The 288,358-nt window shown below is 43.0% G+C and overlaps 4 protein-coding genes and 1 pseudogene across 18 annotated transcripts in view; 4 read left to right on the top strand and 1 right to left on the bottom strand.

Annotated features, from left to right (window-relative positions):
- Positions 1-31,430, top strand: part of LOC110533632 (cytospin-B) — a 166,525-nt gene extending 135,095 nt beyond the window's left edge. For all 6 annotated transcript variants that reach the window (XM_090186331.1, XM_090186330.1, XM_036990047.2 and 3 more), the window contains 3 exons: positions 10,901-11,017; positions 23,672-23,731; positions 30,331-31,430. In XM_090186331.1, the coding sequence (XP_090042457.1) occupies positions 10,901-11,017; positions 23,672-23,731; positions 30,331-30,420 (267 nt within the window). In that variant the 3' untranslated portion in view covers positions 30,421-31,430. The remainder of the gene's footprint in view (positions 1-10,900; positions 11,018-23,671; positions 23,732-30,330) is intronic.
- An 877-nt stretch (positions 31,431-32,307) lies between these two features.
- Positions 32,308-60,225, top strand: LOC110533633 (adenosine A2b receptor). Its single transcript, XM_021618039.3, has 3 exons — positions 32,308-32,525; positions 32,766-33,224; positions 54,647-60,225. The coding sequence occupies exons 2-3, from the start codon at positions 32,905-32,907 to the stop codon at positions 55,416-55,418; spliced, it is 1,092 nt and encodes a 363-aa protein (XP_021473714.1). The 5' UTR covers positions 32,308-32,525; positions 32,766-32,904; the 3' UTR covers positions 55,419-60,225.
- Positions 60,226-133,513: 73,288 nt separating this feature from the next.
- LOC110533631 (nuclear receptor corepressor 1) lies at positions 133,514-254,566 on the bottom strand. Of its 10 annotated transcripts, none has more exons than XM_090186320.1 (47): positions 254,268-254,566; positions 243,228-243,419; positions 240,269-240,363; positions 235,723-235,942; positions 235,246-235,428; positions 233,993-234,115; positions 231,940-231,996; positions 231,740-231,792; positions 218,917-218,983; positions 217,562-217,734; positions 216,091-216,181; positions 215,571-215,749; positions 213,677-213,731; positions 213,392-213,493; positions 178,951-179,081; positions 177,772-178,070; positions 172,932-173,003; positions 168,056-168,192; positions 167,671-167,761; positions 165,462-165,918; positions 164,909-165,155; positions 164,122-164,326; positions 163,239-163,400; positions 162,171-162,337; positions 160,993-161,110; positions 160,607-160,693; positions 159,751-159,809; positions 159,330-159,495; positions 159,134-159,253; positions 158,963-159,046; positions 158,293-158,549; positions 157,813-158,143; positions 157,312-157,536; positions 154,314-154,520; positions 153,672-153,821; positions 147,342-147,527; positions 146,965-147,103; positions 142,466-142,935; positions 142,006-142,206; positions 141,162-141,310; positions 140,440-140,684; positions 140,056-140,202; positions 138,507-138,649; positions 138,209-138,262; positions 137,805-137,993; positions 137,414-137,584; positions 133,514-135,979 (listed from the first exon to the last, which is right to left on the bottom strand). In XM_090186320.1, exons 2-47 carry the CDS (start codon positions 243,336-243,338, stop codon positions 135,795-135,797), a joined length of 7,560 nt encoding a protein of 2,519 aa, XP_090042446.1. In that variant the 5' UTR covers positions 243,339-243,419; positions 254,268-254,566; the 3' UTR covers positions 133,514-135,794. The 10 variants fall into 10 exon arrangements, with proteins under 10 accessions (XP_090042446.1, XP_090042447.1, XP_090042448.1 ...); XM_090186321.1 differs by having other exon boundaries at positions 141,162-141,307; XM_090186322.1 differs by having other exon boundaries at positions 165,029-165,155.
- A 520-nt stretch (positions 254,567-255,086) lies between these two features.
- LOC149979986 (N-acetylglucosaminyl-phosphatidylinositol de-N-acetylase-like) lies at positions 255,087-276,710 on the top strand (annotated as a pseudogene).
- Positions 276,711-285,274: 8,564 nt separating this feature from the next.
- Positions 285,275-287,589, top strand: LOC110533627 (polyubiquitin-C). The gene is made up of 2 exons (XM_021618029.3): positions 285,275-285,686; positions 286,344-287,589. Exon 2 carries the CDS (start codon positions 286,352-286,354, stop codon positions 287,495-287,497), a length of 1,146 nt encoding a protein of 381 aa, XP_021473704.3. The 5' UTR covers positions 285,275-285,686; positions 286,344-286,351; the 3' UTR covers positions 287,498-287,589.
- Positions 287,590-288,358: the final 769 nt, after the last annotated feature.

Here is a 288,358-nt window from a genome sequence, read left to right as displayed (position 1 = left end):
AAAACGTCAGTACAGAGACAAAGTGAAGTCGCAATTCAACGGCTCAGACACAAGACATATGTGGCAGACAGTCATCGATTACAAAGGGAAAACCAGCCACGTCTAGGACACCGACGTCTTGCTTCCCGCAAGTTAAACACCTTCTTCACCCGCTTTGAGGATAAAACAGTGCCGCTGACGTGGTCCGCTCCCAAGAACTGTGGGCTCTCGTTTTCCGTGGCTGATGTAAGACATTTAAGTGTGTTAACCCTCACAAAGCCACCGGCCCAGACGGTATCCCTAGCCGCGTCCTCAGAAAATGCGCAGATCAGCTGGCTGGAGTGTTTACGGACATATTCAATCTCTCCCTATCCCAGTGTGCTGTCCCTACTTGCTTGTCTACCACTTGCTTGTCCGCCATAGTTCCTGTACCCAAGAAAGCAAAAGTAACTGAACTAAATGACTATCGACCCATAGCACTAACTACAGTCATTTTGAAGTGCTGGTACCGAGACCCTGAAAAACAGCTTCTATCTCAAGGCCATCAGACTGTTAAATAGCCACCACTAGCCGGCTACCACCTGGTTACTAAACCTTGTACCTTATAGGCTGCTGCCCTATGTACATAGACATACAGTGCCTTGCGAAAGTATTCGGCCCCCTTGAACTTTGCAACCTTTTGCCACATTTCAGGCTTCAATCATAAAGATATAAAACTGTATTTTTTTGTGAAGAATCAACAACAAGTGGGACACAATCATGAAGTGGAACGACATTTATTGGATATTTCAAACTTTTTTAACAAATCAAAAACTGAAAATTTGTCTCAATCAGTTTGCACATCGAGAGACTGACATTTTTTCCCATTCCTCCTTGCAAAACAGCTCGAGCTCAGTGAGGTTGGATGGAGAGCATTTGTGAACAGCAGTTTTCAGTTCTTTCCACAGATTCTCGATTGGATTCAGGTCTGGACTTTGACTTGGCCATTCTAACACCTGGATATGTTTATTTTTGAACCATTCCATTGTAGATTTTGCTTTATGTTTTGGATCATTGTCTTGTTGGAAGACAAATCTCCGTCCCAGTCTCAGGTCTTTTGCAGACTCCATCAGGTTTTCTTCCAGAATGGTCCTGTATTTGGCTCCATCCATCTTCCCATCAATTTTAACCATCTTCCCTGTCCCTGCTGAAGAAAAGCAGGCCCAAACCATGATGCTGCCAACACCATGTTTGACAGTGGGGATGGTGTGTTCATGGTGATGAGCTGTGTTGCTTTTACGCCAAACATAACGTTTTGCATTGTTGCCAAAAGGTTCAATTTTGGTTTCATCTGACCAGAGCACCTTCTTCCACATGTTTGGTGTGTCTCCCAGGTGGCTTGTGGCAAACTTTAAACAACACTTTTTATGGATATCTTTAAGAAATGGCTTTCTTCTTGCCACTCTTCCATAAAGGCCAGATTTGTGCAATATACGACTGATTGTTGTCCTATGGACAGAGTCTCCCACCTCAGCTGTAGATCTCTGCAGTTCATCCAGAGTGATCATGGGCCTCTTGGCTGCATCTCTGATCAGTCTTCTCCTTGTATGAGCTGAAAGTTTAGAGGGACGGCCAGGTCTTGGTAGATTTGCAGTGGTCTGATACTCCTTCCATTTCAATATTATCGCTTGCACAGTGCTCCTTGGGATGTTTAAAATTTGGGAAATCTTTTTGTATCCAAATCCGGCTTTAAACTTCTTCACAACAGTATCTCGGACCTGCCTGGTGTGTTCCTTGTTCTTCATGATGATCCCATAAAAGAATACTCACACAGAGTAACCCAGGGCATACCTGGCTAGCACATTTAAAATAATTGGAATTCACCACATCTGACGGTCACTTAGACAAATCACACAGACGCACAGAATGAGGTCCTTCTTCCAATAGGGCTTCACCAAGTGCCGTGTTTCACCTAGAACACACAGTCCCCTGGCTCCTCACCCCGACAGACGACCTCACCAAATCCCCACTGTGATCAATTCAGTGTCAGGAGGGCTTTTGGTCACTGACAACCGGACAGTGCAGAGTATCTTTTGAGTCCACAAAACCCCCAGATTACTCTCCTCTGACTCGGCCCTGCTTACGCCGCCAAGGTGCCTTCCTTACAAAGGAATTCACGCTCAGAGTATACGTAACAGGCATAATTAAAAAACTCGACTTCAAATCTGTGTGCTCACCTTTTTCTTAAAAAAAAAAAAAAAAACTCAGTTTGAGATGTGGTATCCACTCGGCTCGCTTCCTCTTAGATCAAAGGTTGGTCCATCTGCTTCGTTCCCGAAGTGTGGTTCCCCTGAGATCCCAAGTTTAGGGGATCCCTCGTGCACGATTTATTTACCTAGATCGTAGGAACGGTCACCGAGTGAAGATTCACATCCCCTCCTCGTCGCCAAATGTCGTGGAAATTTCCTCTATTTACCAAATCATGAGCGCGAACCAGTTAGTTATCAAAGTCCATCTTTAATTATATGAGCTCTATCACAACCCTGTGACTCTCAGATCAATTCAGTGTCTATCAATGAATTCTCTGAGAGCCCCTCACACATTGTAACTGAGATCCTTTAATAGCAAAAAAACACACATAGCCAGACAGCATAGACATAATTTATCATTCAGCTTTGTCTCCTAAACTATGTTATTTTCTCAAACTCAGAACCATAAACCAATCCTCCATATCAACAGGCATATATCAAATTGTCATTTAGATACAACCAATTCTAAATACAACCAATCCTGGACAAGCTCACGGGGAGCATAGAATGATTCCATCCTCCTCTCCCCGATGGGAAAAGTAGGGAGTGACTGGCACACAGACACAGTGGAGCAAAAGATATGTTTACACATGATGACACCTTGACCTCTCCCCTCTCTGTGGCCCATGCAACTTAGTCTTGACATAACAAATAACTGCCAATGGCCACCACTATAGTACAACAAAATACATTCTTATGAGAAATAACTCATAAGCATATCATGAAAATAAAACATCTTATCTATGTTACCCACCAATTCTGATTATTCCCCTACAATATCCACATAATTTTGCTTCCTCATGATGCCATTTATTTTGTGAAGTGCACCAGTCCCTCCTGCAGCAAAGCACCCCCACAACATGATGCTGCCACCCCTGTGCTTCACTGTTGGGATGGTGTTCTTCGGCTTGCAAGCCTCCCCCTTTTTCCTCCAAACATAACGATGGTCATTATGGCCAAACAGTTATTTTTTGTTTTGTTTCATCAGACCAGAGGAGATTTCTCCAAAAAGTACAATCTTTGTCCCCATGTGCAGTTGCAAACCATAGTCTGTTTCTTTTTATAGCGGTTTTGGAGCTGTGGCTTCTTCCTTGCTGAGTGGCCTTTCAGGTTATATCGATATTGGACTCTTTTTTACTGTGGATATAGATACTTTTGTACCTGTTTCCTCCAGCATCTTCATAAGGTCCTTTGCTGTTGTTCTGGGATTGATTTGCACTTTTCGCACCAAAGTACGTTCATCTCTAGGAGACAGAACGTGTCTCCTTCCTGAGCGGTATGACGGCTAGGTGGTCCCATGGTGTTTATACTTGCGTACTGTTGTTTGTTCAGATGAACGTGGTACTTTCAGGCATTTGGAAAATACTCCCAAGGAAGAACCAGACTTGTGGAGGTCTACAATTTTTTTTCTGAGGTCTTGGCTGATTTCTTTTGATTTTCCCATGATGTCAAGCAAAGAGGCACTGAGTTTGAAGGTAGGCCTTGAAATACATCCACAGGTACACCTCCAATTGACTCAAATGATGTCAGTTAGCCTATCAGCAGCTTCTAAAGCTATGACATCATTTTCTGCAATTTTCCAAGCTGTTTAAAGGCACAGTCAACTTAGTGTATGTAAACTTCTGACCCACTGGAATTGTGATACTGTGAATTATAAGTAAAATAATTTGTCTTTAAACAATTGTTGGAAAAATTATTTGTGTCATGCACAAAGTAGATGTCCTAACCGACTTGCCAAAACTATATTTTGGTAACAATAAATTTGTGGAGTGGTTGAAAAAGGAGTTTTAATGACTCCAACCTTATTGTATGTAAACTTCCGACTTCAACTGTATATATACAGCAATTTGCTGAGGTTACCTTATAAGGTAACCTAGTAACCTAGTACAGTAGCTTCTCTGAATTCATTAGCATTGTCCACAAAATGTCTAAACCTGACAGTGGTTACTTCTCTTTATCTAGTTTAGGTCTGACTCAGACCTAGCCCGCAAGCAAACTCTTGCAACAGCTTCGGGCTTAAGCACAAAGACTAATATAGATGGCTTGTGCAACATATAGTGGCAGAGTTTTTAGGCACATAGCAACAGTATCTATTATAAGGCCTGCAGCAAAACATATTAATCTTACGGTTCTCTTAATCAATAATGGGGAGGGTCTTTGGGACCCTAACCCCTTCATGTGTGTCCCTGTCCGGCACTGGCTGCACCTAACTTTCAGGCTGTCATTGCTCATGATGATGATTCATTGCATGACCCATTACTGCTGCTTCCCTTTTCTTCGTTTTGCCTTTCTTTGTGTTTTTTCTTTGTTCACACACTACTCAAATAGAGACAGACAGAGAGAAAGAGAGAGAGGTGCTCAGGGCTTAATGGTGGTAGTACGGACACTGATGGAGAGTACCTCATCAGTCGTACAACTCTCAGTAAATGTGAATGTGGACTTTCCTGCTTTAGCAGACCAGGCTGATTGGTTTTACCTGTGTGTGTGTGTGTGTGTGTGTGTGTGTGTGTGTGTGTGTGTGTGTGTGTGTGTGTGCACGTTCTCCATCATCAGGCAGTATGAGTGTGTTTTCTCTCATTGGTCATGGAGCCCTCAGAGTGTGAGAGTGTGTGTGCTCCATCATCGGGCAGTGGATTTCCTATCTCCACTTCAGCACCATAATGTGATAATGGCACACTGTCATCTGGGTGTCAAGTGTCATAATAACAGGCTGGCTTTCACCCACTTCATTTAGCTATTATCTACATGTTATCCACTTGCACTCTTTTACTGTCACAGGAAGTTAGATAACACTTGCAGTGAATCCTATTACTCTGTACGGTTTTATTGTGACTCCAATTGTTTCTATGTAAATACATTTTCTTGTGAAAATGGGGCCAGTGTGGTTGATGTGAGAGAGATGACTGTTGGTTTGTGCTGTAGTGTAGAGAGCTTTATTAAAAGTATTGGAATACAGCCTTCTCTGTTATCTCAGCTGCTGGCAATATTGTATTTTGAGGCCTTCTGAATGGCTGGCTGACATGCTGACTGGACCTCTTAATGCAATCATACTGTAGATGTTATTTTAAAGCTGGATTTCTGCCAAAGCAAGTGTTTAGGCTTGCTATCAACCTCATGCTCGCTCAATCCATCTCTCTCTCGCCCACTCCCCCCTCTTCTCGCTCTCCCTTCTTCTCCTTGTCGCCCACTCCCCCGCTCTCGCTTTCCCATTCTCTCTCTCACTCCCACCCCCTCACTCTGTCTCGCTCTCTCTCTCTCTCTCTTTGGTTATTTTAACCGGGCAGCTCAGTATTCTGTGTGGAGCGAGACGTTTCCTGTCGCTTGATGCTGTGTTTGCTTTTCTGAGTCTGGTCCCAGAGTGCTCATCCCGTCTGCTGTTGTTTTAACATTCATGGCGCCCCTCTCTCCCCCTGTCTCTCCCCATCCCCCCTTTCTCTACCCCCGCCCGAGCATGGCCTGGCCAGACCAAGATGTAAGTCTGTGCTCCACACACACAAAGGCACAAACACGCAGAAAGACTCTGGCTGTAAGGCTGTAATCACTGCCAAAGATGCTTCTACAAAGTATTGAATACTTATGTAAATTAGATATTTCTGTATTTCATATTCAATAAATCTGCAGAAGTTTCTAAAAACATGTTTTCACTTTGTCATCATGGGGTATTGTGTGTAGAGGAGTGATAATCAATTTAATAGATTGTGATTTCAGGCTGTAACACAAACAAATGTGACTGACCGGCTCAAATTGGTCTTATGTAGCAAAATTTGTGGAGCAAAATTAGTTTTTTTTACATTGGATTAAAGTACAGACTCAGAGAACATTTTATATAATACACTGCAGTTGAGGAACAATGGGAAAGTAATTATGCTTTGAAAGTTGATACATTTGTAACCTCACTTTGGAGAAAATGGACCTTGAATAATTTGGTAAGCTCTTCTTTGTCTACACCCATTCAGCATCGTTCACACCCTCTTAAGCCTTACCCCAACCCATTTCTTTAAGGATTCACATGTGAGGCCATGCACTAAACAACAAAAGATTTAAAGACTAAAGGCTGGTTTATACTACGTCTATCGACAGTTGTCGCAGTGACATCATGAATATTCTATTGTCGTCCTACATCAAATAAACCCACCCGTTTAAAAAGGAATTTAGTATATGTCAATCTAGCAAACCAGGCAGCTAAAAACAACTTTCTAAACAAAGTTTTGGTTTGTTTCTAGCTTGTTAGCTAACTAGCTAATGTTAAGTTAGCTGGCTGGCCAGTTAAAATAATGACCATATCTTATAGCTGACAACGTCTTCACTTTAGCTCTTTTGTCTTCATTATTACAGGAAAATAAACTCAAAACAAAATCATTATTTGCACATTAATGGCGAGCCAATTACAGAAAATGGCTTAGTGTGATGAAATAAAAGCAGGGCATTCTACCGGAGAATTTTAGAATTTGGACACTGTCTCGTTGGCCTAACGTTATATCCTAATTTTACTTTGGTGCAGGTTATGTTCTTCACATTATCGTCTCTGGTAAGCACATACTATATCAAATACGACCAAAGTTTTGTCACATGCACTGGGTACAGAAGGTGTAATGAAGTGGTTACTTGCATAGTGGAGTCTTTTGTTTAGACATGTAGCTAGCTAGCTAGCTAAACAATTAAACATAATCCCTCATTCATAACATTACTACCCTGAATCTGCAGGTAGCTAACCAACCAGGTTTAATGTTAGCTAGCTAGCTAGCTAATATTAGGCAATAACTAGCAATGCAAATGGCTCTGAGATACAAATAATATTACTACACAGATCATACACTTAAAGTTAGCTAGCGAGCTAACAGTAGGATTTAACTTGAAATGAAAACAACTTTCTGACAAAATTTAAAATAATATAATATCTGAAAATGTAGCTAGCTAGACTATCTTACCCATATACATCGATGGACGCTTGTCCCTCTCTGTCACGGATGCCATGGTTGCCCTTAGATTGAAGATGTAATCCGGAGACAGGTGTTTTATACAACAGCCTTCTGTGCGTTTTCTTTTTGCAATCAAACACCAGCATTTTTCTACATCTCCTTGGCTATCATTTCCACCAGGCATTCCACTGATTTCAAAACGCAGTCCTCCAGAAAATGGAGAGCAACACTTTTGCAGTTTTACTAGGTGATATCGTTAGAAAGGATTACCTACACATAGTGACCAGCTCATGTTAATGGTAGAATGGAGCCAAAGAGGATGGCTGACGTTTTACATGCCCGTAATCAATTGTGCTATTTAAAAAAAAAATGCGTTGTTTGTAAAAATGGTTTACTTATTTTGTACGTAATGTTGCTGCTACTGTCTCTTATGACCAAAAATAACTTCTGGACATCAGAACTGGGATTACTCACCACGGACTGGAAGAAGCTTTTTCCTTTAACAAGTCCGACGAGAAAGATATACTGCTCTCCCGGGAACAGGCCCAGATCCACGTCATTTGCGTGAAGAAAAGACAAAGGAAAAGAGGACGCCGATCAGGCTGCCTTTTGAGAATCTGTAGGTGAGCGAGTAAACTCCCATTGCCATCAATTCTACTTGCTAACATGGAATCATTGGAAAATGAAATGGATGACCCACGATTATGATTATCCTACCAACGGGACATGAAGAACTGTAATTTCCTATGTTTCACCGAGTCGTGGCTGAACGACGACACTAATGATATAGAGCTGGAGGGATTTTCATGCACCGGCAGAACAGAGAAGCTACTTCTGGTAAGACGAGGGGTGGGGGTGTGTGTCTTTTTGTCAATAACAGCTGGTGCGCGATGTCTAATATTAAAGATGTCTCTAGGTATTGCTCGCCTGAGGAAGAGTACCTTATGATAAGCTGTAGACCACACTATCTACCAAGAGAGTTCTCATCTATATTATTCGTAGCCGTCTATTTACCACCACAGACTGATGCTGGCACTAAGTGCGCACTCAACCAACTCTATAAGGCCATAAGCAAACAAATGATCACCCAAAAGCGGCGCTTCTAGTGGCCAGGGATGTTAATGCAGTTTTTTATCCTCAATCATTTTCAATGCATGCAATGTTGTCTCATGCTGGAGCAGCCTACTGCTTTCAGTTATCCAATAAATGAAATCTATCAACCAGCAATAAAAGTAACTCTCCAATTGCACTTAGTAGGAAACTTGACCTAGCATATTGATCAGCTATGGACAGGGTATGTAGATTAAACAACACCATTAGTTTTCATTGGTATGTTGCTCTATATGTTTATGTGCTTGAGTGGGGGGTTTTATGTGCTTCTGCATATCCTAACCATGTTCTAGGGATGTTCTAAGTGGGTTGTTCCACAAAATGAGTGAATGTAGCATTCCTTTGATATTTTAAGTAGAAATTGTGCACCAATATCATATTTTAAAAGCCTGTTATATTCAATAAAGTGCCCTTTAATATTACCCTCATGAAGCCGTCTTATCCCGCGAGCTTACATCTGCAACATTCATACAAGCTCACCAGATCAGGCGGCTTTGTGAGGCTACTTTAATGTGAGAATGCTATGTGAGAATGCTGTTCACTGACTACAGCTCAGCGTTCAACACCATAGTGCCCACAAAGCTCATCACTAAGCTAAGGAACCTAGAACTAAACACCTCCCTCTGCAATTGGATCCTGGACTTCCTGACTGGTCGTCCCCAGGTGGTAAGGGTAGGCAACAACACGTCTGCTACGCTGATCCTCAACACTGGGGCCCCACAGGGGTGTGTGCTTAGTCCCCTCCTGTACTCCCTGTTCACCCACGACTGCGTGAACAAACACGACTCCAACACCATCATTAAGTTTGCAGACGAAACAACAATGGTAGGCCTGATCACCGACAACGATGAGACAGCCTACAGGGAGGAGGTCAAAGACCTGGCAGTGTGATGCCAAGACAACAACCTCTCCTTCAATGTGAGAAAGACAAAGGAGCTGATCGTGGACTACAGGAAAAGGCCCCCATTAACATCGACGGGGCTGTAGGGGAGCGGGTCGAGAGTTTCAACGAACTATCAGGGTCCGAACACACCAAAACAGTTGTAAAGAGGGCACGACAACACCTTTTCCCCCTCAGGAGACTGAAAAGATTTGGCATGGGTCCCCAGATCCTCAAAAAGTTCTACAGCTGCACCATCGAGAGCATCCTGACCGGTTGCATCACCGCCTGGTATGGTAACTGCTCGGCATCTGACCGCAAGGCGCTACAGAAAGTGCTGCCTACGGCCCAGTACATCACTGGGGCCAAGCTTCCTGCCATCCAGGACATTGACCCCCCCCACACATTTGTTTTTTGCACTGCTGCTACTCGCTGTTTATTATCTATGCATAGTCACTTCACCCTACTGTACCTACATGCACAAATTACCTCGACTAACCTGTACCCCCGCACATTGACTTGGTACCGGTACCCCCTTTATATAGCCTCGCTATTGTTATTTTATTGTGTTACTTTTTATTATTTTTCACTTTAGTTCATTTGGTAAATATTTTCTTAACTCTTTCTTGAACTGCACAGTTGGTTAAGGGCTTGGAAGTAAGCATTTCATGTTGTATTCGAAGCATGTGAAAAACAAAGTTTGATTTGATTTAATTTAGACCACATGGAGAATTCAATAAATCAGGTTTTTTATATGAATAAAGACTTGCTAAAGAGCAATAATTTTGCATTTTGACATGTGTGCACCCACTGTGATTTTAACCCACTTAACACCAACATTTCTCCAAGTTTTCACCATCATTATAAAGCCCTAGATATTTTGTGGTTTGACAAAGTCATTTCTGAAGATTATTATTTAGTTCATGTGATTAGTGATTCATTTTAAGGTCAAGAAAACCTATCCATGAAATTAAATGAGCTATTCCTTTTAAAATATTTTTTTCTAAAGAAACATTGAACATCTAATAGTCAAATTATAGTGTAAAAGCTGGTGAGTTGGTTCTACTCTTTTTTACCATTTTCCGGTATTTTGTGGTGGAAAACTGAGTAGGTCGAGCATTACACGTCAACACAGTTACCCATAGATAGACAGGCTAGAAATGTTTAAACAATTGTGTTTTTTTGTGAAGCTTGTATTCAATTGCCCCTCCCTGTTGCACACAACAAGCTTCCATTTCCCCTGTCACAGGGGGATTTATGGCCATCAACCCTGTTACAGTCAACCCTGTTACTTTATTTGGCACTCACTATCGTACATTTTCATTTAATTTTTTTATTTACTTGAGATGAGAAAATATGTTTTTTATTATTAAGTTGAACATGACAGAATATTCTTTATGGCAATGTTAAAATTAGGTAAGATCAAAAGTTTATTTTCACCAAGGTACACATCTCAAAAGGCACTGATTTGGTGGAACGACCCAAGTAGATAATTCCTTGAGGAACGAGCAAGAACTAAATGCAAACTAAAGCTAGTTGTCAGTGTTATATTTGTGGAAAAGGAAGGTTGTTTCCATGCTCTCCGTTATGCATATTTACTGTATGTTAATAAATGCTTAATTTGAGCTCGTTATTGTTGTTTGAAATTCTTATTGAGACATCCACTGTTGGTACTGGAAGAAGAATGACGCCTTCCTCTCTCTCTCCATCTATCTCTCTTGTAGAACATTGATGTGACAAACTTCAGCAGCAGCTGGAGTGATGGCCTTGCATTCTGTGCTCTCCTCCACACCTACCTGCCTGCACATATCCCTTACCAGGAACTCATCAGTCAAGACAAGGTACCCACCTCACACACACACATGCACACATGCAGACAATTGCACGAACACACACACACACTCATTCATCATTCCAATTAAGAGCTCATGAAATGGACACCCACACTGACGTGACATTTCAGATACACGCATGGATACCAGTAACATGATGACCTTCTACGTTCTCAATAAATGTTTTCTTCAAGTACATTCTTCTTCGAGTACCTCCAAAGCACCAATCATAGCGCTACACTTTAATACCTTACACTAAAGGCTATTGTATGGGAAACATAGGCCCAGATTTACTGAAGGTGTGAGGGGGCACACAACATGTTTTGTGTGTAAAGTAGCATTTCACTGTGGTGCGCAAGCGTTTGCAGCATGTAAAACCAATTGTCACGGTTTTCTTCCGTCGAAGGAGAGGAGGACCAAAATGCAGCGTGGTTAGAGTTCATGGTTTTTAATATGAAAACTCAACATGAACACAAAAACAACAAACGTGGCAAAACCCGAAACAGTCCTATCTGGTGCAGAGAACACATAGACAAGAAACAATCACCCACAAAGTACCCACAGAATATGGCTGCCTAAATATGGTTCCCAATCAGAGACAACGATAGACAGCTGCCTATAATTGAGAACCAATCTAGGCAACCATAGACATACAATATACCTAGAAAGGAGACAGCCCCATAAACATACAAAACCCCTAGACAAGACAAAAACACATACATCACCCATGTCACACCCTGACCTAACCAAAATAACAAGGAAAACAAAGAATACTAAGGTCAGGGTGTGACACCAATAAAACATGGTGGAGCATGTACCTTTACATTTGGGAGATCCTCCAAAGCACCAATGATAGCACCACAAGGTAATGTTTCCACGCTCGTATGTCGGCTATTTCCAGAATGAAGTCCAGAATGAATCTAGTCCCAAAGGCTTTTGTATGAGAAACACAGTGCATGTAACTATAAGGATACCCTCTCTCACCTGGTGTTAAAGAGAAACAGCTATATATTAGTTTTGACAGAGACAGTAATGCTGTATGTACAGTACCAGTCAAAAGTTTGGACACACCTACTCTTTCAAGGGTTCTTCTTAATTTTGTATATTCTCTATGTTGTCGAATAGTGAAGACATCAAAACTATGAAATAACACATATGGAATCATGTAGTGACCAAAATAGGCTCCCTTTGCCTTGATGACATCTTTGGCATTCTATTGGCATTCTCCCAACCAGCTTCTTGAGGTAGTCACCAGAATGCATTTCAATTAACAGGTGTGCCTTGTTTAAAGTTAATATGTGGAATTTCTTTCTTTCTTTGAGCCAATCAGTTGTTTTGTGACAAGGTAGGGATGGTATAGTGATGGTATACAGAAGATAGCCCTATTTGGTAAAAGACCAAGTCCATATTATGGCAAGAATATCTCAAATAAGCAAAGATAATAAACAGTCCATCATTACTTTAAGACATAAAGGTCAGTCAATCCGGAAAAAGTTTCCTCAAGTGCAGTTGCAAAAACCATTAAGCGCTATGGTGAAACTAGCTCTCATGAGGACCGCCACAGGAAAGGAAGACCCAGAGTTACCTCTGCTGCAGAGGATATGTTCATTAGAGTTACCCGCCTCAGAAATTGCAGCCCAAATAAATGCTTCACAGAGCTCAAGTAACAGACACATCTCAACATCAACTGTTCAGAGGAGACTGCGTGAATCAGGCCTTCACGGTCGAATTGCTGCAATGAAACCATTGTAAATAAGACTTGCCTAGTTAAATAAAGGTTCAATAAATTAAATAAAAACACTAAAGGACACCAATAAGAAGAAGAGACTTGCTTGGGCCAAGAAACACGAGCAATGGACATTAGACCGGTGGAAATCTGTCCTTTTGGTCTGAGTCCAAATGTTGTGTCTTTAAGACGCAGAGTAGGTGAACGGATGATCTCCCACCAGGAAGCATGGAGAAGGAGGTGTGATGGTGTGGAGTTGCTTTGTTGGTGACACTGTCAGTGATTTATTTAGAATTCAAGGCACACTTCCATCACTCTCCTTCTTGGTCAAAAAGCCCTTTTGCAGCCTGGAGGTGTGTTTGGTCATTGTCCTGTTGAAAAACAAATGATAGTCCCACTAAGCGCAAAACAGATGGGATGGCATATCGCTGCAGAATGTTGTGGTGGAAATCTGTCCTTTGGTCTGATGAGTCCAAATTTGGTGTCTTTGTGAGACACAGAGAAGGTGAACGGATGATCTCCGCATGTGTAGTTCCCACTGTAGTATCTGTGATCTACATCTGTTTATATTAGTTACTATGCTGTTACTAAGCAGTAATGTATTACGGCAGTGTTATGTTACTACACCTAATAGGAAATGCACATGCTCACTATCGGGCCTGGGGCTGTAGAGCACGAGGCGTTTTTGACTAAACAAAACTAACTGTACTCCCGTCTCCTGCCTGGTCATTTCTCCACAACACAAATATTACAGTGGCGATGAGGTGATTAAACTACATAAACGGACATTACTTGAAGGGAAGAATGTTGCGTGAGTAATGAAACTCAAAATAATTATGTAAATCGTCAGTTATTTGTTTATTTTTTTTGCCAGTAGAAAAGGCTAAGCACTGCTAGTAGGTAAAGTGTTCAGGAGCTGCCAAGTAGCAAGCCTATTGGAGTCCAGAATAGAGACACTTCCCTCTGGTGGTTAAATAAATAAACGGTAATTGAACCCATTTGAAATTAGGCGATCTCGGTGGAGAAATATTGTAAAACAAGAAGAAACGTAACACATTATTACAAATGAGTGCAGTGAATTAAGTAATTGCAGAAACTTCTGAAATGAAGAAAGTGAAGAATTAGATGAAAATGAAGGAATACAAGGAATAAGGAAACTGAACAATTAACTGTGAAAATGGCAACCATTTGGTCGAGTACCAGAGTTTGAGGCTGCAAAAGAGGATTTTGATTCCTGTTTAGAGCGTTTTAAGCGTTGGCTGGCTGCAAATGAAATCAAAGATGAAAAGATAGCAGATTTATTTCTCAGTGTTTTGGGTCCAACTGATTATGGATTGCTGAAAGGTCTCATTGAACCAATAAAAGCAGTGGAGTTGAACTATGCAGAACTGACTGAAACTCTTTTAAGCCAATTCTCATTGCAGAACGTTTCAGATTTGACCAACGTCAAGGGGAAACCTTGGCTGACTACATCCTTGCTTTGAAAAGGCTGGCAAGTACATGTGAGTTTGAGTGATTTCTTGATGACTCTCGCCGAGACAAGTTTGTATGTGGTCTCACAGGTGAAGCATATCACAGAAGGCTTCTGTCAGAGAAGGACCTGACCTTTAAGAAAGCCTGTGATATCACACTTGGACTTGAGCTTGTCCACAGGGATACTATTGAGCTATCGGGACGTGCAGAACGTCAGAAAGTTGTTCACAAGGTCATTGACATGTGGAGGAAAAGGTTCACAAATGTCACACTTTTCTCAGTCCTGTCCTCAAGGTTACACAAGAACAAAGCAGTCCACATCACAAAGGTCTAAGCCAAGTTGCTACAGATGTGGGGGAGATAATCATCAGCACAGTGAATGTCGATTCCAAAATGAAAAGTGACACAATTGTGGAAAGGTTGGACTTATACAGAGAGTATCAAAAGCTCCAAAAAGGACAGCAGGAGCGCACAAAGTGTCAGACGCAGCACAAGAAGAGGAAGGTACAACTGAAACCGTATTGGAACTGTTTGCAGTGTACACAGCTCAACAACAAAAAGATGGAATCTATCTCAGCATGGAGTTAGCGGGAAAACCAGTAAACATGCAGCTGGACACACGAGCGTCTGAATCACTTGTTCCAGAAAGACTACAAAGAAAAACTGAAAGACTGCCCTCTTCAGCCAGCGTTCATCTGCCTTTCTTCATACACTGGTGACACTATTCCTGTGTTAGGACAGATCCAGGTACCAGTCCGGTATGAGGGGAAGGAGTGGACGCTACGGTTTGTCATTGTTAAAGGAGAAAAATCAGCCTTGCTAGGCAAAAACTGGCTACAAAAGATCAAGTTGAACTGGGGAGAAATCTTCAGTCTGAGAAATGACACACCAGTGAGTCAGGCTACACTCACTAACATGCTGGAGAAGCACAAATAACTTTTCAAAGATGTCTACGGCGAAATACAAGACTTCACAGCAAAAGTTAGAGTGAAAGAAGGAACCAAGCCTATCTTTCACAAACCATGTCCAGTTCCCTATGCTCTTAAGGAAGCACTAGAGAAGGAACTGTACCACCTCCAGAAGAATAACATCCTCACGAAAGTAGAGAGGAGCGACTGGGCCGCTCCGATCGTTGTAGTCCCAAAGAAAGACAAGACCGTCAGAATGAGAGCTGCATACTACCAGAGGAATATCCACTACCCTACGCTGAAAATCTGTTTGCCACTCTAGCTGGTGGAAAGGTTTTCAGTAAGCTGGACCTGTCATTCGCTTATCAGCAACTGAAGCTGGATCCGGAGTCGGAACAGTATCTGACCATCAATACACACAAGGGGCTATTCAGATTCAATCGCTTGGCCTATGGAATCTCGACAGCTCCAGCGATATTCCAACACACAATGGATCAGATCTTGGACGGTATAGACAATGTTGTGTGCTTCATGGACGACATCCTCATGTCAGCACCAACCATTGGAGAGCACCTTGCTCCTGAACTATTGCGGAAAGTTTGTGGCAAACTTGTCCACATTGTTGCATCCGCTTCACCAACTGCTGCAGGTCGATACAAAGTGGAATTGGTCCCCACAATGCGAAGAAGCATTCAAGACTTGCAAACAGTGTCTGTTAAAGAGCAAGTGGCTTGCCCACTATGACACAGAGATTAAGCTGAGACTCGCGTGTAATGCATCTCCATACAGAGAAGGAGCCGTCATCTCACATGTTATACCTTCAGGTGAAGAACACCCTATTGCATTTGCATCACGGACTCTGTCACTAAGTGAGAAAAATTATGCTCAAATTGAGAAGAAAGCCCTGAGCATAATATTCAGAGTGAAGAAGTTTCACAAATATCTCTACGGAAGGAAGTTCCAACTACTGACAGATCACAAGCCTCTGTTGGCCATCCTTGGACCAGAATCAGCCATACCAACCATTGCTGCACTTCGAATGCAACGTTGGGCTCCGATATTGCTAGCCTACGACTACGAGATCGAGTACAGACGAGCAGTGATCACGCAAATGCAGATGCACTATCAAGACTACCATGCAATAGGGACTCCGACAGTAAAGATGATAGAGCAGTCTTCCAGATCTCTCTCATCAATGAACTTCCCATATCTGCTTCAGACATAGCAGAGGAAACGAGGAAAGACAAAGTCCTTTCCAAAGTCTTGGACTTAAAATTAGGCGGTTGGCCAACCTTCGTAAATGACGATGACCTTCGTCCATTCATCGAAAAGAAAGACCAGTTGTCCACTGATCAAGGATGTGTTCTGTGGGGATCAAGGGTGGTGGTACCTCACACATTTCAGAGGAGACTGCTATCTGACCTGCATGAGGGACATCCAAGGATCACTTGAATGAAAGCACTCACCCGCAGTTATCTGTGGTGGCCTGGACAACAAGCCTGCTGCTGCACCTCTTCATCCATAGTCCTGGGCTGCTACACCATGGGAACGTATCCATGTGAATTACGCCGAGATTGACGAGCATATTTCCTTGTTGTCATCGATGTCCATTCCAAGTGGATGGAAGTGTTCCCTTCTCAACTGACCACAGCTGAGAAGACCATCAATATTCTCAGACACCTGTTCGCAACCTTTGGACTAGTCAAGGAGCTCGTATTGGACAATGGCCCTCCTTTCACCTCAAACGATTTTGAAATGTTTCTCAAGAAAAATGGAGTACGGCACCTGTCACCAACCTTACCATCCGGCATCAAACGGAGCAGTGGAGAGAGCCGTGCAAACCTTTAAGAAGGCCTGGACTGGACTCAAGGTTCAGTCTGTTCTCACCCACCAAAGGCTTCCCCGGTTCCTGTTTATTTAATGTAACACACCACACACAGTAACGGAACGTACACCAGCTGAACTGTTTCTGAAACGCCAACCACGTACCCGCCTGAAATTGTTGAAACCAGACCTGTCAAGCACTGTGGCAAAGCACCAGCTACAGCAGAAGAAAGCTCATGACAGACACTCAGACTGTCAGAGAATTCAAAGAGGGAGAGAGGGTGATGGTACGTGATTTCAGACACCTCAAGCGCCTGTGGAACTCAGGTGTGATCTTGCAACGCAGAGGACCTTTGACTTACCAAGTTCAAATTGGTCATCGCCATGTCAACGTTCATGTGGATCATCTGCTACGGTCCAACGCCCCAGCAGAGACATTCCGAGAGAATAAGAACAATAACGACCCCAGGACTATTCTCTTGACTGTGGACGTACGGGAGAGACAGAGCCTGAACTTCCACCCGAACCTGGCCCACCACCGGAAGCCCAGGAGGAGCGGAGATATCCTATTCGACAGCAAAGGGCACCTCAAAAGCTTGACCTGAGTTGAGCTGTTTCAGGAGGTAACAGACAGTAAAACAAACAAACACTTTAATATGTCCTAGATAAAAGGAAAGAAAAAGGAAATCACCTGGGTTAGTTATTAGGACACAAACTCCATCTTCGGGGAAGAATAATCTCCTAGATTTGTGCTGGGCTCTGAAAAGTCTGTTTCAACCCAGGAGTTGAAAAATGTTTAAGAATGCATTGTTCAGATATTGCATTAGTAGTTCCCTAACATATTGACCTTGTTCTCTGGGAGTTAAACACTATGGGGGACGAGTGTAGTATCTGTGATCTTCATCTGTTTATATTAGTTGCTATGCTGTTACTAAGCAGTAACGTATTACGGCAGTGTTATGTTACTACACCTAACAGGAAATGCACATGCGCACTATCGGGCCTGGGGCTGTAGAGCACGAGGCATTTTTGACTAAACAAAACTTTCTGTACTCCAGTCTCCTGCCTAGTCATTTCTCCACGACACAAATATGACACCCACCAGGAAGAATGGAGGAGGAGGTGTGATGGTGTGGGGTTGTTTTGTTGGTGACACTGTCAGTGATTTATTTAGAATTCAAGGCACACTTGAATTCTAATTGAATGCTTATTTGGCTGTTCTTGCCATAATATGGACTTGGTCTTTTAACAAATAGGGCTATCAGAGTAGGTGATCATCCGTCCACCTACTCTGCATCTCACAAAGACACCAAATTTGGACTCATCAGACCAGAGGACAGATTTCCACCACAACATTCTGCAGCGATATGCCATCTGCGCTTAGTGGGACTATCATTTGTTTTTCAACAGGACAATGACCAATCACACCTCCAGGCTGCATAAGGGCTATTTGACCAAGAAGGAGAGTGATGGAGTGCTGCATCCGATGACCTGACCTCCACAATCACCCGACCTCAACCCAATTGAGATTGTTTGGGATGAGTTGGACCGCAGAGTGAAGGAAAAGCAGCCAACAAGTGCTCAGCATATGTGGGAACTCTTTCAAGACTGTTGGAAAAGCATTCCAGGTGAAGCTGGTTGAGAGAATGCCAAGAGTGTCCTAAGCTGCCATCAAGGCAAATGGTGGCTACTTTGAATAATGTAAAGTATTTTGATTTGATTAACACTTTTTAGGTTACTACATGATTCTATATGTGTTATTTAATATTTTTGATGTCTTCACTATCATTCTACAATTTAGAAAATAGTACAAATAAAGAAACATCCTTGAGTAAGTAGGTGTGTCCAAACTGTTGACTTGTACTGTATATGTAGGTGGCATATGGAAAGGAGAAAGAAGGGCACAAAAATACAGCAAACAGACAACCCATGCCATGCGTTGGGTTTAGCAGCCCTGTATTAATTCAATCAGCTCACCATAAACCATTAAGGACTAAACCTAGGCACAAGCACACACACCTCGATGCCGCATGTTGTACGTGACAAATAAGACAGGTTGATTACTATGGTAACACCCTCACGTGCCATCCTGATGATAGCGACAAGGCTAGCCCATCCCCAGTGGGTCGTTTCATCTCAAAAAGTAAAAGAAACAATCTCAGATTGTTGTGAAATCGTTTCTGTAGTTACAAACAGATAAGATTAGCATTCCTGCAACATTATTTTGTTGAAATATATTTTGATCTCTGAGAAATTAAGCTAATTGATTCCACGCAAATTGGCCATTTTAATTCATAAGATTCATATGATATTCAATAAATATAGTACCGGACATCCAATTTGGAACTAACTTTTTTCTACCAATGAGTAAGACGTGCAAACAAACAAAAATTGTCAAAAGACACCCACACTAATTCCACCTCAACAACCAGTATCGAGTATCAGTTCTCTGTCTGACAAGTAGTATGGAGTATTGTTTCTTCATACTATGTAATGTATTCCCAGCGATTTTGGGGATAGTTATTTTTCCCTGTTCAGAGAAATTAGGCATTGAAGTTGTGAGGTTTATGTCCCGTCATACATTCTGATATAACCAGGTTCTGACCACTAGATGGTGCTGTTCATTCTATTAGGTTTGTTTCCTTACGCTGTTAGCAGTTTATGGGCAAGTTATGACAACAGTCCATGCTTAGTTTTTTTTAAATTGGCCAGTGTTTCAAATGCAAACATTTTAGTATTGTGTCACAAATCCAATGCAAGCCAATGGTACCTATTTGAGCAATTCGAGCTTCATGTCCAACTCATCCTATAGTATCTAAAAATGTATTGTGTAACTCAGTGAAGTTAATTATGATTTGGTCATGAAGTGCAAACATGCTAATATAGGTACCATTTGTACAATAAATGAAAAAAAAGTTAGCATTTGAAACGGGGGACAGGTAAACACACCCAAAGCATGAATTCAAATCAAATCAAACTTTATTTTTCACATGCGCCAAATACAACAAGTGTAGACCTTACAGTGAAATGCTTACTTACAAGCCCTTAACCAACGGTGCAGTTCAAGAAGAGTTAAGAAAATATTTACCAAATAAACTAAAGTAAAAAATAATACTGTACCGAGTCAGTGTGCGGACGTACATGTTAGTTGAGGTAATTTGTACATGTAGGTACAGTAGGGTGAAGTGACTATGCATAGATAATATATAGAGATGACGTGATGTGGACACCAATGAACTTGAAACTCTCGACCCGCTCCACTACAGCCCCATCGATGTTAATGGGGGCCTGTTCGGCCCGCCTTTTCCTGTAGTCCACGATCAGCTCCTTTGTCTTGCTCACATTGAGGGAGAGGATGTTGTCCTGGCACCACATTGCCAGTTTTCTGACCTCCTCCCTATAGGCTGACTCATCGTTATCGGTGATCAGGTCCTACCATTGTTGTGTCGTCTGCAAACTTAATGATGGTATTGGAATCGTGTTTGGCTACGCAGTCATGGGTGAACAGGGAGTACAGGAGGGGACTAAGTACACACCCCTGAGGGGCCCCAGTATTGAGGATCAGCGCGGCAGACGTGTTGTTGCCTACCCTTGCCTCCTGGGGGCGGCCCGTCAGGAAGTCCTGGATCCAGTTGTAGAGGGAGGTGTTTAGTCCCAGAGTACTTAGCTTAGTGATGAGCTTCGTGGGCACTATGGTGTTGAACGCTGAGCTGTAGTCAATGAACAGCATTCTCACATAGGTGTTCCTTTTGTCCTGGTGGGAAAGGGCAGTGTGGAGTGTGATTGAGATTGCGTAATCTGTGGATATGTTGGGGCAGTATGCGAATTGGAGTGGATCTAGGGTATCCGGGAGGATGCTGTTGATGTGAGCCATGACCAGCCTTTCAAAGCACTTCATGGCTACCGACGTGAGTGCTACGGGGCAGTAATTATTTAAGCAGGTTACCTTTGCGTCATTGGGCACAGGGACTATGGTGGTCTGCTTGAAACATATTACAGACTTGGTCAGGGAGAGGTTGAAAATGTCAATGAAGACACTTACCAGTTGGTCCACGCATGCTTTGAGTACACGTCCTGGTAATCTGTCTGGCCCCGTGGCTTTGTGAATGTTGACCTGTTTAAAGGTCTTGCTCACAGCTGATGCTCTCGTGCATGCTTCAGTGTTGCTTGCCCCAAACGAGCATAAAAGGCATTTATGTCATCTGGTAGGCTCGCGTCACTGGACATGCTGGTAAAAATTTGGTGAAACTGATTTAAGTTTGCCCGCATTAAAGTCCGTGGCCACTAGGAGTGCCGCTTTTGGATGAGCATTTTCTTGTTTGCTTATGGCCTTATTGAGTTGGTTGAGTGCGGTCTTAGTGCCAGCATCTGTGGTGGTAAATAGACAGCTACGAATAATATAGATGAGAACTCTCTTGGTAGATAGTGTGGTCTACAGATTATCATAAGGTTCTCTACCTCAGGTGAGCAATACCTCAAGACTTCTTTAATATTAGACATTGCGCACCAACTGTTATTGACAAATAGACACACACCCCTCGTATTACCAGTCAAAGCTTCTCTGTTCTGCTGGTGCATGGAAAATCCCGCCAGCTTTATATTATCCGTGTCGGCGTTCTTCCACGACTCTGTGAAACATAAGAGATTACAATTTTTAATGTCCCGTTGTTAGGATAATCGTAGGTCATCAATTTTATTTTCCAATTCTTGCATGTTAGCCATTAGAACGAATGGCAGTGGAAGTTTACTCGCTTGCATAGCGATTCTCAGCCGGCGGCCCGACCTGCTCCCCCTTTACCTCCGTACTTTCTTCACGCAAATTACGTGGATTTGGGCCTGTTCCCTGGAAAGCAGTATATCCTCGTCGGACTCGTTATAGGCAAAAGCTTCTTCCAGTTCGAGGTGAGCAATGGCTGTTCTGATGTCCAGAAGTTATTTTCGGTCATAAGAGACGGTAGCAGCAACAGTATGTAAAAAAAATAAGTAAAAAATAAGTTACAAACAACGCAAAAAAACTCACATAATTCCATCTTAATTGTACGCCATCGTCAATCGGATTGATGTCCATTGACTGCTTACAGTGTAAGCAAACCAATATGTCATTTTGTAATTCGGGTTATCTATCCCTTTGATATTGAGGAGGGGGGATCACACTTGTTTCCACCTAATAACAGGAACAGAACCATCTAGTGGTCAGAACCTTGTAATTTCAGGATGTATAATGGGGCTCTAGAGAGTTTTTCCTAGCCACCTTGCTTCTACATCAGCATTGCTTGCTCTCTGGGGTTTTAGGTTCGGTTTCTGTATAAGCACTTTATGACAACTGCTGATGTAAAAAGGGCTTTATAAATAAATGTGATAGGTTTATGTCAATCAAACAATTAACTTCAATGACGAACATTTCTCTGAGCAGTGGGAACAGCCATCACCAAATTTGGTGGGAATACATGACATAGTAAGAAAAAAATAATACTCCAAGCCGCAGCACCATATTACTTGTCAGACACGGAGAATTGATTCTGTATACTGGTTGTTGGGTACGATTAGCATGGGGTGTCCGTGGCTTTTGACATTTTTGTTTCCTCATGTCTTACTCATTGGTAGAAAAAAGTTTGGTCCAAACCGGAAGTGGGGTATTGAATATTATATGAATCCTATAAAATAATATGGCCAATTTCGGTGCACTTAGCTTAATTTCTCAGAGATATAATTACGTATATTTCAACAAAATAATGTTGCAGGAATGCTTATCTTATCTGTTTCTAACAGCAAAAAAAAACAATTTCAGAACAATCTGAGATTGGCTTGCTGGCTTGCTGAAGTTGGCTTGCTGAAATTGATATAAGGGTGGCAGATAGCATAGTGGTTAGAGCTTTGGGCCAGTAACCAAAAGGTTGCTGGATCGAATCCCTGAGCTGACAAGGTAAAAATATTTTGTTCTGCCCCTGAACAAGGCAGTTAACCCACTGTTTCCTGGTAGGCTGTCATTGTAAATAAGAATTTGTTCTTAACTGATTTGCCTAGTTAAATAATTAAAATTACATGGAATGACCTCAGTGAATTTTTCAGTGAGGGCTTTATTGCATTCTGCTGAGCCACTTCCTAGTTCCTAGGCCCCCTTTGACAGCAGAAGTTCTCCTTTCCTAGAATGTTACTTCTATCATTGCATTCATCCAAGCTCTCTGTCATGGTTGAAAAGAATGTTATTTATACCAAAATATTTACTGTTGGACTCCCAACACCATGGTGTTCAGCCTCTTCATGCAGCAGATATTATGGGCCGGTCCAAAGCAAACAACCTAGGCTATCTGTTCAAAAATAATATTGAAATAATCATCATCCTGAATGTTTCCTAGTCCCAAAGACAAACACTTTGATGGTCAAAGTAATTCTACGTCTCAGAGAGGTCAGTGACTCTTTGACTCTCCTCCCCCTCTCCTCGTACCACTCCCTCCCCCTCATGCAAACAGTTTGGTGTAGTTTCCAGAAGGAATATGCCCTGTGTGTTTAGAAGTTGTTTTCTTTATAGATGTGTTCTGTTTGTTGCTGTTTGCAGCGCTCTGAGTGATAATGAGTGAGGAAGAAAAGGGGGGGGGGGGGAGGGCCCTGCAGTGTGTTATGAGTAAGGAGGAGGAGGAGGAGGGAGGCTCTGTAGTGTGTTATGAATGACGAAGAGGAAGAATAGGAGGAGTGAGGCCCTCTAAATATCAACCCTGTTTGTTTTTCCTACAGGGACGGAATCTGTCCCTGGCATTTCAGGCTGCAGAAAGCATCGGCATCAAACCCTCCCTGGTGAGTTGAACTGAACAACCAGAGACCAGACAATACACCAACGTAGCATAGACGCTTAAATCTGGTTTATTACTAAACAAATGACCTGATTTGATTAACTACAGAATGACTATGCTGCTTTGATTTATCTACAGAAGCAACATTTGATTAGATTATTGCATTTTATCGAGTGATAGAGTGATCAGCGTTCAATACCATAGTCCCCTCAAAGCTCGGGACCCTGGGATTGAACTCCAACCTATGCAACTTGATCCTGGACTTCCTGACGGGCCGACCCCAGGTGGTGAGGGTAGGCAACAACACCTCCGCCACACTGACCATCAACATGGGGTCCCCCCAGGGGTGTGTGCATGTTCACCCACAACTGCGTGGCCAAGCACGACTCCAACACCATCATTAACTTGGCTGACGACACAATGGTGGTCCCAATAAAGCATCTTACTTTGACCAGATTCGCACAGCAAGAAAATAATACTTCAGCAAGAGGAAATGTGAATTATTATGTGGATTATAATTAATTATCATTTTTGTAGGGGTTGATACCTTTTTTGTTAGGGCAAATCAAGTCTGAAATTACAAACTTTAGAAGCATTTTTAAACCTTGAATACACTAGAAGATTGCATTTCTATGCAGGAAATTTTCTGCAACAACAGTGTGAACAAATTAAGATCCAACATCTGTAGGCCTGATCACCGACAGCGATGAGACAGCCTACAGGGAGAAGGTCAAAGATCTGTCAGCATGGTGCCAGGATAACAACCTCTCCCTCAATGTCAGCAAGACCAGAGAGCTAAATGAGCACTACAGGAAACTGGGGGGGAACAACCACATTCACATTGGCATGGCTGCAGTGGATAGGTTCAAGAGCTTCAAGTTCCTCAAGTGTCGACATCACTTAGGACTTAACATGGTAAAAACACACCGGCACAGTCGTGAAGAGGGCGCCACAGCGCCTCTTCTCCCTCAGGAGGCTGAAGAGATATGGCATGGGACCTCAGCTCCTCAAGAAGTTCTGCAGCTGCACCATCAAGAAATGCTGGACTGGCTGCATCACCACCTGGTATGGCAACTGCAACCGTAAAGCTCTACAGTAAATCATTTGGGCCGAGCTCCCAGCCATCTAGGACATTAATACCAGGCGGTGTCTGAGGAAGACCCGGATAATTGCCAGACTTCAGCCACCCCAGCCATGGACTGTTCTCTCCGCTACCTGCTGGCAAGCGTTACCAGAGCATCAGGTCTTGGACCAACAGGCTCCGAGACAGCTTCTATCACCAAGCAATAAGACTCTTGACCAGCTAACCAATAGCTGCCCACCTTCACCCACAGACTACCTGCACTGACTCTATCTGCACTTACATTGCACACTCACAGGTCTCTATACACACACTCACACATACTTACACTGACATTCTCACAGTGCCTGTACAGTGCCTTGCAAAAGTATTCGGCCCCCTGGAACTTTGCGACCTTTTGCCACATTTCAGGCTTCAAACATAAAGATATAAAACTGTATTTTTTTGTGAAGAATCAACAACAAGTGGGACACAATCATGAAGTGGAACGACATTTATTGGATATTTCAAACTTTTTTAACAAATCAAAAACTGAAAAATTGGGCGTGCAAAATTATTCAGCCCCTTTACTTTCAGTGCAGCAAACTCTCTCCAGAAGTTCAGTGAGGATCTCTGAATGATCCAATGTTGACCTAAATGACTAATGATGATAAATACAATCCACCTGTGTGTAATCAAGTCTCCGTATAAATGCACCTGCACTGTGATAGTCTCAGAGGTCCGTTAAAAGCGCAGAGAGCATCATGAAGAACAAGGAACACACCAGGCAGGTCCGAGATACTGTTGTGAAGAAGTTTAAAGCCGGATTTGGATACAAAAAGATTTCCCAAGTTTTAAACATCCCAAGGAGCACTGTGCAAGCGATAATATTGAAATGGAAGGAGTATCAGACCACTGCAAATCTACCAAGACCTGGACGTCCCTCTAAACTTTCAGCTCATACAAGGAGAAGACTGATCAGAGATGCAGCCAAGAGGGCCATGATCACTCTGGATGAACTGCAGAGATCTACAGCTGAGGTGGGAGACTCTGTCCATAGGACAACAATCAGTTGTATATTGCACAAATCTGGCCTTTATGGAAGAGTGGCAAGAAGAAAGCCATTTCTTAAAGATATCCATAAAAAGTGTTGTTTAAAGTTTGCCACAAGCCACCTGGGAGACACACCAAACATGTGGAAGAAGGTGCTCTGGTCAGATGAAACCAAAATTGAACTTTTTGGCAACAATGCAAAACGTTATGTTTGGCGTAAAAGCAACACAGCTGAACACACCATCCCCACTGTCAAACATGGTGGTGGCAGCATCATGGTTTGGGCCTGCTTTTCTTCAGCAGGGACAGGGAAGATGGTTAAAATTGATGGGAAGATGGATGGAGCCAAATACAGGACCATTCTGGAAGAAAACCTGATGGAGTCTGCAAAAGACCGGAGACTGGGACGGAGATTTGTCTTCCAACAAGACAACGATCCAAAACATAAAGCAAAATCTACAATGGAATGGTTCAAAAATAAACATATCCAGGTGTTAGAATGGCCAAGTCAAAGTCCAGACCTGAATCCAATCGAGAATCTGTGGAAAGAACTGAAAACTGCTGTTCACAAATGCTCTCCATCCAACCTCACTGAGCTCGAGCTGTTTTGCAAGGAGGAATGGGAAAAAATGTCAGTCTCTCGATGTGCAAAACTGATAGAGACATACCCCAAGCGACTTACAGCTGTAATCGCAGCAAAAGGTGGCGCTACAAAGTATTAACTTAAGGGGGCTGAATAATTTTGCACGCCCAATTTTTCAGTTTTTGATTTGTTAAAAAGGTTTGAAATATCCAATAAATGTCGTTCCACTTCATGATTGTGTCCCACTTGTTGTTGATTCTTCACAAAAAAATACAGTTTTATATCTTTCTGTTTGAAGCCTGAAATGTGGCAAAAGGTCGCAAAGTTCAAGGGGGCCGAATACTTTCGCAAGGCACTGTATACTGAGATCATGTGACAGATCATGTGACCCTTAGATTGCACTACCAAAGACTACCAAAGACTTTATTTAACTAATTATGGGGCTTCATAGCAAAGGGGATGAATACATATTCACGCAACACTTTCCTTTTTTTCCACTTCACTTCACTTTTTATTTCACTTCACCAATTTGGACTATTTTGTTTATGTCCATTACATAAAATCCAAATAAAAATCCATTCAAATTACAGGTTGTAATGCAACAAAATAGGAAAAAACGCCAAGGGGGATGAATTATTTTGCAAGGCACTGTATATATATTGCTCGTTCTGATATTTATTTGTATTGTTTTAATATTTTTATTATGTGTGTATTGTTATCGTATTGCTAGGTATAACTGCATTTCGCTGCACCTGCGATAACTTTGATTTGATTCTAATAATATGATTAATGAATAACTAAATGAATGCAAATCCTTCTGAGTCAACACACACATGACTAGTAGTTATTTTAAAATAAATATTTGTACTGTGATTTCCCTGTAAACCTAGTGGAGGGGATAACTGCGTGGATGTATCAGGCTTAGGCATTGGTACACTATGTGTTCTTTATGACAGTGTATGTTAGGTCTAGTGGATGTTAACTTAACTTGACAATGGTGTTTTCCATGTCCTACATTATATGTGACGTTTTGTCCTCAGTGCATGCAAAGAGCAAGCCAGGGCTCACTATGGTAGCTGGGTGTTTGGGAGAGTCAGGCTTGTTACAGTCAGGATGCAAGTTGGGTTAGCTAGCTAGCTAGCTAATAATACATCCTTTTTTTATATTTAAAAAATGTATTTACTTACTTGAATAGGTTCTCCCACTGTCTCCGATTTTTGGATCCTTACACAAACAAAATAATGGGAAATCTTTTAGGTGGTAGCAAAGCCCAGCCAGCAGCCATGTGGACAAATGTGGACAAATGTGGACAAGGGAAAAAGTGTGTTTGTCACCAGACGAGTTTAGAACGTGTTGTGACATTTGACTTTACCAGTGTAATTTCAATAAATATAAATCACAGACTGTCGGTATAAAGTGTACTGTCGGTACACTTTATAACTTGAAAACTGTCTCTTTAAACTAGAATAGACAACAACAACCCAGACGGAAAACAGTGACGCACATAACATACAACACCCCTTCTACGGGCATGTGGGGGAGGGTTTTTGAAATGTAACTGTAACTGATGTGAAATGGCTAGCTAGTTAGCGTGGTGCACGCTAATAATGTTTCAGTCGGTGACGTCACTCGCTCTGAGACCTTGAAGTAGTTGTTCCCCTTGCTTTGCAAGGGCTGCAGTCTTTGTGGAGTGATGTGTAACGATGCTTTGTGGGAGGCAGTTGTTGACGTGTGCAGAGGGTCCCTGGTTCAAGCCCAGGTAGGGGCGAGGAGAGGGATGGAAGCTGTACCGTTACGTAACATCCAATCAAAATCTTGTCGCTGGCAGTCAACAGACGATTCAAACTGTTTTTGGGAAAAAAATCATCTCCAGACCTCCAAGGAATTCATTGCAGCATTGTGATTTTGGAGGTATAGCAACGTGAGACTACCAAAGTCCAACCAACTGGATGTCTGTGTCAAGACATTTGCCAACCAACTAGGTCTTAGGCCTCGAGTCAATCAGATCGAGCGTTAATGGCGTTTGAGGTGTAACTGCGGTATGAAATGACAAATCGGCGAGTGCTGCTCTTGTGTGTCACTAATCAAATCAAATCAAATGTATTTATATAGCCCTTCGTACATCAGCTGATATCTCAAAGTGTTTTACAGAAACCCAGCCTAAAACCCCAAACAGCAAGCAATGCAGGTGTAGAAGCACGGTGGCTAGGAAAAACTCCCTAGAAAGGCCAAAACCTAGGAAGAAACCTAGAGAGGAACCAGGCTATGTGGGGTGGCCAGTCCTCTTCTGGCTGTGCCAGGTGGAGATTATAACAGAACATGGCCAAGATGTTCAAATGTTCATAAATGACCAGCATGGTCAAATAATAATAAGGCAGAACAGTTGAAACTGGAGCAGCAGCACGGCCAGGTGGACTGGGGACAGCAAGGAGTCATCATGTCAGGTAGTCCTGAGGCATGGTCCTAGGGCTCAGGTACTCTGAGAGAGAGAAAGAAAGAGAGAATTAGAGAGAGCACACTTAAATTCACACAGGACACCGAATAGGACAGGAGAAGTACTCCAGATATAACAAACTGACCCTAGCCCCCGACACATAAACTACTGCAGCATAAATATTGGAGGCTGAGACTAATCCCTCCCTTCTTTATCCATACCACATTAGAAGTTGGGGTGGCAGGTAGCCTAGCGTTTAGCGTGTTAGGTCAGTAACCGAAAGGTTGCTAGATCAAATCCTTGAGCTGACAAGGTATAAATCTGTTGCTCTGCCCCTGAACAAGGCAGTTAACTCACTGATCCTAGGCTGTCATTGTAAATAATAATTTGCTCTTAAGCTCTTAACTGACTTGCCTGGTTAAATACATTAAAAAAAATAAGTTCAATAATAACAGGCGACTGCATGTTTTCATGTTCATTTGGATGGGGGGATTCAAATTGCCAACGATACAATGCAATTGTGTTCGTTGTCTGTAGCTTATGCCTGCCCATACCATACCCCACCCCACTATGGGGCACTCTGTTCACAACGTTGGCATCAGCAAACCACTCGCCCACACACACATGGTCTGCTGTTGTGAGGCCGGTTGGAAGTTCTGCCAAATTCTTTAAAACAACGTTGGAGGCTGCTTATGGTAGAGAAATCCACATTCAATTATCTGGCAAAAGCTCTGGTGGACATTCCTGCAGTCAGTATGCCAATTGCACGCTCCCTTAAAACTTTAGACATCTGTGGCATTGTGTTGTGTGACAAAACAGCACATTGTATAGAGGTATTTTATTGTCCCCAGCACAAGGTGTACCTGTGTAATGATCATACTGCTTAATCAGCTTCTTGATATGCCACACCTGTCAGGTGGATAGATTATCTTGGCAAAGGAGAACACTAACAGGGATGTAACAGGGATGTAAACCAATTTGTGCACAAAATTTGAGAGAAATTCGATTTTTGTGCGTATAGAACATTTCTGGGATCTTTTATTTCTGCTCATGAAACATGGGACCAACGCTTTACATGTTGCGTTTATATTTTTGTTCAGTGTACATTGTTTATGGGTTTCCCAGATCTATGCCATTGTCATGAAGCCCAAACGAACGCTTTCAGCCCAGACGACAGACTGATTACGTCAGTCTGATTACAGCCCCAAACCTGGCTAGGGCTGCTTTGAAGGCAGTGTCTCAGTAAAGAACAGGTAGTCTGAGCCTGTATAAACCAGCTTGTTTCTCTAAGGGCTAAGCCTTCGATGTCTGTCTCTCATTATTATTACCTCTGATTTGTGTCAATCTTGTATATTATATAATATATGTAGAATATGCCCATGTTTATATATAGCATCAATGTATGACATGTATTATGCTCCTACATCATACTGTTGAGTGAACTCTATTTTTTCTGTGTGTCTGTCCTTGCAGGACATTGATGAGTTGATGCACACGGACAGACCGGACTGGCAGAGTGTAATGCAGTACGTTTCTCAGATCTACAAGTACTTTGAGACTTGACCAGAGAAGAGGAGAATGAGGATTAGGAGGAGGAGGAAGAAGAAGAGGAAGAATGGAGGCACAGCAGCACTTTTTGTCCGGTCCAAGTCTCCTTCTCTCAACATGGAACCCTAGAACACTGTCTCAACCCCCTCAACACTTGCATCCATCTCAACACTAAATGCACGAAGAACCCTCCTGTTCATTTGAAGTTTGATCTTGCTTACTGTTACTGTTTTGTACATAATGGTACAAATGACGCTGAGTGTCAGAATGCTGAATTCTCTGACTGCATTTAAGAAGACACGCTGCAATTATATTGGATTGTTTATGTTGAAGTCAAATGATTATTTTTAAATTATACTTTAAAGGAAGAGTTTGATTTTACATGAGAAGCATATATCAAATAAAATTGCCTGGTTTCTGATTATCCATAAGAAACCATTGCCTTTGTTTTTGTTTTGAGACCGACCCATGTTGCCATCTATGATGTCATACTAAAATGAATTGACAACACTACATGTAGCTCTGAATAATTAGATTTTACATTCACGTTTATGTTATTATTAATACAGAATGTATTCGCTGTTTGTATGCTGTGGGACTGACTGACTGACTCAATCAAACCATTGTATGATGTGTCCTTTAGCAAGTGTTGTTTCTAGTTCTTGCACAGCAATGTGGTTTTGTCTCCAGCAAGCATCTTTCAGCTGGAGCTATCATACTGGGGATGGTCGAATGAACAAGAACTGCAAAATGTATTCAAACTGACATTTATGAAAATGTCATCCAAATGTACCATGAAGGACACTTTATACTATCTGGAATCAATCAAACAACCTTGAATTTGCAGCTTCAGTTATGGTTTGTCTCTTATAAATAAGGAAGTGCAGTATAGTGTTTATTTATTTACATATGTGCTGGGAAATGTGAGAATGATGCATGAAATGTATGTGAGCATTTTTTATTTACTGAGATTTCAGAGATTTACTCAGAGGTGGAAATTGTTAAATAAAGTATTTTGTCAATCAGCACTGGTCATTCTTACACTTTCTAGTGTGCGTGCGTGCGTACACCTGCATGTGTGTTAGCTGAGATTGGTTGTCATCTGAGTGGGTTACAGTAGGTACCCATATATTAATTTCCCCTCTCCTTTTGTTACAGGCTATAGAGGGAAGTGGGCAAGTGTTTCATGATTGTATGAAAGCTTTTGATATAATCCGGAATACAAGTAGACTAAGTAAATTAGATTACCAATAAATAACACCACATGAGAGGTTATGTTACAGATTTCAACATTGCACAACATTAGTGTTGTCAGTATCTATCTCCTTGACTGGTACCACTTTTAATTGGGTTTACAAAAAGCCTATTAAACCCTCTATGCCAGGGTTGTAAAAGTATTTATGTGTGGGAAAACAGAGTGGAAAATGGAGAGGTATTTTTGTTTTGCCATCAGGGCCATTCTTATATCCTAATGCATTTCTAAAGTTACTCCATAGTGCAGACAGGCTGGTACATGCCATTCAAACAGGTGAGTGTATTCTCTATCCTGCATGCAAACGTCACTTAAAAATAAGTAGAGGATCCTAGACTGACAATGTATATATATATAATATCTTTGATGATTCTGACTGAGGGAGGACAGTTACAAGTGGGTGGAAATGTAAGTGGATGAATCAATCCACCACATATTTTAGACATTCGTGAAGGGATAGCCTTGAAATTAAAGACATATGTAGATGCCTTTGGGTGGGATTTTGCCTGCACAGTAAAAAAAAACTACTACATCAACCTGAAAGCATGTTGGTTCATTGTTTACACCACATTTAATGGGTGCGTAACGGGTGCCTAATTACGCTTTTACACATGATGACTCTTGTCTCAGCTTCATTAAAGAGGAACTGTGGTTTGCAGAATTGCACGTCGTATGTAGACATCGCTGAATTTGAGGCGTGGCTAGCCTACTCTCTGTAATATATATTTTTTCGTTACTTCAAATACCATGTGTTGAACGGAACTAGTGAGTCTCCAAAGTGAGTCTCCAATACCGCCTCGCAACAGATACTTGGAGGAGTGTAGTATATTTTCAAAGGACCGGCAAATAATGCAAAGTTTCAAGAGGGGTAAGCAACCCAAAAAGAAATTCAGAAATTGTTTGCAGATATTAGTTTACATGTTTTTGAAATCTATTGGCTAACATGTGGCTTGGTTAGACTAGTTGTAATAGGTTACCATATCATTTTTGTTAGACGCATGATAACCGATACGAAGCTGCAAATAATTCACATTTCAAACAATTGTAATTACAGGGTTTGCTTTGGAGAACAGTAAAGTATCCTATATGGTCTTTTTTCTTTTCACAGATGGCTGTTTTCGCAAACCATACTTTTGGAATATTCTTGGAATACAGCAAAAACACTATCTCTTTTGGACCCACTAGAACAGTCTGCCTTATGACACTTTTATTTCTGACAGACCTAATGTTCTGAAATATTTGCTGAGATGATTCAGTACTACATTGTATTTGAGATATTTATAGCTATTTTATCCATCTCTGGCAATGTATTGGTTTGCTGGGCTGTCGCCATCAACACCACTCTGAAAACCACTACGAACTACTTTTTAGTTTCTTTGGCTGTGGCAGATATTTTGGTGGGTTGCCTTGCCATCCCCTTTGCCATAACCATAAGCATCGGTATATTTTTGGACTTCTATGGATGTCTTTTCCTTGCCTGTTTTGTTTTGGTACTGACTCAAAGCTCAATTTTTAGCCTCCTTGCAGTTGCAATTGATAGATATTTGGCCGTCAAAATACCCCTCAGGTGAGTACCCTATTATGCATTTTGATAGCTTGACAAACATTGAGCGTCTGTGTTTTGTGATTTAAGTGAATCAATAGCATGTACTTAGGAGTAATTAAGGAAAGATACAAATAATTAACCCGATACAAATGTTTTTCAAGACTGACTTCAATTAGGGCTACTTTACTGACCTTATTGTATCATGTACACGTTTAAAATGGCGTTAAGAAAAAGGACAATAACAATACAGTAGACAACACATTCACAATACAAATTCATAACAGTTAGCCTGCAAACAACATTTAATGAGTTGTTAGGAAAACCCCGGGAACGTCACAAAATGGTTGTCTAAAGTGGTCAGGCCACTGTGTCATTGTCCCCTAGAGGTTTTGTCTAATTCCCGGTTCATCCCAGGGACATTTTTAGGACATTCTTGGGACGTTGTGTCATGGTCTCTTGGAGGTTTTGTCTAGTTCACTGTTTGTCCAGGGGACATCAAAAGGATGTTTTTAGGACGTTATTGGGATGTTGGGTCTTGGTCCCCTGGAGGTTTTGTCTAGTTCTCTGTTTGTTCCGTGTACATCTCTGAAGTCGTTTTCAGGACGTTATGTCATGGTCCACTTGAGATTTTTGGCTAGTTCCCAGGATTGTTCCAGGGACATCCCTTAAAAAGGTTTTTGGGCAGTTCCCAGGACATAATTTTTGCCTGTCATTGGGACGGCTCGTGATGGTCACAGGGGAATGTTCTCGGGACGTCATTGTGAACCACGTCAGAACGTTTTTAGGATGTTGCCAGGATATTCAGTGTACCAGTTGTCAGGACGTTGCCATATGGACCCAAAAGAACGTTGTTTAAGAAATAAATCTTCCTACCGACCTACCTGGGTATGCCCACTCTGATTTCATTACACATCACCATTTGGTACTGTTGCTTAGCCCATTATGTCTGTGATTGGTGAACCACCAATCCATTCAGTGGTCTTTGTCTGTTGGCAAGGTTAGGGACATACACACAAACAACCCGTCTTACAAACAGTGATCACATGAGCATCTTTGACATTCATGATTACATTGTGCATGTTCATACCTGTACAGTAATAATTCTTCACCATGTTGTTACCTGGGATTTTAACTGCATTCTTATCATCCCTCTATGCCACCACATCTGTGTCTATAACTATTGCTACACTTTGGGCTCTATTCAATCTGTATTGCTGAAGCGATAGAAATTTAAAGGTAATTTCCGATTGAGCCGACATATGCAGCGTTTACCGTATCTGCTATTGTGGGAACATTGCCTATACATTTTAATCACCCTGTAATACTGAACTTCCACAATACGGATTGAATAGAGCCCTTTGTTTGAACTTGCTCTCAGCTCTCTTAGACAGACAGTACTAGTCAGAAGTTTGGACACACCTACTCATTCAAGGGTTTTCTACATTGTAGAACAATAGTGAAGACATCCAAACTATGTAATAACATATATGGAATCATGTAGTAACCAAAAAAGTGTTAAACAAATCTACAAATATTTGATATATTTTAGAAATATCACACCTGGCACAAATTATTGTCTTGTACTGTTTTTCCTGCAGACGGGTGCCCTATACCTGCACCCAGATGGGAGTAGAAGTTAGAAGTCCAGGTACAGGGTGTGGCTTGGGTCTTAATGGATTTTGTGAGCCTTGTTGAGGGCCCTAACCTTAAAGATCTCATCCAAGCCTGTCTGTTTGACTCCAAGTAACTTGCTTGCTGTGGTGATAATCCTTCTCAGCATGTTCTTCTGACTGACAGTGACATGACCAAACCAACAAACAATGCAAAAAGTTGAAATATTTGTAAAACAAGAGTCTGTATAGTACAGTCAACATGAAAAGAGACCTGTGTCTCTGCTGACCCTTTTTATAAGGGCACAAGGCAAGACCCAGATGCAGATACGGGAGGCAGATGGTTTGAGTCTTTGATATTTATTCATAATCCAAAGGGGTAGGCAAGAGAATGGTCGTGGACAGGCAAAAGGTCAAAACCGGTTCAGAGTCCAGGAGGTACAGAGTGGCAGGCAGGCTTAAGGTCAGGGCAGGCAGAATGGTCAGGCAGGCTTAAGGTCAGGGCAGGCAGAATTGCCAGGCAGGCTCGATGACCTCGAGCAGGCAGAATAGTCAGGCAGGCGGGTACAGAGTCCAGAAAACAGGCAAGGGTCAAAACCGGGAGGACTAGCAAAAGAGAATAGAAAAGGCAGGCGCACAGAGAAAAACACAGTGGTTGACTTGGAACATACAAGACGAACTGGCACAGACAGACAGAAAACACAGGTTTAAATACCTAGGGGATAATGGGGAAGATAGGTGACACCTGGAAGGTGTGGAGACAAGCACAAGGACAGGTGAAACAGATCAGGATTTGACACTTTTTGTAGATCAGGCCTGCACATTTACTCCACTGAATGTTATTGTCCAAGAGGATGCCCAGATATTTGTATTCAACTACAAACTCTATGTTCTGACCTCTGATAGATGTTGCAGGGGTGGGTGTTGTCAACATTTTTTGTGACAAAACCATCAGTAGAGTTGAACGTGATGGAAACCCATTTAACTTGTATTTTTTATTTGGTGCATGGGAATTTAACCGCAAAAGTGTTTTTATGTGCACTACTTCATTATCTTTACGCAACAAGTATATTTGAGGGAAAGACATATCTAGTGGGAAAATGTGCATATTGTTTTTATGCAGATTTTGGAATATTCACATGAAAATCTGTTGCCAATTGGATGGAAACCTAGCTACTCCACTAGAAATTGTCAATTTGAACCAATTTAGGAGATGCCTTGCCTTCATTTATAATTATAATAATCCATAAATCAAGGTAAACTTTTACTTGTAAAAGTGGTATAGAAGTGATGTCTCTGTTCAAAATAGAAAATATGTTTATGTCTGTACTGATATGGTTTTAGGCCTAATTCAGAAGTCTTGAGAAAATGTGAGAGAAGGACATTGGCGGTTAACATTTTACTTCAGGCCTACAGCCTTGGGGCCAATAAAAGTCTGGGGCACTGAATAAATGTTATAAAAATAAGGCAATGTAAAAATAGGCCTTAGTTGAGACCAGGTATTAAGCCTGCGGTCCGATAATCAAATGACCGTGGCTCATCCGGAGTGTGCCTCCTTATGCTGCCCTAATATTTCCAAAGACAAAGCAACTTAAAAAATCTGCAGTCGAAGTAGATCAAGACAAGTCATTTAGGCGTACAGGCTACAACACACCACACAGACCAATGCATTCCTGGGGGTTTCTTTCGTGACTGTTAATCTTCATTGTGTAGATAACCCTAGGCCTATACTTTCCATAGGCCTATAAAAACCTATGTTATAGTGTCGGGGGCACTGGGCTCTGGCTTGTTTTTTGATAGGCCATGGGTGCCTGAAGAGACATTGGAAAAGCAGCTGTAGATCATTGGAAAAGCAGCTGTAGATATTTTTTGCAAGGTTGTAATGGCATATTGATATACACCTTGAGGCACCTCCCCTGGTACATTTTAAAGGGCGCTAAAGTAGATAATCAGACCTCTCTCACCCTCTCAGAGTCTGAGACAATGGCTGGGCCCACTGGATCGATATCTAGCCGGCTGGCCTCAGAGTGTCATCTTATTGATATAGAGCTGGAGGCGGCAGAGGAGCACACTGGTAGTGGCACACAGTCTGCCAGCCTGGCAGCCGAATGACAGAGGAGACAAATTGGTTCAGATAGAGAAAAAACTCTTTGCACCTTCTGTCTCACAAGACAAGAACTGGGACATCAGCTGGGTATTTATTTTGAAATGGCAGTTTATCAGCATAAAGTATGACTGGAGGTTCTCCTGCTCACAGGAATCCAGAGGCCTGATTGGTCCTGCAGCCAGGAGGAAAACTAAAGGCCCTAACTAGACGTGATCACCTGTATGTGGCCACCTAAAGTAACAGTGAGGCCAGTTTTGCAGAATCAAACCGCACAGATTCATAGACTTTAAGAACTCCACTTGTTATCAAATGATGTAAGAAACACTCTAATAACGGCAAATGCAATAACACCTGTAAATGTAATAACTTTTCTATTTGTAATAACATTAGAATTGTTTTTATAAATCCATTAAATGTAATAACTTGCCGGTAAGTGTAATAAAATGTTTACCGGTAAACGTAATAACTTTTTCTGCTAAATGTAAAAATTATTATGAGTAAAATTATGAGTAACAACGTTTTTATGAATAATGTAATAACTTCAATAACATTCAAAAATCTATGTTTTTATGTACTACTTCCCTCAATTTGATGCACATAACCCCCCTCCCACTGCCAATCACATCACAGACAAACTCATAAACATCATACATTACATACATAGAGACACTCACAAGCACACATTGAAATGTACACACAAGCACTGTCTCACACACACACACACACACACACACACACACACACACACACACACACACACACACACACACACACACACACACACACACACACACACACACACACACACACACACACACACACACACACACACACACATATTCAGGTAACACTTTACTTGATTATTATTAACCAAGCTTATTTTTACGTTATCCGGTGGGTATTACGTTATTAGGTCAGTAGCAACTGTTTTGATGAATAACATAATAACTTCAACCGATCATGTACTAACATACCAAAATCAATGTCTTCATGTATTATTTCCCTTATTTTGATGGACGTGGAATAGTCCCAAAACTGCAAAACCCATCACTCTGGCACTCCAGGCAAGATCAAGCAAACACTAAAAGTATTTGAACGATTTCAAATCTGGATGGCAATTGGTGTCATTTTAACATGTTGAGTGAACTCAACGTGGGGTGTCAGGTAGCCTAGTGGTTAGAGCGTTGGACTAGTAACCGAAAGGTTGCAAGATCGAATTCCTAAGCTGACAAGGAAAATATCTATCGTTCTGCCCCTGAACAAGGCAGTTAACCCACTATTCCTAGGCCATCATTGATCGTTAAATAAAGGAAAAATAAAAACTTGCCTGAAACCTGAAGACTTGCATTAGCTCCACAAGCTCACACCTTGGCTTCAGCTCAACAGAGGCTATCAAAGTCTTGTGCTGCGCAGAACTAAACCAGTCAGTAACACAATCGAGCTCAATTTAAGCAGGTATTTGTAATATAACATAACTTATAATACTGTAATGAAAACGGGACTTTTGTTTTGAAATGACATATGATTGACGTTTAATGTGTTATGAAAGTTAGGGTGAATGATACTGCAACATTCATGAAGGGGTTATGGATGATTTCATAAAGATTTTAATCAATGCATATGTGTACCACCTTTGGTGTACTGGCATATACGCTCACATACAGACTCAACCTGTATTACACACACATGCACAGATACTCACAGGAACAGGAACAAAATAACACACACACATTCAGGCAACATTCTATTTAAAAATAAAAGTCTGTTGTATAATGGAAACATGTATTTTTGTTGTTACTGTGCCCACCAAAGACAGAACAAGGTCAGCCTTTCCCTTGTAGCAGGGGTCAACGTGTCTTACACATGGCCACCAAGGCAGTAGGGGATAGCACCTGAAATGTTACGTAGGTGTAATTAAACTTGTCTGAGACCTAAAGATTTGTGTAAGCTCCCTGCTCTAATGCCTACGTGTAAACTTAGCAGGGTAAAAGTATTGTGGCCTGCAGGAGACCTAGGTAAGATACTAGTCTGTCCCATTGGTGCTGTGACCTGAATAGGTACACTACCGGTCAAAAGTTTTAGAACACTACTCATTCAAGGGTTCTTCTTTATTTTTACTATTTTCTACATTGTAGAATAATACTGAAGACATCAAAACTATGAAATAACACATATGGAATCATGAGGTAGCCAAAAAAGTGTTAAACAAATCTAAATATATTTTATATTTGAGATTCTTCAAAGTAGCCACCCTTTGTCTTTATTACATATTTGCACACTCTTGGCATTCTCTCAACCAGCTTCACCTGGAATGCTTTTCCAATGGTCTTGAATGAGTTCCCACATATGCTGAGCACTTGTTGGCTGCTTTTCCTTCATTCTGCGGTCCAACTCATCCCAAACCATCTCAATTTGGTTGAGGTTGGGGGATTGTGGAGGCCAGGTCATCTGATGCAGCACTCCATCACCCTCCTTCTTGGTAAAATAGCCCTTACACAGCCTGGAGGTGTGTTGGGTCATTGTCCTGTTGAAAAACAAATTATAGTGCCACTAAGCACAAACCAGATGGGATGGCTTATCGCTGCAGAATGCTGTGGTAGCCATGCTGGTTGAGTGTGCCTTGAATTCGAAATAAACCACAGACAATGTCACCAGCAAAGCACCCCCACACCATCACACCTCCTCGTCCATGCTTCACTGTTGGAAATACACTTGCGGAGATCATCATTTCACCAACACTACTCACAAAGACACGGCGGTTGGAACCAAAAATCTCCAATTTGGACTCCAGACCAAAGGACAAATTTCCACCGGTCTAATGTCCATTGCTCGTGTTTTTTGGCCCAAGCAAGTCTCTTCTTCTTATTGGTGTCCAGTAGGAGTGGTTTATTTGCAGCAATTCTACCATGAAGGCCAGATTCACACAGTCACAGTTGATGTGTCTATTACTTGAACTCCGTGAAGCATTTATTTGGGCTGCAATTTCTGAGGCTGGTAACTATAATGAACTTATCCTCTGCAGCAGAGGTAACTCTGGGTCTTCCTTTCCTGTGGCGATCCTCATGAGAGCCAGGTCCATTATAGCGCTTGATAGTTTTTGCGACGGCACTTGAAGAAACTTTCAAAGTTCTTGACATTTTCTGTATTGACGGACCTTCATGTCTTAAAGTAATGATGGAGTGTCTCTTTGCTTATTCGAGCTGTTCTTGCCATAATATGGACTTGGTCTTTTACCAAATAGGGCTATCTTCTGTATACCACCCCTAACTTGTCACAAGTGATTGGCTCAAACGCATTAAGAAGGAAAGAAATTCCACAAATTAACTTTTAACAAGGCACACCTGTTCATTTAAATGCATTCCAGGTGACTACCTCATTAACCTTTGTCCCCAGGGATGTTTTTAGGACACTCTTGGGATGTTGTGTCATGATCCCCTGGAGGTTTTGTCTAGTTACTAGTTGGTCCCGGGACATCACTGAGGACATTTTTAGGACGTTCTTGCAACATTGTGTCATGTTCCCCTGAAGTTCCCCAGGACGTTCTTGACGCCCTTGATGGGCTTGGCAACAGTAACAAGGGGTGAGGTGTAATGAAACTAGGGTCTGTGTGCCCTAGGTACTTTTTCCTAAGGAGGAGGGGTGACATCCCCAACAAACCGGGAACTAGACAAAACCTCCAGGGGAACATGTGGGGCGTCCCCATTGTTGTTTGCAGGGAACTATTGGAGATTGTGTGTGTGTGTGTGTGTGTGTGTGTGTGTGTGTGTGTGTGTGTGTGTGTGTGTGTGTGTGTGTGTGTGTGCGTGTGTGCGTGCGTGCGTGCGTGCGTGTGCGTGTGTGTGTTTACATTTGAGGGCTTGTAGAGTCTCTATGTATGAGTATTCCTGTATGATGTGCATGAGTTTGTTTGTGTTGTAATTGGCAGTGGGTGGTGGTATGTGCATCAAATTGACTGAAGTACTACATTTTTTATTTTATTTTGGTATGTTATTACATGATTGATTGACGTTATTACATTATATATGAAAAGAGATGTTACTCACCAGTTAATGCAATAACCACCGATTAATGTATTAACTTATTACATTTACCAGGAAAAAGTTGACCTTTCAGTATTTTATTACGTTTAGGTTGCTGGTAAACATGATGATTTGTTTCATCCTTTCCAACTACAAGTCCCAGTACGACATTTCACTTTACATTTGTATTTGTATTTATAAGTCATGATGGAAAAGTGACGTAAAGAGGAGCATCACAGAGCAGGAGTGAAGCCACTGTCCACATTAGACCCACATCATATACCTAGTCCTCCTATTGTTTTAGAAAAAAATATTTTGTCACTCTGAAGCCAACCTAAATCGAGGTATAATGGCACACACAAACATTAGCAACCATGATGTCCTGCAAGTTATATCGGCCAATAAAGATCAGACAATTTTGCAAAAATAAAGACATACCTTGAAATAAACAATGACATGAATCAGTATTTGACCATTAATTTCTGCAAAACGTGCCGTATTCTGTTGATGGAGTTGTTGTAGCTTACTTGCTAGCTAACTAGATTATTCCATCCCCAAACACCATGCTAGATCTGTGTGGTGCAAGTGGGCCAGTTCGTTTTGTATGGCCCGGTGCACCTAGATAGCTAACTATCTTTGTTTTTTACCATCTACTAGCAACATAACATGACAAAACTCTTTGGGCACTTTAGTACCAATTTATAATATAATTTTACGTAATTATGACATAACATTGAAGGTTGTGCAATGTAACAAGAATATTTAGACTTATGGATGCCACCCGTTAGATAAAATACCGAACGGTTCCGTATTTCACTGAAATAATAAACGCTTTGTTTTCGAAATGATAGTTTCTGGATTCGACCATATTAATTTCCAAAGGCTCGTATTTCTGTGTGTTATTATGTTATAATTAAGTCTGATTTGATAGAGTAGTCTGACTGAGCAGCAGCAGGCCCGTAATCATTCATTCAAACAGCACTTTTGTGCGTTTTGCCAGCAGCTCTTCACAAGCACAGCGCTGTATATGACTTCAAGCCTATCAGCCTAATGGCTGGTGTAACCAATGTGAAATTGTTAGCTAGTTAGCTGGGTGTGCGCTAATACCGTTTCAAACGTCACTCGCTTTTAGATTTGGAGTAGTTATTCCCCTTGCGCTGCGAGGGCCACGGCTTTGGTGGAGCGATGGGTAACGATGCTTCAAGTGTGGCTGTTGTCGATGTGTTCCTGGTTCGAGCCCAGGTAGGGGCGAGGAGGGGGACGGAAGCTATACTGTTACACTGGCAATACTATAGTGCCTATAAGAACATCCAATAGTCAAAGGTATATGAAATACAAATGGTATAGAGAGAAATAGTCCTATAAATACTATATTAACTACAACCTAAAACCTCTTATCTTGGAATATTGAAGTCTCATGTTAAAAGGAACCACCAACTGTCATATGTTCTCATGTTCTGAGCAAGGAACTTAAACGTTAGCTTTTGTACATGGCACATATTTTACATGGCACACATTTTTACATGGCACATACTGCATATGGGCACATATTACTTTCTTCTCCAACACTTTGTTTTTGCATTATTTAACTTATTGACGCTACCCATCCCGGTACCGGGAAAATTGTCATCAGAAACTGCTGAATAGCATAGCGCCACAGTCAAATAATATTACTAAAAAATATTAATATTCATTAAATCACAAGTGCAATATTGCAAAACACAGCTTAGCCTTTTGTTAATCCACCTGTCGTCTGAGATTTTGAAATTATGCTTTACAGCGAAAGCAATCCAAGCGTTTGTGTAAGATTATTGATAGCATAACATATAATTATGTACACTAAGCATTAAGTAGCTAGGTCACAAAAATCTGAAAAGCAATCGAAACAATAATTTACCTTTGATGATCTTCGGATGTTTTCACTCACGAGACTCCCAGTTACACAACAAATGTTCCTTTTGTTCCATAAAGATGATTTTTATACCCAAAATACTGGCGTTTGTTTGTCTCGTTATGTTCAGAAATACACAGGAAAGAGCGGTCACGACAACACAGACGTATATTCCAAATAATATCCATAATGTCCACAGAAACATGTCAAACGTTTTTTATAATCAATCCTCATGTTGTTTTTAAAATATATATTCGATAATATATCAACCGAGTGTGTAGCTTTTTCAATAACAGTGGGAGAAACAATGGCCTCTTTACTCAGATGCGCAAAACTCACTCTGAGAGCCGCCACCTATCCACTTACGCAATGTGATCGTTCACGCTCATTTTTCAAAATAAAGGTGTGAAACTATGTCTAAAGACTGTTGACACCTTAGGGAAGCCATAGAAAAAGGAATCTGGTTGATATCTCTTTAAATGGAGGATAGGCATGCATAGGAACAGAGAGGTTTCAAAAATAAGAGGCACTTCCTGATTGGATTTCCCTCAGGCTTTCACCAGCAATATCAGTTCTGTTATACTCCCAGACAATATTTTGACAGTTTTGGAAACTTTAGAGTGTTTTCTATCCTAATCTGACAATTATATGCATATTCTAGTTTCTGGGGCTGAGAAATAGGCTGTTTCAAATGGGTATGTTTTTTATCCAAAAATGAAATTGCTGCCCCCTACACGCAAAAGGTTAAACCAAATTGAACATGTTTCATTATTTATTTGAGGCTAAATTGATTTTATTGATGTATTATATTAAGTTAAAATAAGTGTTAATTCAGTATTGTTGTAATTGTCATTATTACAAATAAATAAACACATTTAAAAAGGTACAAAGTAAGACCCGCATATGACTGAAGGGCTTTTTTGATAAATGTAATTTAAATTGTGAAAATAGAAGTGTAAAATGTGTTTATTTTATAAACTTTTGCATAAAGACCGTTTCGAATGAAATATCATCCATCTACGTTGTTAGATTTGTGGAAATATTTTGTGCAACCTGCCCTTTAAGGCAAACTGCTGCTTGTCCATTTACAGATGTTTCCCAAGAATGTCCTCAATCAGTCAAATTGTCTTTTCCCTTCCCAGTATGTAATTCACATTATTCCCTTCATGGGTGAAGAGTCAGACAGACTATTCCTCAGGGGGTGTTAAATAAAAGGACATCTCATCATCATATACAGAACGGTTGCTGCTCAATGCCAGCAAATGCATTATATAGTCTCATAACTACATTCCTTTTTAGAAATCCAGACGGATTTAAACATCCTTTTTTACGGTTTTCCCCTTTACCCCAGACCCACATCACACACGTGGTAATGAGAAAGGTATATGGTCAGCTCAAATTACTCTACTCTAGTAATTATTTTAGTTTGTGTATGTATTTGTGAGTGTGTGACTGTGTGTGTGAGTGTGTGACTGTGTGTGTAACTGTGTTTGTGTGTGTGTGTGTGTGTGTGTGTGTGTGTGTGTGTGTGTGTGTGTGTGTGTGTGTGTGTGTGTGTGTGTGTGTGTGTGTGTGTGTGTGTGACTGTGTGTGTGACTGTGTGTGTAAACTGTGTGACTGTGTTTGTGACTGTGTGACTGTGTTTGTGAGTGTGTGACTGTGTTTGTGAGTGTGTGACTGTGTGTGTGTATGTGCCTGGGCCTTAGTCTTGTGGGACTGTGGTTCCCTCAGATCAGAGTGTTTTCACAGCTGGCTCTGGTGGAAGTGAAAAGGCAGACTCAAATGCTTCAAACCATGAGAGATGGAGCTCTGTTTTGCACCCTCTGACAACACTAATACACACCCATTTTAGGGCCTTTGTTTCCTTTTCATGTTTCCCAGAAAGAGACATCAAACTATTTATGTATTTTCTTCCACCCACACCATACCGTTTGAAGGGAAAGATCCAATAGCATAGCCTCTGGCTATCCATGTTCCAAGAGTTAACAAACCTGCCAGGGCTTTCTTCACCTAGCTGTCTCTCACCAACAGTCTCTTCAGTTCATGTTCTCAGGCCCCACATGTTTCTCTCTAATCAGAAAGAACCAGTGTTGTGTCCTTGAAAAGCTGCTTTCCTCTGCTAATGAGACTAAACTGGTTTTTAGTGGCTTTTTTCAGAAGGATAGTATTGCCAAACTAAGTGTGTGGACTTGCCACTATTGAGCCCCAAACACTGTCAGGCAGTCTCAATAAAGTTAGTCATTTTGGCTTTTGCAGTTGTTTCAGGCAACAGGTCTTTTCTACTACATTAATGTCATCACACATAACAGATGATGTACAGTGGGGCAAAAAAGTATTTAGTCAGCCACCAATTGTGCAAGTTCTCCCACTTAAAAAGATGAGAGAGGCCTGTAATTTTCATCATAGGTACACTTCAACTATGATAGACAAAATGAGAAACAAAATTCCAGAAAATCACATTGTAGGATTTTTAATTTATGGTGAAAAATAAGTATTTGGTCACCTACAAACAAGCAAGATTTCTGGCTCTCACAGACCTGTAACTTCTTCTTTAAGAGGCTCCTCTGTCCTCCACTCGTTACCTGTATTAATGGCACCTGTTTGAACTTGTTATCAGTATAAAAGACACCTGTCCACAACCTCAAACAGTCACACTCCAAACTCCACTATGGCCAAGACCAAAGAGCTGTCAAAGGACACCAGAAACAAAATGGTAGACCTGCACCAGGCTGGGAAGACTGAATCTGCAATAGGTAAGCAGCTTGGTTTGAAGAAATCAACTGTGGGAGCAATTATTAGGAAATGGAAGACATACCAGACCACTGATAATCTCCCTCGATCTGGGGCTCCACGCAAGATCTCACCCCGTGGGGTCAAAATGATCACAAGAACGGTGAGCAAAAATCCCAGAACCACACGGGGGGACCTAGTGAATGACCTGCAGAGAGCTGGGACCAAAGTAACAAAGCCTACCATCAGTAACACACTACGCCACCAGGGACTCAAATCCTGCAGTGCCAGACGTGTCCCCCTGCTTAAGCCAGTACATGTCCAGGCCCGTCTGAAGTTTGCTAGAGAGCATTTGAATGATCCAGAAGAAGATTGGGAGAATGTCATATGGTCAGATGAAAGCAAAATATAACTTTTTGGTAAAAACTCAACTTTGGAGGACAAAGAATGCTGAGTTGCATCCAAAGAACACCATACCTACTGTGAAGCATGGGGGTGGAAACATCATGCTTTGGGGCTGTTTTTCTGCAAGGGACCAGGACGACTGATCCGTGTAACGGAAAGAATGAATGGGGCCATGTATCGTGAGATTTTGAGTCAGCAAGGGCATTGAAGATGAAACGTGGCTGGGTCTTTCAGCATGACAATGATCCCAAGCACACCGCCCGGGCAACGAATGTCCTGAAGTGGCCTAGCCAGTCTCCAGATCTCAACCCCATAGAAAATCTTTGGAGGGAGTTGAAAGTCCGTGTTGCCCAGCAACAGCCCCAAAACATCACTGCTCTAGAGGAGATCTGCATGGAGGAATGGGCCAAAATACCAGCAACAGTGTGTGAAAACCTTGTGAAGACTTAACAGAAAACGTTTGACCTCTGTCATTGCCAACAAAGGGTATTTAACAAAGTATTGAGATAAACTTTTGTTATTGACCAAATACTTATTTTCCACCATAATTTGCAAATAAATTCATAAAAAATCCTACAATGTGATTTTCTGGATTTTTTTCTTCTCATTTTGTCTGTCATAGTTGAAGTGTACCTATGATGAAAATTACAGGCCTCTCTCATCTTTTTAAGTGGGAGAACTTGCACAATTGGTGGCTGAATAAATACTTTTTTGCCCCACTGTATATATGATGTAAATACAGCAACAAAGAGTGTAAATAGTAAGAAGAAACCACTCCTCACCACCTTTATCTATCACAATTCTGCAACACATTGAAGAAAATTCACACATGTTGTTTGTACAAAACCATAAAGCCAAGCCTCATACACACCAGCATTATTCATAGTTTCCATCCCAAGCAATACATTCACTGTATGGCTCTGGGTTGCGTTAAAGTGTTGATGATAATTCCATTCCCCAGACCAGATTCCACCTGAGAGTCTTACTGTTAGGCCTACTCTCATCTATAGTGACAGCAGAATGTGCTCACTTGTGTTCACAAGGTGTGGCACCTCATCGCCATGAATCCGAGCCTCTAAATCCTGGTATGACTATACTAGTTTGGCCTGTGGCTACAGATAATTTCACACATCTCACATAGAGATATCACACCTTCAAATCTCTTGAGCCGATCTATAGGAACTGCTGGTGCTATGCCATGTGAGGGCAGGATATTTACATAATCAAAGTGATATTTGATTTGCATAATCAAAGTGTAGGCTAATGCAAGTAGACTGGGTAGCCATTTGACTAGATGTTCAGGAGTCTTATGGCTTGGGGGTAGAATCATGAGGTTGCCACTGGGTCAAAGAGAAACACCTTTTCCCCTTGAGGCTATACTGTGGACATCTCTGTTTGAGACTATACTGTGGACATCTTTGTTTGATACTATACTGTGGACATCTCTGTTTGAGACTATACTGTGGACATCTCTGTTTGAGACTATACTGTGGACATCTTTGTTTGAGACTATACTGTGGATATCTCTGTTTGAGACTATACTGTGGACATCTCTGTTTGAGACTATACTGTGGACATCTCTGTTTGAGACTATACTGTGGACATCTTTGTTTGAGACTATACTGTGGATATCTCTGTTTGAGACTATACTGTGGACATCTCTGTTTGAGACTATACTGTGGACATCTCTGTTTGAGACTATACTGTGGACATCTTTGTTTGAGACTATACTGTGGATATCTCTGTTTGAGACTATACTGTGGACATCTCTGTTTGAGACTATACTGTGGACATCTCTGTTTGAGACTATACTGTGGACATCTCTGTTTGAGACTATACTGTGGACATCTTTGTTTGAGACTATACTGTGGATATCTCTGTTTGAGACTATACTGTGGACATCTCTGTTTGAGACTATACTGTGGACATCTCTGTTTGAGACTATACTGTGGACATCTCTGTTTGAGACTATACTGTGGACATCTTTGTTTGAGACTATACTGTGGACATCTCTGTTTGAGACTATACTGTGGACATCTCTGTTTGAGACTATACTGTGGACATCTCTGTTTGAGACTATACTGTGGACATCTCTGTCATGTTTAAGCAGATGTGCTTTGTGATTACTGACTCTGTGTACTAGCCTGGCAGAGGTTTGTGGGCTGCAATGTGCACCAGCCCAGGAACCATGGGGTTAGAAAAGGGATGTGTGGGGAGAGAGGGACAGAAAAAGGGAGACAGAGAGAGAGTGAGAGAGATGCCAGCGTGCTGTCGTCATACCAGAACTAATCTGCTCAGCCGCTCATTTACTGGCCCTCACAGTGAGGAATGTCACCAGCCCATCAGAGAGAGCGAGACAGAGATAGGGAGATAATATATAGAGAGTGAGACAGAGATACGGAGATAATATATAGAGAGTGAGAGAGGGCCCGAGGGAAAGTGAGATAGAGAGTAGGAGAAAGAGACAGAGAAGGAGAGAGAGGGAGACAGAAATAGAGAGTGTGTGAGGGGGAGAGAGAGTGAGAGAGCTGTCCAACCCCAGATATTAGTCACTGTCTGGAACACAAACCTTTCTGGGCTTGACTTACAGGTTAGAGGACTAAGACGAGAGAGAGAGACTGAGAAATGCATGGATGATGAGAGAAGAAGAGAGAGGAAGGAGTGATGTGTGTGTCCACCCTATAGCCTTAGGGCCCATCACTTCAGGTCCCTAAACATGGTCATGGCTGTCTGTGGATTATTGATGGCACTGGGGGCACAGCATCCTTCACTGAGGTGATGGGGAAATGGAGAAATAGGGAGAGAGGTAGCATCATTTACTGCTGCATTATTAAAGTCCCAGTCATCTGTTTTGAGGCCTTGGCGTCTGAGGTGCTACAGTACTAATACTGTAGGTAATGATTGAAAGCCACGGTTATCTTGTCAAATGAGCTACTGTTGCCTGTGAAACTTAACTTGTATGAAATTTGTCCTGGCAAATTGTAGCTGTTTCATGAGGAGGGAAGGGAAAAACATTTGCAGCAGAGAACGACCACTTCATCTTTTTGAATAAAACCAAAAAGTATTTTTTTCCATTGCCCTTAACTATTAGTCTGTATAGAAATATCATATGCCTTACCAGAGTGTATGTAGATTACTTTAATAGTCGTTGATATTTGTCGTCCTAGAGGAAATATCATGCGGAAATATCGTTTACATGATTATCGTGGCTAGTGACTCAACTATAATGACATTACATGTCATTATTACATGCTATAATCAGAGCAAAGTGAAGTCACATGAGCAGTGACAACAAATGTTCATGCTTAAACTGTGTACATGACCAATAAACTTTGATTTGATTATCCTATTTCTACTGTATATTTGCTATATGGTTTCATGGTTTGGCGTGAGAACTCAGTGTTATGGCTCTGTTCAATCTGTATCGCTGAAGCATTACACCTTGCGTAATAGAAAATGAAAACTGCAATATGCAACTTTTTGGGTGACCTGACCAAATTCACCTTGAAATGTGAGTTTTAGCAACCACGAAATGGCAGAGCGATTTCTGTATAGTGCACCTTTAAAGGTCATTTTTGATTAAGCCGACATATGCAGCGTTTTTGGCAGTGTAGAACCAGAGGAGGCCTAAGGATTTTTTTATTTTATTATACTGAACAAAAATATAAATGCAACACAACATGCAACAATTACAGTTCATATAAGGAAATCAGTCAATTGAAATGAATTAATTGGGCCCTAATCTATGGATTTCACATGACTGGGCAGGGGCGCAGCAATGGGTGGGCCTGGGAAGGCATAGGCCCACCCACTTGAGAGTCAGGCCCACTCACTGGGGAGCTAGGCTCAGCCAATCAGAATGAGTTGTTCCCACAAAAGTTTTTTTTTTACAGACAGAAATACTTCTCAGCTGAAATACTTTCATCAGCTGTCCGGGTGGCTGGTCTCAGACGATCCCACAGGTGAAGAAGCTGGCGTGGTTACACGTGTCTCTGGTTGTGCGACCGGTTGGACGTACTGACAAAATGACGTTGGAGGCAGTTTGTGGTTGAGAAATGAACATTAAATTCTCTGGCAACAGCTCTGGTAGACATTCCTGCAGTCAGCATGCCCTCAAAACTTGAGACATCTGTGGCATTGTGTTGTGTAACAAAAATGCCCATTTTAGAGTGGCCTTTTATTGGTGCACCTGTAAATGATCATGCTTCTTGATATGCCACACCTGCCAGGTGGATGGATTATCTTGGCAAAGGAGAAATTCTCACTAGCAGGGATGTAAACAAACCAATCACATTTGGACTTGCAATGGGTGGGACCGTTTAAAAAAAGTGACGGGCCTAGACATTTCTCAAGTGAGGGCAAAATAAAATAATCATTGGGTCAAGCAGTAGTTTTCCCACGCTTGGCTCTGCATGGTCAATCTGAAGTCTGCAGTGGCCCGTACAGCATTTACTGTGATACAGGCCTCTGCAGAAGTCAGAGCAATCATGCTTCTAGCGCATCGGGAAGCTCTCACACGCATCCAATAAATTGGTCTGCACCGCGTCACTCATAGTGATTCAAGGCTAATCTCTATAGCCTTCCAGGTAATTACAAGCAACTGACTAAACGAAAAGACCTCACCTCTTCTGAGATGTTGGAATCTGTTTCCCAGTGCTTGACAATAGAAGCTCAGCCAAGACAGCATGAAGTAAAAAGATTGCACCATTTTCCCACTTGCATCTCCATCCCGAATCTCCCCCAAACAAAATGACCCTACATTTAGGCTATTATTTATATGTGTATTTCACACTATGTTGAGGTAAAAACCAGAGTATAACGCTTGTATGGATGTCAACCCCAACACATGTTCATGTCATCGTTACCAATCAACTGCATTACAGTTCAAAACGGATTTCTGTGTGCTAGTTATTCTAAAAGCTTATACAAATGGGAGTTAGCATTTAGCAATCACTTTTTCTAAACCGGAAAAGGGACAACTTCTACATGTTATGCAGCATTAACCACATTGTGGGCCTGTTGCAACACAAATCATGACGGACTTGAGAAATATCCGCTTTCTTAGATCAGATTTGTTGAATGTGCGCCAATCCAGCATCCTTCTATCCCCCACAGAATGAATTCCATTGACCTCTTTACCACATCTATCCCAATTACCTCCCTGATATCTTTCCAGGAGTTCAAACTCATTTCCGTATCTTTAAAATCCCTACATGAGGAATAAATATGTTTTTTATTTGTGAACTTGTTCCGACAGATTTCCTCAAAGTTCTTGTTTGTTGTCAAGGAAGTGAGTTTGTGTTTATACAGGATGATCAAGATGAACTTCTTTCAAACTTCTTTTCCAAATGATCATCACCTGGTGAGTGGTGCTGTTTTGTTGCAGCTTGCTTGCTGTTAGACATCTCTTTGAAAATAATGACTGTGAATCATTGTTGCATTTAAACCTCAGATCACCGGTTAGTGTGATGAACGTGATCAAATATATTTGCAAAGGGAAGTAATATCTGGTTTGTTCATTTCCTTTTGGAAATTAAATGGTTGTGCTTTTGTATTGTTCTGATTTCAAGGGGCCTACTGGAGTGAATGGGATGCTTTATCTTTAACGTTATTTGATGCTGTGTGTGACTGCTGTTGCCTGTCTTATCAGCCGTGTCTATGTGTTTGACCAAACCTGTCTCTCCTTCAGCTCCATGAAGTGCACAGGTATTAGCCTGCGGTCGCTGTCCTTTCAGCACCTTGAGCCTTGAGCCTGTCACTGTTGATGTGACACTGTTGTTATTACTATGGGTGATAGTGTGATAGTGGTGTTAGGCTACCATAGGTTATGTAAACAGTGTGTTTTTTGTTTTGCTAGTTGCATTATTTTATTCTGTGTGTCATGTTGTGTCCATGCTGAACTGTCACTGTGTGTGCGGCATCCTGAAGCACGGACAGGCCTGTTTGATTCATTCATAATGTCATCAAAAAGCATTGCTCCTCCTTCACTACAACTAGAATGGTCTGACTACAACATATACAATGTCGGGTTCATTAAGTGATGCTATGTTTTCAGTTTTTTATTTTATTTCTGAGTTTGATACAACGTAATGGAAGATGTTTGGTTCCTCTGAAGGCCTAGGTCCTATAGTCATGGTTAGCCACTGGTTTACGGGGCATGCTTTCTCCGCTAACGCAGGAACATTGTTTTTCAATTTAAATCCTGCCGTAACGCTGAACTTCCGCCGTAAGGAAATCTCTGAATCAGAGAGGTGCGGGGGGCTGCCTTAATCGACATCCACATCTTCGGCGCCCGGGGAACCCGGAATAGGCTATGTCGTGCTCTCTTCAAGACTGTCTTATTGTGTTTAAGACCATGATAGTTTATTGGTGATGTTGACACCAAGGAACTTGAAGCTCTCAACCTGCTCCACTACAGCCCCGTCGATGAGAATGGGGGCGTGCTCAGTCCACTTGTTCCTGTAGTCCACGATCATCTCCTTTGTCTTGTTCACATTGAGGGAGAGGTTGTTATCCTGGCACCACACGGCCAGGTCTCTGACCTCCTCCCCATAGGCTGTCTCATCTTTGTCTGTGATCAGACCTACCACTTGTGTTGTCGGAAAACTTAATGATGATGTTTGAGTCGTGCCTGGCCATACAGTCAAGAGTGAACAGGGAGTACAGGAGGGGACTGAACACACACCCCTGAGGGGCCCCTGTGTTGAGGATCAGCGTGGTGTATGTGTTGTTACCTAACCTTTCCTCCTGGGGGTGCCCGTCAGGAAGTCCAGGATCCAGTTGCAGAGGGAGGTGTTTAGTCCCAGGGTCCTTAGCTTAGTGATGAGCTTTGAGGGCACTGTGGTGTTGAGCGCTGAGCTGTAGTCAATGAATAGCATTCACACATAGGTGTTCCTTTTGTCCAGGTGGGAAAGGACAGTGTGGAGTGCAATAGAGGTTGCATCATCAGTGGATCTGTTGGGGTGGTATATGCAAATTGGAGTGGGTCTAGTGTTTCTGGGATAATGGTGTTGATGTGAGCCATGACCAGCCTTTCAAAGCACTTCATGGCTACAGACGTGAGTGCTACGGGTAGGTCTGACATGCACTGTCAACTGTGGGACCTTATATAAACGTGTTGTGGGTCTGAATACTTTCCCGAAGGCACTGTATAACTTCTGTGTGTTCATCACTGTATAGATAGACTGTTGTTCTTAGACAGGTGATAAGTTGTACTCTGACGGTTTTTCCTTTCACATGCCTGTCTCTGAGTCAATGTGCTCACTGAAATGTGGTGTAACAGTTAGCCAATATATAAGTAAATTCTTAACTTCTTACTTGCTCAACACATCACAAATTGCCAAATTCTCATTCTTTTTGCACTACTCCTGTTCGCTGCAGCTGATTCAGCTTATTTGCTCTTAGGCAAATTCTTACATTGATTCGATCATAGATTACGTAACGTTCCAATATTAATACTAACATGCCACTTAGAATGCATTCCCTATACAACACATTCCTTAATAAGTGGTAGCCTATGCTATGGATATTGGAACAGAGCATCTGGAGCCCAATGGCATTCATACGCAGACCTCGATCAATAGAAAGGTTGTTCCACAAAATGAGTGTCTTTTATTTTAAGTAGAAATTGTGCACAAATATGTCATTTTAAAAGCCTGTTATTTTAAATAAAGTGCCCTTTAGTGTAGACCACATGGAAAGTTTAATAAATCAGTTTTTTTTTTATATGAATAAAGACTTGCTAAAGAGCAATAAATGGGCATTTTGACATGTCCCTCTGTGCACCCACTGTGATTTTAACCCACTTAACACCAACATTTCTCCAAGTTTTCGCCATCATTATAAAGCCCTAGATATTTTGTGGTTTGACAGTCATTTCTGAAGATTATTATTTATTTCATATGATTTAGTGATTCATAAAAACTGTCCCTTGTTTTAAGATCAACTCTGTTACGTGAACTGAACTTTTGTTTTAATATGGTGAAACTATGCTTTAGAAAAAAATATTATTCTAGGAAACATTGAACATCTAATAGTCAAATCATAGTGTTAAAGTAGGTGAGCTGGTTCTGGCCCTTTTCTTTTTGGGTCGAGCATAACACGCCAATGTTACCCACAGATAGACAGGCTAGAAACGTTTTCACAATTTCAATTGTTTTGTGACGCTTGTATTCCCCCATTCCCCTGTCACAATGGGATTTATAACTGAATTACGATGAAATCGTTAACCCTTTTTGGTATTTAACCTCTTGAGATGGGAAAACATGATTATATATTTTTTTACCAAGTTACACTACTCAAAAGGCACCTAATTGGTGGAACCACCCAGAAGTCTGTTGGAATGATGTCTCGTTATGTTTTGGTAACCTGCTTTAGACAGTAAGATGGAAATTATATATTACTCCTATCACAGGCTCTAATTTAATGTTCAGTTGGAAGAACTTTAAGGACAGCACATTTGCTTCTCTATTGCCCTATTGTCTTTCTGTAATAACTCATTATTATGTTATTTTAATCATGAATAGGTGTGCAGCATAAGCACCATAATGCCTGATAGAGGGCCACTGTGGCCGTTAAGGGCACTCAGTCACAACTCTTAGGGAAAAGAAAATAAGACCCATTTATAACCCCCATGGATATTAACCAGCGTCTTTTTGGTCTTCCCTCATCCTCTTATCCAGGTACAAGGAGCTGGTGACGGGTACGAGGGCCAGACGAATCATCGCCATCTTATGGATCCTGTCTTTCGTCATCGGCCTCATCCCATTCCTGGGTTGGAACCTGAAGGTGACTTCCTGCCGTCAGAATGTCTCCAGTAGCCTGACGAATGGCAAGTTTTTGGGGGACAATGCCAGTACCACCATCCCCCCCCTGGTGGATGATCTGGGCAGTGCAGGTGACTTCCTGAGCAGCTGCAAGCTTACCTGCCTGTTTGAGAGTGTGGTGGACATGCACTACATGGTCTACTTCAACTTCTTCGGCTGCGTCCTGCCTCCTCTGTTTATCATGCTGGGCATCTATGTGAAGATCTTCACCGTGGCCCGCAAGCAGATGCACCAGATTGAACTCAAGTGCTCAGTGAGCAGCAATGGGGACAGCCACCATCACGGGCTCCTGCAACGCGAGATCCGTGCCGCCAAGTCTCTGTCCATCATTGTGGGGCTGTTTGCCCTATGCTGGCTGCCCGTGCACATCCTCAACTGCCTGACCCTGTTTTACAAGGACCTGTGCAAGCCGGCCCCCGTCATGTACATAGCCATCATGCTGTCACATGCCAACTCAGCCGTCAACCCCGTTATCTATGCCTACCGCATCCAGGACTTCAGGAACACATTCCGAAAGATCCTGACGCGTCACGTCCTATGTCAGAAGGAGGAGCCTTACCTCCACTCCTCCAATGGGAGCAGGCGGAACAGAGACCAGATCCACATGACCATTGACCCTTTACTCTGAGGGGTGGGGCTACATGGGGCATGACCCTTTACTGTAAGGGCAGACACCAGTGTTCGTGAGGCGACTAGCCCCGCCTACATAACTTTACTTCAAGGGTGGGGCCACAGGCCGGGGGTATGACTCAAGGAGAGGCCCAACCCCCCAAAATGCCATCTGTGTTCATGTTATTGTTGTATTGTATTCTTCAATGACATTTTAAGTGAGATTATAAATGTTTACAGAACAAAGAGTGTGGGTATGATGAAATGTGAAACTGAATAGATGATCTGCCTTGAATGGGGAGCATTGCTTATGAGTTAACCTGAGTATCAGGGGCCAGGTGATGAAAAGGTAGCCTGGTCTCAGATGTGTTTGTGCTGTCTTGCCCACTCCTATGGTCATTGTCATGGCCATAGGAGTTGGCAAGACACCACAAACACATCTGGGACCAGGCAAGTGAAAAGCAGGCAAGAGTCTTATTTACTTTAAAGCTGGAATCCGTATTAGGTAAAACTGCCACGTCCTTTTGCAATTTATAACAACAAAGAAGTTACTTCAAACAACGAACTTTGAGTTTTTTTCTCCCTCTGATATAATTTCACATGCATTAGAACAGCCACTCTGCTGGATGCTTCTCTCCTCTGTTTCATCAACAAAACAAAAACAATAACAAATGCACTGGGGTGAACAATGGCACAGTTCACCTTATGATTTCAACTGTTAAGGATTTTATTTTTATTTTGTCAAAGCTAACTGGATTTGCAGGACTGTGAAATGAACCCATTACTACAAGATAACACATAATTTACCATTACTACACATTAACCATAACTCAAACATTGCTTTTTCTAAGCCTTAACTTTTCAAAATAATATACATAAATTGTTCAACTTTTATACCAATGTTTGGTATTTTATTTATTGTCATGTAGCAAACATTTATTTAACCTGGTTGAGGTGTGTACTGTATTGTTCATCATGGACTTCCTCAGTACAGGTTGTGTGTAAAAAACAGACATAGGAAAGTCTGCCCAGTGGAAAAATGTACGACTGCAACATCAGCAAAATCTCCAGTGAGAGGGCATAACACACACGCAACACAGCTCGGAGTGGAAAAGTATTTTTAAACATAATATAAACTTGTGGAGTGTTATTGTGCTCTGCTTGAATTTAGCAAATGTCATGGCTTCTTTAGTGTCATGGAGAAAGCTCAGGAATATACAGAATGTGGTGAGGAAGACTGACTGAGTGGTGAAAAAATAAACCTGAAATTCACAGACACAGAGGATATTTGGAGGTTGAGACGTCTGGGAAAAAAAACAATATATAAATCATCACTCACAAATACAGTTGAAGTCATAAGTTTACATACACTGAGGTTGGAGTCATTAAAACTCGTTTTTCAACCACTCCACAAATGTCTTGTTAACAAACTATAGTTTTGGCAAGTCGGTTAGGACATTTACTTTCTGCATGACACAAGCCATTTTTCCAACAATTGTTTACAGATAGATTATTTAACTTATAATTCACTGTATCACAATTCCAGTAGGTCAGAAGTTTACATACACTAAGTTGACTGTGCCTTTAAACAGCTTGGAAAATTCCAGAAAATGATGTCATGGCTTTAGAAGCTTCTGACAGACTAATTGACATCATTTTCATCAATTGGAGGTGTACCTGTGAATGTATTTCAAGGCCTACCTTCAAACTCAGTGCCTCTTTGCTTGTCATGGGAAAATCAAAAGAAATCAGCCAAAGAAATTATAGACCTCCACAAGTCTGGTTCATCCTTGGGAGCAATTTCCAAACGCCTGAAGGTACCATGTTCATCTGTACAAAAAATAGTACACAAGTATAAACACCAGGGGACCACCTAGCCGTCATACCGCTCAGGAAGGAGACGCGTTTTGTCTCCTAGAGATGAACGTACTTTGGTGCGAAAAGTGCAAATCAATCCCAGAACAACAGCAAAGGACCTTGTGAAGATGCTTGGGGAAACAGGTACAAAAGTATATATCCACAGTAGAACGAGTCCTATATCGACATAACCTGAAAGGCCGCTCAGCAAGGAAGAAGCCACCACTCCAAAACTACCATAAAAAAAGCCAGACTACGGTTTGCATCTGCACACGGGGACAAAGATTGTACTTTTTTGAGAAATGTCCTCTGGTCTGATGAAACAAAAATAGAACTGTTTGGCCATAATGACCATCATTATTTTTGGAGGAAAAGGGGGAGGCTTGCAAGTCAACATCATCCCAACCGTGAAACACGGGGGTGGCAGCAACATGTTGTGGGGGTGCTTTGCTGCAGGAGGGACTGGTGCACTTCACAAAATAGATGGCATCATGAGTTAGGAAAAATATGTGGATATATTGAAGCAACATCTCAAGACATCAGTCAGAAAGTTAAAGCTTGGTCGCAAATGGTCTTCCAAATGGACAATGACCCCAAGCATATTTCCAAGTTGTGGCAAAATGGCTTAAGGACAACAAAGTCAAGGTATTGGAGTGGCCATCACAAAGTCCTGACCTCAATCCTATAGAAAATTTGTGGGCAGAACTGAAAAAGCGTGTGCGGGCAAGGAGGCCTACAAACCTGAGTCAGTTATGCCAGCTCTGTCAAGAGGAATGGGCCAAAATTCACCCAACTTATTGTGGGAAGCTTGTGGAAGGCTATCCGAAACGTTTGATCCAAGTTAAACAATTTAAAGGCAATGCTACCAAATACTAATTGAGTGTATGTAAACTTCTGTCCGACTAAGAATGTGATGAAAGAAATGAAAGCTGAAATAAATCCTTCTCTCTACTATTATTCTGACATTTCACATTCTTAAAATAAAGTGATGATCTTAACTGACCTAAGACAGGGAATTTTTACTAGGATTAAATGTCAGGAATTGTCAAAAACTGAGTTTAAATTTATTTGGCTAAGGTGTATGTAAACTTCCGACTTCAACTGTATATGCGTCATTATTTGAAAGTTGATTATTACTTACTCATGACATCCCTTTTTAAAATGAAAGATTTACATGATCAGTTCTGACAAAATTACTTATTTTAGGGTCTTACTGTAGCCTAAATTAAACAAATCTAGGATACCCTCTTCCCTTGGCATCCCTAGAAGGGCCATTATACAACCCTAACATGGACACACACATCCCTCACATAAACACAGCTCTGATTATTTGCCTAAATGTCTCTCTGTAACAAAAGGAGAAGAGAGAGAGGCTGGCGTCTCCACATGGACACTGGGATTTAAGTGTCACCTGAAACAAACCAGGTGGCTTCTAATACTCAATACTGTCAGACTGTAACGACTTCCACTGCATACTGTCTGTCCTTGTCCTCAGCATAGCAGTTAAGGGCCATGTGTTTCCACCCCCCTCACTCAGTCAGAACTCCTAAATTCACCACTCCACCAAGCCAAATCAGTCAACACAATGCTGAGGAGGTCCCTCTTTATTGAACGAATCAAGGATCCAGGGTTCGGGTCCATTCTGAATTGAGTTGCGGAAATAGAAAGTAGGATTAAATTAAATTCAAATGGGTTATTTATTCTGAATTGCTTTGAATTATATTCTACTTCCTTTAATTCAAAGCCAATTCAAAATCATGGTTTGAATTGAAATACATTTAAAAAATCCAAATTGACCCCAACCCTGCTTGGAACACTTAAGCCTAACCAAATTGTAGGGGGCTGACAAGTTCTTGTTCTGTGAAAGACAAAAACATGCTTTGTCAGTGTAAGAGTGTCATTGTGGTATTGTATCTGTGAGTCTGGGACAGATCTGTTAAATAGATTGTGCATCGCTCTTGGTTTGAATTCCAAGATGTCTCTCTCTACTTGACCACCCAACGTATGGTCTTGCACATGTTTCCTGTGTGGAGATAGAAAACCAAACCTCAAAATAATTCCAGTTTAACGAGGCTCCGTTTGGACATAATGGCACACAATTGGTGCTAAAACGAAGGTGGTTTTCCCCTCTGTTATGAGAAGAGCCATCCTTCGTGTGGTCAGATGAGGATTTAAATGCACTGACATTTTAGATAACGCTATTACATTTTTATGCTTTAAGATAAAATGTGTTGTGTAGTGTTTTTCGAGTGTTCACAAGATTAAAGAGATTGAACAGGATCTTAAGCACTTACAAATTCGTAATATATTGTACAAATTGGAGGACAGTATTTCCATTTCCTTGTTTTTTTTTATTTATTCACCACACTCATCAACCTTGACCTCTTCAACTTCAAGGGCTAAACTATAGAAGTGTGTAGAACCTCAAGTACATTCCATTTGAGACTGCACTGCACTGGTATTACTATAATTTGTTCACTCAAATGTGACCGTAGCATCAAGATACCAGGGCTGGGGTCAATTCCATTCCACTTCAGTCAATAAACTGAAATTCCAATTCCCCTAAGTGCTTCTCAATTAGCTAAATGTGGAATTGGAATCTCAGTTTACTTCCAGAGTTGACTGAATTGAAATGGAATTGATCCCAACCCTGCTAGATACTGTGGGTTGTAAAAGCGTTCAACAAGCATGACTTGTGAATGAATGAGAAAAAACATATAAAATCAAGCTTTTCATAGTGATCCTGCCTTCCATTCCAACCTGTGTGTTTGCAAATGTGTTATAGTATTGATGTCACTAATCAGTAGCCTAAACAGTCCACTGTGGTTCACGTCTATGATGTTCAATGTTTAAATAATTATTCTTTCACTCAACTGGCTACAACTGTAAACCAATACTGCTATTTAACATGAGAAGATCTGTATGTATGGCAAATTATTTTGTTAATAAAAGCTATGCTTATATTGTTACAGGTCAGACTTTCATATTCTTACAGGAAGAGTTTACAAACCTATACAACAATTTTCAATTATTTTAGTTCAGAACAAATAATAAAGATACAAAACTGAAACATCTTTGTAGTCTCTGGTCACTGAACCACTGGACTGAGTAAAATGTATCTTACCTTTACAGTTCCCTTTCAGCAGGCAGCACCATAGGGTGACTGACTTGTCTTCAAATAAAAGGAGAGTCTAAGACTAAAGTCAATGAACAGATGCACATTCTCTGGCAACATATTAAGAACACTTACATAGTCACAAACAAATGCAACGTCTGTTAACAGATTTTCAGAAAGAGAACCACACCAAACGTCCAGAAGAACAGCACAACGACCTAAAAGCCATAAAAATCATCTTCACACATGCAGATAGACTGGAGGAGACCATGCAGCAGCAGTAGGCTTTGGCTTTTCAACATCTTTCCCCAGGATGTGCTTTAGCAGCTTGGTCAGAGATGGTGCTGCACGGCTTTGAGTCTGTTTCAGTGACCTGTTGGGCTGTGATCTACGTGTCTGTGCTTTGGGTCTGTCATAGCTGCAGTCTGGTGGTCTATGTATAGGTCTGGATGAGTGTCCAGGGGTCAGGTGGTCTACTTGTAAGTCTGGATAAGTGTCCTGGGGTTAGGTGGTCTACCTAAAGGTCTGGGTGAGTGTCCTGGGGTCAGGTGGTCTACCTGTTCCCATCAAATTGATATGTTGCGGATAAAAGGCTGTGTCTGATGATGAGGTGCACATAAAAATAACTTTTGCTGTTAAATTCACACATACCGAATAAAGAATACAAGTTAAATGGGTTTCCACAGCATTTTCAACTCTACTGATGGTTTTGTAAAACAATATGTATATTGCGATTGTGCGTTCCCACTCTGGTCGTGGCAGGTGTGCTCTAGCCAACAGTTAGCAGATACAGTGCGGGTAGGATAACCTACATGATGAGATTAATATGGGAGAAAAAACAAGATTATTTGTATTTGTCAAACTGCAGACAAGTATCAATCATCATGTCTCCAGAATAAGACCCTCAATATTTATTGGAAAGGAGAACTTTCACTTTCACCACCTTGTGAAGTTCATCATAATATATTTAATCTGTAGCCTAATAAACTGCATTCTTTCCAAAACTAATTTCTCGCAGAATAAATTTTACTGACACAAAAAGATTGAGCATATTTTGTTTTGTCGACATTTGTACATTTTACCGACCGATTTGCTGTTTCCATCAGGCCTGTCATGACATTTTTATCCGACATGTACAGTGCCTTGCGAAAGTATTCGGCCCCCTTGAACTTTGCGACCTTTTGCCACATTTCATGCTTCAAACATAAAGATATAAAACTGTATTTTTTTGTGAAGAATCAACAACAAGTGGGACACAATCATGAAGTGGAACGACATTTATTGGATATTTCAAACTTTTTTAACAAATCAAAAACTGGAAAATTGGGCGTGCAAAATAATTCAGCCCCTTTACTTTCAGTGCAGAAAACTCTCTCCAGAAGTTCAGTGAGGATCTCTGAATGATCCAATGTTGACCTAAATGACTAATGATGATAAATACAATCCACCTGTGTGTAATCAAGTCTCCGTATAAATGCACCTGCACTGTGATCGTCTCAGAGGTCCGTTAAAAGCGCAGAGAGCATCACGAAGAACAAGGAACACACCAGGCAGGTCCGAGTTACTGTTGTGAAGAAGTTTAAAGCCGGATTTTGATACAAAAAGATTTCCCAAGCTTTAAACATCCCAAGGAGCACTGTGCAAGCGATAATATTGAAATGGAAGGAGTATCAGACCACTGCAAATCTACCAAGACCTGGCCGTCCCTCTAAACTTTCAGCTCATACAAGGAGAAGACTGATCAGAGATGCAGCCAAGAGGCCCATAATCACTCTGGATGAACTGCAGAGATCTACAGCTGAGGTGGGAGATTCTGTCCATAGGACAACAATCAGTCGTATATTGCACAAATCTGGCCTTTATGGAAGAGTGGCAAGAAGAAAGCCATTTCTTAAAGATATCCATAAAAAAGTGTTGTTTAAATTTTGCCACAAGCCACCTGGGAGACACACCAAACATGTGGAAGATGGTGCTCTGGTCAGATGAAACCAAAATGGAACTTTTTGGCAACAATGCAAAACGTTATGTTTGGCGTAAAAGCAACACAGCTGAACACACCATCCCCACTGTCAAACATGGTGGTGGCAGCATCATGGTTTGGGCCTGCTTTTCTTCAGCAGGGACAGGGAAGATGGTTAAAGTTGATGGGAAGATGGATGGAGCCAAATACAGGACCATTCTGGAAGAAAACCTGATGGAGTCTGCAAAAGACCTGAGACTGGGACGGAGATTTGTCTTCCAACAAGACAATGATCCAAAACATAAAGCAAAATCTACAATGGAATGGTTCAAAAATAAACATATCCAGGTGTTAGAATGGCCAAGTCAAAGTCCAGACCTGAATCCAATCGAGAATCTGTGGAAAGAACTGAAAACTGCTGTTCACAAATGCTCTCCATCCAACCTCACTGAGCTCGAGCTGTTTTGCAAGGAGGAATGGGAAAAAATGTCAGTCTCTCGATGTGCAAAACTGATAGAGACATACCCCAAGCGAATTACAGCTGTAATCGCAGCAAAAGGTGGCGCTACAAAGTATTAACTTAAGGGGGCTGAATAATTTTGCACGCCCAATTTTTCAGTTTTTGATTTGTTAAAAAAGTTTGAAATATCCAATAAATGTCGTTCCACTTCATGATTGTGTCCCACTTGTTGTTGATTCTTCACAAAAAAATACAGTTTTATATCTTTATGTTTGAAGCCTGAAATGTGGCAAAAGGTCACAAAGTTCAAGGGGGCCGAATACTTTCGCAAGGCACTGTACTTTACTCCCATAAAAGGTTGAATGGAATCATGGTTACTAACCACTTTTCCATCCACAATTTTTATCGCGTAAAGTCATACTGCAAAAAATAATGACAGCTGTGATGGAAACAGCAAATGTGTTGGGAAACTTTACTAATCTCGACAAAACAAAATACGCTCGATGGGTGGGACTTTTTTGTGTCTGTAAAATAAATTATGCGAGAAATGGCAATGGAAATGTCTTTATGTGCAAATATTGATATAATAACCATCATATCGAAGTAAATTTGGAGTCACCGACGATATGGTGTGTGGTCCTCCCACTACGACTTGGGAAACCATGGAGTTTTTTAGATTAAATAAATGATGATGAACTTCCCAGGGTGGTGAAAGTGCATGGTGATGAGCTTGATTATCCTTTCCAATAAATATTGAGGGTCTTATTCTGGTGACATGATGATTGATGCTTGACTGCCATTTGAAAAATATTCTCGCTCTTGTGATGTGGTGAGGTTGGACCCAGGTGCAGAGAAGAGACCAGAAATCAGTGTTTAAGGATAAACATAGTACTGAGAAACAGTAGCCGCAGGATCACAGTACACTTGAAAAACACCAAACACTAAGTGACACAAATGCACACAGTAAACAATTCAGTCCTCGGGACCTGATTGGTGTCACACTTTTGCCCCAGCTAACACACCTGACTCCAATTATCAACTAATCATGATTTTCAGTTAAGAATGCAATTAGTTTAATCAACTGTGTTTGCTAGGGATGGGGAAAAACTGTGAAAAATGTCTGCTTGTTTTGCATGCATGGCTGCAGCAAGATGTTTAGGGGTGGGGGGTGCTGTCATTTTTTTGTTGATGGCTGATGGCTATTTTGGTCTGCACATACAGGAGTAATAAAGGCCCAGTAGACTACCTTTGTGGGAAAATATATTTTTCCAAAAAAAAAGGATACACACTGAACAAGAATAGAAATGCAATATGTAAAGCGTTGGTCCCATGTTTCATGAGCTGAAATAAAATATCCAAGAAATGTTCCATGTGCACAAAAAGCTAATTTCTCAAAAATGTTGTCCACAAATTTGTTTACATCCCTGTTAGTGAGCATTTTACCTTTTCCAAGTGTGGCATATCAAGAAGCTGATTAAACAGTATGATCATTACACAGGTACACCTTGTGCTGGGGACAATATAAGGCCACTATAAAATGTGTAGTTTTGTCACACAACAAAATGCAACAGACGTCTCAGATTTTGAGGGAGCGTGCAATTGGCATGCAGACCGCAGGAATGTCCACCAGAGCTGTTGCCAGACAATTGAATGTTAATTTCTCTACCATAATCCGCCTCCAACGTCGTTTTAGAGAATTTGGCAGTACATCCAACCCGCCTCACAACCGCAGACCACGTGTATGGCATTGTGTGGGCGAGCGGTTTTGCTGATGTCAATTTTGTGAACAGAGTGCCCCATGGTGGCAGTGGGGTTATGGTATGGGCAGGCAAAAACTACGGACAACGAACGCAATTATATTTTATCGTTGGCAATTTGAATGCACAGACATACCGTGATGAGATCCTGAGGCCCATTGTCGTGCCATTCATCTGCCGCCCTCACCTCATGTTTCAGCATGATAGCCACGACCCCATGTTGCAAGGATCTGTACACAATTCATGAAAGCTGAAAATGTCCCAGTTCTTCCATGTCCTGCAAAACTCACCCATTGAGCATGTTTGGGATGGTCTGGATCGATGTGTATGACAGCGTGTTCCAGTTCCCGCCTATATCCAGCAACTTGGCACAGCCATTGAAGAGGAGTGGGACAAGATTCCACAGGCCACAGTCCACAGGCCACAGTCCACAGTCCACAGGCCACAGTCCTCAGTCCACAGTCCACAGTCCACAGTCCACAGGCCACAAGCCACAGTCCACAGGCCACAGTCCACAGGCCACAGGCCACAGGCCACAGTCAACAGACCACAGGCCACAGTCCACAGTCCACAGGCCACAGTCCACAGGCCACAGGCCACAGTCTGTGGTCTGGATCGATGTGTATGACAGCGTGTTCCAGTTCCCGCCTATATCCAGCAACTTGGCACAGCCATTGAAGAGGAGTGGGACAAGATTCCACAGGCCACAGTCCACAGGCCACAGGCCACAGGCCACAGGCCACAGTCCACAGTCCACAGGCCACAGTCCTCAGTCCACAGGCCACAGTCCACAGTCCACAGTCCACAGTCCACAGGCCACAAGCCACAGTCCACAGGCCACAGTCCACAGGCCACAGGCCACAGGCCACAGTCCACAGGCCACAGGCCACAGTCCACAGTCCACAGGCCACAGTCCACAGGCCACAGGCCACAGTCCACAGGCCACAGGCCACAGGCCACAGTCCACAGGCCACAGTCCACAGTCCACAAGCCACAGGCCACAGTCCACAGTCCACAGTCCACAGGCCACAGTCCACAGTCCACAGTCCACAGGCCACAGTCCACAGTCCACAGGCCACAGTCCACAGTCCACAGTCCACAGTCCACAGGCCACAAGCCACAGTCCACAGGCCACAGGCCACAGTCCACAGGCCACAGGCCACAGTCCACAGGCCACAGGCCACAGTCCACAGTCCACAGGCCACAGGCCACAGGCCACAGGCCACAGTCCACAGTCCACAGGCCACAGGCCACAGGCCACAGGCCACAGTCCACAGGCCACAGGCCACAGGCCACAGTCCACAGTCCACAGGCCACAGGCCACAGGCCACAGTCCACAGGCCACAGTCCACAGTCCACAGGCCACAGGCCACAGTCCACAGGCCACAGTCCACAGGCAAAATCTTTGAAATTGTTGCATGTTGCATTTATATATATTTTTCTGTATTTATGTTTTATATTTTTTCAGATTTATCAGGGGATGCTGCAGCACCCTCAGCACTGCCTGCCGCAGTATAAATTCATAGACCAATAACAAAGACAGTTTCAAACCTCTCTACCAATAACAGGTAGTTTTCAGGTGACATATCCCTCCCATTAGGCTCATCCTGTCATGTACTGTCATGTTGTGTCTTGTCTCTGTCCTTTCCCTTCACCCTGTCTCCCTCTGCTGGTCGTTGTTAGGTTACCTTTTCTCCCCCTCTTTCCCCCAGCTGTGCCTTGTCTCCTCCTAACCACCTCGTCACCCCTTTTCCCACCTGTTCCCTTTTTCCCTCTGATTAGGTCCCTATATCTCTCTCTGTTTCTGCTCCTGTCCTTGTCGGATTCTTGTTTGTTGTGTATCATGCCTGAACCAGACTGTCGTCATGTTTGCTGTAACCTTGTCTTGTCCTGTCGGAATCTGCCGGTCCGTCTGAGCCTACTTATGTTTGGTAATTAAAGAAGCTCTGTTTAAGTTAATTCGCTTTTGGGTCCTCATTCACGCACCGTAACAGAAGAATCCGACCAAGAATGGACCCAGCGACTTCGGATCCTCTCCACTCAGCCGTCGGGATCCAGGGAGCGATGCTAGGCAGACACGATCAGGAATTGTCTGCTGCTCGACATGCCGTTGAGACCCTGGCCACCCAAGTCTCCAACCTCACAGAACAGGTTCACCATCTCCGCCTCGATCCACCGGCCACTTCCAGGGCTTTCGAATCTCCGGAGCCCAGAATCAATAACCCGCCGTGTTACTCTGGGGAGCCCACTGAATGCCGCTCGTTCCTCACCCAGTGTGATATTGTGTTTTCTCTCCAGCCCTACACTTTCTCCAGGAGCACTGCTCGTGTCGCCTACGTCATATCTCTCCTTATTGGACGGGCTCGTGAGTGGGGCACGGCAATCTGGGAGGCAAGGGCTGAGTGTACTAACCAGTATCAGGACTTTAAGGAGGAGATGATACGGGTTTTTGATCGATCTGTTTTTGGGGAGGAGGCTTCCAGGGCCCTGTCTTCCCTATGTCAAGGTAATCGATCCATAACAGACTACTCTATTGAGTTTCGCACTCTTGCTGCCTCCAGTGGCTGGAACGAGCCGGCTTTGCTCGCTCGTTTTCTGGAGGGTCTCCGCGCAGAGGTAAAGGATGAGATTCTCTCCCGGGAGGTTCCTTCCAGCGTGGATTCCTTGATTGAACTCGCTATTCGCATTGAGCGACGGGTTGATCTTCGTCACCGAGCTCGTGGAAAGGAGCTCGCGTTCTCCGTTGCCCCCCTCTCCGCATCACTACCATCTTCCTCTGCCGGCTCGGGTGCTGAGCCCATGCAGCTGGGAGGTATCCGCATCTCGACTAAGGAGAGGGAACGGAGAATCACCAACCGCCTCTGTCTCTATTGCGGTTCCGCTGGTCATTTTGTCACTTCATGTCCAGTAAAAGGCCAGAGCTCATCAGTAAGCGGAGGGCTACTGGTGAGCGCTACTACTCCTGTCTCTCCTTCAAGATCCTGCACTACCTTGTCGGTCCATCTACGCTGGACCGGTTCATCAGCTTCCTGCAGTGCCTTAATAGACTCTGGGGCGGAGGGCTGTTTTATGGACGAGACCTGGGCTCGGGAACATGACATTCCTCTCAGACAGTTAAAGGAGCCCACGGCCTTGTTCGCCCTGGATGGTAGTCCTCTCCCCAGGATTCAGCGTGAGACGCTACCTTTAACCCTCACTGTTTCTGGTAATCATAGTGAAACCATTTCTTTTTTAATTTTTCGTTCACCTTTTACACCTGTTGTTTTGGGCCATCCCTGGCTGGTTTGTCATAATCCTTCCATTAATTGGTCTAGTAATTCTATCCTCTCCTGGAACGTCTCTTGTCATGTGAAATGTTTAATGTCTGCTATCCCTCCTGTTTCCTCTGTCTCTTCTTCACAGGAGGAGCCTGGTGATTTGACAGGGGTGCCGGAGGAATATCACGATCTGCGCACGGTGTTCAGTCGGTCCAGGGCCACCTCTCTTCCTCCACACCGGTCGTATGATTGTAGTATTGATCTCCTTCCGGGAACCACCCCCCCCCGGGGTAGACTATACTCTCTGTCGGCTCCCGAACGTAAGGCTCTCGAAGATTATTTGTCTGTAGCTCTTGACGCCGGTACCATAGTCCCCTCCTCCTCTCCCGCCGGAGCGGGGTTTTTTTTTGTCAAGAAGAAGGACGGGTCTCTGCGCCCCTGCATAGATTATCGAGGGCTGAATGACATAACAGTGAAGAATCGTTATCCGCTTCCTCTTATGTCTTCAGCCTTCGAGATCCTGCAGGGAGCCAGGTTTTTCACTAAGTTGGACCTTCGTAACGCTTACCATCTCGTGCGCATCAGGGAGGGGGACGAGTGGAAGACGGCGTTTAACACTCCGTTAGGGCACTTTGAATACCGGGTTCTTCCTTTCGGCCTCGCTAACGCTCCAGCTGTCTTTCAGGCATTAGTCAATGATGTCCTGAGAGACATGCTGAACATCTTTGTTTTCGTTTACCTTGACGATATCCTGATTTTTTCACCGTCACTCCAGATTCATGTTCAGCACGTTCGACGTGTCCTCCAGCGCCTTTTAGAGAATTGTCTTTTTGTGAAGGCTGAGAAGTGCACTTTTCATGCCTCCTCCGTCACATTTCTCGGTTCTGTTATTTCCGCTGAAGGCATTAAGATGGATCCCGCTAAGGTCAAAGCTGTCATTGATTGGCCCGTCCCTAAGTCACGCGTCGAGCTGCAGCGCTTTCTCGGCTTCGCGAACTTCTATCGTCGTTTCATCCGTACTTTCGGTCAGGTGGCAGCTCCTCTCACAGCCCTTACTTCTGTCAAGACGTGCTTTAAGTGGTCCATTTCCGCCCAGGGAGCTTTTGATCTCCTCAAGAATCGTTTTACATCCGCTCCTATCCTTGTTACACCTGACGTCTCTAGACAGTTCGTTGTCGAGGTTGACGCGTCAGAGGTGGGCGTGGGAGCCATTCTTTCTCAGCGCTCCCTCTCTGACGACAAGGTCCACCCATGCGCGTATTTTTCTCATCGCCTGTCGCCGTCGGAACGTAACTATGATGTGGGTAACCGCGAACTGCTCGCCATCCGGTTAGCCCTAGGCGAATGGCGACAGTGGTTGGAGGGGGCGACCGTTCCTTTTGTCGTTTGGACTGACCATAGGAACCTTGAGTACATCCGTTCTGCCAAACGACTTAATGCGCGTCAGGCGCGTTGGGCGCTGTTTTTCGCTCGTTTCGAGTTCGTGATTTCTTATCGTCCGGGCTCTAAGAACACCAAGCCTGATGCTTTGTCTCGTCTCTTCAGTTCTTCAGTAGCCTCCACTGACCCCGAGGGGATTCTCCCTGAGGGGCGTGTTGTCGGGTTGACTGTCTGGGGAATTGAGAGGCAGGTAAAGCAAGCGCTCACTCACACTCCGTCGCCGCGCGCTTGTCCTAGGAACCTTCTTTTCGTTCCCGTTCCTACTCGTCTGGCCGTTCTTCAGTGGGCTCACTCTGCCAAGTTAGCCGGCCACCCTGGCGTTCGGGGTACGCTTGCTTCCATTCGCCAGCGTTTTTGGTGGCCCACCCGGGAGCATGACACGCGTCGTTTCGTGGCTGCTTGTTCGGTCTGCGCGCAGACTAAGTCCGGTAACTCTCCTCCTGCCGGCCGTCTCAGGCCGCTTCCTATTCCCTCTCAACCGTGGTCTCACATCGCCTTAGATTTTGTCACCGGACTGCCTTCGTCAGCGGGGAAGACTGTTATTCTTACGGTTGTCGATAGGTTCTCTAAGGCGGCTCATTTCATTCCCCTTGCTAAGCTTCCTTCTGCTAAAGAGACGGCACAAATCATCATCGAGAATGTTTTCAGAATTCATGGCCTTCCGTCAGACGTCGTTTCGGACAGAGGTCCGCAATTCACGTCTCAATTTTGGAGGGAGTTTTGCCGTTTGATTGGGGCTTCCGTCAGTCTCTCTTCCGGCTTTCACCCCCAGTCTAACGGTCAAGCAGAACGGGCCAATCAGACTATTGGTCGCATCTTACGCAGTCTTTCTTTTCGCAACCCTGCGTCTTGGTCAGAACAGCTCCCCTGGGCAGAATACGCCCACAACTCGCTTCCTTCGTCTGCGACCGGGCTATCTCCTTTTCAGAGTAGCCTCGGGTACCAGCCTCCGCTGTTCTCATCTCAGTTCGCCGAGTCCAGCGTCCCCTCCGCTCAGGCTTTTGTCCAACGTTGCGAGCGCACCTGGAAGAGGGTCAGGTCTGCACTTTGCCGTTATAGGACGCAGACTGTGAGGGCTGCTAATAAGCGTAGAACTAAGAGTCCTAGATATTGTCGCGGTCAGAGAGTTTGGCTCTCCACTCAGAACCTTCCCCTTAAGACGGCTTCTCGCAAGTTGACCCCGCGGTTCATTGGTCCGTTCCGTATTTCTCGGGTCATTAATCCTGTCGCAGTTCGACTTCTTCTTCCGCGATACCTTCGTCGCGTCCACCCGGTCTTCCATGTCTCCTGCATCAAGCCCGTCCTTCGCGCCCCCGCTCGTCTTCCCCCCCCCCCCCCCATCCTTGTCGAGGGCGCACCCATCTACAGGGTCCGTAGAATTTTGGACATGCGTCCTCGGGGCCGTGGTCACCAGTACCTCGTAGATTGGGAGGGGTACGGTCCTGAGGAGAGGAGTTGGGTTCCCTCTCGGGACGTGCTGGACCGTGCGCTGATCGAGGATTTCCTCCGTTGCCGCCAGGTTTCCTCCTCGAGTGCGCCAGGAGGCGCTCGGTGAGTGGGGGGGTACTGTCATGTACTGTCATGTTGTGTCTTGTCTCTGTCCTTTCCCTTCACCCTGTCTCCCTCTGCTGGTCGTTGTTAGGTTACCTTTTCTCCCCCTCTTTCCCCCAGCTGTGCCTTGTCTCCTCCTAACCACCTCGTCACCCCTTTTCCCACCTGTTCCCTTTTTCCCTCTGATTAGGTCCCTATATCTCTCTCTGTTTCTGCTCCTGTCCTTGTCGGATTCTTGTTTGTGTATCATGCCTGAACCAGACTGTCGTCATGTTTGCTGTAACCTTGTCTTGTCCTGTCGGAATCTGCCGGTCCGTCTGAGCCTACTTATGTTTGGTAATTAAAGAAGCTCTGTTTAAGTTAATTCGCTTTTGGGTCCTCATTCACGCACCGTAACACATCCAACTAGGCCCCTTACTCAGACCACTCCCAGACAGTCCTAGCTAAATTCTAGCTTTTCTAAGAAGCTATTTTTGTTTATTTTTGACAATTTTAATTGAAAACAATCACTGTAAGGTACTCGTTAACCAGAAATGATTTGATATTGTGATACAAATGGTTGCATCCTGTAAAACAACACAGACAGCTCTGGCTCTATGTGGGAGAGTGGGGAGAAGTGTGGTCAACCTCACTGTGAGGTATGGATATACAGTATTCTGTTTTCAGGGATATATTCAGAGGCAGCTGAGGGTTGATGGGATTTTGGGGTCTTTTTGGTTTTGTGCTCCTGGGTGTCATATGGGATGGACAGGTTTAAATGAGATGTAAAAAGACCCCTAGTGCCAGTGTCCAATAAGGATCTCTTTTGTCTCATGGACATCAATGGTAGAAGCAGACTTTAAGAATATACAGTACATGGTGAACCCTTTAGTGTCTTGCTGCTTTCTGATTCTCAGGCTGATTTTTAGCTCTGCCTCTCTAGGGACTGGAGTTGTCCTTATGCAAGGGGTAGCTAGGGGCCCAGGTTGTTTTGTAGAAAAAAACGGATGTTTACAATCCAAATAGAAACATTCAATCAAAGATGAGACCTGACCAAAATATCCCCTGTCTGCTCAGTGCAACTGCTATATATATCAGTCTGCTACTGATGGCTATATCGGTCCGCTAATACAGGACTAATAAAGGCCCAGTGCACTACTTTTGTGAATTTCTTTAATGTTTACAGAACAAACAGGGAGTGGTATGATGATATGTGAAGCTGAATAGATTAATCAGTCAAATGCGCCTTGAATGGGGAGCATTACTTATGAGTTAATCTGAGTATCAGGGGCCAGTTGATGAAAAGCTAGCCTGTTCCCAGATCTGTTTGTGCTGTCTTGGCCATCGGAGTTGGCCAGACTGCTCAAACACATCTGGGACCAGGCTTGTGAAAAGCAGTCTTATTTAAAAAAAAGAAACCCCACTCTGCTGGATGCTCCTCTGTTTCATCAACAAAACAAAAACAATAACAAATGCACTGGGGTGAACAATGGCACAGTTCACCTTATGATTCCAGCTTTAACGGTTAAGGATTTGATTTTTATTTTGTCAAAGCTAACTGGATTTGCAGGACGGTGAAATGAATCCATTACTACAAGATAACACATAATTTATCATTCCTTACCATTCCTGCAAATTCCTACAAAACGTTGCTTTTTCTAAGCCTTAACTTTTCAAAATAATGTTTTTTTTACCAATGTTTGGTATTTTATATATTGTCACTAAGCTAAGAAACCTGGCTGAGGTGTGTACTGTATTGTTCATCATGGACTTCCTCAGTACAGGTTGTGTGTAAAAAGACATAGGAAAGTCTGGACAGTGGAACAATTTACGACTGCAACATCAGCAAAATCTCCAGTGAGAGGGCATAACACACACGCAACACAGCTGTGGGAAAGTATTTTTACACATAATATGAACTTGTGGAGTGTTATTGTGCTCTGCTTAAATTTAGCAAATGTCATGGAGAAAGCTCAGGAATATACAGAAAAGATGGCGCCGGAGAAGAAGGCAGACGTTTTACGTACCCCCAGCCAATTGTGTTTTTTTGTTTGTTTATTTACGTTGTTTGTGACTTATTTTTTTACTTATTTTGTACATAATGTTGCCGCTACCATCTCTTATGACCGAAAATAACTTCTAGACATCAGGACTGCGATACTCACCAAGGACCTTCAGAATCCTTATTTTTTTTCACGACTCTGACGAGCCCGATGTGAAGGATATACTGCTTCCTCAGGAACAGGCCCCGATCCCCCTGATATGCGTGAAGAGGAGGTGGAGAAAGAGGGGCCGAAGGGTGGGCTGCCTTCTGAGAATTCGTAGGCGATCGAATAAACCCCCACTTCCCTCCATTCTGCTAGCAAACGTGCAATCATTGGAGAATAAAATCGCAGAGTTACGCGGAAGATTAAACTACCAACGGGACATTAAAAACGGTAACATCTTATGCTTCATGGAGTCATGGCTGAACGACGACAATATCAACATACAGCTGGCTGGTTATACGATGTCCCGGAAGGTTAGAACAACAGCGTCTGGTAAGACAAGGGGCGGCGGACTATGTATTTTTGAAAATAACAGCTGGTTCACGATATCTAAGGAAGTCTCGAGCTATTGCTCGCCTGAGGTAGAGTATCTCATGATAAGCTGTAGACCACACTACCTACCAGGAGAGTTTTCATCTGTGTTCTTCGTAGCTGTTTACATATCACCACAGTCAGAGGCTGGCACTAAGACAGCATTGAATGAGCTGTATTCCTCCATAAGCAAACAATAAAACGCGCACCCAGAGGCGGCGCTCCTACTAGCCGGGGACTTTAATACAGGGAAACTTAAATCCGTTTTACCAAATTCTATCAGCATGTCACATGTGCAACCAGAGGAAATTAACTCTGGACCACCTATATTCCACACACAGAGACGCATACAAAGCTCTCCCTCGCCCTCCATTTGGCAAATCTGACCATAATTCTATCCTCCTGATTCCTGCTTACAAACAAAAAATAAAGCAGGAAGCACAAGTGACAAGATCAATAGAAAAGTGGTCAGATGAAGCAGATGCTATACTACAGGACTGTTTTGCTAGGATAGACTGGAATATGTTCTGGGATTCCTCCGATGGCATTGAGGAGTACACCACATCAGTCATTGGCTTCATAAATAAGTGCATCGATGACGTCGTCCCCACAGTGACTGTACGTACATACCCCAACCAGAAGCCATGGATTACAGGCAGCATTCGCACTGAGCTAAAGGCTAGAGCTGCCACTTTCAAGGAGCGTGACTAACCCGGAAGCTTATAAGAAATCCCGCTATGCCCTCCAACAAACCATCAAACAGGCAAAGCGTCAATACGTCAATTTGTACTCCACCGGCTCTGATGCTCGTCGGATGTGGCAGAGTTTGCAAACCATTACAGACTACGAAGGGAAGCACAGCCGAGAGCTGCCCAGTGACATGAGCCTACCAGACGAGCTAAACTACTTCTATGCTAGCTTCGAGGCAAATAGCACTGAAACATGCATGAGAGCACCAGCTGTTCATGAAGACTGTGTGATCACGCTCTCCGAAGCCGATGTGAGTAAGACCTTTAAACAGGTCAACATTCGCAAGGCCGCAGAGCCAGTCGGATTACCAGGACGTATATTGCGAGCATGTGCTGACCAACTGGAAAGTGTCTTCCCTGACATTTTCAACCTCTCCCTGTCCGAGTGTGTAATACCAACATGTTTTAGGCCGACCACCATAGTGCCTATGCCCAAGAACACTAAGGTAACCTGCCTAAATTATTACCGACCCGTAGCACTCACGTCTGTAGTCATGAATGGGGATTTTAACAAGGCTAATCTGAAAACAAGACTCCCTAAATTTTATCAGCATATCGATTGCGCAACCAGGGGTGGAAAGACCTTGGATCATAGTTACTCTAACTTCCGTGACGCATATAAGGCCCTGCCCCGCCCCCCTTTCGGAAAAGCTGACCACGACTCCATTTTGTTGATCCCTGCCTACAGACAGAAACTAAAACAAGAGGCTCCCACGCTGAGGTCTGTCCAACGCTGGTCCGACCAAGCTGACTCCACACTCCAAGACTGCTTCCACCACGTGGACTGGGACATGTTTCGTATTGCGTCAGACAACAACATTGACGAATACGCTGATTCGGTGTGTGAGTTCATTAGAACGTGCGTTGAAGATGTCGTTCCCATAGCAACGATTAAAACATTCCCTAACCAGAAACCGTGGATTGATGGCAGTATTCGCGTGAAACTGAAAGCGCGAACCACTGCTTTTAATCAGGGCAAGGTGTCTGGTAACATGACCGAATACAAACAGTGCAGCTATTCCCTCCGCAAGGCTATCAAACAAGCTAAGCGTCAGTACAGAGACAAAATAGAATCTCAATTCAACGGCTCAGACACAAGAGGCATGTGGCAGGGTCTACAGTCAATCACGGACTACAGGAAGAAATCCAGCCCAGTCACGGACCAGGATGTCCTGCTCCCAGGCAGACTAAATAACTTTTTTGCCCGCTTTGAGGACAATACAGTGCCACTGACACGGCCTGCAACGAAAACATGCGGTCTCTCCTTCACTGCAGCCGAGGTGAGTAAGACATTTGAACGTGTTAACCCTCGCAAGGCTGCAGGCCCAGACGGCATCCCCAGCCGCGCCCTCAGAGCATGCGCAGACCAGCTGGCCGGTGTGTTTACGGACATATTCAATCAATCCCTATACCAGTCTGCTGTTCCCACATGCTTCAAGAGGGCCACCATTGTTCCTGTTCCCAAGAAAGCTAAGGTAACTGAGCTAAACGACTACCGCCCCGTAGCACTCACTTCCGTCATCATGAAGTGCTTTGAGAGACTAGTCAAGGACCATATCACCTCCACCCTACCTGACACCCTAGACCCACTCCAATTTGCTTACCGCCCAAATAGGTCCACAGACGATGCAATCTCAACCACACTGCACACCGCCCTAACCCATCTGGACAAGAGGAATACCTATGTGAGAATGCTGTTCATTGACTACAGCTCGGCATTCAACACCATAGTACCCTCCAAGCTCGTCATCAAGCTCGAGACCCTGGGTCTCGACCCCGCCCTGTGCAACTGGGTACTGGACTTCCTGACGGGCCGCCCCCAGGTGGTGAGGGTAGGCAACAACATCTCCTCCCCGCTGATCCTCAACACTGGGGCCCCACAAGGGTGCCTTCTGAGCCCTCTCCTGTACTCCCTGTTCACCCACGACTGCGTGGCCACGCACGCCTCCAACTCAATCATCAAGTTTGCGGACGACACAACAGTGGTAGGCTTGATTACCAACAACGACGAGACGGCCTACAGGGAGGAGGTGAGGGCCCTCGGAGTGTGGTGTCAGGAAAATAACCTCACACTCAACGTCAACAAAACTAAGGAGATGATTGTGGACTTCAGGAAACAGCAGAGGGAACACCCCCCTATCCACATCGATGGAACAGTAGTGGAGAGGGTAGCAAGTTTTAAGTTCCTCGGCATACACATCACAGACAAACTGAATTGGACCACTCACACAGACAGCATTGTGAAGAAGGCGCAGCAGCGCCTCTTCAACCTCAGGAGGCTGAAGAAATTCGGCTTGTCACCAAAAGCACTCACAAACTTCTACAGATGCACAATCGAGAGCATCCTGGCGGGCTGTATCACCGCCTGGTACGGCAACTGCTCCGCCCTCAACCGTAAGGCTCTCCAGAGGGTGGTGAGGTCTGCACAACGCATCACCGGGGGCAAACTACCTGCCCTCCAGGACACCTACACCACCCGATGTCACAGGAAGGCCATAAAGATCATCAAGGACATCAACCACCCGAGCCACTGCCTGTTCACCCCGCTATCATCCAGAAGGCGAGGTCAGTACAGGTGCATCAAAGCTGGGACCGAGAGACTGAAAAACAGCTTCTATCTCAAGGCCATCAGACTGTTAAACAGCCACCACTAACATTGAGTGGCTGCTGCCAACACACTGACACTGACTCAACTCCAGCCACTTTAATAATGGGAATTGATGGGAAATGATGTAAATATATCACTAGCCACTTTAAACAATGCTACCTTATATAATGTTACTTACCCTACATTATTCATCTCATATGCATACGTATATACTGTACTCTATATCATCGACTGTATCCTTATGTAATACATGTATCACTAGCCACTTTAAACTATGCCACTTTGTTTACATACTCATCTCATTTGTACATACTGTACTCGATACCATCTACTGTATCTTGCCTATGCTGCTCTGTACCATCACTCATTCATATATCCTTATGTACATATTCTTTATCCCCTTACACTGTGTACAAGACAGTAGTTTTGGAATTGTTAGTTAGATTACTTGTTGGTTATTACTGCATTGTCGGAACTAGAAGCACAAGCATTTCGCTACACTCGCATTAACATCTGCTAACCATGTGTATGTGACAAATAAAATTTTATTTGATTTGATTTGATGAAGTGCTCTGAAAGACTGGTCATGGCTCACATCAACACCATTATCCCAGGAACCCTAGACCCACTCCAATTTGCATACCACCCCAACAGATCCACAGATGATGCAATTTCTATTGCACTCCACACTTCCTTTTCCCACCTGGACAAAAGGAACATCTATGTGAGAATTAATTGACTACAGCTCAGCGTTCAACACCATAGTGCCCTCAAAGCTCATCACTAAGCTAAGGACCCTGGGACTTAACACCTCCCTCTGCAACTGGATCCTGGACTTCCTGATGGGCCACCTCCAGGTGGTAAGGGTGGGTAACAACACATCTGCCACGCTGATCCTCAACACAGAGGCCCCACAGGGGTGCATGCTCAGTCCCCTCCTGTACTCCCTGTTCACTTATGACTGCACGGCCAGGCATGACTCCAACATCATTATTCAATTTGCCAATGACACCGACAAAGGCGACACAGCCTATAAGGGAGGAGATCAGAGACCTGACCGTGTGGTACCAGGACAACAAGCTCTCCCTCAACTTGATCAAGACATAGGAGATGATTGTGGACAACAGGAAAAAGACGACAGAGCACGCCCCCATTCTCTTCGACGGGGCTGCAATGGAGCAGGTTGAGAGTTTCAAGTTCCTTGGTGTCCACATCACCAACAAACTATCATGGTCCAAGAATACCAAGACAGTCATGTGAAGAGGGCACGACAAAACCTATTCCCCCTCAGGAGACTGAAAAGATTTGGCATTTGTCCTCAGATCCTCAAAAGGTTCTACAGCTGCACCATCAATAGCTCAGCCTCTGACCGCAAGGCACTACAGAGGGGCCAAGCTTCCCACCATCCAGGCGGTGTCAGAGGAAGGCCCTAAAAATTGTCAAAGTCTCCAGCCACCCTAGTCATAGACAGTTCTCTCTGCTACCGTACGGCAAGCGGTACCGGAGCGTCAAGTCTAGGTCCAAGAGGCTTCTAAACAGCTTCTAGCCCCAAGCTATAAGACTCCTGAACATCTAGTCAAATGGCTACCCAGACTATTTGCACCCCCCCGCCCTCTCTTTACACCACTGCTACTCTCTGTTGTCATCTATGCATAGTCACTTTAATAACTCTACCTACATGCAAATACTACCTCAACTAACCGGTGCCCCCGCACATTGACTCTGTATCGGTACCCCTCTGTATATAGTCTTGCTATTGTTATTTTACTGCTGCTCTTTAATTACTTGTTACTTTTGTATCTTATTCTTATCCATATTTTTTTTTAACTGCATTGTTGGTTAGGGGCTCGTAAGTAAGCATCTCACTGTAAGGTCTTCTACACCTGTTGTATTCAGCGCATGTGACTAATACAATTGTATTTCATTTTATTTTATTGAATGTAGTGAGGAAGACTGACTGATTCATGTGAAAAAAATACATCTGAAATGCACAGACACAGAGGATATTTAGAGGTTGAGACCTTTGGCAAGAAAACCATGTAAATCATTACTAACAAATACATGCCTCATTATTTGATACATTATTATTCCTGACAAAATGCAGACATATTTTAGGGTCTTGTTCAACATAGCCTAAATCATATGGGAAAAACAAATCTAGGATATGATGTCACCCTCTTTTCTTGGCATCCCTAAAAGGCATATTATACAACCCTCACATGGACACATATACACAAACACAGACTCGCACACACAGACACACACACAGACACCTACACACCCTTCACATGGACACAGCTGTGATCATTTGCCCAACTGGCACATTCCATTCCACCACAGGCCACCATCGTCATAGAGTGGCAACTGTGACTAACTGCCTCTGTAATAAAAGAGAAAAGAAAGAGGCTGGCGTCTCCACAAGGACAAGCTTTTAACACTCAATATTGTCAAACTGCATACTGTCTGTCCTTGTCCTAGCAGTGAAGTGCTATGTGGCTCTAGTTTTTAATTTCTTCACCATACATACATCAACCTTGACCTCTACAACTTCAAGGGCTAAACTATAGGAGTGTGTATAACCTCAAGTACATTCCATTTGAGACTGCACTGCACTGGTATTACTATAATTTGTTCACTCAAATGTGACCTTAGCATCAAGATACCAGGGCTGGGTTCAATTCCATTCCACTTCAGTCAATAAACTGAAATTCCAATTTCCCTAAGTGCTTCTCAATTAGCTAAATGTGGAATTGGAATCTCAGTTTACTTCCAGAGTTGACTGAATTGAAATGGAATTGATCCCAACCCTGCTAGATACTGTGGGTTGTAAAAGCGTTCAACAAGCATGACTTGTGAATGAATGAGAAAAAACATATAAAATCAAGCTTTTCATAGTGATCCTGCCTTCCATTCCAACCTGTGTGTTTGTAAATGTGTTATAGTATTGATGTCACTAATCAGTAGCCTAAACAGTCCACTGTGGTTCACGTCTATGATGTTCAATGTTTAAATAATTATTCTTTCACTCAACTGGCTACAACTGTAAACCAATACTGCTATTTAACATGAGAAGATCTGTATGTACTGTGGCGACCTGTCATTCAAGGCTGTTTTGAGCCCCACCTGTTTAGGAAAAAAAGTCAATAAAAAATATTTTTTTGCGTGTTATTTTGGCATTAGTAAGTGTCACATATCAGTTTGCAAACAATGTAAATCAAATAAAGAATCATTGAGTTAATAAAGACGCATACAAACATGGTCTCTTTTTGCTTTCTTGAATAAGGCAGCTTCGAAATGCAGGTGTTTCATCATCCTAGTGCTTTCTGTGGTGGTTGTGGGGCAGCCAGCGAAAAATAAGAAGCGTAGGGTTGGTAATGTTCTCTAGTTGCACCGTAGATTGGTTCAGTGTTCTGTCACTCATGCGGACACTACGTCACCGCAAAATCTATGTGGAGAGCTCGAAAATTCAAGCCCCTTGGGTGCTACCATAGAGTTGCATTAGAAGTGCCCATTCAAGAAGGCTCAAGGTCATTGGCCACAGATAAAAGGACGTCAAATCACGTTATATCTACCATAGTGTTGATTGGACTGATCATGTCAACATCATACTTTCAACATATTAGCTATCAAGCTAGCATTCATCATCATATATCAAGTCGATTATCTACTGGCAAATCCTTTACAATCCTTGTCATATGAAGAGAAATTATAGATAAAATGTATCGGTGCTCATCGGCCATTGGACATAAACATTACACAATAAGTTTGAAATTGCAAATTCCACAATGAGTGGTTTGGAAGGAATCCGTAGCTAACTGCAAGCATTGCAAAGCAATCACTAGCCTGCTATTCAGTAGAGTGGGTGTGTGGTCCAAGTCTGGGTTTAAGGGTCTCTTTTCCAAGCTTAAAATGATAAACATTCAACATTGGCCATGCTGTCAATCCAGCATGACTTCTGCCTCGTTCAAAACAACTGGAAACTCGGAACTGGGAAATCTTAGAATTCAGTGAGTTCAAGACAACTGGGAACTCAGAAAAAACGAGCTCCAACTGGGAAAATATGTTTTGAATGGTCATCCAACTCTGAATTTCTAGTCGGGAACTCAGACCTATTTCTAGAGCTCTGACCTGTCATCATGATTCAACCTTGTTTTTTCCGAGTTCCCAGTTGTCTTGGAAGCACCATCAATCTAGAGAATACCAGACTTTGATGACAAAATTTGCACACCAAGGACCGTTGCACCATCTTCCTGTTCACATGAGCACAACAAGGTGAGTCCAAAAATGTATTGTATGCTGCTGCATAAGTGATGCAATATGCCAGGGAGATACTAAGAAAGTAATACTAAGTGTATGTTGTGTAGTAAGATGTTAGTAGCCCATGTGCCTCACCCTAATCATTTGGTCCCTTTTCCCCTCATAACTTAGCCTACTGTTCTGACTTGGTGGTACACATTTAGCCTATAGCCTGTTTTAGAGAAATGTAATCATTGAATATTGTAAGAGCTTTCATTGTCTGCATATATGCCCCCTTTATTTATCCTACGGTTCAGACTTGGTGTACAGGGAGAATACCATAAGAATTGCCCATGTTCTGAATTCAAAAGTGCTGAACAAATAGTTATATTGACTACATCCGTCCTAGCTCGCTCATTAATGTCTTAATTTGTAATGCTCTGATCTGTTTCACCTGTCTTTGTGATTGTCTCCACCAATCTCCTGGTGTCACCTGTTTTCCCAATTAGTCCCTGGGTAATTACTCCTGTGTTCTCTGTTTGTCTGTTGCCAGTTCATCTTGTCTTGTCAAGTCAACCGGCGTGTTTTTTTTCAGTGCTCCTGATTTTTTCCTTATCTCCGTTTTTGTAGTCCTCCCGGTTTTGACCCTTGCCTGCCCTGACTCTGAGCCCGCCTGCCACTCTGTACCTCCTGGACTCTGACCTGGTTTATAATATTTTGCCTGTACATGACCTGTCTCGTCTGCCCCTTGGATTATAATAAATATCAGAGACTCAAACCATCTGCCGCCCGTGTCTGCATCTGGTTCTCGCCCTGTATCGTTATATAATCGAAATTACGGATTGCCTCTTATTCGCTCGAAGTCCCCTTATGCCATAGTTTGTACATCTCAGTTGTCAGTAGAAACCACATTTGTTTAAGCAAGTCAGCAATATCAGCTATGTTTTTTTTAAAGGCAGTAAATGAGGCTGAATTAACTGTTTCGCTGACAGACAAGGCTCCACTGATAGCCAGGAGTAACAGTGGTAAGGTGTTGGGACTGCTGTTGGGACAGCTTTATGTAGGCCCTAACAGTTTCTGGGCAACCTTTGTCACCGTTATAGTGCAATTAATGTGTTGTTTGGTGTTGTGTTGTGTAGTGGCTTTGCTGGCATGCATCTAAAACATGTTTTGGGAGTTTTCCCCACCAAGATTTACATGCTAAAATTGCCAATGTGTATGTATGGTGAATTATTTTGTTAATAAAAGTAATAATAATATTACTATAATAATACTACTATAATAATAAAAAAAACAATAATATTGTTACAGGTCAAATTGTCCTATTCTTACAGGAAGAGTTTACAAACCCACATATAACAATGTTCAATGTTTTAAATTCAGAACAAATAATAAAGATACAAAGCATTCTGAAAAACTGAAACATCTTTGTCGTCTCTGGTCACTGAACCACTGGACTGAGTAAAATGTATCTTACCTTTACAGTTCCCTTTCAGCAGGCAGCACCATAGGGTGACTGACTTGTCTTCAAATAAAAGGAGAGTCTAAGACTAAAGTCAATGAACAGATGCACATTCTCTGGCAACATATTAAGAACACTTACACAGTCACAAACAAATGCAACGTCTGTTAACAGATTTTCTGAAAGAGAACCACACCAGATGTCCAGAAGAACAGCACAACGACCTAAAAGCCATAAAAATCATCTTCACACATGCAGATAGACTGGAGGGGACCATGCAGCAGCAGTAGGCTTTGGCTTTTCAACATCTTTCCCCAGGATGTGCTTTAGCAGCTTGGTCAGAGATGGTGCTGCACGGCTTTGAGTGACCTGTTGGATTGAGCTCTACGTGTCTGTTTTGGGATTGGTATAGCTGTCCTGCTGGGACAGTCCCATGGCATGACTGAGGTAAGCCACCAGGATATGCTTACACTGACACAGGAGGAGGAATTTTAGGAATTTTAGCTAGCTTATTAAATCTAATGCGTTGGAGCCATGAGAGTGTGCAGCTTTTCTTTTCTGTGTGTGTGTGTGTGTGTGTGTGTGTGTGTGTGTGTGTGTGTGTGTGTGTGTGTGTGTGTGTGTGTGTCACAAACAGAATTCAACTTCAGGCAAGTTTGCAGATACGCTTATCATCATCATGATTAATATATGTATGACTCATTTGTTTTTAACTTATATATATATATAACTTATATATAAAAAATGTAATAACCACAACGTCAGTATTTGTCATAGCAATGTAATAAGGTAGGAAGAATGTATTATATTCCCCAAAAACATTTGGCAAAAATAAGTTCCATCATCTCAGGGATATTTTTCAGAGTAACAGTTCAGTACACAGTGGTCTCTCTCATGCTGGTCTGCGGTCCTGGAGCCGGGAGCCTGGGCTTTCAAGGTCTGTAGACTGTCCAGGCAGTACGCTCCATGTGAAACCCCCAGTGGCCCACTAGGGTGACCTAGTTCTGTTTGATAGACGTAGACCAATGATGCGGGTGATGACGCGGTCTACAGTGAGACTGTGGCCCTGCCCCTGGTCTGGCCCTGATTTGCTCTAACTGACCCATGAAGGGGTCACAATGACGATGACATGGTCTGCAGTGTCCTTAAAACAACACAGACAGCTCTGGCTCTATGTGGGAGAGTGGGGAGAAGTGTGGTCAACCTCACTGTGAGGTATGGATATACAGTATTCTGTTTTCAGGGATATATTCAGAGGCAGCTGAGGGTTGATGGGATTTTGGGGTCTTTTTGGTTTTGGGCTCCTGGGTGTCATATGGGATGGACAGGTTTAAATGAGATGTAAAAAGACCACTTGTGCCAGTGTCCAATAAAGATCTCTTTTATCTCATGAACATCAGTCTAAGAATATAAGACTATGATTGACCCTTTAGTCTCTTGCTGCTTTCTGTTTCTCAGGTTGATTTTAGCATTGTCACTCTAGGGACTGGAGTTGTCCTTATTCAAGGTGTAGCTAGTAGCCCACATGGTTTTGTAGCAAGTAGAAACCCTAAATCAAAGATGAAACTTGACCAAAATATCCCCTGTCTGCTCAGTGCTACTGTTATACAGATTAACATGTGAGCACTTTCTGGGAGGGAGTAACCCTGAAAGGTTGAATTCCGCATCTTGTCTTGCTCAGGATCTATTACCCAATACATAGAGCATGATCCGACGAGGTGGTGTGTGTGTGTGTGTTTGTGTTTGTTTGTGTGTGTGAGTGTGCTTGCGTGCATAGGTTTTGTATGATGTCTTTGTGGTATATGGCTGTATGTTCTATTAATATATGAATACGTTATTATTGCTCTGTGCTCACCAGCAGGCTCTCGTTCTTCCTGAGCATGGTCTAAGTGAAGGCTGGGCAGGGACAGTAGTGACAGGAGGTGTAGCAGGTGCACCACTGAGAGCATCTTTACTGGCTGCATCAGTGCTTTGTATGGTAACTGCTTGTCATCCAATCGCATGGACAAGTACATCACTGTGACTGAGCTCCCTGACATCCAGGACCTCCATACCAGGCGGTGTCAGAGGAAGGTCCTAAAAATGGTCAAAGACACCAGCCACCTAAGTCATAGACTGTTCTATCTGCTACCGCATGACAAGCGGTGCTGATGAACCAAGTCTGGAACCAACAGGATCCTGAACAGCTTCTACCCCCAAACCATAATACTGCTAAATAGTTAACCAAATAGCTACCCAGATGATCTGAATTGACCCCCCCCCCCCCTAACTCTTTTGACCCATCTGCTTATTATTTATCCTGTTGCCTAGTCACTTCACCCCTTCCCATACGTACATACAGTATCTGAATTACCTCGTACTCCTGCACATTGACTCGGTACTGGTACCCCGGGAATATAGCCAAGTTATCATTACTCATTGTGTATTTATTCCTCGTTTTATTATGTTTCTATTATTTTTCTATGTTTCTCTCTGCATTGTTGGGAAGGGCCCGTAAAGTAAGCATTTCACTGTTAGTCTACACCTGTTGTTTACAAAGCATATGACAAATACAGTTTGTGTAACGGTTTTCTTGAGGTGAAGGAGAGGCGGACCAAAACGCAGCGTGGTGGTTATTCATGGTTCTTTAATATAGACACTATACATGAATACACTAACAAAACAAGAAATGTGAAAAAACCAAAACAGCCCTATCTTGTGCAAACACAGAGACAGGAACAATCACCCACAAAACCCAACACCAAACAGGCTACCTAAATATGGTTTCCAATCAGCGACAATGACTAACACCTGCCTCTGATTGAGAACCATATCAGGCCAAACATAGAAATAGACAAACTAGACACACAACATAGAATGCCCACTCAGATCACACCCTGACCAAACAAAACATAGAAACATACAAAGCAAACTATGGTCAGGGTGTGACAATTTGATTTGATTTAAAGTGTACAACAGCCCTGACCCGACCATCACAGTCAACAAAACAATAAAAAAACAATAAAAAAAAAATGTAACCTTTATTTAACTAGGCAAGTCAGTTAATAACAAATTCTTATTTACAATGATGACCTACACCGGCCAAACCCGGACGACGCTGGGCCAATTGTGAGCCGCTTTATGGGACACCCAATAACGGCCGGTTGTGATACAGACTGGATTCGAACCAGGGTGTCCGTATTGACGCCTCAAGCACGGAGTTGGAGTGCCTTAGACCGCTACAGACACAGTAACAAAAACAACAAGTAGGAGTCAAAGACAAAGGCAGAGCTGGACAAAAACACAGGTGTCCTGGACTGTGGATTTATGCAAACAAGGAAATAAACAACCATGGAAAGATTCTCTGAATCATCACAGTGTTGTAGAAGAGAGAGAATGTCTTGTGTCTCTAACAAGTACTTGATCGAACAAAGTTTTCCAAAAATTATGTGAATTCTGTTCGTACTTATACTGCCTTTGTCTGCCAGTGATAACAGCTTGAGTCAATTCCACACATGTTCACAACAGCTGAGGAAGGAGCTCTGAAAACGGTTGATCAGTAGAACAGGTTGAGGAATGAGGTGAAACAAGCTCCCACTGACCTCATCTCATCCTTATCTCACCAATCCCTGAGCTCCTCCCAAAGAGCCCTAACACATCCTGCTAACTTCACCCCAAGTGGTGAGGGTAGGCAACATCACCCCCGCCGCGCTGACCCTCAACACGAGGGCCCCACAGGGATGTGTGCTTAGTTCCCTCCTGTACTTCCTGTTCATCCACTACCGCGTGGTCATGCACGACTCCAACACCATCATTAAGTTTGCTGATGACACAACGGTAGTAGGCCTGATCACCGGCGGCGATGAGACAGCCTACAGGAAGGAGGTCAGTAACCTGGCATTGTGGGGCCGAAACAACCACCTCTCCCTTAACGGAGCTGATCGTGGACTACAGGAAACGGGAGGGCAAGCACACCCCCAGCCACATCGACGGGGCTGTAGTGGGGCAGGTCGAGAGCTTCAAGTTCCTCGGTGTCGACAGCACCTCTTCCCCATCAGGAGGTTGAAAATGTTTGGCATGGACCCTCAAATCCTCAAAATGTTCTACAGCTGTACAATTAAGAGCATATTGACTGGCTTCATCACTGCTTGGTATGGCAATAGCACTGCCTCGAGCACTACCTTGATCGCTACAGAGGGTGGTCAGGACAGCCCAGCACATCACTGGATCTGAGCTCCCTGCCATCCTGGACCTCTATATCAGGCGGTGTGAAAGGATGGACCGGAAAATAGTTCAAGACTCCAACCACCCAAGCCATGGACTGTTCTCTCTGCTTCCGCACAGCAAGCGGTACCAGTGCATTTAGTCTGACACCAACAGGCTCCTGAACAGCTTCTATCCCCATGCCATAAGACTGCTAAATAGCAGAACTAAATAGTAAACAAAATGGCTACACGGACAATCTGTGTTGACTTTTGTATTTTATTCTTATTCCATTCATACTCACAGGGCCCTACACACTATGCACACTGACACTCCAACACACATACAAACACTCAATCCATTATTTGCTCACACACACACATACATTTATACTGACTCTACACACACACACCCACAAACAATCATCATACACGCTGCTGCTACTCTGTTTATCATATATCCTGATGCCGAGTCACCTTACCCCTACACATTTCTACCTCTATAGATCCAGTATCCCTGCACATTGTAAATATGGTACTGGAACTGACCTTGTATATAGTATGCTTACTTACTTTATCGTGTTCTTCTTATTTCTTGTTTGTATATATTGTGTGTTTTTGTTCTACCTTGTTATTTGTATTATTACATTGATATAGATTACTGCATTGTCGGGGTTAGAGCTTGCAAGAAAGGCATTTCACTGTACTTGTCCATGTGTCATTAAACCTTGAGGCTTATTCAGGATGATGCTGTGTTACAGAACATTCAGATAGGAATAAATGTATGGTGTAGAGCAAATATGATTGTCCGTCAGATAGAATATGGAATTGTGTCAGGTCTGTTCATTCTATTTTTACCTGAAACATCCACAATGTTTTACATCACTAAATACACCCCTGGTGTCTGGAAGAGGGAACTTGTTAAACATCTATTGGATTTAAAAGTGGTAGACAGTAATCTCATAAAGCTAGCCAGGTTTCTCCAAATATTCCATATACTCCTACAAATACTGTAGCTGTAAAGTATACCTAAACTCGCATGCCAGACAACAACTCCTGGCTATACCAGACACTTAGTCCATACTCAGTGGTGGAAAAAGTACCCAATGTCATACTTGAGTAAAAGTGTATATACCTTAATAGAAAGTAACTCAAGTAAAAGTAAAAGTTACCAAGTAAAATACTACTTGAGTAAAAGTCTAAAAGTATTTGGTTCTAAATATATTTAAGTGTCAAAAGTAGAATATATAAATATATAAATCATGTCAAAGTCCTTATATTAAGTCCTTATATTAAGCAAAGCAGACGGCATCATTTTCAGGTTTTTAAATGTATGGATAGCCTGGTGCACACTCCAACACTCAGACATAATTTACAAATGATGCATTAATGTTTAGTGAGCCCGCCAGATCAGAGGCAATAGAGATGACCACGTATTCTCTTGATATGTGTGTGAATCGGACCATTTTCCTGCCCTGCTAAGCATTCAAAATGTAACGAGTACTTGTGGGTGTCAAGGAAAATGTAAGGAGTAAAAAGTACATTATTTTCTTTAGGAATGTAGTGAAGTAAAAGTTGTCAGAAATATAAATAGTATAGTACAGATACCCCAAAGTACAAAGTATTTCTACTTAAGTACTTTATGCCACTGTCCATACTTTGTGACGGACTCAGCTCCAGCCCCATTCTGAAGATGACGCATGAGGGCATTCATTCAGAAGATTACACAGCCTCGTCACCACAACTAATGACTCTCAACATGGCAGAAACAGGCTCCATTATTCACAGTTGTGTAGTCCCTTCCTAGTGACCTACAAAATAAAACACCTCATTCATTGAAATGTTACATTATAAACGAGTTACTCCACAGGGACAATTTCATGGAGTCGATTTAAAAAGTGACAAAAGCAGAGTAACGAGACTGAAAACCACCCAGCTGAGAGCACTGGAGGGAGACTGTAACCGTGGTGTGTATTCGTTCACTCCCCCTCAATTATTTAAGAGCATTAAATTGATATAACAATGCCGGTATGGTAGACAATCCATCTACAAACCAACTCAATGCTTTTACAGTAGTTGAGGGGGAGTGAACAAGTGCACACTTCAAGGTGAGGGGAAAAATGGGAAATTTGGCCTGACATATTGTTAGGTTCTAATTCTCAGTGTAAAAAACTCAACGGACATTATGAAAGCTTAACCAAGTTTATTCTTCCCAGAGGTTCAATACAGCTGCATTAGACAAAAACATTTCCACACAACCACTGATATTTAACCCTTCCTCCTAGGCTGAGTCTCCTCCTACTCATCTGTACAACCACTGATATTTAACCCTTCCTCCTAGGCTGATTCTCCTCCTACACATCTGAACAACCACTGATATTTAACCCTTCCTCCTAGGCTGAGTCTCCTCCTACACATCTGAACAACCACTGATATTTAACCCTTCCTCCTAGGCTGAGTCTCCTCCTACACATCTGAACAACCACTGATATTTAACCCTTCCTCCTAGGCTGAGTCTCCTCCTACACATCTGAACAACCACTGATATTTAACCCTTCCTCCTAGGCTGAGTCTCCTCCTACACATCTGAACAACCACTGATATTTAACCCTTCCTCCTAGGCTGAGTCTCCTCCTACACATCTGAACAACCACTTATATTTAACCCTTCCTCCTAGGCTGAGTCTCCTCCTACACATCTGAACAAACATTGTGTCTTTACTGCTAGGCAGGACACAAAGTGATACGGGCCATAAACTTTTATTTCTCCCTTAACGTTACCTGACCTGATCTCGACCCCCTTCATCAGTAATACATGGCTCTCTCCCCTTATCAATGCCTGCCATGTGACCTGATATAATGTAAACGTTATACATTACCCTCTCTCCCTCAGTGACATGAATAAGTATATTTCATATTCTCAGAACCCAGCAGTATGAAGGACTGGCCATACAAGATACCTTGGCAAACAAAACTACCATCTGTGTAACTGAAACCAGGGAAATGAAAAGAAAGGATAGCAGATGAAAAAAAGAGGAGAAGGGAGTCTCATTTATCAACCTCCTGTTCATGTAAAACAAACTCATGAGAGAGGCAACATGGCTACTCTCAGTTAGTGTCCCACACTAGAACTAAGGGAGCCTCTAGCCAGGGCTAACAAGGTAATACAGACACTGGACTGTAGGCTACTGTCTGACTAGGGATTTTGCAGCGAGGCATTTTAAAGAAGAACATAAAACACACACTGTCAATAGCCCTGGTTTTCATTTGGAGGGTTGCCAAATATAAGAAAAATAGGATGCAGGTGCTGTGGCAATCCTCCACCACCATGAACAACACCATGACATTCAACGTTGTGCCACTTGGACAGCAGTGTTAATTTCGTCAACAAAACCCATTGTTTAAAACCTGTTAAGTCTACCCTCTCCTTTTTCGAACATTCTGTTAAAAATCGCGCAACATTTCAGCGTCCTGCTACTCATGCCAGGAATATAGTATATGCATATGATTAGTATGTGTGGATAGAAAACACTCTGAAGTTTCTAAAACTGGTTAAATCACGGCTGTGACTATAACAGAGCGTGTGTTTCATCGAAAAGCGCAAGAAAAACTGGTCACTGAAAACTGAAAAATATATCCATGCGCCACTTGCATGTATTATTTAAGGGGCACCAAAATTAATAGGGCCAGCTTCCACACGATGTAGCCAAAAACGTCATTTTCATTGACAAAAATCCTATGTGCCATGACAAATAGATCCGTCATTCCATCCAGCCTACAGCAATCGATTTTGGAAGAGAGAAAAATGGACATTGTTTTCTTGAGTAGCTGCTATTGAATACAGATCGCCCAGTGATCAATTTGATCGCTTATTAACGTTTACAAATACCTAAAGTTGGGTTACAAAAATAGGTTGAAGTGTTTTGTCAAAGAATATAGGCAACTTATATAATTTTTAAAAATTACGTTGCGTGTTGGAAGAGAGCTTTTTTCCTGAACCAGACAGGCTATACAAATGGATATTTTGGGCATACATGGACGGATTTAATCGGGAAAAAGACCCAATTGTGATGTTTATGGAACATATAGGAGTGCCAACAATGAATATCATCAAAGGTAATGAATGTTTTATATTTCATTTCTGCATTTTTGTGTAGCGCCGGCTACGCTAATTATTTTGTTTACGTCCCCTTCAGGTATATTGGGGTGTTGCATGCTATCAGATAATAGCTTCTCATGCTTTCGCCGAAAAGCATTTTAAAAATCTGACTTGTTGGCTAGATTCACAACGAGTGTAGCTTTAATTCAATACCCTGTATGTGTGTTTTAATGAACGTTTGAGTTTTAACGAGTACATTTAGCATTTAGCGTAGTGCATTTGCATTTCCAGGTGCCTACTTGAGACGTCTGCGTCTCAAGTAGGATCAACAGGTTAACACCTATTTTTCAGAGACACTGACTAAATTGCCCCAGAAAAAACTATAACTAAACAAAAACTATTTGTGACTAAAATCTGACTACTAAGTGGACTGCACCGGGCACACACAGCCTCCATCAGCTGGTGAACTACGGGGGAGCAAGCGATGAGTGTGGGCAGACAGGCTCCGCTCCAGCTCCGCCTCCGATTGTACACATGCGACTCTCTTGCTTCCCCATAGCTAACCAGTTACCACCATCATTCTAGTTAGCTACTCTTTGCTTGGTTAAGAAACCCAAGCTGCTTTATGAAATAAAAAAACAATAGCAACATTAAGTTTAATAGTAAAAACAGTCTAGTTATGTTTTTCTCTACCTTGAGTATAGAAAATGTGTCTGTCTTTGAATTTGTAGTCTCGCTCAACCCTACCATTTTCCCCACTGAATTTCATAGCCAGGTTCTGTAGCCAATGTACAAGTCAAGTCTCCTACTTTTCCTCAGATTAAACAGCTTGAGAGATTACCGTTCAGAAGATATGACCCATAATACGGGCGCAAATTTTTTTTATTTCTATCATGCATTGGTGGGCCGCATTTTACATTAAAAAAGCATATCGCGGGCTTTTCTAAAACTAGGCTACTTGTGGACCAGACAGTTAATCACTTGTTTAGGTTACACCTTGTTCAGTCAAGTTACCTCGTTAGCTAGCTATAGGCCTAGCTAACAACCTGGGGCGCGTTCAGTAGAACGCAACGTTTTGGAACGTTCAGAAAGAAATATACTATGTAGAACAAACATGCCTCTCTGACATGTTGAATAAGAAATAACCTTGGCTCTATTCATGGAATGCAATGTTTGAGAACATTTTGCAACTGAACGTGGCCCTGGTAATATTACCAGTGGCCTATATGCAAACATTTGGTGGCACAGAAAGAAAGAGAAGGCAAACAATTTATTGACTAAATTCTTCTTGCCACTACACTATATCTAACTGGTTGAGAGAATGCCAAGAGTGTGCAAAGCTGTCATCAAGGCAAAGTGTGGCTACTTTGAAAAATCTAAAATATGTTTTGTTGAACACTTTTTTGGTCACTACAAGATTCCGTATGTGTTTTTTAATAGTTTTGATGTCTTCACTATTATTATGCCATGTAGAAAATAGTACAAATAAAGAAAAACCCTTGAATGAGTAGGTGTGTCCAAACTTTTGACTGGTACTGTATATTTGTCATATTTATACTTTTGGGAAGAGAATAGGATGTTATGATGAAAAATATGTTAGTAGGACAAGGCTATGTATGTTTGTGCACATGGAAATCAGGGATTTATATTTACTATGGGTTAATGAACCAATACAAATGTGATGTGACTAAACTTTGACTAAAATGAAAGGGCATTTAGTTGACTAAAATGAAAGGGCATTTAGTTGACTAAAATGAAAGGGCATTTAGTTGACTAAAATGTCCCACTGTTTTTGTCATTTTGACAGTAACTAAACTAAATAATTATTCAAATGACTAGGCTTACGATTTTTTTAAAGACTGACAAAATGAACACCGTGACAATTAACCCAGGTTGCGTTGTTGTATTGCCCATTATAATTGACATGTTGATTAAAATCCCCCAGAGATCAAAGTTCAATTCAAATAAAGGACAAAGTATTCCTTCCTGGCTAAGAACTCAGTGGAGAAGAGAAATAAAAGGTATTTCACTAATGAATCAGAGGAAACCTTGAATCTCAACCGCCCAAATATGGTCTGCCCTCCCCCTCAGACCACAAAACAAGGCACCCTAACCTAAATGAAGACCAGGTTATCCCAAACACAAACACCCACACACTTTTGCACTCAGGGGCAGCAGGTAGTCTAGCGGTTAAGAGCATTGGGCTAGTATCTGAAAGGTCGCTGGTTCAATTCCCCGAGCTGACTAGGTGAGCAATGTCTTAAATGTAAAAAATATAATGTATTTTATTTCCATGGGACCGGCCTAGGCCAATCAGAGATGCTGAAGCTTCTAAAGCATTAGAGTAATTGAAAACCAGCTCACATTTGGGTATTTTTTGTCCTCTGTTGGCATTTCAGAATGTACTACTGTTAAGCTCTGGCCACAAAGCCAACGGGTAGGCCCAACATAAAACCACACTTAAACGCTCCCTGGTATTCTCCTTCCACTGTTTGGCAGGTGTACAAGCTATCCTAACAGGGGACTCCACAGTCAGCTAGACTGCAAATCAAGCACGAGCTACTTCAATCTCAGCAAATGACATGAACATGAGATTCAGCTCCAGTGTGATTGGAGTTGGCTTCTCTATTTTTATGGTAGAAATGCCGGGTTCTCGCGGCACTACTTAGAGGGAAGCCATCATGTGCCAGAGAGCTCAGAGGTTTGGAGTGACGGCTTTGTCATCAGTCCATCAGTGCCAGCCCCAATTATCAGTTACAACCCGTCAGGGAGGACTATAGAGGACTGTAGTTGTTTGTGGGAAGTCACGACAGGCACAGGGCCAATGATGCATCTTACTCAAGGCTTCAGACTGCATCATAACTCTGGATTGTTTGGCTAGATTTGTCATAAAAGGGTGAAATGTCTGCCTTTGAGCGTTAACTCAGTCATATTTCAACCAAACGTGGTAAATATTTAACCACATTTAAGGCCTCAAACTATAACCACATGGCAGAGATCCATGCAAAACTTTATTGCAGGAAGGAAAGAGGAAAAGTGACAAAAACACAAGTCAGCAGATTCAACACGTGTATGAATCTACAAACGGTTAACTTTTCCTTTTAAAGCAATAAACTGACTTTTTAAAAGTCACTGAGGGCGACACTGATTACATTTCAACAGGAAGGATGGTTTGGAAAAGCAAAGGCTGAGTGGGTGAAATGATAACACAATTGGAGAGCTGCTGCTACTGCCTGGGGTTTACACAGAGTCAATATCCAGGGGCTAAGATTTGGTGAGGACTCATCAGCAACACCCCCAACCCCCCTCAACCCCCCTCTCTACCCTGTGGCCCCATAGACTAATATACATTAATGGGGAGACAGAAACATAATTAGAGACATAGTGGCCTGAGCAAAGGTGCAAACAGAGCAGCTGCACCCCCACTTTCAAAGTAGTCTCCTCCCCCTTCATCTACACTGTTTGAAGTGGTTTGAACAACTGACATCAATAAGGGATCATAGCTTTCACATGGATTCATCTGGTCAGTCTACATCATGGAAAAGGCAGGAATTCGTAACGTTTTGTATACTCAGTGTTTACAATAATTATCAGATTGCATTTTGCACCCCCTTACCCCGTTGCTCCCAAGCCACTGTCTTGGTTCAGTGCAGTTAGAAAGCACTAGTGGCACCACTGGTGTTTAAATTAAAAGGCACCTGCAAAGTAAAATTGGTTAACTATAGTTGAAGTCGGAAGTTTACATACACCTTAGCCAAATACATTTAAACTCAGTTTTTCACAATTCCTGACATTTAATCCTAGTAAAAATTCTGTGTCTTAGGTCAGTTAGGATCACCGCTTTATTTTAAGAATGTGAAACGTCAGAATAATATTAGAGAGAATGATTTATTTCAGCTTTAATTTCTTTCATCACATTCCCAGTGAGTCAGAAGTTTACATACACTTAATTAGTATTTGGTAGCATTGCCTTCAAATTGTTTAACTTGGGTCAAACGTTTTGGGTAGCCTTCCACAAGCTTCCCACAATAAGTTGGGTGATTTTTGGCCCATTCCTCCTGATAGAGCTGGTGCAACTGAGTCAGGTTTGTCGGCCTCCTTGCTCACACACGCTTTTTCAGTTCTGCCCACAAATGTTCTATGGGAATGAGGTCAGGGCTTTGTGATGGCCACTCCAATGCCTTGACTTTGTTGTCCTTAAGCCATTTTGCCACAACTTTGGAAGTATGCTTGGGGTCATTGTCCATTTGGAAGACCCATTTGCGACCAAGCTTTAACTTCCTGACTGATGTCTTGAGATGTTGCTTCAATATATCCACATCATTTTGCTTCCTCATGATGCCATCTATTTTGTGAAGTGCACCAGTCCCTCCTGCAGCAAAGCACCCCCACAACATGATGCTGCCACACCCGTGCTTCATGGTTGGAATTGTGTTCTTCGGCTTGCAAGTGTACCCCTTTCTCCTCCCAACATAACGATGGTCATTATGGCCAAATAGTTCCATTTTTGTTTCATCAGACCAGAGGACATTTCCCCAAATATAACTATCTTCGTCCCCATGTGCAGTTGCAAACCGTATTCTGTTTTTTTTTATGGCGGTTTTGGAGCAGTGGCTCCTTCCTTGCTGAGCGGCCTTTCAGGTTATGTCGATATAGGACTCGTTTTACTGTGGATACAGGTCCTTCACAAGGTCCTTTGCTGTTGTTCTGGGATTGATTTGCACTTTTCGCACCAAAGTACGTTCATCTCTAGGAGACAGAACATGTCTCCTCCTTGAGCGGTATGACGGCTGCATGGTCCCATGGTGTTTATACTTGCATACTATTGTTTGTGCAGATGAACGTGGTACCTTCAGGCATTTGGAAATTGCTCGGGTGAACCAGACTTGTGGAGGTCTACAATTTTTTCTGGGGTCTTGGCTGATTTATTTTGATTTTCCCATGATGTCAAGTTTGACGGTAGGCCTTGAAATACATCCACAGGTACACCTCCAATTGACTCAAATTATGTCAGTTAACCTATCTGAAGCTTCTAAAGCCATAATTTTCTGGAATTTTCCAAGCTGTTTAAAGGCACAGTCAACTTAGTGTATGTAAACTTCTGACCCACTGGAATTGTGATACAATGAATTATAAGTGAAATGATCTGTCTGTAAACAATTGTTTGAAAAATTACTTGTGTCATGCAAAAAGTAGATGTCCTAAACAACTTGTCAAAACTATAGTTTGTTAACAAGAAATTTGTGGAGGGGTTGAAAAACGAGTTTTAAAAACTCCAACCTAAGTGTATATAAACTTCCGACTTCAACTGTATTTTGTTGTGCTACAGTATTGTTACATTTAGAAAACAATTATTATGTTCGATGGTGTTGCTACATACAGTACCAGTCAAAAGGTTGGACTCATTCAAGGGTTTTTCTTTATTTTTAGTATTATCGACATTGATAGTGAAAACTTATTGATAGTGAAAACATTGATAGTGAAAACATCAAAACTTTGAAATAACACATATGGAATAATGTAGTAACCAAAAAAGTGTTAAACAAATCATATTTGAGATTCTTCAAAGTAGCCACCCTTTGCCTTGATGACAGCTTTGCACACTCGTGGCATTCTCTCAACCAGCTTCATGAGGTGGTCACCTGAAATGCATTTAAATTAACAGGTGTGCCTTGTTAAAAGACCAAGTCCATATTATACAAGAACAGCTCAAATATACAAAGAGAAACAACAGTCCATAATTTCTTTAACCTCTAGGCTAGGGGGCAGTATTTTCACTTCCGGATGAAAAGTGTGCCCAAAGTAAACTGCCTGCTACTCAGGCCCAGAATAGGATATGTATATTATTAGTAGACTTAGATAGAAACACTCTGGCGTTTCTACAACTGTTTGAATGATGTCTGTGAGTATAACAGAACTTATTTGGCAGGAAAAACCCAGAGGACAAACCATCCAGGAAAAAACATTTTTGAGGTCACTCTTTTTTCAATGGGTTTTCTTTGTGGATCTAGATTTGCTTGCAGTACAAGCACTTGCTTGCAGTTCCTATCGCTTCCACTAGATGTCAACAGTCTTTAGAAATTGGTTGATGTTTTTAATTTGAGAAGTGAAGAAGTAGGTCTGTTCAGAATGAGGGTTGAGTCTAGTGTACTGTTGTGGTTGGGGTGCGCGACCTGAAAGCTCGCTCCACAATGTTTTTATCCGCTATTGAACGCAGTTTATCCCGTCTTAAATTGTATCGATTATATGCGTAAAAAATACCTTAAGTTGTATTAGGAAAGTTGTTTGAAATGTTTGGACAAAGATTAGATATTTTGTAGTCATGTTGCGCGAGTTGGAACCGGTGTTTTCTGGATCAAACGCGCCAAATAAATGGACATTTTGGAGATATAACGACAGAATTAATCGAAAAAAAAGGACCATTTGTGATGTTTATGGAACATATTGGAGTGCCAACAGAAGAAGCTCTTCAAAGGTAGGGCATGAATTATATCGATAGTTCTGAGTTTTGTGTCGCGCCTGGCGTGATGAAATATGTCTGTGTTTGTTTGATGGGGTGTTGTTCTCAGATAATCACATGGTTTATTTTCGCCGTAAAGCCTTTTTGAAATCTGACACCGTGGCTGGATTAACAAGAAGTTAAGCTTTATTTTGACATATTGCATGTGTATTTTCAAGAATGTTAAATATTTACAAGTTTAGTTTGAATTTGGCGCCTTGCACTTTCACTGGACGTTGGTCAGGTGGGACGGTAGCGTCCCATCTAGCCTAGAGAGGTTTTAAGACATGAAGGTCAGTCAATGCGTGGCTACTTTGAAGAATCTCAAATATAAAATAGATTTTGATTTGTTTAACACTTTTTTGGTTACTACATGATTCAATATGTGTTATTTCATAGTTTAGATGTCTTCACTGTTATTTTTAAATATAAAAATAAAGAAAAACCCTGGAATGAGAGGGTCTGTCCAAACTTTTGACTGGTACTGTATAATTTGAGCTGCGCGCACCATGAGCAAATTCACTGTATCATTTCACATTCCCTGCTCTAAAAATTAGGGGTTCAATGAGGGTTCTAAGATCCTCAAAGTTCCTCGAAGAACCTTAGGCTTCTTGGCACTGAAAAATGCCCCCAAAAGGTTCTTCCAATAACCCCATAGGTGGTGGGGTTAATTGAGGAACCTATTTAGTTATTGGGGGTTCTTGCAGAAACCTAACAGCCCAACCAAAATGTTTTGATTTGAATTTAGCACTTAACTGAAAAATGTAAAGATCTCAATTTAAGGTAAAGTTTCTCCATTTATGATCTAAATTAAAATTGTCTTTATGATGACACCATTGATGAGATCTGACTCTAAACATGAAATATTGTTAATTATCAGGTATCCTATTGAAATATTGAGTGCCATAGTCTGATTTCTACACCAGAAGTGAATTGTTATCTGTAGGAGGAATGTATATGGTGGAGACAATTAAGCTTGGAATGTACTGAGTAAAGGAAAGGCAATCACATGTTGGCAGGCACTGATAAGGGTGGAGAGATGTGGTTTGAAGAATGGGGGGCCTAGATCAGGTCACATTAAAGGAGAAGGAACAGTTTATTATGCACATCACTTGATTTCCTGACTAGCAATAAAGATGTAATGCTTAGAGAGAAGGAAAACGTCACCCAAATTGGGGTTTATATACTACCACTGGTGGAACCATGTCTTTGTCTTATGCAGCTGTATGACCCAATGGGTCAATAAACTTAGTTTAAGTTTTACTAGTCGTCCGTGAGTTTTACTCACATGTGTAACGGTTGTCGTCTTCCTCTTCTGAGGAGGAGTAGGAAATATCGGACCAATATGCAGCGTGGTAAGTCTTCGTCATATTTATGTCATTTTTGTCATTATTTAGTATGGTCAGGGCGTGAGTTGGGTGATTGTCTATGTTAGTGGCTTGTGTCAGCACAGGTCTAATTTGTAGCTTCACGGTCGTCATTTGTTTATTGTTTTGTATGCAGTGTCAGTACTTTCTTTATTAAAGATTTACCATGGACACTTACCACGCCGCATATTGGTCCTCTGATCCGTTTCGCCTTTCCTCTTCAGATGAAGAGGAGGACGACCGTGACAGAATCACCCACCACAACAGGACCAAGCGGCGTGGTAAACAGCAGCTGCTGCAAAAGCAGCAGCAGGAGAAGGAACAGAGGCAGCAGCAGCAGCAGCAGCAGCAGTGGGAGAGGCTGCACTACTTGGAGAAATGGACTTGGGAGGAGATTCTAGACGGGAAAGGACCCTGGGCAGAGCCAGGGGAATATTGCCGCCCCAAACCCGAGCTGGAGGCAGCAAAAGCAGAGAGGCGACATTATGAGGAGCTAGCACGGCAGAGCGGATGGAAGCCCGAGAGTCAGCCCCCCAAATTTTTTGGGGGGGGCACACAGGAAGTGTGGCGAAGCAAGGTAGGAGACCTGCGCCAACTTCCTATGCTTACCGGGGGGGGCGAGAGAGACCGGGCAGGCACCGTGTTATGCTGTGGAGCGCACGGTGTCCCCAGTGCGGGTGCATAGCCCGGTGCGGAAACCTACCAGCTCCGCGTATCGGCCGGGCTAGAGTGGGCATTGAGCCAAGTGCCATGAAGCCGGCTCTACGCATCTGGTCCCCAGTGCGTCTCCTTGGGCCGGCTTACATGGCACCAGCCTTGCGCACGGTGTCCCCGGTTCGCCTGCATAGCCCAGTGCGGGCTATTCCACCTCGCCGCACTGGCAGGGCGACCGGGACCATTCAACCGGGTAAGGTTGGGCAGGCTCGGTGCTCAAGAGCTCCAGTGCGCCTGCACGGCCCAGTCTATCCGATTCCACCTCCACGCACCAGCCCTCCGGTGGCAGCCCCCCCGCACCAGGCTGTCTCTCCGTCTCATCCTTACAGGTGCTCCCTCCTCTCCAGCGCAGCCGGAGTCTCCCGCCAGTCCGGCGCTGCTGCCGGAGTCTCCCGCCTGTCCGGCGCTGCTGCTGGAGTCTCCCGCCTGTCCGGCGCTGCTGCCGGAGCCTCCCGCCTGTCCGGCGCTGCTGCCGGAGCCCCTCAGCCCAGAGGCGCCGGAGCGCCTCAGCCCAGAGGCGCCAGAGCCCTGCCCCTCTGTCCCGAGCTGCCCCCCCTCTGTCCAGAGCTTCCACCCCTCTGTCCAGAGATGTTGTTCCGAGTGCGTTTGTCAACCTTGCAGCTGAAACAGATGTTGTTCTGAGTGCGTCTGCCAACCTTGTAGCTGAAACAGATGTTGTTCTGAGTGCGTCTGCCAACCTTGCAGCTGAAACAGATGTTGTTCCGAGTGCGTCTGCCAACCTTGCAGCTGAAACAGATGTTGTTCTGAGTGCGTCTGCCAACCTTGTAGCTGAAACAGATGTTGTTCTGAGTGCGTCTGCCAACCTTGTAGCTGAAACAGATGTTGTTCTGAGTGCGTCTGCCAACCTTGTAGCTGAAACAGATGTTGTTCTGAGTGCGTCTGCCAACCTTGCAGCTGAAACAGATGTTGTTCCGAGTGCGTCTGCCAACCTTGCAGCTGAAACAGATGTTGTTCCGAGTGCCTCTGCCAACCTTGCAGCTGAAACAGATGTTGTTCCGAGTGCGTCTGCCAACCTTGCAGCTTTTCTTCCCCGGGGTGTGTGCAATTTTGCTGCTGCCTTGGCCTTCATACAGTGCCTTGCGAAAGTATTCGGCCCCCTTGAACTTTGCGACCTTTTGCCACATTTCAGGCTTCAAACATAAAGATATAAGACTGTATTTTTTTGTGAAGAATCAACAACAAGTGGGACACAATCATTAAGTGGAACGACATTTATTGGATATTTCAAACTTTTTTAACAAATCAAAAACTGAAAAATTGGGCGTGCAAAATTATTCAGCCCCTTTACTTTCAGTGCAGCAAACTCTCTCCAGAAGTTCAGTGAGGATCTCTGAATGATCCAATGTTGACCTAAATGACTAATGATGATAAATACAATCCACCTGTGTGTAATCAAGTCTCCGTATAAATGCACCTGCACTGTGATAGTCTCAGAGGTCCGTTAAAAGCGCAGAAAGCATCATGAAGAACAAGGAACACACCAGGCAGGTCCGAGATACTGTTGTGAAGAAGTTTAAAGCCGGATTTGGTGTCATGTATTGTCATGTTGTGTCTTGTTCCTGTTCTTTCTCTTCACCCTGTCTCCCTCTGCTGGTCGTTATTAGGTTACCTTTCCTCCCCCTCTTTCCCCCAGCTGTTCCTTGTCTCCTCCTAACTACCTCGTCACCCCTTTTCCCACCTGTTCCCTTTTTCCCTCTGATTAGTCCTCTATATCTCTCTCTGTTCCTGCTTCTGTCTTTGTCGGATTCTTGTTTGTGTTATTCATGCCTGAACCAGACTATCGTCATGTTTGCTGCAACCTTGTCCTGTCCTGTCGGAATCTGCCGGTCCATCTGAGCCTACGTATGTTTTGTTATTAAAGAAGCTCTGTTTACGTTAATTCGCTTTTGGGTCCTCATTCACGCACCGTAACAGAAGAATCCGACCAAGAATGGACCCAGCGACTTTGGATCCTCTCCACTCAGCCGTCGAGATCCAGGGAGCGATGCTAGGCAGACACGAGCAGGAATTGTCTGCTGCTCGACATGCCGTTGAGACCCTGGCCACCCAAGTCTCCAACCTCACAGAACAGGTTCACCATCTCCGCCTCGATCCACCGGCCACTTCCAGGGCTTTCGAATCTCCGGAGCCCAGAATCAATAACCCGCCGTGTTACTCTGGGGAGCCCACTGAATGCCGCTCGTTCCTCACCCAGTGTGATATTGTGTTTTCTCTCCAGCCCAACACTTACTCCAGGAGCACTGCTCGTATCGCCTACGTCATATCTCTCCTTACTGGACGGGCTCGTGAGTGGGGCACGGCAATCTGGGAGGCAAGGGCTGAGTGTACTAACCAGTATCAGGACTTTAAGGAGGAGATGATACGGGTTTTTGATCGATCTGTTTTTGGGGAGGAGGCTTCCAGGGCCCTGTCTTCCCTATGTCAAGGTAATCGATCCATAACAGACTACTCTATTGAGTTTCGCACTCTTGCTGCCTCCAGTGGCTGGAACGAGCCGGCTTTGCTCGCTCGTTTTCTGGAGGGTCTCCGCGCAGAGGTAAAGGATGAGATTCTCTCCCGGGAGGTTCCTTCCAGCGTGGATTCCTTGATTGAACTCGCTATTCGCATTGAGCGACGGGTTGATCTTCGTCACCGAGCTCGTGGAAAGGAGCTCGCGTTCTCCGTTGCCCCCCTCTCCGCATCGCTACCATCTTCCTCTGCCGGCTCGGGTGCTGAGCCTATGCAGCTAGGAGGTATCCGCATCTCGACTAAAGAGAGGGAACGGAGAATCACCAACCGCCTCTGTCTCTATTGCGGTTCCGCTGGTCATTTTGTCACTTCATGTCCAGTAAAAGCCAGAGCTCATCAGTAAGCGGAGGGCTACTGGTGAGCGCTACTACTCCTGTCTCTCCTTCAAGATCCTGCACTACCTTGTCGGTCCATCTACGCTGGACCGGTTCGTCAGCTTCCTGCAGTGCCTTAATAGACTCTGGGGCGGAGGGCTGTTTTATGGACGAGACCTGGGCTCGGGAACATGACATTCCTCTCAGACAGTTAAGGGAGCCCACGGCCTTGTTCGCCTTGGATGGTAGTCCTCTCCCCAGGATTCAGCGCGAGACGCTACCTTTAACCCTCACTGTCTCTGGTAATCATAGCGAAACCATTTCTTTTTTAATTTTTCGTTCACCTTTTACACCTGTTGTTTTGGGCCATCCCTGGCTAGTTTGTCATAATCCTTCTATTAATTGGTCTAGTAATTCTATCCTCTCCTGGAACGTCTCTTGTCATGTGAAATGTTTAATGTCTGCTATCCCTCCTGTTTCCTCTGTCTCTTCTTCACAGGAGGAGCCTGGTGATTTGACAGGGGTGCCGGAGGAATATCACGATCTGCGCACGGTGTTCAGTCGGTCCAGGGCCACCTCTCTTCCTCCACACCGGTCGTATGATTGTAGTATTGATCTCCTTCCGGGAACCACTCCTCCCCGGGGTAGACTATACTCTCTGTCGGCTCCCGAACGTAAGGCTCTCGAAGATTATTTGTCTGTAGCTCTTGACGCCGGTACCATAGTCCCCTCCTCCTCTCCCGCCGGAGCGGGGTTCTTTTTTGTCAAAAAGAAGGACGGGTCTCTGCGCCCCTGCATAGATTATCGAGGGCTGAATGACATAACAGTGAAGAATCGTTATCCGCTTCCTCTTATGTCTTCAGCCTTCGAGATCCTGCAGGGAGCCAGGTTTTTCACTAAGTTGGACCTTCGTAACGCTTACCATCTCGTGCGCATCAGGGAGGGGGACGAGTGGAAGACGGCGTTTAACACTCCGTTAGGGCACTTTGAATACCGGGTTCTTCCTTTCGGCCTCGCTAACGCTCCAGCTGTCTTTCAGGCGTTAGTCAATGACGTCCTGAGAGACATGCTGAACATCTTTGTTTTCGTTTACCTTGACGATATCCTGATTTTTTCACCGTCACTCCAGATTCATGTTCAGCACGTTCGACGTGTCCTCCAGCGCCTTTTAGAGAATTGTCTTTTTGTGAAGGCTGAGAAGTGCACTTTTCATGCCTCCTCCGTCACATTTCTCGGTTCTGTTATTTCCGCTGAAGGCATTAAGATGGATCCCGCTAAGGTCCAGGCTGTCATTGATTGGCCCGTCCCTAAGTCACGCGTCGAGCTGCAGCGCTTTCTCGGCTTCGCGAACTTCTATCGTCGTTTCATCCGTAATTTCGGTCAGGTGGCAGCTCCTCTCACAGCCCTTACTTCTGTCAAGACGTGCTTTAAGTGGTCCGTTTCCGCCCAGGGAGCTTTTGATCTCCTCAAGAATCGTTTTACATCCGCTCCTATCCTTGTTACACCTGACGTCTCTAGACAGTTCGTGGTCGAGGTTGACGCGTCAGAGGTGGGCGTGGGAGCCATTCTTTCTCAGCGCTCCCTCTCTGACGACAAGGTCCACCCTTGCGCGTATTTTTCTCATCGCCTGTCGCCGTCGGAACGTAACTATGATGTGGGAAACCGCGAACTGCTCGCCATCCGCTTAGCCCTAGGCGAATGGCGACAGTGGTTGGAGGGGGCGACCGTTCCTTTTGTCGTTTGGACTGACCATAGGAACCTTGAGTACATCCGTTCTGCCAAACGACTTAATGCGCGTCAGGCGCGCTGGGCGCTGTTTTTCGCTCGTTTCGAGTTCGTGATTTCTTATCGTCCGGGCTCTAAGAACACCAAGCCTGATGCTTTATCTCGTCTCTTCAGTTCTTCAGTAGCCTCCACTGACCCCGAGGGGATTCTCCCTGAGGGGCGTGTTGTCGGGTTGACTGTCTGGGGAATTGAGAGGCAGGTAAAGCAAGCACTCACTCAAACTCCGTCGCCGCGCGCTTGTCCCAGGAACCTTCTTTTCGTTCCCGTTCCTACTCGTCTGGCCGTTCTTCAGTGGGCTCACTCTGCCAAGTTAGCCGGCCACCCTGGCGTTCGGGGTACGCTTGCTTCCATTCGCCAGCGTTTTTGGTGGCCCACCCGGGAGCATGACACGCGTCGCTTCGTGGCTGCTTGTTCAGTCTGCGCGCAGACTAAGTCCGGTAACTCCCCTCCTGCCGGCCGTCTCAGGCCGCTTCCCATTCCCTCTCGACCGTGGTCTCACATCGCCTTAGATTTTGTCACCGGACTGCCTTCGTCAGCGGGGAAGACTGTTATTCTTACGGTTGTCGACAGGTTCTCTAAGGCGGCTCATTTTATTCCCCTTGCTAAGCTTCCTTCTGCTAAAGAGACGGCACAAATCATCATCGAGAATGTTTTCAGAATTCATGGCCTTCCGTCAGACGTCGTTTCGGACAGAGGTCCGCAATTCACGTCTCAATTTTGGAGGGAGTTTTGCCGTTTGATTGGGGCTTCCGTCAGTCTCTCTTCCGGCTTTCACCCCCAGTCTAACGGTCAAGCAGAACGGGCCAATCAGACTATTGGTCGCATCTTACGCAGTCTTTCTTTTCGCAACCCTGCGTCTTGGTCAGAACAGCTCCCCTGGGCAGAATACGCCCACAACTCGCTTCCTTCGTCTGCGACCGGGCTATCTCCTTTTCAGAGTAGCCTCGGGTACCAGCCTCCGCTGTTCTCATCTCAGTTCGCCGAGTCCAGCGTCCCCTCTGCTCAGGCTTTTGTCCAACGTTGCGAGCGCACCTGGAAGAGGGTCAGGTCTGCACTTTGCCGTTATAGGGCGCAGACTGTGAGGGCTGCTAATAAGCGTAGAACTAAGAGTCCTAGATATTGTCGCGGTCAGAGAGTTTGGCTCTCCACTCAGAACCTTCCCCTTAAGACCGCTTCTCGCAAGTTGACCCCGCGGTTCATTGGTCCGTTCCGTATTTCCCAGATCATTAATCCTGTCGCAGTTCGACTTCTTCTTCCGCGATATCTTCGTCGCGTCCACCCGGTCTTCCATGTCTCCTGTGTCAAGCCCGTTCTTCGCGCCCCCGCTCGTCTTCCCCCCCCCCCCCCATCCTTGTCGAGGGCGCACCCATCTACAGGGTCCGTAGGATTTTGGACATGCGTCCTCGGGGCCGTGGTCATCAGTACCTAGTAGATTGGGAGGGGTACGGTCCTGAGGAGAGGAGTTGGGTTCCCTCTCGGGACGTGCTGGACCGTGCGCTGATCGATGATTTCCTCCGTTGCCGCCAGGTTTCCTCCTCGAGTGCGCCAGGAGGCGCTCGGTGAGTGGGGGGGTACTGTCATGTATTGTCATGTTGTGTATTGTTCCTGTTCTTTCTCTTCACCCTGTCTCCCTCTGCTGGTCGTTATTAGGTTACCTTTCCTCCCCCTCTTTCCCCCAGCTGTTCCTTGTCTCCTCCTAACTACCTCGTCACCCCTTTTCCCACCTGTTCCCTTTTTCCCTCTGATTAGTCCTCTATATCTCTCTCTGTTCCTGCTTCTGTCTTTGTCGGATTCTTGTTTGTGTTATTCATGCCTGAACCAGACTATCGTCATGTTTGCTGCAACCTTGTCCTGTCCTGTCGGAATCTGCCGGTCCATCTGAGCCTACGTATGTTTTGTTATTAAAGAAGCTCTGTTTACGTTAATTCGCTTTTGGGTCCTCATTCACGCACCGTAACATTTGGATACAAAAAGATTTCCCAAGCTTTAAACATCCCAAGGAGCACTGTGCAAGCGATAATATTGAAATGGAAGGAGTATCAGACCACTGCAAATCTACCAAGACCTGGCCGTCCCTCTAAACTTTCAGCTCATACAAGGAGAAGACTGATCAGAGATGCAGCCAAGAGGCCCATGATCACTCTGGATGAACTGCAGAGATCTACAGCTGAGGTGGGAGACTCTGTCCATAGGACAACAATCAGTCGTATATTGCACAAATCTGGCCTTTATGGAAGAGTGGCAAGAAGAAAGCCATTTCTTAAAGATATCCATAAAAAGTGTTGTTTAAAGTTTGCCACAAGCCACCTGGGAGACACACCAAACATGTGGAAGAAGGTGCTCTGAACTTTTTGGCAACAATGCAAAACGTTATGTTTGGCGTAAAAGCAACACAGCTGAAGACACCATCCCCACTGTCAAACATGGTGGTGGCAGCATCATGGTTTGGGCCTGCTTTTTTTCAGCAGGGACAGGGAAGATGGTTAAAATTGATGGGAAGATGGATGGAGCCAAATACAGGACCATTCTGGAAGAAAACCTGATGGAGTCTGCAAAAGACCTGAGACTGGGACGGAGATTTGTCTTCCAACAAGACAATGATCCAAAACATAAAGCAAAATCTACAATGGAATGGTTCAAAAATAAACATATCCAGGTGTTAGAATGGCCAAGTCAAAGTCCAGACCTGAATCCAATCGAGAATCTGTGGAAAGAACTGAAAACTGCTGTTCACAAATGCTCTCCATCCAACCTCACTGAGCTCGAGCTGTTTTGCAAGGAGGAATGGGAAAAAATGTCAGTCTCTCGATGTGCAAAACTGATAGAGACATACCCCAAGCGACTTACAGCTGTAATCGCAGCAAAAGGTGGCACTACAAAGTATTAACTTAAGGGGGCTGAATAATTTTGCACGCCCAATTTTTCAGTTTTTGATTTGTTAAAAAAGTTTGAAATATCCAATAAATGTCGTTCCACTTCATGATTGTGTCCCACTTGTTGTCGATTCTTCACAAAAAAATACAGTTTTATATCTTTATGTTTGAAGCCTGAAATGTGGCAAAAGGTCGCAAAGTTCAAGGGGGCCGAATACTTTCGCAAGGCACTGTATATAGGGCCTCGTTTTTTTTTTTACTGCAGCCACCAACCACAGGAAGACTCAGGAGCCAGCTCTCAATGAGTGTAGACAGCCTGCTGCTGCCTGCTGCCACTCTGTTAATCATCAGATGGGGGAGGACAGGAGGTAGGGGGGCCACGTGGGTAACTGGGGGGACCTGCCTTGATTGGGTAACTGTTTAATAAAAAGATGTATAAACTGCATAATAAATACATGTGACTGGTCAATTGTGTAAGTCAGGGGCTGGGCCTCAGCCTGTAGGTTGCGCATGTTTTTTGTTGTTGTTATTATAATAATGTTTTATCCAAACACAAGAGCACGCTCTCAATGTTCAAAATTAATGAGAGAGCATAATTTAGCCACAGTGGATCAATAATGTACAAAAAAATAACTGTGGATTAAGTTTGCCAAAATAAAGGGTGTTGGGCCATAATGAGCTACCATAACAGCTTCAATGCGCCATGGCATAGATTCTATAAGTGTACCTAAACCATGCCAGGAAAATGCACCCCACACCATAATATATACTTTGTAACCCTTATTAACTTAAGTGTTTCCTTTATTTTGGCAGTTAACGCAGTTTGGGCAGCATACACTCCAAATATGTCACACCCTGATCTGTTTCACCTGTCTTTGTGATTGTCTCCACCCCCCTCCAGGTGTCGCCCATCTTCCCCATTATCCCCTGTGTATTTATACCTGTGTTCTTTGTTTGTTTGGTGCCAGTTTGTCTTGTTTGTCAAGTTAACCAGCATTTTTTGTTCTCAGCGCCTGCTTTTCCCAGTCAATCTTTTTCCTCGCCCTCCTGGTTTTGACCCTTGCCTGTCCTGACTCTGAGCTGGCCTGCCTGACCACTCTGCCTGACCCTGCCTGCTTACCTGTACATTTGCCCCACCTCTGGGATTATTGACCTCTGCCTGCTTTGACTTGTCTATTGCCTAACCCCTGTTGGATTATTAAACCATTGTTAATTCAACGTTGTCTGCATCTGGGTCTTAACTTCATACCTGATAAATATGCAGGTTGTTGCATTGTGGCCATGGACATATAATCCATAGAAAGGTTTTGTAACCTCTTACCCTGGCAATTTGACTGTGAAACTCATGGGTACACAAGCAATGGTTGTCAGTCCTGGGAACTGCCATCTATGGATTATATTTCCATGGTTGGTTGCGGCTGTCGGTTTGCCTTTTGCAGATTTCAAAATACAATTGCGGGAAAAACATACTGCTGATTAGAGGAGACTAATCTGTCCGTAGAACCAATTTTATTATTTTTCTTAACAACTCCTAATGTTTTTGCTAACAACAGCATTGTTTTCAAAGTATTTCATCTGGAGATAGGCTATTGGCATGACAAGCTCACCGGCCATCACCATGAGAAGCCTATGGCTTCATCTTCATCATTAGGTAAGTTAGTGTGCCACTGGAAATTATATTTAGTAGCCTGTTGTAGCCTGTTGTAGCCTATAATAAACAGTACCAGTCAAGTTTCTTTATTTTATAAACAGTACCAGTTTCTTTATTTTTACTATTTTCTACATTGTAGAATAATAGTGAAGACATTAAAACTATGAAATAACACATATGGAATCATGTAGTAACCAAAGGTGTTAAACAAATCAAAATATATTTGAGATTCTTCAAAGTAGCCACCCTTTGCCTTAATGACAGCTTTGCACACACTGCACTTTTTTTGGTTACTACATGATTTCATATGTGTTATTTCATAGTTTTGACATCTTCACTATTATTCTATATTGTAGAGAATAGTAAAAATAAAGAACAACCCTGTCACGGCTTCTATAAGTAGTGGGTAGAGGAGTCAGGCGCAGAGAGCAGGGTAGTTCAAAAGATGTGGATCTTTACTTTCCAAAAAACCCGAGAGACGGTCACGCCACACACACAAGGGTGCGTAAAGATCCAGTCCAAACAAACAGGACAAAACTGATCGGAAAAATGAATACCACAAAATAATCACACACCACACCCCCCCCCTGACTCGCGGCTCCCGCAGCGCGCCGACCCCGGCCTCGAGGGCGATCCGGAGGGCGAGGCGCAGGTTGATCCGGTGTGGAGGCGGTGGAAGTCCTTCAAGAGGGAAGGATCCAAAATGTCCCCCACCGGTACCCAGCACCTCTCCTCCGGACCGTACCCCTCCTAGTCCACGAGGTACTGCAGGCCCCTGACCCGGCGTCTCGAGTCCAGAATAGCTCATACCGTGAACGTCGGGGACCCCTCGATGTCCCGAGGGGGCGGAGGGACCTCCGGCACCTCACCTTCTTGTAGAGGACCAGCTACAATCGGCCTGAGGAGAGACACATGAAACGAAAGGATAATACGATAGTCAGAGGGAAGTTGCAATCTATAACACACCTCGTTTATCCTCCTCAGGACTTTAAATGGCCCCACACACTGCGGACCCAGCTTCCGGCAGGGCAGGCGGAGGGGCAGGTTTCGGGTAAAGAGCGAGACCCTGTCCCCTGGTGCGAACACAGGGGCCTCACTGCGGTGGCGGTCAGCGCTATTCTTCTGCCGTCCACCGGCCTGCTTGAGAGCGTCCTGGACTGCCGGCCAGGTCTCTCAAGAGCGCTGTACCCACTCCTCCACCGCAGGAGCTTCGGTCTGACTCTGATGCCACGGAGCCAGGACCGGCTGGTAGCCCAGCACGCATTGGAATGGCGACATGTTCATGGAGGAGTGACGGAGTGAGTTCTGGGCCAACTCCGCCCATGGGACGTACCTCGCCCATTCTCCTGGCCGGTCCTGGCAATACAACCACAGAAACCTACCCACTTCTTGGTTCACTCTCTCCACCTGCCCATTACTCTCGGGGTGATAACCAGAGGACAGGCTGACCGAGACCCCCAGACGCTCCATAAACGCCCTCCAAACATGGGACGTGAACTGGGGACCCCAATCAGATACGATGTCCTCCGGCACCCCGTAGTGCAGGAAGACATGGGTAAATAGAGCCTCCGCAGTCTGTAGGGCCGTAGGGAGACCAGGCAATGGGAGGAGACGGCAGGACTTAGAGAACCGATCCACAACGACCAGAATGGTAGTGTTCCCCTGAGATGGGGGAAGATCAGTAAGAAAGTCCACCGGTAGATGAGACCAGGGCCGTTGTGGAACCGGGAGGGGCTGTAACTTCCCTCTAGGCAGGTGCCTAGGAGCCTTACTCTGGGCGCACACCGAACAGGAGGAGACATAGAGCCTCACGTCCTTGGCTAAGGTGGGCCACCAGTATTTCCCCCTAAGAGCCCGCACCGTCCTCGCAATCCCCGAATGACCTGAAGAAGGTAGTGTGTGAGCCCACCGAATCAATTGATCATGGACACCAAGCGGCACGTATCTGAGACCGGTCGGACACTGTGAAGGCGCAGGTTCCAACCGCAACGCCCACTCGATGTCCGCGTCCACCTCCCATACCACCGGAGCCACCAGCCTAGAAGCTGGAAGGATGGGAGTAGGATCGATGGACCGGTCCTCAGTGTCATAGAGACGGGACAGCGCGTCGACCTTAGTGTTGAGGGAACCTGGTCTATAAGAGATCTTAAATCTAAATCGGGTAAAGAACATGGCCCATCTAGCCTGACGCGGATTCAGTCTCCTCGCCGCCCGGATATACTCCAGATTGCGGTGGTCAGTCCAGATGAGGAAAGGGTGCTTAGCCCCCTCAAGCCAGTGTCTCCACACCTTCAGGGCTTTTACCATAGCTAACAACTCCCGGTCCCCCACATCATAGTTCCTCTCCGCCGGATCCAGCTTTTAAGAAATGAAAGTGCAGGGACGGAGCTTCGGTGGCGTGCCCGAGCACTGTGACAGCACGGCTCCAACCCCAGCCTCGGACCCATCCACTTCCACTATGAATGCTAACGAAGGGTCCGGATGCGCCAACACGGGCGCGTCAGTAAACAGCGCCTTCAACTGGTTGAAAGCTCCATCTGCCTCGGCTGACCACCGTAAACGCACCGGTCCCCCTTCAGCAGTGAAGTAATAGGCGCCGCAACATGGCCAAAACCCCGGATAAACCTCCGGTAGTAATTGGCAAACCCTTGAAACCACTGCACCTCCTTTACCGTGGTCGGAGTCGGCCAATTACGCACGGCGTTAACGCGGTCACACTCCATCACCACCCCCGAGGTGGAAATGCGATAACCCAGGAAGGAAACGGCTTGTTTGGAGAACACACATTTCTCAGCCTTGACGTATAGGTCATGCTCCAGCAGTCGCCAAAGTACCTAGGGTACCAGGGAGACATGCGCGGTGCATGTGGCAGAATAGATCAAGATATCATCAATGTATACCACCACACCCTGCCCGTGCAGGTCCCTGAGAATCTCATCTACAAAGGATTGAAAGATGGCTGGAGCATTCTTTAATCCATACGGCATGACGAGGTACTCATAGTGGCCTGATGTGGTACTAAACACTGTTTTCCACTCGTCTCCCTCCCGAATACGCACCAGATTGATTATACGCGCTCCTGAGGTTCAGTTTCGTGAAAAAACGCGCTCCGTGGAATGATTCCACCACCGAAAAGCTGTCTGTCTCATCCCGACTCCTGACACGTTCATTACTATGGGACAGCTGGAGATGGAATTTCAAAAGCCGGTGGGCCAACTGGGTTTAAATAGCCCACAACCAAAACCTAAACACGAAACAGGTGCAACTAATCAGACACAACTAAATGAAACAGAAAAGGGGATCGGTGGCAGCTAGTAGGCCGGCGACAACGACCGCCGCCCAAACAGGAAGAGGCACCATCTTCAGCGGGATTCGTGACAAACCCTTGAATGAGTATGTGTCTAAACTTTTGACTGCTACTGTGTATACTGTATATGTATTTCCTGTTAATATTGTACAATCTGTGTGTTGCTTCAATGGCCTGGGCTACTGTTGGTTTGAATTCAAGACCAGATTGATCTCAGTTTGTCAGTCAGAGTAGCCACTCATTTCAGTCATTTGTGTGGTAATAAAAAGATTCAGCATCATACGGCTATGTAAATGCACCATACGGCCATATTTCTGTATTTCAAAAGTTACATATGTTAAACTTGATTGCTGACATGGAAAGCATGTGGGTCTATAACAACAATGGACTAATGAAACAAATACCAAAATAGATTTTGAGTTTTCTTTTAATCCGGCCCTGACTACTCCAAGTAGGTGTAGTGTAGACTATTCTGACATTTCTTTGTCCATAAAAATGATGCCAGCTGATTCATAATTTCAACTGGCTGAGAAAAGCTGTTTGCCTGTCTGTCTCGTCCCGACTCCTGACACGTTCATTACTATGGGACAGCTGGAGATGGAATTTCAATATTGAAACAAAGTTGCAAATGTCGGAGAAACAGACACCAAGGTTTATACAAATCTCTGCTATTGAAAACCAAATCCTAGTTTTAAAAGAAATGGAAGATAATGTATAGATGCTTTTTATAGTAGAGATACATTTTATAAATTGCCTGCATGGGCTGATTTTTATTTATTTATTTTATTTCACCTTTATTCAACCAGGTAGGCTAGTTGAGAACAAGTTCTCATTTGCAACTGCGACCTGGCCAAGATAAAGCATAGCAGTGTGAACAGACAACACAGAGTTACACATGGAGTAAACAATTAACAAGTCAATAACACAGTAGAAAAAAAAGAGTCTATATACATTGTGTGCAAAAGGCATGAGGAGGTAGGCGAATAATTACAATTTTGCAGATTAACACTAGAGTGATAAATGATCAGATGGTCATGTACAGGTAGAGATATTGGTGTGCAAAAGAGCAGAAAAGTAAATAAATATAAACAGTATGGGGAAGAGACAGTGGATTGCACAGTGAGATGGAACAGAGTAAATAGGCATTAACCAATCAGCATCCAGGATTAGATCGACCCATCGCATAATTGACAATTGATATTATTGTCAGCCATTAGACTATTGTCAATTTAATCTTATCTTTAGGCCACATCTTTTATTATATGTGTGAAATTAGTTTCAATATAGTTTAGGTGTAGTTTGGACAGGCAAACTGAGCAGGCAACTGTTGTCTTTTAGTCAGAAAATACACTATAATTATTTTAGTATTTACATTTACATTCAATCAATACATTTTCCGACTGATTCAATTTGCATTTGGTGTCCTGAGGTTTCTTATGACCTATTTTAACATAATAAACTACTCTCACTGTCAACTGCGTTTCTTTTCAGCAAACTTAACGTGTAAATATTTGCATGAACATAACAAGATTCAACAACTGAGACGTACACTGAACAAGTTCCACAGACATGTGACTAACAGAAATGGAATAATGCGTCCCTGAACAAAGGGAGGGTCCAAATCAAAAGTATCAGTCGGTATCTGGTGTGGCCACCAGCTGCATTGAGTACTGCAGTACATCTCCTCCTCATGGACTGCACGAGATTTGCCAGTTATTGCTGTGAGATGTTACTCCACTCTTCCACCAAGGCACCTGCAAGCTCCCGGACATTTCTGGGGGGAATGGCCCTAGCCCTCACCCTCCGATCCAACAGGTCCCAGACGTGCTCAATGGGATTGAGATCCGGGCTCTTCTCTGGCCATGGCAGAACACTGACATTCCTGTCTTGCAGGAAATCACACACAGAACGGGCAGCATGGCTGGTGGCATTGTCATGCTGGAGGGTCATGTCAGGATGAGCCTGCAGGAAGGGTACCACATGAGGGAGGAGGATGTCTTCCCTGTAATGCACAGATTGCCTGCAATGACAACAAGCTCAGTCCGATGATGCTGTGACACACCGCCCCAGACCATGACGGACCCTCCACCTCCAAATCGATCCAACTCAAGAGTACAGGCCTTGGTGTAACGGTCATTCCTTCGACGATAAGCGCAAATCCGACCATCACCCCTGGTGAGACAAAACCTTGACTCGTCAGTGAAGAACACTTTTTGCCAGTCCTGTCTGGCACAGCGACGGTCGGTTTGTGCCCATAGGCGACATTGTTGCCGGTGATGTCTGGTGAGGACCTGCCTTACAACAGGCCTACAAGCCCTCAGTCTAGCCTCTCTCAGCCTATTGCAGACAGTCTGAGCACTGATGGAGCGATTGTGCGTTTTGGTTTTAGCCCTAGAATTATACAGCTGATTCAATTAATCAACTAATCATCAAACCCCAAAACCAAAAAGTGCACCCCTTGGGGTCCCAAGTACCGAGTTTGGGAAACGCTGAGTTATGGAATTCCGGTGCTCTGAGTGTTAAAACACTTCTTCAATATAATTTACTGTAGCAAAACCTAAGAAATGGTTGTGTTATGGTCATAAATATGGATTCCCCTTGTTAAGAAACAGTGTAGTCTTGGCTTAGTTACAGTAGATAAGTCAATCTCACTCACCAAAACAGGGTTGGTGTTGCTACACATATCAGGTCTAATCCTTACAAAGAGAAGGCAACTGCAGAGAGCTAAACATATATGTTTAATTGTTCCTAATATTCCAAATATTAGCCAGTACCCAATGCTGTGGCCAAATGGTCACCTAAAGTTATGGATGAGCCAATGTGGCAAACAAAGAGTAGCAACCTACGAGCAGGGGAAAGGCCAGCTTATTCATTAGTTCCACAGCAGACATAAAAATAAATCAAAGACCAGAGCAACAAGTCCCCGAGTGGCTCCTCTCCCTAGCCCAGAGCTACAAAGTAGCATTAGGCTAAGCTCCTCAGACGGAGTAAGGTAGGTGTTATTGCAAGCTTCTTCTCTGAAGTGACATCCAAGTGGCTGTGTCATGGTTCCAGACACTAAATCCAGGGTCTGAAGTTTCTGACCTCATAAAAGCATTGAGCTGCTGGACAGAGTCAGGGGTGTGGGTTGGTGAGATGACAGTGGCCAGACATGACGCTACTGACGTATCTGACCTTGTCACACCCTGATCTGTTTCACCAGTCTTTGTGATTTTCTCCATCCCCCTCCAGCTGTTGCCCATCTTCCCCATTTTTTAAATTTAAATTTTACATTTTTTAATTTCACCTTTATTTAACCAGGTAGGCTAGTTGAGAACAAGTTCTCATATACAACTGCGACCTGGCCAAGATAAAGCAAAGCAGTGCAACACAAACAACAACACAGAGTTACACATGAAATAAACAAGAGTACAGTCAATAACACAATAGAAAAAAAGAAAGTCTATATACAGTGTGTGGAAATGGCGTGAGGAGGTAAGGCAATAAATAGGCCATAGTAGCAAGTGATTATAATTTAGCAAATTAACACTGGAGTAGGTCTCCCCAGCCTGGTGGGCCCTGTGGCAGCCCCACGCACCAGGCTATCTCTGTGTCTTCTCCCTCCAGAGTCTCCCTCCAGTCCGGACCGCCCGTCTGTCCGGAGCTGCCAGAGCCGCCCATCAGTCGGGAGCTGCCAGAGCCGCCCGTCAGTCCGGAGCTGCCAGAGCCGCCCGTCAGTCCGTAGCTGCCAGAGTCACCCTTCACTCCGGAGCTGCCAGAGTCGCCCTTCACTCCGGAGCTGCCTGAGTCACCCTTCCCTCCGGCGCTGCCAGAGTCTCCCACCTGTCCGGCGCTGCCAGAGTCTCCCACCTGTCCGGCGCTGCCAGAGTCTCCCTCCTGTCCGGCGCTGCCAGAGTCTCCCATCTATTCGGGGCTCGCTGCAAGGGGCCCCAGTCCGGGGTCGGCGGCGAGGGTCGCCGCTCCAAAGGCACCACCTAAGTGGGCCAAGACTAAGGTGGAGTGGGGTTCACCGCGGACAGATGCCCACCCAGACCCCCCCTATGGGTTTAGGTTTTGCGGCCGGAGTCCGCACCTTTGGGGGGAGGTACTGTCACGTCCTGACCTTAGTTCCTTTTTTATGTCTCTATTTTAGTTTGGTCAGGGCGTGAGTTGGGGTGGGCATTCTATGTTTTGGTTCTGTGTGTTATATTTCTAGGTGTTTGACCAGGTATGGTTCCCAGTCAGAGGCAGCTGTCAATCGTTGTCTCTGATTGAGAACCATACTTAGGCAGCCTGTTTTCCCGCTATGGGTTGTGGGTAGTTGTTTCAGTGTTTGCACCATATGGGACTGTTTCGGATTTCATTTATTCTCTTGTTCTTTTGTATTTAGTGTTCAGTTAATTAAAGGAAATATGAACAGGTACCACGCTGCGCTTTGGTCTACTCCTTCTTCCTCCGACGAACATCGTTACAAAGGATGGCACTCTGATAGACTGCATCCAGTTTTCTGAGTAGTGTGTTGGAGGCTATTTTGTAAATGACATCAGCGAAGTTGAGGATCGGTAAGATAGTCAGTTCTACTAGGGTATGTTTGGCGGCATGAGTGAACGAGGCTTTGTTGCAAAATAGAAAGCAGATTCTAGATTTAATTTTAGATTGGAGATGTTTAATATGAGTCTGGAAGGAAAGTTTACAGTCTAGCCAGACACCTAGGTATTTGTAGATGTCCACATATTCTATGTCCGTAGTGATGCTAGTCGGGCAGGCAGGTGCGGGCAGCGAACGGTTGAAAAGCATGCATTTCATTTTACTAGCGTTTAAGAGCAGTTGGAGGCCACGGAAGGAGTGTTGTATGGCATTGAAGCTCGTTTGGAGGTTTCTTAACACAGTTTCCAAAGAAGGGTCAGATGTATACAGAACGGTGTCGCCTGCGTAGAGGTGGATCAGGGAATCACCCGCAGCAAGAGCGACATCGGTGATATATACAGAGAAAAGATTCGGCCCGAGAATTGAACCCTGTGGTACCCCCATAAAGACTGCCAGAGGTCCGGACAACAGGCCCTCCGATTTGACACACTGAACTCTGTCTGAGAAGTAGTTGGTGAACCAGATGAGGCAATCATTTGAGAAACCAAGGCTGTTGAGTCTGCCGATAAGAATACGGTGATTGACAGAGTCGAAAGCCTTGGCCAGGTCGATGAAGACGGCTGCACAGTACAATCTTTTATCTATGGTGGTTATGATATCGTTTAGTACCTTGAGCGTGGCTGAGATGCACCCGTGCGTGACCAGCTCAGAAACCGGATTGCACAGCGGAGAAGGTACGGTGGGATTCTAAATGGTCAGTGATCTGTTTATTAACTTGGCTTTCGAAGACTTTAGAATGGATATAGGTCTATAACAGTTTGGGTCTAGAGTGTCACCCCCTTTGAAGAGGGGGATGACTGCGACAGGTTTCCAATCTTTAGGGATCCCATTATCCCCTGTGTATTTATACCTGTGGTTTCTGTTTGTCTGTTGCCAGTTCGTCTTGTTTGTTTACGTCAACCAGCAGTTTTGTGTCTCAGCTCCTGCATTTTCCCAAACTCTCTTTTCTTGTCCTCCCGGTTTTGACCCTTGCCTGTCCAGGCTCTGAGTCCGCCTGCCTGACCACTCTGCCTGTCCCTGAGCCCACCTGCCTGACCACTCTGCCTGTCCCTGAGCCTGCATGGCGATCGGTACCTCTGCTCCCCTCTGGATTACCGACCTCTGCCTATCCTGAGCCTGCTGGCCGTCCTGTACCTTTGCTCTTACACTGGATTATCGACCCCTGCCTGCCTTGACCTGTCTTTGCCTGCCCCTGTTGCTACAATAAACATTGTTACTTCGACAGTCTGCATCTGGGTCTTACCTTGATACCTGATACCTACAAGGTCGGATACTTAATGTAAAAAAAAAAAATGTTGCAGCATGAAAAAGTTGCTTTCCAAGAATTATGCCCTTTGAAAAGCTGCTTCAAAAGAACATGTTGCTATTCCGCCAAAAACTTTCCCCTGATTCTCTGTGCCCTGTCACAACCAATGGGTCACAACTGTCAACCAGTGCACAACCTCATATCCTCACGGAAAAGGTCACCTAAAGTTATGGATGAGCCAATGTGGCAAACAAACAGAAGCAAGCTATGAGCAGGGGAAAGGCCAGCTTATTCATTAGTTTCACAGCAGGCACAATAATAAAACAAAGACCAGAGCAACAAGTCCCAGAGCGGCTCCTCTCCCTAGCCCAGAGCTACAAAGTACATAGGAAAAGGGGGTACATAAGGTCCCCTAGCCTATTTTTCAATGATTTGGACAGAAATACTCACACTTGTCTCACAAATGTATTCTTGAGTTAATGTCTTCGATAAGTGGTGCTAAATGCCATAATATTGTAAATCAATCCAACACTGTGGAAGCAATGTGTAATCAATCAAACAGATTCATTCATCATGTGTCCTCGGGTACTGGGGTGAGGAGCGTATTGTGTCCTTCACAGGCAGAAAGGTGATATTTGTAGTCATGATACAGAACAATCAGGTAGAGATAATTATCTGTAACTCCATGGGTTACATCCTGGTTATGAGCGTGGAACACAGAGAGTAGGGCAGGTTTTTAACAATGATTTACAATTATAGATAAAACTATAGACCAGGGTAGCCTAGTGGTTAGTGGTTAGAGCGTTGGACTAGTAACCGGAAGGTTGCAAGTTCAAACCCCCGAGCTGACAAGGTACAAATCTGTCGTTCTGCCCCTGAACAGGCAGTTAACCCACTGTTCCTAGGCCGTCATTGAAAATAAGAATTTGTTCTTAAATGACTTGCCTGGTTATATAAAGGTAAAATAAAAACAAGATATCTTGGCAAGCATAACTAACTACCATCCGTGTAACTGAACACTGGGAAATGAGAAGGGATAGCAGAAGAGGAGAAGGGAAAGCAGGAGTCACATTTATCAACCTCTTGTTCATGTAAAACAAACTCATGAGAGAGGCAACATGGCTACTATCAGTTAGTATCCCACACTAGAACTATAGGAGCCTCTAGCCAGGGCTGACATTATCACGACTTAGGATATGTCCCAGATGCAGACACGGGAGGCAGATAGTACAGTTCTATATTTATTAGACACAAGGGGCAGACAAAGGGCAAGTCAAGGTTTGTGATCAGGTCATAGTTAGGCAGGGACAGGACAGCAGGCAGGATCAGGGTCATGGCAGGCAGAGGTTCGTAATCAGATCAGAGTCAGGCAGGTACAGGACGGCAGACAGGCACGGGGTCAGGACAGGCAGAATGGTCAGGCAGAATGGTCAGAACCGGGAAAAACTAGGAAACAGAACTAGAGTAACAGGAAGGTGGGAAAGTCTGCTGGTAAGACCTAACAAGACAATATGAACTGACAACCGACAAACAGAGAACACAGGTATGAATACATGGGATAATGGGAAGATGGGCAACACCTGGAGGGGGGTGGAGACTAGCACAAAGACAGGTGAAACAGATCAGGGTGTGACAGACAAGGTAATACAGACACTGGACTGTAGGCTACTGTCTGACTAGGGATACTGCAGCAAGGCATTTTAAAGAGAGAACATAAAACACACACTGTCAATAGCCTGGTTTTCATTTGGAGGGTTGCCAAATGGAAGAAAAATAGGATGCAGGTGCTGTGGCAATCCTCCACCACCATGAACAACACCATGACATTCAACGTTGTGCCACTTGGACAGTTGCCCCAGGTTACATTGTTGTATTGCCCATTATAATGTAATTGACATGTTGATTAAAATCCCCTGGAGACCAAAGTTCAATTAAATTCAGAGAAGGACAAACTATTTCCTCCTGACTAAGAATTCAGGGGAGGAGAGAAACAAAAGGTCTTCCAATACTGAATCAGAGGAAACCTTGAATCTCAACTGCCCAAATATGGTGTACCCTCCCCCTCAGACCACAAAACAAGGCATCCTAACCTAAATGAAGATCAGGTTAACACAAACACCCACACATTTACGCACTTCCTCCCTCGGGATGTGTCCCAAAACTTCTGAATGACCTCCTTTCCTCCATGGACAGAAAGGTCCAGGGGAGGGGTAGATTGAAAACAATAGCTAGGTGACATTTGCTCTCAAATCACATCCTCCCTAAAGATTAGTGGTCAAAAGTAAAAGACAGGAGGAGAAAAAAGTTATCTAAGAGAAATGACATAGCTAGCAATTCATGATTTTGGGGGTTTATGTTTTTAAAGAACAACAAAGCCACGGTAATGAGTTACTCCAAATATATTGGAAGATAGCACAGCTCACTGATGCTGTACAGAATCTTTCCAGATCCTCAATTCAAACCACAGGTTTTCAATGGGGTTCAACCAGTAGAAGCAAAATAGCCCCTTAACATCTGACCATAGATCCGCCTACAATGGCACTTGGATTGAACCGGTGCTTATGGTCATATGACACAAAAATAGAGGTCTTTGGCCAAGCACACCAGCGGTGTAGCGCAGATGAAGGATATCAAGGATCTGGAAAGATTCTGTATGGAGGAATGTTCTGAGATCTCTCCCAACGTGTTCTCCAATCTCATAACACATTTTAGAATGTGTCTTAAGTAATGAAAAAGTAATGAAAATAGGGGATTTTCAATAGGGGATTTTCATTTATACAGTCTTTTGGCTCATCTCTATCAAGGAATCAAATAACTTTGGACCTGACTATATGTTGTAAATGGTATGATTGGAAGACTTATCGTCTTGTTTCTTTTAAGGCTTTCCAACACTTTATCTGCGTGGTAGGATTTGTGCTTTCTTTTCACTCACACATATGTTTTAATCACATCATTAAAAATATTGACATTTCTTTTTAAATGTAGAACTGAATTTGTGCCCGGAACCACATCATATTATAGCTTAATCATTTTGAATAAAGATCCCATCATTTGACCACATAGGTCACCAAAACCTTGAGGGAAAGGGGATAAAACAATTTCTCCTAAAAAAACAGAAACCACTGTCTGTATTTAGCCTCATTGTGTTTTTTCTGTCCCATTATATAAAAGCAGTCGAAGGCATTTACAGGAAACTTAAGTCACAATGACCACAAACTGAACTACACTGACTGGACTGGACAGGCCCTGCTATCAGCCAAGACAACATGACCTACAGGGAGTCTGGGACTGGTACTGTAGGGAACGGTTATGGATTCTGGTGCTTTTCCATGAGAATAAACACAGCAATATATGTTAAGAACTTTTTTGAAAGAGCACAGTTTGAAAGATATGGCAAATAGAACCGGGTGGACATCATAAATATATAGGAGAGGTTGAGGGTAGAGGAAGGACAATAATTAAAAACAAACAAATTAAACCTATTGTAAAATAGACTGTGTCCATAAAATGTATATAGTACAGTGTGTATAGTACAGTATGTATAAGCTGGAAATACAGGCCTAAGCGTTGTTGTTCACTAGTTTGCTCCAACTGGGGGAGGGGTGGTAGGGTTGGAGGGTAATAAAGGAAATATATATATATAAAAGATATGTGTATATACAGTGGGGCAAAAAAGTATTTAGTCAGCCACCAATTGTGCAAGTTCTCCCACTTAAAAAGATGAGAGAGGCCTGTAATTTTCATCATAGGTACACTTCAACTATGACAGACAAAATGAGGACAAAAATCCAGAAAATCACATTGTAGGATTTTTTATGAATTTATTTGCAGGTAATGAGTGGAGGACAGAGGAGCCTCTTAAAGAAGGTCTGTGAGAGCCAGAAATCTTGCTTGTTTGTAGGTGACCAAATACTTATTTTCCACCATAATTTGCAAATAAATTCATAAAACATCATACAATGTGATTTTCTGGATTTTTTTTCCTCATTTTGTCTGTCATAATTGAAGTGTACCTATGATGAAAATTACAGGCCTCTCTCATCTTTTTAAGTGGAAGAACTTGCACAATTGGTGGCTGACTAAATACTTTTTGCCCCACTGTATGTATGTATATGTGTATGTATGTATATATTTGCCAAAAAATATATGGGGAATTTGAAATGATGCAGGCTACAATCTATCTGCAATATTAAATCTGATCTATCCCCTAAAGAAATAAAAAAATCTATGAAATAACCCATATGGTATCATGTAGTAACCAAAAGATAAAACAAATCAAAATATATTTTAGATTTTAGATTCTTCAAAGTAGCCACCCTTTGCCTTGATGACAACTTTGCACACTCTTGGCATTCTCTCAACCAGCTTCATGAGGTAGTCACCTGGAATGCAATTAACATGTGTGCCTTATTAAAAGTTAATTTGGGGGATTTCTTTCCTTCTTAATGTGTGTGAGCCAATCAGTTGTGTTGTGACAAGGTAGAGTTGGTATACAGAAGATAGCCCTATTTGGTAAAACACCAAGTCCATATTATGGCAAGAACAGCTAAAATAAACAAAGAGAAACGACGGTCTGTCATTACTTTAAGACATGAAAGTCAGTCAATCCGGAAAATTTCAAGACCTTTGAAAGTTTCTTCAAGTGCAGTCTCAAAAACCATCAAGCACTATGATGAAGCTGGCTCTCATGAGGACCACCACAGGAAAGGAAGACCCAGAGTTACCTCTGCTGCAGAGGATAAGTTCATTAGAGTTACAAGCCTCAGAAATTGCTGCCCAAATAAATGCTTCACAGAGTTCAAGTAATGGACACATCTCAGCATAAACTGTTCAGAGGAGACTATGTGAATCAGGCCATCATGGTTGAATTGCTGCAAAGAAACCACTACTAAAGTGAAGCATGGAGGAGGAGGTGTGATGGTGCTTTACTGGTGACACTGTCTGTGATTTATTTAGAATTCAAGGCACACTTTACCAGCATGGCTACCACAGCATTCTACAGCGATACTCCATCCCATCTGGTTTGTGCTTAGTGGGACTATTATTTGATTTTCAACAGGACAATGACCCAACACACATCCAGGCTGTGTATATTTACTTTTTTAGCTATTGTTTTGTAAACATTGCCTGATTTAAGGTCAACAACCATTTGTCTATTTCTATTTGTGAGTTCTTTGCCTTTTACCATGGGGATAAATAAAAAATGTATTTTACATACGTGTTGCCTCATTTTTATACATCAGTGACACAGGACGCAATGGAAGGCCACAATACAGTTTCTTAAAATTAGATGAATTTATAAATGCAATTTTATTTGTAAGAATCTTTATGGATGACAATAATTTTGTACTTGTTCAACAAAATCTCTTTCTCTGAGCAACTGTATCGGTATAAAATAATATAATTGTCCTTTTTCTGCATACAATATAGTTGAGTTTGTATTATTTATTTCATACAGTATTTTATGTTTGTCTTTATCAAGGGTGCTAAAAATTTTGGAGCTGACTGTAAGTCCACGGTAACTGTCGGGATATCTCGGGATACCGGTCACCAGTATTAAACCCTAGTACAAAGTGGGTAGCAGATGTTCACCTGATATGTTGTCCATCCACTGGAGGATGAGACACAGGTGACAGAGCGCTGGTCCACCAGGTCCAGGGCCTGCAGGGCACAGGAGCCAAACACAAATCTTATCCTGGGAGAGAGACAGGGACAGGGGACAGGCAGGGAGAGGGACCCATATTAAGGCTAGCTCTTTTAATGGAGAAAATACTAAACCAGGCAAATTACCCTTCAGGATTAACAAAACACAGGACAGGATGTGACCCAGCCACAGCTATGGCCACAGCACCCACTACATCAGGAAATGCCTCACCAACCAGCCAACCAATAAGGGAAGGTATGTCTGTTTAGGTGACAGTGACGGCATCTCCACCTCACTGTGGCCACAAAAGGCCACAAAAGGCCATTCACTCATCCACCAGTTTCCCCAATAAAACACACTCACTCAGTATCAGTAACGTGAGACCGTTTTTAGAAGGATCACCCCTACAAGAAGCTATGACTATTGTGTTGTGGTGTATTTTGATTGTCGTGGAGTGTTCCAAACTATTTTTAGTGACCTTAAATGTGACGTGTGTAGGACTGGCAAAAAAAGATGTCCGGAATGGTAAATGTGATTATTGGTAAAACAAGGTGTGTCCATGATGAGAAAGGGTCTGGTGCAACACCATGAGAAGAATCCCAGGTCAAATAGAGGTGAAAGGTACAGTAACACTCACGCAATGAGCAGATCATCAGCAACTGCAAAGAAAACACAAAAAAACAGTGATGGAGTTAGAATCATTTCTTTATCTGGTTTTAAATAAGCTATAGACCTAAAATAGGATCTTATTTTTTTTAAATGTAACCTTTATTTAAACTAGGCAAGTCAGTTAAAAACAAATTCTTATTTACAATGATGGCCTACCCCGGACGACGCTGGGCCAATTGTGCGCCGCCCTATGGGACTCCCAATCACAGCCGGATGTAATGCAGCCTGGATCTGAACCAGGTACTGCAATGACCCCTCTTGCACTGAGATGCAGTGCCTTAGACCGCTACACCACACGGGAGCCCTTATTGCTAATAATTCCACAGAGCCAGTATAATGAAAAGTGAATTCGCAATTTGCTTTTATATCCTTAATTATCATGAAGACAGTAAGAGAGGAGTAGGCTGACAGCTTCTGGAGAAAGTAAGGGCTTGACCTCAATGAAGAGGAGTGTAGCTACTGACATCATGAAGGGCATAGAATAGCCTAGGCATACCATCTCTCCCTAGCCCACATCATGCAATGCCTTCTGCAGTCCTCCCTCTGGTGCAATAGCATGCCAGGATTTTTTCTATTTTTAAATCTCAGGAAGCCTGCTATAGGGTATACTATATTCACAGGAAAGATTCCGGTTATAAATCAGCACTTGGTCATCTTTTCTTGAAATATGTTTTCAAAGACGTTCAACATTTGGTTTGGACTGGAGGAGTTCATTTTGATCTCTTTGATCCAGAGGCCATTATTCAAAGTCTGGCCTATGATACAAACATAGTCTACTGGTGATGACTAAACCAGTGTGTGTTAATCTCAGGGGGCGAGAGAGGAAATATCAGTGGTGCAAAGTAAAGAGAGAAATTACAAAAAATAGTTTAGAATTAAATCCATGTCCAAAATGGTGAAGGGAGAATATGGCTGGCTGATACAATCAATGGAACAGTCTTCAGTCCAATGAGAGTTGTCTTCAGACAAACATCTGTGTTGTCTCAACAGATGTGATAAAAACAGGAAACTCAGACAAAATGGTCAGTCATAACAAAGCCATAACAACAGTGCCATCTGCTGGCTAGCACACCGGACTAGAGATGTGTTTGCATGACATTCACAGATGAGATAACTAGTGGGTTTTATTCAAGCTATAACTCACTTAGAGTTTTCTCTTCTGTCTTCTGTATGTCTTTGAAGATTTGTTCGGACACCGCAGGTACAAAAGAAAGGCATCTCAGAACCTGCAAATGTGCCAGAGAAAAGTTTATGGGCAAAGCGCAACATTAAAGCACGAGATACAAAATGTATGATACAAAATGAATCAGAGGTCTACCTGTAATCCATTAGAAGCTCGCAATATTTATAGTGCATATTGGGATTGGGATATATGTTGGTCAAAGTACTAAGTTGTTTACATTATATTTAGCCAATAGTAAAATAATAGCTACAGTAATTTGTATCTCTCATTTACTCAATTGTTTCCTTTATTTTGGCAGTTACCTGTAATTCATTCAGTGCCTATAGAAAGTCTACAGCCCTTTGGATATCTTCACATTTTGTTGTGTAACAAAGTGGGATTCAAATGGATTTAATTATCATTTTTTTGTCAACGATCTACACAAAATACTCTTTAAAAAATCTATAATTTTTGAAAGATGAATAGAAATAAACAACACTAAAATACCTTGATTAGATATGGATTCACATGTTAGAAACACCTTTGGCAGTGATTAAAGCTGTGAGTCTTCTTGGCTAAGTCTCGTAAGAGCTTTGCAAACCTTTATTGTGCAATATTTGCCCATTATTCTTTTCATGGCTAGACAGCAATTTGTATGTCTTGCTATAGATTTTCATGTGGACTTAAATCAAAACTGTTATTTGACCACTAAGGAACATTCACTGTCTGCTTGGTAAGAAACTCCAGTGTAGATTTGGCCTTGTGTTGTAGGTTATTGTATTGCTAAAAGGTACATTCGTCTCCCAGTGTCTGATGTAAAGCAGACTGAAGCAGGTTTTCCTTTAGGATTTTTCCTGTGCTTAGCTCCATCATGTTTTTTTTCATCCTGAAAAACTCCCCAGTCTTTGCCAATGTCAACCATACCCATACCATGATGCAGCCACCACCATGCTTGACAATAGGGAGGCAGTTACTCAGCGATGTGTTGGATTTGCCCAAAATTAAGTCTTTGCATTTAGGCCAAAACGTGTATTCCTTTGCAGTGTTTTTTTTCTTACAGTATACTTTAGTATACTTTAGTGCCTTACAGTACATATGCATGTTTTGGAATATAATTCTTAATATTTGTGTTCTTCTTTTCACTCTGTCATTTAGGTCATTATTGTGGAGTCACTACAAAGGACGACTGCATCTTTGATGTGTCAGGGTGGTTTAATACATGATCCACAGCATAATTATTAACTTGAACATGCGTAAAGATACAGTATATTCAGTGTCTGTTTTATTGTTGTTACTCATCTACCAATCACAGCCCTTCTTTGAGGCTTTTGAAAAGCTCTCTGGTCTTTGTAGTTGAATCTGTGCTTGAAATTCAACACTTGACTGAGAGACCTTACAGATCTATGTTTGGGGGACAGAGGACTGGGTAGTCATTCAAAAATGATGTCAACCCTATTATGTATTTATGCAATGACTACATTTTAGTTATGTAATTTGTATTAATCTGTCAAAATTCATATATAAAAAAAAATCACTTCGAAATTGAGTATTTTGTGTAAATCAATGAAAGAAAAAGTACAATTAAATAATTTTCAATCCTCCCCAAGTTTCTAACAATTGAGAAAGAGGGTGTTTAAAATATAAACTCTGTAGGCCTACAAGAAATCAGAGACAGGGAATTCTCCATGTCAGCCATTTTCCCCACTTTTCTTCAATCACATAATCTACATCAGCCATACTGAACAGGCAGACCGTAGTCCGGATCCGGACACAGAACGGGGTCAAATAAGGACCGCGAGTCCCAACTTCATTGTTTTTATTTTTAAGAACTCAGTCAGGTTTTTAATTTAATGCTGTTGGGAGTTGTAATAGTAGAATGCACAAGATGAAATTTTGACATGTGGTAGTGCATGGGCAGTTTTCCTCTTGTTAAGTCCTTCACTGACAGGTCTCAGAGAGCTATTTATCACCTGACAAAAATGTCCAGTTGACCAACTAGCCCATGTTTGCTAAGTAAATTAGGCTAACCAGCTATCTAAATCTTGTAGTTATCATGGCCGGATTACGTGACCAGTGACCTCGACTCCCATTGATTTTGTTGAGTCACTCAGGTATCATATGAACACACATAAGACATGCCAAAATGAGTAGAATTACAGGAAATTAGCCTTAAAACTGTAAAAATGTATCTCCACCCCATGGCAAAATGTGTTGAATTGCAGGAAATTAGCTTACAAACTGCAACATTTTCTTTCTGCCAACAAGAGGTTTGTGAACAGTTTGGGGTCACATGGGTCGCGAGGTGAGGGTTTGTTACTACAAGATAAATTACATATCCATCTGGACCTTTTGCCACCTAGGAAATGTGTGGCCTTCCCAAATGGTAGTTGAGTACTCCTGATCTACATCCATCCTTGACACTGAGGCCTGCATACACACTATATGTTAGTAAAACATTTCCTAAATAACACATCTTGCCATATGGAGAATTATACACTGCTCAAAAAAATAAAGGGAACACTAAAATAACACATCCTAGATCTGAATGAATGAAATATTCTTATTAAATACTTTTTTCTTTACATAGTTGAATGTGCTGACAACAAAATCACACAAAATTGATCAATGGAAATCAAATTTATCAACCCATGGAGGTCTGGATTTGGAGTCACACTCAAAATTAAAGTGGAAAACCACACTACAGGCTGATCCAACTTTGATGTAATGTCCTTATAACAAGTCAAAATGAGGCTCAGTAGTGTGTGTGGCCTCCACGTGCCTGTATGACCTCCCTACAATGCCTGGGCATGCTCCTGATGAGGTGGCGGATGGTCTCCTGAGGGATCTCCTCCCAAACCTGGACTAAAGCATCCGCCAACTCCTGGACAGTCTGTGGTGGATGGAGCGAGACATGATGTCCCAGATGTGCTCAATTGGATTCAGGTCTGGGGAACGGGCGGGCCAGTCCATAGCATCAATGCCTTCCTCTTGCAGGAACTGCTGACACACTCCAGCCACATGAGGTCTAGCATTGTCTTGCATTAGGAGGAACCCAGGGCCAACCGCACCAGCATATGGTCTCACAAGGGGTCTGAGGATCTCATCTCGGTACCTAATGGCAGTCAGGCTACCACTGGCGAGCACATGGAGGGCTGTGCAGCCCCCCAAAGAAATGCCACCCCACACCATGACTGACCCACTGCCAAACCGGTCATGCTGGACGATGTTGCAGGCAGCAGAACGTTCTCCACGGCATCTCCAGACTCTGTCACGTCTGTCATGTGCTCAGTGTGAACCTGCTTTCATCTGTGAAGAGCACAGGGCGCCAGTGGCGAATTTGCCAATCTTGGTGTTCTCCGGCAAATGCCAAACGTCCTGTACGGTGTTGGGCTGTAAGCCCAACCCCCACCTGTGGACGTCAGGCCCTCATACCACCCTCATGGAGTCTGTTTCTGACCGTTTGAGCAGACACATGCACATTTGTGGCCTGCTGGAGGTCATTTTGCAGGGCTCTGGCAGTGCTCCCCCTGCTCCTCCTTGCACAAAGGCGGAGGTAGCGGTCCTGCTGCTGGGTTGTTGCCCTCCTACGGCCTCCTCCACATCTCCTGATGTACTGGCCTGTCTCCTGGTAGCGCCTCCATGCTCTGGACACTACGCTGTCAGACACAGCAAACCTACTTGCCACAGCTCGCATTGATGTGTCATCCTGGATGAGCTGCACTACCTGAGCCACTTGTGTGGGTTGTAGACTCTGTCTCATGCTACCACTAGAGTGAAAGCACCGCCAGCATTCAAAAGTGACCAAAACATCAGCCAGGAAGCATAGAAACTGAGAAGTGGTCTGTAGTCACCACCTGCAGAACCACTCCTTTATTGGGGGTGTCTTGCTAATTGCCTATAATTTCCACCTGTTGTCTATTCCATTTGCACAATAGCATGTGAAATTTATTGCCAATCAGTGTTGCTTCCTAAGTGGACAGTTTGATTTCACTGGAGTGTGATTGACTTGGAGTTACATTGTGTTGTTTAAGTGTTCCCTTTACTTTTTTGAGCAGTGTATGAGAACTACCCTACTTTAAAAAAACAGGATAGACCAGCCTACATTTTCAAGCTGGTCCATGCTGGTTTACGCTGATCCATGCTATTCTATGCTGGTCTGACCAGCATGGTCTAGCTAGCTGTTCAAGCTGGTGATGCTGGTGACCAGCTCATGCTTGTATGCTGGTGACTAGCTAATACTAGTAGGGTATGCTGGTGATGCTGGTGACCAAGCTGGTCTATACTGGCCTATGCTGGTCCTACATAGTCTAACTCCCTCAAACTCAACTCTGGTTTCATTGTTCCACACTAATCAGGGACTTAGACCTGGGACACCAGGTGGGTGCAATTAATCTTCAGGTAAAACAGAAAACCAGTAGGCTCCGGATCTTGTTGTTTAAGAGTTGAATACCCCTGGTCTAGCTGGTCAAGCTAGACTGGCAAAACCACAGCCATCATTATCACATTTACCAGCATGCTCTATTGCAGTTAGATTTTTATATATTTTCAATATATTTTTAGTTTGTTGTGTTTTGCATTGATTGATTTATAAATGTTATGCACAAAGATAAATAACATACACGTTTCTAAACTAATGGAATATGTTAGTTGGATTTATTGCACCCGTTACTGAAATGGTTGTTCCAGTTTAAATGGTTTGTTAGTCTCGCTTATACTGTATATTTGTCTTTCTAACCTTGACAGTCATTCTGAATGCAGATTTGGGGTATATAAAGTTTCTTGGATATCACCAGTATTGCTGGATTCCAATAGGAATCAAATATCACTTTGCAAGCTGGCATAATATGACTTGCAGGTCTGATATGGCCACTGTATATTAGAGACAAACTTAGCTGAGGAACGCTCAACTCAGTAGAGGACAGGGCTACTGCACACAGGGTTATTGCAGACAACCCTGAGGCGACGACTGAGGAGAGAAACAAGTACAGGAAGTCCCTCTATGATCTTTGCAGAGTCATCTAACGAGTTAAAGGACAATATAGGAATAAGGTGGACCGATCCAACGCATGTGGCAGGGGCTACAGTCCATTATGGATTACAAGCGAAGACCTAGCCCTGATCTGCCCAATGATGCCTCTCTTCCAGACGAACTCAATGCGTTTTATGCACGCTTCCACAATAACAACATCGTACCATGCGTGAGGGCCCCCACTGACCCAGAGAACTGGGTGATCTCTCTTTCCCAGGCCGAAGTGAGTAAGGTCTTTAATCAGGTCAGAACTAGCAGCAGGTGTGGACGGTATTCCAGGGCGCGTTCTCAGAGCATGTGCAGATCAGGTGGCAGGCATATTCATGGTCATATTCAACCGTAATTTTCAGTCTGTAATCCCCACGTCTTAAAATGGCTACCATCATTCCTATTGGAATGAACTCTAAAGCTTCATGCCACAATTACTACCACCCTGTAGCACTCACATCTGTAATCATGAAGTGCTTTGAAAGGCTGGTATGGAACACAACTCCATCATCCCAGACACCCTAGGCCTAGACCCACTCCAATTTGCATATTGCCCTAACAGATCCATAGACAACGCAATCTTAATTGCACTCCACACTGCCCTCACCCACTTAGATAAGAGGAATACCTATGTGAGAATGCTACAGCTCAGCGTGCAACACCATTGTTCCCTCCAAGCTCGTCACCAAACTTAGGACTCAGGGACAGCTGCATCATTGAGAGCATCTTGACTGGCTGCATCACTGATTCGCAACAGCACCTCCCTCGATTGCATGGCGGTACAGAGGGTGGTGCAGACAGCCAGGTACATGTCTGGGGCTGAGCTCCCTGCCATCCAGGACCTCTATATCAGGCAGTTTGAAAGGAAGGCCCGGGAAAATCGTTAGACTTCAGTCACCCAAGCCATAGACTGTTCTCTCTGCTTCCGCACGGCAAGCGGTACCGGTGAATCAAGTCTAACACCAACAGGCTTCTGAACAGCTTCTATCCCGAAGCCATCAGACTGCCAAATATCTAACAGAATGGCTACACGGACTATCTGAGGTGACCCTTGTATTTTTATTTTTGTACTGTCTCTATGCACACTCAAAGGACTCTACACACACTGACACTCCAACACACACATTTATACTGACTCTACACCTGCACGCACACTCACTCACATACAATCGGAATTTACGCTGCTGCTACTCTATCATATACCCTGACACCTAATCACCTTACCCCTACACATATCTAAAAGAGTAGGCTGGTGGGAGGAGCTATAGGAGGATGGGCTCGTTGTAATAGCTGGAATGGAATCCTTGGAATGGTACCAACCACATCAAACATGGAAAGGTGTTTGACTCTGTTCCAAATTCCATTCCAGCCATTACAATGAGCCTGTTCTCCTATAGCTCCTCCCAACAAGCTCTGATATCTACAGCTATCACTCCAGTGTCCCTGCAAAATATGGTATTGGAACTGGTTCTGTATATAGCTTCTTACTTTCTCGTGTTATTTCATATTTCTTGTGTGGTTTTGTTCTACCTTATGTTATTTTTAGCTCTACATTGATATAGATTACTGCATTGTTGGGTTTGAAGCTTGCAAGAAAGGCATTTCATTGTACTTGTGCACGTGACATTTAAACTTGAAACTTGAGTTGAGCGTTCCTCAGCTACATTTCTAGTTGAACAAGCAAGGCATATTGTTTTGTTTTCACACGGTTGACTGGCCTGCCCTGCTGATCCTGAGAAATATGTGTGGTTGTTGATAGATTATTGAGTTTACAACGCCAGGTTTGTGGGTTCAAAGACCAGTACGAAAAAGTATGAAAATGTATGCACTCACTACTGTAAGTCGCTCTGAATAAGTGTCTGCTAAATTACTAAAATGTCAATGTAAAATATGTTCAGGAGAGTAATAGTTCTCTCTAGCTGCTTTATTTATATTTCTTTGAGCATGTTTAGGTTGTATTTATCCCATACAATTACTGGGATGAATTTGACTCCAATGGAAAGGTGGTATGATATGTTTAATGCAAGATGAAATGGGTGTTTCTATAAATGTAGACTGTTGAGTGTATTTCGTTATACCAAGCTGCAATCCTATACCTGGGCAATTACATTAGTTTATCAAATGACATGTTCTGAATTGAAGACCACCGGACTGCTTTAAGCGATACATTTCCTATTTTTCAGGAACTTGGACAGGATGAGGGAAGGAGCTGTTGAGATCTCAGGTCTCTACGGCACCTGTGGTGTGTCATTGCAGAAGGATGGACAAGGGTGCCTGCCCCTATCCAGGATCCTCATGATGGACTTAAGAGGGGCCAGCCATCAGGCTTAAAAAGCCTGAGTCTGTCATGGGCAGTGAGGTATTCAGGTGGGACTGCCCAAATAAGGAGGCCCTAAGCACACATTGACCAAATGTATGCTAACTGACTGTCTTGGCTTCTACAACAAATAGGCTATCAACCTTTTGTTGTGATCAGCTTATATTACACAGTTTTCATTCTGTATTTTTGTCTATAGACCAGGTAGAGTACTCATCTAACTTTACCTGTTCCCTATGTCTCTCTGGCTGGGAAGGTTCAGGATGTATTTCCTGCTATTTTCCCTGGGCCAGCCACTGGTCATGGTCTGAATGGCCACCGGCCCTGATCCGCCAGGACCCTTCCCACCACCTGCTGTGGGCCTGAAGAGACCGGGCAGCGGAGGACATATGGTGAGAGACCAGGTCCGTCAAACAACAATGGGAAACAGCATAGACTAGAACTTTTACCTCAATCATTCATGTCTGTTCTCTAAAAAAGTTTCAGGCGTACCTCATGGCAGGTTCCCACATTCCAGACCAAAGATTGCATTTCTTGTCCAAGTGTAGCAAAGGGATCAGGGCATCTGCGACCTTGCTCTCTTCGCCACACCAAAACAACTTGCACTCGCAGAGTTACCACCACTCTGTAGCTGCTCTGCTGGCTTTTGCCTACCATCTGTTAGACTTCAGCAGGAATGTGAAAAGGCTGTTCCATTGAGGGTTCTTCGGCATACCAAAAACATTTTAGCAATGAAAATGGATTGTTTTGTTAGTCATTTCACCACACTGATATATTTTTATTTATTTAACCTTAACTGACTTGCCTAGTTAAATAAAGAACAAATTCTTATTTACAATGACGGCCTACCCCAGCCAAACCCAGACGACGCTGGACCAATTGTGCGCCCCCTTATGGGACTCCCAATCACTGCCAGATGTGATGCAGCCTGGATTCAAACCAGGGACTGCAGTGACACCTCTTGCACTGAGATGCTGCACCACTTATAGATGAGCCTTGCCTTGATGGAGCAGTTAGTCTCTTGGCCTAGCCCTAGACTAAGTAATGGAGGTCTCAGAACTTTTAAGCCAATGACCAATCAGAGAAGGAAACAAAGATGCAAACGTTTGAGGTGGAGAACTGATCCACTTTATTGATTGGTCTGAACTCTTGTAATAGACTATTAAGAGACATTGTGCGATACAAACATTGCATTTCAACATCATGGGATACATGGGTTTAAGTCTCAAATTTTAAACAGCCAAAAAAAAATTGCATCCAGGTTGGATATCACCCAAAAAAGTAGTACACTATATAGGGAATAGGTTGCCATTTTGGACTCCATTGAGCTGAAAAGATGCACTAATTATTTTCTGTCTTCATTTCGATTTTCTTTAAGATTCAAGTGTTGTAAACTTTTTGTCATTGCCATTGTAAACACTTGACATCCCATCAAAAATAGGATGTTGAATAACTGATGTTGAAAATGATAGCAAAAATCTGAGCTCTAGGACTTAAAACAAATCTAAATATTTTTTGGGGAAAATAAATCTAGTTTAGAGCAGATTGGGATTGTTATTTAAGCAAAGCAAAAGCTGAGAGAACCAAAATGGAACATTACTGTCAATATCAATGTTGACCTTGTCAAAATTCAAAATGTAAAGAAGCTACATGTCTGTTGACAAAAAAACAGCTGATATTAATCTAGAATATTGAGAATAGATTAAGAGGCCATGGATTTGAATAGTCACCATGACAGCAAAAAAGCAACTCTTCCTTAACATCTTGACTGTACCCCAAACAAAAGTAAAACTGCAATGCATGTCACACTACAAAACCATGTACCAGCTACAAGAGAAGACAGGAACTCGGTCATAAACATCCAGGTTTCCATGAGTGATGGGCAAAGTCAAAGTCAAGCACATCTCAGTACAATCCTCTGCAGGAGCGTGAATAAGTTATACAACAGGTAGAAAGTATGCTTTTGTTGTCAAAGGTTACAAAGCAAAAAGTGCAACAATGGTGCAGACCATTTATGTTTGGTTAGTTGTCTTTTTTTGTCTAAAACATAAGACAAATCACACAAATCGGTTTTCTGTCTGAACAGTATACAAAAAAAAAAAGGACTAAGGATACAAAACAAAAACATTAAAAACACCAACTTATATCTCTGAGAAAATGTGTTTAAAGCTGCCTTATTTTTCTCCAGCCACAAGGCATGGGCGAACCTCTAGAAAAGGTTCCCGATGTACTTTAGTTACCATGACAACATGGGTTGCAGAGTACTGTAAGTAGAACATTCAGCACTTGTTGGAAACCCTAGAGGGATAGCTACGGGTCAGACTGTGTGCCATACAATACACCCACCGTAGTGGTGGTCAGCTTAATCCAAAAACTATTGGCTCAATGACAGAGTTCAGATCAACATGGGGGCCCAGAAGTAGTCATGAGGAGAAGAAACAACTTGGGACAACATCAAGCTTATTAATTAGTCTTCTTTCACCTTTCTGCTTGCTCCTACACCAGTGTTCTCAACTTGTACCAAATACATTAGTTTTGTCTCAAGGGTGTGGTGACTGACTGACAAAAGCTTTCTTTAAGTTCTAGATCAGGGGGAATATTGTTACATCCATGCATCATCTTTCTCCACAGTGTTGCAAAGACAGGCATCAAATTACAAAGCCGCAATTGAAATGTTAACATGTGTTTGTTTCATTCACTTATGTCCACAACAGGCTTTGGTGGTGCTTGGTGGTCAGGGCTTCTCCTACAGTTCTCCCCTCATTATCAAGTACAACCCACAGGTTCTGTCTCTCAGCTTCACTGTGGTGCTAGATAGGTGGGGGGTAAGAGATGGACAGGGAGAGACCGACTGATATTCAAGATTAACCCCCCCCCATTCATTCAAAAACAAAGTGGATCCATTTAAAAGCATCACTAAAAGTTCAGAAAAAAACCCACTGCAAAAGGTTACTCTATTTACATACAATTATTTTTCTTAAAGACAAAAGCATTTCTTTACAGAAATCAACCACAAAAAAAGTGTTTGTTTTTTTCATCTTTTTACATACAAGTTCTTCATCTTTCATCATATCTTCCACTCAGGCGTTCTCCGTCCTGGCAGGCTGTGTCTATCAAAGCTTCTGGACGTAAAGGGAGTCAGTCAGTCCATCCTGAAGATTCCAGCCCGTCAGAAGTCACTCGCTGCCTTTCTTCCTGCTGGCAGCTAGAGGGCGCACTTGAACCAAAAGGGATACCGCCACACCCCCCTGTTCTCCCCACACTCGATCAGCACCAGTGAGTGAGGATAGGTTTTTTTTGTGAGGGGGGGCATGCAGGCCTGTACTGAGAGGCCTGCCCTTCCTCTGGGGTGGGATGGGGGGCAGGTAGGATTCTTGTGGCAGGGATCAGTCGTCACTGTCTGACAGGGTCTCATACTGCTCCGACAGTAGGGGCTCTCGCTCCCATACACGCTGTTGCTGCTGGGGCCCCAGAGGGCCTCCAGGTGGGGGCTGCTGGGTCTGTATGGAGGTGGGGGGGGTGCTGCTCAGCATGCGCATGGTCAAGGGGTTATAGGGGAATTGCATGGAGCCTGGAGAGTAAAGTGAGACAGGATAGTCATTAGAGGGATTCAGACTGTTTTGTGTCTAATATGTCAGGCTGAAAATCTATTTTTGAGATACAAGAAAATAAAATCCAGATTTCTGAATACCTGTGTGGCTGTTAATGTGGAATGATGGCCAGATAGTCAAGGTTTATATGGGCTAAGGGCCTTAACCTGTTTGGGCTAGGGGGAAGCATTTTCACTTTTGGATGAAAAGTGTGCCCAGAGTAAACTGCCTCCTATATGCATATTATTAGTAGTATTGGATATTAAACACTCTGAAGTTTCTAAAACTGTTTGAATGATGTCTGTGAGTAAAACAAAACTCATATGGCAGGCAAAAACCAGAGAAAAAAATCCAAACAGGAAGTGGGAAATCTGAGACTTGTAGTTTTTCAACTCATCCCCTATTGAAGATAGTGGGATATTGGTCATCGTGCACTTCCTAAGGCTTCCACTAAATATCAACAGTCTTTAGAATGTTGTTTGATGCTTCTACTATGAAGGGGGGCTGAATGAGAAGGGAATGAGTCAGAGGTCTGGCAGAGAGCCACGGGCTCGTGACGCGAGGTCATGAGAAAGTTACCTCTCGTTCCATTGCTTTTCTACAGACAATGGAATTCTCCGGTTGAGACATTATTGAACATTTATGATAAAAACATCCTAAAGATTGATTCTATACATCGTTTGATAGGTTTCTATGACCAGTAATATAACTTCATCAAAGGTAAGTGAATATTTTTAATGCTATTTCTGACCAATGTTGACTCCAACATGGCGGATATCTGTTTGTCTTGATTTGTCGTCCGAGCGCCGTACTCATATTATGCTTAAAAAAAAAGAAAAAAGAAGTGAAATCTGACACAGCGGTTGCATTAAGGAGAAGTTTATCTAAAGTTCCATGTGTAATAGTTGTATCTGTTATCAATGTTTATTATGAGTATTTATGTGAATTGATGTGGCTCTGCAAAATCACAGCATGTTTTGGAACTACTGAACATAACACGCCAATGTAAAATGAGATTTTTGGATATAAATATTCACTTTATCAAACAAAACATACATGTATTGTGTAACATGAAGTCCTATGAGTGTTATCTGATGAAGATCAAAGGTTAGTGATTCATTTTATCTATATTTGCAGCCAACTCTCTTTGGCTGGAAAAATCGCTGTTTTTCTGTGACTTGGTGGTGACCTAACAATCGTTTGTGGAGCTTTCGCTGTAAAGCCTTCTTGAAATCAGACACTGTGGCTGAATTAACGAGAATTGTATCTTTAAAATGGTGCTTAATACTTGTATGTTTGAGAAATTGGATTTATGAGATTTCTGTTGATTGAATTTGGCGCCCTGCAATTTCATTGGCTGTTGGCGAGGGGTTCCGCTAGCGGAACGGGGTTCTGTTCCCAGACAGGTTAGGTACCTGTGGACGAGGGCCGGTCCTCCCAGGACCAGGCTGGGGGCTGCTGGTGGTAGTCTCCCTCTGAGTGGACGGAAGAGACTGACGAGGGCCGCTCTGCTGCTGTGTATGCCTGGCCTGGGTTGGGCGACTTTGACTTTCGGCTGTTGGCTTTGCTCTGCAGTTTCTGTTTGCCTGTTGGACAATCAGACAAATACAAGAGTGTTAGCAATAATGCAATAGAGTTAGCAAAAGCTTAGGACTAGTCTGGTGAGTTTGTTGTAAATATCAGAATTTCTAAGAATTTGATTCCCACAATGGGCCTATAGAGACAGTAATTTCCTTGTGTGTGCATGTGAATGTGTCTATTCCTATATGTTTTAGTTGGCTGTATGTGTGCTTGTGTGCCACTGACCCATGCTAGGTGAAGGGTTGGCCTCCTGGCGGGCCTCGTTACTGGTGGTGTTAGAGCTGGGCTGAGGCCCTCCCTGGTGCTCCTCTGGCCTTTCTTCCAGGTTCCCCATCAAGGCCTTGCGAATTATGTCCTCCAGGCCCAGGTTACTGGCCGGGTCGCTGAAGGAGTGGTTCCTGGGGTTCACGCTACCTGGAGGGCCAAACACACGACGGACGATTAGACAGGGAAGATATGGAGCAGCCAGCACGGTCGTGTTCTTTAGGGTATGCAAACAGAAAACATTTAGAAAAATGTTTGTTTAAATTTATTTTATTCCATTTTGGTGCTTACTGAACACTACCCACAAGTTGCTGGTTTAAATTATTCTAGTTTGTTTGAATGGTGATAGAAATATCTAAACGCACTTGAGCTGGTCACAGCAGGCAAGTTGAAGATCTCTGTGCCTGGTTGTGCATTTCCTGAAAGAAGAAATGATAGCACAGTAAACAAAATGTCTGAAACTAAAAAATGGTGCTAAAGACAGAGTTCATTGTTATTTACAATATTTCACTTGTGAAAATGAGAAATGAGTGCAATGCATCCCATTATATGTTCATATAATACTGTATAAATTGAGTTCCATCAAATGTCACATTATTTCCATTTTGGAAAGCTTTGTTCAATGACGTTAGTACAAGGTAGATAAGAAGAGAGCACACTTACCAACATCAGAATCACTGACACCAGAGGAGTTCAACTTACGAATGATCTCCTGCTTCTTGGATTTCACCATAGGGGAGGTGTTCTCCAGCCTGGTGAAGAAGGAGGGCAGGTAGCTGACACTGCCAGGGGAGCGAGAGTCACCCCTGTAACCAGAGAAAGGCCACCACAGGGGTTAAGAGTCAGGCAGCAGATGGCTGAGTAGGCTAGCGTGCAACTGGCACCTCTCCACCCAGTTTCCACTCCGTTGGCATGCCAAATGGGTCACAGCTGCCCACAAGACACATTCCGCCCATGGGCACTGAATCCATGTGTCCTTGTGCCAGGGGAAGGTATTCAGAATCCACCACACACACACACACAAATGCATGTAGACATACAAAAAAAATCTGTCATGCTTTTTAGTTTGTCACTTAACTTCTTGGTGACAGGGGGCAGTATTTTCACATCCAGATGAAATGCATGCCCAAATTCAACTGCCTGCTACTCATCCCCAGAAGATAACATATGCATATTATTAGTACATTTGGATAGAAAACACTGAAGTTTCTAAAACTGTTTGAATCATGTCTGTGAGTATAACATAACTTATTTAGCAGGCGAAACCCAGAGGACAAACCATTCAGATTATTATTTTTTTGAGGTCACTCTCTTTTCAATGGGTTTTCATTGAGAATCCAGATTTCTTAAGGGACCTTCTTGCAGTTCCTATCGCTTCGACTGGATGTCTTTAGAAATTGGTTGAGGTTATTCCTTTGTGTAATGAAGAAGTACGGCCATCTTGAACGAGGGTCACTTGAAGTGTACTGTTAGATAGAGGCGCGTGACCAGAACGCATGCTTCAGTTTGTTTTCTTCCGGTATTGAACACAGATCATCCAGTCTTAAATTTGATCGATTAAGTATTTTTTAACGTAAATAAAGTTGTATTATAAAAGTCGTTTTAAATGTTTTGGCAAAGTTTACAGGTAACTTTTGAGATATTTTGTAGTCACGTTGAGCAAGTTGGAACCAGTGTTTTTCTGGATCACATGCACCAAATAAATGGACATTTTGGATATATATCGACGGAATTAATCGAACAAAAGGACCATTTGTGATGTTTATGGGACATATTGGGGTGCCAACAAAAGAAGCTCGTCAAAGGTAAGGCATGAATTATATTTTTTATTTCTGCATTTTATGTCGAGCCTGCAGGGTTGAAATATGGTTTCTCTCTTTGTTTACAGAGGTGCTATCCTCAGCTAATAGCACCGTTTGATTTGGCCGAAAAGCCTTTTTTGAAATCTGACATGTTGGCTGGATTCACAACAAGTGTAGCTTTAATTTTGTGATTTAATGAAAGTTAGATTTTTATTAGTAATTTATTTGAATTTGGCGCTCTGCATTTTCCCTGGCTTTTGGCCAGGTACCACATATCCTAGAGAGGTTAAACCTTAAAGACACCAAAACATACAAATATGCCTAGTTATAACATTGAAAGACAATGTAAGGTGAATATAAACAAATGGGAGTACCCCCACTTCTTATGAAGATATGCCAGTCCTACACACCTCATCTCAGGCTGGTCAGCCTCTCGCCTCTGTGGTTGCTGCTGCTCTCTGGCCTCTTGTTGTTTATCCTGGTAGCTCTGGGGAGGGGAGATGGGCTCATAGCTCTCTATCGCCCCCCTGCCACCCCGATCAGGGGATTTACCAGGTCTGGGGGAGGCACAGAGGAAAAGAGCAAAAAGTGAGAATCTGATGGAGTGGTCAGAGGTGTACCACCAGGGTTATGTTCAGTAGGGAGAAAACATTTTGCATGGAGGTACTACCTGAACACAAGTTTTTGTTTTTCGTTGCAAAACATTTTGCTATGGTGTACACCCTAATGACCATGTCTCAGGCTGGCTTGGTGAAGAGGCTGTGTTGGGCTACCGCCGGGTGCTGTTACTGTACCTGGCTCTGGGCTTGTCAGGGGCATTATCGGGAGACACTCTGCTGGGTGTGGGTCTCTGGTGGTGTGATGGGGCCTGGGCCTGGTTTTCTGGGCTGTAGCGGCTGGGGACCTTGGCACGACCCCCGGGGCCCAAGATAGACACGGGCAGCTGGGCACTCTGGAATGTGGTGGTGGCAGAGGAGGAGATGGTAGCGGAGGACTGAGGAGGGTCCTGGTTCCTGGCAAAGTCCTGGGTGATGATATGCTATAAAGGAGAAAGAGGAGAGGACAAGGGGACAGACAGATCAGGGAGATGTTAGTACTTGGAGGCACACATACATTTTCACTACTCTTAAAAGTATTTATCTTAAGATGTCTAGTAGAGGCTGTTGTCAGAGTTGTTGAGATCATCATTTGCAGTTCAGTCGATGGATCACTCAAGATATCATCACTCAACAAAAAGTGGTATAGGAGGCATACTGTACATACATTTTTGGTAAAGTAAATTGTATTGGTTACACAGAATGTGGATACTTTGCCTCAGGATTCAGGAACCCAGCTGAAAAGGGTTATGAATGAATGAGTCATTGGATGTGTTCCAGGCTGACTACATTGCAGTTGCCTGATAGATCTCTGATTAGTTTTAACATATTAGATAACCACAACGATATATCAATCTGATGGCCGACTGCGCAGGCAATTACATGGCATGCAACTGTGGAAAGCTACCAGTGTGTCTTACCGAGATGTGGTCAGCCAGGGTCATGACCCGGTGGGTCTTGGGGACCTGCTGGGACTGGGAGTACCCTCCGTCAGCCTGGGAGGAGGGGGGCTGCTGTGACTCTGCTGACTGGCGGTAGCGGATCATGTCAAAGGGACGCATGCCAGCTGCTGAGTGAGAATATTCCACACACACACACACACACACACACACACACACAGAGAGAGTTGCGGGAGGGGAGATGAGGGGGAGGAGGGGTAGCACTGTATTGCATGCCAGCACCAACTGATATACATTTGCCTACAGCAGACAGAAATAGCTTGTGCAGCGGTCTGGTGACCAGACGGGGGCTAGTGGGGAATGGAATGGTGTCGTCTGCTATATCTGTTGTACTCAGATGACTCGGGTGGAGTCATTCGGGTTGTAGTATGTTTACACCATATCATCACTATAAGATACAGTATGCCTCTGCAGTAACCTGAATTCAATACAGCTTGTAGAGCTGAGTTGGTTAAATTTTGTATTGAAGTCAGTTGAGTACAGATATTGTACTGTACTCATGTAGGACATGGTAGGTAACTTAAACCTTGGAAAAGGAAAACAGTACTTGAGAAAGAGTGATTCAGAGCGCCAAGAGAATACTTCAAGTCTCCATATATGGCATCTATAGAGCTTTACCGGTCAGTCAGGGCCAGTTTCCCAGACACATTAAGCCTAGCCCTTGACTGAAATGCACTTTCAATAGATATTCACTATTGAGCAAGCCTTTTTGTTGTTGTCCAGATGCAGGCTTAATCTGTGTCAGGGAAACCAGCACTGACAACACATATTCATGTTTTTTTCACAGTATATAGTGCCATCTCACCTTGTGCTGCTGCCTGTGCGGCCCGGTCCCTGTCGGCTCGGTCCCTGTCGGCCCTCTCCCTGTCGGCCCGGTCCCTGTCGGCCCGGTCCCTGTCGGCCCGGTCCCTGTCGTCCTGCTGCTGCTGGGACTGGGCTGGTGAGTTGGCTGGGCTGATCACATCGATGGCTCCTCCACTGGGGATCTCATACCTACTGGACGACACTGCAGGGCCAGGCACAGACACACACACTTATAAAACAACCCTCTCACTAACATATGAGATATTATTATAATTTGTATTTATTTTATTTGCTATGTTATTAAGTCTTATATGTTAGAAATGTTGGGAATTAAACCGCAAACCAAATCTATATCCAGGTCTCTAACCACCACAGCAGTGTTCCGTACTGCCTTCCATCCCATCTGTCCCATTGTGTCTACGTTCTATACTGTTCTCTGTTGTTCTATGTGGAAGACTCACAGCTGCTGGAGGAGTCGGAGCTCTGGGAGCCTCTCTCCCGGGAGTCCTTGTCCGAGGCGATCTGGCTCGTAATGATGACGTCAATGAAGTTGGCGGCCGTGATGGTGGTCTTTCCTCTGGTCCTCAGCTCTTCCTCGATGCGTGACTTGCTGGGAGGACCCTTGTCCTTACTCCCCTGGGGACCACTGGGCCCCTCAGCGTATCCTGGGTGGAGTTTCCCCCCTGGCAGAGACATTGGGCCGTAGGGAGACTGCATGGAGCGCCTGTCTGCCTCCTGCTGCTGCTGCTCGTGCTGCCGCCTGGCCACCGAGGATGATAAAGACATGTCGTCGTCTCGGTCATGCTTGGAAGAGTCCTTGCCTTTGTTGACGTCCATTTGAGGGGCGGAGGCGGCGGCGTCCACCAGGGCAGCCAGGGCGTCGGCTGCAGTGCTGTAACGGGCTCCTGCCTGGGCTGCTGCCGCTGCCGGCCTGGAGGGGGAAGAGAGAGGCAGAGGGTTATGCGTCATCATGCAAAATGGTATGCATGCAACACAAGTTAAACATTCACCTTCTGTCAAGCTGGCTACGCATGGTTTCATGCATACGCTCGATAAATCCAACGTATGCACCACGGCAAAGGCAGCGTTCCATTGGAAATTAATGCACTTCTGGTGTACCGCAATGACGCTATCGGTGATGGAGGTGTTAACATGGTATTGGTATACACACACACCAAAAATATAAACGCAACATGCAACAATTTCAAACATTTTACTGAGTTACATTTAATTTAAAGAAATCAGTCAATTGAAATACTCATAATCTTTAATGATAATCTATGGATTTCACATGACTGGGAATAAAGATATGCCTATGTTGGTCACCTTAAAGTCAGTATCTTGTGACCACCAGAGTATGTGAACGGAACGAAGAGCAGTGTGACTAGAGCGCAGAGTTAGATTCCCAAAGGCTGGTGCGTCGGCCTTCTTGCACGCTACCAATTTCGCTCCAGTGGCACTCACTTCATGACCTCAGGGCATGCCCGCTCCAGCATGCATTTGTAGTCTACTTATGTGCTGCTATAGTCCCCTGCTTTAGCTACTGTCATGGAGTTCACTAAATATTGATGGTATACTTACTATGTGCACATGCTAAATGAAAGGAATGAGATGGGTAGCAAAGTATTTATAAACTAAAACTCAGATCTCTTAAAAGTTTCATTCATTTTTCTCCACGACACACACACGACCATAATATGATTTTGTCTCAATAGGCCTGGCATATTCTCACTTTCAAGGAGCTTTCAATTTTGAATGAACCAAATGCCTACCTATAAGAAGAAAAGAAAAAACTCTGCATCTATGCCCAGCCTGGCAAGAGTGGCCAAAAGGGTGTTTAGCATCTCCAGTGGGCTCTGCAAGCACGGTAAGGATATTCTCCATTCTCCATCGTATGAGCCTGAAGCCACACTCTCACCAAACTCCTGTTTTTTTTATTATTTCAAAAAAGGCAATGCAGATTGAGCCTAACATTGCATTTTTTGTTTAATTTGTATTTAATTGTAAGTAAGTCACAGCCTATATGCGCAATTTATAGACTAATGATTTAATACAACAAAATGTTGTTTAAATGCTGAGCACTTTATGTTCCTACCAGCCAATTGTGTCGCACTCGCAAATGCATTTCTTTGTAGGCTACAGCCTTGAAATAATATATCCTAAATAATACATTTTCTTTCCGTGTTTGGCTCCTGACCTATTTAGAGTGTTTACATGCTGTATGACATGTAGCCTATTTGAAATGATGAGCACTTCTTACATTGAACTTTGTTTATTAAAATACTTGTCATTCAAATCATATGGTTTGGTTTAAATACTTCAAAACCAAATAGTAGGTCCAGGCAGTCAGAAAAATAGATGGGTGTTGGTTAAATTGTGCTTTTAATGAATGGAGTGACCGTTTTTCCCCCTGTGAGCACAGGATGGTTTTTAGTGGAGCGGTTGGAAAGGACGTTGAGTGCCAGAACAGTGTGCAAGCATTTGCCTCATTCAGCGCAACACATCTCCTTCGTATAGGGTTGATCAGGCTGTTGATTGTAGCCTGTGGAATGTTGTCCCACTCCACTTCAATGGCTGTGCGAAGTTGCTGGATATTGGCGGGAACTGGAACACGCTGTCATACACATCGATCCAGACCATCCCAAACATGCTCAATGGGTGAGTTTTGCAGGCCATGGAAGAACTGGGACATTTTCAGCTTTCAGGAATTGTGTAAAGATACTTTATAAAAATGTATTTTACTTTTATTTAAGTCAGTTAAGAACAAATTCTTATTTTCAATGACGGCCTAGGAACAGTGGGTTAACTGCCTTGTTTAGGGGCAGAACAACAGATTTTTACCTTGTCAGCTTGGGGATTCGAACTTGCAACCTTTCGGTTACTAGCCCAACGCTCTAACCACTAACCCTTGCGATGTGGGGTCGTGCATTATCATGCTGAAACATGAGGTGATGGCGGTGGATGAATGGCTGGACAATGGGCCTCATCACGATATCTTTGTGCATTCAAATTGTGATCGATAAAATACAACTGTGTTCTTTGTCTGTAGCTTATGCCTGCCCATACCATAACCCCACCATGGGGTAAACCGCTCCCGCACGAAGATATACACATTGTCTGCGGTTGAGAGGCCGGTTGGAGGTACTGCCAAATTAACATGAAATTCTCTGGCAACAGCTCTGGTGAGCATTCTTGCAGTCAGCATGCCAACTCCTTCTAGACTGCAAACTCTCCTTCCAGACTCATATCAAACATCTCCATTCGAAAATCAAATCTAGAGTCAGCTTTCTATTCCGCAACAAAGCCTCCTTCACTCACGCCGCTAAACTTCCCCTAGTAAAACTGACTATCCTACCGATCCTCGACTTCGGCGATGTCATCTACAAAATTGCTTCCAACACTCTACTCAGCAAACTGGTTGCAGTTTATCACAGTGCCATCCGTTTTGTCACTAAAACACCTTATACCACCCACCACTGCGACCTGTATGCTCTAGTCGGCTGGCCCTCGCTACATATCCGTCGCCAGACCCACTGGCTCCAGGTCATCTACAAGTCCATGCTAGGTAAAGCTCCGCCTTATCTCAGTTCACTGGTCACGATGGCAACACCCACCCGTAACACGCGCTCCAGCAGGTGTATCTCACTGATCATCCCTAAAGCCAACACCTCATTTGGCCGCCTTTCGTTCCAGTTCTCTGCTGCCTGTGACTGGAATGAATTGCAAAAATCGCTGAAGTTGGAGACTTTTATCTCCCTCACCAACTTCAAACATCTGCTATCTGAGCAGCTAACCGATCGCTGCAACTGTACATAGTCTATCGGTAAATAGCCCACCCATTTTTACCTACCTCATCCCCATACTGTTTTTATTTATTTTCTTTTCTGCTCTTTTGCACACCAATATCTCTACCTGTACATGACCATCTGATCATTTATCACTCCAGTCTTAATCTGCAAAATTGTAATTATTCGCCTACCTCCTCATGCCTTTTGCACACAATGTATATAGACTCCTTTTTTTCTACTGTATTATTGACTTGTTAATTGTTTACTCCATGTGTAACTCTGTGTTGTCTGTTCACACTGCTATGCTTTATCTTAGCCAGGTCGCAGTTGCAAATGAGAACTTGTTCTCAACTAGCCTACCTGGTTAAATAAAGGTAAAAAAAATTATAATAAATAAATAAATAAATAAATTGCACACTCCCTCAAAACTTGAGACATCTGTGGCATTGTGTTGTATGACAAAACCACACATTTTAGAGTAGCCTTGTATTGTCCCCAGCACAAGGTGCACATGTGTAATGACCATGCTGTTTAATCAGCTTCTTGATATGCCAGAGGTGGATGGATTATCTTGGCAAAGGAGAAACGCTCATGAAACATGGGCCCAACACTTTACATAATGCGTTTATATTTTTGTCTAGCACATACGCACTTGGTCAAAAGTTTAAGAACACCTACTCATGCAAGGGTTTTTCTTTATTTTTACTATTTTCTACATTGTAGTTGGTTGGTTGAGAGAATGCCAAGAGTGTGCAAAACTGTCATCAAGACAAAGGTTACTTTTTTGGTTACTACATGATTCCTTCCATGTGTTATTTCATAGTTCTGATGTCTTCACTATTATTCTATAATGTAGAAAATAGTAAAAATAAAGAAAACCCCTTGAATGAGTAGGTGTGTCCAAACTTTTGACTGGTACTGTAAATATATAGAACCAGGGAGAGGGTAAAGAGTAGAAGGGCTGTTATGTTCTGTGAGCATGTACAGGGTTTTCATTGCAAATGGCATAACATTTAGTGCAGGCAGGTATGCTCCTGACGTGTTGCGATGTGCAAATGAAAGTATGCCCATAAGAATGGATTAACAGTACACACACACACACAAGACTCAGAGTGTACATGAGGTGAGGTCAGGGCTTACCAGGCCAGAGCGGAGAAGGCTTAGAGACTCACATGAGAGGGGTGATGACGCCCTTGCTGTTGGCTCCCTGGAAGATGCTGGGCCGCTGCTGCTGGGCTTCCTGTGACCTCATAGAGGGGGAGGGGCTACGCAGGTATCCACGGCTACCTGGTCTGTCTGGCTGCCCAGGACCTGGGGACAAATAAGAGGGGACTTCAATAACAGAGAAGAGCAATTCAAAGTTGGAAGCATATAATGGTTTTTCCAACACTGTGCAAAAGACAGGCTACATAAATCCTTAACTCTGTGAGAGCATCTGTCCAGCCAGGTCCAATCGAAATAAACTACTATTATATAGCTCACATTCACATGCATTTCTGTATTATTGATGACACAGTACAGCACTATACAATATAATGATGAGTCTTACCTCCACGCATGTAGTCATTGGCAACCGCTGCAGCCACTGCTCGCTCACGCTCTCGTTGTCTTTGCTCCTGTTCCCGCTCCCTGTGCTCCCTTTCTCTCTCTTTTTCTCGTTGCTCCCGATCACGCTCCCTCTCTCGTTCTCGCTCCTGGTTGGCCGCTGCAGTAGCTGCGAGGTGGGCTTGGTGGCCTGTAGACACAAAGAAACAAACAACACACAGCAGGGTTACACACCATTAGGGCTGCAAAGGGTCGGGAAATTTCCATGGGAAGTAAAGCCCGGGAATTTGGGGGATTTTGTTTAAATTCATCAAAAAATGTTAGCTTATAACAGTGAACCTTTTCTGTGGGATACACAAGGCAATTCTAGGTCTTGTGGAATATTTTGGTTAAACTATCCTAAATTCAATGGAATTGCACCCTCTGCATGCACAGTCCGGTCACAACTTGCAGACTTGTTTACGTGTTGCTGTGCGTTGTTGCCAACCTTACTTTGCTACCTGACAACTTTACGGTTTTTACTTTTACCGTTTATATTTTTGGTTTTTCCCTCAACTTTTTTTTTTCTTATTCAACTTTTTCACTCCGGACGCTTTATCTGGACATGGTTCGTCAGGACCTCCACCAGCCGAAGCTAAGTAGTAACATTAACATGATGCCTTCTAATTGCAGTCGCTGTACTCATAATATACAGGAGATAGATCGCCTTACGGCAAGGATAGCTGTGCTACAGGCCCAGCTTCAGACGCAATCGTTAGGCAAGGGTAATTTCAGTGTAGGAAAGGATGAAACAGCGTCTGTGCCACCAGTAAGTACAGATAGTAGTATAAATCCCCTCGCACGGTCCCCGCAGCCGGACAACTTTCTCACGGTTTCTGGAGGGAAATGCTGTAGGAATGCTCAACCGGTGTCGGTCATTCAGCCGACAGAAACTTTCAACCGGTTTTCCCCATTAAGCAACGAGTCGGAGTCAGAGGCCGAGCCTTCTCTTGTCTCTACTCCTCCCGTTACGGGGTCTGAGACGCCAAAGCTTCCCACCATTAGCTCTGACAAATTGAAAACTCTAGTCATTGGCGACTCCATTACCCGCAGTATTAGACTTAAAACGAATCATCCAGCGATCATACACTGTTTACCAGGGGGCAGGGCTACCGATGTTAAGGCTAATCTGAAGATGATGCTGGCTAAAGCTAAAACTGGCGAGTGTAGAGACTATAGAGATATTGTTATCCACGTCGGCACCAACGATGTTAGGATGAAACAGTCAGAGATCACCAAGCGTAACATAGCTTCAGCGTGTAAATCAGCTAGAAAGATGTGTTGGCATCGAGTAATTGTCTCTGGCCCCCTCCCAGTTAGGGGGAGTGATGAGCTCTACAGCAGTCTCACAACTCAATCGCTGGTTGAAAACGGTTTTCTGCCCCTCCCAAAAGATAGAATTTGTAGATAATTGGCCCTCTTTCTGGGACTCACCCACAAACAGGACTAGCCCTGACCTGCTGAGGAGTGACGGACTCCATCCTAGCTGGTGGGGTGCTCTCATCTTATCTACCAACATAGACAGGGCTCTAACTCCTCTAGCTCCACAATGAAATAGGGTGCAGGCCAGGCAGCAGGCTGTTAGCCAGCCTGTCAGCATAGTGGAGTCTGCCACTAGCACAGTCAGTGTAGTCAGCTCAGCTATCCCCATTGTGACCGTTTCTGTGCCTCGACCTAGGTTAGGCAAAACTAAACATGGCGGTGTTCGCCTTAGCAATCTCACTAGGATAAAGACCTCCTCCATTCCTGTCATTATTGAAAGAGATTATGATACCTCACATCTCAAAATAGGGCTACTTAATGTTAGATCCCTTACTTCAAAGGCAATTATAGTCAATGAACTAATCACTGATCATAATCTTGATGTGATTGGCCTGACTGAAACATGGCTTAAGCCTGATGAATTTACTGTGTTAAATGAGGCCTCGCCTCCTGGCTACAGGATCAAGAGAGACGCTCAAGTGTTTTAGTAATATATCTCTTGACACAATGATGAAAATAATCATGGCCTCTAAACCGTCAAGCTGCATACTGGACCCTATTCCAACTAAACTACTGAAAGAGCTGCTTCCTGTGCTTGGCCCTCCTATGTTGAACATAATAAACGGCTCTCTATCCACCGGATGTGTACCAAACTCACTAAAAGTGGCAGTAATAAAGCCTCTCTTGAAAAAGCCAAACCTTGACCCAGAAAATATTTAAAAAACTAAAAATCGGCCTATATCGAATCTTCCATTCCTCTCCAAAATTTTTGAAAAGGCTGTTGCGCAGCAACTCAATGCCTTCCTGAAGACAAACAATGTATACGAAATGCTTCAGTCTAGTTTTAGACCCCATCATAACACTGAGACTGCACTTGTGAAGGTGGTAAATTACCTTTTAATGGCATCAGACCAAGGCTCTGCATCTGTCCTCATGCTCCTAGACCTTAGTGCTGCTTTTGATACCATCGATCACCACATTCTTTGAGAGATTGGAAACCCAAATTGGTCTACACGGACAAGTTCTGGCCTGGTTTAGATCTTATCTGTCGGAAAGATATCAGTTTGTCTCTGTGAATGGTTTGTCCTCTGACAAATCAACTGTAAATTTCGGTGTTCCTCAAGGTTCCGTTTTAGGACCACTATTGTTTTCACTATATATTTTACCTCTTGGGGATGTCATTTGAAAACATAATGTTAACTTTCACTGCTATGCGGATGACACACAGCTGTACATTTCAATGAAACATGGTGAAGCCCCAAAATTGCCCTCGCTAGAAGCATGTGTTTCAGACATAAGGAAGTGGATGGCTGCAAACGTTCTACTTTTAAACTCGGACAAAACAGAGATGCTAGTTCTAGGTCCCAAGAAACAAAGAGATCTTCTGTTGAATCTGACAATTAATCTTAATGGTTGTTGTACTGTCGTCTCAAATAAAACTGAAGGACCTCTACGTTACTCTGGACCCTGATCTCTCTTTTGAAGAACATATCAAGACTGTTTCAAGGACAGCTTTTTTCTCATCTACGTAACATTGCAAAAATCAGAAACTTTCTGTCCAAAAATTATGCAGAAAAATGAATCCATGCTTTTGTCACTTCTAGGTTAAACTACTGCAATGCTCTAAGTTAGGCTTGCTCCTACCTATCTCTCTGACTTGGTCCTGCCGTACATACCTACACGTACGCTACGGTCACAAGACGCAGGCCTCCTAATTGTCCCTAGAATTTCTAAGCAAACAGTTGGAGGCAGGGCTTTCTCCTATAGAGCTCCATTTTTATGGAATGGTCTGCCTACCCATGTGAGAGACGCAAACTCGGTCTCAACCTTTAAGTCTTTACTGAAGACTCATCTCTTCAGTGGGTCATATGATTGAGTGTAGTCTGGCCCAGGAGTGTGAAGGTGAACGGAAAGGCTCTGGAGCAACGAACCGCCCTTGCTGTCTCTGCCTGGCCGGTTCCCCTCTTTCCACTGGGATTCTCTGCCTCACTGGCTTACTAGGGCTCTTTCATACCGTCCCTAGGAGGGGTGCGTCACTTGAGTGGGTTGAGTCACTGATGTGATCTTCCTGTCTGGGTTGGCGCCCCCCCTTGGGTTGTGCCGTGGCGGAGATCTTTGTGAGCTATACTCGGCCTTGTCTCAGGTGGAAAGGACTGTGTGGATCTGATGCTCTTTCCCCTGCTGACTCAATCATCCTCCAAATCCCACCAACATCAGCCACCTCAGAGCGCAACTGGTCCTTGTTTGGGAACACACACACACACACACCAAATCTCGCAACAGGCTGACCAATATAAGAGTGAAAAATTGGTGGCCATCTGGGCAAATTTGAGGCTTTTTGAGCCTGACAGCAAGCCATCCTCAACAAGGTTGGAAAGTGACAGTGAAGATGAGGCCTCAGAGTCTGATGTTCAAGAGGTGGACATTGAGGAGGTCCAGGGAGAAGACATAGAAGACGGGGGAAGACAAACAAAGCTTAAGTTTAGACTATCACCATGATGTTGACCAGACAGTCTTTCAACAACGGTCGCATCTCAAATAGAGGTCGACCGATTATGATTTTTCAACGCCGATGCCGATTATTGGAGGACCAAAAAAGCCGATACCGATTAAATCGGCCGATTTTTATTTATAATAATGACTATTACAACAATACTGAATGAACACTTATTTTAATTTAATATAATACATCAATGAAATCAATTTAGCCTCAAGTAAATAATGAAACATGTTCAATTTGGTTTAAATAATGCAAAAACAAAGTGTTGGAAAAGAAAGTAAAAAAGCAATATGTGCCATGTAAGAAAGCTCACGTTTCAGTTCCTTGCTCAGAACATGAGAACATATGAAAGCTGGTGGTTCCTTTTAACATGAGTCTTCAATATTCCCAGGTAAGTTTTAGATTGTAGTTATTATAGGAATTACAGGACTATTTTACAGGACTATTTCCTTCTATACCATTGGTATTTCATTAACCTTTGACTATTGGATGTTCTTATAGGCACTTTAGTATTGCCAGTGTAACAGTATAGCTTCCGTCCCTCTCCTCGCTCCTCCCTGGGCTCGAAACAGCAACACAATGACAACAGTCACCATCGAAGCAGCGTTACCCATGCAGAGCAAGGGAAACAACCACAGGCTCAGAGAGAGTGACGTTTGAAACGCTATTAGCGCACGCTAACTAGCTAGCCAAGTCATAAACAGCGCAATGCTTGACACACAATGAAGAGCTGCTGGCAAAACACACGAAAGTGCTGTTTGAATGAATGTTTACACGCCTGCTTTTTTATTTTACCTTTATTTAACTAGGCAAGTCAGTTAAAACCTGTTGCGACTCTAGGGGCAGTATTTTTATTTTTGGAAAAAAAACGTTCCCATTTTAAACGGGATATTTTGTCAGGACAAGATGCTAGAATATGCATATAATTGACAGCTTTGGATAGAAAATACTCTAACGTTTCCAAAACTGTAAAGATATTGTCTGTGAGTATAACAGAACTGATGTTGCAGGCGAAAGCCTGAAATAAATCCAATCCGGAAGTGCCCCAGGTTTTGAAAGCGCTGCGTTCCAATGAGTCCCTATTGAGCAGTGAATGTGCCATCAACGAGCTTACGCTTTCTACGTATTCCCCAAGGTGTCTACAGCATTGTGACGTAGTTTTATGCATTTATGTTGAAGAATAGCCGTAGGTCGGCCACATTGCGTAAGTGGTCACATGGTGGCTCCGAGAGAGATTCTCGCGTAAAATACAGAGGTAGCCATTACTCCAATCGAATAGATATAGATATATTATCGAATAGATATTAGAAAAACACCTTGAGGATTGATTATAAACAACGTTTGCCATGTTTCTGTCGATATTATGGAGCTAATTTTGAATATTTTTCGCCGTTTTCGTGACTGCAATTTCCGGGCGATTTCTCAGCCAAACGTGAAGAACAAACTGAGCTTTTTCGCCTACAAAAATAATATTTTGGGAAAAAATGAACTTTGGCTATCTACCTGGGAGTCTCGTGAGTGAAAACATCCGAAGTTCATCAAAGGTAAACTATTTAATTTGATTGCTTTTCTGATTCGTGACAAGGTTGCCTGCTGCTAGCAAGGCATAATGCTATGCTAGTCTATGATAAACTTACACAAATGCTTGTCTAGCTTTGGCTGTAAAGCATATTTTGAAAATCTGAGATGACAGGGTGATTAACAAAAGGCTAAGCTGTGTTCCAATATATTTCACTTGTGATTTTCATGAATAGGAAGATTTTCTAGGAAGATTTATGTCCGTTGCGTTATGCTAATTAGTATCAGGCGATGATTACGCTCCCGGACCCGGGTTTGAGAGTCACAAGAAGTTAAGAACAAATTCTGATTTTCAATGACGGCCTAGGAACAGTGGGTTAACTGCCTGTTCAGGGGCAGAACAACAGATTTGTACCTTGTCAGCTCGGGGATTTGAATTTCCAACCTTCTGGTTACTAGTCCAACGCTCTAAACATTTTATTTTTAAAAATCGGCGCCCAAAAATACAGTTTTCCGATTGTTATGAAAACTTGAAATCGGCCCTAATTAAATCGGCCATTCCGATTGATTGGTCGACCTCTAATCTCAAATTGAACTTTTAACAAAGCGCGTGTCTGATTTTGAGAAGAGAAGTTACTGAACTATGTGTTCATTTAGATCTGGTCCATAGAGGTGCGTAGAGGTTTGTTCAGATTCTCAGAACTCGGGAGTGTAGCAGGGCAGTGAGGTTAGGAGGAGGGTACAAAGGAACAAAAAGGGTGTCAGGTTGGGGTTGGGGCAGGATGGGGTCCTCACCTGCAGATATGGAGGCTTGGTTGAAAGGCCTAGGAGGGAAAGGGGGTTGAGCTCCAGGGATGTAGGTGATGCGGTCCAAAGTGGGAGTACCTGTTCCCCCAGGGTGAGGCAACAGGATAGTTGGAGGCATCTGGGCTAGATCAATAATCCCTTTTACAGACAGAAGCAAAGGGCCAACAGTGAGCAACATGAACCAAATCCATAGGATCAATTTCAAGAGTTATGAATGAACACTGCGTACAGTAGCCTTGGTTTTACCGGTCACCTTACTCTGAACAGTGCTCAAAAATAATAATTGTATTTGTTTAAGGGCTGCTTTAAAAAAATATATGTTAAGGTGTGTGGAGTGATAGTCACCTTGTAACCACTGGACAAATGAAAATTGGAAGTTTGTCAATACCCAATTTATAAAATTAAGTATTAGCTGTAGTCAGCTGCAGCCCTAAAATTAACATAAACAAATCAGCTATAGTAAATTAAATAAAATTCTAAATCAATATGAGGCAATTTGTGAGGGTCATTTGCTTCTGGGTGTCTGGAAAAAGGTAGCCACTAATTCACAAGCACAGTCTGCTTACTATCCCCCCACCTCCCTCCCGTGAGAGAGGGACACACAGACAGCCAGCCGCCAGAGTACAGTACCTCGCGCTCCGGGAGGGTAAGACAGAGCTATCGGTTGGTGTTCCCGTGGCGACAGGCCCCTGGCGACGTCGGGCCGTGGGATAACCTGCATCTGCTGGGAGGTGATATAATCATTGAGGATGGTCTGCCTTGTGTTCTCCATGGTGTACAGCTGGTAGGTGTTGTGGTAGCCCGTTGGGGACGGCTGCCTCGGGAACATGTACGCAGCTGCAGGGGGAAAGAGGAGGATAGACAAGGAGCCAATAATATGAACAACAGGCTCCTTACTAGTGATGCACCGATATAACATCTAAAATAATCCTATTTTATAAGACAGTTCTTATTTGATTAATTGTGGTCGGACCCATCTATGTGAAGCAAGCCACAATAAGGATTAGCCTTCAAAATAAAAGTATGGCATAATTCTACTATTTGTATTCATTTGCATCACTGTCAATGACATACTTTTATTTTGAAGGCAACCCGCAAATCCCACTATTGTGCCTAATCCTTATTGTGGCTAGCTTCAGAACACATGAGCCTCACTAGCCAGATGAAGCCAGCTGGCTGCTTATAACGTTAGCTTTGGGCAACAGAGTTAAGTAGCTGGCTAGCTATTTATTTTCATGAACTGGAGTTCAATTTCAATAGCCGAACAGCAAGTGGCAACCTTGCTAATACTTATAAGGATTCCTAAATCATTCCTGAAAATGACTGCAGTTTCTACTGGTCATTGTTTTCCAGCTGGTTGTATTGGTGCTAGCTTGGTACCAAGCTAAAGCTAGCTACCCCAGAAGTTGCCGTCGAACAAAATCGTTCGTGGCTGGTGTTTGCAGACGTTTTTTTGTACAGCTTTGACAGTGCTACTGTATCTTTTTTGACACGCTAAGACCCAAACAGCGTTCCATAGTATGTATGTCGTGAAGCTAATAGCAGTGACGCTATTACTGTGTAACTCCGGTAAGGCAACATCTGAAAAATAGAGCACTTGGTTGTGTGTACCGGTGCTCAACCAGTTGGCGAAAGCCAACATCACCCACGACAGAGAACGGTTGATTGTCAAGGGCAATGAATTACATTTTCTTGGCTTTAATGGATTTCGCCTTTGAGTTGTCTCGCAGACATTTTCTTACTCTTTCAAAAGACTGCTCGATCCACACAGCAGACATTGTGGGCTAGGTTAGGAATGCTGTGTTGCATGTGTAGCGCAACATTTTACGTGGCGTCATTATACCATGTACCAACGTTATATAGGTATGCACGGTAGCTTTGACATCGGTTTTTAACATCGGCATTAAACTAGACATCGGGCCGTTACCGATGTTGGGTTTTTAGTAATATCGTCCGATTCCGATATTTTCACCGATATATCGTGCATCCCTACTGACGTCAACCTGAGACTGGACATTCAGTGCCTATGAATGAGAGACACCAAAGATAACCTTCATCAGTTTACCCAGAATCCTTCTATCATTCCAGGATGCAGGTCTATTACTGTGTCATTTAACCTGTTAGAGCTCTAGGGGCGCTATTTCATTTTTGGATAAAAAACGTTCCCGTTTTAAGCGCGATATTTTGTCACGAAAAGATGCTCGACTATGCATATTCTTGTTTTGGAAAGAAAACACTCTGAAGTTTCAGAATCTGCAAAGATTTTGTCTGTAAGTGCCCCAGAACTCATTCTACAGGCGAAACCAAGATGATGCATCACCCAGGAATTAGCAGAATTTCTGAAGCTCTGTTTTCCATTCTCTCCTTATATGGCTGTGATTGCGCAACGAATGAGCCTACACTTTCTGTCGTTCGCCCAAGGTCTTAGCAGCATTGTGACGTATTTGTAGGCATATCATTGGAAGATTGACCATAAGAGACTACATTTTCCAAGTGTCCGCCTGGTGTCCTGCGTCGAATTCGGTGCGCAATTGCCAGCTGCTTCTACTTTACGATTTGATTCAGGGGAGAAAGCATGTGTCCAAGAACGATGTATCAATGAAGAGATATGTGAAAAACACCTTGATGATTGATTCTAAACAACGTTTGCCATGTTTTCAGTCGATATTATGGAGTTAATTTGGAAAAAAGTTCGCGTTTTGAGGACTGAATTTTCGGATTTTTTTTGGTAGCCAAATGTGATGTATAAAACGGAGCTATTTCTAATACACAAGGAATCTTTTTGGAAAAACTGAGCATCTGCTATCTAACTGAGAGTATCCTCATTGAAAACATCAGAAGTTCTTCAAAGTTAAATGATTTTATTTGAAGGCTTTTATGTTTTTGTTAATGTTGCGTGCTGGATGCTAACGCTAATGCTAACGCTAAATGCTAACGCGAAATGCTAACGCTAGCTAGCTACTTTTACACAAATGATTGTTTTCCTATGGTTGAGAAGCATATTTTCAAAATCTGAGATGACAGTGTTGTTTACAAAAGGCTAAGCTTGAGAGATGGCATTTTTATTTCATTTCATTTGCGATTTTCATAAATAGTTAACGTTGTGTTATGCTAATGAGCTTGCTGATAGATTTACACAATCCTGGATACAGGGGTTTTTTCATAGCTAAACGTGACGCAGAAAACGGAGCGATTTGTCCTAAACAAATAATCTTTCAGGAAAAACTGAACATTTGCTATCTGAGTCTCCTCATTGAAAACATCTGAAGTTCTTCAAAGGTAAATGATTTTATTTGAATGCTTTTCTGTTTTTTTGTGTAAATGTTGCCAGCTGAATGCTAATGCTAAATGCTACGTTAGCCTACAATACTGTTACACAAATGCTTGTTTTGCAATGGTTGAGAAGCATATTTTGAAAATCTGAGATGACAGTGTTGTTAACAAAAGGCTAAGCTTGAGAGCTAGCATATTTATTTCATTTCATTTGCGATTTTCATGAATAGTTAACGTTGCGTTATGGTAATGAGCTTGAGTCTGTATTCACGATCCCGGATCCGGGATGGGGAGATCAGAAAGGTTAATAGAGGTTGGCTTAGGTTCATTGAAGTGGCTGTGTAGCATATCCTACCTGGGTCCAGGACGGCCCTGTGGAAGAGGGCAGGGTCTAGGTGTGGAGGTAGGTGGAACCTGGGCTCTCCGGGGGCCATGGGGCGGTGGTGGGGGTCGAAGGGGCTGTGGGAGGCCATAGGGTGGTTGGGGTCACCCCCTGACACAGGAGACTTGGCTGGAACACTGTCCCTCTGAGTGGGGGTCATGGTACTCTTCCGGTCATGGGACGCAGGCTTCCCAGAGCCTGGATAGGGGAGAGATGATCACAATTACAAATGGGTTTCATCAATACAAAATCACAAAGTCAGTTTACATATAGTACTGTAAACATAACTAATATAAAAATGTGTTCACACTTTCAACGTCGGAAAATTGTAATGATGTAAAGACCCATAGCAACACATCATTGCTTGTGAACTGATTGCTGTACAGCGAAACTACATGGTGCAGTCAGATACAGCTGACAGGATACATCTGCATTGAAAGTGAAGACTAAGAGGGATGGTCAGACAAGACGTACCCTCCTGTCCTCGGCCCAGCATTGGTGAGCCTCTGGACATGGAGCTAGTGCTGTAGTTGACCGGGGTCCTGCGGGCGTCGGCATCTTGGTACATGCCCGGGCTGAGCTGGGACTTTCCTTGCTCTTGGTGGGTGGAACGCAGGACGGAGGTTGCCGAGTTGACCACAGAGGTGTGGCGCGCTCGCTGCTCCGCTGCCGCCTTGCTCTCCTCATACTTGGCCCGCTCCATGGCCTCCAGCGGGGGCATGGTGTGACCATGGGGCAGCCTACTGGGACTGGTGATCAGGGACTTGACGTTGTGCTTGATGGCCGACTGGCTCAGAGGATGGCCCTGGTAGAGAGAGGAGAGGAGGGATTAGAGTCTGCTGGTGACAACAGACAGACCGACACGATGCACTCAGTAAAATCAGGCTAATAAAAACACACTGTCTCACACGCCTACACACACACAAATGTGTTCACTCTCTCTCAAACACGCACCTGGGATATAGAGCCCTCCATGGAGGCTCGGATGTTGGCAGCCATGTCGGGGGTCTTGCGGGGGTCCTGTCCAGGCTGCTCCTGGCGGGGGATCTCGTGGATGGAGCGGCCCATCTCCTTAATGGTGTTCACCCCCTCGTAGGGCTTACCCTTACCTATCCCCCCCTCAAAGGAGCGGATGGGTGGACTCTCCCTCTTTATCTGCTTGCCGTACTTCATGCTCTCCTCATAGGCCTCTGCAGAGGTTCTGGGTGTACCTGGAGTGGGAAGAGAAAAACACAAAGCTGGAATCTGTACATGGTGAAAATGACAAGATATTACAACAACAAAGAAGTTCCTTCAAACAACAAAACACATTTTCTTTCCCTTGGACATCATTGCACATGAGATTGAACAGCATTGTTCCTCTGTTTCATCAACAAAACAAAAACAATAACAAATGCGTTGGGGGGGGCGGTGAACAGTGGTGTCATTGCAGATTTCAGCTTTAATGTGGGTTACATTTACATAGTAAAAATCATATCTGATTAATTTAATTGATTTAGCTGTTTTTAATTGCCTGATTTACATACGGTTGTCTTCGTTATAATTATCTGATCTGCCAGGTTCTCGCTCATGCCCCAGTACATCTGAGTTTTGGAGCTGTGATGACACCTGATTGCTTAATTACCTTGCATGATGGATCCAGTCATCATGGGCCTCTCCTTAGACTCCCCGTGGGGACTGTCTCTGGGCAGGGCTCGGCTGATCAACCCTGACAAACACACACACAGTCAGTCACTCTCACACAGTGGCCTGAATATAGGGTAGAAGGAAAAAAAAAAAAAAACACACGCCTTACCTTCGAAGGGGGCTCCCTCTCTCCCGGGGTGGCCTCTGGCGACCTCCATCATATCGTAGGAGCGTTTGAGCTCATGGCCTGTCCTGGGGCTACGCGTGGCCTCTCTTGGGTTTTTAATGGCTACGGAGACAGGAGCTGATTTACAGATATACAAAAGGATCAAGTCAGAGTGACCACTAACAGGCCTTAGCCTTACCGTCGTAGGAGAGGATGTGTCCACTCTTGCCTTCGTAGATGACGTGTCCCTTGGCCAGCTGTTCCCGAGCCTTTTCTGGGCTGCTCAGGTCCTCCGTGGGCAGCTTGGTGATGGTGCCCTTCAGCAGGTCAGCCGCAATGCTGGACCCGGACAGGGCTGGCGTACCCTGGTCACACGGAAGAGAGCGAAAGGGAGAGAGAGAAATAGGTCCAGAGAGAGGGAGAAGATCAGCAACCAGAAACTGTTTAATACATTTTACATTTTTCATTTCAAAGAAATTTGCTCCAAGAATATTAGACTACTTCATAGAATATACACGGATTTACATAATCATAAACTAAATTGTTCTATATGACATCCATAGACAGGGTGGTGCTTGGACACACATACTGATTTAGCAATGTTAGTGACATTCTAATACCTGTGTGATTGATCCTCTGGCTAGGTTTCCCCTGCTGATACCCCCATCCATTGGGCCTCCTAGAAGGAAGACAACAGAGAGACAGGTTGGTATGCATGGATACATGAGGGCTGTACAGTTGGCATTTTATTCCTGCTCAGAATCACTCACGTTCAATTCCAATTTTCCCCTCATTCTCCCCGAAATGTGCACTTGTTGACTCCAAGGATGTAAAATATCATTTGTGTAAGAAATATGTACACTCTGGCTACACTAATGTAATGCTTCTAAATCTTTGAAGGGGAGTGAACAAATGCACACTTCAGGGTGAAGTGTGGAGCAATGGCCTGAAGTACACACTACACCCCCATGTCACCTCAGAGGTCAGTTGTAGAAGAAGTTGTGAGGAGGACTGCTGGTGAGAGGAGATGCTCGTTGAACTTGGGCTTGTAAAGGCCCACTCCCCCCCCCCCCCTCCCTCCATCCCTAGCATGCCACATTCTGTCAGGTCTGTGCAAACAGAGGGCTGGAGGGAGGTAGGGTGGAAGTCGGTGCCAGACTCCTTCATTTCATTCTTCTCTTTTCTCCCTCAGCCTGCGATAATGCTCTTTTTCTCTTAAATCTCTCAGACCTGGGTTCAAATAGTATTTGAAATATTTTGCCCCAGAAATGCAAATCCCAACAATCTGCCACTACAAGCAGGCAAACACTGAGTATTTGAACACAGGTGTGGTTTCTGAGTATTCACTGTTGGAATCTGCATCGTTTGGTGAGTGACACTCACACACTTTACCACGGTGAAAGGGGAAACACACCGAAGGATAGACAGGTTGACAAACAGATTGAAAGGTTGTGAGATGGACAGACAAACACGCACCTCTGACTACCCCCTCATACTGCGTGCGAGAGAGGAGTCCCTCAGACTGGCCACGCGGAGAACACTGCTCCTGCTTAATGTAGGACACTAGGGAGAGGGAGAGAATGAACAGGGGACAATTAGGGAAGGGAAGTGGGATATTAGGGACTGTCACATCAGGTCTGAATGCGATTACACTTTAACAAAATGCCACCTCTCTCATGCAAATCTAATAGCAGTGAGAGGACAGGAGTTGATGATAGCCCTGCTGTCTATGTTCCAATATCCACACTAGCATACCACTTAGTAAGAAGACATGTATTGGGCATTTATTGTAAGTAGTATTATAGTTTAGTCATTGGAAATGTGGGTCGGGTGTGTGTGTTGTCCAGACTGGCTTGTCATACCAGGCTTGGTGGGGTCCTGCTGCCTGGGCAGGCCCAGGGATATGGAGCCCACAGAACTCTTTGCCCCCTCTGGGCCACCGTAGACAGCATGAGATGGTAGGTATGTACCAGGAGTCCCCTGAAATGGCCGGAACAGACAGGTCAGAATCAGGTCAGGATTGCAAAATTCCAGTTGGTTAACCAAGATTTCTGAAAAACCTTGAAACTTTTCTGGAAATATACAGCAGGGAAATACAAGGAAGGTGCAGTGTACACAAATAAAGGTGGATCCAAGTGACATGTACCAAAGTTTCCCCTTTGGCATATTGGCTAGTAACCGTTACTAAATACAGACTACCGTGTGCTACAAGGGCAAATACCCTTATCAGTTTCTTAGTAAATCATTATCACACAAATACTGCTATATTATGACTGAATGAGAAAGAGAGAATGGTGCCGAATAGAACATACCAAAAACTCCAGCTACAGTGCCGTTTCTAGGCACAAGGGCAGGGGTTGACAAACTTTTTTGGCCTGTGACCCCACCATGTAAAAAAGTGATGTCATCAATAGCAAATGCCTACTTTTTTTTAATTGGGGCTATGACATTCTATTACAAATCAGTCTGACAGTAGATTTGGCAGTATTTCAATCTGAAATAAGTATGGTTTCAAGTGACTGAAACGCATGTAGAAAGGCATTGGGAAGTTCAGAAGATCATCAGGCAATAATTTTGTATGATCTTCTGTGTAGAAAAGATCATCATTGATGATATAATTTTTCCCAGTCTGATTTAGTGCCTGCTCATATCGTTCAGTGATGGGGTCATGACATTTTGTAGCATAAACCATCAAATGATAGAGCCACATCAGTAGGAAGAAAACAGAAACCACTGTTTATTACAACCGCATCTAGTGGCTGCCGGAGGTTACTGACGTAACACTAGTTCTCAGACCCCAGCACATTTAAAATGTATTTCAGAGTTTCTCGCATAACCCCATTTTGAAATCAGGCGACCCCACATCACATCGCAATTCCTAGTTTGGGAAACGCTGCACAAGGGACATAAGCGCTTAGAGGCCCCACAACCGCTAAGGCACTCAAAATGCTAGAAACGGCCCTGTCCAGCTACACCTGTGTCGGTCTTTACCAGGGGGCTGGCTGGATCTGAGCCCTCACCTGATGGATAGGGGTCTTACCTGGGAGATGGAGCCACCCTGGATAAAGGAGGGCTTGTCTGTGGGTTTGGAGGTTGGAATTAATGGAGGAGGAGATGGAATGTTGGCGGGTCGGCTGTGTCTGGAGAAAGTCACACGGACTCCATCAGGCAGGCTCTGGACCACCTGGTTGGGAGCTGGCTGGAGCACTGGGAGAGGAGAGAAAACAGTAAAAGTTAGAAAGTGACACACTCGATAATATGGTCACTTAGCGTATGGAAAGGGAAAAAACACACAAAAGAACGTGTGGCAAGAATAGAGAATTCAGAGGCACTGAAAAGTATCTGCACGATTGCACCAAAAACACTTCAGGATTTTTTTTCCAATTGATGTCGAGTATGGACAATTTTTTCTTTGGGTGCCATTCCTTCAATTTGCTACTAAATTCAGCTCAAATTGTTTCTCATTCTCAGCCAGTGAATCATTCATTAGTCTTGTCAACAGGCTCCACCCACATACCATCTCCCATCTATGAGTGCATTATGATCAAACATTGATTTGCCCTAATGCTGCTCCCCCAGATGTTTAAGCCTGCCGCCACAGATTTCCCAGACTGCAGTGTTCTAACATGTTAGTGAGTCACAGTGACCGGGAGTGACCTGCCTTGAGGAAGCAACGCCTGCTCCTTTCCTCCCCACCACACACCCGTCCTCCATGCCCCTGCACTACTAAATCAGAAATGGTATATTTGTCTGGGAGAGTTCCTACAGAAGGCACAGATGTCAGCACCCTGGCAGCTCACACGGGAGATAAGAAAACAAGGTACTCCATAATGAAATACTGATAAAGCCTTACTGCAGCCAGGCTGTGTGTGTAATGTTAATTCATGATAGGGACAGATAGATGCTCAAGGCCAGCTACACTACAGCTGAATCTACTCAGAGACAAAGGGGAAAGAGTATGGGGGTGGAGTGCGAAAAGAATAAGGCCAACTGTACGAGCTTAAGCCAATGGAACAAGAGTTGGCTACGGCACAAACAGTATGGGACCAGGCTAGGTGAATGGTAGAGAGGAGGTCAGATGGGGAAGGACAGAGCAGAGGGCGGTTACCTGGAGGCACGCTGTAGCGGGAGGCGTTGGGGTCATTGGGCTGAGGAGAGGCCTTGCTCATCTCCCTGGGAGAGAGCCCGTAGGGAGAGCCTGGCCGACCAGACTGGGCCTCCTGCTCCAGAGCCATCTTCATATCATAAGGCATGTAGGGGAAGGGCTTACCTGGAGAACACAACACAGAACAGAGACACATGAATGAAAACACTGCCACAACAAATTACATACACACAAATAGACAAAGAATCATAAGATGAAACACAATTTAAGGAAATTCAGTTCTGAGGACACATGCTGTTGATTTTGATTATTCATTCCAAATCAACTAAAAATGATTGAGAAGCATCTTGACATGGATTCGCAGTTCACAAAAAAATGGAAGGCTGCTGTAATGCACGAACATGAACTTCAATTTTGCAGGCTTCTTCAAACATGGTATTGCGAGACTACCCGAAAACCTTTGAGGCTGAATGACTCTTCTACCGTTCAAAATAGGACCCGCTTCTCTGTCTGTCTGCCTGGGAGGCACTGACTGTGTCCTGCTCTGACACACTCAAGTCACACGCCTTCAAAAGTTGACTGCAGAATCCCTCTCTTCCCCAGAGGCATTTCAGGAAAAACAAGCCTTCCCCATCAGAGGCTTCATGGTGGCATCAGAGGTGAAATGGGGTCAGCTAACATCTTGTTCTGGCTCAGAAATACATTTTAGAGTGGCAGTCTGAACCTGCTCTCTCTCTCCTCTCATATTTCCTTTTTTGACGGTGAACTACAGCGAACGTGACAGAAAAATGCATTGGCTACAAATAGGCTGCTGTTGGTTGAGAGGCTCAGGTAGGTAGGGGCTCAGAGGGAGGATATCGGTGTGTTTGTATGTACTCTCTCTTACCCTCCCTGTCCACTATGGTGGGGCTGTGGTTGGTGAAGCCAGGGCAGTTGGTGGGTTGTCTGCTGCGCTCGGGGTCAGCCTGGTCCTGCCTCTGTTTCTCCTCGGCGTGGGCCGACTCGTGCACAGCCGTGATCTGGTGCTGGAACATGGCAAAACCGCTGAGGGGGGCTCCTATGGAAATTCCACCAGGACCAAAAGGAACCACCTACAGGAAGGGGGCGAGGAGAGATCCCCATGTGAGGAAGACTGGGCGGGACACAAGCTCTGTACAAGTGAAGCGAGCGGCTGATGCGTTGCCCACTAACACTGAAGTTTCTCGATCTACATTTGTAAGAGTACAGGAAAAGTAGATGTTGGTTGGACTTCAGGGTCAGAATTAAACGCAAAGTACTAAGGCATGACTTGAAACCATCCCAGAGAAAAGATAATGGACATTATTGGATGACAAATGTAAAACATCAGCTAAACAGTTGTCAGATTTGATAGTGTTCGTGTTTTGCACATAGTGCTTAAACAATCCAGTTTGTCTGATTTCATTCCATAAGAAATGAAGAGACAGAAGCACCATAGAAAAGGCCATTGGAGGGAAAGAAATTTACATCAGAAAACAATTTGACAGTGTCAGTACATTAGCACGATTGATTACACAAAAGATGGGCACAATTTGATTGATTTAAATCCATGCTGACACATTGCTCAACTGATTGAATGACAGAAGATTAATGATTGGTAACAAATTGATTGATTGACAGGTTGGTTGGAAAAATGCTGGGGATGATGGACTCACTTGACAGGGAGGTTGGTCTAAACAAGACATGCTTTCACCCTGCTGCCTGCCTCCGTGTGCCTGCCTCGCCGAATGGGCATATCTGATCATAGAAAAGTGTGGGTTGCTATAGTGACTGACCATGGGCGGGATGGTAGCGGCGCGCTGCTGGAGCTGCTGCATGTTGAGGTGGGCCTGCTTGGCCGTGGACATCAGCACTGAGCCGGGAGGGCTGAGCAACGAAGGCTTGTCCATACTAGAGAAAATCCTGAGGTCACAGGAGATAGGGGTAGAGAGGAGAGGAACGATGAGACACACCGTTCAGAAAGAGTTGAGGTAATGGTCAAAGGAGTTACAATAAAGGAGTCCTGTATGGAACGATTCAATTACCACTAATAATATCAACCATTTACCACCTTAATAATTAATCTAGGTACATTTTGCCCTCATCTGATCCCCTATACTGATAGTATCAACAGCTGAGTGATCATTAGCTTCACCCAAATAGCTTTGTTTTTTAAGTCCAAATGTGTTTTTTAAGTCCATCACTGTGATCATCACCTTCCTGACCCACCTCTGTCTCTCGGGCTCAGCGTCTACATCTTCGTCGGCGCTGCAGGTGGCACTGGAGTCATTGTCTGAGTGGTGCCCCTCCCTCTGCTTCTCTGGCTCCCCCTTCTCCTTGGCAGAGTCAGGCTCCACCTTCACCTGCACCTCCCCGGCCCCCCCAGGCTTCATGTCCACATCCTGGGGCTCGCTCTTGGGGTGCCCATGGCCCTCGTAGGCCACCCGGGCCCTCTCCCCATCCTCCTGAGAGCCAGGCTCTCTGGCCTCTCCCTCTGGGCTCTTCTCCAACTTGACCCTCAGCTCCCCGTAGGAGGGCTCCTGGACCCTCACATTGCTAGCCTGGCCCTTGTTGGACCACTGGTTCTCTGACCCTCCAACTCCGTCTCCCCTCTGGGAATCCCCTCCGGCCTTGGAGGGGTCCGACGGGGACGGGGCGCTCTCTGTGTCTGAGCTGTTATCTCCACCTTTATGGGCACACAGAACAGGAAAAGACATGGGTGAGACACACTTAAATCACTCTGTATGGCATACATAGAAAGTGACCCTGAGGAGAGGGACACATATAATGATCCAAGCAGATAGAAATGTTATGGATAAAAATATGCAGTATAGATAAAAACACAGACGATGCATAAATATTCTGCAAACCAATGATGCATGCAATGTTGCCTGTGTCTGGCACTATTGCCATGGAAAGAAGAAACCTGAACATTGAATCAAAAAACCATGTGTCGATGCCAAGATAAATCTCTAACACAGGTCAAACTGAATCAAATCAAACAAGAGTTTGTCCAAATAATGTGACCAAAAACAAATAATCTAAATGTGTCCCCTCTGACAGAAGCAGGGTTTTAGAACACTGAACACTCCCCTCCCAGCAGCATTACTGCCTTTGCTCAACCACGTGACACTCAATCAGCAGGCAGTTACACCAACCAACCAAGACCTTGAGGACAGTTTGAGTTTCCTTGGGAGTCAATGAGAGCTTCAAAAACAACATAATATAGTGAATGACCTTCTGTAGTCCAGACACAACTTCACAAATATCTGATTGTAGTTGGTTGTCATCAGGAGGGGCAGCAAGGCAGCAGGAGGGATAGAGAGAGACAGAGACTAGCAGGCTACAAGGGTAGGGGGAAGCCTCTACTACCTCCCTCCTCCCAGTCAGGTGAGAGGCTCAACCCTAAACCAATTTGCTTCACCTCAGCCACTTTGCTTAACCACAACCAAAAGCTGGAGGGAGATGGGCTCCTCGCCAAAAGAGAAAGAAAGAGAGATAGAAGGGGAGAAGAAAGAGGGAGAGAGAAAGAGATGGCCAAGAGCAACAGTCGGTGAGTGATCGGTTTGTGACAAACCCAAGGGAGACATTGAATTCATGAGGACACATAGGGACAGGATGAAATGGAAAGGTACCAGACTTAATCTGGACTCACACGCATTAACGTATCCCCATACATGGCAGAGCATTGCAGGGCAAGGGATTTAAATATTCAAAACAGGCCCTGTTACGACAACATTTTAGAACTTTAAGAGTGGAGAGAGAGAGAGAGAGAGCAAGACCGAGAGAGATAGAAGACTGCAAGTGGAGAGGGAGAGAGAGGGGGGAGAGAAGAGACACAGAGAAGGAGAAAGAGAAAGAGACCAGGTGATGGGGAAAAGAGCAGAGAGTTGGGGAGAGAGTGGGAGAGGGGTAGAGAGAAAGAAACCAGGGGAGGCCCGGTGGATCAAAAGAGTGGAGCAGCACTCCGCGTTCCATGCAGCACGCTTTCTTCAAAGCCAAGGAACAGTTACATAACCCAGACCCAGCAGTCAGAATTAGTTCACATCTTTTATCTCTCGCTTTTCCCTCCTTCTCCCTTTCTATTTGATCCCTTTTTTCTCTCTCATTAAAACTACAGACAGTATAGAGAAAATACCGGGGCTCTTTCGCCATAATTCAAATCAAATTCTCAGAAGACAGACAGTTCAAGAGGCTCTTTCTGAAGTGGACTCACTCTTTTAGACTTCGCTTCACTCTTCCATAGAGGCGTTTCTCTAAATCTCTCATTCACACACAACTACATCGTTTATTCACTCAGATCAAATGTAAGTAAATAATCATCAAAATCAATTCTTAACAATGGTTGTGTTTGTGTATTTGTGCTGTGCAGACAGTGTAAGTGTGTCTGAATGCGAGGATATACAGATGGATGGTGTGCGACATCTCTCTGACTGACCATCACTATCCTCTGGGTTTTGGTCGTCGTCAGCTGAAGCCATGCTCTCGCTCTGAGACGGGTCTCGATCTCCCCGTGCCCGCCGTGTGTCCTGAAGAAACACAGGTTATAGAACAAACATCAACTTCACTGCTCCTCTGATTATTACAGAAAATCGATTAAAGATAGTGACAGACATACAAGTTCTAATAGACGTTAAAGAAAATAAAACTCTTCACATTGTACCTGAACAATGTTATTAAGCACTAAACTGAGAAAATTAACTGAAACTGGTAGGGACTGCCTGGATGATAAGGTATACTCTTTTATTGCCATTATATTTACATTTTTTATGTGCTCATATGAACACAACCCTGGTAATTAATTGTATTGAGCGTTGCCGTACCTGCTTGTGCTGCTGGAGCAAGTTGTCCAGGTTGTGCCGTCTCTTGTAGTTGAAGTAGAAGTTCTTGCACTGAGCCTCGCTCTTGGTGCCCACCATCTTGGCAATGGCTGGCCAGTTGCGCCCGTGCTCGACAAGCCCTGGCAGAGGAGAGAGAGGGAGACTGGGTTGGGATCTGAACCTAAAACAGGCCCAGATCAAGCATATTCATTGAATATTAACGTACTACAGATTGACACCATCTCACCTGGTAAAACCCTGCAGGCCAAAAGCACTCATCTAATCCAACAATTAGCTTTAATGGAGTCTCAAACTGTTTACGACAGACTACGCTTACAGAGAGGTGCAGTGGACTGGAAGATCGACAGCCGATTGATTACCTTTGACATTAGGGTCTCTCTCCAACCTCCCTCCCCCTTCATCCACTGCATTTCTGAGCTAAAGGACACCGGCACTTTGACAAATCACCTCAGACTGGAACCCAGAAAAGGACAAAGGTCCATTACAACGCCATCTGAACTAATAAGACAGAAGACACCGGACAGAACATTTAGCGTCGGGTTTGAGTCACTTGTAAATAGTCTTATGATTAGATATTTTTTTTGTAGTAGTAATCACTTCAAAATGATAATGGTGGTCTAGTTGCCCTATTTAGTGTTGGCCAGAAAACCGCTGAAAACACCTACAGTATATAACATGGACATTATCCATTCTCCCCCCCAAATTATCAAAGACACCAGCCACCAAAGTCAAACTATTCTCTGTGCTACCACAAGGCAATCGGTACCGATGCACCAAATCTGGAACCAACAGGACCCTGAAGATCTTCTACCCACAAGCTATAAGGCTGCTAAAATGGTTAGTTAAATAGTTAACCAATAGCTACTCGGAATACCTGCAATGACCCTTTTTGCACTAATCTCTTTTGACTCATCACATACGCTGCTGTTACAGTTTATCTATCCCGTTTAGACCCCTTGACTTTTTCAAAGGTGTTATAACATTACAGCCTTATTCTAAAATCGAATCCATTGTTTTTCCCCTTCAATAATCTACACACAATACCCCATAATGACAAAGCAAAAACAGATTTTTTAAATTATTTGCAAATTTAATTATAAAATATCACATTAACATAAGCATTCACATTCTTTACGCACTACTTTGTTGAAGTACCTTCGGTAGCAATTACAGCCTCAAGTCTTCTTGTTATGACGCTACAAGCTTGGCACACCTGTATTTGGGAATTTTCTTCCATTCCTTTCTGCAGATCCTCTTAAGATCTTTCAGGTTAGATGGAGAGTGTCGCTGCACAACTATTTTCAGGTCTCTCCAGAGATGTTAGATTGGGTTCAATTACGGGCTCTGGCTGGGTTACTCAAGGACATTCAGAGACATGTCCCAAAGCCACTCCTGTGTTGTCTTGGCTGTGTGCTTATGGTTATTGTCCTGTTGGAAGGTGAACCTTCACCTCAGTCTGAGGTCCTGAGCTCTGGAGCAGATTTTCATCAAGGATCTCTGTTCATCTTTCCCTCGATCCTGACTTAGACTCCCAGTCCCTGCCGCTGAAAAACATCCCCACAGCCTAATGCTGCCACCACGCTTCACCGTAGGGATGGTCCCAGGTTTCCTCCAGACGTGACGCTTGGCATTCAAGCCAAAAAGTTCAATCTTGGTTTAATCAGACCAGAGATTCTTGTTTCTCATGGTCTGAGTCCTTTAGGTGCCTTTCGGCAAACTCCAAGCGGTCGATCATGTGCCTATTACTGAAGAGTGGCTTCCGTCTGGTGGAGTGCTGCAGAGATGGTTTTCCTTCTGGTAGGTTCTCCCATCTCCACAGAGGAACTCTACAGCTCTGTCAGAGTGACCATTGGGTTCTTGGTCATCTCCCTGACCAAGGACCTTCTCCCCCGACTGCACAGTTTGGCCGAGTAGCTAGCTCTAGGAAGAGTCTCTGGCTGCTTCCAAACTTCTTCCATTTAGGAATGATGGCGGCCACTGTGTTCTTGGGGACCTTCAATGCAGCAAACATTTAAAATTTACCACAGGTGGACTCCAATCAAGTTGTAGAAACATTTCAAGGATGATCAATGGAAACAGGATGCACTTGAGCTCAATTTAGAGTCTCATAGCAAAGGGTCTGAATACTTATGTATCTGTTTTTCATTATTAATAAATGTGCAAACATTTCTAAAAACCTGTTTTAGCTTTGTCATTATGGGGTATTGTGTGTAGATTGATGAGGAATAGTTTTTATTTAATGCATTTTAGAATAAGGCAGTAACGTAACAAAATGTGGAAATTGTCAAAGGGTCTGAATACTTTCCGGATGCACTGTACATGTACATAACTACCTCGTAACCCTGCACTTCGACTTGGTACGCCGTGTATATAGCCAAGTTATCGTTACTCATAGTTACATTTATTCCTTGTGTTATTATTTTTCTTTTTGTTCCTTAAGTTGTTATTTTTCAATGTTCTTTGCTATTCTTTCTACTGTGTCTCCCCCCCCCCCCCCCCTGCATTGCTGGGAAGGGCCCGTAAGTAAGCATGTCAGTGTTAGTCTACACCTGTTGTTTACGTAGCATGTGATACATGTTGATTTGAAAATGTGTGAATACTGTGAATTCTATATTCACCCATCTCTTAGATTAATAGAAGTAATCATATCAGCGTCTTTCCTAAAAGTTTTTGTTGTTGATATGCATTAAATTGTGTAGGACTTAATGCTGCTTTCAGACGGACTGATCCCTAATATTCGTCATGAGGCCTACGACCAGTACAGCACTACCACCTATCCTCCTTCTCACATGTACAAGCCCTGTTACATACAGCTTACATGAAGATAGGGAGAATGTGAGAAAAAAAGACAAGGGGGGGAACTCTGACCCATCCAGCAGTGGGCAAAACATAAAAAGGCTGTTGTGAAACTACGCAGAACACTGTGCCAGCATCTAATGTACACTATTGTTAGGCAGCCCAATGAATGAAAGTGCTCCTTTCAAACATGTCAGCTTTTAAAAACTCCCCCTCTGTACTGTCTGGTCTGGAGGAGCTTCAGATTTAAGACCTTGGGTATCAGTGGCATCTCTGCTAGACCCTGTTAATTCAATCAGACTACTCTAAATTAACAGCCCTAGTCACTGTATGATTACAGTGATTCACTTTTGGCTGTGAATGTATGACCAACCAAATGATACCAATGGCAAAACAGAATACTGTATCTGGCATCAGCATTCTGCAATACAGAAAATACAGAAATGCACAGCAGAGGTAGTAACTCCCTGGGATATATAGGCTAGGTTTGTCGACTGAAGTCTATGTACGGGAAAATGTACATGGGTTGGGGGAGGCATGACCAAATCATTTCCAAACCCGCAAACCCACCCAAGACAGCCTTAATTAATTCCCATTAATCCTTCTATTTACTCTTCCGTCCAATGTGCTTAGCCCCATTGGCACTCTCATGCTGCACTTCCACCGAAGACTTACCCCACACCAAAGTAATGCCAGTCTATTAAAGTAAGCTCTAGTGTTATTGTTTCTCCATCAGGAGTGTGACACTAAAAACTTTGGGCGAGCAGAATCAACAACCTCTGAATTATCAAGAACGTTACTTTGTGAGAAGGTGCTAAAGTTCACAGTTAGCCATTATTATGGAAATGACAGCTGAAAAGTACCAGTGGCCTGGCATTGGCCCCAAGGAGGAGCAGGTCCACCGGCGCCATGGCCCAGTGAGACACGGGTGCTGGTACACGTAAATGGAAACAGAAAAGTCTGAGCCTTTTAGGTAAAACACCAGGATAAAAAATGGAAACCCGACATGTCTCGCCCTCTCCCTTTTTCTCCCATTGTCCACCAGAGTCTACACTGACAAAGATGGAGGAGTACTGGCCTGGCCGGAAGGTAACTATGGGTCGATGGGGTCAATCTCCCATGGACTGAGTGATGCAACTGGCGAAGGCAGAAACGCTGTTGTGTCCACTGTCAGTAACTGCATGAAATGAAAGACTCACCTCTCAAAAGTTTTGGAGATAATTTTTTGGGGGGTAAAGTCCTAAAAGATCCAGAGATCTGGCAAATTGTTTTTGTGAATAATAGATATGATCTTTAGGGGAAACTCAAACTGTCACGCTCTGTTACTTCATACTTTGGCCTAATAGATCAGTTTTGAGCGGCACGCAGAACAGAGCCACTGCAGTTAGCTACCAGAAAAAGTATCCTCGCTCAAACCACTCCGTCTTGCTTCGCCCTAAAAGCCTCCACCAGTTATGCACCCAGCCAGGCGAGTGTCAGAGTGATAGTTTATGTTGGAGCAAACTTGTATTTGTGAGAGGTATTGACATGTTGAATGCACTGAGCTGTCTGTTTGAACTACTGGCACACAGCTCGGACACCCATGCATACCCCACAAGACATTCCACCAGAGGCCTCTTCACAAGCCCCAAGTCCAGAACAGACTATGGGAGGTGCACAGTACTACATAGAGCCAGAAATACTTGGAACTCTATTCCACATCAAGTAACTCATGCAAGCAGTAGAATCAGTATTAAACAGATAAAAATACACCTTATGGAACAGCGGGGACTGTGAAGAGACAAGCACAAACACATGCATAAGATAACATACACACACGTACACATGGATTTTGTGTCGTAGATATGTGGTAGTAGAGTAGTGGCCTGAGGGCACACACTTAATGTGTTGCGAATATATTGTAATGTTTTTAAAATTGTATAACTGCCTTAATTTTGCTGGACCCCAGGAAGAGTAGCTGCTGCCTTGGCAGGAAGTAATGGGGATCAATAATAAATACACATTTCGAGTAGAGAGAGGGGTGAGAGAAACAGTAGATAGAGAAATAAAACAAAAACACTACCTTTTTTGGCAACCTCCATCTCCTCCTCGGTCCAGCGAGAAGTCTCTCCGGTTTCTCCGTTCGCAGCAGAAGCTTAAGTCACAGAGAGAGAACAGAAACCTTCATAATCAGCCCACAGAGAGAGAAAGTACAGTACCAAGCTCGTTCCGCTTCTCAGCCGTCTTGCTTCTCATGGCTGCTAATCTAATAATCAGTTTACATTCTGTGGCTCGCTGCCGAGACCTACCCCTCACGCTCTCTCTTACACTCCCTTTCTCTCGTGCTCTCTCATGCTCCCTCCTTCTATTTCCCTTCGCTCGCTCTCTCTCTCTCCCTCCCAACCCCCTCCTCCCTCTCCCTCCCCAAGGGGAGGGTCCGTGTCACCTGATCTGGCTCTAAACAGCGGAGTAGAGACGGGCCTCCCAACATCCCCCTCTTTGGGAAACGGCCTTGGACAGAGACAAAACAGACAGAGAGAACAGCCAACAGATTTACCACTCATATCGCTGCTACAATGCAACAACCATTAACCACACACACACACACACACACACACATGCTGATGGAGGCTGGGGCTGAGAGAGAGTGAACCCTGGCCCACCCTATTCCACTGGACCCATAGAGATTGTGTAAACATTTGGACCAATATAGCTGCAGTACGAACCCGACATTTACACAAAACATTTTTACTGAGGAGATACATTCTTACGGTTTAGACGGCTCCTAGCGAACGGTCTAGGACCACACAGACTTAAATCTACTCAAATGTTTACTGAATCACTGCTCCTGTCCCGTTCAATATGTTTGCCTAATCTGAATGCCATTCCCTCATGACCCCACCATGGCTTTTAAGATCCAGGGAGGTGGGCAGGTCATTAATCTCGGCTGGCTCTTTGAAGAGATAGGGGGCCATTTTGGACTGACCCTATACAATGGACTGCTTTTGACCCGGCCCATAGGACTGGTGAGACTCTGAATGAGATCAAACTGGGTTTTAAAACACAAACACTAGGCTTGGGCAGTATACCGTACAGTGCTGCTTGAAAGTATGTGAACCCCTTGAGCAATTACAGATTAGTTTTTTTACCATGAAATCTTGATTTAATCAGAACCAGTCTTTGTGATCTGACATTGCAGGTTTATATTTACCAATACCACGTTTGTGTAGAGGAAATCATGCATGTAGCAGAAAAACAAAATTAAAAGGAATTAGTGCAGGTGCAAAAATAAGTGAACCCCAAGTTGCATTGGTTAAATCAAGTAGGTAAGTAAAATCGGGTGGGTAAATAATTGGGTACCAAATGAACCAATCAAAGGATAGATCGTTAGGAATGAGTTTGGGCAGGACTCTGATAAATACAGATCAGAAACCTGGTCAGTTTGGTGTTACCCATCCAGGTGAATACAAACCACACCATGCAGAGAGGATAGGAGATCTCAGAGGACATCAGGACGAGGGTACTGAGAGCACATCAGTCTGGGGAAGGCTATAAAATAATTTACAAATGGAGAGCATATAACATGACAGCAACTCGGCCTAGAAGTGGACACCTTCCCAAAATATCCCCAAGAGCCAAAAGAAAATAAATAAAATCAGGCAAACCCAAACATAACATCTAGAGATTTGCAGGCCTCTTGCTGCAGCTAATCCAAGTTTACCATTTTAAAAGACTAATTGGTCATTAGAAAACGCTTTTGCAATTATGTTAGCACAGCTGAAAACTGTTGTTCTGATTAAAGAAGCAATAAAACTGTCCTTCTTTAGTGTAGTTGAGTATCTGGAGCGTCAGCATTTGTGGGTTCGATTACAGGCTCAAAATGTCCAGAAACAAAGACCTTCTGAAACAGTCTATTCTTGTTCTGGGAAATAAAGGATAGTCCATGCGAGAAAATGCCCAAAAACTGAAGATCTCGTACTACTACCTTCACAGAACAGCGCAAACTGGCTCTAACCAGAATAGAAAGTGTGGGAGGCCCCGGTGCACAACTGAGAAAGAGGACAAGTACATTAGAGTGCCTAGTTTGAGAAACAGACGCCTCACAAGTCCTCAACTGGGAGCGTCATTAAATAGTACCTGCAAAACACCAGTCTCAACGTCAACAGTGGTGCAAGGTCAACAACCTCGCCCTCAACGTGATCAAGTCAAAAGGAGATGATTGTGGACTACAGGAAAAGAAGGACTGAGTACGCCCTCATTCTCATCGACGGGGCTGGAGTGGAGCAGATTGAGAGCTTCAAGTTCCTTGGCGTCTAATTCACCAACAAACTAACATGGTCCAAGCACACCAAGACAGTCGTGAAGAGGACACGACAAAATCTATTCGCCCTCAGGAGACTGAAAACATTTGGCATGGGTCCTCAGATCCTCAAAAAGTTCTACAGCTGCACCATCGAGAGCATCCTGACGAGTTGCATCACTGCCTGGTATGGCAACTGCTCGGACTCCGAACGCAAGGCACTACAGAGGGTAGTGCGCACGGCCCAGTACATCACTGGGGCCAAGCTTCCTGCCATCCAGGACCTCTATACCAGACGGTGTCAGAGGAAGGCCCTAAAAATTGTCAAAGACTCCAGCCACGCTAGTCATAGAGTGTTCTCTCTGCTACCGCAAGGCAAGTGGTACCGGAGCGCCGAGTCTAGGTCCAAGAGGCTTCTAAACAGCTTCTACCCCCAAGCCATAAGACTCCTGAACAGCTAATCAAATGGCTATCGAGACTATTTACATTGTCTCTTCCCCCCCCACCACACAAACACGATGCTGCTACTCTGTTATTATCTATGCATAGCCACTTTAATAACTCCACCTACATGTACATAATTACCTCAATTACCTCGACACCGGTGTCCCCGCTCATTGACTCTGTACCGGTACCCCCTGTATATAGCCCGCTATTGTTATTTACTGCTGCTCTTTAATTATTTGATATTCTTATCTTACTTATTTTTAAAGGTATTTTCTTAACTGCTTTGTTGGTTAAGGGCTTTTTCCTTCATCTTGTTCAACTGTTACCATGCACCTGCAAAAAAGATTGCTCGCATGTGCAAGTGCCTTTTGAATTTTGGTTAAGGGCTTGTCTACTACACCTGTTGTATTTGGCGCATGTGAAAAATAAAATTAGATTTGAACCGAAATGCAATTCATGGGAGGGTTGCTAGGAAGAAGCCTCTGCTGTCAAAAAAATAATCAAAATGACCATCTTAACTTTGCCAGAGACCACCTGGACAAACCTGAAGGTTTCTGGAAGTCCATTCTCTGAACCAATGAGTCCAAAATTAACCTTTTTGGTCACAATCATCCCCTCCTGGATTCTAGAGCCTTGCTGTCTAATATTTGTTTTGTGCCTGCAGCAAACTATGAGTAACATTTTTTTGTTACTTGTATAACTTTGAGCTGGGATGTCTGTCCTGCAAATAATTTCAGTCAGAAACCATATAAAATGTTTGCAATATGCTCGTTAGCATTCTCTATGGGATTTTACATGTACTTGTTAAAGGCTAACCTTTGGATTTCAAAGGCTCAGTGGGGTTTGAAAATAGCACTCCTTTGTGTTCAGTGGTGGTATTACCAAATATCCCGGGATGGCAAAAGATAAAGGTATGACTATCTGGATACCGCCCAAGCCTAACACACACAAAACCAGCATGGAGGCTGTGAATCAGCAGAGGAGAAGAGAGGAGACAAGCAGTCTGCTCAGCAGTCAGTCATTTCAGAAGATTGAACTTAAAATGGTCATATGCAAATCCCTGACGCACCAGGGCCAAGAGGGGACAAGGGGTTGACAAACTGCACCTTATTTCCCAGTCTGACTTAAAAAAGGACAGCACAACATGTAGGTTTTGGTCAATACAGAAATTAGCCATAAAGACAAAATTACTTAAAATAATACATCTTGATTTTACATCCTTGGATGGATATTCACCTTTCTGAGATGGATAATCAATTATTCCATTCAAATCTTTACAAGGATGTAGCTTAAATTCACCTTTCTAAAACACTTTTGTGTTTGCTTGAATGCTCTGGTCAGAGACCTGAGCCTGCACTGTCTTGACGTTCCTCACACAAACATCAAAAGAAGCTCTCAGAGCAGCACAAGGACAAATTAAGTGGTTCGGCTGAGGTACAGCTGTGAGGAGCCATGACAACAGGTCCACCCCAGACACCACACTATCGCCATTGTGATGATGGCTAGGGTATAGGCTAGACAGACTGAACCCCTGGCTAGGTTACAGAAGTGAGACAGTCTGTTATGGCATTGTGTTGAGGAGCAAAACATCAAAAAGAAAATCAACCTGAACCTGGTGAACCAGGGACCTATTCAGTGCGGTGACATGATAGAAATATAGCTAATGAATAGAACTGACTCCAGTTGTTAACTGCCCACCCTGTCACGTGTGTGTAAAGGTACCCGGGGTTAATGATATAGTATGTGGTGTTTTTCTTGAAGCAAGAGGTGTTTCAGCTCAGCTGTATGACCATTGGGACTTATTTAGGCAAGTTGTGCCATCCTCTTCTATAGCTGGGACCTATAAAAGCATCCTCACAATGCTATTATATTTCAGGGCCTTTCCAGGAAAAAAACAGTTGATCTCTCACATAAGATAATTATGAAGCCACAGTTCACTCCCCACACACTTGTTCAAACCTCCATAGCTGAGGAGCAATACCGCGAGTTGACAGGAGTTGAGACTTATTATCTACTCAGTCCCAGTGTCACAAATACAACATAACCACAAAACTAGTAAACCACCTTAGTAAGCATAAAAGTCTATTTTTTTTTATGCATCTTGGTAAACATTTTTCTTCTTCTTCCAGGGGATGGTAGTGGGCTACTAAAAGCATAGAATAGCTGAGGTGCTTACCTCCTCTGTTAGGGTCCATGGGGGGCTCACCCGGTGCAGATTTGGTGGGCTCTCTCACAGCCTTCTGGGTAGTAGGCTCAGGTTTGGAAGGCTGAGGGGGCTCGGAGGGCAAGAGAGGCTCGGGTGGCGGTGGCTCCTCGGCAGCCACAGAGGCAGCCTCATTGGCCATAGAGCGCGTGGTGATCCTTCCCTTGCGTCGGCCCTGGCTGTTGGCGGTCTTCCTGCCACGTGGCGTGCTCTGCTCCTTACCGTCCTCGTCCTCCCCGCCGTCACACTTGTCTTTGTCTTTTCCGATGTCCCTGGAGGACACAAGAGAAGGGATTGTTTTATTTTATTCAACTCAACTCTTTATTCAACTCCAATTAATTTTGAGATGGAGAAGGGATTAGAAGAATTGAGGAAAAGCGAAATGAAAAAGAGCTACTGACTCTTAAAGAGGAGAGCCCGGCAGACATCTTGACCCCAGGACTCTGATCCATTAGCCAGATAACTCCCTGCCTTTTTACCCAGCTGGATCAGTGGGCAGCAGTTGACTCATATGTCCTAACCAACCATCAAATGAGAAATGCAAGTGCCTGTAAAAAAATTAATGTTTTTTTGTTGTTGTAATTATTATTATTATTATTATTTAGATTGGACTATTATTTAGATTTTCCTAAGCATTTAGCTATGCAAATAATAGGCTTGTACAGTTTATGAAAATGTCCATTGTGGAATTGACAGGCACTTGCATTTCTCATTTGATGGTTGGTTAGGACACGAGTCATGACTAACTGCTGCCCACTGATCCAGCTGACTCTTAAGAGTCAGTAGCTCTTTTTCATTTAGCTTTTCCTCAATTCTTCTAAACCCTTGATCTCAAAATTAACTAGAGTAGAACATCCGAAGGAGAGAGGACAGGAGTAATCGATGGAACATTGAAAGCAGTCGGGTGGTGAGGTCAGCCTGGCCATCACCCCAGAGAAGGGCAGTGGTTCTCTGCCACTATGGCCTGATTTACAACACATCTATGAGGGCTCCAGAATTCCTGTCACCTCAACTGAAGGTAAACATTTACTGGGAGGTTCAGATTCTCAGAGGTGGATCGGGCCAGAGGGTGACTATATCCAGGACTAAAAGCTGTACCTGTGGGAAACCCATGCAAAAGTGTATACGCACACAGAGCTATTCAAAACTCACCTGGAGTCCTCCTTTTCATCTTTCTCTTCCTCTTCCTTATTCTGCTCGTCCTCTTTTTTCTCTGACTTCTCCAACTTGTCCTCTTCAGGTTTATCGTCTGACTTTTCTTCTTGTGAGGATCGTGTTATTTGCTAGAGAAAAAATACATTTTTTAAATTACTATTTTTAAAATGTATACATGGCAACTCTTCACCAGAGTCATCAAATAGGGAGATTCTCTAATCTCTCATGATGCCAGACAGAGAGCACTCTCGTCTATTCAAGTTCATCATGATGACGCAGTTCAATCTGGGCCAGAAAGTTTACAAAAAGGCAGCCCACTGCTCATTAATGTCTAGTTTTAAAAGTCTGGCCATGTTTGAATTCCTATTTAGTGACCGAGTGAGTGAGGTTAATGAGGCACACAGCTAAAACAGCTCGCCATGACCCACTTTCCTTTTAAGGCAACATAATAGTGGTGCGCTAGAACAACACCCTTTAGGAAAGAAAAGGATTCAGGATGAAAAATAAGTAACACCGTAAAAAATACCAAATGATGGGAACTGATTATGTTTCAATACATGTGTATTTCTGTAACATGGCTAAAACACCTTTCTCCTACACATTGCCTGTGTGACTAGTTAACTTCTCGGGAAGGTATGGTCCGCTTTGCACGTCTCACAGAGAACTAAGAAGATCAGATGTACCAATGCATACACAATATTCAGTATTATCTAGAAGCCATATGTTGCCATGTTGACCAGTGTTAAATGTAAATGACCAATGAGTCGGTATAGGTGTTTTTGCACTTGACCAATGAGAATGAGACCAATGAACACGTGCAAGTTGACAGTAGGAGGTGTAAAACTTGTCTGGCATAGTGTTTCAGCTGAGCACAATCCTTCCATTGGGATGTAAATTAAAGACTTGAATTGGATTCAAGCATTTGTTCTCAATATCTTCATTACCATTCACAAAGCAATAAACTGACGGACCTACAAATCACAGCATGAATCTTAGAACGACCTACGGTTTATTTCAGATATGATATACCATGTCATGGCCTATTAATGCACTCTCCAGCCAAGCGAAGCCACAAATCAAACTGCAGTTAAATCTCTTTACTGTTGCAGCAATCACCCAAACTCAATGTCTGACCCCTTACACATTCAGAAGCCTGCTAAAAGTTCACTGAGTGGTCTGCTGCTTAATTCTTCAGACTAAAGAGAGAACAGACAGACTGTCCCACAAACTGAACAACAGTACTATGTCATAATGTGACGAGCTAGCCTAACAGCCCTAGGGTTATTCCCCCATTTACCAGGCAGTCCAATATCCTCAAAGCTAACCAAATAAGAAAAGAAAGGGAACCAGGAGTGGAGTTTAACAGCCTGGTCATGCACCCAGTGTCAATAAGATGACTATGGCTTCCTTTGATGATCTTCACATGGAGAGGGTGTCCACAGGATCATGCCACACACACACAGACCATAAGTACAATACATGTGATTGTTCCCCCTGGATTCAGCTGGTGTAGAAAATCAAAAGGCCTCACATGACAACTAAATGAAGAGAATTACAGTGAAAGATGGGGGTGAGTGATAGGGTGTCCTGAACCCACAACCACCCCAACCCATCTTAGAAAAATCAGAGTTCATATACGCAATCATTCAAGTCATTATGATTGCCCATGACAATTAGTAATCACATTAGCTTACAGCAAGAATGCAGATACTATACAAACCAAGATTTACTTTTGCAGCCACCAATCAATATAAAGCTTTTGGCGGATCCACCAATGATGAAAAGGATCTTAATGTTGCATTTTGTATAAAAATATTAAGTACACAATTATATACAGGATCAGTCAAAAGTTACTCATTCACCTACTCGTTCAAAGGGTTTTCGTTATTTATTTATTTTTTTTACAATTTTGTACATTGTAGAATTATAGTGAAGACATCAAAACTACAAAATAACAGATATGGAATCATGTAGTAAACAAAAAAAGTGTTAAATCAAAATTATGTAATATTTTTGATTCTTCAAAGTAGCAACCCTTTGCCTTGATGACAGCTTTGTACATTCGTTGCATTCTCTCAAGTAGCTTCACCTGGAATGCTTTTCCAACAGTCTTGAAGGAGTTCCAATTTAAGCAGAGCACTTGTTGGTTGCTTTTCCTTCACTCTGCGGTCCAACTCATCCCAAACCATCTCAATTGGGTTGAGGTCATCTGATGCAGAATTCCATCACTCTTCTTGGTCAAATAGCCTTTACACATCCTGGAGGTGTGTTGGGTCATTGTCCTGTTGAAAAACAAATGATAGTTGGACGAAGCGCACACCACATGGGATGGCGTTTTCTGCAGAATGCTGTGGTAGCCATGCTGGTTAAGCGTGCCTTGAATTCTGAATAAATCACTGAGTGTCGCCGGCAAAGCACCCCCACACCACCTCCATGCTTCATGGTGGGAACCACACATGCAAAGAGCATCCGTTCACCTACTTTGCATCTCACAAAGACTCAGCAGTTGAACGCAAACACCTCACATTTGGACTAATCAGGCCAAAGGACAGATTTCCACCAGTCTAATGTCCATTGCTAGTGTTTCTTGGCCCAAGCAAGTCTTTTCTTCTTCTTACTGGTGTTTTTTAGTAGTGTTTTCTTTGCAGCAATTTGACCATGAAGGCCTGATTCACACAGTCTCCTCTGAACAGTTGATGTGTTTGTTACCTGAACTCTGTGAGCTGCAATCTGAGGTGCAGTTACTTGCCAATTTCTGAGGCTGGTAACTCTAATGAACTTCTCCTCTGCAGCAGAAGTAACGCTGGGTCTTCCTTTCCTGTGGCGGTCCTCATGAGAGACAGTTTGATGGTTTTTGCGACTGATCTTGAAGATTTGTTCAAAGTTCTTGACATTTTCCAGATTGACTGAACTTCATGCCTTAAGTAATGGACTATCATTTCTCTTTGCTTATTTGAGCTGTTCTTGTCATAATAAGAACTTGGTATTGTACCAAATAGGGTTATATTGTCTGTATACCAACCATACCTTGTCACAACACAACTGAATGGCTCAAATGCATTAAGGAAAGAAATTCCACAAATTAACTTTAAATAAGGCACACTTGTTAATTGAAATGCAATTTTTTGGTTAATACATGATTCAATATGTGTTTTTTCATAGTTTTGATGTCTTCAATATTATTCTACAATGTAGAAAATAGTCAAACAAAAAAAAAATCCTAGAATGACTAGGTGTGTCCAAACTTGACTGGTAAAGTATATCCACATAGTGAATGTTCTTAACACATAAGCATACATTACATACATATTTACCAGTAATAGTTTAGAATTTATTCACTAAAAGCAGTAGATACTAGATAGCAGAACCCCTAGGTCAGATACAGGTCTGAAGACAAGTCCCACAGAGTGATTGAGAATAGAGCAACATTCTTTATTATCATTGCTGGCGCAGAACACCACAGACTACCTCCCTCCTCTGCCTGTTCCACGAAAGTACTGTGCTGGAACAAGTCTGGCTATGCCAAGCCAAACATCCCATGCTGGTACTGGATGGGGCCAAGGAATTTCAAAACTCAGTGGTGAGGCAGAGGGGGAATGAGGCAGAGAAGATAAAAGGAGAGCGAGCAAGAGTGAACGAGAACAAGAGAGAAATAGTAGAAACAGGGAGAAAGGCAGAGAAGATAAGTAGATTATTTAAAAAGCATGAAGAGGGACAAGGATGAATTTGAATGCATGAAGACAGACATTAGTGGTGAGCTCGATCTACAGACAGATCAGAGAGACCATTTGGCCAAGTAGACATGGGTCATGTTCAGCAAAAAAACAGAAAACATTTAGCAACAACACAAATCTGTGTTCCTTTTGGAGACATTCAGGTAATACCACTTGTGAAACTCCATTTAAAAAGGTTTCTGTACCACAGTTATTCCTCCACACTAGAGCAGTCCTGGTGGGGTCAGGGATCACGTGTGTTTATTTTGGAGGCCATCTGGGCACCATGATGGCATTCCTGTCTTCTCTCCCCATTCTGTTCAAGTGCTTCCAGTGCTGCTTCCACACCACTGATGTTCTCCAAATCTTAATGGAGCCCTGTTTGCCAGTTTTTTTAGACTGTGTTTTCCCCCCCTGACCTGGTCTGAGTTTTAATTTCTCCCCTCTCTCGCCTTCTTTTCACTGGTTCCCTAGTGCTGTTTGAGTAAGGAAATGACAACCACAAGATCATCTTTTCCTTTTCCTAACCTGGAGTTTAAATGGGGCATCAGAGAGATCTTTGAAACACACACACTGTTAACTTCTCTAGGGTAGGGGACAGCATTTGGAATTTTGGATGAAAAGAGTGCCCAAATTAAATTGCCTTCTACTCAGGCCCAGAAGATAGGATACGCATATAATTAGTAGATTTGGATAGAAAACATTCTAAAGTTTCCAAAACTGCTAAAATAATGTCTGAGTATAAGAGAACTGATTTGGCAGGCGAAAACCTGAGAAAAATCCATTCAGGAAGCTGGATTATATATTTGTTTTTATTTTTCTATTCAATGCCATTACAGTATCCATTGATTTAGGACTCAAATTGCAGTTCCTATGCCTTCCACTAGATGTAAACAGTCTCTAGAAATTGTTTCAGGCTTGTATTCTGAAAAATTAGGGAGTAAGAGTAGTCTGAATGAGTGGAACCTGGCGTGTCACAGAGATTTTTCATGCGTGAGACCGAGAGTGTGCCTTTCTTGTTTACCTTTTATATTGACAACGTTATTGTCCGGTTGAAATATTAGCGATTATTTTGGCTAAAAACAACCTGAGGATTGAATATAAACATCGTTTGACATGTTTCTATGAACTTTACGGATACAATTTGGATTTTTTGTCTGCCTGTTGTGACTGCGTTGGAGCCTGTGGATTACTGAAGAAAACGATCAAACAAAGGGGAGGTTTTCAGATATAAAGCGAGAATTTATCGAACAAAAGGAACATTTATTGAATAAATTAATGTCTTCTGAGTGCAATCATATGAAGATCATCAAAGGTAAGTGATTACTTTTATCTCTATTTTTGACTTGTGTAACTCTTCTACTTGGCTGGTTACTGTTTGTAATGATTTGTCTGCTGGGCTATGGTATGCTTTCGCCGTAAAGTATTTTTTTTAATCTGACACCGTGGTTGGATTCACAAGAAGTTCGTCTTTAAACCTATGTAAAATAGTTGTATATTTTCTGAATTTTTGTAATGAGTATTTCTGTATTTGAATTTGGTGCTCTGCATTCTCACTGGATATTGGCCAGGTGGGACGCTAGCGTCCCACATAACCTAGAGAGGTTAACAACCTTCAACGAGAAAAGGGAGTAGAATAGACCGTTTGAAAATACCCAACTACTATCTACCGCTAGCTATTCAACCTACCCATCTACCTACAATTCAGTTTGGTATGACCTTCAACTCAAATGAGGGGGGGGGGGGACTTAACCCTTTCAGAAAACACTCTTGTACAATTAAGTCAGAATTGGTTTCCTCTCCAAGAGAGCAAAGAAAAACAGAACAAACTTTACAGAAAATACTTATCTACCGCAAGCCATCTAACCCACCTACCTACAGTTCAGTTTGACCTTTTACAATCCAATGATCCAATAGGCTAATCCAATTAGATAACAAACTTACTAGAATTTCTGTCCTCCACTGGACTCCAGACCTGGGTTCAAATACTCTGTGCTTTATTGAGCTTGCAAAACAGCAAAACCCATCCACATGGCACTACAGGTGGGCTAGATCAAACAAGTATTTGAAAGACTCAAATAGCATTTGAACACCGGTCTAACTCAAAACCAGTGGATCGTCCACTCTCCCCCTGCATGTCATGATCCAGGTCACTGTGCCAAGTAGGCACCTGGTGAGGCGCTGAAGGCAAGGTTTGGCTCTCTTGGCGTCGCTACAGAAAGCTAATGGGTTCTGCTTGACTGCTGCTAGATAAATATTCACTGCCAAGTGATTACAAAGAAGAAAAGAAGAAGGGAGGGAAACCACTTCTTGCCATTGCATGTCCAACAGAAGCAGGCATTATTGAGAGTAGTGTAAAAAAAAAAAAAGACGTGGCAATAGCGCTGACTGATTTCCCTACAATTACATTCCTTAATTTCTTCTCCTGCCGTCTGTGTGAAAGTCTGCCACCTGCTGTAGACTAGAGTAACATCTGTGTGGCTTATAGTGTGGGTAGTAATTCCCATGTAACCTGCATGTGGACTTGGTTACAGCCCAGTTAACTGAACTCCTCTAGGTCACCTTTGACTCCATGACACACACGCCCTTTGGCCCTGGAGGCCATGGCTGGAGGAGAAGGTCAGCAGGCTCTGTCACCTCATAAAATAACAGCTATTCCAGTCCGGATCCATTTCAACATCCCGCATGGCAATGCAAGCAGCCAAGCAGAGGAATACACAACGGGTTTGGTGGATAGAAAGACATTTTGGAAATACAGGTGTAATGGTGTATACTTTTTGTGAATGCTTTTCTTCAGTGTTCAATTTGTTGTTTTAATGCAATCACTTGTAATGCAATAACTATGAGGTGCTAACTACTAACACAGGTCAATATAAAATATATAAAACAGATCCATGCGACATCCATATAGCAGAGTATGAGGAAAATATTAGATTTCACAACAAAAAAGTCCATTGCAGGGGTATTTAAGAGTAGAGAGTTAACTAAGTGTGGGGGCATGCCATCCTTGTGCCCTTCATTTCAGCTGGTTTCTAGGTCAGCCCTGAACATGATGAATGATTTATTTTTAATTTGCACAATTTTTATTTTTTAACTATTTTTGCTTTGTCATTATTGGGTGTTGTGTAGATTGACAAGGATTATTATTTTTATTTTTTGAATAAGGCTGTAACATAACAAAATGTGGAAAAAGTCAAGGGGTCTGAATACTTTCTGAATGCACTGTATATATATATATTTTTCTCTCTCGAATGTCAGATGATCTGGGCCAAAATACAGTTTTTTATATATTGTTTTAAAGAGAACACACCTGTGTCTCGTTACAGAAGCCCAAATTTGATATTCTCTCCATTTGATATACAACTTGGCCTATTAAGCCACTCTTTCAGTTGAATGCATGCTACATTTCTGCTGCCGCGATATTTCTTGATCAAACTAATGAATCTAACAGAGTTCTAGGTTCAGAAAGTTAAGTTGTTTTTGAATAACCCCAAAACATGGGAGGCCTAAGGTAATGAGAGAGAGATTTTATATCTTGCTATTGTTTCTTCTAATGAGAAATTTGAACAAACCTTACAGCTGAGCAAAGCGTTGTAAGACTGAAAGGACGCATGCATAAGTGGCCAGAAAAGAAGTCCCCCTTGCTGTTGCGAACCAAACTAGTAAAAACCTAATACTACTAACTGAAATATCATTAAATCAAAGTTAAATTAAGACAATTTAAAGTTATGAACAGTTGTGGAAAAAGTACCCAATTGTCATACTTAAAAAAGTAAAGATATCTTTAACCTCTTGGTGTTAGGGGGCAGTATTTTCATTTTTGGAAGAAAAAAACGTTTCCGTTTTAAACGGGATATTTAGTCAGGAAAAGATGCTAGACTATGCATATAATTGACAGCTTTGGATAGAAAACACTCCAACGTTTCCAAAACTGTAAAGATATTGTCTGTGAGTATAACAGAACTGATGTTGCAGGCAAAAGCCTGAGAAAAATCCAATCCGGAAGTGCCCCAGGTTTTGAAAGCGCTGCGTTCCAATGACTCCCTATTCAGCGGTGAATGTACCATCAACGAGCTTACGCTTTCTACGTATTCCCCAAGGTGTCTACAGCATTGTGACGTAGTTTTACGCATTTCTGTTGAAGAATAGCCATAGGCGGCCACATTGCGTTATGCTAATTGGTGTCAGATGATGACAACGGTCCCGTTCACGGGATGGGGTGTCACTACAGGTTAATAGAAAATGACTCAAGTAAAAGTCACCCAGTAAAATCCTACTTGAGTAAAAGTCTTTGGTTTTAAATATACTGAAGTATCAAAAGTAAACCTAATTGCTAAAATACACTTAAGTATGAAAAGTATAAATCATGTCAAATTCCTTATATTAAGCACACCAGACAGCACCTTTTTATTTATTTTTACAAATAGCCAGGGGCACGCACCACATGAAAGATGGCGCCAAAAGAGATGGTCGCTTCGAGTCCTGAAGAAACTATGCTGTATTTTGTTTTTTATGTATTATTTTCTTACCTTGTTACCCCAGGAAATCTTAAGTCTCATTACATACAGCCGGGATTACCTATTGGATATAAGAATGACGTTAACTTACCAACACAACGACCAGGAATTACGACTTTCCCGAAGTGGATCCCGTTTGGACCACCACCCAGGACAATGGATCTAATCCCAGAAGCCGACCCAAAACAACGGTGCCGCAGAAGGGGCAGATGGAGCGGCCTCCTGGTTAGGCTCCATAGACGTGCACATCTCCCACCACTCCAGAGTATACTACACACCAATGTCCAATCTCTTGACAACAAGGTAGACGAAATTAGAGCAAGGGTTGCCATCCAGAGAAACAGAGATTGAAATATGGCTCTCTCAGGATATGTTGTCAGAATCGGTTCAGCCACCAGACTTATCCATGCATTGCACCAACAGAGACACACACCTCTCTGGGAAGAGGAAGGGCAGGGGTGTATGCCTCATGATTAATGACTCATGGTGTAATCATATCAACATACAGAAACTCAAGTCCTTCTGCTCACTCAACCTAGAATTCCTTACAATCAAATGCCAGCCATATTACCTCCCAAGAGAATTCTCGTCAGTAATCATCACAGATGTGTACATTCCTCCTCAAGCAGACGCCAAAACGGCCCTCAAGAAACTTCACTGGACTCTGTAAAATGGAAACCATATATCCTGAGGCTGCATTTGTTGTAGCTGGGGATTTTAACAAAGCAAATTTGAAAACAAGGCTACCTAAATTCTAATCAGCATACTGATTGCAGTATTCGCGGGAGTAACACTCAATCACTGCTATTCTAACTTCCGCGATGCATACAAAGCCCTAACCCACCCACCCTTCGGTAAATCCGACCACGACACCATCTTGCGCCTACCGTCTTATAGGCAGAAACTCAAACAGGATGTACCAGTGACAAGAACTATTCAACGCTGGTTTGACTAATCGAAATCCACGCTTCAAGATTGTTTTGATCATGCGGACTGGGATATGCTCCGGTCAGCCTCAGAGAACAACATCGATCTATACGCTGACTCAGTGAGTCAGTTTATAAGGAAGTGCATTGGGGATGTTGTACCCACTGTGACTATTAAAACCTACCCTAACCAGAAACCGTGGATGGATGCCGGCATTCGCGCAATAATGAAAGCGTGAACCACCACATTTAACCATGGAAAGAGGTCTGGGAACATGGCTGAATATAAACAGTGTAGTTATTCCCTCTGCAAGGCAATCAAACAAACGAAATGCAGGTACAGGGACAAAATGGGGTCGCAATTCAGACACAAGACATATGTGGCAGGGTCTACAGGAAATCACGGACTACAAAAAGAAAACCAGCCACGTCACGGACACAGATGTCATGCTTCCAAACAAACTAAACGCCCTCTTTGAGGATAATACAGTGCCACCGTCGCGGCCCCGCTAACAAGGATTGCTCCCCTCCCTCCTCCGGGGCCTCCGTGAGTAAAACGTTTAAAAGTGTCAACCCTCGCAAGGCTGCTGGCCCAGACGGCATCCCTAGCCGCGTCCTCAGAACATGCACAGACCATGGCTGGTGTGTTTACGGACATATTCAGGCACTCCCTATCCCAGTCTGCTGTCCCCACATTTCAAGATGGCCACCATTGTTCCTGTACCCAAGAAGGCAAAGATAACTGAACTAAACGATGCAAATCGCCATCACACTGCACTATCCCATCTGGACAAGAGGAATACCTATGTAAGAATGCTGTTCATCGACTACAGCTCAGCATTTAACACGATAGTGCCCTCTAAGTTCGTCATCAAGCTGGAGGCCCTGGGTCTCAACCCCGCCCTGCGCAATTGGGTCCTGGACTTTGGCGGGCTGTCCCCAGGTGGTGATGGTAGGAAACAACATCTGCACATCGCTGACCCTCAACTTTGGGGCCTCACAAGAGTGCGTGCTCAGCCCCCTCCTGTACTCCCAGTTCACCCACGACTGCATGGCCATGAACACCTCCAACTCAATCATCAAGTTTGCAGACAACAGTAGAGGGCTTGATTAGCAACAATGAGACAGCCTACAGACAGGAGATGAGGGCACACGGAGTGTGGTGTCAGGAAAACAACCTCTCACTCAACGTCAAGAAAACAAAAGGAGATGATAGTGGACTTCAGGAAAGAGCAGAGGGAGCACCCCCCTATTCACACCCGAGGGACAGCAGTGTTGAAGGTGGATAGTTAAGTTCCTCTGTGTACACATCACGGACAAACTGAAATTGTCCACCCACACATACAGTGTGGTGAAGGCGCAACAGCGCCTCTTCAACCTCAGGAGGCTGAAGAAATTTGGATTGTCACCTAAAACACTCAAACTTTTACAGATGCACAAATCGAGAGCATCCTGTCGGGCTGCTTCACAGCCTGGTACGACAACTGCGCCGCCCTCAACCGCAAGGCTCTTGTGCGGTCTGCACAAAGCATCACCGTGGGCAAATTATCTGCCCTCCATCCAGAAGGCGAGGTCAGTACAGGTGCATCAAAGCTGGGACTGAGAGACTGAAAAACAGCTTCTATCTCAAGGCCATCAGACCTTGCAGCAGTCACTAACTCAGAGGCTGCTGCCTACATTGAGACCCAATCACTGGCCACCTTAAATGGATCACTAGTCACTTTAAACAATGCCATTTTATATAAAGCCACTTTAATAATGTTTACATATCATACATTCGTGATATGCATATAACACCATTATTTCACCTTGCCTATGCTGCTCGGCCATCCACATATTTATATTCTCATTCACCCCTTTAGACTTGTGAGTACTATGTAGTTGTTGGGAAATTGTTAGATATTACTGCACTGCCGGAACTAGAAGCACAAGCATTTTGCTACACTTGCATTAACCTCTCTGCGCACGGAACCCGCTAGCGGGCTGAAATTCCATAACATATGGTGATCGCTACATAAAAAGTCAAACTGCAAATCACAAACTGCAATAAAATAAATAGTTTACCTTTGACGATCTTCATCTGTTTGCAATTCCAATGCTCATTGTTACACAATGAATGATCTTTTGTTTGATAAAATCAGTTTTTATAGCCTAACACGAAGCATTTTGTGAACCGCTTGTGTAGTGAATTCCGTCTCATTCCATTTTCAATGACTCATTCCATCGTAAATCACCCATACAGAACGTGACTTCTCCAGTCATGTTTGGTTTCACTGCAATCAACTGGTTTGTTAATAACACAATCAAACCTGATGGGCCATTTCGCGGGACGTATTGACTGAAAGAAACCGATTTGAAGACAAGTAATGACATCATTGTGCACCAATGATTTGCCCGATGTTTCGTTGATTGACTGTCTTTTAACCCAATGACCACTGATCGTCTTGAAATCTAGCTGGGTAGATAGCCAATGAGCTGAGCTAAACGGCAATACGCCATGTTTATGTGTTGCAAGACCAACCCATGTAGTAAGCTCCAACGTAACGAGAGTCATGCGCTATTGCATTTTCTTACCGGAAGGAGAAACACATTACGCATTGCATTGTTTGGTGAACGCGCAGATTCAGCTGTTTATATATATCAATCATTATGGTGACTAAGTCAAGTCTAGATATACAGACAACTTTAGAATAAATTGATTGGGAAGGTGAGACAGAGATTGTTGTAGGACGCTTCATTTAGCGATTGTGGAAGAATATTTTTTGAACGGGAGAGGACATCGTTTTGGACTGGTAAGTTCTTATCAAGCTAATGCCCTTGTTTGAAATTAATAATGTAAAATATTGTGATTTATTTATTTATTTTAGAAGCAATATATAAACATTTAATGTCATGAAATGTGAGATGCTTGTGTCTGCCGCCCCACCCCCCAACCCATATGAAATAGCCTATTTGAGGCTGTTGAGCAGAGGGCAGGACCACATCAATGGCCAAAGTGAAATGGAGACAGTAGATCTAGCTGGTCTGTCATAATATAGAGACAGTAGATCTAGCTGAAATGTCATAATATAAAATAAACAGTAGATCTAGCAGGTAATAATAATATAATATATTCAACCTTCAACTCTCTATACATATATCTGTTTATTATACCTGTTGATACAGGGCTCCTATGTGAAACTATTCTAACTGAACATTTTCTTTCACAGTGACACTGACTCCGAATGGGAGTCTTATCCGGTGTCCTGTGTGAATTTAAGTATGCTCTCTAATTCTCTCTTTCTCTCGGAGGACCTGAGCCCTAGGACCATGCGTCAGGACTACCTGGCATGATGACTCCTTGCTGTCCCCAGTCCACCTGGCCTTGCCGCTGTTCCAGTTTCAACTATTCTGCCTGCGGCTATGGAACCCTAAACTGTTCATTTTTACTCTTGAGGTGCTGTCCTGTTGCACCCTCTACAACCACTGATCTCCACCTGGCACAGCCAGAAGAGGACTGGCCACCCCTCATAGCCTGGTTCCTCTAGGTTTCTTCCTAGGTTGTTGCCCCTCTAGGGAGTTTTTCCTAGCCACCGTGCTTCTACACCTGCATTGCTTGCTGTTTGTGGTTTTAGGCTGGGGCTATATAAATAGATTTGATTTGATAGAGGACTGAGGGTCTTCCAAATATTGAAAGTGTGTAAATAGTTACCCATGTTATTTTGTAAATGTATATATTTTTTTTCTTCATATTTTTTAATCAATAATTATTATTTTTATATATATATTATTTTTTACATTTATTTTTCTAAAAAAACAAATTTTGGGAGGGGGTGTGTGTGTTAGAATACCATTGTGGTATTTTGTATATAGTTATTTGTTTCAAAATGTATATCTTCACCAATTTGGCCACTTGGGTACATTTGGGCGACTTGTGTGGGACACCTGGGTGACTTCATGATAAATGTCATGTAGCACACTCATTTTGGAAATTATCATTCTGAAACTTTGCACAAGTACTGTTGCCCTCTTATATTTTTCACTGAAATTGTCCATCATCCTATCTGAATGTTTGTTTTATCTTGTTCATTTTAAAGATGATACAAAAATAAAAAACTTATGTTAATTTTTATTGTTTTATCTAAACCAGATCTATTGTGTGTTATTCTCCTACATTCAATTCACATTTACACAAACGTCAGAGTGTTTTCTTTCAATTGCATATCCTTGGTTCTGTGCCTGAGCTACAGGCTGTTAGATTTGGGTATGTCTTCAGGCGGAAATTGCACAAAGTTGGGGGGGAGCTGCAAGAGGTTACATCTGCCAACCATGTGTATGTGACCAATAAAATTTGATTTGATACCGTTTAGTGAGTCCGCCAGATCAGAGGCAGTAGGGTTGACCAGGGATGTTCTCTTAAGAAGTGTGTGAATTAGACAATTTTCCTGTCCTACGAAGCATTTAAAATGTAACAAGTACTTTTGGGTGTCAGGGAAAATGGAGTAAAAAATACATAATTTTCTTTAGGAATGTAGTGAAGTAAAAGTTAAAAATGGTAAAGTAAAGTACAGATACCCCAAAAAACTACTTTAGTAGTATTTTATACCACTGGTTATGAGTAGAGTATTTTCCAAACTATTCTAATAAAGTGTTTGTCCTAAAGTTGCAGCTTTTAAATGGGAATAATTATCAAAGTCTATGCTATTCTCAATCAAATATTTATTTTAAATTACAAATATTTTAGGCTACAAGCTGTGAAAGTGAGCAAACAATACCAAGATGGAAAAATCTAAGGAAAAGTCAAAAGAAAAATAACTTTCCACAGCTGTGGCATAAATGTGTAGTTGGCCTAGGCCTATTTCCATATTATTCTAGCAATGTTCAACCTAACTAAAATGCATATAGAGCCTAGGCCAGTAAGAGAGGAGGATGAGGAAAATGCAAATCAGTTTATAATTATCCAGTTCTGAGGACAGCAGTTGCTCTGCAGCCATGAAGATTTACAACCCATCACAAGACGCACAGCCAGCGAGGCTCGAAGACGGTCACTCTCGCCATCTACGCGCTTCGGCACACAGACACAGTTAGTAGCCTTAGCTACTACATATCTCTTTCATTCCCCAGCTCCACCAGAGTGGAATAGACTATTCGAAAAGATTTGGCCCCACTAAATATATTTTGTCAATGTAATTTTTAAAATGTTTGTTTTACATGTTTTGGACGGCCGCGAATGAGCAATAACATTGTCTATGGGCAAGCGCAGATAATTATTTCCGACCCCTATGTACTTCACTCATTTTCAGTCACCCTGGGAGAGAAAAGGGAGAGGGGGGACAAGTGACTTCAACTTTCAGACAAGTACACAATCCGTACAAAATGTAACACGTGGTTAAAAAAGTTAAATGTTAGAGTGTAGCCTATTTATATATTTATAGATAGTGGGCACATACGCGCAAGCAACTAGCCTAGCGTACATCATCAAGAACAAAAACCAGGCACTGTAGCTATGCAACTGTGATTGTACAAGAGTACAGAAAAAAACTAACTGTACTCAAATCCAGTGTTCCCCATTGTAAACTTTAAATGGGTGTTAAGGTTAGTACGCAGAGAGTTTAAAAAAAATGCAAGCAACTGTGGCTGTCCCAAGAAACTGAAAGAGGGAGAGAGAGAGAGCGAAAAAGCACAATAGAGGAGATGGGGGCGGGGGGGTGGGGGTAAAGCAAGGGGGAGAGAGACAGAGCCAACACACCACAGTACTGGTTTCAAAGCCAGACGCCACATACCTGCAAATTCATTTGTCGGTCATAAAAGCCCTTTGCCCCTGAGCAAGCCACAGCCTATGGGTGTAGCAGGCGTGAGTTTGGCCAGACCCCCAGTAGCAGTACCTCCATAGCAGCGGTAACGGTAGCAGCACTACAGATACTGCAGGACAGGATAGCAGCATCATAACAGAGCTCCTTAGAAGGGCTGCCTGGCCCCGGCACTGCTCCACATATTCCAGGAAAGCATGTCATCAAGCCGCTTAAACCGCTTGAAGAATCGTCCATCTCACATGCACATTTTAATCTATGCGGGGTCACTCAAGGTAATCCCCGTCGAGCGCTCGTCTTTGATTGGCACTCGCAGCAGCACATCAAGTTTTTTGGGCCTGTCAGATCGCTGGGGCATACCACTCTGCTTTTACTGAGGGGGGTTATCGGTTGTCTCTCGCTTACAGTGAACCAGAGCAAACCACAGAGTAGACTGTCAGTGTTTTTTTTCCTCTCTCCCTCACTCACTCTTTTTCCATTGCTCTCTCTCCCTCTCGCAAATCACTCGACCCAGTCTCTGAGGAAGTTCAGATAATTTACACAGTAATTTACAGGTTGAGCTGCTTTCCACCATATGACAAGGCCTTGGCGTTTTCACTTCACTGACAATGGGCATTTTAAATGCATACCGTAATACATGACAATATTAACTTAATCAAACTTTCATGACGAGTCAGTTAAGAACTAACTCCTATATATAATGACAGCCTTTCAATAATGTATACAAACAAATTTTTTCCACACTGTTACATAACCCTTTACAGCAGAAGAGATGACTGGCTGATAAATTTGCATGTGAGGTCAGTGGCTGTGTGCTCTGGCTGAACAAGGCTAATAGTTGTGATTATTGGACTGATGATGCGGAGGGCTGCTGGCCACATCATGCCTCCCAGAACCAAACTTGTGATATACAGATCTGGAGACTGGCTAGGCCACTCCAGGACCTTGAAATACTTCTAACGAAACCACTCCTTCGTTGCCCGGGCAGTGTGTTTGGGATCATTGTCATGCTGAAAGACCCAGCCACGTTTCATCTTCAATGCCCTTGCTGACGGAAGGAGGTTTACACTCAAAATCTCACGATTTTGACCCCACGGGGTGAGATCTTGCATGGAGCCCCAGATCGAGGGAGATTATCAGTGGTCTTGTATGTCTTCCATTTCCTAATATTTTCTCCCACAGTTGATTTCTTCAAACCAAGCTGCTTTCCTTTTGCAGATTCAGTCTTCCCCAGCCTGGTGCAGGTCTACAATTTTGTTTCTGGTGTCCTTTGACAGCTCTTTGGTCTTGGCCATAGTGGAGTTTGGAGTGTGACTGTTTGAGGTTGTGGACAGGTGTCTTTTATACTGACAACAAGTTCAAACAGGTGCCATTAATACAGGTAACGAGTGGAGGACAGAGGAGCCTCTTAAAGAAGAAGTTACAGGTCTGTGAGAGCCAGAAATGTTGCTTGTTTGTAGGTGACCAAATACTTAATTTCCACCATAATTTGCAAATAAATTCATTAAAAATCCTACAATGTGATTTTCTGGATTTCTTTTCTCATTTTGTCTGTCATAGTTGAAGTGTACCTATGATGAAAATTACAGGCCTCTCATCTTTTTAAGTGGGAGAACTTGCACAATTGGTGGCTGACTAAATACTTTTTTGCCCCACTGGATGTCCTCCTGTCTCCGAGGCAAACAGAGCCTTACCTTTTTGTTTCTGCTTGTATAGACTGACATATAGTAACAGAGTCGCTTCCTCTAACTACACTGAACAAAAATAAACAAAAACATGTAGTGTTGGTGCCATGTTTCATGAGCAGAAAAAAAAGTATCCCCGACTTTTTTCATAAACACAAAACGCTTATTTCACTCAAATGTTTTACATCCCTGTTAGTGAGCATTTCTCCTTTGCCAAGATAATCCATCCACCTGACAGGTGTGGCATATCAAGAAGATGATTAAACATCATGATCATTACACAGGTGCACCTTGTGCTGGGGACAATAAAAGGCCACTTTTTGGTGCAGTTTTGTCACACAACACAATGCCACAGATCTCAAGTGTTCACGGAGTGTGCAATTGTCATGCTGACTGCAGGAATGTCCACCAGAGCTGTTGCCAGAGAATTTAATGTTCATTTCTCTATCATAAACTGCCTCCAACGTCATTTTAGAGGTTTTGGCAGTATGTCCAACTGGCATCACAACGTGTAACCACGCCAGCTCTGAAACCAGCCACCTGATGAAACTGAGGAGTAGTTCTGTCTGTAATAAAGCCCTTTTGTGGGGAAACCCCCCCATTCTGATTGGCTGTGTCTGGCACCCCAGCCAGGGTGGGCTAAGGCCCATCCACTTGAGAACAAGGCCCACCCATGGCTGCACCACTGCCTAGTCATGTGAAATCCATAGATTAGGGCCTAATTAATTTATTTCAATTGACTGGTTCGCTTATATGAACAGTAACCCAGTAACATTTTTGAAATTGCTACATGTTGAGTTTATATTTTGTTTAATATATGTAAAAGCCATTGTCAGAAGCCAGGCAATCCTTTAAATGAGCTCAAGTAGTAGTAGCAGGAATGTTGTGTCTTAACACACAAACTAGTCTATTCTCTCATCAAGTATGAGTACAACACACACATGATTCTTACGATTTGACTGTTGGAATTAATCTATAGTGGTTCAGAAGTAGAGAAGTCCACTCGGGCCTCTACTCTGCAGTTATACCCTGCTACTCTGCCAAGTGAGATAAGACTGAAGGTCACCAGGCAGTGGGAGAAACAATAGTGAGAGGAACACAATGTTACATCGTGAAAAAATATGATGTACTATTAAGATACTGTTAATAGAACTGCACCACACCAACACTTTCTCATCAATTATACCCACTTATCACACCTGTATTTCATTGTACATATTTTCCATAGAGAGTGGTATGTTAGAGGGAGAAGATGAGACAGACCAGTGAATCAAACCTCGGTCTCCAGGGGGTGTGCAACATTTGGTCTGGAGGCAGCAGGCAGCACTATTGCTAGACTAATCGATTATTAATTATCTGACATGGTGCCTCTTGGTGCTCTGCCCTTTCTGTGCTCTGCCCTTAATACATACATGGACAGAATGTTCTATAAGTACAGGGTCCACAGGGATCATGTACAGTGGGATCTGGAATTACTAATAAATAGCCTAGTACAAATACCGAGTTATATTGTATGGTCATATGACACAAAAATAGAAGTCTGACCATGCACACCAGCGGTGGGTAAAAAAATGCATGTGAAGAAAATACCTCATCCATACAGTAAATATGGTGGTACTTTTGGTGTTATGTGGCTATTTTGTTTCCACTGATCCTGTTAAGATCAACAGCATCATGAACTTTACCCAGTACCTGGAGATTCCCTCCCAATGTGTGCTCCAATCTCATAACACTTACCCTTTTTTCTAAAAATGTTTTATCCTCACAATGGGAGGGTGCTGGAGTATTGAAAACAGGGAACATCTTTCTCTGAGCAATTGTATTAGTAATATATATATATATTTTATGTGCATACAATAAAGCTCAGTTTATTTATTTATTTTATGCAGTCTTTTTTACTCATCTTTATCAAGGAAGCCAATAATTCCAAACCCCACTGTATGTTCTGCAGATAGAGGGGCAAGGGACATGAATGAATTACACATACATGGGCCAGAGGAAGCACCAAAGGCACCAATGAGCTAGAAAAGCCCAAGAGGGAACGCCAAGGCAGTCCATCGTCCTGGGATACAGGCATTAGAGGAGCTCAGACAACACGAGATGATATGAATTATGAAATCAGCTGTTAAAGCTATGCTGGGGATTTCAGAACAGGTTTAAATGTTTGTCGCCCAGAAAAAGTCACAGGTGAGTCATGGAGGTGATCATCAACTCAGACACAGCTTTTAGCGTACAACAATTCACATTTGTCTGCATTTGGTTTATATTACCATAACCTTGCAAACATAAACAATGTGTACCAATGAATACAAATCCTGTATGCCAGTTAATAGATGGGACTTGGTGTACTGTCCTCAGACACAAGACACACTAGTCCCGCTCTCACCCGCACACAACTCTTATCTAGGCGTAAAGCCAACCTGTGTGCAATCCCTTACCCTGCCCTAGGCTGCCATGGGCCTGCCTGACCTCTGCTCACCTGGGGCTGGAACCGCATATACCATATTTTACTATATACCTGTATTGGTGCACGGACCGGTTTGAGTTCTCAGTTTACTTTCTATAAATGGTATTTCAGTGCTTGGTTTGTTAAGTGTGATACGCAACTCCGGCGTGTAGAATGTCCATTTTTATAGTTGAATTGAGTGGAGAAAGCCCCATTGAAATAAATTATAATTTATGTGTTGCCATCCTAGGGTCATGAATTACTCAAAGCATATATCTAACTAATTCAAAAACATAAAATAAGTTAAAAAATGTGAAAATTTTTGTGATATATTTTGTAAATATCGCCCAGCCCTAAAGTGAGTGCAGGCTGGCTGCCTGTTTCAACAGCAGCCCCAGGGCATACCACTACCACTTACAGTACATTTGGAAAGTATTCAGACCCCTTCACTTTTTCACCATTTGTTAAGTTACAGCCATATTCTAAAACGTATTAAATAATTTCCCCCTCTCAATCTACACACAATCCCCCATAATGACAAAGCAAAAACAGCCCTATACTCAGTACTATATTGAAGCACCTTCAGCAGCGATTACAGCCTTGAGTCTTCTTGGGTATGACGCTACAAGCTTGGCACACCTGTATTTGGGGAGTTTCTCCTATTCTTCTCTGCAGATCCTCTCAAGCTCTGTCAGGTTGGATGGGGAGCGTCGCTGCACAGCTATTATTATGTCTCTCCAGAGATGTTCGATCGGGTTCAAGTCCGGGCTCTGGCTGGTAATCAAGGACAGTCAGATACTTGTCCCGAAGCCACTCCTGTGTTGTCTTGGCTGTGTGCTTAGGGTCGTTTCCTTGTTGGGAGGTGAATCTTCGCCCCAGTCTGAGGTCCTGAGCAGGTTTTTATCAGGGATCTCTGCACTTGCTCCGTTCATCTCTGCCTTGATCCTGACATGTCTCCCAGTCCCTGCTGCTGAAAAATATCCCCACAGCATAACACTGCCACCACCATGCGTCACCGTGGGGGACCTTCAATGCTGCAGAAATGTTTTGGTACCCATATCTGTGCTTTGACACAATCCTGTCTCTGAGCTCTACGGACAATTCCTTCGACCTCATGGCTTGTAGAAACATCAAGGATTATCAATAGAAACTGGATGCACCTGAGCTCAATTACAAGTCTCACAGCAAAGGGTGTGAATACTTATGTAAATAAGGGATCTGTTTATTTTTTTGAAATTTGGGGGGGTGAAAAACCCGTTTAGACTTTCTAAAATGTAAAATGCTGTAACGTAACAAAATGTGGAAAAAGTGAAGGGGTCTGAGTACTTTCCGAATACACAGTATGTAACGCTAACCCACATTCAGACCACTGCTCAAATCCAATGGAAAACACTCAATCATCAACTCAACTGCAGCCTCCAACTATGTTTTATTTTTTTCTACTCTCCAAACAGAGAGCCTTGTTGGATTTGAATGAGGGAAAACAGAGTCTCAGGGCTGACTAGGTGATTACGAAACAAAAATGACAAAATGTGCATAAACCTCATTGATTAAAACTCCTCCAGTGTTCTTGTGAGAGAGGGAAACAATATAAAACACGTCTGAAGTAAAACAGCACGGGCACGCCGTTGGTAAGCAGAGCTCCAAGGCACAGATAACCTTTTTGAGTGAAGTGAAGTCTGCATCTCACCCAATGTAAAAGCAATTGCTGCTCTCTCACTCCCTCTGCAGAAATAAAGGTTCTGACAAGTTTCTCACCATAACCAAATTGAGGAAATTACCTTAAACCCTCCAAAAAAGTTAAACAAGAGAGCCTACTGATGCGCATCAACATATTTTAGCAGTTAGGATGGACGGAGACTAGAATTGAGGATGACTGGGTGAGTTCACAGAGAGGGAGTCTGACTTTCCTTTTTGACCTCCGTCTCGCTTTCTCTTCCCTCAGGCTCTGGAAAGCAACACGGAGCCTTCCGACTATGGCAACCAGATTAAAAAGATTCCTGGGAACGTTTGCTGCTCCCCAGCCCTTCCATAAATCAGTCTCAGCAAGCCAGCCCAGACCTAGCTCCACTCTATTCTGCTTCTATGCCTGGGGCCTGGTTCTTATTTACCCACACAACACATCAAGAGCCTTCGCTCACTCAGCTCCCAAACCTCACACTCCTCACAAGCCTCTGTGATTCTACTGCTAGCCTGATACACAGAGAGAGGGAGGGAGGGAGAGCTGAGGAGGCACTGTGGGCTAAAGGTCACTACAAGCGCCACTCTGTTGATCTATGTGCATGCATGCACCTTTTTGGTAACATTATATCCTTGCCGATCCCACTCCCATTCACAAGGGGGCAAAAGCAAAGTATTTAATTTGTGTTTATTCATTTTGAGTCGCCTTCCCTTGCAAGTAGGGGCGGCAGGTAGACTAGTGGTTAGAGCGTTGGGCCAGTAACCGAAAGGTTGCTAGATTGAATCCCCAAGCTAACAAGGTAAAAATATGTCATTCTGCCCCTGAAGAAGGCAGTTAACCCACTGTTCCTAGGCCATCATTGTAAATAATAATTTCTTCTTAACTGACTTGCCTAGTTAAATAAAAAATAAATAGTAGGTAGTTGGCAGCCTGGCTAGCTGGCTTTAGCTTGGCTAAAAGTACAGTACAGTACCTTTTTAGCTTCTCACATCTCCATGTGAAATAATCAGATTCATAAAAATTAATAAAATATGCCAGGCAAATATTATACTTGCCTGTGTAATATATTCCCATATCAGCAAAAAAAATAGAATGTCATGTTTTGGTCATGGAGGGGGAAAAAAAGCACATGGCTAGCTACAGCAGGGTCCACCATTTCACAATAGCCTGGAATCATTACTTCTAAACAAAATACTTGTAGTCTTCTCATTTGTTGTGAAAGAAAAAAAACTGACAATTGTCTTCCCTTGCTAGCAAGTTGGCTAAAACACTGAAAGCTAGCTAACCTTTAAGCTTCTCACATCTTCATATGAAATAATATGCCCTGGCAAACATTCTTATACTTGCCAGTGTAATCTACAACATTATCCTAATTTGATATGCTGCTTCAATTTATTCGCTCCCATATTAGCCAAAAATTGACATTCTATTTATGTCATCATGAAGAAGGAAAAAAACATAGCTTGTTGTTTTAGCCTAGAATAATGTGATCCCATCTGAACAATTGGGGGGGGGGGGGGTAATAAGGCTACAATGTTTTTTTGGTTTACTGCTTGAACAGTCGCTGAGATTATATTTGCTTATCAATGCAAAATAGGCTACTTTGATGCATAGCCAATAGCATATACAGTGGGGAGAACAAGTATTTGATAACCTGCTAAATTGGCAGTGTTTCCTACTTACAAAGCATGTAGAGGTCTGTAATTGTTACCATAGGTATACTTCAACTGTGAGAGACGGAATCTAAAACAAAAATCCAGAAAAATCACATTGTATGATTTTTAAGTAATTAATTTTCATTTTATTGCATGACATACTTACGGTCCATCTTGGACCGACTCTCTTCTCTGTATACATCAATGAGGTCGCTCTTGCTGCTGGTGAGTCTCTGATCCACCTCTACGCAGACGACACCATTCTGTATACTTCCGGCCCTTCTTTGGACACTGTGTTAACAACCCTCCAGGCAAGCTTCAATGCCATACAACTCTCCTTCCGTGGCCTCCAATTGCTCTTAAATACAAGTAAAACTAAATGCATGCTCTTTAACTGATCGCTACCTGCACCTACCCGCCTGTCCAACATCACTACTCTGGACGGCTCTGACTTAGAATACGTGGACAACTACAAATACTTAGGTGTCTGGTTAGACTGTAAACTCTCCTTCCAGACCCATATCAAACATCTCCAATCCAAAGTTAAATCTAGAATTGGCTTCCTATTTCGCAACAAAGCATCCTTCACTCATGCTGCCAAACATACCCTTGTAAAACTGACCATCCTACCAATCCTCGACTTTGGCGATGTAATTTACAAAATAGCCTCCAATACCCTACTCAACAAATTGGATGCAGTCTATCACAGTGCAATCCGTTTTGTCACCAAAGCCCCATATACTACCCACCATTGCGACCTGTACGCTCTCGTTGGCTGGCCCTCGCTTCATACTCGTCGCCAAACCCACTGGCTCCATGTCATCTACAAGACCCTGCTAGGTAAAGTCCCCCCTTATCTCAGCTCGCTGGTCACCATAGCATCTCCCACCTGTAGCACACGCTCCAGCAGGTATATCTCTCTAGTCACCCCCAAAACCAATTCTTTCTTTGGCCGCCTCTCTTTCCAGTTCTCTGCTGCCAATGACTGGAACGAACTACAAAAATCTCTGAAACTGGAAACACTTATCTCCCTCACTAGCTTTAAGCACCAACTGTCAGAGCAGCTCACAGATTACTGCACCTGTACATAGCCCACCTATAATTTAGCCCTATCAACTACCTCTTTCCCAACTGTATTTAATTTATTTATTTATTTTGCTCCTTTGCACCCCATGATTTTTATTTCTACTTTGCACATTCTTCCATTGCAAAACTACCATTCCAGTGTTTTACTTGCTATATTGTATTTACCTTGCCACCAAGGCCTTTTTTGCCTTTACCTCCCTTCTCACCTCATTTGCTCACATTGTATATAGTCTTGTTTATACTTTATTATTGACTGTATGTTTGTTTTACTCCATGTGTAACTCTGTGTTGTTGTATCTGTCGAACTGCTTTGCTTTATCTTGGCCAGGTCGCAATTGTAAATGAGAACTTGTTCTCAACTTGCCTACCTGGTTAAATAAAGGTAAAATAAAAATAAATAAAATAAAATAAAATACGACAGAGCCTGGGCGCGAACCCAGAGTCTCTGGTGGCACAGCTGGCGCTGCAGTACAGCGCCCTTAACCACTGTGCCACCCGGGAGGCCCTAAGGAGCAGACTTTCTATCAAGTGTTTCCCAAAACTCCCATGAAGCTCTGCGACAACACTGGAGAGATGCTTCAAGAATAATGTCTGACAAAAATACTAGGACCTAAACAAATGTAAGTAATTATAACTTCACAACAAATCATGTAAAACATTTACAATTAAGAGGAATATGTTAGTTAATGTGGAGACAAACAATCATGTATATTTTTCTTAAAAGTTAATTTAAGCAAATCATTAATTAATAAGCTGACTAGCTAACATAGCCAGCTAGATATACAGTGCCTTGCGAAAGTATTCGGCCCCCTTGAACTTTGTGACCTTTTGCCACATTTCAGGCTTCAAATATAAAGATATAAAACTGTATTTTTTTGTGAAGAATCAACAACAAGTGGGACACAATCATGAAGTGGAATGACATGTATTGGATATTTCAAACTTTTTTAACAAATCAAAAACGGAAAAATTGGCCGTGCAAAAGTATTCAGCCCCCTTAAGTTAATACTTTGTAGCGCCACCTTTTGCTGCGATCACAGCTGTAAGTCGCTTGGGGTATGTCTCTATCAGTTTTTTTATTTTTTTTTATTTTATTTCACCTTTATTTAACCAGGTAGGCTAGTTGAGAACAAGTTCTCATTTGCAACTGCGACCTGGCCAAGATAAGGCATAGCAGTGTGAACAGACAACACAGAGTTACACATGGAGTAAACAATTAACAAGTCAATAACACAGTAGAAAAAAGGGGAGTCTATATATACATTGTGTGCAAAAGGCATGAGAAGGTAGGCAAATAATTACAATTATGCAGATTAACACTGGAGTGATAAATGATCAGATGGTTATGTACAGGTAGAGATATTGGTGTGCAAAAGAGCAGAAAAATAAAAATAAATAAATAAAAACAGTATGGGGATGAGGTAGGTGAAAATGGGTGGGCTATTTACCAATAGACTATGTACAGCTGCAGCGATCGGTTAGCTGCTCAGATAGCAGATGTTTGAAGTTGGTGAGGGAGATAAAAGTCTCCAACTTCAGCGATTTTTGCAATTCGTTCCAGTCACAGGCAGCAGAGAACTGGAACGAAAGGCGGCCAAAGGAGGTGTTGGCTTTAGGGATGATCAGTGAGATACACCTGCTGGAGCGCGTGCTACGGATGGGTGTTGCCATCGTAACCAGTGAACTGAGATAAGGCGGAGCTTTACCTAGCATGGACTTGTAGATGACCTGGAGCCAGTGGGTCTGGCGACGAATATGTAGCGAGGGCCAGCCGACTAGAGCATACAAGTCGCAGTGGTGGGTGGTATAAGGTGCTTTAGTGACAAAACGGATGGCACTGTGATAAACTGCATCCAGTTTGCTGAGTAGAGTGTTGGAAGCAATTTTGTAGATGACGTCGCCGAAGTCGAGGATCGGTAGGATAGTCAGTTTTACTAGGGTAAGTTTGGCGGCGTGAGTGAAGGAGGCTTTGTTGCGGAATAGAAAGCCGACTCTTGATTTGATTTTCGATTGGAGATGTTTGATATGGGTCTGGAAGGAGAGTTTAGAGTCTAGCCAGACACCTAGGTACTTATAGATGTCCACATATTCAAGGTCGGAACCATCCAGGGTGGTGATGCTGGTCAGGCGTGCGGGTGCAGGCAGCGAACGGTTGAAAAGCATGCATTTGGTTTTACTAGCGTTTAAGAGCAGTTGGAGGCCACGGAAGGAGTGCTGTATGGCATTGAAGCTCGTTTGGAGGTTAGATAGCACAGTGTCCAAGGACGGGCCGGAAGTATATAGAATGGTGTCGTCTGCGTAGAGGTGGATCAGGGAATCGCCCGCAGCATGAGAAACATCATTGATATATACAGAGAAAAGAGTCGGCCCGAGAATTGAACCCTGTGGCACCCCCATAGAGACTGCCAGAGGACCGGACAGCATGCCCTCCGATTTGACACACTGAACTCTGTCTGCAAAGTAATTGGTGAACCAGGCAAGGCAGTCATCCGAAAAACCGAGGCTACTGAGTCTGCCGATAAGAATACGGTGATTGACAGAGTCGAAAGCCTTGGCAAGGTCTATGAAGACGGCTGCACAGTACTGTCTTTTATCGATGGCGGTTATGATATCGTTTAGTACCTTGAGCGTGGCTGAGGTACACCCGTGACCGGCTCGGAAACCAGATTGCACAGCGGAGAAGGTACGGTGGGATTCAAGATGGTCAGTGACCTGTTTGTTGACTTGGCTTTCGAAGACCTTAGATAGGCAGGGCAGGATGGATATAGGTCTGTAACAGTTTGGGTCCAGGGTGTCGCCCCCTTTGAAGAGGGGGATGACTGCGGCAGCTTTCCAATCCTTGAGGATTTGCACATCGGCTTTTGCACATCGAGAGACTGACATTTTTTTCCCATTCCTCCAAAACAGCTCGAGCTCAGTGAAGTTGGATGGAGAGCATTTGTGAACAGCAGTTTTCAGTTCTTTCCACAGATTCTCGATTGGATTCAGGTCTGGACTTTGACTTGGCCATTCTAACACCTGGATATGTTTATTTTTGAACCATTCCATTGTAGATTTTGCTTTATGTTTTGATTCATTGTCTTGTTGGAAGACAAATCTCCGTCCCAGTCTCAGGTCTTTTGCAGACTCCATCAGGTTTTCTTCCAGAATGGTCCTGTATTTGGCTCCATCCAGCTTCCCATCAATTTTAACCATCTTCCCTGTCCCTGCTGAAGAAAAGCAGGCCCAAACCATGATGCTGCCACCACCATGTTTGACAGTGGGGATGGTGTGTTCAGCTGTGTTGCTTTTACGCCAAACATAACGTTTTGCATTGTTGCCAAAAAGTTCAATTTTGGTTTCATCTGACCAGAGCACCTTCTTCCACATGTTTGGTGTGTCTCCCAGGTGGCTTGTGGCAAACTTTAAACGACACTTTTTTATGGATATCTTTAAGAAATGGCTTTCTTCTTGCCACTCTTCCATAAAGGCCAAATTTGTGCAATATACGACTGATTGTTGTCCTATGGACAGAGTCTCCCACCTCGGCTGTAGATCTCTGCAGTTCATCCAGAGTGATCATGGGCCTCTTGGCTGCATCTCTGATCAGTCTTCTCCTTGTATGAGCTGAAAGTTTAGAGGGACGGCCAGGTCTTGGTAGATTTGCAGTGGTCTGATACTCCTTCCATTTCAATATTATCGCTTGCACAGTGCTCCTTGGGATGTTTAAAGCTTGGGAAATCTTTTTGTATCCAAATCCGGATTTAAACTTCTTCACAACAGTATCTCGGACCTGCCTGGTGTGTTCCTTGTTCTTCATGATGCTCTCTGTGCTTTTAACGGACCTCTGAGACTATCACAGTGCAGGTGCATTTATACGGAGACTTGATTACACACAGGTGGATTGTATTTATCATCATTAGTCTTTTAGGTCAACATTGGATCATTCAGAGATCCTCACTGAACTTCTGGAGAGAGTTTGCTGCACTGAAAGTAAAGGGGCACGCCCAATTTTTCAGTTTTTGATTTGTTAAAAAAGTTTGAAATATCCAATAAATGTCGTTCCACTTCATGAGTGTGTCCCACTTGTTGATTCTTCACAAAAAAATACAGTTTTATATCTTTATGTTTGAAGCCTGAAATGTGGCAAAAGGTCGCAAAGTTCAAGGGGGCCGAATACTTTCGCAAGGCACTGTACATTTAGCTGGCTTTATGTGCATTTGAAATTTGTATGAATTGTAATTCTTGTTATTTAATGCAGGGATGCAATCTGGTGAGAGCCCAAAAAGGTGAAACGGAAACGCATCAATACTGTGTAAACTGCAAAACAATTGCCTCATTTTCAGAGTAGGGTTGTCAAGATACCAACATTTTACTACCGATGTGATGCCAAGTCAAGTGTCAAGATACCATTTTCTATAAGTTCTGCACGTGTGCGACACAAAAACACAAACAGATCCACCTCCTTCCTATGATTATATTGGTTTAGGGCTGTCCACGACAAAAACATTTTTTTTTCTTGGTCTGTTCTTTTGACCAATCAAAATTTGTAAATGTGTATGTAACACCCTATATGTTTTAATAAAATCAACCGTATGTAGGCAACTGAGCTTGTCTGATGCTTTAAGTACATTAATTAAATAATTTAGACACAAATGACTAGAGGGGGCCTGAGATCCAGATTGCCTAACCAGAAAAAATGAACACATTTGTTTTTCCCCAACCCTCTTCCTCCCGCTGCTGCTGGCCTTTGCAGATTCTGATTTTACGCTCCTAATAGGCTACACCAGGGGTCAGCAACCTTTTTCATTTGGAGTGCCAGTTATGATTTTCATATGCACATTTTCATGGAACAGTTTCATTCCATTTATAATAAAGTCTTCGTATCTCAAAATCATTGTCATGTGTTTAATCAAAATTCTATCCAAATCTAAATGAAAATGATGAACCTAAAAAGTTACTTCTATTACCATTCTATTACCATTCTACCAACTATGTAAAAATAACCTACATAAAGCCAACAAATAAAAATATTGCAGCCTGCAGGTAGAAAATATCCCGATAAAAACAAATATCCTATAAATCACATTGGCTACACATGACCTGTCTGCAAAGAACGTGATACAATGTTTCAACTATTAACTTGGGTCAGGCCTGAAGCTTATGCTAGAAAACTTGCACCATTGTATAAAATATTCTGGGCCCTCAGAGTTTCCTGCTCCAGTGAGCTCCGGACAGACATAGCTATAGGCTTTATGCGCAATGGATAAGAAGAAAATTAGGTAGGCCTATTGTATGACGTTTCCACCGGAACAGAGCATGTAATTTATTTCCCCCTTTCACGCTGAGTGGTTATCGAAAGAGAGCTGGAAAGAGTTTTCAAATAGGCTACGCTGAGGAACAATTGTCACTCTCAATGGATGTAAAAAAACAACTTTGTTTACTTGCTGTTTGAGGTGAAAGAGAAATTACTTTGAAAAGTTCCACAGTGGTGGCGAGCTCGATCCCCAAATGGCCACATTTATAGGCTTACATTTGCACACAGGCCAAGTAGCCTAAGCCGTCTTCTACGTATAATTAGGTGTCCTTTGTCAACATTGACAGGAGCGCTACAAACAAAAGACAAAGAATAAAATTGACCACTCCTAAATGAAATAAACCAAAACGTGTTCCTCACAAGTGTAGCTGAGGTTGTGCACTCCGCAAACAACGTCACTGACAATGAGAACGGTAAAAGACAAATAACAGTAAATTGAATGCATTTTCAGAAATTACTGTAACCAAACATTGTAGATTCAAATTTATGGGAATTAATGGTAAAATGTACTACTGGTACTGGTGTGCCATCCCCACGGCCTATCGTGGGGATGACCAGCAGCCTATCGTCCTAACAATTGACTAAATGGGGTCAGCCCTACATGCAAGGGATGTTTTGTTTAGCTTTTTTTATTTCGCTTATATTGCATTGGACATATACAGTTCCTTAAGTGATTACACTTGGATGTTTGCGTACGTTTTTTTTAAGCATGATAAAAAAGGCAAAAAAATATTATTTTGCAGAAAATTGTACTTATTATTTTATAGCTGATTTGCTCATATCCAAATTGATATTTTTTTGCCATCCAAGTTACCATGTTAGCTAGCTAACATTACTAAACAAGGTAATTTGTTATCAAACAAAATATTAGCGGCCCACAAGTAGTTTAAAATGGCCCATGACCTGATTTATTGAATCATATAAAACGTGCGATTCGTGGTAGAAAGGGGAGAAGATTTAGCTCTGATAATATAGGGCATAACTTTTGAGTTGTTTGGTCTATAGACACGCGGTTTTCAGCGATGTAAAGCCGCAATGTGGTCGCTGTGCTCTGTTTTTCCCTCTATGACAGTGGCACTCGGAGACGGTGATGACAGTGAAGCCTAGTCAGACCGTAATGTGCACTTGTTCTTACAGCCGAAGTTCAAATATACAATGTATCCACCTTTCTCGTGCTCGAGCCGCTCCAATAATTAAACAAATGTAACAGAAGCCTCACTGTCAGCACACCCCAGATCGCCATCACAGCTAAATAACATTTTAAAACTGATGGAGATGCGCAGAAAGAGGGAACGGAGGGAAGCAGCTGAGTAGGCTAATGTAGGCCTAATGCTAATGGCTGGTTAGGTGATGCGGCTGACTGACGACAGCTGTCACACGTGATATTGGATATGACACATCTGACATCACACTCTGAAATGTGTTTGATATTCTCATTGTACGAAGCGCAGGGATGCATTCTGTGCTCAGTCAATTTCGATATGAGAAACATGCGGGTGAAAGATTCAGCAGACTGCTGGTGTTACACATCTGGCTAAAAGACTACTGTAGCTGTGCTGGAGCCACTTTTATTGATAACTTTGACACCTTCTGGAAACAGAAGATACTCTACAGGAATGACGGAGTCCATCCAAATCATCTTGGCTCCTGGACTATGTCCCCGCATTTCAAGGCTGCGTTGAAAGAAATGACTGGTAAATGATCCAAGACCAGCTCAGCTAATCCCTACCATTGTGACAATGAGTCGTCATAATGCTGCATCAAATGTACATGATCATTGGCAAACACAATGTAAGAAATGTAATTGATGTACCCCTATGTACCCCTGAATACATATGTTTATCCCACAGCTATTGTAAGCAGAAATCATGAGCCTATAAACCAGAGTTACACTGTTAGCACCGAGGCGGTGTGCAATAGTAGGAAGATCACTTTATGCAGCTCACCCTGCACTGTCAATGTAAATAAAATGAGTAAGTCTACTTCTGATAAGCTTCCCAGTAAAGCATGAAAAACAATCCAGCAACCCAGAAAAGTGCTAAAAATAGCCCATATTAACATATGTAGCCTAAGAAACAAGGTTCATGAAGTCAATAACATGCTTGTAACAGATGACATTGATATTCTGACTCTGAAACTCACTTAGATAACACCTTTGATGATTCAGTAGTAGCAAAACATGGTTATAACATCTACCAAAAAGCCAATGGAGGCGGTGTTGCGGTCTATATTGAGGACCACATTCCTGTAAAGCTTAGAGACAATCTAATGTTAAATACTGTTGAAGTAATATGGCTACAGGTTCATCTGCCTCACCTGAAGCCCATTCTTGTGGGAAGCTGCTATAGACCACCAAGTGCTAACAGTCAGTATCTGGATAATGTGTGAGAAATGCTTGATAATGTATGTGATATCAACAGAGAAGTCTATTTTAGCTATAATCAAGCTGCCCACTCAGGAAAAAACTTCAAACTCTAACCAGTGCCTGCAACCTGGATCAGGTCGTCAGTCAACCTACCAGGGTAGATATAAACAGCACAGGAATTAAATCATCATGTATTGATCACATCTTTACTAATGCAGCAGATATTTGCTTTAAAGCAGTATCCAAATCCATAGGATGTAGTGATCACAATTATAATAGCCATATCTAGGAAAACCAAAGTTCCAAAGGTTGGGCCTAATATAGTGTATATGAGGTCATACAACAAGTTTTGTAGTGATTCATATGAAGTAAAGAATATTTGCTGGTCTGTGGTGTGTAGTGAGGAGCACTTGACGCATTTATGAAACTACTTATTCCAGTTACTAATAAGCACACACCCATTAAGAAAACGACTAAAAACTGTTAAATCCCCTTGGATTGATGAAGAATTGAAAAATTGTATGGTTGAGAGGTATGGCAATTAAGTCTGGCAGCCCAACTAATTGGCAAACGTACTGCAAATTAAGAAATAATGTGAGTGAAGAAAACTACACTATGAAACAAAGACAAATTATATAAAACATGATATTAAAAAGCTTTGGGACACCTTAAATTACATTTTGGGTAAAAAAGCCAACTCGGCTCCTTCATTCATTGAATCAGATGGCTCATTCATCAAAGACCACTGATAATGCAAACTTCTTTAATTACTTTTTCATTGGCAAGATTAGCAAACTTGGGGATGACATGCCAGCAACAAACATTCACACTACACATCCAAGTATATCAGACCAAATTATGAAAAGACAAGAATTGCACTTTTGAATTCCGTAAAGTCAGTGTGGAAGAGGCGAAAAAAGTATTGTTGTCTATCAACAATGACAAGCCACCAGGGTCTGACAATCTAGATGGAAAATGACTGAGGATAATAGCAGACGATATTGCCACTCCTATTTGCCACATAGTCAATTTAAGCCTACTAGAGAGCGTGTGCCCTGAGGCCTAGAGGGAAGCTCAAGTCATTCTGCTACCCAAGAAGAGCAAAGCCCCCTTTACTGGCTCAAATAGCCGACCAATCAGCTTGTTACCAATCCTTAGTAAACTTCTAGAAAAAAATTGTGTCTGACCAAATACATGGCTATTTCACAGTAAAAAGAAATTGACAACAGAATTTCAGCATGCTTATGGGGAAGGACACTTACACAAATGACTGATGATAAAATTATTGTGGGGGCTGCCTTGTTAGACTTTGGTGCAGCTTTTGACATTATCGATCATAGTCTGCTGCTGTGTGTTTTGCCTTTACTATATATATATATATATATATAGATATATATATATATATATATATATATCTATGACCGTTTACAATCTAGGGTTACTCCAAATTGTTTACTCATCTCAATATACATACATACACATATATGTATATATACACATATACATATTAATATGTGTGTGTGTATATTATATATATATATATATATATATATATATATATATATATATATATATATATATATATATATATATAACTGCTATATTGTTGATAAAGAGTTAATTGTCTAACAGAACAGAGGACATTATTTAAATGGAAGCCTCTCAAATATAATCCAGTTAGAATCAGAAATTCCCCAGGGAAGCTGGTAAGGCCCCTTGCTTTTTTCAATTTTTAATAATGATATGCCACTGGCTTTGGATAAAGCCAGAATGTCTATGTATGCGGATGACTCAACACTAAACATGTCAGCTACTACAGCGACTGAAATGACTGCAACACTCAAAAAGCTTCAGTCAGTTTCAGAGTGGGTGGCAAGGAATAAGTTAGCCCTAAAACTAAAATCATTGTATTTGGAACAAAACACTCACTAAACCCTAAACCTCAACTAAATATTGTAATAAATCATGTGGAAAATGAGCAAATTGAGATGAGTAAACAGTTTGGAGTAACCCTAGATTGTAAACGGTCATGGTCAAAACATATTGACGCAGTAGTAGCTAAGATGGGGAGAAGGCTGTCTATAATAAAGCAACGCCCTGCCTTCTTAACAACACTATCAACCAGGCAGGTTCTACAGACCCTAGTTTTGTCGCACCTTGACTACTGTTCAGTCGTGTGGTCAGGTGCCACAAAGTAGGACTTGGCCCTTGGATGACTGGCCCTTGGATGTACACAGAGAGCTAATAATAATAATAATATGCATGTCAATCTCTCCTGGCTGAAAGTGGAGAGATTGACTTCATCACTTCTTTAATTTATGAGAGGTATTGACATGTTGAATGCACCGAGCTGTCTGTCTAAACTACTGGCACACAGCTCGGACACCCATGCATACCCCACAAGACATTCCACAAGAGGTCTCTTCATAGTCCCCAAGAAGCAACACAAACATTGGTGCATACACACACGATAACAAAAGCACTATACATACACATGGATTTAGTACTGTAGATATGTGGTAGTGGTGGAGTCGGGGCCTGGGGGCACACTGTGTTGTGAAATCTGTGAATGTATTGTAATGTTTTTAAAACTGTATAAAACTGCCTTAATTTTGCTGGACCCCAGGAAGAGTAGCTAATGGGGATCCATAATAAATACAAATACGTAGTAGCTGATCTGTGTATGGACCCTAAAACATTTGGTATTAATATTAGTTCAGAACAGTGGTTTTAATGTTTAATTGCTTCCACTGGTTCAGTAATTGTAGAAAATGACTGAGCAAAGGAAACGCAACTGTTAAAATGTTAAACTGCTATTATGGAATGTCATGCTTCAGTACTACTCCACATTGAACTACAGGTACATTACGGGCATATTGTTCTTTTGCAGTTCTCATACTGTATGTTACTCATATGGTAAGTACGTATTTCTTGCATGAGAAATATAAGGAAAGCTATTAATGCCACCAGTACAGGTATTGTGAAAAACACAAGTCTCGTCATCAATTAATTGCGTGGTAGGCTATCCTTTGGCTGCTTCTTTTGTTCGCGAGTGATGCAGTAAAATGTTCCATTCCATAGGGTTCTCTCTCCGTACAACTAGTTGCTCCATTTCAGGGACACTCGAGGGGGGGGGGCATTGGCATACCAGTCCCTGACACAAGCATTATTTACTGGTTAAATCCCACCCAGACAGCCTCTCAGTAATTTCCAAAGCCCATTCATTAACACATAAATACATTTAGCCATTCCCTAGTGAAGATGCTCTCTAGAACTCACGTGGTTTCTCCCTCGCCGTCTGCCGTAGTTGCGTCTCACCAGTGTCTTGTAGTTCTGGTTCTTCTTGGTCAAGTAGTAGTACAGGACACAATCGGACACACACTGCAGAGAGAGAGATGACAGAGGGACATATGAGCCCATGAAACATTTAAATAACAGACAAATGCAAACCATGTGCTTTTGGGTTTGTTGGATTAACTTCATAAACATATGGGGGAGAGTGGAGAATAGGCTTTACTACAGAGTAAAATCACCAGAGAATGAATTCAATCCACTGTAGCTCACCTTTCTCTCTAGATAAGAAGCAATGAGGCCAAAATTTTTTGGGTGCTGAACAAACCTGTGAGAAAAACAAGGGAAAATAGTCACGGTTAAAGCTACATTTTGGGATTCAAAAAATAAAACGGCAGCCCCGCCACTTGTTTTGGTATACAGCTGAGGGATGGTTGCATGGCTACTCAGACTCCTTGCTCCGGCCAAAGGCTACACTACACCCACAGACTTAAGTTTCTTCTCTGGAAAAGTCTGGATCGAATTACCTGCCCGACACCTCACCAAATGCTTCAGGGTCGTCTGATTGGTCCAGAAACCGATGGGTTGGGCCAGAGCCAGAAAACTGTTAGTTTTTCTTTAAGAATCCCTCCTGTTCTCCACTCATTACCTGTATTAACTGCACCTGTTTGAACTCGTTACCTGTATAAAAACACACCTGTCCACACACTCAATCAAACATACTCCAACCTCTCCACAATGGCCAAGACCAGAGAGCTGTATAAGGACATCAGGGATAAAATTGTAGACCTGCACAAGGTTGGGATGGGCTACAGGACAATAGGCAAGCAGCTTGGTGAGAATGCAACAACTGTTGGTGCATTTATTAGAAAATGGAAGAAGTTCAAGATGACGGTCAATCACCCTCGGTCTGGGGCTCCATGCAAGATCTCACCTTGTGGGGCATCAATGATCATGAGGAAGGTGAGGGATCAGCCGAGAACTACACAGCAGGATTTGGTCGATGACCGGAAGAGAGCTGGGACCACAGTCTCAAAGAAAACCATCAGTAACACATTACGCCGTCATGGATTAAAATCCTGCAGTGCACGCAAGGTCCCCCTGCTCAAGCCAGCACATGTCCAGGCCCGTCTGAAGTTTGCCAATAACCATCTGGATGATCCAGAGGAGGAATGGGAGAAGGTCATGTGGTCTGATGAGACAAAAATAGAGCTTTTTGGTCTAAACTCCACTCGCCGTGTTTGGAGGAAGAAAAAGGAAGAGTACAACCCCAAGAACACCATCCCAACCGTGAAGCATGGAGGTGGAAACATCATTGTTTGGGGATGCTTTTCTGCAAAGGGGACAGGACGACTGCACCGTATTGAGGGGAGGATGGATGGGGCCATGTATCGCGAGATCTTGACCAACAACCTCCTTCTCTCAGTAAGAGCATTGAAGATGGAACGTGGCTGGGTCTTCCAGCATGACAACGACCCGAAACACACAGCCAGGAGTGGCTCCGTAAGAAGCATCTCAAGGTCCTGGAGTGGCCTAGCCAGTCTCCAGACCTGAACCCAATAGAAAATCTTTGGAGGGAGCTGAAAGTCCGTATTGCCCAGCGACAGCCCTGAAACCTGAAGGATCTGGAGAAGGTCTGTATGGAGGAGTGGGCCAAAATCCCGGCTGCAGTGTGTGCAAACCTGGTCAAGAACTACAGGAAACGTATGATCTCTGTAATTGCAAACAAAGGTTTCTGTACAAAATATTAAGTTCTGCTTTTCTGATGTATCAAATACTTATGTCATGCAATAAAATGCAAATTAATTACTTAATCATACAATGTGATTTTCTGGATTTTTGTTTTAGATTCCGTCTCTCACAGTTGAAGTGTACCTATGATAAGAATTAGACCTCTATATGCTTTGTAAGTAGGAAAACCTGCAAAATCGGCAGTGTATCAAATACTTGTTCTCCCCACTGTATGTGATCGTAGACAAATGTAAGCAAGGACTGAAATTGTTTAAATCAAATACTGTATGTTGGGCTTCTTGTGGTCAATTTGCAGTCTACAAATTTGTAATTATGTTCCAGCCCCCTGACCATCTGCTCAAGAAGAAATCGTCCCACAGCTGAATCTAGTTGATGATCCCTGACATAAGGACAACAAAAAATAACTGGTACTCACTTTTCTTTGAAGATCTCCTTCTCGTGTTCGGTCCACACATTCATGAACTGCCGAGCCTTGTACACCTTCATGGGGTCATCCGTCAGGCCGTTCATGTTGATGAACCTGACTCGCCTCTGCTCGGTGTCGTACATCATGGGTGGGATGACGGACAGCTGTCTCATCTGCTTCTCGTTATTCTATTGGACGAGAGGAGGGGTTAAGCTATTTAAATTTTTGTTAACCTTGTTTCAACTTGAACTTGACTCTGATGATGATTGAACGGCTGCATCCAGATTCAACACCGTTCTTCCTAAGTATGTACTTGCATACTTAGTCATTAATTTAAAAGCATGGGATTGATGCAAGCATTGGCTGGAGGGAGTTTCAACCACTGTGAAATCCATGACAGGAAGTGCACAGAGAGAAGGGTGGACAATCGAGATGTAGCCAATGACACGCCTACAATTCTTGAGAACTAGAGGAAGTGGTAATGGACGATGACCTTTAACTGAGATGTTTCAAAGTTGACAGCGCTCACCTCCTGTTCAGAAAGGCCATCGATGATTTCAGAAATCTCATGCTCGCTTCTGGCAATGGTCGCAGACATTCCAGTTCCTCTCTGACCAACCCTAAATTGGAGAACAAACACAGATATTAAGAAACATAATGACCTTTTAAAAATACCAAATGTGCATCCTCCATATAACAATACTGGGTAGGTGCCATCACATCAGTGTGCCCCTCCTTCCCACATGACCCTTCCATTACCTCTTCACTTGAGGTTTAAAAAAAAGAAAAAAAAAAAAAAAAAAGAAAAAAGGAGGCTAAATCAAGCTGTAACAAACAGGTTTTCTGAGAAATCTTCAAACAAAGCAGGGAGAACATTGTCTGCTAACAAGGCTGTTTAAGCATACAGGAATAAGTTTACCTCCTTCACCACTCCTTTAATCCTTAAGATTTGATTGATGCAACCTTCAAAATCTGTCTGTTTAAACTAGCAATGTTTTTTGTATGGGCTACGTCTCAATCCACCGCATTCGCCTAGGTCGGCCTTCCACATCTCTAGTGGAAAGTGGCAGAGCTACAGCGCCATTTGACATGCCAAAAATCGGTCATCTCACAAAAACATAGGTAGCGTCTGAACAGTTTGGCCCATAAACTATTATGACCACTACCTCGAAAGATGACTCTCACGAACATTATGGTATTCTCTGTTTTGCTCAACGACCCCTACAAGTGTCATGTGACTCTTCCGAAGGTAACCCGGGACCGGTTAAAAAAAATGTAAATGGTTGTGCCCCCCCCCCCGAAAATATTGTTAATTATATGTCCACATTTGTTTTTTTTTAATATAATCCGAGGTCTAATATCTTCTAGATATAGGACAGACACTTGAAAACCTTTTTCCTTATGATACATTTTTTTATTTTACCTTTATTTAACTAGGCAAGTCAGTTAAGAACAAATTCTTATTTTCAATTACTTTTTCGAGGCTAATCACTGCTTGCGCTCTCTCTCTGCCTGGTCTAGTACTACCAGTCTGAACAAACAGCCCTGACCTGCCTCTTAACAGCCTTGCTCTGAGATTTCAGCGAAAGACCCATGCCTGTGTGCCAGGAACAGCCAGACACTGGCTGGACTCTGTCCCCTGACACAGCCAGCTGATAAGCCCACTGCAGACTGCCTTCAGCGCACCACCTAGGATGCATCTGAATAGTGTGAAGAGGCCTCCTCCCTCTCCTTGTTTCATCTCCATCATTATGCACTGACCTGAAAGAAACTGGACAGGTGATAGCAATTTCTTATTATATGAGGCACTGATTGTATTGCTTTCACCTTTGTTGTGTCAAAACAGTGGGAAGAGGGGAGGAACCTTGTCAATGCATTTTGAGGCGGCGGCGAGAGGACGCAACCAATCAATGGAAGACTTTAGATTAATCTGCTACATCGTAGCCGCCAAGAAGAACAAGAGAAAAGTATAATTCCAGTTCACTGTTCCCTCAGTTTACCTCTGGAAGCGCTCCTGCTGTTCTCTCTGCTTGCGTATCTCGGGGAACTGTCTCTCATAGTACTCTCTGGTGCGGCTATCTTTGGCCTTGCGACGCGGGTTGTTCTCCATCCGCTCCACCTTCTTCTCCCAGGCCTCCATTAGCTGGTCGTAGCGCTGGCAGATGTTCTGTTCCTGAACCACACAATAATACACATTTATAAAAAGGGGATTTGAATGTTGAGGTACAACATGATGACGATGACCTAAAGCAAACCGTAGCCATTTGCTTTCAGAGGTAAGTCAAGATAGCCATGGCTAAGTAGAATATGTCCAAAAATCACATTTTCTGCTGATGATACCCTGCCCTATTGGTCATATTTCGCCTCTCAAAACATAATGCTGGCCACAACTGTCAAATCCAGAAAGTTCCATTTGCCATCTTGGACTTGAAATGTGAGGTGTTTGATGTGGAACATTACAGCTTTTACAAATGATGTCCATTAACCAAGAGTTTACTGTTACAAAAGAGATAATTTTTTATTGAAGAGAGAGTCCCATACACGGAGGACAATACAGCCTTGTTTCCACTCTCAACCAGCAAGGGCCAAACAATCCACCTTCCTCTTGGCAGGTGGCCAAGCTGCACACTGTGCTGCCATTGGCCTGACCCTGCCTGGAAGCAGCCAGCTAAAAGTCACACTCAGTTAACCATAGCTAACTACCTTCATCATTTAAAAAAGGAAAACGTTTACAATGGGGGTGATCATTAGCTAAAAATAGTTTTTACTATGGGCTGACTAACTGATAAGAGTAATTTCACTAGTGCTGTTTTGGTCTGAGGTCTGTCCCTTTGATGACATTGGTTACTTAATCCATTGACTAAGGGAAAGCCACTGATTGGACTTGCAGTACCATACTAGTAGGGATGCAAGGAGATACCCTGTTCAAACTGAATTTGTGTTATAAACATGTCAACCATGAAATTCTAAAACCAATAAGAGGGCATGTAAGCTAAAGCTAGCGTGCGTGACTGCCACCTATTAATTTAAAATTCAATTGGCGTCAAAGACCTGCAGCGGACAATAAAACGCCACCAAATTGAGAAATGCAATGCAGTTTAACATACTGTGTATGCATACAGTTAGAGAGCTTACAAATGGGGTAAACAATCAAAGTATTATTGTCCATGGTCCGTTTGGGTCATCTCTATGAGAGCACAGCTTGTGTGGTGGAGATTTCCAACCATGTCAGTCAGGCTGTCCAAGTGTGTTTGGGTTCAATTGTTTGTATCAGTCTGTTTTGTTCAAAGCATTCAACACATTTCCTTGAAGTTTCCTTCCCTTGAATCCCTCCCTCAAAAGCAGGGAGACTTACCCTTTGTTTACGAGCATGGTTCCTTCTCTTGAAAAACAGAATCAGTTTCTTCCTCATCACTTGATTACTGGGAGAGAGAGAAAAATTGTTTGGTCAGTGAGGTGTGCACTGATCTAGGGTCCATAGGGACACTACTGTTACTGTAAACAATACAACAAAATTATCCTGTAGGAAATAGTAAACAGGTACACAATATTATATGTGCACAAAACATGCCTATTTAATTGCACTAAAATAATCAACCTAACTATCTGCCTTTCACCTCTCCATGGATATAAAGAAATCAATAAGGAGAGGATCCTGTATCAACAACACAACCGCTGTCTATCATTGGTCAACAAGAGCTGGGCAAACAACATCACTACTTCCTTCCTACAACACAGCAGCAGAGTGCAGAGTCATTACTTTAGAGGGGCACCAAACCATAGAGGGGAGAAAACATCTGTGGTGTAGTAAAAAGCATTACCTCCAAAAGCAACATGCAGTGCATGAGGTATTTCACACAGAGATTGCAGACACAGTAAACAATCCTGAAGAAACAACAGGGTCACTTTAGATGTTATGTACTTGCCATCTGATCTGTGTGTAACAAGTACTTTACACAAACAGGCCATGGGAGGTGCTCTCATGACCTTAACTAGGGTTGCAAAGCGTCGGGAACTTTCCGGTAAATTTCAGGATTTTTCCCGGAAATTTTCCATGGGAAGTTAAGCCAGGAAATTTTGCTTAAATTCGTCACAAAAAAAGTTAGCTTATAAACGTGAACCTTTTCTGTGGGATACAGAAAGCAATTCTAGGTCTTGTGGAATATTTTGGTGAAACTGTCCCCAATTCAATGGAATTGCACCTTGTGCATGTACAGTGCACTCTTCCATCACATGTACAGTTATGGCCAAAAGTTATGAGAATGACACAATTATTAATTTTCACAAAGTCTGCTACCTCAGTTTGTACGGTGGCAATTTGCATATACTCCAGAATGTTATGAAGAGTGATCAGATGAAATGCAAATTCCCTCTTTGCCATGCAAATTAATAGAATCCCCCAAAAACATGTCCACTGCATTTCAGCCATGCCACAAAAGGACCAGCTGACATCATGTCAGTGATTCTTTCGTAAACGCAGGTGTGAGTGTTGACGAGGACAAGGCTGGAGATCACTATGTCATGCTGATTGAGGTGCTTGGAATCATTGTTCTTCCTCTGTCAACCATGGTTACCTGCAAGGAAACACGTGCCGCTTCACAGGCAAGGATATTGTTGCCAGTGCACATAAATCAACCACTTATCGGATCATCAAGAACTTCCAAGGAGAGCGGTTCAATTGTTGTGAAGGCTTCAGGGCGCCCAAGAAAGTCCAGCAAGCGCCAGGACCTAAAGTTGATTCAGCTGCGGGATCGGGGCACCACCAGTACAGAGCTTGCTCAGGAATGGCAGCAGGCAGGTGTGAGAGCATCTGCATGCACAGTGAGGCGAAGACTTTTGGAGAATGGCCTGGTGTCAAGAAGGGCAGCAAAGAAGCCACTTCTCTCCAGGGAAAACATCAGGGACAGACTGATATTCTGCAAAAGGTACAGGGATTGGACTGCTGAGGACTGGGCTAAAGTCATTTTCTCTGATGAATCCCCTTTCCGATTGTTTGGGGCATCCGTAAAAAAGATTGTCCGGAGAAGACAAGGTGAGCGCTACCATCAGTCCTGTGGCATGCCAACAGTAAAGCATCCTGAGACAATTCATGTGTGGGGTTGTTCCTCAGCCAAGGGAGTGGGCTCACTCACAATTCTGCCTAAGAACACAGCCATGAATAAAGAACGGTACCAACACATCCTCAGAGAGCAACTTCTCCCAACCATCCAGGAACAGTTTGGTGACAAACAATGCCTTTTCCAGCATGATGAAGCACCTTGCCATAAGGCAAAAGTGATAACTAAGTGGCTCGGGGAACAAAACATCAATATTTTGGGTCCATGGCCAGGAAACTCCCCAGACCTTAATCCCATTGAGAACTTGTGGTCAATCCTCAAGAGGCGGGTGGACAAACTAATACCCACAAATTCTGACAAACTCCAAGCATTGATTATGCAAGAATGGGCTGCTATCAGTCAGGATGTGGCCCAGAAGTTAATTGACAGCATGCCAGGGCAGATGGCAGAGGTTTTGAAAAAGAAGGGTCAAAACTGCAAATATGGACTCTTCGCATCAACGTCATGTAATTGTCAATAAAAGCCTTTGACACTTATGAAATTCTAGTAATTATACTTCCGGATTCCATAGTAATATCTGACAACAACAACAAATCTAAAGGACACTGAGGCAGCAGACTGTGAAAATTAATATTTGTGTAATTCTCAAAACTTTTGGCCACGACTGTACAGCTGATTCTCAAGATCTTGCACACTAAATGAGATGATATAGAGCCCACACTACTACACTGTCTGAGTCAAGGACTACATGCTTTCTGGTAAATTTTGATTATAATACTGGGTGGGGTGAATATATTGCATGTTACATTTTTTTGATAACTAGTAAATAGTAATCACTTCAGCTAATGTAGAAGGAAAAGCTGTGTACATTGGAAAATACTGTGCCAAATCATGTGTGAAGGCAACAAAGATGCAGAATCATCTGGCCAAGTGCATGAAGTTCCCCCAGCGCACACAACAAGCAACCTCTGACGAAAGTCCATCAACTTCTATTCGAGGTGAAAATGATGAATCAGATACCTCATCAATAGCAACAGCTCACGGTCCTCCTGAATCAGAAGTTTTTCTTGAGTCAGTGGAGGAAGGTAGTCGGAGAAAGGCTGATAAATGTCTTGCTCGAGCTGTGTTTGCAACTGGTTCACCTCTGATGCTCACAGGCAACGTGTATTGGAAGAGATTTCTGAATGTTCTTCGCCCAGCATACACACCTCCAACCAGACATGCTTTATCTACCCATTTGCTGGATGCAGAGTTCAACAGAGTTCAAGGTCGAGCAAATCATAGAGAAAGCAGACAGTAATAGAATCATCTCTGATGGGTGGTCGAATGTTTGTGGGCAAGGAATAATTAACTACATCATCTCCACCCCTCAACCAGTATTCCACAAGAACACAGACACAAGGGACAACAGACACACCAGTCTCTACTTTACAGATGAGCTGAAGGCAGTAATCAATGACCTTGGACCACAGAAGGTATTTGCACTGGTGAAAGACAACCGTGTGAACATGAAGGGTGCTTGGTCTGAAGTGGAGGAGTCCTACCCTCACATCACACCCATTGGCTGTGCTGCTCATGCATTAACTCTGATCCCCAAGGACATCATGGCACTGAAAACAATGGATACACTCCACAAGAGAGCCAAGGAAATGGTTAGGTATGTGAAGGGTCATCAAGTTATAGCAGCAATCTACCTCACCAAGCAAAGTGAGAGGAATAACAGCACCACATTGAAGCTGCCCAGCAATACCCATTGAGGTGGTGTAGTCATTATGTTTGACAGTCTCCTGGAGGGGAAGGAGTCTCTCCAAGAAATGGCCATATCACTGTCTGCCAATATGGACAGCCCCATCAAGAGGATCCTCCTGGATTATGTATTTTGGGAGAGAGTGGTAAGCAGCCTGAAACCTATAGCAGTAGCCATTGCACAGATTAAGGTAGACAATGCCATTCTGTCTGACGTTGACACTGCTTGCAGATGTAAGAGAAGAAATCCGTACTGCCCTACCCAACTCAATGTTGCGCCAAGCAGAGGAAACTGCAGTTTTGAAAGACATCAAAAAGTGAAGACTTCTGCCTGAAGCCCATACACGCCGTAGCGTACATGTTGGACCCCAAGTATGCTGGCAAGAGCATCCTATCTGGTGCAGAGATCAACCAAGACTATGGTATGATCACTGCCGTGTCTTGCCACCTTGGCTTGGATGAGGGCAAGGTTCTTGGAAGTACACTTCCAAGCAAGGGCTTTGGGAAGGAGATGCAATATGGCAGTCATGCCAACATATCTCATCAGCCACCTGGTGGAAAGGACTTTGTGGATCTGAAGCTCTATCCCCTGTTGACTCAATCATCCTCCAAATCACACCAACATCAGCCACCTCCGAGTGCAACTGGTCCTTGTGTGGGAACACACACACACACACACACACACACCAAAGCCTTTTTGAGCCTGACAACGAGCCATCCGCAACAAGGTTGGAAAGGGACAGTGAAGATGAGGCCTCAGAGTCTGATGTTCAAGAGGTGGACATTGAGGAGGTCCAGGGAGAAGACATGGAAGCCTGAGAGGAAGACAACTAAAGCTTTAGTTTAGACTATCATTTTACAGATGTACAGTGGGGCAAAAACATATTTAGTCAGCCACCAATTGTGCAAGTTCTCCCACTTAAAAAGATGAGAGGCCTGTAATTTTCATCATAGGTACACTTCAACTATGACAGACAAATGAGATTTTTTTTGCCCCACTGTATGTTGAAAATGTTTTGGGGAGATTTTATTTAAAAAAAAATGTATTTCACCTTTATTTAACCAGGTAGGTAAGTTGAGAACAAGTTCTCATTTACAATTACGACCGGGCGAAGATAAAGCAGAGCAGTTTGAAACATATAACAACACAGAGTTGTTATATGGAGTAAAACAAACATACAGTCAATAATACAGTAGAAACAAAACAATATACGATGTGAGCAAATGAGGTGAGATAAGGGAGGTAAAGGCAAAAAAATGCCATGGTGGCAAAGTAAATACACTGCTCAAAAAAATAAAGGGAACACTAAAATAACACATCCTAGATCTGAATGAATGAAATATTCTTATTAAATACTTTTTTCTTTACATAGTTGAATGTGCTGACAACAAAATCACACAACATTTGGAAATCAAATTTATCAACCCATGGAGGTCTGGATTTGAAGTCACACTCAAAATTAAAGTGGAAAAACCACACTACAGGCTGATCCAATTTTGATGTAATGTCCTTAAAACAAGTCAAAATGAGGCTCAGTAGTGTGTGGCCTCCACGTGCCTGTATGACCTCCCTACAACGCCTGGGCATGCTCCTGATGAGGTGGCGGATGGTCTCCTGAGGGATCTCCTCCCAGACCTGGACTAAAGCATCCGCCAACTCCTGGACAGTCTGTGGTGCAATGTGGCGTTGGTGGATGGAGCGAGACATGATGTCCCAGATGTGCTCAATTGGATTCAGGTCTGGGGAACGGGCAGGCCAGTCCATAGCATCAATGCCTTCCTATTGCAGGAACTTCTGACACACTCCAGCCACATGAGGTCTAGCATTGTCTTGCATTAGGAGGAACCCAGGAAGAACCCAGGGCCAACCGCACCAGCATATGGTCTCACAAGGGGTCTAAGGATCTCATCTCGGTACCTAACCGTCAAACCGGTCATGCTGGAGGATGGTGCAGGCAGCAGAAACTTCTCCACGGCGCCTCCAGACTCTGTCACGTGCTCAGTGTGAACCTGCTTTCATCTGTGAAGAGCACAGGGCGCCAGTGGCGAATTTGCCAATCTTGGTGTTCTCTGGCAAATGCCAAACGTCCTGTACGGTGTTGGGCTGTAAGCACAACCCCCACCTGTGGACGTCGGGCCCTCATACCACCCTCATGGAGTCTGTTTCTGACCGTTTGAGCAGACACATGCACATTTGTGACCTGCTAGAGGTCATTTTGTAGGGCTCTGGCAGTGCTCCTCCTGCTCCTCCTTGCACAAAGGCGGAGGTAGCGGTCCTGCTGCTGGGTTGTTGCCCTCCTACGGCCTCCTCCACATCTCCTGATGTACTGGCCTGTCTCCTGGTAGCGCCTCCATGCTCTGGACACTACGCTGACAGACACAGCAAACCTTCTTGCCACAGCTCGCATTGATGTGCCATCCTGGATGAACTGCACTACCTGAGCCACTTGTGTGGGTTGTAGACTCCGTCTCATGCTACCACTAGAGTGAAAGCACTGCCAGCATTCAAAAGTGACCAAAACATCAGCCAGGAAGCATAGGAACTGAGAAGTGGTCTGTGGTCCCCACCTGCAGAAACACTCCTTTATTGGGGGTGTCTTGCTAATTGCCTATAATTTCCACCTGTTGTCTATTTCATTTGCACAACAGCATGTGAAGTTTGTCAATCCTAAGTGGACAGTTTGATTTCACAGAAGTGTGATTGACTTGGAGTTACATTGTGTTGTTTAAGTGTTCCCTTTATTTTTTTGAGCAGTGTACAATATAGCAAGTAAAACACTGGAATGGTAGATCTGCAGTGGAAAAATGTGCAAAGTAGAAATAAAAATAATGGGGTACAAAGGAGCAAAATAAATAAATAAAATAAATACAGCAGGGAAAGAGGTAGTTGTTGGGGCTAAATTATAGGTGGGCTATGTACAGGTGCAGTAATCTGTGAGCTGCTCTGACAGCTGGTGCTTAAAGCTAGCGAGGGAGATAAGTGTTTCCAGTTTCAGAGATTTTTGTAGTTCGTTCCAGTCATTGGCAGCAGAGAACTGGAAGGAGAGGCGGCCAAAGAACGAATTGGTTTTGGGGGTGACCAGAGAGATATACCTGCTGGAGCGTGTGCTACAGGTGGGTGATGCTATGGTGACCAGCGAGCTGAGATAAGGGGGGACTTTACCTAGCAGGGTCTTGTAGATGACATCGCCGAAGTCGAGGATCAGTAGGATGGTCAGTTTTACAAGGGTATGTTTGGCAGCATGAGCTTTGTTGCGAAATAGGAAGCCAATTCTAGATTTAACTTTGGATTGGAGATGTTTGATGTGGGTCTGGAAGGAGAGTTTACAGTCTAACCAGACACCTAGGTATTTGTAGTTGTCCACATATTCTAAGTCAGAGACATCCAGAGTAGTGATGTTGGACAGGTGGGCAGGTGCAGGCAGCGATCGGTTGAAGAGCATGCATTTAGTTTTACTTGTATTTATGAGCAATTGGAGGCCACGGAAGGAGAGTTGTATGGCATTGAAGCTTGCCTGGAGGGTTGTTAACACAGTGTCCAAAGAAGGGCCAGAAGTATACAGAATGGTGTCGTCTGCGTAGAGGTGGATCAGAGACTCACCAGCAGCAAGAGCGACATCATTGATGTATACAGAGAAGAGAGTCGGTCCAAGAATTGAACCCTGTGGCACCCCCATAGAGACTGCCAGAGGTCCGGACAACAGACCCTCCGATTTGACACACTGAACTCTATCAGAGAAGTAGTTAGTGAACCAGGCGAGGCAATCATTTGAGAAACCAAGGCTGTCAAGTCTACCGATGAGGATGTGGTGATTGACAGAGTCGAAAGCCTTGGCCAGATCAATGAATACGGCTGCAAAGTAATGTTTCTTATCGATGGCGGTTAAGATATCGTTTAGGACCTTGAGCGTGGCTGAGGTGCACCCATTCACCAGCTCTGAAACCAGATTGCATAGCAGAGAAGGTATGGTGAGATTCGAAATGGTCGGTAATCTGTTTGTTGACTTGGCTTTCGAAGACCTTAGAAAGGCAGGGTAGGATTGATATAGGTCTGTAGCAGTTTGGGTCAACAGTGTCCCCCCCCCCCCCCCTTTGAAGAGGGGGGTGACCGCAGCTGCTTTCCAATCTTTGGGAATCTCAGACGACACGAAATAGGTTGAACAGGCTAGTAATAGGGGTGGCAACAATTTCGGCAGATAATTTTTAGAAAGAAAGGGTCCAGATTGTCTAGCTCGGCTGATTTGTAGGGGTCCAGATTTTGCAGCCCTTTCAGAACATCAGCTGACTGGATTTGGGAGAAGGAGAAATGGGGAAGGTTTGGGCGAGTTGCTGTGGGGGGTGCAGTGCTGTTGACCGGGGTAGGGGTAGCCAGGTGGAAAGCATGGCCAGCTGTAGAAAAATGCTTATTGAAATTCTCAATTATAGTGGATTTATCAGTGGTGACAGTGTTTCCTGTCTTCAGTGCAGTGGGCAACTGGGAGGAGGTGTTCTTATTCTCCATGGACTTTACAGTGTCCCAGAACTTTTTTGAGTTAGTGTTGCAGGAAGCAAATTTCTGCTTGAAAAAGCTAGCCTTGGCTTTTCTAACTGCCGGTGTATAATTGTTTCTAGCTTCCCTGAACAGCTGCATATCACGGGGGCTGTTCGATGCTAATGCAGAACGCCATAGGATGTTTTTGTGTTGGTTAATGGCAGTCAGGTCTGGGGAGAACCAAGAGCTATATCTGTTCCTGGTTCTACATTTCTTGAATGGGGCATGCTTATTTAAGATGCTTAGGAAGGCATTTAAAAAAAAAAAAACAGGCATCCTCTACTGACGGGATGAGATCAATATCCTTCCAGGATACCCCGGCCAGGTCTATTAGAAAGGCCTGCTCGCTGAAGTGTTTCAGGGAGCGTTTTACAGTGATGAGTGGAGGTCGTTTGACCGCTGACCCATTACGGATGCAGGCAATGATCTCTGAGATCTTGGTTGAAGACAGCAGAGGTGTATTTAGAGGGCAAGTTGGTTAGGATGATATCTATGAGGGTGCCCGTGATTACGGCTTTGGGGAGGTACCTGGTAGGTTCATTGATCATTTGTGTGAGATTGAGGGCATCAAGCTTAGATTGTAGGATGGCGGGGGTGTTAAGCATGTTCCATTTTAGGTCGCCTAGCAGCACGAACTCTGAAGATAGATCGGGGGCAATCAGTTCACATATGGTGTCCAGAGCACAGCTGGGGGCAGAGGGTGGTCTATAGCAGGCGGCAACGGTGAGAGACTTGTTTTTAGAGAGGTGGATTTTTAAAAGTAGAAATTAAAATTGTTTGGGTACAGACCTGGATAGTAGGACAGAACTCTGCAGGCTATCTTTGCAGTAGATTGCAACACCGCCCACTTTGGCAGTTCTATCTTTGTCTGAAAATGTTGTAGTTAGGGATGAACATTTCAGAATTTTTTGGTGGTCTTCCTAAGCCAGGATTCAGACACAGCTAGAACATCCGGGTTGGCAGAGTGTGCTAAAGCAGTGGATGAAACAAACCTAGGGAGGAGGCTTCAAATATTGTTGGTACTAGGGGGCAGTATTTTCATTTTTGGGAAAAAAACGTTCCCGTTTTAAACAGGATATTTTGTCAGGACAAGATGCTAGAATATGCATATAATTGACAGCTTTGGATAGAAAACACTAACGTTTCCAAAACTGTAAAGATATTGTCTGTGAGTATAACAGAACTGATGTTGCAGGCGAAAGCCTGAGAAGAATCCAATCCGGAAGTGCCCCAGGTGTTGAAAGCGCTGCGTTCCAATGAGTCCCTATTGAGCTGTGAATGTGTCATCAACGAGCTTACGCTTTCTACGTATTCCCCAAGGTGTCTACAGCATTGTGACGTAGTTTTATGCATTTATGTTGAAGAATAGCCGTAGGCAGCTACATTGCGTAAGTGGTCACATGGTGGCTCCGAGAGAGATTCTCGCGTAAAATACAGAGGTAGCCATTACTCCAATCGGTCCTACTGAAAAACGAATTGTCCCAACGGATATATTATCGAATAGATATTAGAGGATTGATAATAAACAACGTTTGTCATGTTTCTGTCGATATTATGTTGCTAATATGAAATATTTTTCGGCGTTGTCGTGATCGCAATTTCCGGGTGATTTCTCAGCCAAACGTGAAGAACAAACGGAGCTATTTCGCCTACAAAAATAATATTTTGGGAAAAAATTTACTTTGGCTATCTACCTGGGAGTCTCGTGAGTGAAAACATCCGAAGTTCAAAGGTAAACGATTTAATTTGATTGCTTTTCAGATTTTCGTGACAAGGTTGCCTGCTGCTAGCAAGGCATAATGCTATGCTAGTCTATGATAAACTTACACAAATGCTTATCTAGCTTTGGCTGTAAAGCATATTTTGAAAATCTGAGATGAAAGGATGATTAACAAAAGGCTGTGTTCCAATATATTTCACTTGTGATTTTCATGAATAGGAAGATTTTCTAGGAAGATTTATGTCCGTTGCGTTATGCTAATTAGTTCCAGGCGATGATTACGCTCCCGGTTTGAGAGTCACAAGCAGTTAACATGCATGAAACCAAGGCTATTACGGTTACAGAAGTCATCAAAAGAGAGCGCCTGGGGAATAGGAGTGGAGCTAGGCACTGCAGGGCCTGGATTCACCTCTACATCACCAGAGGAAAAGAGGAGGAGTAGGATAAGGGTACGGCTAAAAGCAATGGGGGCGATGAAATAGCTTCAAGGTATAATGTACAGACAAAGGTATGGTAGGATGTGAATACAGTGGAGGTAAGCATAGGTATTGAGTGATGATGAGAGAGATATTGTCTCTAGAAACATCATTGAAACCAAGAGATGTCATCGCATGTGTGGGTGGTGGAACTAATAGGTTGGATAAGGTATGGTGAGCAGGACTAGAGGTTCTACAGTGAAATAAGCCAATAAACACTAATCAGAACAGCAATGGACAAGGCATATTGACATTAAGGAGAGGCATGCTTAGTCGAGTTATCAAAAGGGTCCAGTGAGTAGTGAGGTTGGTTGGGGTGGAAGGATCATTGGGGATCATTCAATATTCCCTTTTGTTGTTCAGTGAAATCATTCCATGTGAAGAGTCAACTCAATTAAAGTTCAATATGTAACTAAATGTTTTTTTCTATTGGAAGGATGTAATCATTTGCAATTATGTCTACTTATGATAAGGTAAAAGGTTTATGTTCGTCTCCATATGATATGGTAAATATATCCAAAGCAAAAAACATCTATATTTAAGTGGTATGAATATTAATTTGCATATATTTCCGTTAATTCCCATATATTCCTGCTAATTCCCACCACTGAATATTCCCAAAATGCGCAACCCTACATACCATCTCTCCTTAGGACACCATCACTGAGGGGTAAGAACAGTGGTTGGGCCACCTTAAGCGCACACAAGTAAAGTCCTTGATTAAAAGGCCTCAACCATAGGCCAGTTTCTCATGGTTAGACCCAGACATCCTGGCCTTCAACCCTACCATCTACACCCCTACATTAACCTAGCTATATGTTTCCTTCACTTTACACCGACGGATCCTCTTTTTCAATCTTTCTCACTTGTGTCAATGGAGCAAACAGAGAATTCATGACCCGGCTGACAGTGCAGACAAAACTCAACCATTAATTATCAAAATAGAGTTTAAAATATTCTATATATATATATATATATATATATATATATATATATATATATATATATATATATATATATATATATATATATATATTTTTTTTCCCACACACACAGTGGGGCAAAAAGGTATTTAGTCAGCCACCAATTGTGCAAGTTCTCCCACTTAAAAAGATGAGGCCTGTAATTTTCATCATAGGTACACTTCAACTATGACAGACAAAACAAACAAAAAAATCCAGAAAATCACATTGTAGGATTTTTTATGAATTTATTGGCAAATTATGGTGGAAAATAAGTATTTGGTCACCTACAAACAAGCAAGATTTCTGGCTCTCACAGACCTGTAACTTATTCTTTAAGAGGCTCATCTGTCCTCCACTCATTACCTGTATTAATGGCACCTGTTTGAACTAGTTATCAGTATAAAAGACACCTGTCCACAACCTCAAACAGTCACACTCCAAACTCCACTATGGCCAAGACCAAAGCGCTGTCAAAGGACACCAGGAACAAAATTGTAGACCTGCACCAGGCTGGGAAGACTGAATCTGCAATAGGTAAGCAGCGTGGTTTGAAGAAATCAACTGTGGGAGCAATTATTAGGAAATGGAAGACATACAAGACCACTGATAATCTCCCTCGATCTGGGGCTCCACGCAAGAGCTCACCCCGTGGGGTCAAAATTATCACAGAGAGCTGGGACCAAAATAACAAAGCCTACCATCAGTAACACACTACGCCGCCAGGGACTCAAATCCTGCAGTGCCAGACGTGACGTGACGAGACGTGTTAAGCCAGTACATGTCCAGGCCCGTCTGAAGTTTGCTAGAGAGCATTTGGATGATCCAGAAGAAGACTGGGAGAATGTCATATGGTCAAATGAAACCAAAATATAACTTTTTGGTAAAAACTCAACTTGTCGTGTTTGAAGGACAATTAATGCTGAGTTGCATCCAAAGAACACCATACCTACTATGAAGCATGGGGGTGGAAACATCATGATTTGGGGCTGTTTTTCTGCAAAGGGACCAGGATGACTGATCCGTGTAAAGGAAAGAATGAAAAGAGGCCATGTATCGTGAGATTTTGAGTGAAAACCTCCTTCCATCAGCAAGGGCATTGAAGATGAAACGTGGCTGGGTCTTTCAGCATGACAATGATCCCAAACACACCGCCCGGGCAACGAAGGAGTGGCTTCGTAAGAAGCATTTCAAGGTCCTGGAGTGGCCTAGCCAGTCTCCAGATCTCAACCCCATAGAAAATCTTTGGAGGGAGTTGAAAGTCCGTGTTGCCCAGCAACAGCCCCAAAACATCACCGCTCTAGAGGAGATCTGCATGGAGGAATGGGCCAAAATACCAGCAACAGTGTGTGAAAACCTTGTGAAGACTTAACAGAAAACGTTTGACCTCTGTCATTGCCAACAAAGGGTATATAACAAAGTATTGAGATAAACTTTTGTTATTGACCAAATACTTATTTTCCACCATAATTTGCAAATAAATTAATTTAAAAATCCTACAATGTGATTTTCTGGATTTAAAAAAAAAATTGTCTGTCATAGTTGAAGTGTACCTATGATGACAATTACAGGCCTCTCATCTTTTTAAGTGGGAGAACTTGCACAATTGGTGGCTGACTAAATACTTTTTTGCCCCACTGTATATACATACACACCGTACATGCAAGAAACAAAGTGCATACTCACGTCTTTATGTTGTCATGGTAAACTTTTGTATCCGATGGCTGATTATAGAGGGGCTAAGAAAAAGAAATCAGTGTAAGTAATGACCATCATTAGCTACTAGTATTATAATAACTCAAATCATTGCTACCATATGCAGTTTTTCAAAGAACCTTATCTAGGAAACAATCATTCAACCATTGAAAAACCCCTCAACCACCTACCAGTTCAACCTTAGGACCAAGACCTTCGAATATCTTATGGGCCTCTTCAGCTTTTTTCTGAAATGTAATAAAATACACAATATGATGATAGTTAGTAGGTCTCAAAATAATAGAGTCCCTTCACTCAAAGTAGTAGTCCTTTGTGATTGAACACACAATGTGGCCTGCAGGCTCTGCGGTTCCGTGTGTTTAATTACAGCTGCATAGACTCTTGCCAGCATAGGACAATAACTATTTGGACACATTAATTTGCTAAAATATCTTCCCTTTCCCCCCCCACCAACTAGGTACAATTATATAAAAGAAACGCTCCAATATTTTAGAACTCCCAAGCGTCTGAACTCTAAAAATATGTATTTTTTCCCAGGCAGCACTGTGCGGCGAATCTCCCTGCCAAAAAGAGGAAAGCCAAGAGAGATTGTCGGGCCAGGTTATAAAACGAGTTTCAATAAGAAGCTCAATCAGCTGAGCGAGTGACCAAATAAATTCTCCAAAGCATGTGATCTCCATGTACTGTATTTCCAAACTAATTTACATAAGTAATAGGAATGTGTCCATCTCTGAATTCTTTTTGCATATTGTTTGCTTGTGATTTTTTGTGGTTTCTAAGCTTTTGTCCAAATGACGCATAAAGAATTGAGAAGCTACAGTTGTTTGAAAAGCAGACACACAAGACAAAGACAGAGAAAATAGTGTTCCGGTAGAGCATAATTAATAGACCTTGGCAATAGTTACAAATCACGTATCACACAAGACTGTCAACTGTAAAAAAAAAACAACCTAAAAACACATTTTTAAAAAACAACAATATTTTCATAAAAACTCTGCCCAGATACTGCTGTGGCAGATAACCAAGACCACAAAGGGAATGTTCTACGTGGCCCGTAGCTCTGCTCTCACAGTCTTGGCTGAGGAGAAGCTTTCCTGGTAAAAGGGTTAATGGCTGCCTGAAAAGGATGCAGTGCAGACACGACCAACAGTAACCTCCACACACAGTCCCTCCCTCCCTTCTCCTTCTGCTAAAAAACACAAGATACACGCAGTCGGGGGATTGCGCAGGAGCAGTTGGCACTCCCTCGCATGCTACCTGCCTCACCTGGGACCACTTTAGAGATTTTTTTCTACAGTAAAAAGACTACAGTAGCCACTAGGATGTAGACAAACAAGGCAACCATGACTGCAGATGTATAACATAGCAGTAATCCCATTTACTGTAGTCTCAAAATGATTAAACATTTATATTATGTAATAAAGTTTATTTATTTTCATTTCTATTTCAAAATGGAGCACACTGTTAGTAGCATGTATTAAATAATATGAAATAAAGTCATTCAAATAATTTGACTCACCCACATCATTATACCTGGATGCAAAAGTATCAACTCTGAAACGTATTTTTATTAATTTGGGCTAATGGCTAATAGCTTCTACCTGAGCACATGGTACGTGGTAATTGCATGCAATTCACATTTTCTGTGTAGATGGCGATAATTAGCATAACACTCTGTACTCATTCCCACTTCCCCATTTGCTCACTGAGCAGCATTGCTGCATGAGCCAGGCGGGGGAGAGCTACTATAGCGCTGCGCAATTCACGGCCATGTCGCGTACGCAGGCGGTGAACACACCTCCAGCAGCGTAATTTTTGGGGAGAGCTGGGACACTCTATCCTGTTTAATACGCACCCTTTCTCTCTCAATATGTCTCGCTCTCTGACAGAAATACACACGAGCAAAACACACACATATAATTCACACAACTCCAAAGGGACTGTCTTGAAAAAATATCCATGACACATGAACAAAAAGACTTAACGGAATCCTGGATGACATTCAAGCCTTTCTAGCCCTAGAAACTTATACACAAGCATTGTAAGATTTAAGTATTGTTATGCATTGCCCCTCCAGATTCATAACTTTTATCAAGTATGAAGTAGATAACAGTACAGCGTGGTAAAACCACCAGACACATGGAGTTGTCTGTGTAGTCACAGCTATAGTAAAGGTGGAGTGCAGCATGTGTACAGTAGCGGACGATTCCCCATTAAACCCACCCTGTTCTCGTCATAGATGATCTGGACAATGCTGCGGTGCTTGTTGTGTTCCTGTGGTATGGGGGGAGGGGTCACTGGCTTTTCTGGCTCCACTGGCTTCGCCGCTTCCTCCTCCAGTTGTTGCTAAGAGACATCAACACATTACCTCTGTCAATAAATGAATGTGCGCAGACAAACACACACAGGAAAATATTATATGGTAAACTTCCTCTCCTCCATAAATCATACAATTATAAAATTAGGCATGGGTTTCATGCTGCATATTCACGTTTTCTAAATCCACCTCGATTCAGCTAATGGTGGTGGCTGGACAGGAAGACAAGGCTCAATGTTAATCTGATTCCAGTCTCTGATATGTGAGGCTCATGCCGGATTATTCCCCACCCACTTGTTTTAGGGCATTTATTTTAAGAGCTCTGTAATGTAACTGATAATGGCTGATCTATGCACCATCTAAGACTATTGACTGATAGTTGAACTTGTAGTGTGTGTCCAATAGTTGAACTGGTGTGTCTGTGTGCGTTTACATGCTTAAGGTTAAGTAAACAACCTGGTTATAGAAAGCCGCCTGAGATTAGGGGTTCCTGGAATACCTTGAATAAATAAATCCCAGAAAATCTTGGGAAAAGCTTCAGGAAAACATAAACATTTACTTTCTCCCAAAGCCAAGCTCAGTTTACCTTCCTTTCTAATGAGTAGGGATTCCAAAAATATGTGTTTTTTTCTATCCAACTACAAACATTTTTATGAAGCAAGTTAATGCTCACTTCACCAGGTCAGGAAGAGCGATTGACATAGCAAATAATCCCACAGGCGGGGGGGGGGGGGGGGGGCAACCTGTAGCTCTGCCTGGAGATAAGTGGCCCTCCCTGAGACTACCTAGCTAACCTGTGGGGCTTAATTAAGGCCCTTTAACCATGTCTGGCTCACTTCCAACAGAGACAGGTTCATTTCCACCTCCTTGTTACTGAGACGAGGCTTTTCACTCAGTTATAATATCTTGTGAAATATTTGTATTAGTGGGCATGTATGCATGACAAAAATACATTTGTTTTAGTTCAATCAACAATTCCATCAGATGTAATTTTGATGCATTTGGTTTATGGGCACTGTTTAAATCAACTCCAATATTTATGCCATTGGCTAGAGCTCCAAGACAGGAAATCTTTTTTTATCGACACAAATCACAGAATAATTTCAACAGGTCTGGGGCAGGCTATTAAAGTGTGTCACGTAACAGTGGCCTAAACAACCTGCTTCTTCTTCAGCTTGAAGATCTGCTGCTCCACTTTAGCGATCTCTCTGTCCACACGGTCCATGCTCTGGATCAGCTCCTCCTTGGACAATCTGGAGGGCGAGCTGTCAGGCACCTCCCCCACGTGGTGCAGCCCTCCTGGAGCCTGGGACTCGGCTTTCATGCCACTGAACTGGGTCTCCTGGAACACAGACAGAGAACGTGAGTCCACTGCAGTGAACAAGGATTCAATACATTGTGCATGTTTGAGATTGACTACAATGTAGTCAGAGTCACTGACAGACTGTACAGAATCTACAACTCAACTTGTATCCCAAATAAATTATCATTATGTGATCAAAATGAGCCATGCTGCACCTCACCTTGCTGAAATCAATATCCTCAAACATATTTAAAGTCATTGAGGGTTTAATACATTGCTTTAGCCATCGTTTTCTATGTCTTTATTAGAACTAGGTAGATCGGCGACGTGCACCTTATTGACCTCCCCTACGTTGGCTCTGAGGCTGTCCTGAACCTGGTGGGACTGCAGGGGTAAAATGATTCCCCCGGGCAGGGCACCACGGGCGAAGTGGGCCTCCGAGACAGTCTCCATGCGGGGCCGCTTGGCCTCCAGAGCCTCGTGGCCGTCAGCCTGCTGCTGGGAGGTGACACTGTGGAACTGCTGCTCGTAGCCATGACGTCTCTCTGGAGGCCTGGAGGAGGAAGGTAAACATCAGATCACACACATTCCTCATGATACAGGAATAACATCTATAGTGACTACATAGTGACGACATTCTCCCAGTCTTCTTCTGGATCATCCAAATGCTCTCTAGCAAACTTCAGACGGGCCTGGACATGTACTGGCTTAAGCAGGGGGACACGTCTGGCACTGCAGGATTTAAGTCCCTGGCGGCGTAGTGTGTTACTGATGGTAGGCTTTGTTACTTTGGTCCCAGCTCTCTGCAGGTCATTCACTAGGTCCCCCCGTGTGGTTCTGGGATTTTTGCTCACCGTTCTTGTGATCATTTTGGACCCCACAGGGTGAGATCTTGCGTGGAGCCCCAGATCGAGGGAGATTATCAGTGGTCTTGTATGTCTTCCATTTCCTAATAATTGCTCCCACAGTTGATTTCTTCAAACCAAGCTGCTTACCTATTGCAGATTCAGTCTTCCCAGCCTGGTGCAGGTCTACAATTTTGTTCCTGGTGTCCTTTGATAGCTCTTTGGTCTTGGCCATAGTGGAGTTTGGTGTGTGACTGTTTGAGGTTGTGGACAGGTGTCTTTTATACTGATAACAAGTTCAAACAGGTGCCATTAATACAGGTAACGAGTGGAGGACAGAGGGGCCTCTTAAAGAAGAAGTTACAGGTCTGTGAGAGCCAGAAATCTTGCTTGTTTGTTGGTGAGCAAATACTTATTTTCCACCATAATTTGCAAATAAATTCATTAAAAAAATCCTACAATGTGATTTTCTGGATTTTTTCCCCCTCATTTTGTCTGTCATAGTTGAAGTGTACCTATGATGAAAATTACAGGCCTCTCATCTTTTTAAGTGGGAGAACTTGCACAATTGGTGGCTGACTAAATACTTTTTTGCCCCACTGTACAGTGCCTTCAGCCCCCTTGACTTATTGATACGTTACAAAATGTATTTTAAAAAAAAGTATAAATCCTTAGCAATCGACCTACACACAATACCCCATAATGATAAAGAAATAACAGGTTAAACATTTTTGCAAATGTATTAAAAATACCTTATTTACATAAGTATTCATACCCTTTGCTAGGAGACTCGAAATTGAGCTTAAATCAAATTTTATTTGTCACATGCGCCGAATACAACAGGTATTCCTTAGTGAAATGCTTACTTACAAGCCCTTAATCAACAATGTAGTTATGAAAATACCTTAAAAAAAAGGTAACAGATAAAAGTAACAAATAATTAAAGCGCAGCAGTAAATAACAATAGTGAGGCTATATACAGGGGGATACTGGTACAGAGTGTCAATGTGCGGGGGCACCGGTGTCGAGGTAATATGTACATGTAGGTAGAGTTATTAAAATGATAATAGATCACAACAGAGTGTAGCAGCAGCATAGAAGAGGGGGGAGGGGCAATGCAAATAGTCTGGGTAGCCATTTTATTATGTGTTCAGGAGTCTTACGGCTTGGGGGTAGAAGCTGTTTAGAAGCCTCTTGAACCTCAACTTGGCGCTCCAGTACAGCTTGCTGTGAGGTAGCAGAGAGAACAATCTATGACTAGGGTGGCTGGATTCTATGACAACTTTTAGGGCCTTCCTCTGACACCACCTGGAATAGAGGTCCTGGATGGCAGGAAGCTTGGCCCCAGTGATGTCGTAGGCTGTGTGCACTACCCTCTGTAGCGCCTTGCGGTCAGAGGTCGAGCAGTTGCCATACCAGGCAGAGATGAAACCCGTCAGGCTGGATGCAAGTGCATCCTGTTCCCATTGATCCTCCTTGAGATGTTTCTACAACTTGGAGTCCATCTGTGGTAAATTCAATCGATTGGACATGATTAGGAAAGGAACACACCTGTCTTGATAAGGTCCCACAGTTGACAGTGCATGTCAGAGCAAAAACCAAGCCAAGAGGTCTAAGGAATTGTCTGTAGAGCGCCGAGACAGGGTTGTGTCAAGGCACAGACCTGGGGAATGGTACTGCAGCATTGAAGGCCGCCAAGAACATAGTGGCCTCCATCGATCTGAAATGGAATATTGGACCCACCAAGACTCTTCCTTGAGCTGAATGCCAGGCCAAACTGAGCAATCAGGATGAGAAGGCCCTGGTCATGGAGGTGACCAAGAATCCAAGGGTCACTGACAGAGCTCCAGAGTTTATCTGTAAAGATGGGAGAACCTTCCAGAAGGACAACCATCTCCGCAGCACAAAATCACGCCTTTATGGTAGTGGCCAGACAGAAGCCACTCCTCAGTAAAAGGCATGACAGCACGCTTACGGTTTGCCAAAATGGCACCTAAAGACTCTCAGACCATGAGAAACAAGATTTTCTGGTCTGATGAAACCAAGATTGAACTCTTTGGCCTGAATGCCAAGCGTCACGTCTGGAAGAAACCTGGCACCATTCCTACGGTGAAGAAAGGTGGCAGCAACATGCTGTGGGGGTGTTTTTCAGCGACAGGTACTGGGAGACTAGATCGAGGCAAAGATGAACGGAGCAAAGTACAGAGAGATCCTTGATGAAAACCTGCTCAGGACCTCAGACTGAGGTGAAGGTTCACCTTCCAACAGGACAACGACCCTAAGTACACAGCCAAGACAAATCAGGAGTGGCTTCAAGACAAGTCTCTGAATGTCATTGAGTGGCTCAGCCAGAGCTGGACTTGAACCCGATCAAACATCTCTGGAGACCTGAAAATAGCTGAGCAGCAATGCTCCCCATCCAACCTGACAGAGCTTGAGAGGATCTGCAGAGAAGAATAGGAGAAACTCCCCAAATACAGGCATGCCAAGCTTGTTGCGTCATACCCAAGAAGACTCGAGGCTGTAATTGCTTCCAAAGGAGCTTCAACAAAGTACTGATTAAAGGATCTGAATACTTATGTAAATGTGATGTTTTTTATTTTTAAGAAATTATCAAACATTACTAAAAATCTGTTTTTGCTTTGTCATTATGGGGTATTGTGTTTAGATTGATGAGGGGGGAAAAAACAAATTTCATACATTTTAGAATAAGGCTATAACCTAACAAAATGTGGAAAAAGTCATGGTCTGAATACTTTTCCAACGGCACTGTATATGGATAATTTATAAAGCCAGGCACATTTAACAGTTAGACTATTGATTATAGACCTAATTAATTTGGGGTTTCCCCATCTTCTCACTTTTCTTTCGGTACATTTTACCCCTTTTTCTTGTGATATCCAAACTGGTAGTTACAGTCTTGTCCGTACGGCAGTTGCGGCAATGGGACTCGGGAGAGGCGGAGGTCGAGAGCCACGCATCCCCCGAAACACGACCTGGAAGCCAGCCGCACCAATGTGTAGGAGAAAACACAGTCCAAATGATGAATTCAGCGTGCATGCGCCTGGCCCTCCACAAGGAGTTGCTAGGGCGCGATGGGACAAGGACATCCCGGCTCACTAAACCCTCCCCTAACCCCTAAAACGCTGCCCCACTCAGGAGTGCCCCTCCTCACTTTCCGTAGACAATTAAGGCAAATGCTGTTTTTTCATCTCCTAACGCTGCTGCTGCATCCGCCGCATTGTTCTATTATGCATATAGCAACACGGTCTAGGAAAAGGCGCCAATTCAACAGCGCATTGATGTTTCAGAACCGCGGACAGCGACCGCTATCCAACACAGGAAAAAGGGCATTTGTTATAAAATAATATTTTTATTAGTGTGGTACCATTGTTCTTAGGTAATATAGCCATATACAATTGCAGTAGCATGTCTCGGTGATGGACCGCACCATCCCCACAATGGACAGGCGAAAGTCAGACCGGTGTCTTAAACACCATAAAATAGAATTTTTGCTACTGCTCGACTAAATTAATCTCGGGCGACCAACAGCCTATCGACCAATTGACAAAATGGGGTGAGCCCTAGAAGCCGCATTCCGTATTGACCCTGGTTTGAGTCAGGATCCGGAACTCAGAACAGGGTTTTATGCACTAGTACATTCTATAGCAGGGATGTTCAATGTCGGTCCTATAGGGCCGAAACACTTCTGGTTTTCATCCTTACCTTCAAAAACGTGGGACACCAGGTGAGTGCAAATAAAAAACAGAACTGGAATTGAACAGTGCTACTCTATAGGATGGTTTCCCAGACACCAGATAACGGCCAGTACTAACCTAAAAGGCATGTGGAGACTCTCGATTGAAAGTACTTCTTAGTCCAAGACTAGGCTTAATATGGGTCAGGGAAACTGGCCATATGAGTAGACCTTTTCTTTTGTGCTACTTTTAGGATAACTGAAAAATCATCATCCCCCCAACAGACTATAATAACAGGCTTTTGAAGCTGAGGTGGCCGTTGGTATCGTTAAGTACCTCTCAGTTCCAGGGTGGAATTCCGAAAGCAAGGAAGGCCTTCGTCGACCTTGCTGGTCCTGCAGGTGACCTCGGTAGTCCGGGACGGTGAACTCCTACACACACACACACACACACACACACATTAAGCAAACAATAATAACATGCTGGTTTAGACTAGAGCCAGTTGCACAGTGAATAGGGCAGGTCTGCACAGCCACGAGACACAGCCTGTTGATAACACATGGCATGTCAGAGCAACAACACATTTCACCAAAACAGCGCTATTGCCCAAACCAATCAATAACAATTCAAAACAAAACATGTTTAAGATAATAACATTACATGTAGGGCCCTAATGCATTCAGATTGCAAAAAAAAAAAAAAAAAAGCCCAGCATTGCAGAATCCCTCATGTTGGATTGCAAGGGAGGCAGAGACATTTATGCCTATGATACACTATCAAAAGGGAAACCTCTCTACTTGATGATTATTAACGGTTTACACAAAAGTCTTTGAACAGCCACCGCAGAGAAGCAACAAGACACTACATCATTGCCCACATCCTCGAGCACCTTTTTACCTCGACAAACTAGAAATCTAAATCGGTTTCATTGCTTTCAAGTGAGGGCAGTGAATTGATTTAAACCTGGGTTTTTTTGGGGGGGGGGGGGTGAAAAGGTTAAATGCACCCGTTTTTATCTAAATATCAAATAATTTCTAGGTAACAATTAAGTACCTTGCTGTGATCGTTCTCAGCAAAGAATTTCTCAAGCAATAATTTAGCTAGGACTGTGAGAGTGATATTAGTGGGGAGGGGAAAACTGTTGGCAGCGAGGTTTGGAACTTTATTGATCTGTTAACTCATCTATGATGACACCATGCAGGCAAACTGTATCCCACCACAACAGGCTGACATTTAAGGGGGTCTTTTCAAACAGCTCTTACACTAAAAGGGCACTATCATAATTTTCACATTATTCCAACCTCATAGTATAATACACAGGAAATCACATTTGACTGCACTGGGCCTTTAATGGCTTCTATCAGGGAGTAATTAGCATTTCATGCCCTTTGCTATCAGCACACTGTGACCTACAAACAAACCTGAGCATGTCAATGCACTTAACAGAAAGTTCAGCCCTACCTAGACCAAACATTTCCTAAAACAACCATTATTTTTTCCACATAGACAGTTTGTAAAAACAGAAATGTACCATTGACCACTAATCAAATCAACCTAACAAACATGAAACAACCTTTGCGATCATGTTGCAATAACTGCAAGGAAAGCCTACTGAATCTCTCAACTTTGTCAGACCAAATGCTAACTAATTAATCGCATAATAGTTAGTGTCTGCACAAAAAAAAAAAAAGATAGGCATTTTAATGTATTCTCCAATTACCCAACAAGTGGTCTTACACACATGCAGAAAGTTCATTTCCATGTAAAAATATCAGACATTGATGATTATGTTGCAGTAAATGTGAAACCAGAGTGAAAGCAGCAATACTATAGGTGAACAGTTGGCCTCTGTGTGAATCAGTTCATCAAGCCCTGAGGAATGCACAACACTGAGCAGAGATAACCAAATTGATTTATAGTCATGGAAATCCAGCGCGTTCTGGAGTCTCATCTGACCAGGGGGAAGTGGTGGAGAGAAAAACACTCCACACTACATAGCTCTGGTCTGGCTAGAACCATGCTAAACTTAGCTAGAACAGTGGGTTCTGGCATATTCTAAGAGAGATAAAAACAGTGAAGTGTTCAGAAACACAGACACACCTCTTTATAGGCTGCAGCTTTTTGTAGCTCTTTGCCTATCCATGCAACTGTTAACATCCCTAATGTGAACAACAAAGTTAAAAGTGCACTACGCAGAATTTGCTCCGCAATTTCCCAGTTGCTAAAATTCTAAACAGTTCCCCTAATTTAAGGTAGTGACAAAACAAGCAAATATAGTGTAGAGAATCACAATGGGGTTTAGGTCAGGGCTCTGTGCAGGCCAGCAACCGAGGACAGACGATTTCTACGCGCTTCAGCACTCAGCGGTCCCGTTCCGTTGAGCTTGTGTGGCCTACCACTTCCCGGCTGAGCCGTTTCCACTTCACAATAACAGCACTTACTTGACCGGGGCAGCTCTAGCAGAGCAGAAATTTGACAAACTGTCTTGTGGGAAAGGTGGCATTCTATGACGGTGCCACATTGAAAGTCACTGAGCACTTCAGTAAGGCCCTTATACTGCCAATGTTCGTCTATGGAGATTGCATGGCTGTGGACTCAATTTTAAACACCTGTCAACAACGGGAGTGGCTGAAATAGCAGAATCAACTAATTAGAAAGGTTGTCCACATAGTTTTGTATAAATAGTGTATTTCAGTACACTCGTAACAACTTAAGCATTACAAAACATATATTCGATAAAATAACCTTGTGTAACAAATAACCCTTTCATTTTTCTGTTGACCAAATTCGTCACACTCTCACTGACCTCCGTACAAAAACTCCTTGCTTGGTGAGCAAAAATACACCGCCTGCTGAAGAGTTGGCCTCTCTCTTCTTCTCTGATTATAGTGATCATTTCAGCATTAGGCGATAAATCGGTTGATCATTATAACCACAAGTGCACTGTAATAATACTAAAGCAGCCAAAGTAATAAAAAAAAACTGACTTGAGAATAACTCAATTGTTGTACCTTTAGACTGTTCAAGCCAGTGGATACTCTCATGCTTTCACTTAAACACAAGAGAAGTCTGCATGATTCTAGAGCACATCCCGAGGCATGTCATCTTGAAATCTATTTTCCATTATATTATGGATTCAGCATTAACATGCAATAGTGAATAATTTGCATGGAGAGGAATTCTTGCTAGTAGGTGTGTAAAAAAACTAATAAAAAAAGTTGTAAAAGATACAGTGCAGTGCCACCATTAAGAGGTTTGAGAGAGTAATGACATTTCTCTGAGCTCAGTTTCTTACCTGTTGGTGGCGTGTGGTGCTGAAGGTGTACTGGACAGAGTGTGATGGGTAGCGACTCTGCTCACTGCTGAAGCTGCCCTGGGTAGGGGGATAGCCCGAGCTACTGGACATCTTGGCTCCGGGTTAAGCTGGGCAGGCTGTTGCTGCACTGATCAGGGGCTCAGCTGGAGCATGGCTGGAGACCCAAAACACCTGACGTAGGACAGATAGAGGGACACTGGTGTTGCATGGTATACCGATGTAATGTCGATACATTTTCAATACTAGTACATGAAAAACGGTTTGGTACTAGAATATTACTTCTGTCAAATGTGTCTATCAGTGCAGCCGACCCCTTATTATAGTGCACATCGTGCCTGCCTACTTACTCATTGCTAGCCTACACAGAAAGTCTGGGCTGGTGCCTGTTAGCTCCCCACACATGCTGTACAGTAGTTAACACACTTGAATAATATGACACTGCATGTAGAAATGTTGAACCTATTAATTACTGTTCATAAAACAATGTCCATACAGGCAGAACACTTTATAATGGAAGATGATACTGGTAGCTTCCACCTTAGCAGGCTAACTTTCCTTGCTAGCTGACAGCTAAAGCCAACATCAATTCACTACCCTAGTACCTTGTTTGTGATACCATAATGCAAGTCATAATGCTAAAAACACAGATTTCAAAGCTGATTTCGACCAAACACTTCATTCATTAACTTAATGCGTCTATCACCCAAAGATGACCTATTGCCTCAGCACAATGAATGCCTCGTGAATGACGTAACTATTGGTTAAAAAAATTCAATGAGATACCTCTATGCAATGCTGTTGATCCGTACAATGCCACCACTATACTTCACTGTAGGGATGGTGCCAGGTTTTCTCCAGGCGTGATGCTTGGCATTCAGGCCAAAATGTTCAATCTTGGTTTCATCTGACCAGAGAATCTTGTTTCTCATGATTTGATAGTCTTCAGGTGAGATTTGGCTAACTCCAAGTGAGATGGTTGTCCTTCTGGAAGGTTCTCCCATCTTTAGAGGAACTCGGGAGCTCTGCCAGAGTAATCATCAGGTTCTTGGTCGCCTCCCTGACCAAAACCCTTCTCCCCTGATTGCTCAGCATGGCCGGGTGGCCAACTCTAGTAACAGTCTTGGTGGTTCCAAACTTCGATTTAAGAATAATGGATGCCACTGTGTTCTTGGGGACCTTAAATGCTGCAGACATTTTTTGGTACCCTTCCCCAGATCTGTGACGACACAATCCTGTCTCAGAGCTCTACAGTCAATTCCTTCAATAACCACTCAGCGTGAAAGGGAAAAATGTGATGCTCTGATCCAGAGGCAACTTCATAAAATAGGAAGAGATGAATACTTCTCATCAGTGCTTGACGTGGACAAAAATGGGTTCCGGGACTTATTGTGGGTGCTGGTACTGTTTATATTTACAGTTGAAGTCGGAAGTTCACATACACCTTAACCAAATACATTTAAACTCAATTTTCACAATTCCTGACATTTAATCCTAGTAAAAATTCTGTCTTGGGATCACCACTTTATTTTAAGAATGTGAGAGAAATCATTCTCTCTACAATTATTTCAACTTATATTTCTTTCATCACATTCCCAGTGGGTCAGAAGTTTACATACACTCAATTAGTATTTGGTAGCATTGCCATTAAATTGTTTAAATTTGGGTAAAATGTTTTGGAAAGCTTGTGGAAGGCTACCCACAATAAGTTGGGTGATCCCCGAATGGCCCATTCCTCCTGACAGAGCTGGTGTAACTGAGGCAGGTTTGTAGGCCTCCTTGCTTGCACACGCTTTTTCAGTTCTGCCCACAAATTTTCTATGGGATTGAGGTCAGAGCTTTGTGATGGCCACTCCAATACCTTGACTTTGTTGTCCTCAAGCCATTTTGCCACAACTTTGGAAGTATGCTTGGAGTCATTGTCCATTTGGAAGACCCATTTGTGACCAAGCTTTAACTTTCTGACTGATGTCTTGAGATGTTGCTTCAATATAGCCACATATTTTTCCTGCCTCATGATGCCATCTAATTTCTGAAGCGCACAAGCCCATCCTGCAGCAAAGCACCCCCACAACATGGGACGGTGTTCTTCGGCTTGCAAGCCTCACCGTTTTTCCTCCAAACATAATGGTCATTATGGCCAAACAGTTCTACTTATTTTTAGTTCTATCAGATCAGAGGACATTTCTCAAAAAAGTACAATCTTTGTCCCCATGTGCAGATGCAAATAGGAGTCTGACGTTTTTATTGCGGTTTTGGAGCAGTGGCTTCTTCCTTGCTGAGCGACCATTCAGGTTATGTGAATATAGGTCTAATTTTACTGTGGATATAGATACTTTGTACCCGGTTCCTCCAGCATCTTCACAAGGTCCTTTGTTGTTGTTCTGGGACTGATTTGCACTTTTCGCACCAAAGTACATTCATTTCTAGGAGTCAGAACGCATCTCTCCTGAGCGGTTTGAGGCTGCGTGGTCCCATGGTGTTTATACTTGCGTACTGATGTTTGTACAAATTAACGTGGTACCTTCAGGCATTTGGAAATTGCTCCCAAGGATGAACCAGACATGTGGTCTACAATTGTTTTCTAAGGTCTTGGCTGATTTCTTTTGATTTTCCCATGATGTCAAGCAAAGAAGCACTGAGTTTGAAGGTTGGCCTTGAAATACATTCACAGGTACACCTACAATTGACTCAAATGATGCCAATTAGCCTATCAGAAGCTTCTAAACCAATGACAATTTTCTGGAATTTTCCATGTTGTTTAAAGGCACAGTTAACTTAGTGTATGTAAACTTCTGACCCACTGGAATTGTGATACAGTCAATTATAAGTGAAATAATCTGTCTGTAAACAATTGTTGGAAAAATGTATTGTGTCATGCACAAAGTAGATGTCCTAACCGACTTGCCAAAACTATAGTTTGTTAAGAAATGTGTGGAGTGGTTGAAAAACGAGATTTAATGACTCCAACCTAAGTGTATGTAAACTTATGACTTCAACTGTAGGTGCAGGAGCTCCACAATACTTTTGAGCTAATATTCTATAAGAGTAACAGCAGCTCAAACAGTACAACATTTGAGGAGCCGGTACTCATCTCCGGTGAACTCCTACCTAAGTTAAGCACTGCTTCTAATCCCTTGCGCAAATACCCTACAGCTGTCTCTGTCTGCAAGTTTGCTAGTGCAAGCATCGGGTCGGACCAAAGTTAATACGTTTCAAGTTTGTTGCAGACAGGCAATGTGATTTATAGAATCCCCCCCCTTAAAATAAATAAATTATATATATAATTTATTTAACAATAATTTTAAAAAATCTGGATATTTTCTGCCTGCAATGTTTTAATTTGTTGGCATTATATAGGCAATGGCAATAATAGTTACTTTTTAGGTTATCATTTTAGATTTGTATAGAATTTTTGTTAACGACTTGACAATGATTGAGATATGAAGACGTTACTATAAATTAAACTGTTTCACAAAGATTTGCATATGAAAACCATAGCTGACACACAGATCGGTAGAAATTAGAAGTTAAAATTGGCATTCCACATGAGAAAGGTTGCCGGCTCTTCGTATAACCTATTACCGGCAACTTCAGGAGAGTAATGGCATAATTTGCGAACGCCACCAGGAGGAGAAGAGTTGGGTTAGGTTAAGTTTTTTTCTCTTCATGTTATCTGGTGCCCTCGAGGCATTTGTCAAATTACATCAAACCATAAAGCTTAAAGCATGAGACAAGCTCAATGCATATAGTAGATTTTATTACACCCTATGTGTATTTTTCCATATATAGACAAATTTTGATTGGTCGAAAGAACAGACGACTTTCAGTCGACCAAGATCATTTTTAGTGAAGACAGCCCTATACAGGACGCACCTGAGCTCAATTTCAAGTCTCAATGCAAAGGGTCTGGATACTTATGTAAATAAGGTATCCGTTTATTTTTAATACATTTGCAAAAAAATTTAATTGATCACTAAAATTGAAGCTGAACCATCCTTGTGCTCTGCTGCGCAGTAAAGTCATATCTGACTAAGATCATAACATAGGGTCAGAAGTGCTTCAACCTCAAATATATTTTCTTACTTCACAGAAAATGTTCCTTGAGTTGACTGAGTTGAGTGATGAAAAGTAGCTAACTGCTCTCATGTCTCTTCATTGAGCAGAGCAGCCCAAGCAGAGACGTTGCTATGGTTACTCAGATCCGCTATGAGCAGAGCGCATGCAGAGTTTGCAGGCAGCGAGTGAGCGATTTAGAGGTGCTAATGAAATGTAAAAAATAATGTTGTTACATGCGCCGAATACAACAGGTGTAGATCTTACAGTGAAATGCTTAACTACAAGCCCTTAAAAAACTTCTTGACGCTACCCATCCCTGTCGCAGGATCATTTTCGGCAGCAACCGCTGAATAGCATAGCGCAACAGTCAAATAATATTACTAAACAAATATTCATATTCATGAAATCACAAGTGTAATATTGCAAAACACAGCTTAGCCTTTTGTTAATCCACCTGTCGTCTCAGATTTTAAAATTATGCTTTACAGCGAAAGCAATCCAAGCGTTTGTGTAAGTTTATCGATAGCCTAGCATAGCATTATGTACACTTAGCATCAGGAAGCTTGGTCACGAAAATCAGAAAAGCAATCAAATTAACCATTTACCTTTGATGATCTTCGGATGTTTTCACTCACGAGACTCCCAGTTACACAACAAAATGTTCCTTTTGTTCCATAAAGATTATTTTTATACCCAAAATACCTCCGTTTGTTTGTCGCGTTATGTTCAGAAATCCACAGGAAAGAGCGGTCATGACAACGCAGATGTCAATTCCAAATAGAAATTCCAAATGTCCACAGAAACATGTCAAACGTTTTTTTATAATCATTCCTCAGGTAGTTTAAAATATACACTGCTCAAAAAAATAAAGGGAACACTAAAATAACATTATAGATCTGAATGAATTAAATATTCTTATTAAATACTTTTTTCTTTACATAGTTGAATGCACTGACAACAAAATCACACAAAAATGATCAATGGAAATCAAATTTAGCAACCCATGGAGGTCTGGATTTGGAGTAACACTCAAAATTAAAGTGGAAAACCACACTACAGGCTGATCCAACTTTGATGTAATGTCCTTAAAACAAGTCAAAATGAAGCTCAGTAGTGTGTGTGGCCTCCACGTGCCTGTATGACCTCCCTACAATGCCTGGGCATGCTCCTGATGAGGTGGCAGATGGTCTCCTGAGGGATCTCCTCCCAGATCTGGACTAAAGCATCCGCCAACTCCTGGACAGTCTGTGGTGCAACGTGGCGTTGGTGGATGGAGCGAGACATGATGTCCCAGATGTGCTCAATTGGATTCAGGTCTGGGGAACGGGCGGGCCAGTCCATAGCATCAATGCCTTCCTATTGCAGGAACTGCTGACACACTCCAGCCACATGAGGTCTAGCATTGTCTTGCATTAGGAGGAATCCAGGGCCAACCGCACCAGCATATGGTCTCACAAGGGGTCTGAGGATCTAATCTCAGTACCTAATGGCAGTCAGGCTACCTCTGGCGAGCACATGGAGGGCTGTGCGGCCCCCCAAAGAAATGCCACCCCACACCATGACTGACCCACCGCCAAACCGGTCATGCTGGAGGATGTTGCAGGCAGCAGATCGTTCTCCACGGCGTCTCCAGACTCTGTCACGTGCTCAGTGTGAACCTGCTTTCATCTGTGAAGAGCACAGTGCGCCAGTGGCGAATTTGCCAATCTTGGTGTTCTCTGGCAAATGCCAAACGTCCTGCACGGTGTTGGGCTGTAAGCACAACCCCCACCTGTGGATGTCGGGCCCTCATAGAGTCTGTTTCTGACCGTTTTCAGCAGACACATGCACATTTGTGGCCTGCTGGAGGTCATTTTGCAGGGCTCTGGCAGTGCTCCTCCTTGCACAAAGGCGGAGGTAGCATTGATGTTCCATCCTGGATGAGCTGCACTACATGAGCCACTTGTGTGGGTTGTAGACTCCGTCTCATGCTACCACTAGAATGAAAGCACCGCCAGCATTCAAAAGTGACCAAAACATCAGCCAGGAAGCATAGGAACTGAGAAGTGGTCTGTGGTCCCCACCTGCAGAACCACTCCTTTATTGGGAGTGTCTTGCTAATTGCCTATAATTTCCACCTGTTGTCTATTCTATTTGCACAACAGCATGTGAAATTTATTGTCAATCAGTGTTGCTTCCTAAGTGGACAGTTTGATTTCACAGAAGTGTGATTGACTTGGAGTTACATTGTGTTGTTTAAGTGTTCCCTTTATTTAAAAAAAAAAAAAACAGTAGTGAGGCTTTATACAGGGGGTACCGGTACAGCGTCAATGTGCGGGGGCACAGGTTAGTCGAGGTAATATATACATGTAGGTTGAGTTAAAGTGACTATGCATAAATAATAAACAGAGTAGCAGCAATGTAATAGATGGGGAGGGACAATGCAAATAGTCTCGGTAGCCATTTGATAAGCTGTTCATGAATCTTACAACTTGGGGGTAGAAGCTGTTTAGAAGCCTCTTGGAACTAGACTTGGCGTTCCGGTATCGTTTGCCTTCCTCTGACACCGCCTGGTATAGAGATCCTGGATGGCAGGAAACTTGGCCACAGTGATGTACTGGGCCGTACGCACTACCCTCTGTAGTGCCTTGCAACCGGAGGCCGAGCAGTTGCCATACCAGGCAGAGATGCAACATGTTCTCGAGGGAGCAGCTGTAGAACCTTTTGAGGATCTGAGGACCCATGACAAATCTTTTCCGTCTCCTGGGCGGGAACAGGCTTGTCTTGGTGTGCTTGGACCATGTTAGTTTGTTGGTAACGTGGATGCCAAGGAACTTGAAGCTCTCAAGCCCCGTCGATGAGAATGAGGGCATGCTTGGTCCTCCTTTTCCTGTAGTCCACAATCTCCTTTGTCTTGATCAAGTTGAGGTTGTTGTCCTGGCATCACACGGCCAGGTCTCTGACCTCCTCCCTATAGGCTGTCTCATCGTTGTCTGATCAGATTGTGCACCAGCTGTTGTTTACAAATATAGACAGACCGCCACCCCTTGTCTTACCAGAAGCAGCTGTTCGATCTTGCCGATGCAGCGCAAACCCCACCAGCGTAACCTCTCTGATTTTGGACAGGGCCTTAAATTCGGCAGACGCAATCGGGCCTGGGTAGGGCCTAAACGTTGCGGGCATTTTTATTTTTTTATCCGTTATTTTACCAGGTAAGTTGACTGAGAACACATTCTCATTTACAACAATGACCTGGGGAATAGTTACAGGGGAGAGGAGGGGGATGAATGAGCCAATTGTAAACTGGGGATTCTTAGGTGACCGTGATGATTTGAGGGCCAGATTGGGAATTTAGCCAGGACACCGGGGTTAACACCCCTACTCTTACGATAAGTGCCATGGGATCTTTAATGACCTCAGAGAGTCAGGACACCCGTTTAACATCCCATCCGAAAGACGGCACCCCGATACATGGGTAGGGCTCGGGCTTAAAATTCATGCCTGTGCAGTAGGGATGCACGATATATCAGTGAACATATCGGAATTGGTTGATATTAGCTAAAAATGGCAACATCGGTATTGGCCCGATGTCTAGTTTAACACCAATGTGAAAAACCGACATCAAAACTGACGTGCATACCTATATAACGTAGGTACATGATGCCACATAAAATTTTGCGCTACACCTGAAAAAAAGCATTCCTAACCTAGCCCACAATGTCTGCTGTGTGGATCGAGCAGTCATTTGAAAGAGGAAGAACATATCAGCAAGACAACTCAAAGGCGAAATCCATTAACACCAAGATAAAGGAATTCATTGCCCTTGACAATCAACCGTTCTCTGTCGTTTGTGATGTTGGCTTTCACCAACTGGTCGAGCACCGGTACACACAACCAAGTGAGCTATTTTTCAGAGACACAGTTCTATTATAGAATGTTGTGTGTTCTGAATTTGCACGTGCAAGCCAAGCGCCACCACTACTATCAGTAGCACTGTCAAAGCTGTACAAAAAGTCTGCAAACAAGCAAACACCGCCACGAACGACGCGTTTACAATACCACGTTGGTAATAAAGCATTATTTGTTCGACCGCAACTTCTGGGGTAGCTAGCTAGCTTTAGCTTGGTACCTAGCTAGCACCAATACAACCAGTCTGAAAACAATGACCAGTAGAAACTGCAGTCATTTTCCCTATTCTTAGCAATGATTTAGGAATCCTTGTGAGTAAGTAATAGCTAGGTAGCCACTTGCCAGTAGTTCGCCTATTGAAATTGAACTCCCGTTCATGAAAAAAAACTAGCTAACCAGCTACTTAACCCTGGTGCCCAAAGCTAACGTTATAAGCAGCCAGATAGCTTAATCTGGCTAGTGAGGCTCGACCTGACCGGGTTGTGTTGTGTAGCTAGCCACAATAAGGATTAGGAAAAATAGTGGAATTTGCGGTTTCCCTTCAAAATAATTGTATGTCATTGACAGTGATCAAATCATAGCTTATTGGTCACGTGCGCCGAATACAACAGGTACACCTTACAGTGAAATGCTTACTTACAGGCTCTAACCAACAGTGCAAAAAAAGGTGTTAGGTAAGTAAAGAAATAAAAACAGTAAAAAGACAGGCTATATACAGTAGCGAGGCTACATACAGACACCGGTTAGTCAGGCTGATTGAGGTAGTATGTACATGTAGATATGGTTAAAGTGACTATGCATATATGATGAACAGAGAGTAGCAGTAGCGTAAAAGAGGGGTTGGCAGGTGGTGGGTGGCAGGACACAATGCAGATAGCCCAGTTAGCCAATGTGCGGGAGCACTGGTTGGTCGGCCCAATTGAGGTAGTATGTATATGAATGTATAGTTAAAGTGACTATGCATATATGATAAACAGAGAGTAGCAGCAGTGTAAAAAGAGGGTTGGGGGGGGGGTACACAATGCAAATAGTCTGGGTAGCCATTTGATTACCTGTTCAGGAGTCTTATGGATTGGGGGTAAAAACTGCTGAGAAGTATTTTTGTCCCCTGAACAAGGCAGTTAACCCACCGTTCCTAGGCCGTCATCGAAAATAAGAATGTGTTCTTAACTGACCTGCCTAGTTAAATAAAGATTAAATAAAAGGTGTTAAAAAAAACATTTTTTTAAATAAAATCCAAATCGGCCAAATCGGTGTCCAAAAATACTGATTTCCGATTGTTATGAAAACTTGAAATCGGCCCTAATTAATCGGCCATTCCGATTAATCGGTCGACCTCTAATCACTACAGTGCAGGGCTCTGCCAGAACTGCTTACGTTGAAGGTCCCGATCTTCCCATATTTTCAGAGTTACACTAACGCAAGTGAAATCCTGTACAGAGCAATGTTTGAGAAGGAAAGCCTGAATGTCGATCTGATGAACACTTCGTCATATTAAAATCAAGGATTTGTATTAAAAAAATACGTCTGCTGCAGGGGTGCCATCCAGACAGATATGGCGATGACAAGAATGCCAGGAATACCAAACAAGGCACATTTTTGTCTGTCAGACAAATCATGAACGGCTATGCATCTACAACGCCATGCTGCAAAAAAAAAAAACACAAGCATGTTGAGTGGAAGAAAATCTCCACAGTTGCTCTCCAAATCTCTGCAGTTGCCTTTGAGTTTTTACTTCAAAATGCTTAAAACAATAAGATGGCATAAAATGCTGCTGAAACTCTATCCACATTCATACCTGGAATGAAACTATACACAACACCTAGCCTAAAAAAAAAATCTGGTCCTCTAATTTTACTGATTGTAAACTATATCTGATACAGTTTGGATAGAGGCTACAGAAAACAAATTGCGCCGACCACAAGCACAAACAAGGCCCCAGTGTGTTTCTCATGCTTGTTCTGCATGCCTACAAGGACAGCACAATAATTGTCTTCCGTCAGGAATGTAACAGTTATAAAATATAAGGCAATGCAACATCACAAACACCAGTTAAAGTATTGAATGAGTCTCTTCCTCATTAATATAATGTAACAAAGTAAAATCAATGAGGACATATTAGAGGAGACGAAACAGGTGAAGTGTGCACTTTGTAAATAAACGGGATGATTGGAGTCTGCATCTTTAGGCCAGCTGACAGTGAACTTGTTTACATTCTCCTCAGTAGTGAGTTTCTCATCAACACAGAACATAATATCTAATATGACTCTTATCTTTTAATACCAGTTTGTTGACAGGCAGGACCAGATGTTGAATTATAGCTGCAACGACAAAACCTACTGTTGATGCTGAATAAATAACAATCACATATTGCAACAAACCACACTAAGATCATATTAGCGCAATTTATTGACTAACCATGGATGGTGTCTCCATGAAAGATGCAGATGGTTACTTTTCGGTTTGTTGATGATGTTGGTTATACAGACGTTTACAATAATAGCTACTTAGCTACTTGGCCTACATAACATGATTACTTAGCTACATAGTTTGCAGATACTGCTGTATGGAGCGAACCTTTTTACATAAGGTGAAATCAATTAATAGTTATTATTGTCTAAACGTATACAGCTGCAAACATCAATAGCAACTTGACAAATGTAATGCTCGTTGCAGTCTACACCTTCCTCTGGTGTTTGCCTTGTTGGCTTGTATGCTAACTGGGTAAGCTAACTAGCTTACAATATCAATTGCTTGTTGCTGAATTAAAGTAGATGTAGGTTTATTTTTAGTTTAAAAATCAACGAATTAGCATTAATCTCCCATAAATGTGGAAATACAACATACTTGAACTTATAAAGTACATGAAAACATCGGATGCTGCGAAACGACAGTGTTGTTTGCTACAATTACTCACTTTGAATTCTCAAGCAAGCCGCCATCTTGCAAAGGGAAATTTGCAGCCTCGATATATTACGCTAAAGTGGCTAACATGCTAGCTAAACGCAACCCAAAGTTCTGCTCTATTCTGAAAACATGTAACTTCTGTGCACATATGAAGAGATAGACACTCACCTCACATTCGGGGAAAAAGTACCGTGTAAGAAGTAAATGTGTTCTTGTTGGGTTTAAAGGGCTGATGCTTTGTAAACCCGCTGTTGACGGACAGTAGACGGGTCGTAGCAGACAAGAACGCTGCACCACATTTGTCTGTCGATGTCCTGGCAGGATTGTAGAAATTGTTACATAGAAAAAAAATACAGTACTTTCATGGTGTACATTTGCATATTTTCTCAGTGCTTACTCTGTGTGTTAAAGATGGATTAAAACAGTGATTAAACATTAAGTCAACGTTGTCTAAACTACGCGATTTTAAATATATATTTTTATTTGATATACCAAAGAGGATAATGTTGTGTAACGTTAAAACCATCCCCATAGACGAACTAAAGATCAATTGTCTTCCGCCTGACACAAAACATGCTTGTTGATCGTGATTTTTGATTTATCCAAAACGAAAATATAAGTAATAATGTGTCCACAGTTTAGATAAATAAAAATACATGTCTTGAATAATACAAATGATCGGTTGGTCGTTTACCTAACCTTCCCCTTTCTACAGAAACGGGGAAACTTTCAGATGCCTAACTAACATTATAATTAGAACATTTCTGATTTTCATATCAACGGGATATTCGTTGACTTATGCCAATTTTCGGTGTTTTGTAATTAGATATTGTATATGGTCGTGGGTTCAAATGTTATGTTGCGTTCCAGAAACAGGAAATGTAGCAAAGTAACTTATTTTAGGCGGAACCTTTGATAAATAAGACTGAAAATACGGAATGTTTATAAGAACGGCCCCCCAAAAAAAGCATGTTTTATTTGTAATTTTCGTAGTACCTTTATCCTTGTTTGGATAAAATGCATTTACGATCAGCAGAATTCAGGAAAGTCACGTAAACAATTGTTTCAATTTGTTATGTAGAGACAAGCAGTTCAACTCATCTGAAACAAGCGATTTGTCTGGCGATGTTCGAGCACTCTTTAACTGCCTATCCAGATGATGACTGCATGTTCTTTGTACCAACAATTTTAAGACTCGAGGAACTAAATGCCTCTTCATTTGTGTATCTCAAGGTGGGTTTACAATAGAACCTCGTTTTGATTGGTCCTTTGAGCAGCCTATGTATTCCTGAACCAGAATTTGGCTTTACAGGAGACGTTGAAATGGCGAATCTCCATTAAGCCCAGGAAGCAGCCTTTCAACAGCTTTTCAAACTTAATGTCAAAATACGGTAGTTACTCACGAAAAATTGACTTTCGATTTACTAACTATCGTAATTTACTGCCGACACGGCCGGTATGTACTTCTAAAAAAGGTCTAAATAAAAATGTACAAGCAACCAAATAAATGACTATTTTCCACCTCTAATGAATCGCTCAGGTCCCAAGGATCCCGGATAGCATTAACCTTCATGCCATGCATAGGTCGGAAGGCTACAGCAAATGTTTCGGTGCATGTAATTGTGTTATGTTTTATGTCGTTATGTAGCAATGCTTTAAATGACAACATATAAAGTAATTACTTTTCTCCAAATAATTACTACAATCAATGTGTACAGCGTCGAGAAGAGCTTCCAGGCAGCTGTGCGGTATTGGTAATACCAGCCTCCAGAGTCATTATGCACGATTGCAAGTAAATTGTCTGTCAGCGAAGCTAGCAAGTAAGCAATCTTCAGAACAATTATCATTTTGCAGGAGAACATACTGGCCAATCAGCCCCACACATTCCTTTTAAAAACACCTATTGATGGGTCTTACGCCAGTTTGGTGCTTCTTGGTTGTACCAGTAGAAATGATGCCCTTATAATTTATTTAATTTACCTACATAACAAAAATTTATTAAATGCATATACACTACCCATGTTGTGCTTGGGATCCAGGTTTAGAAAGTAGTCTGCTATTTTAAATAAGAAGTGCCTGCTTAGCATACATTTGTGGTTAAGTAACCTTGTCAGAACAGTCAACCGATGGTCAATTTATTAAGCCTAACAAATAATGTGATTTTTGAAATTGGGCAGGAGACTGGGGATCTGTACGTTAGTGTGCGTTAGTACGTACGTTAGTTGCACACAATATCTCAGTCAACACTGGCCTAATTTTGACAAAACATTGATGAATGAGGCATCTTGCCATATAGATCTGGCATTTACAAAATTACACAGATTGGCCAGATGGTGGCGCTATACCATGAAATTGAAAATACTGACTTTGAAGGGTCACGCCACTCACCCCGTTTGACCTAAAGCAGGGGTGGGCAATTCCAGTCCTCGAGGGCCTGATTGGTGTCAGTTTTGCCCCAACCCCAGCTAACACACCTGATTCCAATAATCACCTAATCATGATCTTCAGTTTAGAATGCAATTTCAAATCAAACTTTATTTGTCACATGCGCCAAAAACAAGTGTAGACTCTACCGTGAAATGCTTACTTACAAGCCGTTAACCAACAGTCCAGTTCAAAAATAAGAAAATATTTATCAAGTAGAATGAAATAAAAAGTAATAATAAAAAGTAACCCAATAAGAATAACGAGGCTATATACAAAGGGCTAGTTGAGGTAATCTGTACATGTAGGTGGGACGCAGTGACTATGCATAGGTAACAAACAAACAGCGAGTAGCAGCAGTGTACAAAAGGGAGGGGATCAATTGTAAATTGTTTGGTGTTGATTTTATGAATTGTTGAGCAGTCTTATGACTTGGGGGTAGAAGCTGTTGAGGAGCCTTTTGGTCCTAGACTTGACGCTCCGGTACTGCTTGCCGTGCGGTAGCAGAGAAAACAGTCTATAACTTGGGTGACTGGAGTCTGACAATTTTATGGGCTTTCCTCTGACACCGCTTATTATATAGGTCCTGGATGGCAGGATGCTTGGGCTGTTCGCACTACCCTCTGTAGTGCCTTACAGCCAGATGCTCAGCAGTTGCCAGGTGGTGATGCAACCAGTCAGGATGCTCTCGATGGTGCAGCTGTAGAACCCTTTGAGGATCTGGGGACCCATGCCAAATCTTTTCAGTCTCCTGAGGGAGAAAAGGTTTTGTCGTGCCCTCTTCACTACCATCTTGGTATGTTTGGATCATGATAGTTCTTTGGTGATGTGGACACCAAGGAACTTGAAACTCTCTACCTGCTCCACTACAGCCCCGTCGATGTTAATGGGGGCCGCTTTTTCCAGTAATCCACGATCAGCTCCTTAGTCTTGCTCACATTGAGGAAGAGGTTGGTTGTCCTGGCACCACATTGCCAGTTTTGACCTCCTCCCTGTAGGCCATCTCAGCGTTGTCGGTGATCGGGCATACCACTGTTGTGTCAGTCAGCAAACTTGATGATGGCGTTGGAGTCGTGTTTGGCCACGCAGTCATGGGTAAATAGGGAATACAGGAGGGGACTAAGTACACAGCCCTGAGGGGCCCCAGTGTTAAGGATCAGCGTGGCAGACGTGTTGTTGCCTACTCTTACCACCTGGAGGCGGCCCGTCAGGAAGTCCAGGAACCAGTTGCAGAGGGAGGTGTTTAGTCCCAGAGTCCTTAGCTTAGTGATGAGCTTTGTGGGCACTATGGTGTTGAACGCTAAGCTTTAGTCAATGAACAGCATTCTCACATAGGTGTTCCTTTTGTCCAGGTGAGAAAGGGCAGTTTGGAATGCAATAGAGATTGCGTCATCTGTGGATCTGTTGGGGCAGTATGAGAATTGGAGTGGGTCTAAGGTGTCCGGGAGGATGCTTTTGATGTGAGCCATGACCAACCTTTCAAAGCACTTCATGGCTACTGACTATGGTCTGCTTGAAACATGTAGGTATTACCGACTCAGTCAGGGAGAGGTTGAAAATGTCAGTGAAGGCCTCCCGGGTGGCGCAGTGGTCTAGGGCACTGCATCGCAGCGCTAGCTTTGCCACCAGAGACACAATTGGCCTAGCATCGTCCGGGTTAGGGAGGGTTTGGCCGGAAGGATATCCTTGTCTCATCGCGCACTAGCGACTCCTGTGGTGTGCCGGGCTTGGTGCACGCTAACCAGATCGCCAGGTGCACGGTGTTTCCTCCAACACGTTGGTGCGGCTGGCTTCCGGGTTGGATGCACGCTGTGTTAAGAAGCAGTGCGGTTGGGTTGTGTTTCGGAGGACGCATGGCTTTCGACCTTCGTCTCTCCCGAGCCCGTACGGGAGTTGTAGCGATAAGACAAGATACCACGAAAAGGGGGTAAAATTACAAATTATATTTTTTTTTAAATGTCAGTGAAGACACTTGACAGTTGGTCCACGCATGCTTTGAGTACACATCCTGGTAATCCGTCTGGCCCAGCAGCTTTGTGAATGTTGACCTGTTTAAAGGTTTTGTTCACATCGGCTACCGAGAGCGTTATCACACAGTCATCCAAAACATCTAGTGAAAAACACTTCAAATGCTACACTTCTGGTATCAAATGACTGATCTGCACAAAATTTGATGTGGCATCAATGGACAAAGATTAAAACACGTTATTTTCCAGACAAGTACCTAAAACATAATGGCAGCTATTGACCACTAAACATTCACGGGGGCGTGGTCTGGCACAAATACACATACAGTGCTTTTGTAAAGTATTCAGACCCCTTGACTTTTTCCACAATTTGTTACGTTACTGTCTAATTCTAAAAATGATAAAATAGTTTTACAATCTACACGCAGTAACCCATAATGACAAAGCAAAAACAGTTTTATACATTTTTTTGCACCTTTTATTAAAAATATAAATTATATTTACCTAGGTATTCAGACCCTTTACTCAGTACTTTGTTGAAGTATTCTTGGGTATGACGCTACAAGCTTGGCACCTTTTATTTGGGGAGTTTCTCACATTTTTCTCTGCAGATCCTCTCAAGCTCTGTCAGGTTAGATGGGGAGCATTGCTGCACAGCTATTTTCAGGTCTCCAGAAATGTTAGATCGGGTTCAAATCCGTGCTGAGGGTCGTTGTCCTGTTGGAAGGTGAACCTTCGCCCCAGTCTGAGGTCCTGAGTGCTCTGGAACAGGTTTTCATCAAGGATCTCTCTGTACTTTGCTTCGTTCATCTTTCCCTCAATCCTGACTAGTCTCCCAGTCCATGCCGCTGAAAAACATCCCCACGGTCTAATGCTGCCACCACCATTTATTTTTATTTGATCTTTATTTAACCAGTTGGCCAGTTGAGAACAAGTTCTCATTTACAACTGCGACCTGGCCAAGATAAAGCAAAGCATTGCGACACAAACAACAATACAGAGTTAACAAACATACAGTCAATAACACAATCGAAAAATAGGTATACAGTGTAGAGGTCGACCGATTTATGATTTTTCAACGCCGATACCGATTATTGGAGGACCAAAAAAGCCGATACCGATTAATCGGCCGATTTAATAATAAATAAATAACAATTTAAATGTATTTGTAATAATGATTAATAACAATTACAACAATACTGAATTAACACTTATTTTAACTTAATATAATACATCAATAAAATAAATTTAGCCTCAAGTAGATAATGAAGCATGTTCAATTTGGTTTAAATAATGCAAAAACAAAGTGTTGGAGGAGAACGTAAAAGTGCAATATGTGCTATGTAAGAAAGCTAATGTTTCAGTTCTTTGCTCAGAACATGAGAACATATGAAAGCTGGTGGTTCCTTTTAACATGAGTCTTCAATATTCCCAGGTAAGAAGTTTTAGGTTGTAGTTATTATAGGACTATTTCCCTCTATACCATTTGTATTTCATTAACCTTTGACTATTGGATGTTCTTATAGGCACTTTAGTATTGCCAGTGTAACAGTATAGCTTTCGTCCCTCTCCTCGCTCCTCCCTGGGCTCGAACCAGCAACACAACGACAACAGCCACCACATCGAAGCAGCGTTACCCATGCAGAACAACCACCCCAAGACTCAGAGCGAGTGAAGTTTGAAACGCTGTTAGCACACGCTAACTAGCCAGCCATTTCACTTGGTCACACCAGCCTCATCTCGGGAGTTGATAGGTTTGAAGTCATAAACAGCGCAATGCTTGACGCACAACGAAGACCTGCTGGCAAAACGCAGCGACTTCTTCTGCCTACCACCGCTCAGTCAGATACTTAGATACTTGTATGCTCCGTCAGATTATATGCAACACAGGACACGCTAGATAATATCTAGTAATATCATCAACCATGTGTAGTTAACTAGTGATTATGATTGATTATTTTTTATAAGATAAGTTTAATGCTAGCTAGCAACTTACCTTGGCTTACTGCATTTGCGTAACAGGCAGTCTCCTTGTGGAGTGCAATGAGAGAGAGGCAGGTCGTTATTGCGTTGGACCAGTTAACTGTAAAGTTGCAAGATTGGATCCCCCGAGCTGACAAGGCAGTTAACCCACCGTTCCCAGGCCGTCATTGAAAATAAGAATGTGTTCTTAACTGACTTGCCTAGTTAAATAAAGATTAAAAAATGTGTAAAAAACAAAATCGGCAAATCGCCGCACAAAAATACATAACGATTGTTATGAAAACTTGAAATCGGCCCTAATTAATCGGCCATTCCGATTAATCGGTCGACCTCTAATACAGTGTGTGCAAATGAAGTAAGGAGGTAAGGCAATAAATAGGCCAATAGTGGCGAAGTAATTACAATTTAGCAATTTACACTGGAGTGATATATGTGCAGATGAGGATGTGCAAGTAGAAATACTGGTGTGCAAAAGAGCAGAAAAACAGAAACATGGGGATGAGGTAGGTAGTTGGTTGGATGGGCTATTTACAAATGGGCTGTGTACAGCTGCAGCGATCGGTAAGCTGCTCTGACAGCTGACGCCCAAAGTTAGTGAGGGTGATAAGTCTCCAACTTCAGTGATTTTTGCAATTTGTTCCAGTCATTGGCAGCAGAGAACTGGAAGGAAAGGCGGCCAAAGCAGGTGTTGGCTTTGGGGATGACCAGTGAAATATACCTGCTATAGCGCGTGCTATGGTGACCAGTGAGCTGAGATAAGAAGGAGCTATACCTAGCAAAGATTTATAGATGACCTGGAGCCAGTGCGTTTGGCGACGAATATGTAGCAAGGACCAGCCAACGAGAGCATACAGGTTGCAGTGGTGGGTAGTATATGGGGCTTTGGTGACAAAATGGATGGCACTGTGATAGACTGCATCTAATTTGCTGAGTAGAGTGTTGGAGGCTAATTTGTAAATAACATCACCAAAGTCAAGGATCTGTAGGATAGTCAGTTTTAAGGGGGTAAGATTGGCAGCATGAGTGAAGAAGGCTTTGTTGTGAAATCAGAAGCCGATTCTAGATTTAACTTTGGATTGGAGATTCTTAATGTGAGTCTAGAAGGAGAGTTTACAGTCTAGCCAGACACCTAGGTATTTATAGTTGTCCACATATTCTAAGTCAGAACCGTCCAGAGTAGTGATGCTAGTCAGGCGGGTGCGGCCAGCGATCGGTTGAAGAGCATACATTTCGTTTTACTAGCATTTAAGAGCAGTTGGAGGCCACGGAAGGAGTGTTGGAGGTTTATTAACACAGTGTCCAAAGAAGGGACAGATGTGTACAGAATGGTGTCGTCTGCGAAGAGGTTGATCAATGAGTCACCTGCAGCAAGAGCGCCCAAGAATTGAACCCTGTGGCACCCCCATAGAGACTGCCAGAGGTCCAGACAACAGGCCCTCCGATTTGACACACTGTACTCTATCTGAGAAGTAGTTAGTGAACCAGGCGAGGCGGTCATTTGAGAAACCAAGGCTGTTGAACCTGCCGATTTTAAGAATGCGGTGATTGACAGAGTCGAAAGACTTGGCAAGGTCGATGAAGACGGCTGCACAGTACTGTGTTTTATCGATGCCGGTTATATCGTTTAGGACCTTGAGCGTGGCTGAGGTGCACCTGTGACCAGCTCGTAAACCAGATTGCGTAGCGGAGAAGGTATTGTGGGTTTCAAAATGGTAAGTGATCTGTTGTTCACTTGGCTTGCGAAGACTTTAGAAAGGCAGGGAAGGATGGATATAGGATATATATATGGATACCTGTAACCGTTTGGGTCTATCGCTACAGTCCCTGCGGTTTGCTTCACCGTAGGGATGGTGCCAGGTTTCCTCCACATGTCACGCTTGGCATTCTGGCCAAAGAGTTCAATCTTTGTTTCATCAGACCAGAGAATCTTGTTTCTCATGGTCTGAGTCCTTTAGGTAGCTTTTGACAAACTCCAAGCGGGCTGGGATGTGCCTGTTACTGAGGAGTGGCTTCCATCTGGCCACTACCATAATGGCTTGATTTTTGGAGTGCTGTGGAGATGGTTGTCCTTCTGGAAGGTTCTCCCATCTCCACAGAGGAACTCTGGAGCTTTGTCAGAGTGACTATTGGGTTCTTGGTCGCCTCCCTGACCAAGGCCCTCTTCCCCGATTGCTCAGTTTAGCCGGGCGGCAAGCTCTAGGAAGAGTCTTGGTGATTCCAAACCCCTTCTATTTAAGAATGATGGAGGCCACTGTTTTCTTGAACCTTCAACGTTGCAGACATTGTTTGGTACATTTCTCCAGATCTGTGCCTTGACACAATCCTGTCTTGGAGCTCTACAGACAATTCCTTTCAATCTCATGGCTTGGTTTTTTCTCTGACATGCACTGTCAACTGTGGAACCTTATATAGACAGGTTGCGGGCTGTTGCGGTGACCATACTACCGTCACACTGGTGGTCACGAGTCATGAAGGCAAGTCAAATTCCACGTGACCACTTAGACACAATAATTAGGCTTCTCCAAGCTCTGATGCTGTTGTTGGTCAATTGTAGCCTGCCAAACTTGCCCTACTACCTGGTACTCAGCACTATATTGTCCCTCTCACTCTGACATCAGTGCAAATGTAATCAAACATCTAATCAAACACTTCATGAGAGCCCATGTACTCATGTTGTACAACATTTCTTTAGGCTATGCACTTGCACGAGAAAACAGAGTGATGGCCTCTATTAAAAATAGGCTAGGCCTAATATATACAGTGGGGCAGAAAAGTATTTAGTCAGCCACCAATTGTGCAAGTTCTCCCACTTAAAAAGATGAGGCCTGTAATTTTCATCATAGGTACACTTCAACTATGACAGACAAAATGAGGGAAAAAATCCAGAAAATCACATCGTAGGATTTTTGATGAATTTATTTGCAAATTATGGTGGAAAATAAGTATTTGGTCACCTACAAACAAGCAAGATTTCTGGCTCTCACAGACCTGTAACTTCTTTTTTAAGAGGCTCCTCTGTCCTCCACCTGTATTAATGGCACCTGTTTGAACTTGTTATCAGTATAAAAGACACCTGTCCACAACCTCAAACAGTCACACTCCAAACTCCACTATGGCCAAGACCAAAGAGCTGTCAAAGGACACCAGAAACAAAATTGTAGACCTGTACCAGGCTGGGAAGACTGAATCTGCAATAGGTAAGGGGCAGAAAAGTATTTAGTCAGCCACCAATTGTGCAAGTTCTCCCACTTAAAAAGATGAGGCCTGTAATTTTCATCATAGGTACACTTCAACTATGACAGACAAAATGAGGGGGAAGAAAATCCAGAAAATCACATTGTAGGATTTTTTTAATGAATTTATTTGCAAATTATGGTGGAAAATAAGTATTTGCTCACCAACAAACAAGCAAGATTTCTGGCTCTCACAGACCTGTAACTTCTTCTTTAAGAGGCCCCTCTGTCCTCCACTCGTTACCTGTATTAATGGCACCTGTTTGAACTTGTTATCAGTATAAAAGACACCTGTCCACAACCTCAAACAGTCACACTCCAAACTCCACTATGGCCAAGACCAAAGAGCTATCAAAGGACACCAGGAACAAAATTGTAGACCTGCACCAGGCTGGGAAGACTGAATCTGCAATAGGTAAGCAGCTTGGTTTGAAGAAATCAACTGTGGGAGCAATTATTAGGAAATGGAAGACATACAAGACCACTGATAATCTCCCTCGATCTGGGGCTCCACGCAAGATCTCACCCCGTGGGGTCAAAATGATAACAAGAACGGACCTAGTGAATGACCTGCAGAGAGCTGGGACCAAAGTAACAAAGCCTACCATCAGTAACACACTTCGCCGCCAGGGACTCAAATCCTGCAGTGCCAGACGTGTCCCCCTGCTTAAACCAGTACATGTCCAGGCCCGTCTGAAGTTTGCTAGAGAGCATTTGGATGATCCAGAAGAAGATTGGGAGAATGTCATATGGTCAGATGAAACCAAAATATAACTTTTTGGTAAAAACTCAACTCGTCGTGTTTGGAGGACAAAGAATGCTGAGTTGCATCCAAAGAACACCATACCTACTGTGAAGCATGAGGGTGGAAACATCATGCTTTGGGGCTGTTTTTCTGCAAAGGGACCAGGACGACTGATCCGTGTAAAGGAAAGAATGAATGGGGCCATGTATCGTGAGATTTTGAGTGAAAACCTCCTTCCATCAGCAAGGGCATTGAAGATGAAACGTGGCTTGGTCTTTCAGCATGACAATGATCCCAAACACACCGCCCGGGCAACGAAGGAGTGGCTTCGTAAGAAGCATTTCAAGGACCTGGAGTGGCCAAGCCAGTCTCCAGATCTCAACCCCATAGAAAATCTTTGGAGGGAGTTGAAAGTCTGTGTTGCCCAGCAACAGCCCCAAAACATCACTGCTCGAGAGGAGATCTGCATGGAGGAATGGGCCAAAATACCAGCAACAGTGTGTGAAAACCTTGTGAAGACTTTTGAAAACGTTTGACCTCTGTCATTGCCAACAAGGGGTATATAACAAAGTATTGAGATAAACTTTTGTTATTGACCAAATACTTATTTTCCACCATAATTTGCAAATAAATTCATTAAAAAATCCTACAATGTGATTTTCTGGATTTGTTTCCTCATTTTGTCTGTCATAGTTGAAGTGTACCTATGATGAAAATTACAGGCCTCTCTCATCTTTTTAAGTGGGAGAACTTGCACAATTGGTGGCTGACTAAATACTTTTTTGCCCCACTGTATTTATCTACTTTCCTAATATTAAGCACATTGCTTATCTTTACAACAGATGTATAGCCTACCTGGCTGGCATAAAAATGAACAGTCAGGTAGGGCAAACGCGTCCTCCATTCGCTATAAGTGCATAGATTTCATGTATTTTTGCCCCTGTTATGTAATATAGTATATGTAAAGACAAGATTATATCAAGAATAGTCTGATGGCTGATACTATTAACCTATCACTTGTGAATGATGCCCAGCATAAGGCAAGAAACAATGCCTCTTTTGTGACTTTTTAGAATCATAGTCGCACACCTCACGCCCATAAACCGCTAAAGTGGCCAAATAGCTTGTTAAAATTAAGCACATTAATCTGCTTCGCAAGGGGTGTAGAGCGCAACTGGCATACATAAGCAGCGAGTGAGTTTCAAGTTTGGGGAAGATAATTTTCACCATAAAAATCCACCTTTTTATAATAAAAGCATTACCTGCATAAGCGCATTTGCTGTCACCTTTTGATAATTGTGTTTTCCCGCTAATGGAACATTTGCGCTTATAGCCTACTGCCATGTGTGCATTGCTGCGCTTATAATGTGAAGAAATAGCCTAATAGTTTAGAATGTTTAGCTTAAAATGTTGATAATCTGTTTTGTCAGCCAAGTTTTTTTAATGCTAGTGGTTGTATTAATTTGGGATCTATCCTATCCCCTACTGTCCCAGACTGTTTAGAATATTAATTTCTTGCACAGAATAGGACAACTTTTGTACTATGGGGTATATAAGATTAACATAGGCTAGTGCTTTTCTGTTCGTTAGGCCTACTATTTTTTGGGGCTGACAAAGTAAATGTGGACAGTGCTTCCAATATCTTCACTATGCACCTCGGATTTGGATAAGGACACACAGAGTCACTTGTAGCCTGTGAGAAAGACCTGATCACGTGATTGAGAGCAATATGAGTAAGAGGTGTTCGTGGCGCGCGGGACTCGGGAAGAAGGGCACAACGCTGCCACTGGCCGCAGAAGGCATGGATTTTTTAAGGATGCGTTACGGCCACACAAAGGGGATGCGGCCATGAAATTCTAGGCATTATGAAGTGCTTGTCAAATTGTGAATGCGAGACTGACGATGTTTGTACAGCCTGTGCAAAAAACAAAGCCGAGCTCATTCCTTTCAAGCAACTTTTTCGCACCATGCAGCCTTAAAATGTTTAAAACATCGACAACGTTTGTAGAACTAAAGTTTCATTAATAACTCTAAATGAAGCATATAGGAGTACCTATTTCTTTGTTAACTGCTCTACACAGAATAGCCACGTGCGCACTCCCTCAAATCGTTTGGAGAAACTATCCCTTCTATTTATATTATTCAGCTTAGTTCAATTGTATTCTTCATACTATAAAATATTACTACGGAATTCTAAGCAAATATTGGCTGCTAAATGAACTAGTGTAGCCCACAGCCATTTGGCATGGCCAGATCAGGACCTAACATAATGACAACTCAGAAGAGTATGTTATTCTGTTCTTCTGAAATATTCTGTTCTTCTGACTACATTGCCTTCATATCATGCTAATTTAGACCTGTCTAAAATAAATAATGGATTTATTCTGAATGTGTAGGCTTTATGACATGGATTTACTAGACTTTTTAAAATGTAAAGGTCTGCATCAGTGGCTTGAAGGCTCTGTGTGGAAGCCTAGCGATGCTAAATGTGTATGTTAATTGGCTGTAAATTACCGTGAGAATGACAGTTATTTGCTTGACAATCACCTGCTGATTAAATTTCGTGACCGCTCTAGGCGTGTGCCTTTCCAAATCGTGTCCGATCAATTGAATTTAACACAGGTGGACTCCAATCAAGTTGTAGACATATCTCAAGGGTGATTAATGAAAACAGGATGCACCTGAGCTCAATTTCGAGTCTCATAGCAAAGAGTCTGAAATACTTATGTAAATAGGCTATTTCTTTTATTTTCTATAAATTTGCTAAAATGCCTACACCTGTTTTCGCTTTGTCATTATGGGATATTGTGTGTAGATTGAGGATTTTTTAAAATCCATTTTAGAATAAGGCTGTAACGTAACATTTTCTGGTTTTTGAAAGAAAAACAGATTTTCTGTCCATTTAAAATAACATCAGATTGATCAGAAATAGTGTGTAGACATTGTTAATGTTGTAAATGACTATTGTAGCTGGAAATGGCAGATTTGTTATGGAATATCTACATAGGGGTACAGAGGCCCATTATCAGCAACCATCACGCCTGTGTTCCAATGGCACATTGTTAGCTAATCCAAATTTATCATTTTAAAAGGCCAATTGATCATTAGAAAACCCTTTTGCAATTATGTTAGCACAGCTGAAAACTGTTCTTCTGATTTAAAGAAGCAATAAAACTGGCCTTGTTTAGACTAGTTGAGTATCTGTAGCGTCAGCATTTGTTGTTTTGTTTACAGGCTCAAAATGGCCAGAAACAAAGAACTTTCTTCTGAAACTCGTCAGTCCATCCTTGTTCTGAGAAATGAAGGCTATTCCATGCGAGAAATTGCCAAGAAACTGAAGATCTCGTACAACGCTGTGTACTACTCCCTTCACAGAACAGTGCAAACAGGCTCTAACCAGAATAGAAAGAGGAGTGGGAGGCCCCGGTGCACAACTGAGCAAGAGGACAAGTACATTAGTGTTGAGTTGGAGAAACAGAGGCCTCACAAGTCCTCAACTGGCAGCTTCATTAAATAGTACCCGCAAAACACCAGTCTCAACATCAGCAGTGAGGAGGTGACTCCGGGATGCTGGCCATCTAGGCAGAGTTGCAAAGAAAAATCCATATCTCAGACTGGCCAATAAAAATAAAAGATTAAGATGGGCAAAAGAACACAGACACTGGACAGAGCAACTCTGCGTAGAATGCCAGCATCCCGGAGTCGCCTCTTCACTGTTGAGACTGGTGTTTTGCGGGTACTATTTACCTTGTCCCAACTGAACTGATTTGATCAAACACATTAAGAAGGAAAGAAATTCCACAAATGAACTTTTAGAAGGCACACCTGTTAATGGAAATGCATTCCAGGTGACTACCTCATGAAGCTGGTTGAGAGTGTGCAAAGCTGTCATCAAGACAAAGGGTGGCTACTTCGAAGAATATGAAATATATTTTGTTTGAACACTTTTGGTTAGTATATGATTGCATATGTGTTATTTCATAGTGTTGTCTTCACTAATATTCTACAATGTAGAATGTAGAATTATTCTACAATGTAGAATAATACAAATATAGAAAAACCCTTGAATGAGTAGGTGTGTCCAAACTTTTGACTGCTGGAGTGTGTACAGTTGAAGTCGGAAGTTTACGTGCACTTAGGTTGGAGGCATTAAAACTTGTTTTTCAACCACTCCACAAATTTCTTGTTAACAAACTTTTGTTTTGGCAAGTTGGTTAGAACATCTACTTTGTGCATGACACAATACATATTTCCAACAATTGTTTACAGACAGATTATTTCCCTTATAATTCACTGTATTACAATTCCAGTGGGTCAGAAGTTTACATACACTAAGTTGACTGTGCCTTTAAACAGCTTGGAAAATTCCAGAAAATGATGCCATGGCTTTAGAAGCTTCTGCTAGGCTAATTTACATCATTTGAATCATGTTACCAAACATGATAATAATAGGCCTGGATTACGGTAGGCAGCTAATTGGTAAATTCCACTTTCCACCCTTGCGTTACCTTGGAAGGTCACTGTCTCTGCGCTCGTCGCCTGTGAGTGAGACAACGGCAGCTAGCCAATGGGAGCGTAGTAGAACGCCCTTCTGAATAACGGGCCGTGGTTTTGGTTTAATTGTGTTGGGAAAAAGAAAGGCGCATGTTGGCCAGTGACACAAAATCCCAGGCTGTAACACAACAAAATGAAGAAAAAGTCAAGGGTGTGAATACTTTCTGAAGGCACTGAAGTTCATCAAAACGTTTAAAAATCAGGCATTAGCAAAAATATTATTTAGACCTGTCTAAAATAAAAAATATTATTTAGACCTGTCTAAAATAAAAAATGTTATTTAAAAATATTATCATGTGATGCAAACATATCCTAAGTGAAGCATGCTGTTCCTTTCTCTAATTTGATCTTCTATCTATCGCTCTCTTGTCAGACAGTGTTCTGCCTCTCTTTTAAACAGTCAGTCAGTCCAAATGAGGCTGTACTGGTGGCTGGCTGGCTCCTCGTTCTCATCAGACCTTAATGCCCGCTGAATAGGACAGCTGTGTTGACAGTCTCTGTGCAGGGCCCCAGTGCATCATGGGGCATGGCCTTTGTGATCAGCCCTGATCTGAGCATGCTCCACTGCCGCTCCACTTGCACTGGCGTGTCCTCTGTTCATCCTGTCCACTCCCTGCACAACATGAGAGGGAGAGAACTTGTCGGTCGCCGCATTGGCATGGAACAGACTACTGAAGTCTTCCCTCTGGCTGACTACAGCAGCAACTTCATAGATGCATCCCAAATGGCACCCTATTCCAAATACTGTGCACTAAATTTGACAAGATGCCTATGGTCATTGGTGCACTATATATGGAATGGGGAGCCATTTGAGATGCATCCCACCTCACTGCTTTATAACTTCTGCAGAGGTGACTAACTTCAGTGGCCCCATCACAGCCTCATTTGGACCTGAGCGTCTCTCCATAAATTCAAATACGTCATGTGTTTATGTTGATCTTTCCACTGCACCAAGTAGATACAGTATTTGCTAAGGAAGATGACCCGGATAGTTCAGTAGGATATAAGTGTCCTAGCCAACTTGTTGTTTTGGTATCCAGTAAGAGTAAAGAGAGTGCGGGGGGGGGGGGGGGATCGATGATTGCAAAGTTAAATAAACCATACAGCTATGTGCATGGGCTACTTTTACCAATTTCCCCCCAAAAAATGTTTAAAGCACATTTACCTGAAAAACATTGCAAATGCAAAGTTTGTTAACACAATGACGATTTGTGCCGTTTGTGCAGTCATTCTGTTACCAAACTTTGCTCTTTTAAGTTAGTGTTTTTGTCAAATGTTCTGTGGAAATTGTTAAAAGTAGTCCTTGTGCGTAGTTGTATGGTTTGTTTAACTTTGCAATCATTGGTTTTTGTTTGACATACATTTTAGAGTATTAAATCTCTGTCTCAGTGTCATTCTCTTACCATGGAATTTCCCCAGAGTAAAGATTTTTCTGTCTGGTTGAAACGCTTCATCGTCTCAAGGGTACCCCTGGCCATTTTGGATGGGGGAAATAAAGTGACAAGGAGCTCAGCTTATAGTAAATAATGTGTGTATGTATTGAGAGGAAGCTGTGTTTTTGCATCGTAGCTTTTATCTGACTGAACAATATTTGCTACAGTTGTTTTTTTTTTTAGGTTAAATACATGTGGGCCTATTAGGGTACAAATAAAACATTGTAGAAATATTCAAAGTAAAATCACAGCCTATCATCCCCTCTGTAAAAGATAACATTTAACAAAACACATTGCGTAACAGTCAATTTAGACTACACTAGACTTCCCATCAATATTGCAGTGATTTCTTTTATATAAGACATTTTGTGTGCCATATAAGGTCAGTGTGCCGTGAAGGAGTCAACCATCCAGTGGTGGGTTTCAGCATTGTCCCAGCATGCCCTATAAACCTGACAGTGGGGATAGCAGCTCGAACTTGCCTGGCTGTTTCCTAGGCCTCTGGCTGACCCATTTGACCAGACTAAACAAGCCAGTGCCCTCTAGTCTACTGGGCCAATGTTCAACCACTCCATCCAGATGCTTGCAAGCAGGAGGGGGACTAGGGAAGGGGAGGGGGAGGTTACTTTAGGGCGTTTGGCACTGTTGCCATAGAACAGCCAACAGTCACTCCGCATCCAGCTTGAAGAAAGGTCAGGTAGATCATCTGTCTTTTGTTAATTTTTCGTTTTTTATTATCCTTGACCTCTTGCTTAGCTACGGTTGCCTGGGTAAAAACTGAATCTTACTTCTTTTTTTACAGGCTTGTGGAAGAACAGGAAGGTTAATTTGCATTTCAATGCAACATTTTACAACAAATAGACAATAGCTGTGAAGGGTATGTGAGGATTAAAACTGATGATGTGTTTTAGTGTTATTTGCAAGCCTTGTTATTGGAGATGTGGTTGTGAAGCCGAACATTATTGTTCGACGTTTCACGCCTTTGCAACCAGAGGAAATGTCAAAATGTAAAATGTGTCAAAAATTTTCCACATTGTGCCTCCATGCATACTAACCTAATAGCCATGTATTAATGCTTTGGACCAAAGTCCAAAACATAAGACAACATGGAACATATAACCATAATCATCATAATGATGTAGGAGTGCAGACTACTTCAAACCCACAATACTCCCCATGTCCCCCAGCCCTCTGCATCCAGCCCCCATCCCTGTGACACAGCAACTCTAAGGCCTGACCCCCATAGCACGGGCAGGCATTTGATTTGTGTCCTGATCCATCAGCCCCTCCACAGGAACAATTGTCCAGCCCCATTGTGAAGAACCAAGGGGAGGTGGGACAACCTCTTTTCACCCTCTACCCAATCAGCTCTGCCCCCCATCCTCATTTCAAAATGTACAAGACATCAGGTCATTGCTGTCTGTCCAGTGTCTACCCTTTCTTTCTCGACACAACCGCCCTCTTGCTCTCTCTCTCTCATATGGTTCCCCGAGGTTGAGCTGTGGTTGTGTTCTTTAACCAAGTACGTCCAATGTCATCATGCGTTCTATTAGCCCTGTGCATCCATTTTGCACCAGTCAAACCTCCTATTCTTGTGGTTCATATCAACATATTGCTAGCAGAGAAATGGCTAACCAGAGAGCGAGAGAGAGAAACTGTACTGCCTCCTCCTGCCTTGTTTTCATCTGAACTGCGTCGACCCGAGTGTGTCGGAATCATTCTTGACATGCTCCACTGCCTCTCTCTCTTTTTAATGTTTGATGTCTCTGGAGGGAGAGCGAGGCAGGAGAGAGGAATGAAAGACTACATGAGCGCAAGAGAGAGAATTAATGGGAGTGAGAGCGAGGGAAAGTGTGCAAGAGAGAGAGAGGGAGGGGGGAAGCTGTGAGAGTGATCAACATTTAGCCAATGAGTGACCCCCCATAGATAGATGGTGTGTTGAGTGATCAGGTTGTCTGATGGACAGACTTGGGTAGCTCAGGAAATTGTGAGATTCAGACCTGGGTCCAAATAGTTGTTGAAATCTTTCAAATACGATGACTGCTTGATTGATTCTGCCTTGAGATGGGTGGGTTTGCACTTTTTGGGTCTATTCCATTGGTTCCATTGTGTCAGGCAGGGCCCATGCATCCCAAAAATCTGAATGTGCATTAAGTATGTAAGGAAGGATGGGGGGTGGTCAGAAATATGGGTTAGGCCTCACATCTGCAAATTGGAGAATTTTAGCAATTTCCTGACACCTGAAACAGCTTTTTCCTGCAATCTGAGCCATAATCATAATGCTTAATTCTATGTAAGATTTTTGTTTTTTTAAGAAACAAAATATGCTTCTCTGTAAAGATCTGGATAAGAGATTGAAAGGAATGTGAGTCTTATTCAGTACATTTAGTAATTGCTTGCTTCTCTAAAGTCTACCAATCTTGCCACTTGTCATCTCACACCAAACTGTGCATGTACAGGCCATCAAATCAAAGGCACTCCTTCAATATAAAGTTGTTGTTTTTTTACAAAAATGAAAATATGTCAGTTTGTCACTCACGTGGTTAGAGTAATATGTTCAACTACTTACTACAATGGCCCAAATCTAGCTTGTGCCTTTTAGATTTTGAGAAAATCAACTAAGAATTTTTCACTTCTCATTGAGGTCTTAAACCCCCGCCTGGTTTTGCAAGCGTTCCCGGAAGTCTTGCGATGTTACGTGTCTGGGTTTAGAAATTCTATGGCTCAATGAAGCACATCTAAAGTATTTGAAAAGGGTTGAATACTATTTGAACCCAGTGCTGTGTATGTGATGTAGCTATTATGGTATTTCTTCTCGCTGGGCAGTAGTTTCAGATAATAGGATGCTAAGGCTAGTCTAGCTAACACCTAAAACTCTGTCCTCCTGACTTCAGAGTCTGGAATGACTCTATGATGTTGTCGGCACAATGTGTCGACAATAATGGGGGCTGTGCTTTTACTGTTTGGTTCGCCTCTGTGTCTTTATCACTCAAACACCCAGCCACACACAGCCCCCAAGCGCCGGCCGTTTAAATTACAATGGTTGAATTTTCAAATCCAAACAACGAGAGGTCTCAACCCCTGAGAAAAAAATTACATTTCAGAGAACCAATCAAACCTGTTGCACAATTACTGAGTAAATATTGCATTAACAAACAGCCTCCTTTCCAGACCACTGTGGTCAAAGCTCTCCGTGCGCTGTGAGTCACGTCGGTTGCGTCAGCCAGGATATGCTAAGGCTCCACTGACCCCTAACCTCACAGCCACAATATACCCTGGCTGGCATAAATCTAATCAAACAAAATGTATTTGTCACATGCGTTGAATACAACAGGTGTAGGTAGACCTTACCGGGAAATGCTGACTTCCAAGCCCTTAACCAACAATGCAGTTTAAGAAAGAGTTAAGAAAATATTTACCAAATAAACGAAAGTAAAAAAAATAATTAAAAGTAACACAATAAAATTACAATAACGAGACTATATACAGGGGTACCGGTACCAAGTCAATGTGCGGGGGTACCGGTTAATCAATGTAATTTGAACATGTAGGTAGGGGTAAGTGAAATGTGAAAGAACACATTTTCTAGTGTGTGAATATTCTGCATAGTAAGAAGTTGGCTACATTTGGTAAATCCAGCGGTGTGGTTCAGTGGCAAAAACAAACTTTTAATTCTAAAACTGGGCCACCATTTTGTTAAATTGTTGTTTTGGTTTGTTGGTGTGCTGCAGTATTCTAGTCAGGGAGAGAAGGGCCTGCATAGGCCTCTGTTAATACTGCATATGTCCCAAATGGCACCCTATTCCCTATATAATGCACTACTTTCATTTGTCATTTAGCAGATGCTCTTATCCAGAGCGACTTAGTGAGTGAGTGAGTGCATACATTTTCAAATTTGTTCGTACTTTCAACCAGAGCCCCAGTGTAACTCGTAACATTTTCCCCTCTTCATCTTTCGGAGATCTGCCAGACGATCCCAATGTAGAATGGAGCATCTCAATGGCCTCCTCTCTAATCCTGAAGCACATCAGAGCACACTCCATCAACCTGGTATGATGACCAACTCATCACTGAATCACACTATTATTTCTCATCCTGAAAAATGCTAGAAAATTTGTGCAGACTGTTGTGTGTATCGGTTTTTGCACCACATTTTTCTGATCATTGTCAATAGTGCTTTGTATCTGCGTATGTCTCTCACAGGCTTCCCAAGATCCAATAATGAAATGAAAGAGGGCCATGTCTTTCTTTCTTGGTATTAACCCCACATTACACGTAAATTAGCATAATTCCAGATTGGTTTGTGCTGTCTGTCTGGTCAACTTCTATAGTCATTGTCATGCAAAATAATGGCAATGAGCATAGGAGTTGGCAAGACGGCCAAACTGATCTGGGACTTGGCTACATGTAAACATCTCTCAGGAACAACATGGCTGCCGTCTGCAGCAACAGAATGTGGTTGTGGTGCTGGTTGGAGCTCGGGTCATTGTTGGCATGTTTACTCGTTACAGGACATTTACCAAAAGGAATTTGGGAATTGAGATCTTAACAAAAAATATGTCTGTACTCAACCATTAGTATTCTGACAAAAGCTGAATGCAGTCTTTCACAGATAGATAAATAAATAAGCATGAGAGGGCACAGCAGGATGCTAGCAGTTTCACTTAAGAACCAAGCATCTCAGTGTAGGCTATCCCACTGATCTGTGTTTTTTTTTTTTCAATCAAAGACAAAAATCTATTAGATGGTTATTTCTTCCCCATCCTGTTAAGGATAATGCACAAAAATGAACTAGATCATAAAAGAGACTACAGAAATATCATATTTCACTTTTCCCATAATATAACCTATTCATCCTATTGTTTTACTGCTGTTAGAGTGTTTAGCATGTTAAGTCCAAGCCTAGAATAAGCAAAGAATGAGCAGATATCCACCTCTCTCCCCTCTTGGAAGCCATTGTTATTATCTGTTTGCTTTGACAACAACAAATATTTCTAGAAACTGGTGTTTATATGTGTAATTATATATATTTTTCTCTTCCAAGTAGGGCTGGGCATTGCCAGGAACCTCACAATACGAAATTATCACGACCCTAGGTGCCGATGCGATATGTATTGCGATTCTATACTGTGATTTTATTGCGATTCGATGTTCCAAACATATTACTCACCATATGTCTTCTGCAGAGGGACAAGAGAGAGCCATGAGAAAACGAGTTTTAATCAGTCATGGAAATAAAAGTGCTGAAAACGATGGAGAACAAGCTCTGAATAAAAAATGCTGGAGTTTTGGTGCAGCTACACCAAACTAGCACAAGTTATATTGTGATATAGTCAAAAATGATACAGTACGATATCATCAAAAATAATATCTATGTAACTGTATGATTCTCATCTGTGTGCTCGTTGTTCTCACCAGGGTCTTGACCTGACTGCAGTTTAGCGCTGTCAGGTTAACCGATTTCAGTGTGCAAATGCTCAACTTCGATGGCCACTGGCACGCTGGAGAAGTGTGCTCTTTATGGATGAATCCCAGTTTCAACTGTACTAGGTAGATGGCAGACAGCATGTATGGCGACGTGTGGGCAAGCGGTTTGCTGATGTCATCGTTGTGAACAGAGTGTCCCATAGTGGCAGTGGGGCATTTTATCAATGGCAATTTGAATGCACAGAGATACCGTGATGAGATCCTGAGGCCCATTGTCTTGCCATTCATCCGCCACAATCACCTCATGTTTCAGCATGATAATGCACGATCTGTACACAATTTGTACAACAGAGTGCTCCAGTTCTCGCCAATATCCAGCAACTTTGCACAGCCATTGAAGAGGAGTGGGACAACATTCCACAGGCTACAATCAACAGCTTGATCAACTCTATGCAAAGGAGATGTGTCGCGCTGCATGAGGCAAATGATGGTCACACCAGATGCTGACTGGTTTTCTGATCCAACCACCCTACTTTTTTTGTGACCAACAGATACAGAAATTATTAAATAGTTGACAAACCATGTTTGTAGATTAGGCCTTAATGAATTTAACTCAGTAATGTCTTTGAAATTGTTGCAAGTTAGGTTTAATATTTTTGTTCAATGTATTTATTTTGCATATAGCCTACATTTCACATTGATATTTAATAGCTATCTTATGTTATGGCATAAAGTATCTTCAAATGTACACTTTTGTTGTTTCAGGTGCTGACCTTCGATGGAAGAGGAGTGGCCATAGCAATCACACTGCCATCTACAAGGCTATCAGGTACGAACTAGACTAGACTATGTCCTTAAAACACTGTCCGTCATTGTAAGGCGGACCTGTGTGTGTCCTTTAGATTTAATTGTATGTTAATAGTGTGTTTTTGATCCGTTTGTGGCAAGCACATGCTGTCCCAAGGGAAGTACTCTAGGAAACACATATTGTCCACAGATCCAGGACCTATGCCAGGAACCAGCCCTGTAGGCTACATTCCTAGACTCCATAATTATAAAGCATACACACACCACATGCTAAACATCTCGGCACACATTAACCTCCCTCCCCCCACCCCCATATAAACACACACACACATACAAAAACACATTTTTGCATAGTTGAGAGGTCGACCAAACCCACACTCCACCGCTGAATCTGCAGATGGCCCTGCTCTCAGAAACCCACATAAAATCACTTCCTAACGAGAGTAGGGAGGAGAACTAGCGAATGAGAGAGGAGAACTGGAGAGGACACCAATCCAACAGTTGCATCAAACTATTGTGAAATGAAATTAAGAATGTTTGGTCGTGTCATAGTCTCCCGTGATGATAAACTAATAGATGTTAAAAATGTAGTAGCTGGCCAGCGCGCACAGGAGATTTGGTTTTGGGTTCCCTCAGGAATTATTGTGATGTGTACGTAGCTACATTACAGTACAGTAAGGTTTACACAGTGAGTAAAGAAAACACTGAAATAGTATGATATGTTACATTTGGTATGGTTATATAAGATAGATGATTACTTAAGGCAAGGTCAGGGTGAATGGGTGGGTGTATAACGTGAATGTCTAGCAACCCAAAGGTAACGTTAGCCACCTAGGTAGAATTCGTAACACATCATACATTTAGCAAATTCGTAACATATTGTACTCTGCAAATTCGTAACATATAATACGAAATTCATAAATGAATACATGCCATGTGATTTACGTACATAATAATATGAAATGCTCCGAGACCAGGTTGTTCTGAGCTGAGCCTCCATGGCTCTCCTCCAACACCCAGACCTCATCTCTTGTCTGGAAAGATGAGTTTGTGTTGTCCAGATCACATCCCATGATTCCCATTAGACTTAGACCCACAAGTGATGCACACCGTTTTCTCCACCATGCCAAATCCTCAGGATTTGCTGTATGGAGATTTATTTTTGTCTCTTGGTTTTAAAAAAAAACATTGTGGAAGTGTACAGTGCCTTGCGAAAGTATTCGGCCCCCTTGAACTTTGCGACCTTTTGCCACATTTCAGGCTTCAAACATAAAGATATAAAACTGTATTTTTTTGTGAAGATTCAACAACAAGTGGGACACAATCATGAAGTGGAACGACATTTATTGGATATTTCAAACTTTTTTAACAAATCAAAAACTGAAAAATTGGAAAATTATTCAGCCCCCTTAAGTTAATACTTTGTAGCGCCACCTTTTGCTGCGATTACAGCTGTAAGTCGCTTGGGGTATGTCTCTATCAGTTTTGCACATCGAGAGACTGACATTTTTTCCCATTCCTCCTTACAAAACAGCTCGAGCTCAGTGAGGTTGGATGGAGAGCATTTGTGAACAGCAGTTTTCAGTTCTTTCCACAGATTCTCGATTGGATTCAGGTCTGGACTTTGACTTGGCCATTCTAACACCTGGATATGTTTATGTTTGAACCATTCCATTGTAGATTTTGCTTTATGTTTTGATTCATTGTCTTGTTGGAAGACAAATCTCCGTCCCAATCTCAGGTCTTTTGCAGACTCCATCAGGTTTTCTTCCAGAATGGTCCTGTATTTGGCTCCATCCAGCTTCCCATCAATTTTAACCATCTTCCCTGTCCCTGCTGAAGAAAAGCAGGCCCAAACCATGATGCTGCCACCACCATGTTTGACAGTGGGGATGGTGTGTTCAGCTGTGTTGCTTTTACGCCAAACATAACGTTTTGCATTGTTGCCAAAAAGTTCAATTTTGGTTTCATCTGACCAGAGCACCTTCTTCCACATGTTTGGTGTGTCTCCCAGGTGGCTTGTGGCAAACTTTAAACAACACTTTTTATGGATATCTTTAAGAAATGGCTTTCTTCTTGCCACTCTCCCATAAAGGCCAGATTTGTGCAATATACGACTGATTGTTGTCCTATGGACAGAGTCTCCCACCTCAGCTGTAGATCTCTGCAGTTCATCCAGAGTGATCATGGGCCTCTTGGCTGCATCTCTGATCAGTCTTCTCCTTGTATGAGCTGAAAGTTTAGAGGGACGGCCAGGTCTTGGTAGATTTGCAGTGGTCTGATACTCCTTCCATTTCAATATTATCGCTTGCACAGTGCTCCTTGGGATGTTTAAAGCTTGGGAAATCTTTTTGTATCCAAATCCGGCTTTAAACTTCTTCACAACAGTATCTCGGACCTGCCTGGTGTGTTCCTTGTTCTTCATGATGCTCTCTGCGCTTTTAACGGACCTCTGAGACTATCACAGTGCAGGTGCATTTATACGAAGACTTGATTACACACAGGTGGATTGTATTTATCATCATTAGTCATTTAGGTCAACATTGGATCATTCAGAGATCCTCACTGAACTTCTGGAGAGAGTTTGCTGCACTGAAAGTAAAGGGGCTGAATAATTTTGCACGCCCAATTTTTCAGTTTTTGATTTGTTAAAAAAGTTTTAAATATCCAATAAATATCGTTCCACTTCAAGATTGTGTCCCACTTGTTGTTGATTCTTCACAAAAAAATACAGTTTTATATCTTTATGTTTGAAGCCTGAAATGTGGCAAAAGGTCGCAAAGTTCAAGGGGGTCGAATACTTTCGCAAGGCACTGTATGTATAAGGCCATCTGTATTTCGTCAACTTGGATAAAGTCTCCAATGAGATCCTGTACTGAACAGGGAAGAGGAGAAGTGAAGAGTTCTCTAGCTTTCAGTCACCGATGAGAGTGGGAGAGGAGAGGGAGAGTTACTGTAGCGACTGTGAAATATGACATGGATCATCCAGAGACCATAATCCATCCATAAATTACCATGAACAACATGACAATTCATTAGGAAACATCAACAGGTTGACAACCATCCCCAATTGCATATTATCTTATTCCTAACATTTCAGAGGTTACTTTGCTGCCTTGCTACTTTCCCTTGTGAAGGCTTAAAGATGTTGACCTTTTACCCATTTGAGCTGCAGCCAGGGAAACGGAACCTTCAGGTTTAATATGGCTGGAAGGGCCATACTGTGTCCTGATAATTATTGTGTATTGTTCACTCATACAAAGTCTTTCACTGCCCAGAACTTTGGCAATGTAATTAGTTCCCAGTCCAGATTTTATTTAACTATTTGTTTCATAGGAAAACCTGGGGCAAGTAAGCCTATGTGTAGGATTTTCTTGCAAGTCAAAGTTTGTCTGCTTAGTCCTCAATAGCTACTGTTTTTTTTCTTGCCCCTCCCAACAGCTATCTCACTTCTACTGGGAAGTACCAGATGGTGAGTATTTTTTATTTGACCGAGCCCTTGACCAAGCCCCGATCAGAAATGACACATCTAAAACCATTTGCATCAGTTACATGATATGTTGCATGTTGGTAAACAGAGTTTTGAACTACAAATCTAAACTGGTACACGTATAAGCTCGTAAGGACAACAAGGGAGAACTGATCTAAAGCAGTGTAGTTGGAACTGGAGCCTAAGAAAATACCGCCATCTAGTGTTGAAAATAGTGTGTGTCACTTGCACTTAGTCAGCTGGTGGCAGTAGGGAGTAGATGGGGACACAACAAACTGGGTGATATTCCTGTAATTGTAAATAGACTGAATATGAATGAAGTACCTAAAGATTCTGCAGGAACTTTATTATTAGTCAGCCTATTCACAATTTCAATAATAAAAGACAGAGGGCATTTTACAAGTGGACCTATAACTCCCCTTCATCAGTCGCCATTTGTCCCTTTCTCCTGACTGGATGTGAATCTATTGCCATACAACAACCCCCTCCTCTGTTACACTTGTGTTTCCGCCAACACTTTATGGCTTTGGCCTTTGTAAGATAGTGGAACCACATCATCATAGCCCCTCCTAAAGCTTTGCACTGCTCAGGCCAGGGTCCAACTTTTAAACTCCTCTTAATGTAGCAGATGGGCAGATCTCTCTCTCTCTCTCTCTCTCTCTCTCTCTCTCTCTCTCGTTAACTCCATCTTGGCTCCATCTGCATGACGTCTGATTCAAACCTTCCTCTTACATAATATTCAGACCCTTGAACCCAGCTGTCTGGATCTTGACTATTATTTGTGAATTAATTGTAAATTAAGTAGTTACTGCTATTACTAGATACATTATGGCTCACAGTAGAAAATATTGCATGTTTTAAGTGTTATTAGACCTATAGAATGACTTTCTTGATCACTGTTTTGAACAAACCAAACCATTTACCACTCTATACCCTGTCCTCCTTTCCCTTAATCTAGGGAACAGACGAGAGAGATGTCACATTTCTATTACTATAGGATGTGAGATCAACCTGTTCATTAGAATTTTAGTTTTTATAATTTCACCTTTATTTAACCAGGTAGGCCAGTTGAGAACAAGTTCTCATTTACAACTGCGACCTGGCCAAGATAAAGCAAAGCAGTGCGACACAAACAACAATACAGAGTTACACATGGAATAAACAAACATACAGTCAATAACACAATAGAAAAGTCTATATACAGTGTGTGCAAATGAGGTGAGATTAGGAAGGTAAGGCAACAAATTGGCCGTAGTGGTGAAGTAATTACAATTTAGCAATTAAACACTGGAGTGATAGATGTGCAGAAGATGAATGTGCAAGTAGAGATACTGGGGTGCAGCGGAGAAAATTTAAAAAAAGAACAATATGGGGATGAGGTAGTTGGATGAGCTATTTACAAGTGGGCTATGTTCAGGTGCAATGATCTGTAAGCTGCTCTGACAGCTGATTTCTGCCAGGACCCTTTGATTTAATGATGAGAATTGTTGGGAGAGGGATGTTTTTTCACTAGTTGATTAGCTGTAAACATGCCACACCCAGACCTTCAAGTGTGCTTTCACATTGGTACTCTGGGTTCGGTGTTGAGCGGGAGAGATAAGCCTCAATGTGATTCTAAAGCTTGTTAGCAAAGCTGCATACTATTCTCCCCTCTCATTTTCACTAGCTTACCTAAAGCCTCTTTTCCTCCATGAACCATTTACTGTAGATATCCTAGTTTCACAGTCTCCTTAAAATATGTCAATGATCAGTGTTTTTCATAGACATGTTGCTTAAGGCTAGCCACCACACCCTCATAGGGTAATTGTCTTCCCATAATCATATCACAATCAACTTTTACCAGTTGAATGTCGACAAAAATATAATACTTAAATATAATATAATAAAAATTCTCTGAAATATTTTATTAGAATATGCAAATTGCACAGTATGTAATTACAGTGCATTTGGAAAATATTCAGGCCCCTTCACTTTTTCCACATTGTGTTACATTACAGCCTTATTCTAAAATGGACAAAAGTCTGATTTAAAGAAGCAATAAAACTGGCCATCTTTAGACTAGTTGAGTATCTGGAACATCAGTATTTGTGGGTTGAATTACAGGCTCAAAATGGCCAGAAACAAAGACCCTTCTTCTGAAACTTGTCAGTCTATCCATGTTCTGAGAAAAGAAAGCTATTCCATGTGAGAAATTGCCACGAAACTGAAGATCTAGTACAACGCTGTGTGCTACTCCCTTCACAGAACAGTGCAAACTGGCTCTAACCAGAATAGAAAGAGGAGTGGGAGGCCCCGGTGCACAACTTAGTAAGAGGATAAGTACATTAGAGTGTCTAGTTTCAGAAACAGATGCCTCATAAGTCCTCAACTGGCAGCCTCAGTAAATAGTACCTGCAAAACACCAGTCAACAGTGAAGAGGCGACTCCGGGATGCTGGCCTTTTATCTTAAACTTTTCCAAAAATAAAGATTTAAAGTAAGCATTTCGCTGTTAGTCTACACCTGTTGTTTACAAGGCATGAGACAAGTAATGTTTTATTTTTAATATGACTTGGAAACCATGCCAGGGAAATAAAACCAAATCATGGATTGCTGTCTTACCTTATCCATTGACTGCTTTCAGAGTAAGGAAACCAATATGTAATTTTGTAATTTGGGTTAACTATCCCTTTTATAAAGATAATCTCATCGAGTAGAGGGTTATTATAAAATAACCTTGTGTAAAAAGGGCTGTGGTTATTGTAGCACACAATAATCGTATATTGACATATGTCTGTCTGTTTGAAATCGCTTCTCATATTTTCTAAAATAATTTACACTTTCTCAAATCACAACACTGCTGAAGCAGCTCTTTATATACAGTGCTCAACAGAGACTTATGGAACATGTTTTGCATGAAAACTTGTCCTCCTTCCCATAATTATAAACAGTCAGACTGGGTTGCAAAGTACAGGAGGCTTGCACAACCACATTCCAGTGAAGCTCAACCAGTCCTGAGGAAAGAGTGACGTGGAGATCACGCGCTGGGATTGAGTCACATGAAGAACCAACAGTCCACAATGCTGCTGTGTATCCGCATGGGAATACTGTGACTGACCTAAACCAGACCACTCTTTGCCCTCAATATATTGTTCAGTTGGCCAGTTACGGAGTTCCTGGAAGGAAGTAGAATATCGAACTAGGCCCTCAGCAGCTCAATGACTGTTGGTACACTGTTCATCAAACTTAAATGAAAATGCTTGAATTCAATAATGTCACAAATATTATATTATAATTAATGCAGCTGTTTTTATCTCAATATCAAAACATTTCTGGGTAACAATGAAGTACCCTACTGTGAATGTTTTCAATTAAAAATGTCAAAAAGACACTAAAATAGCTTCTTAGCAAGGAACAATTTCTAAAGCAAGATTTTTGTTCGGACTGTGGGAGTGGTCTGGCAGGTCAGAACTCAATCCCTGCAAAACAGGCTGAAATTTCAGGCAGTCTTTTCAAACAGCTCTTACACTAAAAGGGCATTATCATAATTTTCACAATATCACAGTATTATCCCAACCTCATAGTGTGGAAATATATATAAAACACATAAAAATCATGTTTTGGACTACAGTGGTCCAGCTCAGGTCAAGTCGTTAGTCTAGATGGTGCTCAGTATATGAATTTAACCTTCACACTGCAAAATCAGTGCACCTAAAAATAACTGATGATAACTGCTTGGTCAGTATGACCATCTCTATGCCTCCTCTTGAAATAAAATAGAAGAACTATAGCTACAGGAAAAGCGTGTTAAATCATGTATGAAAAGAAAAGACTGTGAAGGTTATGGAAAATGTCAGCCTTGTGTTTTAGTAGTTGCTGCTGTTACAGGACCCAACTGGCTCAACAATCTGGTGTCAGGCAGCTGTTGGCCCTGCCTGTGGAATTCATTTCATAGCCCTGCCCCTGACCCAACAATGTTAAAATTTTTACAGTGCAGTGGATCCAGATAAGCAGAGCCAAGGAGCACAGTTTTACAATTTCTGCCTTGTTCATTCTGAATAAACAAATGTATAACTTTGGACCTGACCTCCAACGGTGCAATCGTTCACCAACTGAATCAATAGTGTAAATTCAATCCAAACCAGATTGGTTATTGGGTAAGGATGATAAAGGTTAGAACTGGGTTGATTTGTATCTCATCCTGAATCAGGAGTCAAAGGAGTTGTTCAAAGTCGAAACAATGTAATTCATTTCATTGAAAAATATATATCTGGCCTTCAAAAAATATACGCACTTACTTGTGGGGCAAACCAGTATTTAGTTACTATGGTGTGTTACCAAGCAACCTGTATTTACCATGCACTGTAAATAGCCAATAAATTACAATCCTCAAGTTGTTCTGTCTGAAAATAGTTTGGTCCTTCATGTCTGTATGTTTTTTTTTCTTCCTCATTCTGCTTTATATCTCTGAATGTCTCATTCATTTCTCATGGAGGTGCTCTATAGAGCAATAAAGGTAGAGAGACGCCTGTACTGGTAGTAGTGTCAGCTTCAACCTGACATACTTTACTTGTGCAGATAAAGCTGGGAAACATGTTCTCATATGCTGGAGGCTGGACCTCATGCTACAAGTTTCTGCTCTACATTAAGAAGTATGTTGGGATTTTTTTTAGGATTGGGAAATACCATGACATTTGCTCTCTATGTATTATGTTGACATGAAACAAATGTGACAACTGGCAAATAATTGTATTGAACAGGTTGTGCCTTAAAGAGTGAATGAAGGGTGTGTCTTGGTGTTGATATGAGTAGACCTATATCAATAGGAGATGAGACATAACACATGCATAACACACAAGAAGTGTCAAACGTTTCCATTGTTTCATTAATTATCCCTCAACACTGATACTGTATTTATACCTAGAAAAGATTGTGACGTGGAAACAAATGAAATCATTATTTGAGCCTAAAACTGTTTTTACAGTTTCTCAAATCTCAAATGACACAAATCACGTTTGTTTTTTTATGTAGCTGGCTTTTCCAACATATCAATGTTGTTGACACAGTTCATGGTACAGTCAGACAGGTTTGAAAAAAGTCACATTACCGACACAGTATCCACCAATCGTTGTTCAGACAAACAATATAAGCGTCCAATCACAGACTTACGGGGAGGGGGTTCTTGATGTGGGTGGTTCTAGCAATTTCTAGAGACATCTCAGCACACATTAAATAAATGTAACTCCGCCGAGAGTAATTGTTTTAAAATCATATTTTCCTAATCGATCGATCATTCGTGTATGTGTTATATGTGTATTTAATCGAATCAAAATTAATGAATTAAATGTATAGTGTAAGTTTAAGGTTAAAGCACGGACTATATTTTCAATCGCGGATGGATATTGTCACATGACGCTTTTCCACGTCGCAATGTTTTCTTAGTATAAATAAAGTGTCCGCCCGCGCCTTTCGTGAATCATATTGAACACAGAAGCAAGAACAGTTTCTAAGAAGACGTGTACGTTACATTTACCTCGAGGTTAATCGTAAGTAGATACATTCGATATTGATATTAGTTGAACTTTTGTATTTTACAGATATTCATGTGTTAACTACTGTGCTAGAGTTGCTAACGTTACTTGCTAGAATTCGGCTTGACCTAGTTTTGTCGAATGGTTTTGTTCACCAACCGTCGTCTTTCACCCTTCCCTTACAAAATATTTTGATTTTGTACCCTACTTTAAATAAAGGCTTAAGCCATACATAGTATAGTAACAAGCCTTTATTTACAATTTTGCTATCCCTGACTATGGTTGTCCGTTTTTTTTCTCCACAATTTTTATCCTGCTTTCGTTAACGTATTGTAACGACCCTGGGTTTATAAGCGCGGAAATCGACTCTGCCGCACGCGCATGCTTTTTTTCGAGGGTTCGAGACCTGCTCCCTGCCTGTTTCATTAGTATTTTTAGCTGGCTGGACAAAATGGCGCCCGATCGAATTCAGAAGCCAAACGACCGCTACGCAGTTCAAACAATTGTTACGTATGCTTTTGGACAGACTTGCATGAAAGTAAATGCATGCAATACAAATATTTTTCTGGTTGTATTACTTCATCCCAGTAGCTAGCAAAGTATAATGTTTTCATCTTGCGGAAATGGATGTCAGTGGTGCGCTTTAATGATTAAGTTTCACTATCTATTCAGGTGTGAAGATGCAGATCTTCGTGAAGACCCTCACAGGCAAGACCATCACCCTTGAGGTGGAGCCCAGTGACACCATTGAGAATGTGAAGGCCAAGATCCAGGACAAGGAGGGCATCCCCCCAGACCAGCAGCGTCTGATCTTCGCTGGCAAGCAGCTGGAAGATGGCCGCACCCTCTCTGACTACAACATCCAGAAAGAGTCCACCCTCCACCTTGTGCTGCGTCTCAGGGGAGGCATGCAGATCTTCGTCAAGACCCTCACTGGTAAAACCATCACACTAGAAGTGGAGCCCAGTGACACCATTGAGAATGTGAAGGCCAAGATCCAGGACAAGGAGGGCATCCCCCCAGACCAGCAGCGTCTGATCTTCGCTGGCAAGCAGCTGGAAGATGGCCGCACCCTCTCCGACTACAACATCCAGAAAGAGTCCACCCTCCACCTTGTGCTGCGTCTCAGGGGAGGCATGCAGATCTTCGTCAAGACCCTCACTGGTAAAACCATCACACTAGAAGTGGAGCCCAGTGACACCATTGAGAATGTGAAGGCCAAGATCCAGGACAAGGAGGGCATCCCCCCAGACCAGCAGCGTCTGATCTTCGCTGGCAAGCAGCTGGAAGATGGCCGCACCCTCTCCGACTACAACATCCAGAAAGAGTCCACCCTCCACCTTGTGCTGCGTCTCAGGGGAGGCATGCAGATCTTCGTCAAGACCCTCACTGGTAAAACCATCACACTAGAAGTGGAGCCCAGTGACACCATTGAGAATGTGAAGGCCAAGATCCAGGACAAGGAGGGCATCCCCCCAGACCAGCAGCGTCTGATCTTCGCTGGCAAGCAGCTGGAAGATGGCCGCACCCTCTCCGACTACAACATCCAGAAAGAGTCCACCCTCCACCTTGTGCTGCGTCTCAGGGGAGGCATGCAGATCTTCGTCAAGACCCTCACTGGTAAAACCATCACACTAGAAGTGGAGCCCAGTGACACCATTGAGAATGTGAAGGCCAAGATCCAGGACAAGGAGGGCATCCCCCCAGACCAGCAGCGTCTGATCTTCGCTGGCAAGCAGCTGGAAGATGGCCGCACCCTCTCCGACTACAACATCCAGAAAGAGTCCACCCTCCACCTTGTGCTGCGTCTCAGGGGAGGACAGTAAAAGTTTCCCCTGCTTCTGTTCTGGCAAATGTTCAGTTTTTTCACATGTTTGTTTTTTATTGAAGTCATTAAAGGCTAAATGAATGCAATTAATTTCAGTGTTTTATAGATTTCTGAACTGTTCTGATACAAAACAATGGAACTTATGAAGTATAGGAAGATGGTACATTAATTCACACTTGCAGTGAAGGCATGCTATAAGATGTACAAAATACAGCCGCCTATGAGTGGTCATGAGCATTTCTCGCTAATTACTTACCAAGGCACTAGTTATGGCGATGTATCGCAGGATGGTTGAGTGATTTGTCAAATTAATTCTGCCATGGTATTACGTCACTAGTTTTAAAGCTGGAGAGACCCAACCCATCTGGTCTACATGGGATGTAGTTGACAATGTAGCCACTCTATTCCTAGTCTCATGCTCCAAATCAACCTCTGCCACACTGATGGCAGGGGCAGTTTATTTTCCTGTCAGATCAACTCCACTAGGATTTAGTTTTCAATGGTGGGTAAAAGGGGAAGAAATGTGGTGGAAGCTACTCTGAAAACAGTATACCATGCTACCAATTGATTCCCACTGGAATCAACTAGTCTTAACTAAATGTACTTTGTAAGAAATCTGAAGAGTCAAACTACAAATCGCAAGAGATCACTGGGGTTATGCTACCTGAATGTAATGTACATGCTAGAACGTGCCAATAGGCTCTCCCACTAGGATTAATTTGCTCCCATTGGAAACAGGCTGTGGTTTATCTTGGCTTAGTTCTAAAAATCCCAATTGCTTTCTTCACACACTTTATTTTTGCAAAACTAATGTAGTTCTAATACTTAGCTACACCGCTGCATAGCGAGAAAGTAATTC

The sequence above is a fragment of the Oncorhynchus mykiss genome, chromosome 10 (assembly GCF_057628025.1).
Source record: "Oncorhynchus mykiss isolate SJ-2025 chromosome 10, ASM5762802v1, whole genome shotgun sequence".
NCBI lineage: Eukaryota > Metazoa > Chordata > Actinopteri > Salmoniformes > Salmonidae > Oncorhynchus > Oncorhynchus mykiss.
This window is presented reverse-complemented; position numbering and strand designations above follow the sequence as displayed.

Bases quoted from the DNA above. Each gene is read 5' to 3' on its own strand.
- LOC110533633 (XM_021618039.3), top strand. From the start codon at position 32,905: ATGATTCAGTACTACATTGTATTTGAGATATTTATAGCTATTTTATCC. The intron at 33,225-54,646 runs GTGAGTACCCTA...CCTCTTATCCAG, and splicing joins GCCGTCAAAATACCCCTCAG to GTACAAGGAGCTGGTGACGG.
- LOC110533631 (XM_090186320.1), bottom strand. From the start codon at position 243,338: ATGTCCAGTAGCTCGGGCTATCCCCCTACCCAGGGCAGCTTCAGCAGT. The intron at 158,550-158,962 runs GTAATTAAGCAA...TTCCCACTCCAG, and splicing joins GACTGGATCCATCATGCAAG to GTACACCCAGAACCTCTGCA. The intron at 135,980-137,413 runs GTACCTAACCTG...TTTACTCTCCAG, and splicing joins GGACCGGCCCTCGTCCACAG to GCTCCATGCAATTCCCCTAT.
- LOC110533627 (XM_021618029.3), top strand. From the start codon at position 286,352: ATGCAGATCTTCGTGAAGACCCTCACAGGCAAGACCATCACCCTTGAG.